The 288,358-nt window shown below is 43.7% G+C and overlaps 4 protein-coding genes and 2 long non-coding RNA genes across 22 annotated transcripts; 3 read left to right on the top strand and 3 right to left on the bottom strand.

Moving 5' to 3' along the window:
• Positions 1-10,050: 10,050 nt before the first annotated feature.
• Positions 10,051-13,191, bottom strand: POU3F4 (POU class 3 homeobox 4). Its single transcript, XM_054641473.2, has one exon. The coding sequence runs from the start codon at positions 13,118-13,120 to the stop codon at positions 12,002-12,004; it is 1,119 nt and encodes a 372-aa protein (XP_054497448.1). The 5' UTR covers positions 13,121-13,191; the 3' UTR covers positions 10,051-12,001.
• Positions 13,192-13,495: 304 nt separating this feature from the next.
• On the top strand, positions 13,496-99,646 carry LOC129125855 (uncharacterized). 16 transcript variants are annotated; one of them, XR_013184236.1, is made up of 12 exons: positions 13,501-14,118; positions 14,263-14,369; positions 19,475-19,607; positions 39,262-39,383; positions 63,364-63,467; positions 65,056-65,145; positions 80,868-81,006; positions 83,902-84,020; positions 84,138-84,291; positions 90,060-90,339; positions 92,047-92,357; positions 92,463-99,646. XR_013184236.1 is itself a non-coding variant. In XM_077185902.1 (10 exons), exons 2-6 carry the CDS (start codon positions 19,593-19,595, stop codon positions 83,986-83,988), a joined length of 453 nt encoding a protein of 150 aa, XP_077042017.1. In that variant the 5' UTR covers positions 13,496-14,369; positions 19,475-19,592; the 3' UTR covers positions 83,989-84,020; positions 84,138-84,291; positions 90,060-90,339; positions 92,047-92,357; positions 92,463-99,646. The 16 variants fall into 16 exon arrangements, 9 of the variants coding, with proteins under 9 accessions (XP_077042017.1, XP_077042016.1, XP_077042012.1 ...); XR_013184235.1 differs by having other exon boundaries at positions 14,260-14,369; XR_013184237.1 differs by lacking the exon at positions 19,475-19,607 and having other exon boundaries at positions 13,502-14,118.
• Positions 99,647-121,666: 22,020 nt separating this feature from the next.
• On the top strand, positions 121,667-171,758 carry LOC143695201 (uncharacterized). The gene is made up of 3 exons (XR_013184247.1): positions 121,667-121,799; positions 155,936-156,006; positions 171,699-171,758. It is a non-coding gene; the product is annotated as an uncharacterized LOC143695201 (long non-coding RNA).
• A 13,078-nt stretch (positions 171,759-184,836) lies between these two features.
• LOC143695217 (uncharacterized) lies at positions 184,837-251,441 on the top strand. Of its 2 annotated transcripts, XR_013184280.1 has the most exons (6): positions 184,837-184,987; positions 211,983-212,186; positions 240,253-240,530; positions 240,618-240,805; positions 243,447-243,581; positions 250,267-251,441. It is a non-coding gene; the product is annotated as an uncharacterized LOC143695217 (long non-coding RNA). The 2 variants fall into 2 exon arrangements; XR_013184279.1 differs by having other exon boundaries at positions 240,618-243,581.
• Positions 237,568-254,462, bottom strand: LOC129126015 (transmembrane protein 182-like). Its single transcript, XM_054641734.2, has 5 exons — positions 254,307-254,462; positions 252,135-252,252; positions 250,110-250,208; positions 247,242-247,379; positions 237,568-240,473 (listed from the first exon to the last, which is right to left on the bottom strand). Exons 1-5 carry the CDS (start codon positions 254,457-254,459, stop codon positions 240,244-240,246), a joined length of 738 nt encoding a protein of 245 aa, XP_054497709.2. The 5' UTR covers positions 254,460-254,462; the 3' UTR covers positions 237,568-240,243.
• A 5,210-nt stretch (positions 254,463-259,672) lies between these two features.
• LOC129125857 (sodium/hydrogen exchanger 2-like) lies at positions 259,673-286,822 on the bottom strand. The gene is made up of 12 exons (XM_054641522.2): positions 286,582-286,822; positions 284,716-285,179; positions 283,733-283,983; positions 280,360-280,577; positions 276,637-276,833; positions 273,368-273,457; positions 271,135-271,205; positions 269,927-270,091; positions 269,391-269,505; positions 268,088-268,201; positions 263,155-263,227; positions 259,673-262,257 (listed from the first exon to the last, which is right to left on the bottom strand). Exons 1-12 carry the CDS (start codon positions 286,820-286,822, stop codon positions 262,112-262,114), a joined length of 2,145 nt encoding a protein of 714 aa, XP_054497497.2. The 3' UTR covers positions 259,673-262,111.
• Positions 286,823-288,358: the final 1,536 nt, after the last annotated feature.

Raw genomic sequence — 288,358 nt, 5'->3', positions numbered from 1 at the left:
TTTTATTCAATTTCTGCCCTAAACCTTTAAGTTTTATTGCTGACTGCTTTTGTAATAACTGTATGCTGCACCTATAAATGCATTTCAGCAGCAGATTATTTTATGCAATAAAGGTGCAAAGGCCTTTGGGAAGAACCTATTGCCCATTTCAAGCAGAAACACTCCATGCAGGAGAGATTTCCCCACTTCATAAATAATTTGGGATCAAAGATCCTGGCACTGGGTTAGGCAAGGGTGAGCGTAAATCTGGCTTTAACTGAGATTCATGTTTCTATTAAAAAGTAATTGCAAGGAACAAATCCTGATTGTCTTAATAACTGATATTTATGTCCCTCAAGCAGCAGAATGGATCCATCATTTTATACACAGCTCTGAAAAAAGGATTAGCACTGCTTGTATCCCTTTTTCCATTGCTGCTCCTACCCCTGTGCCCCCTATTCCCTTGTCCTGGATCTCCTAGAGCCCATACAAGTTACCTAGAATTCCCTTTCCTAACCTAGAAACTGCTGCCACCTTCCAATTCAGGTAAGAAAGAGCTGGGAAATAATCCCAAGTAAGGAAAGTTTCATTTCTAGTCTTGGTGGCAAGTTTCAAATCCCCAGCACGAGTGGTGATGAACAATTCCCGTGCCTGTGGACCTGCCTGTGTTTGCACCATCTGCCAGTGGGAGTATTTGGAAAACTTTTGGGGGTGGAGGGAGGTTGTTCTGGAGGGAAATATTCCTCTGGGGATTAATTTTGTGCAAATCTTGCTGTCAAACACTCCAGAAGCTGATGCCTTTGTGAGTGGTGCTCTAACCAAGGTCTCTCCTGCTCTAATGGCAAAGGAGAAGGTTCCCCAACAGCTGCCAAGGGGGCACCTTGAAGGGGCAGAGCAAAGTGGCAGAGATTAATCAAAATTATTAGTGAAAACTAATTATAAATGATGTCTCAGGGATTCAGGTTTCTTGCTTATAGATTAGCTTTACAATTTCTTTCTGACTTCTTTTTTTTCCCTAATATGAAAAGAAAGTTATTGCAATCTGTTGATGGCATCAGCACAGAGTGGGAGGGATATTCCAAGGATTGCTTCTCCAGTTAAAATATTTCCAAGTGCTACTCTTCCCTCTTTTTGGGATGACTACTCTTGCTGAGCATCTCTGTGGGTTGTTTTCTGATTTACTTTTTTTTAAGTGAATGTAACTTCTTGGAGCACAGAGAATTTCAGTGTACACATTTGCTTTGTGGCACTTCCTAATCTGCCCAGGCTGATTTGCAACTCAAACAGTAAAAAAAAATTTATTTCTAAAAGTACTTTTTAATAGAACCAAAAGGGATTCCAGAGGAAATATTCAGAGACAGCCAACACTTCTGCATCATAAATGTGCTGTGTTTCTTCCTACTTCCCCCATTCACTATTACACTTGCAAACAATTCATCGTTGATAATTAATATTAATTCCATCTGCTTAATTGACAGAATTACCAGGGGGTGACGAGATCGGCTTCCCAGTATTAAATAATTTTTACCAATTTGTAGTGCTCAGCTTGCTGCTCTGCTGATTTCCCAGTTGCTCCATCTCCTGCATCTCCAGGCAGACACAGGGGGAATCACAGAGCTCTGGAATCCGGGCTGGCAGCCGGAGCCTTCTCTGGGAGAGCACCGAGCCCGTGCCTGATTACCCAGCCATGGGATGCTCCTGCTGCTGCTGGAGCACCAGAGACCTCCACAATATATTGCTTGGGTACATCCCACAGTGTTCAGTACTGTGAAAAAACCACAATTTTTGTCTAATCAGGAGCTTTTCTGCTCAGCTCAGCAGCACTGCTGTGCACCCTTCATCACCATCATCCACAGCGCTGTTTGCTGTGGGGACACATTGCATTAATATTTTCATGTTCAAACACAGCAAAAACTGCATGGGCAGCCTGAGTTTATCTATGCAAGAGCTCAGAGACCTCCCCCCCCAAAAAAAATTAATTTTTATTCTAGAACACAGACCAAATATTTAGCATGTGGAATGGAGTGAAAAAAATCCTGCTGGAGGAATTTAGTTTATTTTTTTCTTTTAATTGAATTTGTAAAGGCTCTTTTCTGTAGTACAAGAATAGTTACTCCTAAAAGGATCTTCAGTGATGATTTTACTGCACAGGTGGTTCTGGAGTGCAAAGGCTGTGTTAGCACCACAGATGTTCAGGAACTGCAGCACTCAGTAACAGCCCCAAAACTGCCCTTACACACCAAAGCACTCCCCATGCTTCAGCCCACCCCCTAATTAATGCTTTTTTTTCTCTTTTTTAGTGTTCTTTCTCATTTTTACCTCCTCTAGGTTGTGCTGTGCCAAAGCACACCCAGCTGGGCACAGGTGAGGCTGAACCCCCCCATCTCCTGCCTGACCCTTTTTGGCTCCCCTGTTCCCACCCCTCTCATTCCCTTCCCTCCTCCCTTGTTTTGCAGGACAGGAGGAACTTCCCTTGCCTAGGAGGACAATGGGAACCCATCACTGCAGGGCTGGGATGTCACCAAGGAGCTGCCCCAAGGACACCTGGCCCTATTTGGGAATTTCAGTTTATTTCAACACAGGAGGTAAATGATGGACAAAGCCCAAGAAACAGCATTGAATTCCTGGGGCCATGTTTAAAAGGCTGTGAAAACCGGTGGAACTTTCTATTTTAATTTTCTTTCCTTTTTTTCTTTAAGGTTTTGGTTTCCATAAAGCACTTGGGATGTAAGGTTTGGGATAACTGATTTAACCATGCACTTTTCTCACCTATCAGCCCAGTTCTTCCTGTCCTCTTCTCCTGTGTCCAAGTGTCTCAGTCCCTGCTGGGTACCACCTATTAGTTAACATTAAATCATGTATTTCTATTTATGTGATACTAATCCTGGCTTGGTGCCTACCCTACATTCTTAATTCTTACAACTGATAACATTTTATGTACACATATTTATTTTTTAATACTCTATTACAAAACAAATAAAAAAGGGTGCTAGTGATATAGCAGAAAATAAAATAAATATCAATGACATCATTATATTTAATGTTTTGGCTTTACTTTTCATACACTTGTAGTAACTGCCATTTTAATGACCTGTTATTTTCATTACCAACTATCAGATCAGATGTGATTTTGACAAAACAGTGTAATTTTCCAGAGTAATTTGTTTGGGGTAATAGTAGGAAATAATACACTTAATGATTTTGCATATTTTACTTTCACAGCTCTTCTTAAACAGGAGTTACCTGGAGCTTGAGGTAACTTTGAGCTTTGAGCAGCTCTCAGTAGCCCAGGGCTGCTGCTGGTTTGGGAGGTTTTGTCTCCAGACTGAATTTCTTCATCCTATAGAGCTGACAGAAAATTTCTTTTCCTGCCAGGAAAATTCAGAGTGAATCCAGTGATTTGTGGTGTTTGTTATGGGAACGAGGTATCATAATTTTAATTCCTGGTATGGCCTGTGAAAGACCATAAACATTTAATAGACCATAAACCCTGACTTTAACCCTTTTACTGTGCCATGGCTGGACTGGCCTCACTGCCTGGCATCCCCCAGGTCACCACTGTGGACATGAGGGATCAAACAGCACCAATCCCAACAAGGGCAGAGCAGCCTGGTTTGTTATCCTCTCCCTTGGAATATATGAGGTGTTACAATTCCCACAGAGTGTTTTCCTGGCTTAGGTTGGGGCAAGAGGAAGAAATGGCACAGAATAAATCCCTTGGGAAGAGAGTTTTGTGATGGAGATTGGATCAGGCACCACTGAACTCATCCCTTTCACCACTCCTGTGCCCACAAGAATTATCAATGACTCAGGATGAGAGGTGGAAGTGCTTTCTGCAGGAAATAAGGAAAAAACCCTCAAGTCTTTTCTGCTAAAAGAATTGTTTGGTGTTCTTTGTTTGATGTGCTTCATATTGGACAAACCAGCAAAAAAGTATTTTATAGTCAAGGATGAAGAATGTTACAGAGCAAGAAATATTCACAGTGAGTTTGACACTTGGAGTTCATCTAAACTGGTGAGCAGCACAGGAAATGGGCATAAAGCTGGGCAGAGTTCAGTTTCTAACCTGGATTTAGGATGGAGGTCCTGTAACAAGGCAGAGTTCAGTTTCTAGCCAGGATTTAGGATGGAGGTCCTGTAACAAGGCAGAGTTCAGTTTCTAACCTGGATTTAGGATGGAGGTCCTGTAACAAGGCAGAGTTCAGTTTCTAACCTGGATTTAGGATGGAGGTCCTGTAACAAGGCAGAGTTCAGTTTCTAACCTGGATTTAGGATGGAGGTCCTGTAACAAGGCAGAGTTCAGTTTCTAACCTGGATTTAGGATGGAGGCCTGTAAGGGGTGCTCTCTCTCACTGGGCTGGGCTGGAATTGCTCCAGCACTGTTTCTGTCCAAGGAGGGGCACCCAGAGAGATTCCATAGGGAAGGAAAATCCTGCACAGAGGGGTGAGAGCCAGCATGGGTGTGGGATGGGCAGGTTGCTGTGCCCTGAACATCCAGCCCCATGGAGTCAGGGAGGGGAGCCCAGGACCTTTCCCAGCATCTGTTGTGCTCATCTGCATCCCATCCTGGGATGGCTGGGAAGGGGCCACAATTTTCCCAGGTCCAGCTGAGACAGCTCCAAGTGATGCTTTACCACAAAGGTTCTCCACCACAGGGGACTGGGAACTCAGAAAATCTCAGAGTTTGTCATTTTCTCGTGCACCATCCTGAAAAATCTTTGAACTGGGCTTTGTACTTGAAATCTAATCCTGTTATAAATATCTTACTATGCAACTGCGTGTTTTTCTGAGCAAACCACTGCCAGCCACATCACCATGTATTCATTTCTGCAGAGATCTTGTTACAAAGGCAGATTTTCTGAGGCTCTACTACATCTTTACTACACTATGAAGAACATACGAGAGTAAACCCCACACCATTACATTTTCCATTAGGAACTCCTCGTGGCTGAATAACTGGGAGTGTGTTGCATCCTCTCCCTGCTGCAGCTGGGAGAAGTTTGGGCTGAGCAGGGCAGGATTTTGTGTTTATAAGGTGCTGTGCTGGGTTTGTGTAGCATCAGCTACAGATCTGCCCACTCTAGTGAAAAGCAGGATTGTACAGAAGGATTCAACCCTGGAAAAGCTTGACATGGACAGAATTCCCACTGCTGAACTGTTTCCTTTGTGAAGAATTTATATCAAAGATAATAAAGTTTTAAATCAATAGTCTGAACGTATGCAGAGCTATAATCTTTGTAGATTTGGTAATCCCCCGTGACATTTACAGGACAGTTTCTGCAAACTCAGAATTTCAGAGCTGAATTAGCATTTCTGAGGTGTAGGAGATCCCCTGTGTCCGTGTGATGTGTGTGGAGCAGCAAAGAATCATAAACTCATGTCTGACAGTGTTTGTATTTAAGCTTTAGCAACTCCATTTCAAGATTTAGAGTGGAAAAAAGGAGGCTGTGGCTGATTTTCCCTGTCTGGGAGAGTTTTCTGGCAGGATTTTGATTTTTTCCCTGTCTCCCTGAGCCGTGTGGAGCCTTGGGAAGCCCGGCACAAGGCCAGCCCTGCTTTGCCCCTGTAACTCACAGAATTTGTGCCACGGAGTCGGACCCCCAGCACCTGCTGGGCGCCTTTCAAGCTGCTTTAACTGGATCACAAGTTCCCAACTGTAGATAGATGTAACAGAGACTAATCCCATAATCTGGACAGAAGTACAAGCCCTGGATGGGGAGCAGCTCGTGTTACCTCCAGTTGTCCTTCAGTGATGGCAGGGGAGCTCAGACACTCTCATCTCCCCCAGCCACTTTTTGGTGAGTAAGATCTGTGGGCTGATTTGATTTGATTTATTTGATTTGATGTGATTTGATTTTTCCTTCCCAAAGTCTGAAGATGAATATGCAAAACAAAACTTCATGCTTTGGCCAAATAGGAAAACAACTTGGGTTCAGAAATGGCGTTTCTGTGCTGGGTAAATATTATTTGTACTTGAGGCGCAAAAGTCAAGGACCGGCATCATTTAAAAAAGATAAAAATAAAATCCAGTGATGGAATAATGGAGCAGCATTTTGGGTGTCTAAATAACACCAGGGGTGGGGAGAGCTGCTGCTCAGCTTTCCCCAGTCCCTGTTTGAAACATCCCCATTTCCAGAGGTCCTTCAGCAGCCCCAGCCCCTCGGCGTGGTGCTCTGTGCCAGCATCGATCAGGAGCCGCCGAGCCCGGAGCCGCCGGTCGATGGCTCTGCAAACCCAGAGCTCCCAGAAATGAGATTTACCACTGCCTTTTTAACTTCTTGTTGACAGGCTCTCGTCACTGACAGCTCTTCCTCGCTCTCCTCTTTCTCTCCCATTCCAAGATTTAATACTGTTTTACTGCTCTAATTAAGGACGTGATTCTACAAATATTTGCAAGCAGACGAGGCGCTCGCTGGGAATCGGGAGCCACGGATCCACCCGCAGATCCCATCTCAGGCATGTGCAAACCATCCCCACTCCCATCCCACCACCAAAATGGGAGTTTTAAATCCTTTTGCTTGTTCTGCTTTCCCAAGTCTTTCAAACTTAACCCAAAACCCACTTAGGGTGAGATTTTCCCTATACTGCTCTTCAGCATAGAAGTCTGGCTTTCTTTCCGTGACATAAAACCAAAAGTTCTTTACTTTGGTCCTTTCCATCTCTTACAGTGTTAACAAAAATAGATGCTTATTGCTTTAATAAAGGTTTTGATTTGGAAATTATTTACCATTTAGACTTCGTATGCTCTAATTGCTTTTGATTCTTTGGAATATCTCTAATGCAAAGCAGCTGAAAGACTGAGGTTTAAAAATGGGCTCTTGCACATTTGAAGTAAATTTTATCCTGCAATCAGTCATAAAGATCTTAACTGCAGCTATCACATATCCTAAATATGTAATTGCTGTGGAGCCTTTCCAGTCTATTGGTTACAGGATGCTGGAAAAAGGGGAAACTGAGTACAAATGTAGGCCCTGATGTCTGTGGGTATTTTGGGGGGGTATTGAGCAGATTGGTCACCTGCCTGAAATATTGTATACCTATTTTTTTCTAGGATGGAACCCTGGAATTCAATTGTGCAAAGATTAATAACTCCATTTGCATGGTGAGCTCACTGATTGCTCTGGTGAGTAAACAATTAATTTTGTCTGGGTTTTGGGATCAGGGCATCCACCCCCAACCCCACATGCTCCTGGGGGAAAGACTGAGGTTTTAAATGTGCCTCCATCCACATGTGGATCTGCCTTAAAATCAGTGGTGGTTTTGGTACATGGATGCAGCCAAAGAGGACCAGGCTGCTTTCATCTGCTCTGCCTGAACCTAGGGAATTAACACCTAAAAATACAGAAAAAAACCCTTGAAATATTTGATTTTGAGAGCTTTTAAAAACATCTTGGTCAAATGTTGCATAGGTATGGATTGACTGGTCCATATTTTGAATGATCTATAGTGACCAACCTAAAGTGAAATGACATCTCTGCTTACTTCTAGTAATCTTTTGCTTTCAAGAGAACCCTCTCCCATGTCCTGGCCATCTTTAAAGAGCACAGCTTACAATTATTGAAAACTTAACTCAAAGGAAGCCTCTGGTTGGTTTTTTTTTCAGTATAATACAGAAAGCATGGAAGATTCAGCCCCCAAAATTGCTAAAGACGTTTAACGCTCACCATTAAAATCACAAAAACGGTGCAATTTATTGTCATCAGAGAAACACTTGCTTTCAGCCCTTTCTTTAAAGGATTGTGTGAGATATTTACATACTAAATTAATGTGAATGGCTGCTAAGTACACACCAAAATTCTTCCAGCTGGGAGACACGGGTGTGCAAAGGCCAGGCCACTTGGGCTCTTGAGGAGAGCGGAGGGAGAAGCTCCCCCAAGCCCAGAGGCTGCTGAGATGGAGCTTGGGGGTGGGCAGCTTATATAAACCCTGGATGTGCTCGTTCTGCAGCTACTTTTTTATAACAAAGCCCAAATTTGGAGTCTCTCATTCTTATGATTCTACCCCGTGCTTCTCTCCACCCCCTCCTGAGTTCTTTTTTAAAAAAAAAAATCCCTAAATTCAGAAGGTAACTGTGAAGCTGAAGTTCCTTGCCCTTGGTTTGGTGGGACTTTGGGATGCTGAGCTCCACCCTGATGGGCTCAGCACCCCGAGGGCTCCCCACGCTCACCATGGATGATGGGCAGTGAAGAAGACAACAGTGATCTGTACTTAACATTAGGTGGCACAAAAGAGTTTCCTTTTGCTCACAGGAACACTGAAATCGATGGGCAATAACCAGCAGAGATTTTCCTTTCTTTAGACGATATTCTCCTATTTTCTCCAGCTTTCCAGCAGCCTTTGAAGTGCTTCTGTTTATAAACTTACTTGATTTCGTCTTTCATTGCATCCCTTTTGTCTCAACCTAATTTGTTTTAAAATAAGACATAACCCAGCCCTCGCTGTGGTTGTATTTACAGAGCAGCCAAAGGGCTCTAAAACGGGCTAATTTCAGTGAAACGCCTTCTGTCCCTCCTCCAAACCAAGGCTGCCTTGAGGAGCTTTGCCTCCCTGGGCCCAGAGGCACTGTGAGCTCGCAGGGCTGGCTTTAACCAGGGCTGGCTTTAACCAGGGCTGGCTTTAACCTGGACCTTCTCCATCAGCTGGGGCTGTTTACAAACCACGGCTCTTTACTCCTGCTTTGGTCCCCATGCCACATTCATCCTGTTCCTGGAGCTGACTGAAAAATCGGCCTTTTGGGGGTTATATTTCCTTCTGCTGCTGCTGTAATCCTTCTGGAGAGAGAGCTGGAGGTCGTGGTCCCTCAGCAGAGCCGCCCGGGCCCCGCTGCCCAGAGCAGGGGCGGCCGCAGGCCCGTTGCCCCCAAGGCTGCGGTGCTGCAGCTCACAGAGATTTAGCAATGAAATAAATCAGTTTTATGGTTCAGGAACAATGCATGGCCACTGTTCACATCCCAAATCCCTCTCGCTCCCAGGTGCAGGAGGGTTGGAGCGCTGGCAGTGCAGTGGGAAGGCGCCTGTCCACTCGCGTGCTGCTGCTTATTGAAGACCAGAGCTCGCTCTCTGCTCGGGCCGCTCCTCAGGATTCCTAAAGGTAATTTTTTTCCCCCCTACACTGCTGGCAGAAGGGTTGGGTATTGTTTTCTCCGAGGTTCGGCTTCAGAAAGGGGGAGAAGAAAAATAAATAAAATAAAAGCCCGTTTCGCTGGCGATCCCTTGAAGTTTTTGCCGCTTCCCTGCCTCCCCCTGCACCCCCGGCCGCCGGGGTTTCCCCGTTCCCCCGGTGGATGTGATTAAGTGTTATTGTTCCTCCGCTCGCTGCCCTCCCCGCCGGGGGAGCGGCCCGGGGCGGGGACGGGGCTCGGCGCCGCGGCCCCTCCGCTGCCGGCGGCCGCGGCCCGGGCACGGTGGGCGGGGGGACGGGCGGAACAAAAGAAGCTTGCCCGGTGCCCGCTGCCCCGCTCGCCGCCGCTGCCCGGGGCCGGGGGCAGCGCGGGGGCGGCGAGCGGGACGGCACCGATATCGATACACACGGAACGCAGCGGCTCCGCCGGTGGACACACGCTGCCCTGCCCCGCCAAAGCCGCACGGGTCCTTTTACCGCCCCAAAAACGCTTTTTTCCCACCCCAAAGCCGCGGCAGGTGCCAGCGGCACTGCCCGGATCGGCCCCTGGAGCCCCCCGGCCGTGCCCGGGGCTGAGGGGCCGGAGGAGCCCCCGCAGCCCGGCCCGGCCGGCGCACAAACCACGCACCCGCAGGTTTCCAGCTATTTTGTTTTTCTTTCGTAAAAATGTTTATTTAAACCTTTTGGTTTTTTTTTTAATTTTTTTTTTCCTTTTACAACAATAAAATATTGCGTCAATATAAACCCCTTGACTAAAACTGGTCGACAACCAAACGTTACAGCCACTCGTGTGTTTCGTTATTATTTTTATCCGACACCCATTTAGGCTTCTTTTTTTTTGTTGTTTCTTTCTGAAACGTTTTTTTTTTCTTTCTTTTTTTTTAAACATAATGCGGAATTTATTGAAAATAAATAATTGTTGGCAACTGCAATAGGCAATTTTGGATAAAATAGTTGAAAAAAGCAACCTTTAATGAAAATAGCGTTTATTATACATCAGTTACTAAATGAATAAACTAAATGATCTTTCTTTAAATTAATAACTTCCAAAAAACGTTTAATATACAAAACTGTACAGTTATAAAGTTGGCAGAAATAGGCAGGTCCTCAGTGTCGAGTTATTTTTTTTTCTTTTTCTCTTAATTTCTTTTTTTTTTTCCTATTTTCTTTTTTTTTTTTTTTTTTAGCGCTTACTGAAAAATACTTGAAAAATATAAATGTCGAAAGGAAAAAATCTGGAGGAGGGCAGAAAGGGTGAGGGGGGAGAGGCAAGGAGAGGAGGGGGACGCTGTGCGGGAGCTGCGGAGCGGGGACCGGCCCGGCCCTCGGGGGGCCGCGGGTGCAGCCCCGGGAGCGGGGGGGGGAGCCCGGCCCTGCCCGGCGGCCCCGGGGGTGCGGGGCTCGGGGCGGGGGGCGCACACACACACGGACAGACAGACAGACAGACACACACACGCTCACACGGACCCCTCGCGGATGGGTGCGTGGCCACCGCACCCCCCGCCCTTGGGGACAGCGCAGCCCCGGGCTGGGAGGGACAGGGGGAGAGGGGGCGGGTGCAGCTCAGCACTTCCCTGCGCCCGAAAAACGGCGTTTGCATTTTAGGGAATTTGTTTTGGTGGTTGAGGGTTTGTTTTTTTGTTGGGGTTTTTTTTTTTTCTCCCTGTTTTGTTTTGTCGGTGATTATTATGATTATTTTTTTTTCTTCCCCCTCCTCCCTGCCCTCCCCCCTAGAAAAGCTTTTCCACAAATCCAGCATCTCCCTGCGACGCGGAAAGAAGCTCAGCGTGAACCAAATGCGGGCGTTTTCTGTCCTCTTCCCTCCCTCCCTTCCTCCCTCCCCCCGACACCTCATTCCTCTTCACTATCGAAACAAAATACAGAGAAACCGATTTCCGAAGCGAAAGCGCAGAAGGATAAAGGTGTTTTACTACAGACCTCTCAGTCTGGCGCTGATTAAAAAGCCCAACTCATCTTCGGAAAGAAAAAAGACTGGCAAATGCCACGGGTTTGGTTGTGATGCTTAATTTCGGGTAAATCTCCTAGAAATAATTATTTTATATATTTATATATATTTTTTTTTTTTTCCTTGCGAGAAGAAGGGAGGGGGGAGGTCAGGCTTGTGACCCGACCGTTTTACGGTGTTGGGAAGTTCTTGAAAAGGAAGAAAAAAAGCTGCAACAAATAAGCCCGTTCTTCACATCGGTGCGGGGCTCCGCGGGGCTCCGCGGGCGCGGAGGGAGCCCCATCTCCTCGGGGGGGGTGAGGAAGGGCCGCGGCCGCCCTGCCCCGGCCCCGCTCGGTGACATTGCCGGTGCTTGGGGAAGGGAGGAACGTTTGGACTGCTCAATTCGATACAAATTAGGTCACAAATATTGTGTACAGTTTGTAGTAAAACACCTCAGACATTTAAAAACGCTATATAAGTCTTTAAAAATGCAAAACTAGTCTATTGTAAAACAGATTCACCTGAAATACAGCTGATATAACCAAGGCGCTGGAAGGTTATTCATAGGCACACATCTGTCTTTCCTTTTCTGTCGGGTTTTTCGTTCTCTTTTTTTTTTCATTTTCTATTTTTCCGTGGGTTTTCCCTTTTTTTTTTGTTTTTTTCTCGGTTTTTTTTTCCTTCCTTTTTGTTTGGGTTTTGTTTTGCGGTGGGGTTGGTGGGGGGGTTTTTTTGTGTCTTTTTTTTTTTTTCCTTCATCCTAGCGGAGACCGAAAACAAACCTTGTCTGCGAGTAAACACCGTGTGTGACCAGGTCGGAGAGAGGAAAAAAAAAATATTGCCGAGGCGGCGGCGGGCGGGGACCCCTCGCCGCGTCTCCCGAAACCATAAGTTAAAGCCCATAGTGCGGGCGGGCAGTGCCGCGGCCGGGCAGTCCCGGGGCCGAGCCCGCGGTCAGAGGTCGTGGCAGGCCGTGTCCGTTTTCACGCCGTGCGAGTACACGTCGTGCTGCGGCTGCTCGCCCGGAGGGGTCATGCGCTTCTCCTTCTGCCGCCGGTTGCAGAACCAGACCCGCACCACCTCCTTCTCCAGCTGCAGGCTGTCCGCCAGCGAGGAGATCTCCTGGGCGGCCGGCTTGGGGCACTTGAGGAAGTGCGTCTCCAGCACGCCCTTGACACTCACCTCGATGGAGGTCCGCTTCTTCCTCTTCCTCCCCTGCGCCGCGATCTTGTCGATGCTCGTGGGGCTGCCGGTGGAGGAGTCGGCCTCCTCCAGCCACTTGTTCAGCAGCGGCTTCAGCTTGCACATGTTCTTGAAGCTGAGCTGCAGGGCCTCGAAGCGGCAGATGGTGGTCTGCGAGAAGACGTTGCCGTACAGGGTGCCCAGCGCCAGCCCCACGTCGGCCTGGGTGAAGCCCAGCTTGATGCGGCGCTGCTTGAACTGCTTGGCGAACTGCTCCAGCTCGTCCGAGGTCGGCGTCTCCTCGTCCGAGTGGTCCTGGCAGTGGTGGCCGCCCAGCTCGCCGTGCTCGCCGCCGGCCTCGCCGCGCAGCCCCGGGTGCAAGCCCTGGCCGGCGGCGGCGGCGGGCGGCGGGGTGAGCCCGCCGTGCTCCAGCATGCCGCCCACCGCGAACCCGCCCTGCGAGTACACGCTCAGGGGCTGCCCGGCGGCGGCGGCGGCGGCGGCGGCGGGGGGGGCGGCCAGCGAGGCGCTGTGCGCCGGGCTGGCGCCCCAGGCGCTGGGGTGGTTGGCGTGGGGCGAGTGGTGGGAGACGTGGGGCGAGCGGTGGTGGATGATGGCGCCCAGCTGCAGGTCCTCGCGGCCCGGCTTCACGTCGGGCTGCTCCAGCGGGCCGCCCGCCAGCGCCGCGGGCCAGGGCGCGCCGTCGCTCAGGCTGGTCACCCAGTGATGCCCCAGCGGGTGCCCATTGCCGGGGACGCCCTGCAGGTACTCGCTCTGCAGCAGCTTCTGCGGGCTGCGGAACGGGCTGCCCTGCTGCATGCCCGCGCCCTCGGCGTGGGCGAGCGCGCCGGCGCCCAGCAGGCCGTAGGGGTTGGAGGCGGCTGTGGCCATGGCCGCGGCAGCCCCACGAGTTATACTGTGCCGCCGCCGCCGCGCCAGCCTTTGACATCCACCGGCACGGCGGCCCGGCGGCGGCCGCGCCGCGACTGGCATCCGCGCCGGCCAATGGGGGCGCGCCGCCGGCCGAGCCGACCAATGGGCGCGGCGCGGGGGCGGGGCGAGCCGCGGCGGGGCGGGGCCGCGGGGCCGCGCGGGCGCGAGGCAGGAAGTGAATCACTCCGCCGGCACCGGGGGCCGGGCGCGAGGCGGCCCCGCCGCTTAACTCCTTCCGCGCCGGGCGGGGAGCGGCGGGGCTGAGGGGGGGTTCGGCTTAAATGGGGAGCGCCTGGGAACGGGGGGGCGCGGGGGGCACGGCTTAAATGGGGAGCGATTAGCGGCGGGCAGAGGTTAAACGGCGGCGCCCCGGTGGCAGCCCCGCGGGACCACCCCGGCGCTGCCCCCGCCCGCCGGTCCGGGCGCGCTCCGGGTGCGCGGCGCCCGCTCCGCTCCGCTCCGCTCCTCCCCCGGTGCGGCTGCCCCGAGCCGCGCGTCCCCGCCTGCCCCGGGCCGTGCGGCACTGCCGCGCTCGGTCGGCAGGAAAAAAAAACGGAGAAAAGCCCCAAATAATAAAAAACAGCCCCCAAAAAAGGAGCTTCCCGGCCTCGCCGCCGGTAAATCCCGGTGGATGCTCCTCAAAGTTGGCAGCGCGGGCGCGGTGCGCCGCCGCTGCGCGCCTGGCGGGCGGGCTGCAGGGCAAAACGGGGGAAAAAGGAGAAAAAGGGGAGGAAAAAAAAGTGAGAAAAGGGAAAAGAATGGGGGGAAAAGCGCGTGCGGTCCCCGGGACCCCCCCGCGGGAGGAGCGGGGGGAGCGCGGAGCCCCCGGCCCGGCCGGGCCCGGCGGGCAGAGCTCCGCACCCGCGGAGCCCCGGCGGGGCGGGCGGAGGCGCAGCCCCGGGACCCCCGACCCGCCGGCGAGTTCCAAAATGACCTTTCCCTGCATCGTTTTGGAGGTAACCGAGCTGCGTAATTATATTTGCACTTCCAGAAGACTGCATCAGAGTCCCCTTATTGGTTTGAAATTCCATTAAATATATTGCAAGAGCTCCTAGGTTAAGCTTGATTTAAATTTGCATACATTTTCATATATTTAGCAGAAATAAAAGAAGGCTTGCAGCTACCAGAAAGTCATTAAGGCATTAGTTTCTCTGAGAAGACAGATCTGAAGAAAATTCAAGAAAATGAGAAAATAGATCTAAATAAGGTGAGCGCTCCTCTGGTTCCTTCCGAGCCGGGTCCCATCGCTTTCCTCATTATAATAATAATAATCACAATAATTTCTCGCCGGGGCAGCGTGTGAGAGGGGTAAAGGCAGGGCTGGGTGCTGAGGAGCGGAGCGGGCCGGGGCAAATCGCGATATATCGGCGACTCCGCGGGTCCCCGTCGGGCGAGCGCTGCGCTGCGCGCCCGCGGGGGTGCGGCCGGGGGGGGGTTGGGGGGGGCGGCTCGGAAAATTAAATCAGAAAAAAGGAAAAGTAAATAAAAGAGTGAAGTTTGCGGTAGAGGGGCGGCGGGGGGGTCAGCGGGAGGGCCGCGAGCTGGGGATGTCCCCGCTGGAGCCGCGGTGCCGGCGCGGGGCGGTGCGGGCGGTGCGGGGCGCGCAGCTCCGCGGCCGAGCCCGCCCGAGCGCGGGGAGGGAGGGCAGGGAAGGAGTTACAGCAGCAGCTTCTTCCTCGTTGGTTTTTTTAGCCTTTCCTTTTTATTTTTTCCCCTTTCCTTTTTTTTTTTTTTTGTTCCCCCCCTCTTCTTTCCTTTTTTTTTTTTTTTTCCCACTCTCCGCCTTCACAAGCTCCTCGAAATAAACATCACCGCAGCCCGCGGGGAAAAAAAAAAGAAAAAAAAAACACCAAACCCCCCCCCCCCACACACACACCAACAACATCAAATCCGCACTGTATAAAAACGTAACTAAATTATTTAAAATTAATTTGCACTTTAACTTCCGAAACAATTTTTCAAATCCCATTGCCCGTGAAAATAGATGTTCAGATCCGCCGTTTAATTAAGGCAGAGTCTCTGGCAGGGAAATAAAACCCCGAACGTCCCATTTTAATCTTTGCTGCAAATGTAGCTAAGGCAGAGCCCGGCTCTGCTCCTGCCGAGGCGGCTCTCACCTCGCCTATAGCAGAGTATGGTGGATTTTATAGTGTTTTTATCTGCATATAGTTAAATCTTCTTGCTGTTCTAACTAATCTGCTGGAGAGGGTTTCTTTAGCTCTTTCCTGTCAGTCTAACTTCCCAAGTGTAACAGATGCCGCTCTCAAGCGGTCCTTTCTGCTGCTTTTCTTTATTCAGCCTCGCATTTTTCTCCCCATGATCTGGGTTTCCATAGAGAGAGGAATAAAAGGGGGACCATGGCCACAAATCCCCTGCCCCATGCAGAATAAAAGAGCCTTATTCAATAGCCGACCCCGTCTGGACATGGGAGAAAAATAAGTACATGCAAAGCTACTGTTGCAAGAATTTGTAACTTATTTTTCATAGACCGAAACCCAATAAAGTTTTTTTTTATTATTAAAAAAAATGTAAAAAAAAAGTTTTTGGGTTCGGACTGCGCGCTGGAGCCCTTTGGCTCTGGGTGCCCCCGCCCCGGAGGGACCCGCGTTTCCTCAGCAAATAACTCGCTTTAATATCTATTTTTTCTGCTAAATCTTTGGCGTGAAAAAGCTCTCACAATAGCTGGAGGCAGCCACCGTCCTGGGGCAGCGAGAAGTCGCTATAGAGAACGCCCCGCTTTGAAGTGCGGGAGCTGCGATTGTGTCGAGTCCCCCTGGCACCGGCGGCACCGGGGCTCTCTGGGGTCACCGGCTGCGTGCCTCGGCCGTGGCCGTCCCTCGGTGGTGGCAGCGGTGTCCCCCCGCGTGGGGCAGGGCTGGCTGTCCCCGCTGTCCCCGCTCCGCTCCCTTTCCGCAGCTCCGCGGGGGCTGCGCTCCTTCGGGCTCTCCACGGGCTGGAGGTTGGGACCTGAACCCACCACCGCCGTTATTATCGTGACAGAGCTGATTTTATTATATTTAACAGATTTTTTTTTTTTTTTTAACCCACTACAACCACCACCACTCCTCTCATTGTTCATCCGCGGGAGGGGAAGGAGAGAGAGGGGAAAAAAAAAAAAAAAGGTCTAAAAGGGGTTCGTTTTGATTGTGTTTAATACAGCATGAAGCTCGGAGCGGTAAGCTGTGCCTCGGTGTCGTGACCTCTATATTGAAAACTTCACCTTCAACACAAGTTCACTTTAGAGACAGGACGAGTTAGATTGCGCTTGGTGGGAACAAGTGCAAATTTAAAAACAGAGTCAATCATAACGGGGGTGGGGGCTGGGAAAGGGCAATTTAACCGTTTCTGGAGCCAGGAGTTAAGGTTTGCATTGTGTACATCCAGGCGCTGGGGCTCCTGCTGAAGCCCAGCCGCCCATCAGTGCTGAGAAAGCGGCTCCTGGAGCTCCGGAGAGGCTTTGGGAACACCTAACCAGCGTGGGGGAAGCTTAGGAAGCAAAAAGGAATTTACAGAGTATTAGCAGAAATTAGCCAATACCGACACAAGCTCAATTAGTTCCTTTTTTTTTTTTTTTTTTTTTTTTTGGTCTCTGTTGGCTGCTCTTGAACGTGAGTAAATGCTGTGCAGGGAGAGAGGAGGGAGAGAGCCACACAGCCATCTCCGAGCCATAGCCAGGAGATGGACTGACAGATTGCAAATTAAACTAGTCCTAATGTACGAATGAATGCGGCCCCCCCCAAATCTCTCCCAGCACCAGCCCGGCAGCAGAGCCCGGCACGGAGGGAGCGTGGCTGCGGCTGGGCTGGTCCAGGGAGGGACAATAAAGCCAATCCCGGGCAGGAAAAATCACAAGGTAAATAGTATTTGTATTCTAACTGCTGCGATTTCCGAAACGGTTTGGGCGACTCCTTGCTCCTCTGCTCGAACCGCCTGTTATTGTTGTTATTATTATTATAATTATTATTATTATCATTAATATTTTTTCCACGTTGTTGATGTTTGAAAAATGTACTTGCTGCGGGAAAAAAAAAAAAAAAAAAAAAAAAAAGTCGTTCATTCGTGCACTGCCCCGTCATGTTCAGGTCACTGTTGGGTCGGGTTTAGGAGGTCTTATCTCGAACATTTGGTTGACGGAGCAAAAAACCCGTAAATATTCCGGGAAGTCTCCCCAGAGCGCCCATTTTTGCGGCGGGAGCGGTCTCACCGTCTGTGTGTGACATCCACGAGCTGGGGTTTGCTGTGTTTGGTGCAGAAGCGCGGATGGGGCAGGGCCCGCTGCGGCCCCGCTGCCGTCCCCGGCTCGGGCGGTGCGCGGCGGCTCCGGGGTCAGGGCAGGAGTTAACGGAGCCCCAACAATGCCGAGCCCTTCCCTTCTACGCAGGCACTTTGCTCACCGTGCCATTCCAGCCGGCGTGATGACAAGAACGCGCTGGTTTCATCCCGGACCGAAATCCCGTGGTTTTTTGGTCGTTGGTTGTGTTTTGTTGTTGTGGTTGTTTTTTTTTTATTTTCCGGTGAAGCTTCTCCCAGCGATCGGGGGGATGCGCTCAGGGATGGGCGCCCCCAGCTCCTGCCAGCGCAGAGGCCGTCCCGCCTGCGCTTTAGAAATAATCCAAATACAATTCCCGAACGGACAGAATTCTGCTCAGACATGTTTAAAGGAGAATGGGTTGGATTTGAGCACTGGCTAGTTAACCTCTGTTGACTAATGAGACATTGAAGACAAATCGCTCTGTTCCTTGGATGACAAATACCTGCGTTGCTGTTTGGTAGCTTACCGAGCCATTTCCATGTGGGGTTTGGGTTCATGTGTTGTGTTTTCCCTTTCATTTATTTATTTATTATTTATTTAACTATACGCTTTTCCAGCTGTAGCAGTCGGCGTGCAAAGCATCCAGCGATGCTCCTGATCTCGCAGAGGGATTGAAACGTCTCCTGCATTTTGAAGCGCCTCGTCATCCCTAGATTTACGTTTATAAATACGTAGATGCTGCTGCTAATTCTTGGTTTTCTCACAGACTTTCGTGTGTTTACGGCTCGGTGGAAAGTTTCCTCCCCGCTCCCTCCAGATCGCGCCAACCAAAGCTGTTATAAAAATGAACTTTCAGGCCAGGCTGCGTTGCTAAAAGATGTTTCCTTATTGAATCGAGCTTTGGCAGTGCAGGATGGTGATGGTGGGGCAGGCTGGGTGTCGTCCCCCCCAAAAAAAATCCCCAACAGCCCCTGCCATAGCTCCATGCTCCCCATCCCCAGCGTGTGCGGTTCCCTGGCACCTCCTGGCAGGGTTTTTCTCTCCCCTCCGCCCAGCAGAGCGCCGGTGCGAGGCTCTGGAGGCTGCAGCATCCCTTCCCCTCCGTGCCCTGCCCGTGCCGGGGGGTCGCGGGGGCTGCGGGCGATAAATCACCGCGGGCCCCGGAGCGCACACGGGAGAGTCGCCATCAAAGCGGGGGAGACAGCCCTCGGCTGCGGGAAATAAATGGGAATAAATCAAAGCGGGGGCTGCCCGGGCCAGGGGGTGCCCGGGGCCCGCCCTGCTCCGCCCGGGAGCGCCCGAGCGGAGACGGGCAAAGGCGCTCTGCAAACTTTTAATGAAATCACCGGCGGTATCGATTTCTGTGGGTTTTTTGTACCGCGCTTCAGACATTGGAAAGTGTCCCTCTGGGGATGGGGGAGGGGGCAGAAGGCAGCGGTGCAACGCGAGCTGTATTGGATATTGAGTTATTTCATATTTTAGAAAATCAACGGCGTCTCTGAGGGTCCTCCAGAGAGGAAAGGACTCCGGGAGGGGCTTGAGCCAACCCACAGAGCCGGGGTTTAGCCATGCAGGTATCAGTTTGCAGTCCCCTCGTGGAGCTCTAGGGGCCCGTGTTATCCCCGCGCTCCCGGATGGAGAGCCCCGGGAGAGCCGGCTCTCCCCCTCGGACAGCGCGTTCTTGGAGTGCCACATCCGAGTATTTCCTATCTGCCTCTTCTCCAAACTGTTTAGAAATTACTAGTAGCGGATAAGTAAATTGCAAGTAAACCTAGTGAATTAGGAAGATTCTCTATCAGTTTAATTTATGTTTTATAGTTAGTTTAGCCTTCTGATTTGATTGCCTTAGTAATGTGAATTGCCTACAGCTGCTGATGATACAGCTTTAATTCTGTTTTAAAGGTCATGTAAACATGTGCCTGTAGCATAAGGAATGCAAATTCAATTCCCTTTTAATGCTTCCTCACATTCACTTCACAGCCTTCACCTAGAAAATTAGCAGGATTTAATAGGGAGCCGTGTGGCTGTTGTGATTCCATTAAAAGCCCCTCTCCCCCCAGGCGTGGCTCTCCCGGCCCACCCCACGCCCGTGAGGCGGACACGGAGGCGCTTCCCACGCCCGTTTTGGCGGAAATCGAGGCATTTTCCACCTCGGGACGGACTCATCCCTTCACCTGGATGCTTTATCCGCAGGTAACTGTGCCAGGGCTGGAGAACCCGGCGGCACCGGGAATTCCCCCTCCAGGCAGCCAGGGCATCACCCAGGTGTACCCCTGTGCGTAAGGCTGTAGTACAGCCGCGTGTTCCTTACGTCACGGTGAAAGACGGTGCTGGGAAAGAGAAAAATGGATAAAAATTCTTGTTTTGGGCCGAGGTGGGCTCTCCACATCAGCAGGAGGAGAAGCTGCGCCGCGATGCCAAGGTGATAGGTGTAAATGCGAGGCGCCTGCGCCTTGCAGACGGGCATTTTCGAATTAATTTTTAAACACAGCCAGCTCTGAGTTCATCAGAGATTGCTTCACCCTACTGCAGGGATAAAGAAAAAAAAAAAAAGAAAGAAAAGGTAGAGCCAGGAAAAAAATTATTACACCACTGTCTTCCCCCTGGTTCAAAGGGTTTTAGTGAAGTTGCTGGGAAGTTTCGCCTTTGAACGGGCGGGCTCTAACGAGCGGGGAAGAGCGTCAAAAAAAGCCACTCTGGAGTCGCTTTGAAAAGGGAGCGATCTGTGCAAAGCGAACCAGGGTGAGAGGCGATCCCGGGCCCCTCCGGCCACAGGGACCCGGCAGCGCCCGGGGAGCCCGCACCAGGCACCGGGGAGCGGCGGGACCGGCCCCGGGTCCCGCGGGCTCCTCGCGGGGACAGCGCTGTCGCAGGAGGTACCCACAGCCCCTGTGGGTGTTTTCCTGCTCTCAGGGGCGTCCTCTGCGTTACCCCAAACACTTCCCGGCCGCCCGCGGGATGCGGCAGCATCCTCACCTCATCTTCATCGCCAGCACCCCTGCCTTGATCCCCATCGCCTGTGTGTCCCCCCCAGCTTCATCCCATCACCTGTGTGTCCCCCCCAGCTTCATCCCCATCGCCTGTGCCTCCCTCAGCTTCATCCCCATCGCCTGTGTGTCCCTCAGCTTCATCCCATCGCCTGTGTGTCCCCCCCAGCTTCACCCCCATCACCTGTGCCTCCCCCAGCTTCATCCCCATCACCTGTGCCTCCCCCAGCTTCATCCCCATCACCTGCGCCTCCCTCAGCTTCATCTCCATCCCCTGTGTGTCCCCCCCCACAGCTTCATCCCATCACCTGTGTGTCCCCTCCAGCTTCCTCCCCATCACCTGCACCTTCCCACCAGCATTCCCACCGCTGCCTTCATCCCCATCACCCCCGCGTGCCTCTGTCCTCATCCCCATCACCCCTGCCTCTCCAGCCTTCATCCCCACCCCTCTGCCTCCGACCCCTGCCTGTGCCAGGTCCTGCTGGGCCACCCCGTTCCCCACTCGCTGTGAAAATGGTTCGGGTGCCCTCAGGTGCCCCCCGGAGGCCCAAGGAGCTGCGGTGCTGAGGGCACCTGCCCCCTTCCCTGGCAGTGGCAGCAAGGAGCCCATCCTGTGCCCGTGTCTTCCTTGGCAAAAAATGAGCGTTTTTTAGCAAAATCTGAATACTTGTAATAACAGCTCATTGGTGATTCTGCTAATGTTGCACACCTCATTAAATAGCCCCAAACACAAGGAGGTTTAAATGACTTTATTGAATTAAAAATAGCATAGGAAATCACCTATGGTACTTTCATCAAATAATTACTGTAAACTCTATACATACAGAGAGAGATCCCTTTTAACAAATCCATTCCTAAAACACGGGGGGGTTCTGCTTAATGGCTGAAATAACTTAGAGCAGCACAACCCGCTTGAAACATTGAGCCACACTCGGGCACTTCCTAATATGTTCCTGTGTGTTTCCCTGAGTGTTTTTCTTCCTTATCTTTTTTATATCTGAAGTTCTATTCCCCTCCTCTACTCCATGTATTTGATCATTTTTTCAAGTCCCTTGGCTGAACCAATCTCTTTTCATGCAGAGGATAAAAAGAGAAAAACTTCAAAGTAGGTTCAGGTAATTAACAGCTGAGGGGAATATAATCTAAACCATAGGCCCTGCTTTGCACCCAGGTCTGCTTTCAGAGCCAGCCGGCAAGGGAGTGCCTATTCCCTATAGCATCCAAATCTGCTTCCTCTGAACAGCTTTGCCAGGCCTCCAGTTATCACATCTGCATTTCAAACACCATGTCTCTGGCATTAATTATTAATTAGCCTACAGTCACCCCAGAGGATTTAAGTTCCAGCCTGCACATACTTATTCATTGACCTCTATCTTAGTTTTTGTTGGAAAAAAACCCACTAGAATGCTTAATAATTTCCTTTCTCTCAGACCCTCTGTTCCAGTTTCGTGGCAGGGAAACAGTATATTTTGAGATGGAAAATCACGGGGTTGTCTAGAAATTTGTTTAGAGCAAAACGCTATGTCAAGAGTTTGAACAAACCATTTCAAAAGATTTAGAAGGAGTTTTGCTGGAGCATTTTTACCTTTGACAAATGAATTTATGGATTTCCCTGAACTGAGAGATGGTGGAGACAAATGCAAGGCAGTTTGGCTCAGCATGGAGCAGTTCTCCATGTGCACTTTAAAAATACAAACTGGATTTAATTACTGGGTAGCACATTTAGAGGATCAAACCAAGGCAAACGTTCATGTGACGGCTCTGGGGTTACCCTGCTATTGACACTGGTAAGAAGGAAAATAAAAATGCTGTTGCAAGGCACAGGAGTGCTTGGGCATTAAATCTGAGCTCTGTCCCCAGGAATATGGAGCTGAAGGAGCCTATTTTTGTATCAGTCCCAAGGTAGTTTGGAAGAGCTCCTCAGCCATTAGAATAAGTACATATCTCACTGCTGCTTTCTTTGCCATTTTGTGTCTTGAGATTAAGGTTCCAGAAGTAAAAATACCAGAGCAATCAGGTAGAAACTGAGTTATATGATTCTCTTTTTTTCTCAAAACTCCATGAAATTCAAAGTGCCTGGTTAGAGTTTGGATGAGCTGTTTATTGAACACTCCCTTTTGTTAATGGATTTTAATGCTACAATATCCCACCCCTCTTTTAATTCCTCATGCAATAATCCCGAGATAAACTTTTAAAAATGTCGCCGTGGTTTCTCATTTTTATTTGTGGTGCTGCTATCTGAAATAATCACTGAAACATGAAATATTTCTCCACTTTGCTTCCTAAGGAAGTGTTTAGTCTGTAATCACGAGGTCAGACTGGTTGACTTCTGTGCCAGCCTAGAATTGATTTTTGAAAGCATTTAATCTGCGCCTAAGACTCTTTGAATTCCTATTTAGTGGAGGATATGGAAAAGAGCTCTGAGACACCAACATTTGTGCTTAAACTGCCTCGGGAAACAAAAATGCCTTTTTCCAAAATTGCAGCTAAACCAACCCTTTCAGAAAATCATAAGCTTGTGCTGAAATGAACACCTGAAAATAGATGTAGGGGCCAAAACTGTTGACTTCCATAAGGGATCTCTCTCCTCAACCTCCCTGAGAGTTTTGAGGAGTTGGTTTGTTGCTGCTCTTTTATTATTTTCACATTTTATGAGTAGATCTGGGGAGCGTTCAGCATTCAGTAATAACTATTTTTTCCTCTGCTTCAAATATTTAGACTATTTCTTACATTCAATTTAAACAGCAAAAAGTGCCTGTATTTCACAAGGAAAAGAGGAACAGGCAATACTTCAAATTTAATTTCCAGGAAGATGGTTCCCATTTATAAAACAACAGATTGTATCTTGGTGCTGAAGAGGGAGGTAGATCCAGACTATTTTAATGAGACATCCAGGACCTTTTAATCACTTCTGCAGTGATACTAATACCAGTAATAACAGTGATAATGGAAAAAAAACCCTGGTGTGAAACCAGGGCTGGAATCTGTTCTCGGTAAATGTCAGAATGTTTCTGAAATTAAAACTTAGTGTTAATGTAGCTCTGTTCCATATGAATATTAAAGAGGAATAGGGACTGAATTTCTTCCACAGCAGCGAGATGTTGTTTTAGAAAACAGCCACATGGCAGCTCGATCTGCAGGGATGGGTCTGGGGTGATCTTTGGGGGTGGCTGAGGGTGAGGGCAGCTGGGCTGGGTTTGAGCCCTCTGCTGCTCTCTCCTCCTTCTGCCTTTTGTTTACATTTATTGCCATTTATTAACCAGGTCCTTGGGATAAAGGTTCCATGCCCCAAGATTGGAAAACTGTTCCCAGTGCTGTTAAATTACATTTCTGTGTGGTTATAGAGCCAGGAGTGAGGAAAGCATGAATGTACAGATACAGTGGGTTTGACATGTTGTGAAATATTTGTACTGTTCATGTTAGGAGAGATGAATTTCTATAAGAAGCCTATTTTATGCTTCATTTTATATATATTTGCATTTATAGCTTTCTGTTAAAGCTTAAATATTTTACTCTGTTGGTGAGATCTAACCCTTGGCAAGTCTGGAAATGCTTTGACCTCCATTCTTATTACACTCTTCACTTTTTTTTCATTTAAAATAACACCTGCAATAGTTTTCCAGCCGTGCCTGACATCCACCAAGGACTAAGCTGGAGCTGCATTTTGTATTTCGAATGTTTCACACGAACATGTTTGGAATTCAGATTTGGAGGGTTGCAGATCACTTTTTATGTAGAGAAGCCACATGGGTAATTCTGATTTTCAATTACTTGAAGAGTGATTATGGTAAAAGACTGTTGATTCCTTGTGTGCTCGGGGTCCATGGGCATCTCTTGATGAAGCCCTGGGTGCAGTTTGAGGGAGGTTTTGCCACCTGTGGAACAAAGCTCTGGTGGAAGGCCTGGGTGAGGTAGAGATCTGTGCAGATGTTGCTGTGTCAGCAGAAATGGGGTTGTATTAGATTAAATTAGATCAGAGGAAAATGTGGGGCTGGACCTTGAGCTGACATCGCTGCACAGGGTGGTGCTGAAATTTGGGGAGCAAGGCTGGGTTGCAGGAGCAGAGGATTTGTGCAGTGTCACCAAAGGCTGCATGAGTGACGTCAGAGTGATTTTGGGTAATGTTTGAGATAATCAAAGCCTCTGTGAGATCCTTGTTCTCCTCATTGGTTTTGCCTGGCAATGAACGTGCCCTGGATGTGCAGCATGTGCAGAATTGATGTGATGAGGGTGGGAGCAGGGAGGACCCATGAGGAGCCAGCAGATTCCTGTGCCCAGAGGTGCCACAGATCCTCAGCTGTGGGACAGCAGAGGGTGAGTGGGGGCTTTGGCATGGTGACCATCAGCCAGGTATTTCTGTACTCAGCCTGAGCCCATCCTGAACTTGCTGTTTCCCTGACTACAACCTGTCCTCCTAAACTTTCCTTTCAGCCACGTCAGCCTTAAAGCCCCAAAATGTGACATCCTCAGAGCCCTGGCTTGCCTTGCCTGGTGCCTCATCCTTTGCAGCAACCCCGGTGTGTTTTAGCTCTTCCAAGGCAGGAGAGGGCTCAGGGTGAGCCTGGCAGTGGCCACAGTCCCTGCTCCTGCCACAGCCCCAGCTCGTGGCCACCCGTGCAGGATTTGTGGGGTGGCTCCTGCCAGGCAGCCCCTGGCACAGCCGGGCACGTCCTGCACCTGGGCTGGGCACTGAGCTCCTTGCCAGTGCCCCTCTGCAAAGTTTTGAACACTTTTTAGAGTTCCCCATCCTCCCACTTATGTATTTTCCTTTCTTTTTTCTAATTTATTTTAGTTTCTCTTTCCCTCTCCGTGCAAAAATTGCCGGGGCTCCGTTTACTGCCCTTGCTGGGAGTTTGCAGTGGAATAAGGTAATGGGGCCAGGTTGAAGGTGAATTGTCACAGTTTGGGTGACTTCAGTCAGCTGTCAGTCCAGCCTATTTGGTTGCATATAATGTGCTTTCTAAAATAAAACCTTTCATCACAAAAATCATAGAATATTGGAATAGTTTGGGTTGGAAAAGACCTTAAAGATTGTCTCATTCCTACCCTGCTGCCATGAGCAGGGGAAAAAAAATACGAACAGCATTTAAAAAAACATTTATACTCACAATCTAAAGAATAAGGATGATATTGGGGAATTTTTGACTTTTATTATCATTGCTGTAAGGTTTGAAATCACAAATCTGAGTGTGTGTGCCATGTAACTGCTACCACCAAATCACATGTAACACTCCATGGTAATTGTGTTCATAATTATGGAGTTAATTGAATTTCTGCAATAGTTAAAAACGGGCACATAAAAGTCTCTCAAGATTAAATGTTTTAGTTAGGGAAGAACACACTCTTTTGGAATAGTGAATAAAACAAAAGCAGTTCTCATATGCAAGTGAGCTTAGGACTGATGAAATAACCTCCCAAAACGAACCTTGTTCATAAATGCTGCTCCAAACTGGGGTCACACAGGAGCCAGGGATTTTTGCAGTGCTCTAAGGAGGAAAAGCTGAGTGTGTGGAGGTGTTTGTGAGCTGGAGAGCCACTGTAGAGGAGCTGCAGCCTCTGCATCTGCCAGGCTTGGGAGGTATAGGAGTGCTCTAAAAATGCTTTGCTGCCAAATTAGCCCTGCTATTGACAGGGTAATATTGGAACAACGTGTTAGAAAGTCAGATTTTGCTTTAGCTCTTGGAAAGGAGAGGTAGCTCTTTTTTTAATTTTTATTTTTATTTTGTGATCTCATTGGTGTTTTTGTGCCATTTTGGGCTAACTTAACTCTCTGATTCCACAGAGGAGTCACGAGATGTAAAACCACAGAGAATGTGAACCTGTGGGTCTTCTGTCTTTGTCCTGTATGTTATCAACTGATTTATCTTTGGAGAGAAAATAATAAGGGCAAGAATTCCCAATGTGTTTGATATTAAACCTGGACATTTCACCATGGGCAGAGTCATCCTCCTGAAAATGAGAAAAGGTTGATAAAAACATATTGGAGTCTTCTCTCTTCTCTTCTCTTCTCTTCTCTTCTCTTCTCTTCTCTTCTCTTCTCTTCTCTTCTCTTCTCTTCTCTTCTCTTCTCTTCTCAACAGAACCACTCTTTTTTTCTCCCCCCAGAAAAATAATTTTATAAGTTTAATCATTGCAAGAACAGACAGACATTTTCAACAATGAAATAATACACATTTGTTAAAAACAGCCCCAAATGTCAGCTAGCACAGCAATGCCCCAGCCCTGTAGGAAATCCAGCTTTAATACCCCTTTTCCAAAGGATCATGTGTGGAGTTTCATTATTTTCCAGTAAGATTCACAGGAGACTGTTTCTTTTAATATCCTGTTTTTCCTACTGATGAGATTGGCTTGAGTGGGTAAAATAAAAAATATTGATAATTAGACCTCAGGTCCCTCCTCTTTGGCAGCTGAGAGTTTCCATTCACTGCTCTTTTTGTTAAAAGTTGCCCTGTTCCTTTCGACGAGCGGGCTTTAATTTTAAATATTACTGATGTGAGCTGATGGAGTAAAAAACAGACGAAGTCCCCTCAAAGTGCCCCGAAGTGCAGGGGCTTTATTTGTGAGGTTTGTGCCTCGGCAGCCCCGCTCCCCTCCCCCAGCAGCGCACTACAAAGCGTGTTGTACAGGGACTCCATTAATCCTACATTTCCTAGATGGTATCTGAGGCACAGTGGGTTTCCACAGAAATTAATTTGTCCTGACAACAGGCCTAAAGATTGGAGTCCAGGGATCACTTGGCAAATTCCCTTTAAACTGAGCACAATAATAAACAGAAAGCTGATAACGACAGTTCTGAAAGACCACACAGAGGCCGGAGCCCGAGCCGAGCGCTCGCCGCGGATCCGCGGATGCTGCCGATAACGGGGCTGGGAGCTCGAACGCCTGATAGGAAAATGAGCCCCTGATTTATGCACACTTTCATATCCCACCACTGGGCAGGGCTTGCTCCAGTTCCAAAGAGCATTTTTAACTCTTTTCTGGAATCAAAGGCAAAGTTTGAGGTTGATCCGGTTCTGCTCGTTCATATTTAATTTTCATTTTAGCAGCTCCGCGGTTGGTTTTTTTGTGTCTTATTTTAATACAGCCCCAATTTCCTCAGTGCATCTTCCACGTGTAAGCATTAGCAAAAGTTGGACAGTGGGTAAGATTAGGTTTCAAGGAATGGACCAAAAAAGTTCTCCATCTAAATCTATTTTCTTTCAGATAGCTTAGCGTTCAATCATCTCCTCTGTGGTAATTCCTTCTTAAATATAGTAAAAAGCATTTTAGACAGAGTTATTGCCTGTTTGCTTGGTTTTATTTATCTTTGCCATTGCTTATTTAAATGCTGTTGTTTTCCCAAAGTTAAGGTCTGGAAATATATACTGATATAGGAAGTGAATAAACAAACATTCAGTGGATATTTTAGAACTTGTCAAGATAAGAGCGTTTCAACCCCTGATATTCATTAACATAGAATTTAGAGTTTTGATGATAATTAGGATTTGTGGCATGTCAGGAAAGCTCTGCCAGTTGCATCTCTGAAAAAAGTAATCATAATATTAAGAGTTAGGACTGATAGGGTGATGTTGAGTAAGAGAGATGTTGTGTAACTTTTCACTGTTCAAGCACATGGTATATAACGATTTAAGCAATGAGTTTAAAAAAGGAGGACAATCTAAAAAGATGTGTGGAAAAATAGATTTTATTATTGAAAGGTATCTTGAAATTAAAGGCTAATTTTGTTCTCGATGTCCAAACTATGAAATAGCAGCCTATGAGGCAGAGGGGGCTGTGTAACTATAAAAGGATGATCCTAAAGGTCTTTCCCAGCCTCAGCCCCCTGTGATTCCCCAAGGCAGAGAGGTATGGCTGTGCACCTGAACAGCAGGAGTCCTGTTTGATCACTTTTAATGGGGCAGATGTTCCTCTGGAGATGAAAACCCAGCACTTGAGATATCCACACTCCGTGATCCTCAAACACCATCCCTCCTCCACAGGCTTTGCCACCTATGGAAGCACTGCTGGAGGTGAGCAGTGATGAGGTGCTGTGGTTGGGTCGTGCCCAGAGGGCAGGAGCAGGTGGGTGCTCCGTGCCCATCCCTCCACCCCAGCTCCAGAGGGGTGGCAGGGGATGGCATCTCCATCCCAGCTCCAGAGGGGTGGCAGGGGATGGCAGCTCCATCCCAGCTCCAGAGGGGTGGCAGGGGATGGCAGCTCCATCCCAGCTCCGGAGGGGTGGCAGGGGAAGGCATCTCCATCCCAGCTCCAGAGGGGTGGCAGGGGATGGCATCTCCATCCCAGCTCCAGAGGGGTGGCAGGGGATGGCATCTCCATCCCAGCTCCAGAGGGGTGGCAGGGGATGGCATCTCCATCCCAGCTCCAGAGGGGTGGCAGGGGATGGCAGCTCCATCCCAGCTCCAGAGGGGTGGCAGGGGATGGCAGCTCCATCCCAGCTCCAGAGGGGTGGCAGGGGATGGCAGCTCCATCCCAGCTCCCAGAGGGGTGGCAGGGTGCCAGTGGCTGCGTGGTTACGGGCTTGGAATGTCCCAGCCCTTGCCATTTGCCACGCAGAGGGTTTATAAATAAAAAAGTCCTGCCTCACGTGCTTTTCCAGCACAGCCAGTGCCCAAACTAGCCCTGACTTGGATAAAGGCAGCCCAGGATTCGTTAGGTAAGAGCTTAACGAGCTGAGGGGTGGGACTGCGTCATCCTGGCAGAGCGGGGTGTTTGCACCCCACCTCCCTGCTGAGAAACAAACCCTTTCACTTTCAGTATTGGCTGCAAATTAGTTTGTACACTACAAATTAATCAATTACTGCCACCGTGTTTTGGAGAAGAAATTCAGGCCGAGCAGGGCAATTTGTATTTGTCACACTTAAGGGACTCTATTGTACCCAAAGGCAGAGGATTTGAGAACAACTGGGTTTAAAGCTGTCGAGCTCCTCTTCCTAGAGCCTGCTGCAGCAGCAAATTGACTGGCTGTGCCTCTCAGTTCTGCAAAAGAACAAACCCAAAAACTCCCCTCCACTTTTTATATCAAAACCACTCTGTGCATTCCAGTGTACGAGCTATTAGTTTTTTTGAATTTGGATCAAATCAGGCATTTTTCCCCCAGCAAATAGTCCTCCAGTGTGCTTTATGCATTTGATTCAAAGGCCTGTGTATTATTTGATGTTCTTAGGAGATAAACAATAAACTTTTGAATATGTTTTTTCCATTTGAATACAAGCCTAGGGATGCTTCACCCTGCATCCTAAAGCCTGATTTCCCCTGGGACTCATTATCATGCAGCTCACATGTTCAGTCACCTACACTGTTGAACTTACTATCAAATAACCTTCGAAATGTTACTAGTTATTACGTGTCAGAGGGCAGATTTATGATAAACTAACTTTGAAACAAAATAATGAATTCTCAGCATTCTGTTTCCAGCAGCATTTCTGGTAATTTGGCCGGATTTAAATTTTAAAACAGTAAGTTGCCTTTTTCTCTTATTCTGTCATATAAAACAGCTCCCTCCCCTCATGAAATTTCTCCCTCCTTAAATATGGTTTATGAGGATTTGAGCAGTGCCTATAAAGAATGAAAATGAGAATATTTGTCTGGGAGCTACCAAACTGCCCACTGGAGTTCATTTGTGATTAAACTTTCAGAGCTTTCTAACTTGGTGAAAGTTAAATTAACTTAACCCTTAGCACAGTCCACCTGTGTCCAAAACACAGCTGGGCAGTAGATGTTTGCAGGCAGAAATATTTTCTCCTCGTGCCTTTTACTGCCAGTATTTTAAGGTTTTGAGTGGTGTTCTCGTATTAGGGTGACAAAAATCAATAGTGTTGTCTTCTCAGAGAGCTGGTTTATGGCAGACCAGAAAGGTTTTCCAGAAGGATATGCTGAATTTCAGCCCCCAAAGTCCATATTTAGGGAACTAAATAATTGGCCAATTTTCATGAAGGCTGAGCATGACTTCAGGGGATCTGTGGGCACTTGGCCTCTTTCAAATGGCAGCTGGAGCCACCGTGACTTTTAATGAGATTATATCAGAGGCAGGAAATGCAGGTAGATAAATGCCATGCACCCGTTTTGGAGGTGATTAGAGGAGCAAACATCTGCAGATGAAATTTAAAAGCACTCACTATGTCAAAAATAAAATCTGGCTAATTTGGGGGGAAATCGGCGCGGCTCTTCTTGGCACCGGCGGGGTTTTTGTGGTTGCATTTCAGACGAGCACGGGGCAGATCAATGGCTGCAAGATTTTCATCTCCTACCAGACAAAGTCGAGGCTTTGAGATGGTGCTGATCTGTGAGACTGCACAGAAAGTGCCTGACCCGGGGTGGCTCTGTGAAGCTGGGGATGGAGCCTCCATTGCCAGGGCTCCCTCTCATCTCCTCTGCTCCCCTCGCTGTGATTGTGGCTCTCCAAGGGCACCACGGGCAAAAGTTCCATAGCAGGCTGTCTATTAATATTTATGCAGCAATTCAGGAGGTAATGCATTGTTAAAATACAAGTTGGAAATGCACCAAATTTAATCACTTTTAGTACTAGAAATTATCTGTTTCTACGTCAGGTAGAAGGTGGGGGGGGTGGGGGCATCGTTATGATATTTTATTTTTTAACCAAGTTATTTGCCAGTTCTGACACAGCTTGAATTAAGGGGCAGAAAATGATCTCGTGCAGGTAAAGTTTTTCTAAGGAATGCAAGATATCTCTGTGAAATTTGATGTGAGGAGTTAAAAAATCTTTAAAGTGAGCACTCAGTGAGTCAGGAGGTGCAGGGATCAGCCGTGCCACGTCAGCCAGGCCCTGTCTTCATGTGCTGGATCTGGTGTGCACGGAGGCCACTGGGATTTGCCCTTTGCTTCCATGCAATTCCTCCTGCCTGCATGGAGAAAGAATATTTTTATCACTGATATCACTTCATTTTTGCAGCTGTCTGCTGGCATCAGGTTAGCAATATAAACTCTGTCAGAGAGCAATCTCTGCCTTCCGCAGGCTGCAAAATCCACAATTATTATTTAGAGTTAACCTCCTCAGAAAGTGGTCCTTGCTGAAACTGTTCAACCCCAAAAAGAATTGTTAGTTATTGTTATCTGAGGACCTCCTACAGTCTTCCTTTGGTCAAATAAAGCTTTTTTTGTTTTCAATAGGACTTTTTTCTGAGACCAAGCTCTGAGTTTGCATGCAAGTAAGATAAATCCAGTGAAAGTAAAACATTAATTAAAATGTATTAAAAAATAAAAAAAGAAAATGTTTGAGTAGAGCGTGGTGCTCAAATGGAGCACTTTTTTTTCAGGTCACTTGGCTTTCTGATGTCATTTCTGGCAGCTTCGTTAGCCTGGCTCCATCACGTTCTGCTCTGAACGATAACGTGATGGGAGATGATCAAAGTGAGAATGCAAAAGGCTCAGGACATTTAAAAAATGTTCTATTCTGGAAATTGTTCTAAAACTATAAACAGATTACATTAAAAATCTGTCTTACCCAACATGGTTGCTCATCATCCTTTTTTAGAAGGAGCTATTGAGAAGTTTGGGTAAACAGCCTTGAAGTCTTTATGATGGCAGGCTGGAAATTTCTCTGGAATTTTAGGCAACCTGAGCCTCTCTGAAATGGAATGCAACCCATTTCTGCTGCTAGGTGCCTTGTTTTAATCTTTACACTTAAAAGTGGCAAAGCATATGGGTCAGATCACCCATTCCTGCTAATGGACACAGTTCCCTTGGACTTGGGTGTCCAATTATGCCAGTTAAAGATCTGTCTGTTACTGGGCTTTATTTCCTTATTTTTCTTGTCTTCCTGATCTCTGACCCTTTATCAAAGGAATGTCGTCTATAATATGATAATAACATGAAATTCTGAGCTCTCTTTCTAAGAATATACCCCAAAGAATTGTCAGGATGCTCACCTTTATGGGAAGAGCAGCTGATGAGCAGTTTCAGCCTCACAATTGTCTTTTCCTGGCACAGGGAGAAAGTTTGGTACCTGTTCCTGGCCTTGTGGTGGGATTTTAACCATTTCTGCCTTTCCAATTGCTCTGTGGGCTGAGTGGGTAAATAAACTCATTGGCAAGTCAACAAAATGACAGGAGGCCATTTTCCCTCATTTTAGCTGCCTTGTAGTGCTTGGGAAAGTGAGAAATTTGTGGGGTTTTTTAAGGGCTCCATCCTGTGGTGCTCTCAATGAGTGTGAGGATGTGGCTGAAGCAGAAATCCACAGGCACTGTGACTCCCTGGGTATGGAACAGAGCCTCACGGGAGGATTTCGATCTCCAGGCAGGATTTGACTTTCTGTTTTGATTTATGGGCTGAATATAAATGTGTATTTCAAGGAGTCATTAGAGTTTGTGGTTTGAAATATACAGGTTTGTGTAGGAAAGGGTGCTCGGGCTCCTTGCACAGCCCCACTCACTTCTTTATAGGAGAAAAAATGGCAGAGCATTGTGTGAAGGAAGAAAACCCTCCACCTCAGGCTCTTTACACCAAATAAGTGATGGGATGGTCAGGAATGGCATGATCCATGAGAAAGCAGGGAAGGAAAATAGGGAATACCTGTGCTGTGCTTCATTGTGAAACCCCTATTCCAGGTGTATTTTTATCTAAATCAGTTTTGGTGGTGGTGATAGGGAAATGCTTGAGAAGTGTTGGGGCTTGTAGGTGCAAATAAAGAAAGGCACAGCAGGAACATCCTAAATGTTGGGAGAGACACATCAGGGCAATCCCTTGATACCCACAGAGAGAGGTTTTGGCACCTGCCAGGCTGCCCTGTCCCCATCCTGCTGCAGCTGGAGCTCCTCTCCTTGGGTGGCAGCAGCACTTGCAGCTGGTGACCCTCGTTTGGTGCCCTTTGGCTCCAGCTCTTATCATTTGGGTAAATGCTGCTCTTGTTTACAATAATGGGAATCTGGAGCAGCCCCTCTGCCATTTCTCCAGCACGAATGTTGCACTCGGGGTGATTCCCACTCCTGCTCTGTGCAGATGGAGCCTGGGGGGCAAGGGAGGCTCCTTCCCAACATCCCCACATCCTGCTCTGCCAGCCCCAGGTGACTGAGCCACACAATCCATCTGTGAGGATGGGGGAGCTGCCCTTGGTCCTTTGTGCCCCTCTCATCTGCAGCACTTCCCAGCTCCAAACCCAGCTGTGGCTGCAGCCCCCAGTTTCTTCCCACACCTTGTGGATTGAGCCTGGAGAAAATTCTGCCTGGCCATGACAAACTGAGCATTGGCTCTGTGATTTGTGTAAGCTCGAATTTTCCACTAATTCACTTATATATCCTGGATGGAAAACACAGCCCCAGGGCTGCTATAAACCATGCTGCTGGAGCCACAAAGGGCTGTCCTGCCAGCTGGGAGTCGCTGGAGCATGAGGAGCCGGGGCAGGACCCAAGCCCAGGGGATGCCCTTGTCAGAGGGGCCGTGGGGTGGGAGCAGCCCCAGCCCTTCCTGGGGTGGTTCCAGCCCTGGCTCAGCCCAGGCAGTGCAGGACAGGCAGGAGTGGAGCTGTGTCCTGGCCACCACGCTGGCTCTGCTCGGTGCCCGCTGCCTAAAGCCAGCCCCTGGTGTGGGCTGTTTGGTGGCAAACATCCTGGCTGGCTGTGCTCTGCTCTCCTGCAGCCTCCGTGCACCCCAGGGCTTTGTTTTGTGCCGTGGTGCAATTCCCCAGCATTAATTTTCTCTATAAGCCACCCATAGATAATTTGAGAGCGTTTTCTTTTGAGCACAGCAAGAGTGGCACATCGGCTGATTCCCCAAATGATTGCTTGTCTTGTGACAGAGAGCTGTTGACCTGCTCCTTTAATGTTACAAGTCTGCATCTAACTGCTCTCTTAATCCAACCTACTTCCTTCTTTTTAATGAAATTGTCCCTTTAGCCTTTTTCCTGGGCTGGCTTTTCAACACTAACATTAGAAACAGGCTGCTCAGTTCTTTCCTCTGCTAACATCTTGCCCAGAGCTAACTTGCAGCTTCACTCTGTCAGCTGTAAGATATAGATATACTGTTGTCTTAATTACTCATATTTCTCCTGCTGCTCATAATTCTGCTTGTTCCACCAAAGAGCTCTTCAGAGAGCTTTACCGCTTCCCTCTGCCTTTCTTTGGGGGTTTAAAGGTTGTCAGATATATAAACGATCCTTGTTGCAGAGCTTTGGTGGTGACAGTGTCCTTTGTGGAGAAGATTTAGGGGGATGGGAGGACTAAATACGATGGCTGCTTTTAGGCTCCATCTCTGAGGAAGGAGAGAACACACATCGTGCTACCTTGCATAACAGAGCACCAGGGAGGGTGTTTGGCAAATCCCTTCTCTAATGAACAGCCAGGCAGCTGTTTCTTCTGCAGCTTAAAGTGCAGATGCTGATTGTCAGGAGAAGGGTTTTCTTTATCCACCACTGATTATCTGTGGCTGTATCTGGCTGACTGCTATTCCTCTAAAAATGCTGTTGAAAAGGGACTGGACACTTAAAAAAAAAAATCACTGCTGTGCCATAGGGAAGCTGTAGTCCTTTGTGGTTTCTGCTCTCTCTTTTATGATTATATACTACTGTTTCTGTTATCTCTATTAATTAATCTGTCTGCCACAGCAAGTATTGCATGTTGAGTGATGTAGAGCAGACTGACAATGTGATGTCCACAGTTTTTTGGCACAGGTTGGAACAAGTTTTGTCACCTCTAGCAAGTTAAACCTTTGGCCAAAGTCCCTCTCTCGTGGCTACTTTGGGTCCACTCTCCATTTTAGCAGCCCTCAGCTCCAAGGTAGTTGAGTGGCAGAGCAGATTTTAGTATTCAGCTGGTTGTCTCAGTTCAGCTGGCTGACAGGTTCAGGACGCAGTACTGTGAGTTTATTGTTAATTGAATAAATTAGGAGCCTGTCAAACTGCTGTGGTTGAGCCTGTTTCCCTCATACAACTTGTGCTGGTGGAGTGCCTGGAGGTGGGACTGTGCTTTCCATGAGTGGGGCTTAATCCCCTTGCTCCAGGTTTTGTTGTGGTTCTTAAATATATTAATTTATATATTTATATTTTTTTTCCAAGTAATTATTGGTGAAAATGCTGCGCAAGAAATATTTGAACATCAGAGTGGTGAGAGGTGGTGACACCAAAGATAACACACAGGTTTCACCTGATCTAATAGCAGGAACAGGCAAATAAACACCAGGCTGCAGTAAGTCATGACCAAACTCTTGCAGTAGCACAGATGTGACTAAAGAATCTGTTAGAGGAAGCAAATGGAAACAGATGAGAGAAACTGCTGAGAGAAATTAGAAATAAAGAGTAATTGGGTTCTGTGTGGAGGAATAGCACGGGGAAAATAGATTTTCAAGTCAGTGCTCTGCTCTTGAAGAGCTGAAAGGGATCAGCGGAGCTGTCTGGGGAAAGTCAGGTTCCCAGCAAGGTCACAGCAGTGAGGGCTCCAGGGAAATCCTGGCAAGGTGTCTCAGTTCAGAGCATTGCCTGTAGGAAACTCAGAGTCAGGGAGCACCACGTGGATAACACAGAGTACAACCCCAGCCCCAGACAAGGGCACTGGTGAGGATGGCCCTGTCAAAAGCCCAGGTTCCCTCAGGTTTGCCACAGGAATGTGTTTGATGCAGAGCAAAGAGAGGCACAGGCTGGGGTGCTCAGGGTGGGAATCCCCTGTCCATGTGCAGGGTGGGCTCTGCTGGGGCCAGGCAGGGCACCAGGGGCACCAGGGCTCCTGCAGAAGGACTCTGGGGCCACCCCTGAGCCTGGCACGGCTCTGAGGGCTGCTGGAGGCCGCAGAGTGCACAAGGTGAGCTGGTGCTTGGCTCTATTTACTCAAGGTTTCCTCTTGGAATGCCAGAGCTGCCTCCTGGAGCGGCTCAGAGGGCACAGGGCCGGGTGGGTTGGTGGCCATGCAGCTGCTTTGGCTTCCTGGCCACTCTCTCCCCTGCAGAGTTGGGCAAAGGCTCTGACCTGGGGCCTCAGCTCTCCAAATATAGGGATGTTTCCCCATGAACTCCTCTCTGCAAAGCCAAGGGCTGTTAAAAGAAGAAGGTCTCGTGACTGTGTGGTACTTGGATGCCATGGCAATGTAATTAGCTGCAGAGCAATCTTACTAAAAATGTCCTTGGTGGAGGAGAGGACGGGGTGGGAGAGGATGGATGTTAAAGGGGAGGAAGTTTCCAGACCTGTGGCTTCACCACAGCTTGGCTGCTTCAGCCAAGTCCTTCAGCTCAAATGTGAATGCAGAGGTTCAGAGCACAGTGTTTACTACAGTGTCCACGTGGGAGAGAAAGCAGCACAAACTCTTGGAGGTGTTAAGGGATTATATAACAGCTTCCCACCCCCAAGCCTTTCCAAGCCTTTGGAAAATTTTATGAAGTATCTTAGGCTGAAAACCTTTTTGAGCTGCTGGATAACTTGAAGCAAACTTCAGAAAAGTATTCCCATTACTTTTCCCTTGTTCTCCTTTTTCTCTCGTCAATGTTATCTGTGGGCCCAGGAACTCCCAGGCTGCCTAATCCAGAGGAGGCAGGCACGGGGTTCTGCATGGAGCTCGGTGCAGCAAAGCTGGGCTGCTGATTCCTTTATCTCTGTTGCTCTGCCAAACCCTCAGAATTTGGCAACCTGGGTCTCTTTATATCCGTTAGGCCTTTTTTCCTCCCTCCCTCTCTCCCTCATGACCTCTGTGGCTGCATTTGCCAAAAGTTCCCTGTGTTAGATATGAGGCTGTGTATCAGCATCCACAGGGCAGATGCTCCCAAGCTGCTGAAGTATTAAAGAATTCCAGAAAAATGGAATTGTGTGAAGCATTTGGAGTTCAACTTGAGCTCTGGTGAGCTGGAAGTTACTGTAGAGAGTCATTTCACCAAGTTCTGTTCTCAGCTGTGTCCTCCAGAGAGGAAGAAATCACTTTCTATTGTTTATGATTAATCCTATTGCTCATTTATATAAGCAATTATAGATTTTATTTTTGGGTTAAATGAAGACTGACTGTAGTAATGAAAAGTAAGGTTTCACAGAGATATTTTTTAAAAATCAGGTGAGATAGTGCCGGGATGCAGTGGAGGGTGAGCTAGGATTTGGTGGCATTTTGGTGGATTTCTGTATTCAGACATTGTTCTCCTTTATTTGAATTTTCTTGTGTGTTAGGACAAGGCACAGGGAGCCGTGTTTTCCATTCTGATGAATGGAACAGAGCTCAAGGAGTTGAGCTGAGATTGGCTTCCCCTGCAAGAAAAATTTCTCCCTGTCACCCGAATTATAATTTTAAAGCATGAAAAACCTTAATCAGAACAGCAGCATTTTAACTCCTTACGTTTTACAACCTGATCTTTGCAGAGCTAAAAGAATCCCTGTTCCCTGAAGTTGTTCAGAGCTTGCTCTGGGTTGTAAAATTCTGTAAGGTCACCTGGATTGCTGCACATCAGTGAGGTCCCAACAGGGTGTTCTTGAGGAGACAACCAGTGCTGTGATTTAATCCAAATCTCTTTAATCACAAATAATCCACATAACTCAAATGTGCTCACCCAGGATCCAGTTTCAGAGCTGTGCTGAAGGGAGGAAAATCTTGTGTTGTCACAAGTCCTGCTGACATCAGTGGGGTTTCTCATTGATGCAGGACTTAGCGCTGGCACATGCAATTACAGCAAAATTTGGGGTTTAGCATATTTGCAATTTACTGTATTTTTAGGCAGCTCTTGTTTGGAGGTGAGTAAATGAACTCTGGGCCACATCCAGCAAAATCTCAGACTGAAGAGTTGTACCAAGTGCCAGGGAAAATCATACAATAATCTGAAATAATTTGTGGCATGATTAAAAAAAACTGTAAAGGTTTGGTTTGTATTTTTGTCTTAGAAATGTCACTTGCTACGAATGAGAAAAGATCCTGTGCTTCCCTCCAGGCATTCTGTGTTGGGTCAGAAATGTTTCAACAACAAAACCCATAGGATTTGTCAGCAGAAATAACACCCAGATGTTATTGCAGTGTTGCTGGTTATGATTTTCATCTCCAAGATCCCAAAATCCACTCAGCCCCTATTACTGGGATGTGCACACAGCTCTGGGGCCTTGGGGCCCTTCATCCCAAAACCTGCATCGCAAAATCTGCATCCCAAACCTTCATCCCAAACCCTGCATCCCAAACCCTGCATCCCAAACCTTCATCCCAAACCCTGCATTCCCAAACCTTCATCCCAAACAGTGCATCCCAAAATCTGCATCCCAAACCTTCATCCCAAACCCTGCATTCCCAAACCTGCATCTCAAAACCTTTTCAGAGCCAGGGGAGCTGTAAACAGCTGAGCAATCCCGGTGAACAGAGCCCACACAACTGTGCAAAGTAATCCCCAAAAAAATGATGGAAAGGGCAAAAAGAAAACACCAGAATTTCCAAACCACTGAGACCTCAGCCAGGCTTCAAGATAAATACTGAAATAAATAAATAGTGCATGATCTGGGAGGCTGAATCTGTACCCATGCCCACACTTTGTTGCTCATCCAGTGAAATAATAAATACAAGGTGAACTTTTTTCATCCTGCAAACTGTGTCACCTCTGGTGCATTTCTGATGTGACTATTTTTTTTTCTCTGTGGCCATTTTGCAATTTTCTCTGGGTTTGTTTTGATTGTAAATAGGCACACACATTAGCTAAAGCCAGATAATTTTCTCCTGGCCAGCTTTGCCAGTAAATCACTGAGCTATGTAATTGGGTTTGTATAAAATTATGCACTGCAAACTTGGGAATAAGTAAAATAGAAACAAAAAGTTGATTTTTGTAAATAGTACCATTTTTTTACATTCAAAACTTCTGTTTGACTCCATTTTTCTATTTCCTATCATGATAATTCTTTAAATCTTGAATGAGGATCCAGCTACAGGATAAATTCAAGCAGAACTGATAATAATTTCTGGTTTGGCTTGTAGGTGGAGTTGAATACAGTGGTTAACTACAAGCAATATGTTCTGAAGATGATGGTGTTCAGACAAATACCCAATTTGATTCTGATAAATTGGATGCAAGACTTTGACCAGCATGAGAAGAACAGGTGAGAACCCTTGAGACTGATGCAGAAATAATCACTATTTTGATGGTCAGGAAAAATATTGCTCCAGCAGCACAATAGATCTTCTATTAGAAACTCAAAATACTAATTACAATCTGCCTAAAGACTTATTATAAATGAAGTGGAGATGGAAACATGTTTATATTATGGGGAGGCTTATTTGCAGATAAGCAGGAAACCAGTCACACATCTTCACAAACATAATTTTAGCTGTTTTAATTAGCAGGTTTGCTTTGATTTAATTTAATTCAGCGATTCCTTCTATCTTTCCTGACACATGTGCAAATAAAATGGGCTGACCTGACTCCTGACAGGCCGTTTCCTTTTTCATTTCTGGATTTGTTGTTGTTGATTCCGGCGGTGTTTGCGGTGCGGTGATGGGGTCAGCCCTTCCTCCCAGCACGGCCGCAGATGGAGGGTGGGGATGACAACTCTGCCTCTGAGGGGGCTTTTCCCCCCCAGCACTGCTGATTCCCGAGCTGCTGGGTGTCAAAGGCCAGCAGGAGTCCCAATAACCTCCAGTTCCCAATTCTATTTAGGGTCGGAATGACAAAAAATAGAGTTTTCCTTGTGTAGCTGTGGTAAAAGTGGAGCGACCTTTTATTTGCTATAGAGCCAGAGCCTGGAAAGAAACCCCACGTGTGCATCAGCTTTGGGTGGAAAAACAAGCTTTAAAGCTGTCAGAATTCATAGATTTAATGTTTGGAGATTTGGTGGGTTTATTTAAAAGTGAAAGTTGTTATTGACAGAATAAGAACGCGTAGTCCAGGCTAAAATCACAACATTAATACACTGACAAAACCCCAATCTGTGTTGACTTTGTTGAGCTTTTTGTTGGTCTGAGGGCTTGGAAAGTATTTTTTCTTCTTTATGTCAGAAAAAACATTGTGAATACGCCAGGTGTTGTTCTCCCCTCCCTCTGCAGTCTCACAGCTCTATGATAGGTAATTAAAATAATCACTGAAATGTTTCAAAGCTACTGCAGCCTTTACTTGACTTTTAAAATTCCTATTTGAAGAAGAATGTTAAAATTAATTTGTATCTGGCTCAGCAAAGTGCTCTTTACTTCAGCAATGGACTTTACAACATTGCCAACAAAAAGAATGGAATTAATATTATATTTGCCTTTATCTAGGGTTATTCTGTTAACTGTTTTATACTGGAAATTAATTTCAATATCACACAGATGCCTACAAGTCTTGAATGCAGCAGTTTTAGCATGCAGCCACAGCTCTCCTAGTTCATAATCGTGGTAAAAATAAGAATTCAAAAGGAACAAAGTTGCCAGGACAATTAAATGATTCTACCCCCAGATAATGGAAGGACAAAGTTATATTCTTGGACTGTAAAATCTGTAAGAGGGAAAAGTGTTATTCAAGAAGTATTGTGTGGTTATTTTGAAAAGAATGGTAATTTTACAAGTTTGTCTTTCTGCTGAGGAAAAATACTTTGGAGACGTTGGGATAGGAGCATTTTTGGTATGGAAACATTCCTCCGTTTTTCTTCCCTTTCGCTATTTTTTGTATTTCAGTTCCCTGCTTCTGTAGGCCTTTGGAAGCCTTGTAATTCATCCTTTCTGGAATTCTTGGTCTATGGTACAGGATTTTATTATCAAAATGAGCTTTCTTGTAATGCATTCTTTTTGATCCTTAAAAAACCCCTAATCTTTACAAATGAGAGTTTTGTGTCCCTGTAAAGGGGATCCTTCTCCCTTCCTTCCCTGACTTGTCCCTCTTTGGGATTGGCGCTTCCCTGGCAGGGCAGGAGTGGTGGCAACCTCTGCAAGCAGCAAGGACAAATTGAGGAATTTTTGGGATAAATGGAATAGGTTCAGGCTTTGATTAAAAAATGGAAAAAGCCAGGTGGGAGGGAAGGTTTTGTGTCTCCCTCGTTGGTGTGTGGGGAATCCTTGCCTGGTGTGGAAGTCAATATGTGAATAAAGCAAATGTTTTTATGTGTTTACCTGTGGAAATATGAGAGATACCAGGGAACAGGGTGCAAACCAAAAATATCAATACTGGTAAATTCAAATAAGGACTTTTCACTATTAAATTTCAAATATACCACTATTTGTGCAAACATTTCCTATTTAGGAAAGAGAGCATAACCTGCGTTTTTGCTCCTTTGCAGACATTTTTAACTCCTTCATGAATATTTCTAAATCCTTTTCTTCTAGCCACACACAGGCATGGCAAACAAATTTACAAATGTGGATAAAAACACAACTTAAATTCTCATCTGCGTCCTTGTGTCAACACAACTCAATCTGACAGTGTGTTTTTGCCAGGTGGAACAAAGAGCAATAAATTAGTTCTGAACATTTATGATCTTGCATTATAAAGACTCCAACAGACTGTGTTCAAAATCAATTGTCAGAGTGATGGGGATTAATAACTCTGGTTCTGTAACCTTTTCCATATCTGCAGCCTGGCTAAGGGCACGTTTCAAGATCTGCTGCCATATTTCATTATTGCAACCTCCATTTGAAAGACCTTTTTGATGCTTAAAAAAAAGAAACAGATTACTTTTTAGTAGGGCTGGATGAATAACTCAGAATTAATAATTCACTCAGTGAATTTTGCCTCTTATTCTGTAGGAAGAATGAAGAAAAAATAGTTGTCAAAATTTTTCTAGTGACTCATTGGGTTTTTTTATTAATCAAAAGTAGAAATCAGAATTCAGGCTGTGTTATGTATTTGTGATTGATCAGTCAGGTGGTATTGGTTTAATTCTCCAATTAATTGAGGACAAATACTAGAATAAATTTCATGATTAAATATTTGAGGAGACAGTTTTTAAAAATCCTTTTCCACCTTCACACATGCTTAGAATCAGGTTTGGAAAGAACTCCTGAAAGTAAAAATCTGAGTACACAAAAATTGTTGGAAAGGAAACATAAATAAGGCAGGAATGTGACCAAGCCAAGTTTATTACGAGACACAAATAACTTTGAGACTTCCACAAAGTTTCCCTTCTTAGCTCCAGCACCTGTTTTGGGAGAAGAGCAATAAATATTGGGATAACTATGGGAGCAAGGTAAATGAGAGGTTTATTGAATTTCCCTGCCTCCCCGGCCCCTGTGCTGTGTTTTATGGCAGTGAAATGTTTGATGTGGGCGAAACCCCGTGAAGAATTGGCACCTTTGGGCTCTCTCTGCCTCCCAGCCGCAATCTTCGCATCCCACCCATGTCTTCTCCTGCATTTTCGTGCACTTCACTTTGCTCTCTTCCTAAATAGAGATAAAACAGTTAAATATTTCCCAGGCAAATGCCCACATGTGATCTCCAGGGCCGTGCATACCATCAAACTGTCATTTCCTTCGATTAACCTCCGCCTGACCTCCCTCCCCCGGGCGCTTTCCCAGCCCCTTCCTCCTCCACTGGAGCCCGGTGCTCTCTCAGGTGAGCGCCTCCGTCACTCGGGAGCTGGACACGCTCCTGCAGAGCCCAGGGAGATGTTGGCATGGAAAACTGGGCAGAATTTGCCCCAAGTTGCACAGCCCAGAGCTGGGTGTGTCCGGATGCGCAAAGGAAGCGCAGCTCGGAGAAGAGCAGGTGAAGAAACTTGAATTTTAAGAGTGTCTATAAAGCGTTTTATGAATTTTGTGAAATATTTAAGATCATAAAAGGCTCATGAGTGAGATCTACAAGACTTTTCTGTTGTAACTCCTTCATGCTCTCAGGAAGAGCCAGTTTGTGGCCAGTTTGCCAGTTTTTGAGAATAAAATCAGGACCAGGAGAGGATCAGAGCTAATGAGTCACCTCCCTACAACAACAGAGTTTGGAAATTGCCAGGATAATCTATTTCATCATTTTGATACCCAACAGGTCTGTGTTTCATCTCAATTTTTATCTACAGGTAGCAAGAAAATGAAAATTAGGGAGCCCAGAAGAAATTAAATATTTCAAAATTGTTCATCCCTACAAAAATTTCAGTTATTCCAAACTGAGCTATTTTACCTGGTGGTTTGCAAGAAATGCTGATGTTTGTGTCAGCTTGGGACAATTTTATTTTATTTTTTTTGTCCTGAAATTCCTCTAGAGAGAACTATATGGAACTGAGATAATATGAATCCAGTCAGATCATGCTTTGGGCTGACAGCAGAGAAAGCAAAGCCTACATTGAACCCATAAGTTCTGCTTATGGAATAAAATATATTTTGGGATGATAAAAAAGGCCATGTGTGGTGAAGAATCTCTTCATCCCAAGGTAAGCTGGTACAGTGGCACAAGCTGAAACTAAGCACTTTGGTTCTAGGCTTAATTTGACTGTTAAATCTCATATTTTTTGCTGAGAGATTAAAAATGTGCCATCAGAAGCCTCAGCATCACATCAGTTCCTATGGATGAGGATGGTTTATCCCTTAAATCAGTCTGTGATGTAGCAAATAGGTCAGAAAATTCCTCACCATTTCATAACCAGGCATAATTTACAGATTTTACAGGATTTTTGTAGACAGAGAACCCTGGAAATGTTTAGTTGGAAAAGACCTTTAGGACCATCAATACATCAGTGCTGAATACAACTTTGTCTTTTTTTATTATCCCATTAACACTAAAAGAACAGAGTCTAAGTATGCAGCATTCCATGATTTCTACTCCACCCCTGAGATCATGAAACCTGTTGGAAAACAGTTTTAAAGCAAGAAAAAATTGCAATGTAAGATTCCTGTGCAAACTCTGGATCCGTTCCTTCTGCCAAGAGTTTATAATCTATTTTTAAAGTATTTTTTTTCATGCTGTCCTTTGTTTTTCCCCCCATTCCAATGGGAATGTTACATTTATATGTTACATTCATAAACCAGGTGGAAGCAGATATTGCAGATGTACAGTGGGGATGTTGGTGAGAATTTCCAGCATGGCATGGTTGGTGGACCAGTAACACCAAGCTCCTGCACTGGTGGGAAACTGGTGTGACTGGTCCAACTCTGCTTTAATTAATACCTAAAAAGTAAATCATTCTGTAATTCTACAGGATTATTAAAAAAGTCACACTTTTGGAGTAAATGTTTCACGTTATTGTCCATGTTAAGGTTTTTCCCAATGATTCTCCAGAAAAAACCCCGATATTTTCTGTGCAGTCCTCCCCCAAACCAATCTGCAGTGACGGGGCTGTACTCACCTGCTGGAGTGGAGAATTTAAATGGAAGAACAAAAAGAAACTGAAATTGCCTTAGGGATTGAGGTCAGGTGAAGGTTAATCAAAGGAAATGACGGTAAAATGGCATTCGGGGCTCTTGGTACATTTTTAATCATTCCTCTCCCTGTCGCTCATAAAAGACACAAAAGATGTCCAACTTTTTGCCATTGTGTTTAGTTAAGGATGGCTTCTATTTTTGTCTCTTGATTGTTTTAAAATAGCCTTTCTTTTTGATTTCTCTCATAGATTTAGCTCCTGAGAACTTGCATTGCAGTGCCTTCAAGATGTGTGTGGGAAATTGGGAATGTGTGTGTGGGGGGAAGAAGAATGTTAAGAAAAGGGAGTAATTTTCCCCAGAATATCTCTCATTTTAACTTCTCTTTCTCAAGTGATAGATTTTGAAGGATTTCTAGAAGTCATGAGTTTAGGGAATAAATACTCAGGAACGCTAAATATTCACATTATTACACAAGTGTCAAGCTAAGTGAAGTTCATGATTGCAACTACTGGAAACAAGAATAGTTTCATACTCTGCTATCTACAAGCTATTTTTCTGGCTTTAAATCAAAGTATTTTTTGTATTTTTTGTAAAAAGTATGAGAATAATCTCCACCATTGCTATGAAATTGTGAAGTCCTGTCTGAATTTGCAGTATGTTGGTTTTATTCTGATTTTGTGTAAGTGAAAAGGCCCAGTTTGGGAACTTTTCTTTCCCAAGTTTGGAGCTGTCACTTTATGCCTGTCACCTCAGATAACTTTGGCATAACTACAACAGGAACAGGAGCAACTTTATGTAACTTATAACTGCCCAAGGCGACTTTTAAAAAATGTGAGCAATGCATTTTTTTTTTTCAACCCTGTTTGTATAGACTCCCTTCCCCCTGTAACACAAAGGGTCCTAAAAGGGATGGATTAAACCCAAACAGCTTTTAACTGAAGTAACTTGGTGTAGCAAATGTGTTCTCCCTGCTCTTTTCATCAGGGTTGTGCACTGAGCCCCTTGAATGATGCAGCTGGAACTGAGCTTAGGCAGGACCCTGAGCCAGGTTTAGGCAAGACCTTAAGCTTTTGGAGAGGTTTAAAACCATATCCCTGCAGCCCCGTGCAAAGAGTTGCAGGAAAATGAGATTTTATGCATGTGAGATGCTCCACACTTTGGGGGGAAAAAATGAAATAGTCTGGAAGTGATTTCCCTGTGTGTCCCTGTGCTGGTGTGGCCGGGATTGCCACTGGGAATGTGGCACTTTTCCTCCAGATCCCACTTAGCAGGGGCTGCCACATGGATGCCAGATGGGCCCTTTGCCAGGGAGGAGGAGGAGGAGGAGGAGGAGGGGGAGGGAAAGCCCTGCCCACACTGCAAACGCTGCTGAGGAAAAGCCTGTCAGGGAATTGGTGTAAAAATTGGGGGAAAATGGGAAATGTGTATCAGGAGTGGCTGAGCACAGGCTGGGTTCGCTCCCAGGGAAGGGGAGAGGAGCAAGGCCGGGCTCTGGTGCTGGGTGTGCAGAGCTCCCAGCAACAAGTGCTTGGTTTTGCAGGCACAGAGAGATGAGGAACCCGGGGATTTCTGTGCTCCCAGGGTCGGACTGGGGGCTTCTGCTGCTGTAACAACACCAGAGCCAGGTTTATGGAGGGCAGTTTAACACAGCCTCAGCCTGAGCAGCCGGTGCTGCCCCTGGAGCTCCCTGTCTGGCACAACCTCTGGCCCACTCACAGAAACCCAAATGGTTTTTGGTGTGTTTTTGGCAAAACAGGAATGTTGGTTTAGGAAAAAGAATAAAATATGAGAGAGAGCTTTTAAAATGAGAGCTGGGTACCTGAGTTGAAGGCAGCATTGACTGCTGACAGCTGGAACCGTTGTGGGCTGAGGAAATGTGATTTTTCCACCTGGTCTAGTGGAAGATGCCCCTGCCCATGGCAGGGGATTTGAAATTGGATGAGCTTGAATGTCCCTTCCAAACCAAACCATTCTATGATTTATTTTTTTAAACAAACAACATGACCTCAGAATTTTGCTGAAATCAATACTAAAGAATCATGGCCAGATCATAACTCTATTTTAAAAACATCCAATAAAAATATTCAGTGTATTACACCCCTGCATGCCCAGATTATTCAACTATGGCAAAGATCAAGTTGGTTTGAGCATTTTTTTGCAACTGCTGGGATCATCACTCCCTCTCCTGCCCATGGAGCCCATCCTGGATCAGGGCTGCTTGTGAGGACAAGAAGTTATGATCTGATTGTAGCTGCATTAATGGGTTTGGGTGTTTGCCATGTTGTGGGATAAAATAGGAGTATTTAGAGTTTCCCCATGGGTGGAAAGTGGGGTTTGTGGGCAGAAAGGAGGGTCTGGTGTTCAGTCTCTGCTGAAGCTGAGGTGAGGGCAGTGAAGCAGCTGAGGGGAAGCTCTGCCTGGTGTCTCAGTTTTTCAGGCTGATTTTTACATCTTGTACTGAATTACCAGCCTGAGAGGGGGGCTCAGGGTGAGGAACCTCACTGGAGCATCAAAGGAATATGATAAAATATGATGGAGGACAGCAACAACTGATGGCTTTGCATTTCCTTTCACTCCCTGTTTCTGGAGAGAAACCTTCCATGCGAGTATTCTCAGGTGATGCCTTGGTTTCTGTTGGAATAAATTGCTTGTCTCAGTTTGATCCCTGAGTCTTTTGATAAAAATAATGTGGTTTTGTGCCTTATTAGAAGCATGGTTGAGCCCAAACCCTGGCAGGGCTGTGCTGGGTGTGAGGGATCAGGGAAGGTCAAGGATGTGCTGAGTACAGAGGCTCTGGAGGCTGCTGGCAAGCAGAGGGTTTGCCTCTGCTGCTCTCAGCTTTCCACCTTCATTTTCCACCCTTCCACCATCAAGATGCAGGGATGTTCAGGAGAAAATTCACGCTGTCTAATTTTAGATGTCCAATTTAGGTTGCTCCTGGCTGTAACAAAGCACAAGCTCTGCTTGCTGCAAGTCCCTTCAGCTGCAGTCAGTTTTCCATTTGAGCAGAAAGCACGGTGGGAGCAGCTCCACATCCCAGACAGGGCTGTTCCTCTCCAGAGCTGTCACCAGGCCACTGGGCTCTCACTGAGCACCCAAATCAGATCCCCTGTGGGGGCAGGACCAGCCATTGCATGGCAATTTTGTTGTTGAGGCAGCTCATTTTATTGTGGAGGTTTCTGTGATAAATCCTCAGTGTAAGCAAGGCTTGAAAAAGAAAGGAGTCAAAGCACTTTTAAGTGGGAAAGATTCACAGTGAGCTTGGGGTAAAGCTCAGTTTTCACCAAATGCCCAGAAGGGTGGGAATGATCTCCATGATTGCCTGCAGGGTCCTCACTTCTCCTGCTGCTCTGTCCCACTGGCTCTTGCAGCTCTGCATCAGTGAGCAGCAGAAGGCAGCCAGCTCTGTGCTCAGATTAGGGGAGGTAAGAAATTTGCTGAAGTTATTTGTTGTATCATCTGAAGTTAATTTAATGCTTAAAATAGACAAGCCAGTTCTGAGGGATTTTACCCTGAAACTGCCCTGGGAGCAGCCACTCCCTGCACTCTGGATGGAATTCCAGGCCCACCTGGACCCACCCTGTGCCAGGTGCTCCAGGAGGACCTCCCTGAGCAGGGATTTGGCCCCAGTGGTGCTTCCAGCCTCACCCACTACTCTGGGATGGTCTGGAGGAGGGCATTAACAGCCAGGACATTTCTCTGTGGGTTGGCCTGGAAACAGGAGCTGCCTGGAAGGAGATCTTTGCAATCAGGGGGGTTCTCCCTTCTCATCATCAGAAATTTGGGAGGGTTGTGGCTGCCTGGGCACCCTGAGAGGCTCTGGACCGTTTGCTGAGGCCACCTGTGGTTGTGGCTTTAGAGGATGTGTCACTATTTCACTCTGGCATCTGTTCAAAGTCCTAATTCTGTGCATCAGTGTCTTTCAGATGAAGACAGTGAAATCCTTTCTTGCCCCTGGTGTCTGAGTAAATTGATATCAAATTCTCTAATGAAAAGACAACTGTTGTCAGCAGAGGCAAGCAACAAGAAAATCTGGGACAGGAGGTAACTTCATGATGGATTCTACATCCTCAGGGACTATCTAAGCTCTGAGGATTAATTTTCTATTATATCCACGTGTGGGGCTTCCCTTAAATACACTTCCACTAACAACTTAATACTTTTTTCAATTACAGTATCATAAAATGCTACAACTTTTTTTGACATTCTACCACTTGGAGGCCAAAGCTTTCACCACTGTGACTGTTGCTACCACCTTTTGCTTTTCTTAAATGAAGCATCTTTATGCTGCCCCACTGAAGCCATGGTTTTGTGGAGAAAAAAGAAAAAAAAACTGGGAAAAAACCCTTTGGGAACTGAACTTCTGCAGGGGTTTGCACTCCATGAGCTTGATCCACAAGTCCTGATGGACTTACAAATCCTTCCCACTGGCCTCTTCTCAATATTTTAGTTCAGTTGCCTCAGTTTACTTTATTATCTTTATTTTTTTATATTTCTTTATATATTCTTTATTTTACCATCTCTATTTCCTGTACAGTAACTCTAAGAGTGATTTCAGACAAAAAAGGGTATTTTTACTTGACCACATTGTTGACTGTGTGAGACAAAGCCAGAGCTTTGGAGATCCAGAATTTCCTGCAGTGCATCAGAATTTCATAGTGCATCTAAAAATGAATTGCTCAGGGTATGAGCCAATGGCCTATCAAGAAGAAGGATTTGGATAACTACAGGTTACAAACTATTTTAGGAGAGTGGTCAGTGGCTCATTTAGTTTGGAGCTCTCCGCCTGGAAGTGTAAGGAGTTGGAGAAGGAAAAATAGTGTGAGGTGTCTGAAAATGAGCTGAGTGCTAAGGGGAGGCTCCAGCGTTGGTGGGGCTGTGTTTCCCTTTGGAACACTGATGGATCCATGCTGTGGGGCTGCTTCTGGTAGAACAAGGCTTGAGAGGACTTCTTCACCTGGGAACTCACAGAACCCTTTTGATTTTGTTGGCAGTAAGGAGAAAGAATGCCCTGATTTCACAGGACAGCTCAGAACTCTGCAATTTTAGGAATACTACCCCAGTTGCCCCCAGGTAAATCAGTATTTTTTATGTTTTATGATTTTATAACCAAAGTTAGATATCCTTAATGTAGATACATGATTTTACAGCAAAATATTACTAAATCAGGACAGGATGAATTGAGAAGCTGGAGGTGATTGTAGAAGGAGCTTGGGCAGATATGGAGATTGCCATGGGAGAGCAGAAGGCTCCTTGTGCAGGCACAGGGCAGGCAGGGACCAGGAGCTCTGTGTGTCCCCAGCCAGGGTGGAATCATGGAATGGTTTGGGTTTGAAGGACCTTAAAATTCATCCAGTTCCATCCCTGCCATGGAGAGACACCTTCCACTGTCTCAGGTTGCTCCAAGCCCTGTCCAGCCTGGCCTTGGACACTGCCAGGGATGGGGAGCCCACAACCCAAGGACTGAGTCAATAGAAGTGTTGGGAAACAAGGCTGCCCAGCTGCTCTCCCACATTTTCTATCTCCCTCAGTGAGGGAAAGAGGGAAAAGCCTTCCTGACACAATGTTCACAGGGGACACGTCACCGAGTGTCAGCGCAGGGAACATGAACTGATCCCAGTTAATCTTCCCTGCTTCCTTCTGCACCTCCATTTTATAAACTGAAATTGGCAGGGAATTATGGCCACAAAACCTGATTTCTGCCTCAGTTCTGCTCCTCGGCACAGAACTACCTGACAATTAATATTTGTGTATACCTTTTGAAATCTGTGACCTTTGGGGAGTTGACAGAGCTATAATATTGGTCTTTGTGTGCTCGCCTGGCTTTTAAAGTCCCTGCCTGGTGGATGTAAGTTCAGTGGATACAGATCTGAAACTTGATTTCCTCAGTATAGCTGCATTAGCATTCAGCTGTGGGTATGTAAGATAATAGTATTAAAAGCAACCTTCCATCCTGTTGTCATGGATGCAGCACAGCCCAATCCTGGGAGCACTACACCACCAGTCTTTGTACAATCTCATTTTTATCTACAAATTTTGATTTAATTATACCAGAAATTCTGCAGCCTTCTATAATATATGATTTTATTTTCCATTTCAAGCATAAAAATGTAAGAATTGAGCAGCTCGAGCTCTTTGTCCAGCGCTCTTTTTTTTTTTTTTTTTTGCATTCCAAGTATCTGTCAGTATTAGTTATGAGACTGTGTGAAATAAGTAGCCATGAAAGATGCCTGCTTTTATGACAGAATGAGTGGTTTCATGAATTTTAAAGGAGCACATTTGTATTTTCTGTTCTTGAACTACATGGGCTACTCGCAAATATGACAGAAGATAATTGTTTGAGGAATTATGATGCCTTTCAAGATTTTGCGGGATATTACTATTTTCATAATCTTTCATTTATCAGCTTCTGCTCCTTGATTTATTTATGGGTGTAATTTGGAAATTAAAGTACTCCCACTCTGGCAGCAAAGGTACATGTTTGCCTGGCGTGGCTGGTGCTCCCTCCCCTTGGCAAAGATAATGAATGTGCTAATTTTTGTGTCAGACACCCGAGGAAGGTGTCAGGGCTGGGGGCAGCCAGGTGTGATCCCAACCCACGTGAGGCACGAGGGGAGAGCCTGGAGCCTTGGGATGAGCGGGGATTTCAATCTCCAGCAGCACCCATGGCACCAGGCAGAGCGTGTGCTCCGTTTGTCAGGGTTTAAATGAAGTTTATCAGGGTTTAAATGAAGGCATTGTTAGCAGGGATTTGGTGTGAGCGAGTAGAGGCTTCGAGCCTTTAATTGACTCGGGAAATCTTTTTAGTTGTGATTAGAGGGACAGATACTCAGCTGGTGAGGACTGATGGTGCTCCATTGAATCAATTTTCATACCCTGTCTGGAGTCAATGGAGCAGGGCTCATTTATAACCCTGTACCTGGCCTGTTATTATAAAAAAACATTCCAAGCCTGATATCTGAGTGGTACAGTAACCTTTTATCAGGGAGCTGCTTGGCTCAATTTAAAAAAATTCATCAAAATCAGGGGTAAAATCCTTGGGCTAATAAATTCAGTGGCGTGAGCTATTTCCATTTGGTTGGGAATTTAAGTGTGGAAACCTATGGCTGTGTCCTATTTGCTTGAAAGCTCAGTGATGGATCTGCCATACTTTCATATTTAGCATAAGGTTGTCTTCTTAAAGACTAAAATGAAGCATCTCTATATCTATATGAAGCATCTCTATATCTGTATGAAGCATCTCCATATGAAGCATCTTTTAAAGACTAAATGAAGCATCTCCATACTCTTTTCTGGTTTAGCCTTGAAGTATTTTTATTTTTTTCCCTTGGCAATATTATCTCACTTTCCATCCCTTGATAACTGCATAGAAGGATTTTATTTTATGGTTAAAAAAAAAAAATCATCTGGATATCTCTCTGTAATAAACTTGTCCCTAACATCTGAATATTATCACTGAAGATCCCCTCTCGAAATTCTGTGCATGCCTGTAATTAAACTGCTCTGAAAGGTGCAGTCAGGAGAACCAGGCACCAACATTATGGAGTGAAAATTAAAGAGGCAAAACATCAGAGTGTCTACTGTATGTGCCTGCTGTTAGACACTCAAGCATGGAGAACAGGATACACCTCTATGGATGGATGGCTTTCCTTATTAAAAAAACACAGTAGGACTCACAGTAGGGGAACACACTAAAACAAGGCTTTGTAGTAATTTCCTTGAAAGAAATTTCCCAAGATAGCAACTTAAAAAAGCTTTTAATCTCACGACTGGCTCTATAGTGAGTTTTACTGGAGCTGGGATAAAAAAGGCCGTTAGATTGCAGCTGATCTGGTAGAGTTGGTCTGAAGCCTCTTCCCTCCCAAGAAAAGGATTAGACTTCCCTTGCACCAGAACAAGGGTTGAATAGATTGATGTGATTCTGGCATATTTAAGAACCTTAAATACATATCTCTCAAGTCTGAAATGATGTGGGAAAACAGAAGTCCCCTTTCCCAGCTGGAATACTTGGCCAACCACGCTGCCGTGCGGCACCGAGCCGATGCGTTAGATCAAGGTTGCTTCTTCATGTCTAAATTTGAAACCACTGTCCCTCGTGATTTTGAGCTGATGTTTTATTTTGGGTCCCTGAGCAGTGTCCTTTCCCACTTGGGAGGAACATAAAGTGCTTCTCATGAATTCCTGAAGAAGAATCCAACAGGACCATGTCCTGCAGAATCTCGTTGTGCTGCATCTGGCCAGTAACTCCCTCACTGTGATTTCCCTGACCTGTTGTCTATTCTACATGACTACTAAACACCAAAGTAAAGGAAAAAAAACCCAAAATCTGGCTAAATCCCCATGCAAACCTACTGGAAGTCTGGCCTGTGTTTTAGTTACCTGATAACTCTGAAACTGCCGTAGCTGCAGCTTTGTGCTGCTCTTGGTGCCGGTGCACATGTCCAGGACTATTGTCTGAAGTCCTGTGGCTTCTCCTCAACCTTCTCCTTCCCTCCTTTGGTGCTGTGGCTGTGGGGAGGTGGTCCCAGGGGTCTGGTAGAAGGGGCTGGAGGCTGGAGGTGCAGCAGGAGCTGCCCACCCTCCCTCCAAGCAGCACCAGAGTGCCCAGCACCGTGTGTGAGCATCCGCGGAGGAGAGGGAACATCTTGTACCTATCTTGTGTCAGCAAGCTGAGAACAGGCAAGGAACATGTCTGATAATGTGTTTCACATTGAAATAATTAAAGAGAATTGTTGCTGGAGGGAAATGTGCCTTTAAAAATTAACCCTGACATCTCTCCGACAATTTGGCGTATTACAAGAGATCCTTTTTTCCCCCTCTCTTTTTTTTCCCTTCTTTAGTTTTACTAAACTTGATATGCATTTTTCAGCACTTTGGAAAATGCAGAGCCTTTGAAAACTTCCCTGTATGAATAGTCTATACTTACAAGAGCAGCCCATCTATTTTCCACTGAACTACTGGTAGGACTGATGTTTAAAGGAACGGGGCTGAAGTAAATGACACGTTCTGCAATGCCCTGGAGCCTCTGCTAGTTATTATTGTTTGAATCTCTGTCTTGATTGCATATATTGCAGTCTTCTATCACACAGGGAGCCAGTTTTGAAATCTGAATGTTGTTCCTCAAATAACCATCGAGCAGCTAGCTTTATTATTTCTTCTTACGCTGAAAAAATATCCTTGGAAATTGAAAGTAGTCATTTCCATAAAACACTCAAAGTCTAAAAATGTTCTTTTTGAAGGAGCTGGAGTATTTGAAAACAAATGTTAATGTCTATAAGCGCAATATTACTTATTTTTTTAAAATTCAAGCTGTGGCAACACCAATTACATTCACATTTTTGTCATCTGTAGGAAGTTAAATATACAAACAGGTATCAGCGACTGGGAAGTTTGGCTTCACTATATCACAGCTACAAAAGTTTATTTACTGTTTGAAGAATTGTGCAACTTTTTATTGAGGTGAATTTCTGCATTTTCTGTTCTCCATTCGATCATAATTTGTTAGTCCAGCAGTAGGAAATGTTGGGTTTCTCTCCCTTTGTTTATTTATTGGTTTGAAGCTGCATTTCCAGCCTGGAAAATGGCACAGAAGGTGGCAGGGCTGGTGAGGGTGATCAGGCTGCTTTTCCTCTCTGATGTGGCTGGGACCATGGGAGTTTTCCAGGCTCTTTCCCTGTGCTGGTCACCAGGAGGAACCTGAGGGTGTTATTGCAGACCTGGTGGCTGGAATTCTGCAATTCCTTGGTCTGAGGAATGGCTGAGGTGCTGCTGAGGCATCCCTGGCTTCCAATTCTGCAACTATCAAAACAGGCATGCAAATTGTCCTTCAGATGCGGCAAAGTCTTTTTGTTTTCAATTTTTGTTCCTTATTTAATTTTTTCTTCTTTTGAATAATGTGTGACCCGATGGGAGGCAAACAGAGTGCAATGTACAGGAGCAAGAACACACTTTTAATTTATGCCTGCAGTTCCCAGGTTGCAGGGCAGATTCCTGGGTGACACTCTCTGTCCTGGAGCACCTCAGTCTGGGGTTTACACTGACAGAATCACCTTGCAGCAGCCAAACCCTCCTGCTTTCCTTAGTCAAGGAGAAGAGATTCAGCCTCGTATTTTCTCTTCCCTTGAACTTTTGACAATTTGGTGATCTTGGGCACAATCCTCCAAGGTGCTGAGTACCCCCATGGGTGTTTAACCAGGACAGCTGATGGTTTGTGATGCTTCCTATGACTGGGTGCTTCCTTAGTTAAATTTAAAATACAAAATACTTTAGAAACACTCCTTAAAAACATTTTTCTTGGCTTGGGAAGGATTTTTGCCCTTTTTATAAAACCAGCAGCTGAAGAAGTATCTGTTAGCTGCTGGGATATGTGCTATAAACCTGGCTGTACACAATATTGCTGCGATGTACTTTTTGGCTATTAAAGGCTCATTAAAAAAATTAAAGTCCCCACAATTTACAATATTTTCCATTGAAATAGCATGTTAACACATTTCTTTAATCAGTGTGTAACTGTCAGGGGAAAGAACAATTCATCTAGTATATGCATACATTAGGAAAAAAAATTATCAGATTTAATTTTATTTGTTTTATATTCAGGGCTTTTTTGAAGGAATTCCTGCAGGGAAATGGTTAATCTATTTTTAACTAAAGCTTACTTTTGTAATCTATCCAGTGCTTAGAGTTCTGTCATTGATCTATGATTTATGTGATTTAAACCACCTCTTGGCTGTAACATTGGTTTCTATCCAAGATGCTGAGCTGAATACTAATTACGAGATCAAATTTATGCTGTTGGGCTAAGCAGCTGAAGGAGCTTTCCATGCAGGACTCCCTTAAACCACGCCACCATTCAGCATTAGTGGAATATTTGGTGAGGGGGATGGGGGAAAAAAAAGCTGGAAAAGGGGGAAAAAAAATACAGCAAGAAAGCTGAAGTGTCCTTTGAAAGCTTTATTTTTAGTTCTCTTGAATGAGTGCACAGTGCTGGATGCAGAAATTCAGCGTGTGAATATGCACATGGGGCTGTTTTTCCAGCAGAATCTCACTAATTCCCCCTAACGACTGGGAAACCCACTGAGAAAAGCCAAATGGCACCAGCGAGCAAACAAATAAATATGATTGAGGAGATTTTATTCCAAGATGTATTTTATGCCTTTATTTTGACAAGTATCACGTTGTCAGAATGATTTATGGTATTTCAGAGCATACCAGTAAATGCACTGTAGGATGGGTCCTTACAGGAAGAAAGTCTGGGTAACAATAGCTTTGCTTTGCCTCTCCTCAATGCATTTTTGCTGAGAAATCAGCCAAGAGCACCAATTTTATAGAAAACATAGGTTTCCTCCAGTAAGAATGAATACCAATTCTATTCTCCTGCATCACCTTTGCAGAGGAGGTTGGGATGGCAGCAATTTTCTTAGGGAGAAAAAAAGTCAAAGCCTGCTCCAAGAGCTCAGAATCCAAACCCCAGTCTGAATAAAAAAGAAAATTCCTATTGGAGTTTTATTGATTACAATGATTTTTGAGAGGAAACATGTTCCAATGCACCATTTGGCTATCATCTCTGTTGGTGTAATGTTGAGGTGCTTCGTTCTGATGATGCTGTAATATTTTAGCTTGTTCAGGCTTCTTGTATTTTTTTATTTGTTTGTTTGTTTGTTTACAGTGTCATTTTCCTGTTTCCCAATGCTTTGCCTTATATTTTGTTCCAATTGGGCAACTGGAACATTTTCAGCCTCCCACTGCACCTCGTTAAAATGGAACATTTCCATAAAACGCTTTCCCAAATTCAGCTTCGCTGGAATCATTTTAGGAACATTTTCAGAGATCTTTTAAGAAATACTGAGGAAAATACTGGGATTTCTCACAGAATTGCAGGTTGTGACCATTTCTCCTGCCTTTTTAGCTGGGGAGGGGCATGTTCTGGTTTGGGGAACGCAGCCTTGGCCAATGGATCAATGCATGGGGGGTGTCCCCAGGCACGGAGCAGGGGAAGGATTTGGATGCTCTGCTGTTCTCCCTGTGATATCTGTGCTGCCACTGGTGAGGATCATTGCCTGGAGCCCTCTGGGGGCTGTGTCCCCTCCCCTGGCAGAGGTTCCTGCAGCCAGCAGGTCTCCCCGCTCCGGCCGTAGGAGGCCCTTTGGTGGGGAATTAATTTCCTTTTATCCTTATTCTTGCTCGCTTTAAAAACAGAACCCAAAGCAAATAAAAAACCAGAAACTGAAATAAAGCAAACAGAAAATCCTGAAGAAGTTCCTTCCAAGGGTAATTTTAGACTAATGACCTCTGGTTGTGTATCTATTGCTCATGATCTTCCTCATTTATTATTTCTCCCATTTCTAATGTGAAGAAACTCATATTTCAGTTAGATCCTTTTTGCTTTTCAAAATTATATTATTTATAATCCACTTGATGTCATACTTGCTTTCAATGTGCATTGTTATAAGCAATTTGCAATGTGGAAATAACCCACATTGTGCACATTTGGGGAAAAGCTTTTGAATATCCATTTGCACACGTGATGCTCAAGTGGGATGTGCTTGGGGACATTTTTATTAAGAGGTGCCACAATTTATGATCCCATTTGTGTATTTTGTTGTCCTGTGATGCCATCCTTACCTGCCCTCTCTGTACCTACAGCAGATTCATCCCTAATCTTAACAGAATGAATTTCCTCACAGGCTTCAGTCTGCAGAAGGGACATTATTAAAAATCCTGGATGAGCCCAGGGACACTGGAGGACCCCCACGTTGTGGCTGTGATCGCAGTCAGGTCACTTTGGCAGCTGGATGTGAGACATTCCCTCACTGCTTCTGCAGGGAAATAATTTGCACCCTCGGTGATGTTGTTGATCTTGAATGATCTGAGGTAAAACAACAGAAATGAGGATGGGCCTGGAGTTAATTGCTGTCATGGTCTGAGGGACTTCAAAGGGATGATTTTACCAGAAGCCTCATTAAATGGGTTGGATATTCTGCTGTGCTGAACAGGTGGCTGGAGTGCTCCAAAGGGAAGTGTTTGAAGATGGGAAGCCCCTCTGGGATTCTCCATGCCCGCGGAGCTGCCAGGGCAGGGAGCAGCTCCAGCAGAGACTCCCAAGGTGGGCCAAGGGCTGGACTTGTGTCAGGGGAGGCTTGTGGGGGCCACATACCCAGGCCACCCCTGTGGGTCCTGAGCAGGAGATGTTTCTCTGGAGCCCTGGCTGGTGGGACTGATGCTGTGGAAGCCACACAGGACCGGTGTGGCCTTGGGGCAGTGGCTGTGCCATGGATGCCATGGGAGCCTTCCTTCCCTGCACCCTCACCTACACTGCCTCCTACACAGCTTTTACAGGGCAAAGCTCACTGAGGAGCAGAGAAATCCTCTATAAACCAGGATAAAGTAACATTCTAGATGAAAGATATACAATATTCTAAATATATACACATATACACATAGACACTAAATATTTGTTCTGTTTTCCTTTTCGTTCTCTGCAGCAGAACTGTTAAATTCACAATTATGGGTTTGGCAGTGAACTGAGGGGATTTCAATTGAAATTACAGAAACTAAAATTGCAGAGATGTAACACATCTCTGTGCTTACACCTGGGTAACTAAAATGGGATTTATGCCTGATAGATAAGCAGGTATTTTGTATATCTTCATATATAATGTCAATAGTACACAAGGGGATTTATTTTCTCAGTCACAGAACCACAATAGAGGGGTTTGGGTTGAAAGGGACCTCAAAGATCATCCATGGGCAGGGACACCTCTCACTACCCCAGGTTGCTCCAAGCCCTGTCCAGCCTGGCCTTGGGCTCTTCCAGGGGTCCATGGGCAGCCACAGCTGCTCTGTGCCAGGTGATCATGGCAGGGGAAATCCAGATTTTCTCTGCATCCATAGGATGCTCCCTAATCCCACAGATGCAAAATTGATGAGTAAAAGGAGTTGAGCTCTACTCAGGCTGCTGAACATTCAAGATGAATGTTCCCACCACACAAATCAGTTTTTTGCCCTTGGGAGTCCATTTTTCAGCAGCACCCAAAAACTGCTTTTCCTTAAGTTTAAATCCCAGCAAACAAAGAGCAGAGAAACCCAAACCACACCAGGCATTTGGGACGCCCTCCTTAAGGAAGTAGCAGCCCTGGAAGAGCTGAAGTGCCTTTAAAGCACTGCTGGGTTTTCATGGAAAATGATTACAAGTTCAGAGATAATTTATAAAAGAGCGTAGGAGCTCTGTAGTTTCTGCAAACCAGTGGAAATTAATAAAAAACCCAAGGCTGGCTATTAGATAAACCCAAGCAGACAAAGTGTGTGTAACTACCCGTAGAGGGGCTGACATGATGAATGATGATGGATCCAAAGCCATCTGAAGTTTTTTAGGAATAATAGCAGCATAAAGTCATTTCTATAGGGTACCTAAATGTGCCTGAAACAACAGTATATTCAAGGTTGCATATTATGCTAAGAATGACAAGTATTTATGATTGGAAGATGTCTGGGCTGGGAATATCAGTTTTTGTAAACCTTTTCTCACTTCTTTAATCTTCAATTTAAAGACCCATCCAGAGATTTAAAAAAAAAAAAGGGCTGATTCCTAGAATTGTCCTGCAGAAATAGTAAATACCCTCTCAGCTCAGTGCCTGGTACTACACAGGTGTTTTTCTTCTGGAGGAATGAATGTTTTCCTTGGGGAACAAGTGGGGAGAGGCACCCGAGTAGCAGGAAGGAGGGTGGGCAACAGCTCAGCTCATTTAAATCCAGCTCTGCTCAACTGAACTCCTCTCTAGGACTGGGAAAGAAAATCCCTCCAGTGTGGTGCCAGTTGTGTCGAGTGAATTTTATATTAATGCAATTGTAAGTGTTGTTGAGTTTGCTGTTTGGGGGGGTCTTTAAAGTGTTGGTTTTGGATTTTTTTTTTAATTTATGGTCACAGCACTTGTGGTTAAATGTGGCAGCTGAAGAAAAATAATGCAAAGTGTAGAGAATGGACAGAAATGTGTGTAAGCACCAGGGGCATGCAGTGGAGTTTTAGAAGAGCAAGAGCTTTTGATAACAGGTTATTCTGGGAGCACAACAAACACAACCTGTGTTTGTCTCAGGTTTAGAAAGAGAGAAACTTTTGTGCCAGGCACAGATTAATTTCCAAAACCTGGGGGTCTCCAGCTTTCCCCAGCCTTTGCTAGCACACTGCAGCAATGTGTTCTGTGAGCATGTTGAATTCTCTTGGGTCTGTAAGAGCCTTTGAGACAGAGCTAATTTTTACTGCGTTGACTGTGGAGATTTGTGATTTCAGATGTGAATGTCCCTTTCTCAACCCTGCTGCCAGTGACCCACTGCACTGCAAGTGTCTCACATCATAAAGTGCTTATTCACAGAGGGCTCTGACCAAGGCTATCTGGAGGGTGGGAGATGCTTTCCTGGCAATGGGATGTGAACATCGTGGGGCAGATCTTCAGCTGGGAGAAAAATCCTGCTCGGTCTCTGTGGCTCAAAGGACGTCTGTTAATTCATGTGGAAAATTCGTCACCCCAGAGAGATCACAAAGTTCAGTGTCCTTGAGCAAGTGCCACACTTTGCAGTCAAGATCGAAATGTCTTTCTCACTCGAATTCCCTTGAATTTTAATTTTTCTAAAAGTCTTTTAAATTATTTTATACTGAAACCTACAGTATCATCCAAGATAACTTTGAGGAATGCTGTGTGTGTTCCCCCTTTCTCTTTCACTAAGTTATTGAATTTCCACACTGGTGGGAAGCCCTGAGAGCTCACCTGGCTCCTCTGCTCATGGGCTGTGCTCATCCTGTGCAGAGGCTGAGCTCTGTGTGGCCATTACCACCAAAACAGCCATCCAGGACTTTATCTGGTTATCCTTGAAAGAGCCTCAGTCTTTGATTTCCAATTTAGTTACATCAAATATTTGAGGAAAGTCTCCTAGCTGGAGGATTTTGGAGGGCAGATCTGGAGGATTTTGGGAGCTGGTTTGCCTGCCAGGGCTGTGCTCTGGGCACTTTTCTCATGTGTTTTGGTGGTGAATTGAGAGGTGGGATTGCCTTGTGCTGGAGCAAATCCCCCGAGCAGAGGATTTTCAGACTCCTTGGCATTGGTGCAGGGCAGCCAAGCAGCCTCCAGGCAGTGCAGCTTTCCTCCTCTCCTTTGGAGAGCAGCAAGGCACTTGGAAAAATGAATCATCTCCTGGCACAAAATCTTTCCTCCCTTGCTGCAGGAGTTTTTTGTCCTCTTGTTGGGGCATCTGGCTGCTGATGTTGTGGTTGTTTACCTCTCGAGGGACAGGTCATTTGGCTTGAATTCAAACCAATAAACCCACGAGGGTGAGGTGCTGTCGAGGGCAGCATTAACCTGGGGACAGGAGGAACCATCAGCATCACTTTTGCTATTGCCCCAAAATGCCTGTGTTCAACCAGGGAAGGAGACTTTTGTCCGTCATTCAGATGTGTCAGAGGATCTTTATCTTCCTTTTGAATCCCTGGTCTGTGCTGGAGCTGATGACAGGCGTGGAGTGCAGTCCCCTGAGGCTCCCCCCTCATTAACTCCTGGGTTTCTTCCCCCTCAATCCAGCCCCCAGGACAGAGTGCAGTGTTCACAGCCCTGCCTCGTCTGATGGAGTCTGTTACTTCTGTGGGAGTCTTCCTTCCTTTATTTTTTATTTTTAATGTGTTGCACAAGTGCACAAACATCTCAGAGGCCTCCCTCCCTCCCATCAGCTCCTCATTGTGGCTTCTACTGGAAGTCAGGCAAAGTCATCTTTACTACTGTGAGTTTTATCAACTTGAAATACAAACAATTATAAAGAAGTGGTTTCAGGCAGCAAGGTGGCCCTTGAGTGCCTCAGTCAAGTGTTGCATTTATGCACTGAACTTTTAATTATGTTTTTTACATTATTCTCTTGCACTTGTTGCTTTATGTGAGTCCATGGATCAGATGAAAGGAATAATATTGGGAGGAAATGGGCTGTTGGTGTCAAGTGGAGGGAGGTTTAATGTTTCTCTGCCCATCCCTTCCAATCTTTCTGGTTAATAATGACTTGCCTTATTACCTAAAGCAACTGCAGGAAAGCTTAAGTTTGAAAATCTGAGTACTCAGAGTAGAAGAAAACTGCTCTGGAGAGGGTCTGTCACCTTTCCTTTGACTTACAAAGTGTTTCTCTACAGAGGTCAGTGTTGGGAAGGTGCTGGGAGCATGGCTCTCTCCTGAGCAGCATAAATCCATAGAATATAACCCCTGTAGTTATTTGAGAGCCATTGTGTCATTAACAGATGGACTTGATGGTCTTGGGGGCCTTTTCCAACCTAACTGGACCTGTGATTAGCAGGACCCTTTGAGCCAACAGTGTCAGCTGTAGGAACATCAATGCCCTGTTCCCAGAGGTGACCCCAGAGCAGTAACCCCCATGGCAATGTTCTCCAGACCTTTCTCCTTTTCCCAGCAAGAAGCTTTTTCTCCAAGCTGATGCCAACCCTGCTGTGTCTGCTGCCTCACTTTGTGTGATGTGTCTCCTAATTTGTGCTATTTTGACCTTCTCCAGCAGAAGGTGTGGTAGTCCTTCAGTGCAGGGCTCTGGAAGTGCCCTCAGGTCCTCCTCCCTCAACCAGTGACTGCCCTGCATGAAATGCTTCCTTTCCTGTTGTCTAAAACCCAGGGTTGCTTTGCCCTGTGCTGCCACATCCCCTGGCCAGCCAGCAGGCTCTTCTGGAGGCTTCTTGGATTCCATTAACATTTTGTTAATGAAATAGTGCTTTGTCAAAGAGTCTTGAAAACTTAAAAGGGTATTTAAGCTTCTTCCGTGAGTCAATACCATGTAATGTCAACATTACCACGAAGGGATAATTCAGAGATGTCACACAAAGCTTGTGTTATGCCATTTGCAGTCTGGCAAAACAGCTCAGCATTTATGTTGTTTAATCCATCTTCAGAAATCTTTTGTTCTGAAAAAGTTGGAGATCAATCTTGTCAGTATTTAGTGACACAAAGCTGATGTAAGTCACTGTGCTCCTATTGACTCCATCTGAGTTGTAATGATTTACCCCAGGCTCAAATTAAGCCCAAATTAGGCACATGAAAAACCCAATACCAAACTTTTAAGGAAGATGGAGCTGAATGGCACAGATCTTGGAAATGGGAATGTGGATGGAAGTAGACTGGAGGAAACAGTTTGCAATGGCCTGGGACAGTCCAGACACCATTTGAAGAGATTTAAGGAAAAAAAACCTTTTCTAAGGCTTTGTATTGATGGAATAATGGACTTTCCTGGCTAGAAGGGAAGAGGAAATACAGAACTGGAGTTCAGATCTGAACACTGGCAGTGAGATTGGGGCCATAGGGACTGAATCCCACACTGCACGTGCTGCAGTGTCCTGGGCTTGTCACTGTCACAACCATTCTGGTCAAGGTACACAAAACCTTTTTTCCCTTTCTCCTCCCTTTCTTTTTTTAGCAATTTTCTAATCATACCCACCACAGAAGGAAGTTGTTTCATCCTCCTGGACACTGCAGTGATGCTGTTTGTTTTACCTTTGTACTTTTTAATCCTTTTCCATTAAAGCTCTCTGTAGTTGATGTATTTGAATGTAGTGAGCAGTGGCCTCAGCTTGCTTTGAAGAAAATAGACTGCCTTACTTCATCCTTGGCTGAATCCAAAATGCTTTCCTGTGATTATTTCTTGGCTGTGTTGAATCTATTTCCCTTTCAGACTCCGCAGATAGATGGGGTCAGCTCCACAATGTCTGGAGGGATGTGAAGTTCTTTAAATATTATTCACATATTTTGGTGGCAAAGGTTTAGTGCTTCATTCACATGCAGGATTTTTGTTTCCAACCAGGCATTGTGGAAGCAGGCAGCATCCCAGACCTGTGCAGGAGCTCAGCAGGGGGAGAGCAAGTGTGGAAAAATATTCCCAATGTTGTGTTGCTGCTGGTGGCTCAGGTATGCTGAGGTAATTTGCAGGTTCTTTGGGAGGAAGGGAGAGCTTCTGGCTCAATTGCACACAGCAGGAAGAAAAATAGTGTGAGGCTCTTCATTTTGTACTTTTTTTGCTGTTTTACAACCTGGGAAACATTCAGGGCATAAATCAATTGCTCTTTCAGCAGAGGGACACAGAGGTCCTGCAGCCTCCTTGCTCCAGGTGAGGTCAGTGCAAGAGCAGTGGGAGTGAGGATAAAACGTAGACAGAAGGGAACACGGTGCCAAAGCAGGGTAGGAGACCCTCAGAGAGCAGGCTCGAGCACACAGTGTGTTCCTTACAGTGTGAAAGGGCCTCAAAATGCTCAGCTCTTCTGGAGAGATGCCTTGTTCAAACTGGGCTGTACCTGGGTATGTGCAGCACAAGAATATTTTGGTAATTAAATTAAATTTTAGCCTTGTCTCACAGATCCCAGAATACTTGATCAGATGCTTTAAAGGAATAATGCCTTTGCTAAGTAGAAAAATGTGAAGAAACCCCACAAATGTTACGTGAGAAGCAGAATCAGACATAAAGTTTATGATCCATCTTGGCCTGCTGTTATAACCCAAACGTGGAGGGAGCACAGTGAACCTGAAACACCACAGTCAGCACTGCAGCAAAATCAAGCATGGCAATGGAGGGGATGTTTAAATTGAGGTTAAAAGAAAAAAAAGTCCCAGGGACTACTAATAAAAAAGAAAAACTTGATGTGGGGAGTAATACAAGTGTATCTGTGAAGTGCCATTCAGGCACAGGCTGTCCCAAAGGCTTTGCAGCTTTTAGTAAAAATACAGTGTGAATAAGAGGAAGCTGAGAGAGCAGTGCAGGATGATGTGCATTTCAATCCAGCATTTAAAAAAGGGAGAAAAAAGTCTTTGGAGACAATAAAAAGCTGAAGTGTTTCAGGTGGGAGAAACTGTGGAGAGGTGGGATTTGTGGCTGTGGTGTGGATGCTGGAAGAGAAGGGATGTGGCCACATCAGGTGTGTGATGGCAGTGGGAGCAGGGAGAGAGACCCTGCTAGCTCAGGACTGTGGTCATCAGTCCCAGAGATGGCACTGCCCTCTCCCAGTGGAAAATAGGAGATTCCCTTGCAGATGCAGAGCTGCTACATCTCATAAAATCAGGTGTTACAGTGATTTAATCAAAATTGTTCTTAAAAATACCAAGTGCCTGATAAAAAGATAATCCATGAAACCATTATGTTTCTCTTTCTCTTAATCCTTTTCTGATTTTTCTTACTCTCATCATTGATATTAAGCATCTCTCCCTGAATCCCTTGTCTCAGTTCTTCCTGTATAAATTTCAGACAAAAATATTTTCTTCTGTACTTTTCTGAAAATGATAATTTGTGGGGCAAGCGGCTCTGAATTATTCTGTGTTTAGACAGTGCCCATCCAAGCACAGCCCTTATGTTATCCAGGGACTTCCAGCTCTGATCATGGTCATTTCTGAACCAAGCAAAATATTCCCTCTCTATTGCATTAAATGGGGGTAATTGAAAGGAATCTGTGTTTTTGCTACTCCATACTGTCCTGCACAAGTGCTTATTGTATTTTCCTTGTTTCAGGCAGTTTGAACAGGGAGCTGTGCTGGTCCAGCTCATTGGAAACTTTTGTGCAGAAACCAGGAGGATGCTACAGCTGGAGCTAATCCCTGAGTAAGTTTTCTGGAGGCCATTATGTCTCCCAGAGTTTGGAGGTTTTCTCTAAAGGAGACATTGCTCTGTGTGTGAGGCAGAGAGAAAGAGCATCGCCTCGAGGCTTTCAGTTATCACACTGCCTAAATAGCCCTTATTTTTAGTCAGAGTCTTCTGAATATGAGATCCCACTACAGGTAGGTGAAGTGACCTCTTTGGGTTTGAATCTGCTCCTCTCTGGCGGATGCAAAGCTGCAGCTTTGAACGGGAGCCCCCTCCTGCTCTGTGCAAAGCTCTTTGAATTGCCCCCGATAGGTTCTGAGGCTCCCCGGGTGCGTGCCAGGCACTTTGAAGATGAATGCCCAGAACGAGGGAAACATGAAACAAAACTCAACTCCCTTATGTCAGAGTGAGCAGCAGATTCCTCAAAGACCTGCAGCACAATGGTGCTCTTTGCTGGGTGAGAGGAAATGGGCTGTGGTTCACCAGCTTGTCAGAGCAGAGCAGAATTGCAGAGCAGGGCCGTGCTTTGGGTGGTAGAGCAGCAAAAGGAAAGGTTTGGGAGGCTCCACAATATTCAGGTCTGGCAGAAGTTGTTTCAAGTTGGCTTTGTTGGGTCTCATTTGGTGGAGGGAAATTTATTCTTATTAATTTTGATTCCTCCAGAAGTTTGTTGTGCGTTCAAGGTGACAGATGTGGCAGGTCTTCTTGAGGGGGAATATTTTTCTTTGTCTCCATGAAAATCCTCACCCCTGCTCCTTAAACTCTCTGTAGCCACCATAATTTTTGGTACATTTTGGTGGTGACCACCCACAGTCTTGGGAGCTGAAGGGCCCTTGGGGGAGGGGCACAGCTGTAGAAAGATTTTTGTCATTTGTCTTATTCCAAATATTTCTCTGACAATTGACATGAAAATGTCCATTAGTGCTGTTTTTAAACCTGATGGATCAGTTCTTCTGGCTCTAGTGTGTGATCCAAAAATTTTCATTAGCTTCAGATGGATGAACCCATTTCTTTGAGGGGTTAATGGGTTTGTAATGCAAAAAAAAAATGAACTGATACCTCAGGAGAGACTGGGTGTGGGAACAGAAGGGAAGGGAACAGGAAAACAGATTAAAAAACACCAAGAGAGATTTGTTAATAGTGGTTGGAGATATTCTTCTCACCTGTCCTGGGTGACTGTTCAAATGCAGATGTGTGAACTCCTGTAAAGCAAATGAGGAAAAGCAGAACCCTTCGGGCCATAATTCTTTTCCATATGTGATAGATCCCTCTTCCTTCCAATCAATTAATTGCATCCTAAAAACATCTATTTCTCACCATTGACTTTAAAGGGATTTTAGATGAGTGGCTCAGATATAGCTGTCTACACAGTAAGTGATTAAAGTTGGGTTAGATGAGCTGGCAGACTACACGGGATTTTTTTCTTCCTTCATGCCAACCCTAAATCAAAAGGCATCTCATCAGAGTATTATAAAATACAACCTTCAGAGGGAGAGTCTTCTTCTTCCATATTCTGGCATCTGAAGGGAGGAGGGAGACTCCCATCAATTTAGAGAGAGGAAAAGATTTCATCTCCCTCTAGAAATCATGGCCATAATGGGAAATTCAGACATTTATGAGATTTGCTTAGCCAAGGCAGAGCTGAGCATGTGGATGCTTCTGTTTGTAGTGTTGCAGCAAAAGCAGAATAAGAGACTAATTTTAGGGGTTATTTTCATTCTTTTTTGCCCCTCTTTGATTAAGTTAACAGCCCAACTTGTACCTGGGGAGGGGCAGACACAGTCTGTGTCACCTCACAAAATAAAAGCATTTATGAGCCCTCTCCCCATGACTACAAAATGGGGGTAAACTGGGAAATAGGGCTGATTGCAGGTGTTTATTAATGGGGAAACTCCCAAAGAAGCATTTACCAATTCACTAGAGAGGAATTCTCACCAAAACCTCCTGCAAGTTGTGCCTGGTTTATGTTTCAATTTTAAAACCAGGTAAGGTTGTAAGAGAGATGAGCAAGTTACTGGCAATTGGTGAATATTTCCCTTGGATTTTAAAAGTTGGCAAACCTTGAATATTCTATAAATACTTTTACATACCATAAATATCCATATATTTTAAGGCAATGTGAATTCCAAGGACAAGAGAAAGCAGAGCAAGAGCTGACTTAGTTTTAAATCAGAAAGGGACATGCATTTGTTTCCTCTAAATGTTAATTCCTCAACATAATGGGTAAAGTATCAAATTATTATTTAAACCCACAAATAAAGTGCAGGCCCCTTTTCCCATCTCTAAGTAATGTTCTCCTGCCAAAGGATAGGCATGGCTGTATTTTTTCCTAATGGAATCTGCATAGCTTTGCCCTGATAGTCCACTGCTGAATATTGATGGTGCAATAATTGGCTCTTTATTGGTATATTGTGTTTTCCTGGAGATTTTTCGACTTCCTGCAGTAAATCCTTTTTGAATTTTGCTCTTTTTATGGTTTGGTGTTTACAAAAGTTGGTAATTCTGGTGGAACAGCAGGACTGTGAATAAGACTCAGGATTTTGATTTGTTGTATGTCATGAATTGGTAGCTGGTATCTCTCCTTTTATCTTTTTTAGTAGAAATATCTCAGTTGTTGCTGTCTATATTTAGCAGGAGAACTCAATCTCTCTCCTCTATCTGTTTTCTCCTATTTGTCCCTGGCTTGAAGGGTTGGTGGCACTCAGTGGTGGATAAATGCAAGGAAATCTAATAATGCCTTTCTAATATACCCATTTATCTGCTATCATATTTTATTTTAACTCTTCATGCAACTGTGCAATCATTGCTCCATTGCTATAATTGGATTTCAAAGTATATTTGTGCTATTTAATTACATCTATAGCTTCTCTATAAGTGCATTCAGAGTAATTAGTAATCTTCTACTTTTTAGTGGAATTATATTTTATATCAACTGTGCTCATTTTTCTCTTCAAATTCTTCAACACATTTGCACCAGTTTTGCTTTTTACACTGGAATTTCTGGCATAAATAATCATTAAGGGTTTTTTTTTTCCTCCCCACTGTGAATGTGAACAGAGTCTAATCCAGCTTTCACTGGAGTCAATGGTAATCTTTTCATTTCCTTCAGTGAAAACTGGATCAAGTTAATAGATTGCAAATTGCATTCAAGGCAAAGTCACATCTTATCATAGAAATAGTTGTGTAGCAACTCCTGGGGTATTGATGAAAGGTGCAAAATTGATTGTTTCCATTTTTTTCTTACGGGGTTTTTTATAGATTCTCTTATCCAACTTTATTAATTTTTTAGCCCATAAGTTACAGCATTGCAATAACATTTAAAAGATTCATTTTAACTTGCTTTTCATGACAAATTACAAACCTTTCCATTTGAAGGTTTTCGTGAGTGGCTCTAGAACTTTGCTTTCCATACCCCAAGTTTATCCATTCATCTCCATTAGGATGTTTGAGAAAGGGCATTTTTAGGTTTTAAAAATATTTTATCTTAATTTTCGATTGCAAACCAAATATTTGACACTTTTTTTTGCCATTTCTCTTGTGTCACTTCAGAGTTGTGTCAGTTCATGGACAGATTTAGTCCTCTTCCTGATGAATATGAAAACCTACAAGCACTTCCCTCTAAAACTGTAATTCCAGCAAATTATATTCCCAAGTAGGCAGAAATTTATGATGTTCACTTTTTCCAATGTGTCAATTTTGCCACTGTGGGATGGTAACTATATGTACCAAGTAAAATCTTTATTTAAAAAAAATAAATTATTGCAACTGGCTCGTTAAGGAGTTATTTTTCTCTTGTGCACTGCTCCCACTCTGTTGATTAGAGGTTTGTTGCTTTGGTAATGTGCTTCTCCTCCAGGCTGTTAATGATTACAGACACCTCTCTAACCTGTAATTTTGGGGGAAGGTTATTGACAAGGTGAGATGACAACAATTGTAATTGTTTCTATGGCTTAGAAATGTCCTTCATCTCTGCTGGCCACGTGTCAGGGCTCAGGATTTAGAGTGAAAGTGGAGCTGATGCCCAGGATTAGAGATTCTTTCTTGTGCTATTTATTCCCAAATCGTGCCAGTTCATGAGGTTAGAAAGAGCACTGTGAAAGATGAGAAATTGTTATTTAATTCCTAATGAAACATCAATGCAAATGGTGCCTATTCCACCCCCATCAGAAGGTGACTTTGGTGGGTTGAGGATGGAGCCCCTTGGTTATCCAAGGAAAGATGCTCATCCTGGTTTGATTTTAGAGCCTCAGGAACCTTTGTGAGCTGGAGCATCTTCAGCTTCAGAATACAGGATGAAAATGATCTGTTCACCCAGCCTTTTCATTGAAAAGAGAGACATTGAACCATTTGTATTGGAGATTTTGTTATGTTTCCAGCATAGAAAAATTGTTTATGAGCCTTAAATGGAAGAAAAGTCCTTAACTATGACAATAGTTATAACTATAATAGTTGTAACTACATAATAGTTATATAGTTACTGCATAAGAGAAATTAATAGCATTTAATTACTAATCATTTGAATGGAGCAGCATGAGCATCCACGCACCTGAAATTCAAACTTTGAATCCTGCAGGTGTTCACATGGTGAGAGGCGCCTCTCCACTGATGGGAGCCACATTCCCACATCACAGGACACTCCTCATCAGAGGCTGGATTTTTCCAGTGGATGCCTTTGAGCACTTTGCACTGAAATTTTGTCAAAGAATGACTGGTGTTTTGCCACTTTAAAACCATGGAAACATCACAATGTTCTTTTAGAAATGACTCCGGGAATTAATTGCAAATGACTTATTAATGAAACAAATATTCAGCTGTCACTGGAACCAAACTCCACGAGATGCTTAATGATTATTTTTTGAGAAAACACTTTTGTGTTTGTTTGATCTGCCTTGTGTTAACAGCAGTAGGAAAGGAGGGAAGCATTTGGTGTCGGAGTGGAAACTTGAAACTGGCAAAATGGAGAGGAAAAACATCAGCCAGTGACTGGGAAATAGGTGAGAAGCCCAAAGAAAGAGCAGATCCCTAACAATCATGTTGGAAAGCTGCTCCCCCAGGCAGCCTGGTTGGGTAATAAGGGTTAGATCTGGGGGCAAACTGGGGAATCTGGAAGGGAAGGGTTTCACAGTAACATTAATTTCATCACATTCCGTTCTGGAAAATGAGCACGAAAGGCTTTGCCTCGTATGGGGTGGGTAAATGTTTGCAAACTGCAGAGAGACTCTCAAATGAATGTGAAATATCAGCTGTAGCTCTGCAAATGACAATAGAAATAAATGTTGCTAATTAGGGCATGTGCACTGCTCTTGGCTGTGGCACGGGTCTGGGATGGGCCCCCAAACCTCCCTGCCCAGCGCTGTGTGCATGGACCTTCCCCAGTGCCCATGAGCCACCCAAGGGAGACTCTCCCACGGGCAGCTGGCTGAAGCCATGCATTTTTCCAGGAGTTCTCCTTTGCAAGGGCCAGCTATAAATAGGTAATCAAGCTTTTCCACGGCTGCTGTTTACAAGAGCAGGAACACAGGGCAGGACACGAGCGCGGCGGATCCGCCCGCCTCGGCAACACATCTCAGGTGTCCTTCTGCTGGTGCTGCTAAATTATTTACCACTCAGCAAGCCTGTGACTGCGTGAGATATTGAAAGGGGGGAATCTGAGGTGAAACCCCATCCGTTTACCCAGAGCTGACACTGGAATATTCATTATCACATTAAATCCAACCACAGTGAAAATGAAGGCTTCCGTTGATTATGTGCTTGCATAAAAGGCTTCTTTGGTGGCAGGCCCGTGTGCCAGGGATCTGAATATAAAATCAAGTAAGTGGAAACCATTTTTTTTTATGGTAAATTTGCCTTCTTGGAAGTTATGAGACTTGGCAGGTTTAAATTATGTTTTAAACCTGCGGTGGATTATGTGATTTTTCTAACTGGCCGCAAGCAATACGAGATGAGCACATGCCACCCCAATCCCAGCCACAGGCCTGAGCCAGGATTTCCAATGCAAATAAAAAAAGAAATGCAGGTTTTATATGCAAGGAATAGTGCATATTTATCTCAGTGCAGTGTTGGTTTGGCAGGGTTGGTGGGGAGGTCTCCTCTTCCCAAGTGCTGGGTCTGCACTCACCTGCCTTTCCCTGTCCCTCTTCATCCTGAGTTTGTGCTAGAGCACAGCTCAGAGAGGGGATTGAGAGAGCACATTGGATTTATGGATGTGGAAAAGTACAGGAAAATACGTAGATTGGCCAAAAAAAGGCATGGGGTTTTTATCCATCCCTCCATCCCTCCATCCATCCATCCAGTGCGTGCTCCTTCCCTGTCTTCCCCATCCACCAGGGATCCTATTGAATTAAAGGCTCAATTAAATCTTCTCTGGGAGGCAGAAGAAAACGTAGAGGTGCTGAGATGAAGCAGCACCACGTGGTGAAAGGCCACCTCTGGAGCAGGCTGTCCCACTGGAGGAGGAGGAGGGCTGGAGGCTCTGGGTCCCTTAGGGCTGTAAAAGAGCTCCCAGGAAAACTGGCACAGTGAGGGCTGGGTTTGGTGGTCGTGGGCATGTACAGGGATGTGAGAACAAAACCTATTTCTGTTGGTGCTGAGAACGAGGATTCGCCCACCATTAGTAATTTATTGAAAGGTGTGACTGATTGCATCAGCACAAATAATTTAAAAATAGATTAAAAAAAATAAATCCGTGTTCTCCATCCCATTATACTAACAAAAGACTTTCTAATTTGGCAAACAACAGGTAAGAAACAGGATGATCAGAAACCAGATTTGCCTGGTCAAAGATGGAGATGGATAAATCTTGATTTGGAGCATGATTGAAGTGAAGCCATCATCTTCCAAGAAATCATGGGGTTTTTTTTCTGGGAATGCCAGAGATACTTTGTGGCACATTCTTCCCTTTCTGCCTCCTGTTTTCATCTGTAATTGGAAATGTATTTTGTGAGAGAGAATAAAACAAACATCCAGTAGATACAAAAGCAGCAAGGACCTTCAGCTTTGGCTAATCCCTGTAGACAGCACAGAGAGAAACAAAATGTTCTGTAGCTATAACTGAGAGGCAAAAAAAAAAAAAAAAAAAAAGAAATCTATGTTTAATAAACATTTAAAGGAAGAATTACATGTGCCACAAATCCCCTTTTATATTGCACTTAAAATCTCCTTACCTGCCCTTTAGTTTTCATGGTTTTCCTTATCTTCAGTGTCACTTAATCATATTTCAACAGGATTTGCTTCCTCGCTGCCCATCTGCTCTTCCTTTCTAGTGCAGCATTAATGCCACAACACCATCCCAGTAGCTCCCTTCTATGCCACTTTGATGTCAGACACCCAGGGATTCAGGATTTTTTCATTCAGGTTCAGACAGAAAAGAAAAATACCTGGTTTGGAGGAGTGACAGATCCTGATTTCAAATGGAAATGTCCAGAGCAGGGCGGGGGATGAAGGGGCAGAGAACAAAACTTGGACTCCTGTGGATGGGGAATGTTGGGATCCCGTGGTGGTGCTGCTCCATGGGGAGCTTCTCCTGGCCCTGGGGAGATGCAGGCACTGCTCTGCTTCGAGTCTGGGCTAAAGAGGGGTCATCCTCTGAGGATATTCACAAAATTAATTATGAGTGCAGAGGGCAAGGCTGGCTTCACCCCTGGACACCCACCTGGCTGCACAGCTGGATCTGTGTTTGCTGAGTTAGGGGCATCATTTGGAGAGTCTTTATGTGCTTTATTAATCCTAAAAGCACTGAATTAATAATCTTTGTATTTATAACTTTCTTATTTTCAGAGTTAAGGAAGACTTTGTGTATTGTGTCTCACCAGTTTAGGAGCAGAATGGTGTGCAAGGGCTCCTGCAAAGGGGAGAATGTTCTTCTTTAGTGTTGTCAGGACCTCTCCCAAAAATGTCATGTGCTGCTTTTTGCACAAAAATTGTGAAAAAAAAAAATAGAAATCCATTCTAATTCCTCATGTATTTGTAAATTCATTCTTAGGTCACTGATGGGAACAGGTCTGTGGTACAGCTGGGGATATAATTCTCTCTCACACCACTACTTTAGCTGGACATTAAGCTCTTATGATAATTCATAAAAAAGCCTTTTTTAAAGCTATCTGATGCCTGCAGTGATCAATACTTGAACCTCTATTCTTGAAACATTTTTAAATTAAATATAAATTTGGGGGATTTTTCTTCTAAGAAAGTTAATCCAAAGTGCAGCTAATCCAAATTCTGAGGTGTTGGTGCCAGCAGAAGTCACTCTTGATATTTCCAATTAATATTTGCCTCAGCTCTCAGGAGGCAGAGCAGGGCTTGGTTGGCTGCAGGATTCCAGAAATTCCTGTCTCTGAGTGGGGATCAGGCACAAATGCTGCTCATTCATGCTCGGTGCAGTAAAGACAAAATACACCAGAAACTGGGTGTGCTAAAGCAGTGCCAGAGGCTCTGCCCTTGCCCTGCTGGAACACGACTCTGGACTGGCTCCGTGCTCACTCTGGGGTTGCCTGAGCTGGCTTTGGTGGCAACAAACCAAAATGAGGTGAGGTCACCCCAGTCCCACCAAGGAAAGGCGCCAGGAGGTGGCAGGGGACAGAGGGACACCTGGGACAGACCTTAAGGACAAGTTTAGCGAGAAATGGTGGCTTGAGGAAGATGAAAGTGCTTTAGTGAGAGGGTGTCAGTGAGAGGGAAGAAGGCAGAAGCAGGTGAGGAAGTTGAAGCAGAGGCTGAAACCCTGAACAGTGAGAGGAAGGGGATTGTTCCACTTTGGTTTGGTCAATGAATGTGGGGTGAAGACAAGCACAGGTTGATTGTCTGGGGGAAGAGGTTTGAGGGGGAAACATGGGGCAGATGTCTGAGGCAGAGGAGAAACCACCACAAGGCTGGTCATGGGGCTGGCACAAATGAAAGGGTTAGAAAAGGAGGGGTGGCTTTAGCAGTGGGAACAGGAATTGGCAAGAAAATGGAAAATGAAAACCACTCTGAGCTACATGGAAAGCATTGTTTATTGTTATTATTAATTATTGTTATTATCATCATTGCTATTATTGTATTAACTACAGACTGACTTGAATTTTACAAACAGCTTCTGTCAGAAAAGGAGAAAACAAGTTTTAAATGTTGACTTTTAATTCTACCCTGTTTATTAAGGACCATTAGTTCTGTTTTGCTAATATCTTGTAAGTAAACAGAGAGGGAAAATTCAGTGGGATAGAGATGATAAAGATGATGAACCACTGAAATTTGGTTCCACACTGGGAACATAAGGGAGAAAAGAATGCCAATTAATGCATTAATAAAAGAGAAACACCACTAGAAGTAATAATAATGGTTCTCTATTATTTATGGTGGATTTTAGAGGAGAGAGAGTTCATGTTTATCCCGGAGCAGTCGACACGAGCGCCGAAGGAAGAGAAAAACCCTTTAACCAAGCAGAAATTTCAGTTGTGAGCTGTTAAAGGAAGTCGAGCTGAATATTGAGGAAAATTCAAAAAGATAAAAATGACTCCAATTTGGTAGTTCTTCACTGGTTCTGCAGTTTGGCAGCTGTCAACATCTCAAAATATCATCTCACCCAAACTGTTGAAAGAAAGAAACCCTTTGATTTTTCCCTTGAGACTCCCAAGCTGAAAATGGACTCTTTGTAGTCTCAGCCTCATTTCAGACAGTTTTTTTTTTTAAAAACATTCTTGCTGGCAGAAACAACTAATTCATAAATAGACTCTCTGTTAATTAAATAAGTTTTATCATTTTAACTTGCCTTTTAAAATGAAAAAGAAAGTAAATCTCTAACATTTCTTGCTTTATTATGAATCTTAAGGGACTAAGCATCACATTTCTTGCATCATTAATAATGCAAATTAGTTTTTGTTTGCATCTCCTATAAGTTTATAGTTAGAAGTAAATATTTAATGCACAGATCTGGGAAATCAAATCATGGCTAGTGGAAATTTTCCCTTAGAGTTATTGAAAGGTAATGTAAGAAAGATGGGAGGCACTGTGGTTTCTGTTTATTTAACCTTTCTTGCTCTTGCTTTCCTTTCAGTAGAACTCTTTGTGACTTGTCATTAAACACTTCTCTATTCCTGCAGTATCTGTTTTTATTATCTTTACAGTAGCCACAGAATTCAGCTTTTAATACCATTTAAAGGAGAGGTGAGACACATCCGTAGCCTGCTTAGGGCTCTAAGGATTGTAGTTTTGGTCCTGATTACTGGCAAGAAAACCAGGTGATTATTTCTAATAATATCTAAAAACTTGTTGACTTTGTAGCAGTTTGTCTCTGTTTGCTTAATGAAGCAATGGCTAAATCAGATTAAACTTTGTCCAGGGCCTCTACATCATGCACAGAAATGCCTTGGGAGGGTAAAATACTCTGAGCTGTTTATTGGTTAGCACAGGGCAGACTTAATTTAGTAAATATACCCCATATTGGTCTTCTCCCCCTTTTTTTTACACAGTATTCTTGCAAATATTGCACCACCCTCCGTATGAAATGTCTGTAGGAATGAGATTATTGCAGACAAATTACAGCTGTTTCCCCACCACATCTGGGCTTTCTGCAGCGACTCTTCTCGTGTGTGTGGTGGATAACACAAATAATAAGTATCCTGTTATTTTGGGCGTGAAATCTGATAGTGAAAAACACACCAGGGAGAATTCTTTGGTGATAAAAATTTAAATAGACCCATTTATCAATATGACAGAGATTTGACCTGAAAGTTAAAGTGTTTGGAAGTTAAGTGGGGCTGTGTAAAGAAAGTTGAGGCTGCGCTACAGATAGACCGTGGGGTTTGTAAGTTATTAAATCAAAATAAAAGGTATTGACAAAACAATAAATTGCCTGGATCACCCCATCTAATGGGTTCTGGGAGCACTAAATACATTCTCCACACTAAAGATGTGTGAAGCTTTTTCCTTTCTCATACTTTTGTTCTTCTCCTTGAAAACATTTGCACCGTGGTTGATTTTATAACAGACTTGGCACCAAACTGGGCCTGGGGATGCTTTGCCAGGGAGCTGGCTCAGAGCAGGGGCATTGCTCTGCTACCAACAGGATTATTGGGCTTTGCAGGTGGGGTACAGATCACTCTCTGGGGGATCAGAATAATAATAACAAACCTAATATCTTAACTGGGAGAGGTGTTTTACTAATATCTTCTGGGCAGAGAGCACTGCAGTGCTCTTTGGTCTCCTCAGCTGCATTTCCATGCTGGAAATCCGTGGGATTGAGGGGGAGCAGCACCTGGCAGTCCCTTCCAGCAGGATGCTTTGGGAAGCAGGTAATGCCACCTCCTCATGTCACCCCCTAAACCTTTCAGGGTGACCAGCATCTTCCTGGGAGAGGGGCTGAGCTGGCTCATGGAGGAAAAGGAAAATACCTGTGGGACAAACCGGGATGGAAAGGTTGGGAGTGGGTGGTGGGGCAGCTCTCCACCCCCAGAGTCATCAGCTGGGCTCTGCTTTCCCCAACTCCACGGGGCTGGGGGTGAGCACCCCCTACCTCCAGCTTCCCTGCCGAGGAGGGAATGAGGCTGGCTCTGTTTGCCTTGAAAATGACACAGATTTGAGACTATTTCCCCTCCTGCAGATTTCTCTGTTGAGAGGAGCATGGAAGACATTACTATTTATAGTGCACAGTGCGTGTGCCCAGCGGGACGTCTCCGAGCAAACATCCTACCAGTTTGGAGGTGGGATGATTTCCAGCTCCCTGGCCCCCAGATGCCCTGGCCCCTCTCCCAGGGAGGTGGGAAATCACACAGGGGCACCTCCCATCTCCCCTCAGCTCTGCCTTTCTCTCCCTTCTGCTGAGATGAGATGCTCACCCCCTGCCACGGAGCTGAGCGTGAGGCTGGGAGGAAAAGCAAGTTTTCAGCAGAAATAATGCAAGTTTTAACAGAGGGAAAGGGGCCCAAAAAATGAAGGTATAAGGAGGCTTTAGAGGATCTGCAGAGCTGGTTTGGGGATGGGCAGCTTGTGTGTGTGCGGGAAATGAAGATGGAAACTTGGTTTAACTGAAAGGGTTTGGGAGTTTCAAGGGGACGAGGACCAGCAGTGGGACCTGGGTCTGTCACTGCCACTCCCTGCCTGACCACCTGGGTGTTCTTGTATGGGTTTGGGATATCAGAACCTCTTCATCTCAGCTTAATCTTGATATGGAAAAGATAGCTGACAATGGCAATAAAAATAACAGTAAGCAGTTGGAAAGGCCCAGCTCAAATCGTGCTCTGTCAACAGCTTTGCAATCTGTATAAATATGAGAGGAAAGACAAACAGCTGTGATTTCTCTTTAAGAATGTGAGTATCCATTGTCATAGATTTAAATTAGGATGTTTTACTTGTACTGTACGTAAATTCCTCCTTGGCAAATAACCCATGTCCACTAATGTATGTGTATTTTGGGTCTGTATAGTTTGGGTCTCTGTGAAATACAATGAAATTTGATAGCACACAGAAATACTTGCATGGAATGTAAAATTTTTTGTGTGTGCTTCTCACATATCCATAAATGAGTTTACACATTTCTAATTACTCATTCAAAAAGAGACTTTACAGCACTTTTAAAGGAGAGCCAATTTTTTCCCTACTGTGTTCTGTTTTTACAGCTTGTGGAAAGCTTATTTAACGAAAGTTTAAGTAATCAGCGAAAGTCATTTCTGAGCAAAGACTGACAGATATGAAGCCTCTTTTCACACTTCATAAGAGGTGGAGAGGGTAGCCATAAAATTTACAGCTGAATAGTACTCTGTTCAGCTTAAGTTATAGGATTATTAGTGTTCTAGGCATGTGAGAGGTTTTAGGGAGATGAAGTATTTAAAGGGATGCTCTATGTTTTGTGTAGCTGAGCTCTGAGTGCAATACTAATAACAACCCACCCTTCCAAAGGCAGCGACCTGCACGTCCCATGGGGCTGATGTTGTGCTAAAAATATGTGTTTGCAGCTAACTGAGCTTCATGATATATTAATAAAACCCCAGCAACGTGTTCCCTTTGCAGAGACTCACCTCTGGCTATGAAAGTATGAATTCCCAGGATATGGAAATGAGAGCACACAGTGTGTGGGTGAGGAAGGAGTGGGGAGGGAGGCGGCACTGTCAGCATCTCTGTCCCACCCCTGCAGCACAGGGACAAGGTTTTGCTGCAGGAGAGGCCTGGATAGAGAGAGGTGGGCAATCAGGGACTTCTGCAGGTCATGACCGCTTGTGTTTAAAAAGGTGGAATAAAAAAGGAAGAGCTGGGCTTGTGTTATGAGACTGAGAAATGGGAAATCTCCATCCCAGCTATAAAACTGAGCGTGGCTTTTAGAGGTATTTGTAGGCATTTGAGTGTGAATTGTTCTAAATACCATGAGGTGGCCACACGTTGTGTAATCATGGGTACTGCATACAAATATTTATCATTGAATCAGAGAATGGTTTGGGGTGGAAGGGACCCCTCAATGCCCTCCAGTCCAACCCCCCTGTCATGAGCAGGGACATTTTCAGCTAGACCAGGTTGCTTAGAGCCCTGTCCAAGACAACCTTGGATGTCTCCAGAGACAGGGCACTTTTCACCTCTCTGATTATCCCGTGCCAGTGTTCTGCCACCTTGGTAAGAAAATTCTTCCTTATGACAATGTTAAGCAAACAAAAGCAGTTGCTTAAAGAGCTTCAATGTTTTACTTGTTTTTCCATTCTTTCAACCTGCTGGGTTTTTGTTGGTTATTCTGTTATGCTTTAGCTGTACCTGCTTACCCAGGAACTCACAACAGAAAATCTTTCGTAATTCTTTAAAGCAAATAGTGTGAGATGGATCAAGTGTCACTGCAGCCACTCTGAGGTTGGCCAAGAACTGAATTGGGGAGGCATCTTCCATCCTCACTGCTCAGCCCTGGAGAACAGAGACACAAGGAGGTGACCCAGTGTACAGCTGCCACCAGTACATGGTTTAAACACACATAGTGCAAGGTTTATATTTTTTTAATTCGCTTTTATGTGAGCCAAATCCAAGCAGCCTCGTAAAGCTCACTCTTGCACCAGATTAAAGTAGTGCCTTGGTAGCATTTATTGGTGGTTCATAAATCATGGTGGCACTTTGTGACTGTCCACAAGCTGGTTTTGCAGTTAAAGGTTTCAGTCATGAAGATGTACAGTATTATTCCTGGCACAGTTGTAGTCCTACAGAAATTATGCTGAGGTGTTTTTGGAGGCCTGAAATTTGTGGAAAACCTGCGTGTGTGGAGAGATTTTGGAAAACTGAGTACTTTTACATGTACTGAGTACCTGTAAAGGTACATAGGGTGCCTTCAGTTGCTGTGTTAAAAGCACTTTAAATACATGAGATATTGTCCTGTGTCTTTATGCAATTCAGGAAAATCACTCATCATGCCGGTGTGCAAATTCCCAGGGTTTCCCTCCGATACCTACTTCAACCCCATTTAAGGTTTTCTGGCTGCTGATCACTTTGATTTCAGGTAAAAATCTCAGTTCCAGGGGCAGTGCCAGGATTTTGCCAGACCCTACAGGTTTCCAGCTCGGGTTGTTAATACCAACAATTGCCAACCCCATTCCCTTGACTCCAAACTGTATTCGGGAGGCGTTCGGTGCTCCTGCATTCAAACAGTTAATTTTCACTATGTTCTGTTAAAGAAAAGGAAAACTGTCACCCTGTCATTTTAGAGTCTGACACTAAGCTTGTCAAAAGAGACAGCTGTTAAACTGAATTACTGTTGACACGCAGAGAAACGGCCCTTGCCAGATGTAAAGGACATCTGCGGCAATGAAGTGGTACAGGGTGGCTTTTAAAATGTGGTCATACTGGTATTTGAATAGAGCTCTATGGCATTAAAACGTGGCCTTGACTCAGACAGTTTAAGGCAGCGAAGCAGAGCCAATGCCAGGCACAAAGAAGTGCTGATCTGTTGCTGTATCCATAACTTAGGCATGAATATGAAAACAGTGCAGTGTCAAAGCTATTAAGCTCTTATCGTGTATCCAGGAGGATGTGGGTTTAAAACACAGTGGGAAATATTTTGTATTTCTGGCTCCTTGGCTGTGCGGGTAGGTGAAGTGGAAATTCATAAGGTGGATTATGCGGGGAATGAATGGAAATAAGTCGTCTTGTCTTCAGCTAACAACTGCTCAGACAAGAATTGCAGAGGGCTTTAGGCTTAGGAAGGGAGGCTGGATGTGCCTTGCCAGCGTTCCTGATAACGCTCCCGGGATCTGGAGCCCGTGGTGGGTGCTGGGGAGGCTCCCCTCTGGAGAAGGGAGTGAATAAAAACAAAAAAATCACTGCACGGAGATACCTGTAAAATTCTGCTTGGGCATCTTAATGTGCTTTCCCTAAAAATAGAATCAGGATACCAAGTTAATGTTGTTAAAAAATATAGTTATTATGAATATTTTAGAATTTAGCAATTGAACCAACAGAAGGGAATTCTGCACATTATATAAGAGTGCAAGGCTTTGATTTGCATGTCTTTAGTGTAGGAATAAAGCTGTTTGGGGGAAAAAAAAAGTATCAGTTAAGCAATTTTGCTAAATGTATGAAAAATGAAATGTTATGAGATGAAGCATGTATTCATTATGAAATGAAATTGATGTTTGAAGCTAAAAAAAAATATTCAGGCCAAACATTATTTTGAATATGTTAACAGATCATATCTTGATTTAGTTGTGTGTTTAGTGAGAGCAGAAACCAAAGAGTTTCCATCTGGAGGGAAAAAGGCAAATGTTATTTCCAAATGACAGAGGTTAACTTGCTCCTTTCTGCAGGAAAACAGCACCACCAGCAACAACAGCTTCCTCTAGACAAGAAAAAGGTGGTAGAGGTAGGGCTGAGAGGGATTTTCTCCTTCAAAAGAAGAAATGTGGCTTTCCAGGCACCTGTGTGCTGAAATGGATTGAAATGGAGGTGAGGGGGAACTCATTCCTCTGCAGGGTGGGGGAAAGAACAGACTTGTTTAGGTCTTGGATGATTTGGGCTGGTGCCCTGCATTGCTCCAAGGGCATCCCTTTCCCAAGGAGAACATCCCATTCCTGTGGAGAACATCCCATTCCTGTAGGGAACATCCCATTTCTGTAGGGAACATCCCATTCCATGAAGAACATCCCATTCCCACAGAGAACATCCCATTCCTGTAGGAACATCCCATTTCTGTAGGGAACATCCCTTTCCCAAGGAGAACATCCCATTCCTGTGAAGAACATCCCATTCCTGTGGAGAACATCCCATTTCTGTAGGGAACATCCCTTTCCCAAGGAGAACATCCCATTCCCGTGGAGAACATCCCATTCCAACAGACAGATCCCATTCCCATGGAGAACATCCCATTCCTATAGGGAACATCCCATTCCCGTGGAGAACATCCCATTCCTGTAAGGAACATCCCATTCCCATGGAGAACATCCCTTTCCCATGGAGAACGTTCAGCATCCCGTGCTGCCCCTGCCCACCCCCACAGTGCCAAGAGCTGTAGGATCTGTGCTTGTGGTCCAGCTGGGAGCCTCCAGATGGCCAGAGACACGAGTTTAGTGTGTGATTTATGGAGGGGCTCTGGGCAGGGCTGCTGCCAAAGCTGACCTGAGGCCACCAGCAGGTGTGGCCAGCAGTGCTCCCACCACTCCATATGGCTGTGGTTGGTTGGGTCACGGCAGGAGAGGGTGTAACAGGTCCAAATATCCATGATTGAACATGAAATCCTGAAATCTCATTTATCAGCAGCTGGCAGAGCTCTGCCATGTTCTCAGGAGTGCCAGGGTTTAACCTCTGTGGCACAGGCAGCAGGCACAGAGTGTTTGAGCAGCCCCCAGGAGTCAGGGCATCCTGCTTTGTCCCTGCTGGGGGACACAGGAGAGGAGCAGCCAGGGTGAACGTGCTCCCCTGGGATCACAGAATGTGGGTGTATTTTGGGGTTCAGGATGCTGGGAGAGCTGGTTTCCCAATAATAACTTTGACGAATAAATTTTGAATTTGTTTTAGTCTGTGGAATGCCAGGGAGCAGGTGGCTGCCCAGCAGGACCATCTCTGGGAGCCACTGGAGCTTCCAGCCTGGCGGAGTAAGGACAAGACAGATTTAGGAGGAAATTCCTTTACAAAACACTGGCACAGGCTGCCAGGGGAGGTGGTGGATGCCCCATCCCTGGAAACATTCAAGGTCAGGTTGCACAGGGCTGTGCTAGGACAGGGATAATCCTTACCCTGCCTAACACAGGAGTTATTTGGGCAAAACCTCCTGTTCCTCTCCAGAAGGAGGTTTTATTCTGCAATAAAAGGGGCTGAACTCTCCAGCCCCCTTTTCAGTGCTGCAGGTTTTAGCCAAAGCAGGCTCACCTGTTTCTGCAGGTTGAACTTTGCTGTAATGATTAACTTGTTACAAACAAGCACAAAGTGGAACATTTAAATAAACAGGAACAAGCTTATTATTAGATGGCAGGTTTTTATTTGATAGCTCTTATAATGTCATCGTTAGTTTATTAAAGCTTACCATGAAAAATCTCTTTCTCCTAATCTAAGCTCTTTCATACAGCTTCCCACTTTGATTGGCACCAAAAGAAAATAACTAACCTATAAATTATAATGTACGGTTTAAATGATGGATAAATGCATTATTTGTAAAGTATTGCAAGGATCAACATATGCAATTTCTAGAAAATAAAAAATATTTTACAAAGATAATAATAGGGCAGAACTCAGCTCTTTTTGTGAACATTCTCACTGGTATTAGGTGATCTTTAAGGTGCCCTCCAACCCAAACTATTACATGATTCTATGCTATTTTTAGTAATCAAACAGATCTGGGAAAAAAAGCCTGATGTTATCAGCTATTTCAACATCAACATCATCTAAAAATCTAAGTCATAGAGTCACAAGAGGGTTTGGGTTAAAAGGGACCTCGAAGATCACCTCACTCCAACCCTCCTGCCATGGACAGGGACCTTCCACCAGATCAGGTTGTTCCAAACCCCAGCCAGATGGGTTTGAGCACTTCCAGGGATGGGGCAGCCACAATTTCTCTGTGCCAGGGCCTCCCCACCTCTGCATCCTTCCAGAGACACCCCCAACCTTGTGAGTTCCCAGTAAGTAAATTTCTGTCACCGAGGTCACCCCAAAATCCATGTCTGTAAATGCATTCCTACTCACCTGTCTGCTGATGCTGGAAAAGCACCTTTCTTTCCCCTCTTTTCCATGCCAAGGAATGAAAGTCCCTGAGCTCCTGTGTTCCCTGGGAGAGGCTCTGTGCCTGGACAGGGTTAGTCCAGCTGGAGATCTGTCCCCAGGCTGGAGTGTCCCCTGCAGTGCTGCAGACACGGGAGCGAAGTCATTTACCAGCAGAAAATAATGCACAATGGCTCCTTACAATCTGCCTGTTTGTTGGGAAAACAGGGATCTCCAGGGAGGGAAGGACTCCCTGCTACTTCTTACATACCCTATTTTAGGTTGAGGTTTTTAATTCAGCTTTTATGCGGCCTGATAACTGCTCCTCGCTGGAAGAAGAACCTTGGATAAATGGAATTTGCTCTGGCAGGGCTCTGCCTTGCTCAGTGAGGCCACCTCAGAGCGCTGGTGCTTGGTGAGTGCCACTAATGGGTTTAAATTTGACTCTGCAAGTCCCAACGTGGAAAATATGCCTCTCGTCCCCAGAGCTTTGCAGCTTAAAATGAGTTAATAGCACATCTCAGGCTAGATCTGAGTGCATATTATAAATGACTAATTTACTTCTCGAATTCTGCATTTCCCCTGCTTAGATTGTGATTTCTAGCAATAATTTCCTGTATAAAGGTATTTTTTTTCTCTCTTTCTTTGCAGTGTGAATTGAAGAAATATTTGGAAACTGAGGTGATTGTTACCTTTCTGTGCTTGGCTGTTCATGGAGTGTTTCTGGCCAACACCTAAAATTCAGTTTCCAAGGTGGGAGGCAGCAAAAGGCAAGTTTTGTAAAGACAAAATGAGACCAATGGAAAGAAATTTCCTCCCAGCAGATTGGGAGCCCTTCTCAACAATAAAACCCACCAAAGTAACCACGATGTTTGTGGATTTTGTAGCTCTGTGTTCAGTCCAAATACGAGGCAACATTTCTCCTGGATTTATGGAGTTTAATACTGCAGGGAGTTTGGGATCTTCACAAACTATAACCATATTTTACTGGTGCCAAACCGTTTGTGATCCAAGCTCATTTGTGATGGGAATGGGCTCAAGGTAAGGTCATGAGGAATTGTATTGTTTCTTTCTTTCCTCTCTGTGGAATTCTCAAAAGCCGGTTGCTGACTGGGTTGGTAAATCACATCCTGCATAGATATATTGATAAATACAAAAAATTACTCCTTTTGCATCTTTGTTTGCATTGAAGAGGTTTCTTGTTTCAGTGACTTTTCCCTTAGAATATATTTTTGCAAACCCTGTGAAAAGCCAGGTAATACATCCTCACATATCCTTAGTCCTGTCCCATGTCCCTCTCATGTTTTAAGATCAATGTCACAGGTACAATCAGTTCTTCAAACTTCACCTTTTTTCTCTTTTTGACCTTAAATGTTAATGTACTCTTTCTGCTTTATTTTCTTTTCAGAAATTCTGTTTATTATTTGAAATGAACATGCAGCAAATAGAAGTTTTCTCTAAATTAAATGGAAGCTCCTTTTTTTGCATATATTTTCTCATGTAATTAGCTATCAGGTTGGTAAAGGGAATCTGATTTTCAGCAGAGGAACAGAGTTTTCTTTATTTTTGCTTTATCTATAGGGATTTTCCATATTTTATAAAAGCTGTAGGTACAGGTAAAGATAAGGAAAGAGGAGGGCAGGTGTTGGTGTGCTCACTGAGTAGCTGATTTAGAGAAATGGGGGTCCCCTGGGCCTGACTTGCAACCAAATGACCAAAACACTTTGCCTTTTATTTATTTATCCAGCTACTTAACACTTCTTACTGTTTCTCTTAAATGAATTAATTTACCCTACAAAGCACTCCTTGCAATAATCAATGACTCATTACACTGAAAGCCCGCAGGAAATACTAATTAAATGAAAAATGTGCAAGAGGAATGTGCAACTTTTGTATTTCTAACGACCCAGATACTCAGGGCTTTCTTTTTTTTTTTTTCAAGTTCTCATAAGTTACAGGAGAGGTTTTTGCCTTCAGCCACAGGGAGCTGAGGTGGCTTGGAGGGTGGTGATATTTCCCAGCATACCAAATCCAGTTCATTTATCATCAATATCCACAGGAAATAATAATCTGTTTATACATCACATTTCTCTGAGCTCTGCGAGGTTCTAGTTATGAATTCCTTCCAGCTGCTTTTCTCATTCCCACAGCAGAATTGCCTGGTAAGGGTTATCCCTTATCCATCACTTACTCCAACAATTATTGACTGATAGCCACTGGTAATTCCAACTCTCTGACAATCTTTGATAAAGATTTTGTGTTGTTATTGTGCTCTAAAATGTCTCCTCACCCATAAAGGCCTTGAACTCCAGGTAGTTGTACTACTCTGGGTAGTTGGCACAGCCTCCTTGTTGGGATTTTTGAATGGGAAGAGCTTAATAATATGGAAAATGAAGGTTTTATAAGGATAGAAATGCCAAAAATGAGAGTGGGTTCAAACCTCCTGGGAGGAGCTGTGTCCTGCTCCCTTTGGTGAAGGGATGTCTGGAGCAATCAGTTTGATTTTGGAGAAAGCGCGCTAAGCCAAGCCATGAAATAAAGCAATCAGAACAAAGTAGAGAAAAATCCCCAAAACCACCACCAGCACCAAAAGAAAAACCCATTAAGGACAAAAAGAGCAAAACAAAAAAAGCAGCGGCCAAGCTCTTCTCCTTCAGATCCTTTGCACTGGCAGTTTTGTAGGATTCCAGCTTTCTGTCCTGGTCTGTTCCCCACCAAATCACCCCTCTGATTTGTTCCTCCCCCCAAGTTTGTTTACATTTTTTGCAGATTGATGTTTCCTTGACCATCAGTCCATACCTGCATTCAGGTACTGCTGCTGCTTCCATTTATTTTAACAGGTGACCCAATGCCAGTCTGGGGCACTTCCCATCCTGAAAAGGGTCAAGCCACAAACACCAGAAAAAATTATTTTGGTTTTTAAGTAACATGGGAAAAGAGGGGGAATAAGAGAGGAATTAATCCCCTACTCAGTTTTAAGGCAGCAAGAATTTAAGTCAATTTAGCTCCTTGTGCTAATTAATATTCCCAAAGAGCTGTAAAATGTAACAGAGAGGATGAATTATTTAAAGTGGAGGTGACCAAGAGATAATAATAATCTGGATAACATGATACTGGCTCTACTTTTGGTTTTCAGGCAATAAATTGCATTTAAAATGGTGGCAATGTATTGAAGATTTTGGTAAAACTTTGTTCTCAGCTGTAGGGAGTTCTGTTTCTGTAGAGATTTCCTGTGCTGCAGGACAGGGAAGGCAGGACAGGGAAGGCAGGACAGGAAGGGTAAATTAGGGAGAAAAGAAGATTTTAATCCCAAATGGATGAAACTTGAGATAGAAATGCCTGTTTAGCCCCTAACTCTGGATTTTTAGAGGGAAAACAAATGGTGGTAGTAGTAGTAGTAGTGCACTGAATTTCTTTATTCTGTAAATCAAGAGCTGGGTATTTTCCTTGTTCTTTTGTAGTTTTATTGAAGAAAAATTATAGAAATCTTTTCAGTGCTTCAGGGGATTGGTACAGGTTACATTCCTGGCTTTCAGTCTAGTTTCTCCCTCACCAGCCTTTGGAATTCAGTGGGACTGATGGATTACATCATTTCAGGAATTAGGCCCTAAATTCTGATGTCTACAAAACATAAAAGAGCTTGCTTGAATTGTATATATTTTCCCCTCAACCTGCAATATATTCCTTGAAGACAATAGAAAAAAAATTAATATAAAGTTGTCTCTTTATTTGGAGGTACTTTAATATCAGAGGAGATTTGCTTCCAGCTAAGAAAACATTTGTTACAGAACTAAAAATGTTTGATATGCTGCTGTATTAGATAAAGTTTGTTAGTTCACAGTGGCACAGTGCTGATAATTGAAGAACTCGCAGGATTTTCAGCAGTAAAAGATCCCCAGTGAGTGCTGAGCTCAGTGGGAAAATGTGATGTATAAATCTGCAGTGAGAGCAGAGGAACAGGAGGGGAGCAGCTCTGCACTCAACCCTAGGAGCCCCACACCACCACCAAAGGACGTTAAAGAGAAATAAAAGGGAAGAGATGATATCTTGGGGCATAAAAGCTGTTTCCAAAGAATTTTCTTGTTAAATATAATGTTGGACAAGAGCCCATGGAAATTCTCAACTCACTGGAGACTCCTGCTGTCGCTTGGCATGATCTGGTCTAGTGGAGGAATCAGCCTCTAGCCCTGTCCTGGAATATCTAATTCCATGAGGAGAGATGGTCACTGGAGATACTGAGAGAGATGGGAAAAGTCCAGGCAAGACAAACATGGCCAAAGTTGATGGATAAATTGGTTTTGTGTGATGGGATGAGAAACATCAGCTTGTGAAGAATTGATGGCTACGATGAAGGTTTGTTATATCCCAAGTTAGCCAAACCTGGATGATCTCAGAAGGGATGATGAAGGTTGGTTATATCCCAGGTTAGCCAACCCTGGATGATCTCAGAAGGAAAGATGAAGGTTGGTTATATCCCAGGTTAGCCAAACCTGGATATCTCAGAAGGGATGATGAAGGTTGGTTATATCCTGAGTTGGCCAACCTGGATGACCTCAGAAGGGATGATGAAGGTTGGTTATATCTCAAGTTAGCCAAACCTGGATGATCTCAGAAGGAATGAAGGTTGGTTATATCCCAGGTTAGCCAAACCTGAGTGATTTCAGAAGAATTGATGAAGGTGAGCCTGGAAAGAGCCAGAGAGGGAACAGCAAAGCCACCAGAGGAATGTGACAACAAACTCCAGAGAGCAAAGGCAGTGCCATGGAGGGGGAGGCTCGGGCACCTGTTGTGACAGCTGTGACTAAGCATACAATGACCAGATCAGGGTGAATAATGAGACAATCTGCTCATTTAAGAGTGGATATACAAACCCAGCAGGGACATGAAACTGTTTTGCTTTGTTTTACTGATAATGTGTTATTGGAGTCATGTCTCTGGCTGTGTCCTAGAGTGGGTTCAAAACAATTACTTACATAACACAGGATATATTTAAGTCAGGGAAAAGCAGGGAGGGAGAAATGTGTGTATCTCAATTTCTGGTTAAGAAGGAAAATGAAATTATGTTTTTCCCAATAGATTTATTGATTCCCCTTTTTCCAGCACGGGAATCTCCATCTCAAGGGCTGGATCCCCCTTGCAAAACTTGAACTGCAAAGTAATCAATGAACAAGACTAAGCCCTGTATCCCCCCCACTCCCCAGCTGCTGGTTCCTACCCTAACAACCAATAATTATTCTAATAGCAAACTCCTTAAAAATAACTCAATCAATGCATTCTCCAGAAGCTGGAGCCCATCTCTGGATGCCTCCAGCCTTGTCCATGGTGGCCAGGCAATATTTGATGCAAGCGCTGAAGTGCTTTTCTCTTGTATTGCTCTGCTTTAGGAGTGGTCAAGTATCTTCTGGATCAACTTTGGGATTGATTTTGAGGTGGCAAATGTGCTGCTTTCACAAAATTTCTTCCATGAGTGAAAGAAAATTGCGTTTGCTGCTCACAGAACAGAATAACGAGAAGGACAAAAACAGGGAAAACAAAAGGAAAAATTAAGCTCCCAAAGCCAAGAAACAGCAGAGTCCAGGGCAGCTGCCCATGCTGCAAACCTGATTCACAAGTGATGGCATTCCATGAAATAGTGACCACCCCTGCTTTAATTTCAAATTAAAACCATATTGAGAAACTTGGAATACAAAGACACGATCTGTGGGATGTAAATACCTGGTGGGTGCGGCCAACCAGTGTAAAATATCTTTGGAAGGAGCTCAGTCCCTGCTGGAGTTCCCTATGCCTACAGATCATCATGTACAGGGAGTAATTATAGCAGGTTTTGTCAACTAATTTGGTGGAGGGATGAATTCTTTATCTATTAATCAATGTAGGGAAGCATGAAGCACCTATAAACCATTCATCTCACTTTAGCTTCCTGTGTACCTTTAGAGCTGCTCTGATTTGATTGGGGAAAATGGAGGTACCTTGGAATAGAGAGGTGTCAGCTGGGGCAGCTTGGACAGCACTTCCTGCTGTGGGATCCTCAGGGAAATGGATTGGCTAGTTTGGATTTTTGTTTCCAAAATGTGCACCAATAAATTGCTCACAGGGTAGGACCCCTAAATCAGAGGCAAATAAAAGGATGGCTACAGTGCCAGCACCTCACCAATGAGAAGGAAGTTTGCAGCAGTGTGAATTAATTAATTTTTCATTTACACCTGCTGTGGGTCACCCCTCTTTTCTCACTTTTCCCATTCCTTTATTGTTATATTTATGCACAAAGAGGTTATTTATTAGGAAAATTTCATTTCTTCACCTATTTCTTTATCTACAGTTGAAACAGAGTAAAACTAATGGTTTTTTTTATTATTATTATTATTTTATCTTAATTTTTTCCCTTTTAAAATCGTTTACCTTCTTCCCAGAATTTCCAGGAGGATTATAGGTAAGGCTGTGACACCTATACAGAGTTATGGGATGTTTTATAACTGATGTGTTGTGTGTGATGCAGATAAATGCAACTGCAAGCATAGGAAGTCCCAGTGGGTCACTCGCATTTCATTTCATTTACCTTGACTTTAAATCAGTGATATTTAATTTTTTTTTATAAGAGAACTCTTAAAAATGCTTTTATAAAATGAAAAGTCCTGGTTAAGCCTTGGAGTCCTACGCGGCAGTGTGGAAAACTGCAGCTTCACTAAAAACCGTGCAGTAAATGTGCCATTCCTTGGTGCATGCTTATTATGGGTAAATATTGTTCTCTGGGTAGTGCCTAGAAATTGTAATTAATTTCAAATACTCCCTCTTTTTGTCCACGTATGCAGATTTCAAATCTGTGCCTGTGCCGGTTTTGACACCGTGCAATGAAGCATCCGAGCTCTCAGATGTCTGGCTCTTCCGAGTTGTGAAATGAGAAAACAAACAAATCCAACCATTCCAGCCCTGTCAATCTCCTTCTCAGTGGACAGATGCCCTGGTGCCAGAAAAGCTTCATCCCATGATCCCACACCTCTTGGCAGTGCCAAAAAAACCCCAGAGATCTACTGGACGTGAAAAGCATGACGGCTCCAAAAATGGGATTTATGGCCACACTGGAGCTCCTGGGTGAGGCTGTGTGGGGAAACGTGTGCAGCCTCTTGTTCTGGCATTCCTGGTCTCCCAGAGCATCCATCTGATCTGCTCCTGGAGCAAGGTGCCTCTGGACAGAGATGGATTAACTGGAGAGGGTCCAGGTTTCTGGAATGGGCCGGGTACACCGGCCCATAGAGTTTGCGGATTGGTTGTTAATTAATTAAATTGTATCATTAATTATGGTTTTAAATATTTTATTGGGTGCTAATCTGGTGGGAATCAGCTAAACTTCCTGAGGAAAATGGAGAGTTTGGGTGTTAACACAGACAGCTCTCTGAGCTGCCTATGGCCATGTCCCTTGAAGGCCACCACTGGGGCTCCCAGGTCAGGTGTCCTGTTGGGCACAGGATTTTTTGGAAGGGGATGAGGCTTCAGTCTGGTCTGTCCAAGCAGTCCAGGGGACATCTTGGTGGGCACAGTTCCAACAAAGCCCAGCCTGGTGCTGCCAAGCCCCCCAAGAGGCATAAAACCACCCTGGAGATCTCACAAGGTGGGTTTGGAACCCTGCAGATCCCACAGAATTTATTGATCTAATTTCAGTGAAAAAAGACCCTGCAGATCCCACTGTATTTATTGTAGAGCAAAGTGGCACTGCCTGAGCCAATGGCCTGCTTTGGTACAGACGAGGTTTTCCTTTTGGCTAACGATTTGTTTTCAGTTTCAGTCACATGTGGCATCCCAAGAAGCTGCAGCATTTCAGGCCTTTTTAATGAATTCCTATCCTTGCATATTAGTGGGAATATTTCCACTGCAGCAAACACCATAAACAGTTTCCACACTGGGGTGTGTTATACTGCCACCAGAATTGGTTCTTCTGATGGTTCATTTCTTTTATGCTGAGAATTCAGGACCAATTCAGCTCAGTTTTATGCATCATTAGAGATTTACAATTACTTTGCTATAGTTTCTTTCTGGAAGCCTATCTCTCATGGTTAATGCTATGGGAGTCCTGTTGTGTGGAGGCTGCTATGAGCCACCTTATAGCAATAAAGCATTTGAGAAGGATTTGGAATTATGAGTGGCTAAATTCTCCATGCAGCGCCTGTAATGCTGTTATCCCTTGCTGAGCTTGGGTTGAAACCCTTTTTTTTCTTCTCCCCAAATTAGAAAAAAAAAAGTGCTATTTCTTTGAGAGGTTTTGAATCATTTACTACTTTTTTTTTTTTTTTGTTGAACTGCTTCAGTCAGAAATGAGGAATTGTGCAAATTTCCATTTGGATTTCATGATCCTTAAAATACATTTAGGTTGTATTAGTATATAATGAAATAAGGCCTCATCATTGTTTTTTTAATCTCACTTTTAAAAACACTATTCATTATTTGGGACTTTATTTTGGTTTTGTTGGATTTTATGTGTGTTGTTAAAGCCTGTAAATTTCACAAGCTTTGTCCTTGCACAATAAGCAGGGGATCTGCATGTGTTATAATCCACATAACTCACATTGTACATAAATACACTATTGCACTGAAACAAACATGATATGCAGTGCCTAATATGGGCCTGATCTAAAGGCCATTAAAATCAATGAAAAGATTTCAAATTAACTTTTATAGCCTTTAGATCAGGCTCTAAATGGGCAAATTACAGTTATGGAGTTTCCCATTTACATACCTGTGTGCTGCATTTAATGTATTTTATGGAATTGAAATTACTTGGTCCTCTTTTTCATGCTTTTTTAGGCTAAGAATTTGCCAAGGGCATCAACAGCAGTTTTCCCAGGCTCCAGCACAAGGATTATGTAGTCAATCCACAAATGACTCAAATCTTTGAAGAAAAGGACATGGTTATCAGAGAGGCTTTGACGACAGCAAGGACGGGAGTGCTATCTGCCTTTTTCCATCAGAGATCCCCATTCCCTCTCATTAACATACCCAGGACATCAGCACAGCCATCAGCCCGAGGGAATCACTTCCAACTTTTAAGGGAATATTCACAAGACCTCGCCCCTGCGCTGTTTCAGACAGATCAAACCAGATTTGCCTCGTGTAAGGTGAGAAGAAAGGCTGGGGCACAGCAGCATTAGGGGAGGGATTCAAAGGTTGCAGGGAATTTTCAAATCCATTGTTACATCTTGGAAATCTTTCTTCCTTTACAGGGTTCTTCAATCCCGCTGAAGATGTGATGTGAAAGCTGCTGCTGCTCTAAGTGGGGAGAGGAGATGCCTCTACCTGCTCTCTCCCAGTGCCCTGCAATGAAAAATGCTTTTGGAGCAACACTGGAAATAAGCCATCAAAATATCTGATTAAACCTCTTAGGAAACTCTCACTAATCACCTCCTCTGCTCTTGATGGAATGTATTTATGCATTATAAATATACTTACTATGTGTGTGTGCTCCATAAATCACACCCAGCACTTGTATATGATGTATAAGCACATTCTATAGAACACACACAAATACAGATGCCAAGCTCCCACAGAGTTCATCACTGGAAAGTGTTTGAAGGATCTGATCCTTAATATTTAATGAGCAAGATGCTATTTCCTTCCTCAGCTTTTATCTCTGGTTTGGCATAGTCATTAAATTTGTTGTTTCCTTGCAGGATTATATAATTTATGACCTAATTTTAGACTTTTGTGTAACCGCGTTGAAACACTCGTGGCGTATCCCGGTTTCCCCACACGGAGTGTTCCAGCATCAGCCACCAGCTCCAGCACGGCTTCTGTGAGCTGCCTGTCAGCAAGGAGCCACAGGCATGAAAGGAAAACAGCCCAACAATAGTCAGGCAGCATTACAAGATTAGTTTGTGGCAGGTTTTGCCCTGCAAAAAATATGATTTAGCAGCATTTCCAAAGCAATCTGCGGTGCTGGCAGGAATCCCCAGGTAAGACAGGCAGCACCCAGCAACTCTTATTGCTGAAAATATTTAATTCTTCTGACTTTCAGACTGCTCTGGGACAGCAGTGCTGTCTGGAGGTGGGGAAGGATGGCACTCAGTGCTTTAGAGCCACTGCCAGCCCCTCACCCTCTGGAATTTCCTCCCAGCACCAGCCTGGCTGCTGGGCTGATTTTTTACTGTACAAGGTGCTGCTGGATAACTCCAAAATGAATTCTTCTAAAGCTACAGCCACATTTTTTTGGTGCTTTCTGTGTGTCCAGAGTAATTCAGAGATGCTGTAAATAGTGCCATGAGCTTCAGTTATTCTGTCAATTTAACTATATTGTTGGGACCAGTCTTTCATCAAATTTAATATATTGGCTGTTGCATTAATGCACTTTGAGGGCATTTTATCCTGGTGTTCCATTGGGAAGGGGCTTGTGGCTGAGGAAGGGTTTGATGCTTCCTTTGTGTGCAGTGCAGTTTGGAGGTTTTCCTCTTTTTCTACCTTATCCTGAATATCCAGCAGGGATGGCAGAGCTGGGGTGCTCAGACCAGCAGCAGAAGCACAAGGGACACCCCTCTGACACAACTTCGTGTACAGGGTGAGGAAGGAAAAAGAATCCTCGTGAAAAGGGGACATTAATTCTTGGATTAAACAAAATTGGAGAGTTTGTCTCCTTGGCTTTAATGGAGCAGTTCCAGGAAAGCAGCAGAGAACAAAGTGTTTTCAGTATCACATAATTCAAGAGGAAAATCATAATTCCAATTACCATTGCAGGCACTTCTGGCCTTGGGAAACCTATGCTAATATTTATTATTATATGATTGACCTCTGATTTCTTCATCATTTACTTTAGCAACCCTGATATTCTTAGTAACATCCATTAAATCATAGAAGCAGGTGTCAACAGTGCAAAATGAAGTCACATCCAGCAGATTTTTTATTTACTTAGTCTGTTTTTTCCTGGTTAAATAACATTGTGAGATGCAGAATCTCACCTCCACGGGGCCTCTAGGGGTGTATATAATCATGGAATGCATTTTCTATAATCTGACAAAATGAGTCAATCCTATCAGAGGTCCAAACAGTTTTACAAAGTCAGTATTTCACTCCCATCACTGCCTGACATCATCTTCCATGCAGCACAAGAAAATATTTACTTGGCTCTTTGACAGGAATTGCCACAAAGCCTTTGAAACAGAAACTAAAAAAGTGAGAATTAAAATGGAATAACTTGACTTAATGAATTTAGCCTATTTTGTGTGTGCTGGATTTAGATGTCAGATGATTTCTTATAATGTTTGGGATGGACATGGACACCTCCAGTCCCTGTTCTTCACTGAGGTGCCTACACACGGATCACAGAGCTGCCCAGAATACACAAAGCTGGAAGCTGATCCTCTTCTCCATCATCTAAATATTTTCTTTGCATAAGTGAGCATTTCTCTGGATGAATTAAAACACTGCATTAATTTTCCAGGTGCAGGTGAGGTGCCAAGGGCTGCCTGGGGCTCCTCACTGCCTTCAGCAGAGTTGATAAAATTGTATTTATCCACAAAGAGACTGAAACTTTTTTCAGATTGTTCTGGGGATGAGTCAAAAAGTTTAAATTCTCTGTCTCCCATATCCACTGCTCATCCTCCTGCCTTGGTGCAGCTCCTGCTGCTGTTCACTTCCAGAGAGCACAGCCAGGGGCTTTTCAGCATCTCCTCAGGAAATGTTCCCCATCTGTGGAGCTGGGGAAAGAGGCACCCACCCGGAGAGGGCTGTCCTTGATCATCCTTGTCCCTCATCCATCATTTTTTCTACTGAAATTAGGTTCCTCTGAACTTACATTGCCTTAAAGGGTTTACCTAACTCAGCAGGTGACAGGATTTGGGATGTTCCAGATAGATTTTGCATCATTTGGGACAAATTTCTAAGGTTTGTCAGCTTTATCCAGTTGTCAGGCAGGTGAGTCCTCTTCCCCTCTCTGGACACGCAGCCCTGAAAACGCCCTTTGATTTCTGGATGCCAGTGAGGGAGCAGGGTCAGAGCGGCCCCAGATCCTGTTCCTGGGAGCTGTCAGTGCTGTAATAACCACCAGCAGCCCCTGCAATGACACAGCCAGGCACCAAACACCTGCAGGGAAGCTCCTCGGGCGAAATTCCCCCCGGCTCCAATCAGGATTTTTCCGGAGCAGGGACCGCTGGCTGCGCTCAGGGCGATCCTGCTCCTGCCTGAAGAGGCACTTCTAATCGACTGCTAAGAGACTTATTAGCAATGTAAAAAGGAATCGCGAGCAAGGAAAGTATTCTTCCTGGCTGAAATGCGCTTTGTGAAATTAGTTTTGCTGACAGGAGTAATTGGGTTAAACTCCTCGTGTCTGTGGGTGCTATTTGTTGCCCCTTATCTTACCCAGGCAAAGGGTACCAAACTCTTTGAACTTTGTAAATAATTGTTTCCGAAGTGCGGGATTTTTTTTTCTCGCTATAAATTCTGTAGAGAAAAGCTGGTTTCTAATCCTTTCTCTGCCAATGCTTTTACAGCCTTTTCCCACTCTTGATTTCTTTCCCCTCTTTAGATTTGAATATTTCTTAGATATTATAAAAATCTCTTTTAAGGGGGAGTGCAGAGCTTTTGCTCAGATTGGGAAAATCATTTCTAGAGCTTTAAGAAACTGGAGAGAGAAAAAATATCAAATAGAAGAAGTTTATTGTGCACTGTGCAGATGTTGGGCTGTGGTGTGATGTGTGTCCAGTGCAGGCTCCTGGGCTTCAGTCTGGATTTTTCTCACTCCAGATTCCTGAAGAATAAAGAGGTTGGACCTTTCATTCCTCCTGAGCTGAACCAGACCCCGGATTTGCTCCTCCCTCCCCACCTTGACATTGCTGTCTCCCCTCTGTGCTGAGGAGAGGGGCATCTTTTTCTTACAAACACAATTTTTTCTCAGTTTTATTTCACTTTTGCATCTGCAGTAACAAATACTAATGCAGAAACAGGACAGAAACTGTCTCAGAGTGTGCACAGAATGTGCAGTGCCAGAGCCTGCAGGAAACCCATTAACCTGCAAAAACCCTGGCCAACCCAGGGAGGTGGGAAAACTGAAATGCTGGAAAAGCAAGGAATTATTCTCTCCATCATTCTGGAAAGTTGGATGTGAATTTTTTAGTTATCTGCTATTTATTTCTTTACTTATTTTGACAAAAGACCCAAATAATGAGAAATACCAATGACAGATTCAGAAGTCAAATGTTTCATCCAGGCTCCCTCCACAGATCAATCTTTCTGCTCATCTAAAGCATCATCTATTAGTGGCTTTATGCTCTCCTTGGCTTCTCCAGCATGGGGGAAGTAATCCCTGAGAAGCCCAGATGGGATATTTCTTTCTTGTCTTCAAGCAGTGACTCAGCCCTTCCTCGATGTCAGGGGGCTCCCACAAAGGCTGATCTTCCCTCTTCCCCCTTCAGAGCCAGGGGTTTCAGGTCTTGGATGCCACCAGCAGATCTCCAGGTGCTTGGTGATGGTCTGTTCCCTGCTCCAGCTGAGGTTGGAAGGAATTTAAAATTTAGAATCATGGAATCATTAAGGTTGGGGAAAAAACTTTAAGGTCGTCAAGTCCAGTTGTCAACCCAGCTGCACCCCCATGTTCACCACTACACCAAGTCCCCAAGTGCCACATCCTGAGGTTTTCTGAGCACTTGCAGGACTGGTGAATCCATCACTGCCTTGGACAGCCCATACCAATGCTTTACACCCTTTCCATGAAGAAAGATTCTCTAAAATCCCAGCTGAGCCTCCCCTGGCCCAGCCTGAGGCCGTTCTCCTGTTCCCTGGGAGCAGAGTCTGACCCACCCTGGCTGTCCCCTCCTGTCAGGAGCTGTGCAGAGCCACAAGGTCCCCCCTGAGCCTCCTTTTTTCCAGGCTCAGCCCCTTCTCAGCTCCCTTGGCCTCTCCTGGAGCTCCAGCCCCTTCCCATCTCCATTCCCATCCTTGGACTCGCTCCAGCCCCTCGAGTTCTCTCCCACAGCGAGCAGCCCAACACCTACCACAGCATCCGAGGAGAGGCTGGAATCTTTTCCCCTGAAAAAAAACCAAAAAAACCAAAAAACCAAGTAAATAAATCTCTGGTTTTTGCAGAGGCACCTTCCAGCAGAGCCCAGGTGGGAATGCTGGCATTCAGTGCCATCCTTCCCACGGGAGCGCTCCGGCTCTCCCTGCATCACTTTGGTTTGTGCTGCTCTGAAATTGTTTTCCTTGTTCCTGCAGCTCCTGTAAAGCCAGAAGAGCTCTCTCTGTATTTGTTTCCAGGATGCCTTTTTCTCCTCTGCTTACAACTATAAAAGCAGCTTTTTTTCGTGCTCCAAATCAGAGATAAATGGAAAATACTGCTGAAGAAATAAAACACAAGGCTAATCAAACTGTGGCATGGGAAGCAGCCTTCAGCCAGTGCACTTTTGAGAGTTATTTTTAGACTACATTTTTATTTTGTCACTCCATATGGGAAGCCAAACCCATATGGTTTGGGAGAATGGAAGGTTGTGCTTTTATAGTGATCTCACAAACTATCCCAGCTCAGCTTTGTCCTTAAACTCGTGCTTAAATCCAATTGTCTGAGGTGGGACTGGAGGTTGTACCAGCACAATTCCCTCCTGAAGTGTAAAACTATTTTACATCTGTTAAACCAGTCTCCAGTTAACTCAGCTCTTCTTAGTTACAACTTTTCTCATTCTTACACCTTTCTTTTTTCCTTTATAATTTCTTCTTCTCTGCTCCAATGTTCTGATGCCCTGCTGGATGAGTTTGGTCCAGTACCAGCCAGGATGCAAAGCTGAGCATCCACAGCCATCACTCTCCTGCTATTCACAGTGGATGCTGCTGTCTTCCAAATATCCAGATTTTTTAATAATGAAAATTTTGAGGAATAGGACTTTATTCTGCCCACAACGCTTTGTAAATTCTGAGCATGCTGATTTGAGCAATAACTGGCTAGAAAAGGTATTTTCCTTCTGTCACCCTAAATGTATAACATTGGAAATGTATCCTCAGTGTTCATCCATCAGAATATCCACTTGATTAAGTGTTAAAAGTTTTTCATGATACTGAACCAAAACTTATGTGTCTTTTAAGAATTTTTGTGGCATGGTTAAAAACATTGACAGGAAGTTTCTAACGTGGTAAATTTCAGAGGATCATTTTATGAGTTTTTCAATTGTAATCCTGGAGTTTCTTCCCTTTGCAGTTTTTCAAAAGGTGGAATTAAACAAACCCAAATGACAGGAAAATGCAGCTGGATGCTTTTGTAGGTAAAATAGTGAAAAGAGGCTCAGAAATGTGAGTGATTTGGTTTAGTGGATATGGTGGAATTGGGTCAAAGTCTGGAATGGACAATCTTGGAGGTCTTTTCCAAACTTAGTGATTTTGTGATTCTGTTTTGTGAATTTCAGAGGCTCAGGGTAGCAAACACCACACGGAGCTGCTCTGACTTAGGGAAAAGTCCTTTTCTGTGTTAGTTTTGATTCCAGAGTTGTATTTAACCTCAGTGTACAAGCAGAGCTAAGGAAGAGCAGGATATTGGCACTTAATGTTTGATGCCTTTTTTTTTTCCTTAGGAAACAATTCTCCCCTCTTTGAGGGGATAAAGTGCAATGGGAATAGAACTGCTCAGTGAAGAATTCCTTGTGGCAGAAGGATGGGCAGCATGGAGATTTCTGAGATGGTTTGGATGTCACTTCCATCAAGTAGAAGGAATGTTATGAACTGTTCATCAAAACTGAGAACTCATGGATTATTTTGTTGGAAAGTCAAGAAAACAACCACTGATTTTTTTCCGCAGGGCAGAGATTTTGTGTTAGAAGAGAAAATGAGAAAACAACCTGACCCCAAAAGAGGGAAAAAGGGAAAACCTGAGATTAGAGCAGAGAAAAGGTATCAAAAGAAATTTGATGAAGACCTAATTGTATCCAAATCCATGACTGTTTTGAAATCCAAGGAACTTCTATCATATTATCTGTTCAGAGGGGCTCTGAACAGATAATCCTCATCTCTTGCATCCCACTTTCAAAAGTTCAGTCTATTCCATTCTGAAAGACAGGGAAAACGCCTGGATTTATGGTGCTTGGGAGTATTGGAATTAGATGTAAGCAGCTGGGTTTTCCCAGGAATGTTATTCTGGAATAATATTTGAGTAACACAAGTTCTGGCACAGTGCTGGGGGTGGTGTGGGTACAGGAGCACTGTCAGGTGGACTTGAAACTGGAAAGATTCCTTGTCACATAACTGATCCCAAATTTCACTTGGGATTTTTTACCAAGTTTCCATTCCCATTGCAAATATATGGATAACAAGTTTAGGCATTTTCCTTAAAAAAGTAAAGAAATTATTTCTTTAAGAGATGGGTGATCTGTAGAAGACATTTGTGTAATTTTGCATTCTAAATGTGATTTATATTTATAAATAAATTTGCATAAAATCTCCAGCTCTCGATGTCATAGTTCTAGTCTATCTTTAATTCAGATGCTCAAAAAATGTAAATTGTTTTTACAGCTAAATAAAAGCCATACAAAGCTTCCAGGAGAGAATAATGAGATACACGTTGTGCCATGAAGCCATGATAAATCAAGCAGCTCCATGGTTACAGCCAAAGTGGGAAACCATCAGAAACCAAGGAATATCAGCACATAGAGATTCCTTTGGTTTTGCAGAGTAATCTGAACTGGGACAAACTTATGACATGGGTTGGTAAGGGAAAATATTTACCTGCAAGTCAAACAGACCCCGATAATGAGGAGGAATACTTGGTTTAGATGGCAGGGGTTTATTATATTTATTATATTATTTATATAATATATTTATCAGCCATATTTGGACCAGGCTCTGCACACATGCAAAATAAAGATACCAAAATTCCTGCAACACAGGGGGGTTTGCAAGTGATTGGGGGGTTTGCCAGTGAAGTACAGGCTTATAAAATATGGTTTGGCCATGAGGATGCCCCAGGGAGGGGGGTATTGGGATCCTTAGTCAGTAAAAGTCTCCAAATGCCGCAGATCTGGATTAACCAACAGAATAAAAACTGGGTCCCCCTCATCAGCAATTAACGCAAACATGAGGAGATAATTATCCCGAATGAGTGTGTGAAAAACCTATGGGATGGGAGGCATGGAAGGGTAAATAAAAGGTCAGAGAAGGCCCAGCCTCCTTTCCTGATGAAGAGGCTCAAGGAAAACGTTACCTGGATTTTCAAGAGGACAAACCTTGCATTCTGTGACTTGCTGTGGCTGATACAGGTAGATCTCATCATTCTCTGGTTTTATCTCATCTCTGGCTATCTCCCCCAGTAAAACTGGCATTTTTTGCTGTTTGTTTGCTGCTGGAAATGTCTAAATCCTCCCTGCTCTTCAAAGCTTGTGTGAAATGCACTAAAGGTGATTTTCACAGCCCTGCTGACTTGTTTGCTGAGTTATGCTGGTCTTGCTTTAATTAAGCTCAATATTAAGGTCAAGCAGGGTCAGTATTAAGGTCAAACACTCCAAGAGTCACTTGATGATTTTGCAGGTCTTTTCCAATCCTACTGATTCCAGATTTCTAAGAGTGGCTCTCCAGGAGCTGGGTGGCTGCTCCAAGGCCTTTGCAGGAGGAAAGGTGCAGAAGAGCAGGAGTGATGAAGAAATGTGTCCAGTGTTTCTGGATGAGTGACCACAGGGAATTCTTGGAAGAAGCAGCTGTGACAGGCTCTCCTGTAGAGCCTAAATTTTGCAGAATGTTTATTCTAGAGCCGCCACTTTCCAATTTCATTTTGTGTACAGCAAACCTGGGTGTGCTGGCATCTGCTGCTTTTCCCTTGGGGTTTCCTCTTCCACACAAAAGAAGGAGCACTGGTTTTGTGCTAAATTGTAAACTGGCACCAGCCAGGCCCCTGTGGGATTCTGAGCCCCTCGTTGAGGAGGTGCTGAGCTGTTTGAGCCCCCTGAGCCCTCAGCATCCTAGGAGAGATCCCTGTGGATCCCCTCCAGGCACGTGGACAGCGGTGGCAGTGAATGGGGACAGCCCCAAACCCCCTCGAAAGCAGAGCTTTGTTCTGCTGAATTGGGCAGTGAGTGCTTTGGGCATCCCAGAGAGCCTGGCCAGCCCTGTTGACTCCTAAGGACCACTCGTGTGCCTTAATTGAGGCAGTGCCTGAATGCATTAACTGGGTGGGATCAGCACAAACATCCCTCAATGTCAAGCTCTCCTCTGTGTTCTCTCTTCTGTGTCTGTTTTCTAAAGCTAATGACCACCAGGCATTAAAAACCCAGTTCTGGGCTTTGGAGATGCTGAGGCAACTTGTTTCCTATTTGTGAAAGTGAATGCCTTCACCTTAAAATAAAATGTCTTTACTTCCAAGATGTTGGAGCATAGGAAAGCAGAGTGCTGTACACTTAATGCCCTCAGAAGTTTTCAGCTATATTAAAATGTCCATAACTTTAAGAAAAAAAGACCTAAATAATGCTGCTTAGAAATATTTAAAACCCAAAAAAACACGCTCAGCAGACAGCTCTTATGACAAGGCTCTGCCCAGAGTGAATTTTTATGCTTGAGTTATAAACCCTTGAAAAATGGGGATCCTAATACAAAAGCTGACACAGCTTTAACTAAAGCAGCTCTAGTAAGTGCTGCTATAATTATTTGCTCATTAATTACAAATTTTGCAAGACATGAGAGTAACACAAATTGGAAAATAGGAATAATTATCAGTAATAACGCCACAGAAGCTGGACACATTGAAAGTATCTTCCTCTTTAAATTTAATAATAGCAAGACAGCTAGAAAACTAATAAGAAATACATAATTGAAAATTAACCTTGCAAATCTGCTGTTAATAAACCATGGTACTCTTGCACTACAATAATTTTACACAGCCCTTAATTTGCATTTGAAGTGTTATTCCAGGTAATACTTTGTGCCTTCACAACAATTAATGTGTCTTTGAATAAAAACAAAAACGCCAAGGTTGGGTTTGGGATAGCTGGGGAGGAGGGAATGGTTTGTCCTGTAGTTTTTAGCAACTCAGAGATGGGATGGCTGGAAATCAAATGTACAATGGGGATTTTTGTGCTGGGATGCCTCAATGCTGTTTTGTTGTTGTTGAATCTGGGCATTGTGGTGTTCTGTGCTTTCATCCCCCCCTTGTGTAATCCACCAGTTGGGATCACTTGCACTTTCTCATCCTCTGAGGTGTGAGGCTTGATTGCTCGGGGATGATTTAAACATCCAGGGCAGGGGAAGGGGGAGTGTGTGGTCCCTGAGCTCCCCTGCTGCAGCACAGGCTCTCCAGTGGTTTTCATGGATCTGGTGGGGCAGTGCTGGAGGCTCTGGGATTTGCTGGGCAGGCAAAGCCAGTGCAGCCCCTGGTGTAATGAAAGGAGCTGCTGGCACCTCGTGCCTGAGGTTTTTTTCCCCACTCAAAGGGAAGTGGCACTTCCTTCTGAATGTTTTATATCTGTTAGCAATTGACAAAAGCCTCCAAAAAATCTTAAATCAATCAATTTGCATGTAAAGATGGAGAGAATTGTTTACTCAAAACGCAGACTGAGTCAACTGCTCTTGCTAAGTATCTCCCACTCACAAAATAAACCTGATATATATCTCTGCCTGCACAGAAAACTCCGAGCCAAGAAGTGTTTAATAATTTTGGAACTCATCTCTAGTGAGCTCTGAGTGCTCAGTTGAAAGAAAGGACAGATTCTAGGAAAAAAATCATTCCTGACAGCAGGCTTGTATTATATTGCAATACTAATGGTAGTGGAAGTATATCCAGGCACTCAAAGTTGTGTATGACCAAGCAGCTTTAAAAAAAATAAAATAAAAATAGAAAAAATAACCCAGAGACCTCCAGTGTTTGGCATCAGAGTGGAGGAACATTGTACACAAACAATTGGGTTAAGAGTGTGCACTCCAAACAGGGTTTCTGCACAATTCCAAACTCCATCAAGGGCTGCATGTAAAATGTTGGCTTCTTTGTGCAAACCCACAAATCCTGGGGAAAAGGCCACGTGGGGTCAGCAATTCAGCTGTTTGCCTGCTCACTTTATGTAAGAGGTTAGCAGCAGTGTGCTTTTTGTCCCAAGCCAGCAATAGCAGGAACAGCTTGGTTCTGAGAGGGCTGGGGCTCCCCTCGTAGTGCTGGAGAAGGGGTCCTGAAATAAACCTTGGATGGGGATAGCCTTGGATTTGACCTCTTCTCCATTTATCTGGCTGTGTGTGTTCGACTGCCCTCGCTCCCCTCAGCCTGTAAAGCTCAGACACCACCAGCACAGGTACTTTGCCTTTGTTTCAATGTGTTTCAGGGATTTTCAAAAACACGACAATGTGGGAAAATAAGGAATTTTGGGTGCCCGAGCTCTTGGGTGCCCCAGAAGAGTTGGAGGTGTTGGATGGAAAGCAAATCTTCTATCTGCTCACAGCCTTTGGGTGAAATCCCAGCAGCATCCCAGGTCTCTGTGGCTTCAGCCCAAAGAGGGAGAGGGTTTCTCCTTCCAAATACCTTTGGAATCAGGTACACAGTAAAAAAATAGAAAAATGAAAAATTTCTTTACAATCCTTCTGCTCTGGGACAAAGCTCTTTGATATTTTAGGGGTGTGAAGCCTGGCACAGGGTGTGCAGAGCAATTGTGCCTGCCCCTGGATCCCTGGAGGTGTCCAAGGCCAGGTTGGACAGGGCTTGGAGCACCCTGGGATAGTGGCAGGTGTCCCTGCCCATGGCAGGGGTGGATTAGCTGGTATTTAAGATTCCTTCCAACCCAAACCATTCTCTGATTCCATAATTTGTGTGAGCTCAATGTGACCAAGCTGGAACTTGCTGATGTGAAGGAGGTTTCAGTTGATCCATCAGGATTTGGGAATGGAAGAGAACAAGGATGGGAGTCCTCAGCTTAACCCTGGTCAGGGTTTGACCCCTACATTTGTGAATGTAAGAATTGATGGTAAGAGCTGACCAGGGAAGGCTGTGGAAGGCTGGGTGGGTAAACCTGCACTTTCACATGTGTCTGTAGGTCCTCCTGAGAGCTCCATGCAAGCCCAGAGGGAGTTTTGGGGCTGTGCTGGATTTGGTTTGGGATTTCAGAATCTCAGCCACCCCATGGCACCTCTTGGGCAGAGACAGCCTTGAGATGAAGGGGAGCAGGGAATGGGCAGCCACAGAGCCAACCTTGGGAAAAGGGAGATGGAAAAGACCCTCTCCTTCTGAAAACCAGCAGGCTGGGGGAGAAATGTGCCTCTAATGCAGCTCCTGAGGCTGCCTGTGCCAGTGGATCCCAATCAGTATTCTGTTCATCCCTGCTTTCTCAAGGAAAGACATAAAGGAACAGCATAGCCAAAAGGAAGCTATTTTTAGAAGACGGAGAGATGATATTTTCCCCCCCAAACCATTCTGCTGTTATTTATGTTGCGTGGTTCTTGAGTTATTTATTTCAGTGGGAGTTGATGCAAAGTGGGATGGGGTTTAATGTGTGGAGGGATGGTGAAATCCATCCTACAGCTGTCCTTGCTATTTCAGGGCTGGCTTCAAAAGTCTTCCCAACCTGCACATTGGAAGGTGGCTTTTTGGATGTTATCAAGGTGTTGCTGATGGCCAGGGGTGTTTGCTGTCCCCAGTCCCTCCAGCTTCCAGTGCACTGACCCTTCTCCAGTGGCTGGCACTGCAATATATTCTAACCTGGCACTTAAGCCACCCATATGCATTTTTAAAACACTAAAAAGGATCATTCCAAGTGTGCTCCAAGGTAAAAATAAAAGATGTTAACACTTTTCATCGATCAAAGCTAATTTATGCAAACTGGGCTCTGCTGGCAACTGCAGCAAGGTATAAATGGTGACATCATGGAGCGTGAGCTCTGCCAACCTGGGTTAGTGCTGGGTGACAATGGAGTGATTTAGCTATTATGAGCTCACTTAATATTTCATACTTAAAGTGGAGCCCAACCTGCAGCTCAGGGTTATGTGAAGTGCACGTTGTGGAGTTGTTTCAGAACAGATTTTGACACAAACTTTGCAGTTAAGGGAAATGTTGAGTGACACACATATTGCATATGCTGTTACTCTGCAAGGCTGGTGAAAATCCTTTCAGAAAGGAAAACTTACTGGGGAATGTTTTCTATTTTCTGTATATGTGTGCATGTACATAGACACATGCACACCAAAGGGTGGAAAATCTGTAATGTTGTCTTAAGCTTTCTGCTATGAAATCATCACAGGAGAAGAAAATCACTTGGATCATACAAATATAACAGCAGTTTTTAAATCCCAAGCCCTGTCACTCTCGCAACAATGACAACAAAATACTGTAGATGTGATGGGTCATGAGTTTGAACTTTTAACACCAGTTTGAGATTCCAGCCTCTTTTACAGAAACAGTGCTGAAGTGACCTCCCATTCAGCGAGGAAAGCACTGCAGCTGGTCTGAAAAAAACATCAAGTAAAGCACCAGGAAAAGAAAAGCTTGTTGTAGTTGATGCTTTGGCTCCCCAGGTTTTCAGCTGATGAGAGAGGATGTGCTTCTCTCCAAGCCTTGGGGGCAGCCCCTGCACTGAGCCTGGGAGCCTTCTGCTGCATTGCTCATCTTGCTTTTAAAACATTTTATTATTAATTGTCAGAGAATTGGAATTATATTTGGAATAACTTGTTTTCCTGCTTAGTGCATGATGAGAAGAGGCAGAATTTAGGCTGAGTGTGTTGGTGAAGAACAATATCCAAGATATTTGTGTCCAGGCTGTAGGGGAGTGACAAAAGAGCAGGTGGGGACTGGTATTCTTCCTGTTAAAACCATGGCAGGATGGTTTTATACATTTGGGATAAAACACAGGGGTTGTAGCAGGGATAACTTGCCAGCCTTGGCCACTGCAGCAGGAGGCTGGGACAGCTGAGCCATGGGAGGTTTTCATGTTTAGGTGGGTTCAGCCACTTTTCAGACCCTTTGAAGGACAGGAAGGAATCCTTTGGGATTATCCTAGGAATATGGCGATGTTTGCACCTGCAGTTTAAGTCTAAGATTGGCAAAGTTTCATCCTTGATGACCTTAAGGACCAGTGTTGCTGCTCTTTTTTGGCAAGAACAAGGACAATGAGTGTCCCAGAAGAGATGTGGCCCAGCCCTGAGCCTGCAAAGTGCCTCATTGTCTGGAAAAATGACTTTTTTACCCTCTAAGTCTGTAATGCTCATCAGTGTCACAAAGCCAGGTCTGGCTGCACATTGTTGGCCACCAGCAGCCTGTGTTTGAAAGCACATTTTGGGGGTTACTCTGCATGTCTGAGATATTTCATATTTAGGGAAGGTGCTAATGTTTTCTGCACCCACATTTGAGGCTGTTTTGCAACACTTCCATAGCAGTGAAATGACTGTGCAACTTCTATAATCACTTATCCAAAGCAATCATTATTAGTTCAAATATTTAAACTGTAGTGACACAAGAAATATTTATCAGTACAATTCCTTAAGTTGAATTAGAACAAGACAAAGTGCAAATCCAGAATTGTATGATTTTAGTTATTTAAATGCTGCTTTAGGATCTTTTCCTGCCCACAGCGAATTTCCACTGTTCCTTACAGCTGATTGAAAATTTTATGGTTTTTCCATCAGAATTAGTTCAGGCCGCTAGAAAACATCCTTTGTTCCTATATTGATAGGAATGCAGTATTCTCCTTTCTTCCTGTTTGGCCTCCTCTGCCCTGGATGCAACGGGAATAAACACAGTGCAAGGATTTGTGTTCCAACAAAGAAGAACAATTGCAGCAGTGTTTAAATTCACAAGGTTGGAGGATTGTAACTGGAGTTTATTTGAGCGTGGGGGGAGGAAATGTTTATCCCACTTCATTTTAGAGGCTCTCCCTTTGCCATATCCCTGCTTATCACAGAGGGACAAACGTCCTTCCCTGTAACGGAAATAATTCCCATTCTATTCCAAAAAAACAGCCTCGGAGCCACGGGATCCCAGGAATAGGCTTCTCCCTCTAGTGGCAGCAGAAAGGGAGATGCAGAACTCTCGGACCAGGTAGTTTTCTTTTTCTTTTTTCCCCTTTGGGAAATCATATGACGTAAAAGAGCTGCTGTTTATTTACAGCTTCAAAGAAATATTAATATGGTACAAAGTATCTGCAGCTGCCTCCTGATTCTCTTTAATCACTGAAATACCTTAAAACCAATACACTGAATGGTGTTTCTCTAATTTTTAAGACCTCAAAGTACAACAGAGACAACTTGAGAAACACAAATTCTGGTCAGTTTGGTGTCCTGCTAATTCCTGGTGGCAGAATAATGGAGCAGACACTGTACTTGGGAATAAGTGTTGGAATTATTTCAGCATCCCTCCCTGAAATGCCTGGCACTGGACAGCCTGCAGAGAGGGAGGGATGGGAATATTCAGAAAACTGCACTGGGGAGTGTTTGAATCATATCTGGGGCTACTGTGTTTATTTGACACATAAAATGCAAACCCAGCTGCTCTCAAGGACCAAACTGCCCTTGTGCACCTGTAAGAAAAAAAAAAGCATCTACAAGCCGAAGAGGCTGAGCACCACCTAAAAGTCAAATAATAAGCACAGTGAACACAGAGAAGCTGTGGCTGCCCCTGGATCCCTGGGAGTGTCCAAGGTCAGGTTGGATGGAGCTTGGAGCAACCTGGGACAGTGGAAGGTGTCCCTGCCCATGGCAGGGGTGGCACTGGATGGGCTTTAAGGTCCCTTCCCACCCAAACCATCCTGGGATTCTATAAAACCTGTATCTTCTGTCCTGTTTCTGCTTTTCATCTCCTGATGGTGCTTTAGCTACCCAAGAAGAGCATAAAGCCACTAATATTTGTTTTAGATGAGCAGAAAGGTTGATCTGTGGAGGGAGCCTGGGTGAAACATTTGTCCCTGGTTGGTTTCTGAATCTGTCACTGATGTTTTAGTCCCCATGACTCAGTCCCTGCTTCTGGTAAAGACTTCAGTGTACACTCTCACTTTAATAGATTACATGAAGGAAAGGTGGAAACAGCATCTTAAATCCAGGGAGAATGTGTCCTTCAGGCTCTGGTGCTGAAAATAGTGTTGAGCCAAAGGATGTTGTGTTATCAACAGAAAACACAAGGCACCCTCATCCCCCCTGTGACTGGGGTGCAGCTCAGGCCCCCTTTGATGTGGGACTGCAGAAGAAACGTCCCTGGCTGCTTTGGGGGTGGGACTTGTGTAAACTCCCCCATGTCCTTGGGAAGCTCCACCTGGCTCTGGGGATGGGGACCTCTGCCTTGGGAAGGCCTGGGGAGGAAAATGTGGCCAGAATCTGCAGTGACATTATTGCATCCTTGGGACACAGGAAAGGTCTCCTGCAGGAGTTAGTCCAGGAACTGGGAAGTCTTCCATGATGGAGGAACTTGGTGACTTCAGAGTGAAGTGCAAACTCTGCTCCTTCCAGCTGGGGCAGCCAAAGGCACCCAAATTCCAGCTCCTTTCTTCCACAGTTAGTGATTCTTGTGTCCTTTCTGAGGGCTGTTTCTCTGGGGCCTGTTCCATGTTGGGACTCTCTGGGGAGAGGATGAGGCACAGGAATTCTGGCAGGGCTCTGAGGGATGGTGGTGGCCGCCTGGGCTCACCCAGGCTGGGAGCCCTTGTCCAAGGGTTGTGTTTTCCTGTCCCCCAATGCTCAGGACCAGCTCAGCTTGTTCTGCTGTTTGCCCAAGAGCTGCCTGGGGGGTTCCTAAGCACAGAAAATCTCTCTGGGATTTATTTCTTCCATGCTGCCTTCTGTGAGATTGTCTAAATTTTAGTTTCTTTCCAAATCACTGAGCAATGCTTTTGGTTTTTAGCACTGTCACTTCTTTGGGTAACACCTTGTCCTGACTCTGGCAGACACCTGAGCTGCTTTTCCAGCCTCTTGTTTCCTCCCTGGACCTGAAAACTGTTCTAATTTTATTTTACCTCCCTGGAAAGTTTCTTTTCATTCGCTGCCTTTGCTTTTCTTATCGCTTTTTATGCTCTCAACTTCATTATGCAATTGTTCCAACCCTGCTCTGTATTTGATGTTTTATAACTCGTGTCTGCCTTTTCTTCCACTGTTGATTACTTTTACATTTTGATGTTCCTTCACAGTGGCTTTACAGGAAAAAAAAATAGAAAAAACAACTTGAACATTCCCTGTGCAATTACTGGGAGGTGGCACACACAACCCCCGGGCATACATTAATTTATCTTTGAACACTTTCTATTTCCTCTGTGTCCTTTCTCTCCCCAGCTTTATCATGTTGAATTTCACCCTGCACTTACTCTCCCAACTTTGCTCTGCTAAAATCTAATCTACTTGTTTTCTAACTTCTGGTTGAACATTAATCCTGGTGAAATCCTTAAGGGCTGAGCCCAGAGTCTCCCCCACATTCGCATCCACTCAGAACTGCTGGTGCAGGAGCCTTGCTCAGGAATTATTCCTTACAAAAAGCCACCTTCTTCCCAGACATACTCCAGATGAGGGGAAAAATATGTGGTGGGACCCCCTGCACTGTAAAGAAATTATTTTTCCCCAGATCCCCAGGTGTTGTTCACATCCTCTCCCCCTCTTCAGATTTGTGTTTCCCCTTGACATGGTCCCAGCTGAAGATTTCAGCCTCTGCCTGATTTTGAGCAACTGGGACGTGAGTCTCAAGTGCTGCAGTTCTGGTACTGCCATAAATTTCCTTAAAAAACAACCAACTTGGATTGCTCAGCAAAAAGCCTTCATGTTAATCAACAAAAGTCTTGTGACACTCTGGATGAGCCCTGGACTTTTCTAGAGCTGTAAATCTATTTTCAGGAAACCCTGAAGGTTATTCCCATTGAAAACACTTCTTTATACCCACATAAATTCCCAATGCATAAAAAATTCTATCAGGGTGGAAACTTTGAGTGTGTTTGTCTTGTTCTTCCATATCTTTATCTAGTTCTTATATTATATGTAATTAACACATTTAATACTGACTTTAATTGACCTCATCAATGTCATGGCTTATTAAGCTTTTTATCGTGTAATGTTCTTTTTTTTTCCATCTCTATAATGATCACATACATTTGTTTATCATAAATTGAATGCATGTATTTTAGAAAATAAAATTGAAATGCCAAGTGCTTTTCAGAAATTCTTTCAAGCACAGTAAGAGCGATACCTGGGTGTAGTTAAATTTTTATAAAGTGCAACATGAAAACATGTCTTTACCTTCATTGCTTTTTCTGTCTTCCACCTACTGCCTTTTTTTCCCCAGAAAGGCAGCTGACAAAAATAAGAAGGAATATTTCTTGTGCTAAATGAAAACAACTTAAATCTCTTTTTATTTATTTGGTATTTCATCTCAATTGCAAACTTGCAATCAGAACCTGTGCTTTCCGTTCAAACTGGAAAAGTATTCTTCACAAATAAGTGTTTGTTTGGAGGGGGAGAAAGTTCTAATTGTAACTGTTGGGTCTCACAATAAATATTTCTGTAGTGAATTTGAATTGATTAATCTGTCACTTTTTCAGTAAAGTGCAAAATCAGATCAGCTCCCATCTTGCTTATTTACACGGTCAGCTTTAATTTGTCATTAGTTCTATTGAGTAGCAAAGCTTTTAGTGCAGAAGATACCTCTTCCAGTTAATGGATAATCATTTAGTGGAATATAATTTAAAAGGATTTATCTGGTCTCTCTGCCATGGCTGTAACCTAACCCCAGCATGATAAACTTTCTCCAGGAGAAGGATTAGCACTTTCTGGTGGCTTTTGCTTGGGAATTTGTTCAGTCATTAGTTCAACACCCAGCTTGGCCAAAGTGCCCTGAGAGCTGCACTTGGGGCCTTGACACAGTAAAAGTGTTTCTGGGTTTGGCTGCACTTTGCATTAGACCATTTGTGTCGGGTGATTCAAGAGGTTTTCAATCCAGATCCCTGCCTTGCGTTATTTGGAAGATAAGAGCAAGAAATTCAAGGCAGAGGCCGAGAGAGTTGGAAAGGTTTCATGTGAGATAAGGGGGCAGGAGCTCTACCTGGAAAAAACAGGGAACAGTAAAAGAAAACAAGTTCTTGAGCAAGTTATGGGAGGAGACTGGACAGATCATGATAAGAATTTTGACTTGTAGTGAAGGGCCATGAGGGGAAGAGCTGGTTTTTCTCAGGAGCTGCTTTTCTGGGCACCAGAGATGTATCCCCCCATCCAGAGGGATGGGAATGTCAGCCCTCCCAGAGAATCACCCTTAATTAGGGATGCAAGTTGCTGTAACCTTTTGAACTCCTAGAATCTGAAATGATGAAGAATCCTGACTTCAATCCATTTTCTTTCTTCCCCATTGCTGAGCCCAGGCACTCCTGGAAGGTGACAATGGTGGCACTGCAATGTTACGAGCTCCAAAACCAGGGCAATTCATCTTGGTGCCTCTCCAGCATAGGGCAGGTGGATTTTGCATTAAGGAGTGAAGGATTTTCCCAGGAAAACCTGCAGCAGGAACAGAGGAGCACTGTATAGGTCCAAGTATGACCTTTTTTTTCAGAGAGCATGTGAGGATATTTTCAATGATGTTTGGATTGATGTGCTGAGACAGTGACAGCTGAAAGCTGGACCTGGAGTCACCAAACTAAAGCTTTTGGGCAAAAACTTTGAATTAATACGTCATTAATAACTGAACAAGTGCAGCACTCCTCATCAGCATGGATTGACCTTGCTTTTAGTGCTAAATGTGAAAAAAACAGGCTTCCCAGGGCTTTAATTTGGTTTTGCTTCTTTTATCCTGGTCTGCCTGGGCTCCAGAGCTGTCACCACTGTGGAATAGGATCATTCCAGCTCCTGCTGAAGCTCTGTCAGTAGGGCATGGCCAGGCTTGATGACAGATATGACAAGAGGGTTTTGGTTGGGTTTTTTTGAACCTGCTGCTTTCCTCTAACTCTTCTATTCCTTTAATTTCTAAAAGAGAAGTTTTAAACTCCCAAATAGCAAAAACCAAACACCCAAACAGCCTCTTCAAAACTCCATGTTGCATTTTTAATGATCTTTTATGTTTGTGTAATAATCCAAGGCAACATTTTGAAGCTTCATTTTTGGAAGGGATTAACAGGGACTGTTTTAATCTTTCCTGTAGTGTATAAACTGCTGGAAAGCAATCCAGCAATCCAGAGGCAGTTATGTTTTCACTGATGCCTGGAATTGAAATACTCGTTGATTTTTACTTTCTTTTTTTTTTGGCAACATTTCTACTTGAGGAAAGAACTTGAGTGCAATCAATTAAAGAAAGGATCTGATTTGCTTTGTAATTGTTTTTCTGTCTCTATGAATGATGTAAGGGCATTTTGGAAGAATTTACTTCACTACTCTGTCTTTTCTAAAATAACAGGTTTACTGGTTGATTTATGGGTTGTTTGTTTTGTTTTTGTTGTTCTGTCTGTAGGTGAGAAAAAGGTTAATTTGCTTGAGAAATCATGTCTATGCCAGAGAAGGTCAACTTGTTCCATCATCGTGTTCTGCCATTGGAGCTGACCTCAACCTAAACACGGCACTTTAAGGCAGGAATTAGACATCCTGTTTTTCTCCATGCTTTTCCCAGCATTTGTTTTCTCCTGTTGTCGTAGTTTCTCAGAAAAGGCGGGAGGGTGTGACTCCCAGGAGTGAATTCTGTTCCCTCTGAAGTTGTGTTTTTGACATTGCGCTTCACAAACTTCGATTTTTGCTGTGGCTGTGCCAAGCTGTGTCAGGTGCGACTGCCCACGAGCCAAAACACCAAATCTATTTGGGAATTGTGTCAAAGGCAGGAAAAAACTGCGGAAGCATGAAAATTGGGAAAGACTGGGAATATTAACTTTGTCAAAGTGGATGTCAATGAATATCAAAGTGTAGTGAGTCCTGGGGATGTCCCAGCTCCTCCTCCTGTGCTATTTCTATGATTTGTAGGATGTTGACCACAAATGATGGACCAAGGCATCCAAATCCTTGGATCCAATCCAAATCCAGTAGCTCCTGCTTCTTGAAGCTTGGATTCAACTCTTGTCAAGGGGAAATGTTCTAGGAAGTGATTAAGAAAGATGAAGCAAACTCCCAATAATGTTTAGCTGGAGAGGTGGTGGAGGAAATGTTCAATCAAAACGTTTGATCAGTCTGTAGGATTCACTCTGGATGTGTCAGAATTCATGTTGGCATCTCCCTATTTCCATTTCTTGTTCCAAAGTCACCAGAAGTTTGGAAATTGGCTTGGAGGTTGCATCTCTCATGCTAAATCTGGCTGGGGGAGGTTGTGCAGCTGGAGACTCATCTCCACCCAGACCAACTTCCACAGTAGTTATGGGAAATTAATGGGAATGCATTTTGTGACAACTTAGTGATAAATTGATGGTTAAGAGGGCATTGTCAAATTTGAGATGCAAGTCAGCAAGAGTCTCTGTATGTGTGCAGTTTTGGTGTGTTCTATGTTGTTTCCTGGAAGATCCACATGGAAGAAGAAGCAATTCAATAAATTAAGGGGTTTTTTCCTAGTTAGTCTCATACATGGAGTGATACTTTGCTTTTGTGGATATGCAATCGCTGTTAAGTTACCAGGGATGCTGCAGGGGGGACTGGAAAGAAAATAAGCTTTTTTCCCCTTTCTTTAACTGGATAAGAGTGAAAAATGTGATTGGAGTTTGTCAGCATGGAAACAAATGTCTGAATTTACTTGCAAGACCTAGATATCTTCAACCTTTCCAGGTATAAAACCCCCTGCAGTAAAAGGCACGTGCACAGGATTTTACATAATTTACTGGTTTTGATGAAAAATCACACCAAAGTGACACCTGAGGCACCACATCCATTGCCCTTTGATAAGAGATGGAAGTTGGTCAGTTTTGCTCTTGACATTTATTAGTGCTGACTCCCAGGGCCAAGGAATGGCAGGAGTTGGTTATACAGCAGCTTCTGGACTGGAGTGGCAGAGCTGGCATTAAAGATCTTGGGTTTGCTTTAGGCTTCCTGTACTTCAGTGTAAAGCTGTGGTGGGCTCTTCATGCACTTGCAAGTCAAAACAGTTGGTATTTCTTTTATTTTTTTGGTAGTTTCTTGGCTTTTAATTTTTTTTTTTGCACTAGTTGTTAAAATGTTTGCAGAAAAAGTGCTGAATTAAAAAAATTGTCCATCAATTTTAAATTTCAGCAATGTACAATAGTTCTTATTGTAGGTTTTACCAGCCTGCAGAATTGCTCTTGGCTTTCCCCTCCTCAGGGCAGATTATGTATCACACCCTGTTTAACTCCTTCAACAGACACACGAAGAAATTTCACTTCTACAGAGCAACCAGACCTCCCCCTGCCCTTGAGCCTTCACGGGGAGGATGTATGAGTTGGGATTTTCAAGTACATATTAAGAAGTTTATTGCCAGTGGAGTATGCATAGATCAATATTCAATATAGCTGTAAACACACGTCCTTCACACGGATGCTGGATGCCCTTCCTTGGGCCTGCAGCTCCCTGGAACACCTCTTACAGCAGGCCACAAGCAATAAAACATCATCTCTCTGCCTGCCTGGCCCACGGCTTGCTCAAGCAGATGCTCAGAGGGGAGATTTTTACACTTTTGACCCATTGGTTCCAACTCCCATTTGATTTTTTAACATGAAATATTCAGGTGAGGAGAGGTCTTTCCCCAGTATTTTGCTGCATTTTTCAGTTTTGGCATTTATTAGCAGTTGGTGTTTCCTGTTTGTTGGGGCAAAAAACCAGATGAAGTGACACATGCAGATCTTTGTGCTTTGCTGATGGAGAGAACCCTTGGAAAACTCATCTGAAAATCTGTTAATTAGCATCTTCCAAGAAAATCATCAGAAGTTGGTCCAGTCCCATCCAATAAACCACAATAACTGCAAATCTTTGGGAAAAAGGCTCTCCCAACCCAAAAAAGGCTCTTTATCTTGTCCCTAAAGTGAGGGTTACAAATCCTTCTCTGTTAAACTGAGGGGGGAAAACTGTGGTTGGTTATAAAAGTTAAACTGCTGTGCAAGGAATTTCTGCTTGTTTTGCTGTATCTTGTTCAGCTTGAGATTGTTTTGAACTGGACAGGGAGTTTGTAGGGATCTGAGGGCTGTCATGGCTGAGAATTGGGCTTTTTATAATGCAGAAGAGTCTTTATTCAATTGTTTACCCTGTGTCAGAAGGGCTGTGCAGGAGAAGCAATTGCCAGGGTTTAAACTCCTGGCAGTTCCCACTGAACCCATGGCACATGCTTGAAGTGCCATCCAAGCCTGAACATCACTCAAAATAAAACAGGGATTTGTTCCCCTCTGTGTGGATTTCCTGGTCTGAGATATCTTGTCAGGCTGGCAGAAATAATTATTACTGGGAGAAGGTGGGAATTCTTCCCTCCAAGATTCCTCATTCATCCATTCGCCGGGAGAACAATTAATGACAACTCACTAATGGCTGCAGCACTTTATTTTCTCTTTGCAGTGGCACGTGCAGTCCCAGGTTCCTGAGTGCTGGGTACTCCCTGCCTGGCCCCAATTACTTTGGCAGGGAGGATGGGATGCTGCAGAGCTTCCCCTGGCAAGGCAATTCCCAGCCAAGAATGGGCTGGAGCTGCTGGCACTGAAGTGGTGTCTGGGAGCAGCTCTGGGTAGTGGGAATCACTGCCTGGCTCCAGCAAAGGAAGAGCAGTTGAGGTTTTAACTGTGTAATTAATTATCACAGATTTGGATGGGGAGAGGGGAGAGAATTTGGGCTTCAGGGCTGAGTGAAAATGTCAGAGACTTCCCAATTGACCAAATATTCCTGTAAGATGAAACCAACGAGACCAAGAGACAGAAAGATGTTAAAAGTAAATATGGTCTAAAATTAAAATAAACCCAAATTTGCTCCATCCAGTTTCCTTGCAAGGCTTGCAGGTAGAGCATGGGCTGGTATCAGTCTGTGGCTTAAGGCTGGGAGTCACCAACATTCCTTGGTCTGTTTTACTGCCCTGGTGGCCCAGAAGCTGCAGAGCTGAGCTGGAAAAGGCCTCTTTGGTCAGCCTGGAGCCTTTTGTCCTGGGGCATCTACCAAGCCCAGCACCAGGGCAGGGGGCATTGAGCAACACAACCCCAAACCCCCTCCTGTGCCTCTGACACGCTGCAGAGATGAGAAACCAACTGCCTTGGCTGGGACAGCACTAAATGTTTCCAAAATCCTGGTGGATAAATTCAGTATCTTCATATCAGAGGCGTTGGTGGAGGCCAGGAGCTTGTCTTTCACGTCCACTGAAAATGTTATTTTTAGTGCATTACATCTTCAGACTTGAAAGGAGAAAAGCCCAACACTAGCTAATAATTAAGTGATTAACTGTAATAATATGCTGCACATTTTGAAGTGAGCAGTATAGGTTCAGATGAATCAGGAGTGAATTTATACATTAATACTTATTCAAAAGTGTGTTTTATGATTTAATTACAGTTCTAAAGGAACCAACCCAGAGAAGGAACATAATGCCCTGATGTTTGCATTATTCTTACACAAGAAAACATCCAAAGTTTGCCTGTTAATTAATGGATTCTGTGTAATTTATTTGTATCTGCACTGCCTTTCCCATTATGCTGCTATGGCTGATCTTGGGAAGCAGAGAGGGGAGACTTGAGTTCAGGAAGGGATCACTCCTCATCCCAAAAGTGCTGCTGTAGCAGAAACAGCCTTTGATCCCAGAGAGATGGTGGTGAGATTTAGGACTTGCAGCGTTCCCATTGCTGAATATGTAATTTAGGTCACTGAACTATGTTTTGGTGGAAGATACTTATCTATTCCACTTCTTGCTGATGTCATGTGCTGGGAAATCAGATGTTAAAGTGCAAAAATACATGAGAGGCCAGGCTTAAAATGGCATAAAATATAAATGTCTCTGTGACTGGCTGCAGTTCCTGGTGGTGGTTGTTGGGGATGAGGGTCACATCCTTTCTTTTCTGTTTCATTGTCCTGCTCCATCCAAACTCTGATGAAAATTAAAAAATGTGGTTTATCTCTCCTTTGATTCTTAGTGCAGAAGGGGAGCAGAGAAGTCCCAACCCACTGTCTCCTACTTTCTCTGCTCTAACTCCTCTGCTCAATTTGGAAAAGCTGAGGGTGTTAAATTCAGGTGTTTTCCCTGCATCTGCAACAGAGATATTCACTACCCACGAGAAAAGTTAATTCAACCCTTCAAAACATCCCTCCAAAAGAGAATGAGGGATTTAAAAGGTGTGTGGATACCTTATTTTGAGAAGAATTAGTTCAATCCTGTCCTGGTTTAATGCAGGCAGTGATGGTCTATAGGTAAATTCTCCTCCCAAGGTTTGCTGTGTGCACTGTCAGCTACTTCTGTAGTTTTCCAAACTATATTTTCCCTTCTCCCCCCTTCCCCTTTGAAATCCCCCATATTTTTACTTTAGGGAAATTGTTAACAGAGAGCAAACTCGGGGGAAGACATGGAGGGGCTTATCTTAGTTGTAAAAGTACTCAGAAGTTCAACTGATAAGAGCAATGCAAATTTAAATAAGTAATAAAAACCCTCCAAACCTCACCCTTGGGTAACAAAAAGAAAATATGGCTCTGAGATAATTCATCAGGCAGTGCTCAGCAAAAACAAAGAGGAAAACACTTTTTTCCCCCCTAATTCTTTCAGGGTAGAAGAAAAAAAAAACCAGGAAGTTTTTCTCTTCCATCTATGAACTTTTAGCAAACAGTGATCAGTAAAGCAGTTGTGAGAAATATCAGCTACTCTTGCTAGCTAGTGTTTGAAAATCTCTAATTTATTGCAGCAGCTGATACCAAGATAGCAGCCTGGATTGTGCAGATCAATCTCCTGTAGCTGCTGAGATCTGAAGTATCAGAACTACCAAGTTCACATTTTCTGTATTTTTCTTTATCAGATTCCAACCCATCTGTAAATGTCCCCAGCTTTCTGACACTGTTCCTATCAAACAACATAATCCAGGGTGCCTACAAATCATTAATGGTTCACCTTTGCAGTGAAACCTGAAGATTTTGGAGCAAGATTTTCCTTACTTATGATCTTCCCCCTGTTCCTTAAAGATGAACTATACTATAAGAATTTTTATATAAATAATGTCTATATAAGCATTATAATATAAGCATTATATACAAATGTACATACTTATGTTTATTATTAGTTGGCTGTACTTATTTGTTCTCACTAATGGCTAATTAATTTGGGAGAAACTTACAAAGGTAATGATGTAGATAGTGCTAAATTCCATGCTAAATCAAAGATATCAACCTAGAATTTACTGTGAGACGGTAATTGCTGAGGTTATCAAGTAGAAGGTATCTGCAGTTTGGCATAATTTGTCATTTATAACAACCCTTACTAAAAGTTCCAGGATTTACAGATGAGTTGATCCAGATCACCTTTGTGCAGCAGTTAATTATTAGCTCCTGCACTACCAGCTTTCACTTCTAAATTACCTCCTCACTCCTTCAGTCTTCCTTTTAAAAACAGTTTAAGATTATATTTGCCACGAGGCTGCTGAATTTATCTTGGGCACTGGTGACTCAAACTCCACGCTGAACTCTCTCAACACTCCTCGGAGTGAAGCTGCTGCTCGGAATTTGTCTCCAGAATTATTAAAGGGAGTTAAATTAATTTTTGGGATTTTGTGGCATAAATACGGATGATCTCCCTGACAGACAAAAGGCACAAATAACCGCTGATCTCAGATAAATTCCTGGAGTTTCCCCTTTCTTCAGTAGCTTGCTGTTGTGAAATTAAAAAAAAATAATGTCCAAAATAATTAGGAAGTGTCAGGGAGATTTCCCACACCAGCAGGGACGCTGCGAAATTCAAACTGCAATTCCAAATGTTTCTGAGCCTCTTCAAACCCTCCCTGATTGCTACAGTGGGGTGGAAAATAAACACAGGGATTATTCACCAAATAGAAATTTAAACTCATAGTTCATGAGATGAGGGTGACATTTTGCTGCTGGGGTGGGAAAAGGGAACAGGCACATCCAGGGATTTTCTCTTTAGCACTGCAACTCTATTTCTAAGTTGAGTATCTGTTTATTATGGTGCAAAACAAAAGTCTTTTGGAATTACTTATCCCAATATTTTTTGTTGTTTTTCCTGGATTACAGTAACTTTTTGTTTGCTGGTAGTTGGTTTTTTGAACAAGTGAGATATATTGAGACATAATTCAATTTGACAGGACAGGAGTAACCAATACACGGTGCACAAATGACTCCCTGTTAACATGTCACGTATTACATCCTTTATTAAAACCAGCCCCTGCTCCATGTTGGCAAACAGCATTTCCAGCCATCCCCCAGCACAGCTTTATGATGGATTGTCCTGGAGCTCGGTTGTATGTGGAGTAAAATATCAGCATCCATATAAACACACAATGTTCTCATAATGGAGGGTTTTTTCCTTTGTATTGTCTTTATAGGGATTTCCATTCAAACAATCTTTTTAATCACAGCTCGTAGTTTTAAATAGGCTTCCCAGGGCAGCCTGGATTGCAAAGCTTGGAGGTATTTCAACGTCCCTCTTCTGCACAATCAATTAATCTGAGAGTTAAGGCATACCTGACCAGCTGTCTGCCTCAGGTCTGCAGCTTCCTTGAATTTTTCCCATTATCCTAAGTTTTTGTGCAGCTTCCCTTGTACCTGGCGCAGTGACTTTTCAAATAATATTTTTCCTTTCATCGTCTTTGTTTCTTTTATATAATTTATCACTTGAATGCCATTTAAAAAACAAATAGAGCTGTGCATGGATCCCAAATTGCTCTATAAAGGATTCAGAATTCCCACACGCTCTGCTCAGCTTTACCCTCTGTGCCCAGCTCTGTTTCCTTTTGTGCTGAAGCTGGAAAATCCTGACTCTTTATTCCGGTGTCAGTGCAACAGATGTCTGAGTCCCATCCTCAGCTGGCATATCTGGTGCAGCCAGTGAGAAGGGATGTTGTTACTGCAGGATAAGGGAGGATTAAGAAATGACAGGGGTTTTCAAACCCTGTGTATTTGTTCACAAGGTGCCAAGCATTGTTTTAAAGCCGAGCCTATTAACAAGAATGTGTTATTATTTATTATTTATTAATAATGTCCCTCATGTAACGTGAAAGCTTTTATCAGAAAAAAATTGTAGGGCATTATCTTTACAAATAGCAAAAAAAAAAACAAACCCTAAACCCTGAGGGGAGTGTGAGTGTGGGGAAGAGGATGGAGGGGGAGCAGAGGCAGCGGGTCCGGCTGCCGCGGGAATCCCACCTCGGGTCCATCCCTGGCAGCTCTCCATCCCACAGCAAGCCCAGCACTGGAAAAATGCCCCATTCCCGTGGTGAGAAAGGTGATGGTATGTTTATCACACAGCCAAGAAATAAATGGGAGCCATTACAAAGGTGTATAATTCAGCAATTACAGTTATTTGTTTTTTCTGACACCCCCTGCAAACAGTTATCGCTTCAGTCAAACATAATCAAATTATCTTTTTTTTTTCCTTTTTCCTGGTACTGTACATTAACAGGGCAAATAAAAGGGAAAATAGTGCAGTCCCTTGTAATAAAGAAAACAGCAGCAAACTATTAATGCTCTTTGAAAAGAGTAGTTTTAACAAAGTAAGCAAGAATCATTTTCTTTGGTTGAGTGTTGATTCCCCAGTGTGCTCTCAGTAAGTAATTAGAATGGCCCAGTGAATGTCAGCATCAGCTTGTTTATTCTCATTATTTTATCATTTTAAAAACCCTCTAGGTGATGAGACATGCAGTATAGAACATAATTACCATTATTAGCATACTAATTGGACACAAAAATAGGCCAACTACAAGGTAGCCAACTGAATAATTTCACATTAATCAAACACCATAGTGAATAAGCCTATTGTTAAATTGACAGCTACAATAATTGGCAATATTTCGCTGCGCAATATAAGAAATTCCTTGTAATATCTCTGCCACATTATATAATTTAGTAATTTCCCACATTTCCAGCCTTAACTTTGTACACCTAGTTCAAGTTCAAGAAAACATCATGATAAGATTATTAGTCTATTATCAAGTGGACAAAGTATATAAAGACCTGCTTGTTAGCATTCAGGAATAGATTTGCTCGATAAGGAAACAAAAAGGCTCCCAATTTAGTTACTTGTTGCTTCAGCATTGAAAATGTATGAGGGTTCTTGATAAGAATTTTTTAACTGTATATTAAAGTCCAGCTTGCCTGTTTAAGAAACAGAGAAAATGGTAAAGAAATTTTAAAAAGTAAGTGGTACAATAAAATAAAATAAAATAAAATAAAACCCAAGTGGGAGCTGTGACTTTCAGCCTCCAGGATAATTTTCTGGTTGGGATTTGTCTGGTGCCGTCCCCATCTCGTCCAACGGCGAACTGGAAAGTTGCAAAGCCACCACCAGAAGTGGGAATTCATGAACTGCTCAATTAGCAGCAGGCAGGAAGGGAGAGCTGGCCCTGGCTGGGCTTCCCTTTGAAAACCTTGGGGGAAATAAGACAGGAAAGGAGTGAGTGGAAAGGAGAGGAGAAACAAGGGTGGGGAAGGTGGGAGAGGGGGAAAGCGCGGTTGTGGCAGAGGGAAGGAGAGCGATAAGGAGAGCAGAACCAGATGGTGAAACCAGAGCAGCAGAGGCAGGAGAGGACGAGAGGAAAGAAAAACAGTGAGGAAGAAAGAAAATAGTCATCAAGAAGAGGGAGGAAGAGAAGGTAAGGTGAGAGTCGGGGAAGGCAGAGCAGATTTGGAAGAGTATGAAACAATATTCTTCTTTTAAGAATTCAAAGGCGAGGGGAAACAAGCATCTTGCTGAAAGAAACGTTTCCTTCCCACTCCCTGGGCTTTGGGAGCTGTGGAGGCTGGGAAGAAAGGCAGAAAGGAGTCACTGAAGTCTCTGTTTATTTCAATAAGGAAAATACTTTTGGAAAATTGTTATAAAAACGGGGTTTCAAGCAGTGGCTCACGAGTATTGGGTGCCTGTTAAAGGTGGAGCACATGGAATAGGACAGGTTTGGAACCCCCCAAATATTTCTGTGTGACTTCTTGGTTAGAAATGGCTTGATGAAATTCTGAAATGTGTGGCTATACTTAATGGTGTGTGATTTTAAAGAAATTAAAAGGAGGGTCAGAATAAGAAATAAGAATGCCATAGCCTGTGCCAAGTGCCAGTTTTCACAGAACCAGATGTGGCCTCTCTGGCAGCACGTGGAAAAGGGAGACTGCATTGAGCATGGGCCAGCAGCTGCCTGAAATACCCTTCTTTCAGTTAAATAATGGAATTATTTCAATTTCAGTCACCAAAGGGGCAATTTTTGCCAAGGATTGGTTCTGGTAGGGGTGGCTCTTGAGGATCCACTGATGTAATTAAAGGCAGAAGTTTCCTGGAAGAAGGGACCTCTAAGTTTGTTGAAATTTGGCTGCTTATTTTGAATTAAGCTGTAGGGGGGAAAAAACCCACTGCCTCACCAGCAATAACAACATATTTTTTCCAGCTGTTCTTTGATTATTAATCTGTTAATGGGTAATTCTCTGCTAATGGTTGGGGATGCCTGTTAATATATCACAATCCCAGAGTATTGATTAGCTCCTTTATTTCCCTTTGTATGGCCAGGCTCTTCAGTAGCAAAGTCACAGGAAGAAAACAAGTGAGCCTGTACTTCAAAATATCTCTGGGTACAGAGAGGAGCCACCATGGGACATATCAGAGGGTACTAAAATCAGCTGAAGTATGCAGGATGTGCTCAGACTTTTCTTAAGCAGGAATGTACAAGCTCCAGCTTTGATTTACTCACTGTACTCGGGAAATACATTTCTGGGCACTCATTGCTGGGAAGTGTCTCCTTGAGCTCTGTACCTATAAATGACTGTAATACCTGGTCAGGGGGTCTTGGAAGAGCTCTCAAAAAGTGATAGAATCCACCTTTTATGGAGCAAAACTTAGAGTGGGAAAAGGGAAGAGTCCTGTGCCAGGTTTACAGCAGAGTTAAGGATAACAGCCAAGGCCATACTTTTGCTAATACATTAGGATGGCTCCAAAATGTGCCAACTCCAGAGCTTGGGATAAAGCAAACGACAAAACTGAAAATATCCTTGACAAGATGTCTCTCTTAACACATTAAGAGGCTGTCCAAACTGAGAAAAAAATCCTCAGCAGTTCCTCTCCTTCTGTCACAGAGTCTGTGCTCGGGTTGTTGGCGTTGCAGGGCTCTGCCGCACGTCAGGTGCCGGGAGAGGAGCAGCTCCTGGGCCGCGCGTTGGACACGCGTCGTGTCTCACCTGCTCCTTCAGGTGCCAGACACACAGGGCACTGCAAATTCCCCCCAAAAACCTGGTGAATTCTCCAGGGAGGTCTGGGCAGGGGGTTTGGACAGGCACGCACAGCTATCATGTGTTGTTATTATATCAGGATGTTGCAAATCAGATGTTTTCGCATCCCTGAAATACACCTGGGTGATCAATGGAAGCAATCCCCCCACACTCTGCTCCCCAGAAACCCCAGAAAAACCCCAGAGCTGAAAGCAGAAGGAAAGAAGGATATTAAGCACATTCAGGCACGATAAACACAGAAGAAAAACACTGCAAAGGATAGTTGTGGAATACATTTGAATAACAAATACATTTGAGGAAATCCCAGTCTGCTTGGGGACAGAGAAAAGGAAAATAAATTCATCACATTATTCATTGGAAATTATTTGTTCAGCTCTGCTCCTTAATGTGTCAGCTAAAGATGATTTTCAAGAGTGAAGATTTTCCTTTCTTGCTTGAAATGACTCAAAAAGAAATGAATATTCCAGCCACCAAGTGAGGTTAATATATGAGTTTCATAGGCATTTACTCACCACTGCTGTTCCCTGCAGAGTAATGGCAGTGGAGGTGCATTCTGGGAGTGCCAGGGGTGAAACCAAAGTAGATGTTCCTGAATAATTTAGTGGTGTATGAAAGCTTATTTCATCATCATCAACACAGTAATACCTTGCACCAATGGAGTGCTTTACATCTCTGGGCTCCAAAGCTGTGCAAGTATCAGCATTTCCATTTTTCAGTTGGGGAAACTTGAGATTAGAGGGAAAAAAAAGACATTTTCCAAAGGGAGTGAAGGCTGTGGCAGAACTGGGATAGCAATTCAGGTTCCTAGGATGAGTCACCTGTAATGTCTGAGTTGAGTGTTGGTGAAGAGGCTGCAGTTTAGACCTGTTTATGGTTCATGAAAGATGAGAAATATCTAAAGAAATATTTTTTTCTCTTTCCCTTTTACAGTAAAAAAAAAAAAATTATATGAAATGATAAATTTCCAGGATAAACGAAATTTCAATATATCACTTTTTTGTTTCTGTGCACTGGTTATTCCAAAGTGTCAGAACAGGTTCCCATCCAATTCTTGGAATGGCAGGAGGCTCCACTTCCATTACCCAGTGATTATTGCCATGAGGCTGAAGGAGCAAAGAGCCCCTCGTGCCTCTCTTTGGGCTGTTTACACATGCATGTAGCTGGAAACTTTTTTTTTTTTTGTGTTTAAAGAGTCTAACAGCTCATCAATCTTATTCTTCCCTGAATGTAGATTGGTCTTTAATGAGATCAATGAATAGTGCTGGTACTTGGCTGGCCAAAATTGTAAATGTGCTGTTCCATTTCCTATTTACCCTGTAGCACAGGGATTTCGGCGTTACTGCTAATGTGTTTTGCATTCTATTGCTCTCCTACAAAATTTATGGCCAGAGAGAGACTGCAAGAAACAGTATGGGCAGGGAGAGCTGGATTCTAATCTTTCTGCTGCATTCTGGTTTTTAAAAAATACAGGGGTTTGGAATAGTTGAAGAAAAGGGAAAGAAGGAACTGGGAAAGGATGTCAGATTAGTTTAATTAAAACAAAACTTTGGGGATTGAGATATGTCAGAGACAGAAAAAAGTATGGCTGAAGACAGCTTTAATAAAGGTGGGATGTAATGGAAGTGCCTTTAGTCAACCTGGCCAAAATCAGAAGGAGAGAGGGGCTGTTGGGCAGGGAAATGAGTTTTGGAAAAGCATCTGGTGTTAATTAGAGCTCTGGAGTGGCCTGAGATGACAAGAGCTCTTCCAGCCCTGTCCCTTCTCCTCACAGCCTGTGTTAGCACTGTTTGGTCCTGCTCCAGCTGTGCATTAACCTCTGGAACCACCACCCCAAATCCCAGAGGATTTGTTGGTCCTGCAGCAGGAGCCACACAGACACCCCAAGGTCTGACTTGGGGGTTCCCCTTGGTGTGTGGGTGTGAAGGTCAATGTTGATGAACCATGTCTGGTTCTGTGACCATAAAGTGATATTTTCTGTCTTTCTTTTTTTCTTTTGGAGCTTTTCCCTATGACCTTTCCTCCTGAGGCAGCTCCCAAGGAAGTTGTGTCCCACAGGGATACACTTAAAAAATCTCACTGTGCCAGGGAAGGTCATTTGGCATCCTTTACACATTAATCTTTTTTTACAGTGCACAATGGTCCAAAAGCAGATAAAAGCTGTAGTCTGAACCTCTGGCATGGCTCTGTATTATATGGAAAATCAGTGCAGAGGGTTGACAGCCTTGATAGGCTTCTCTTGGTCCATTTGGGGAGGGTGTGTGCTGAAGGAAATTTCCCACTGACCATCAGCTTCACCTGACAGGCTGGATGGGCTGGTTGATTAACTCAGTGAAATTATTCCTGGGATTCCTGCATCCAAGAGGAAATGCAGCCTGGCCACTCAGGGACCCTGCAAATATCCAGGTGACAAATGTGGTATTGTTGTCCCACATCATGTTGTGCCTATTAAATCTGAAATATGGGGAGGACCCCTTCTTTGGAAGGCAGGCAAATGCTCAACCACATAGAAATGGACTTGGGAAATTTGAGAGAATATTATTGTACATTCATTGTACACATCGTACATTATTGTACAATGTGTACAATGCATATTGTACACATTGTAATGTGTTATCTGTCAGGAAAAGTGAAATCCTTCTGAAAAGGGTGAAACTGCAGAGGAAAAGTGACTCTGCCCACCCCAAAACCTGGGCTGATTGCAGAGAAATGCAGCCACAAATTCTGAGAGCTCACTAAGATCCTCCCACTGGGTTTGATGGTGCCAAGCCTCAATAAAGCCAGTAGAGATTATTTTATCCCTTAGTAAGGGGAAATCCCCCAGCAGCAAAGAGCAGAGTGGCATCTGCTCATCTTTTGGCTTTGGCAAAAGGGGATGCCTTGGACATAAAGTACAGAGCTGGGGCAGAAAAACAGATTCTGCATCCCCTGCTCACCAGGAGGGATCCACTGGCAAGTGGAGGAGATGTGTGAGAAGACCCAATTCACAGGAACTTCAACATCTTCCCTTGCAAAGACACCAAACCGAGGCCTGAGCTCAGCATTCCCTTTGCCAGGTCAGCAAATTGGGCTCCAGACCATGTAATTTCAGGAGCTGAGTGGAATAATGTAGATGGTGACAGCAGAGAGAAGAAAATATGAATGGCTTTTTGGGGAGGTGGCCCAAATTCTGTTCTTTTTTACTGTGATTTAATAACAACTGCATTTGGATCAAAGCTTTCTCAAGAGTTCATGTTAATCTTTACTGATTCTTATATTTAACCTCCATGCTCTGGAAAATACAGTTTTCCATGCACTTCTTCCATGTGAGATGCCTGTTATAGCTTATGTTCTTACCCCAATTTCCTCTGCAAAGAGCAATTATCTCTCTGCTGCTTTATCCAGGATTTAAGTGCATGCTCTCCCTTTAATTCTGCACACTTCTTTTTTCACCTTCTGTCTTTCCATCCTTAAGTATCACTGACTTGCAAGATAACACAGTTATTGTTCATATTACCAGAAGATTTTAATGGATTTATATAAAACTCAGACAGTGCCATTGTTCTTGAAGTCCATTTTATTGTAATGAAGTTCCACTCTTAATATTCCATGATCTTCAATGTCCTTTACAAGTAACTTTTTATAAATTAATCTATAATAATCTAATTCAAGTCAGTTAAAGTGGATAACTATACTCCAATTATGATATCAGGAAGAGTTTTTACATAATGAGGGCTTTTATATAGATGGTTAACGCTAATACTGTAGTTTACAACATACTGTATGAATCACTAATTAAATGCCTAAGTAGCAATAATGGAAGTGGAACTATCAATACAGAGACGATATCAGTGATGTAAGGCATTAATAAAACTTTATGGTCCCATTTAATCTTTTTTTATAGGTACTCCATTATGTCAGTTAAAAGAAAAGGCAGAAAAACAAGAAAGTGAGAGAGTGGAACTTAAAGGGACCAGGACACAGAAACTAAAATGGGCTTTCCCTTGTGCCATGCCCCCAGAATGGGCCAGATGGAAAAGTGATGAGAAAACTGCCCAGTAGAAATAAGTTTATCACATTTCTGAAAATATGGCTGTTCACTGCAGCTGGATGGTTTAAATGCTCCTTAAATAACCCATATTCTATGATTTTAATGAAGGGCAGTTTAAAGAGTATCTTCAAAGAGGAATCTGACTTTAGCACCACTCTGGCCCAAAAGGAACAGCTCAACTCTTGTGCTCCTGCCATTGGCCAGCAGAGATGACTTGAAGGGTAAATACACAAACATTTATATTGGAAGGAGAAACCATTAACAAAGGTATTTTATTTTGAAGCCAAAGCCCAGGCTTGGCTCCGGCGCTGCCCAAGGAGCGTTCGGGGCTGCTCTCCTGACAGGACATCTCCTCTGTGTGCCTTGGCCCCCAGCCAGTGTCCCCTGCAGGAAAGCAAGCTGCCCATTTGCATATCAAAGCAGAGGAATAAGCCAAGCCCAGCAGACCTCTAAAGGGAAGTGAGAGTATATGGGAATTTTTAGTTTTAACTCTCAATTAAAGGAAAAAAAAAAAAAAGGACCACCTCCATTCCTTTCACGAAACAGACTTTTCAAATGTCTTTTGCAACACATTTGAGCAGAAATAACAATTTAACCCCTCAAATCTGCTCACAGGGTGTTTCAGTGCTGGCTGTTTTAACAAATAAAGGGAAGAGATGGTTTTTTTTCCTGATGCTTGATATCAGCTCTTAGAAAATCATTGCACTGAGCCCTTTAACACACCTTGACACGTATTAGGAGTGTGCAGTGCCAGGCTCGTGTTTCATGCTTGCTGCTGTTGAAGTGACATGTTTATTTAGCACAAGATTTCCAGCCTGGTGCCTTTTTGTGCCTCATAGGAGGAATTTGACATCACCTGCATTGGATATCAGTGCTGACGTTTGGCTCTGAACTCCACCTTTTCTGGATGCCCATTGCTGGGCAAACTGGAGCTGACAACCGGGCTCTCACAGCCTCTAATAAAAATAAATCTTTCTGTATTATTTTAAAACTATGACTTCAATATGGGTAGATGAAGAGGCTGTGAAAATTCTGTGCCAATATCAGTGAAGATTAGATCTGAGAACTCACATCTCTGTGATAAGGAATTCATTACTCCCCTTGCCCATCAAAGGCAGCTGTTGGCAATGCTCTGCCTCGAGCACACGGAGTGGGGACATCAATAATCCTGAAAATTTGCAACTGAAACCAAACCTTTGTGCAGCCCTCTTCCCTCCCATGTATTCCTCCATTTCACAGCCACCCCTTCTACTCTCTTCAAGCACCTTTGGAGAACTGAAGTTTAACTTGTGACTTTCTGGCTTTTTAGGTAGCTCTCTTTCCACTGAGTGGGGTCTGATGGGTTTTATGGACTGGCAAATGCAGCTGAAATTCAGGAGCAGGAACAGCTCTGCCTCTTTGTACCACCTGACAAACCCTAGACTTGCCATGAGTAATGTGATCAAACCTAAATAATGTTTAAAAGGCACCTAAAAATGATGTGGGCTTTCCTGTGAGTCCAACCTCATCATGTGAGCAGAGCTCATCCCTGGTCACTGGCTTTTCTTCACAGAGTGGTTTGGGCTGGATGGGACCTTAAAAAGCATCTAGCTCAGATTTATCAGCAGTTTCTCTAAAGCAGCCATTACCTTCTGGCTGCCAGGAGCAATCAGCCATGGAATAAACTCCTTATTAGAGAAAAAGGCACCATTCAAATGATTTGTCATGACCAAAGTTTTTCTGGAATTACACAGGAGGCTCTGATTGTCCTTCCTGTTCTGCAGTTCACTGAAAGAGATTCTGCTACAAAGCTTCAAGTCCTTCAATATTTTTTAGACTTTCAATAGCTCGTCATTTTTTCACAGGTCTCTAGGTAGATCATAACAAAAATAAGATTAAAAGATCAATGAAGGTTTGCTCTGGTTTAATGGTTTTAGGCACAGTTCCCTCCCTTTCAGTGTTCTTGTCCCCCGTGGCAGCTGAGCACTGTAAGATGCCATAAACCTGAGACCTAGTGGTAGTTTGTGTCAGAAATCCAGAAATGGCACTAATGGACAATAAAAAATAATCAATGAGAGGAATGGAGGCTCAGCTGTGTCAGCAGGAATGGCTGGAGAGCCTGAGCTGAGCAGGGGGACCACGGCAGGACCCAACCCCATGTTCCTCTGCCCCAGTTTGTGTAAATAAACTCCTGGTGTGAAGCCCCACTGAAGACACAAGTTTCTACCTAAGGAAACTGAGGCTGTGATCTCACTTTTATCTGCACTTTTCAGAATAATTTGATTTTTTGGTGTTTTGTGAGGAGTCTAATTCTTCTTTCTGCACAGGAAGCTCTGTATGCTCTACACAGGGGGAAAAGTTACTGTAGGAACTGTCTCAAGCTGGGGCAGAAATTTTTGCTTATTTTAAAGGAGTGTTTAGGAGAATATTGAGATTTTGAATGCAGCTTGTTCTGCTGTATCTCTGTTCCCATTGAACACACCTACACATTCAGTGTCACCTCCATTTGGTTTATCGTGCAATAAGATGTCAAGTTTAATTTTATTTATGGGCTTAATATTCAAGTTTTTCACAAGTTATTTTCCCCATATGGGCCTTTAGAAATATGTTAGAAAAATCATCATGTACTGCTGTTAGGAGCAATGCATTAATAAGTAGATGAGCCTCCTGCTGATGGGCAAAAATCTGGTTTTAGCACCATGTGAAGGCACTTAGTCCAAAATGAGCCATGAACCAAAGAGTTTACAGGTTATGGATGACTGGAGCATTGTAATAGTTTGTGTATCAGGAAGTGTATGCTCACTCCTGCTTTAAAATTAAAATATCCTCTTAAATGTGCATTGTTGAGTCACCCTGACTCTGTTAATGGGAGTTTCAGTCTGATTTCTGTCTCCAGAGTGCTCCTGTGCTCTTTGGGAGCTTGGCCAGAGCCAGGAAGGTTCCTCTGTTGTTGACGGGCTCCATTTCATCCTCTGGGTTGGAGCAGGAACCTTCTGGGCTGTGAGCATTTGTACAACTATGAATGAATGAAGTCTGCCTGATACTCTAGTTTTTATTTTTTTTCATAATTCATCAAGAAGCAAATCTGGCACAAGCACCTAAAGTGATGACAAAGATCAGTTTTCTGTTCTGGTCCCTTCCTGGCAGCCTGTGATATCTCTGCTGGCTGGGAGAGTTGGTTCTGTCCTCGAAGGGTGGCTCTTCAACTTCTCACGTTTCCCGCACGCGGCCGCGCGCGCGGAAAGCGCCGCTTTGGGAGCACTTTTGGCCCTTCCTAAATGAAACCTGTTGCGGGTTTGAGCCTGGGATTGACAGGGGAAGGGGAACAGCTGTGATGTTCCTCTAAAGCTAAATGTTGCCGCTTTTGCATAATCTGCAAAAATATGTTGTCAGGATGAGCGCTCCAGCTGGCTCGCTGCCACCTTCCCCTCCGCAGCGTGCTGCGGGAGCGGGCGGAGCATCTGGAGAGCGGAGGGTTCGCTCTGACACCGATGTGTCAACCTAATATAGCAAAAAAAAAAAAAAAAAAAAGAAAGAATTACAGAGAGAGAGGGGGATATTTTAGTAACTCGAGTTTTTTCTTGCAAGAGACGGAAACAAAGGGAGCTGCAGCTCCGAGTCCTGTGGTGCTGGAGGGTGGTGGGAGCGTGGTGGGAGCAGCGGGATGGCAGCAGGCCGTGGTGTTGGCATATGCACACCACAATCTCCTTAATACCCATGGTAAATCCTGCTGGCTGCTACAAGCTCTGTGGTGAATGTTAGGCTTGTTTGCCTTCTGGTTTTTAAGCTCCTAAACAGTTTGGGGCTGAAATTCCCACAGAAGGTAACAAGAGCTTTGTTAACCCTCCGCCATGGTCTATTGAAAGGAGATTATCGTGGGCAAGTGGGGCAAAAGGATGGGGTGAGCTGGGGAGTGGTCAAGTTTGGGTGGTGGCTACTCCAGGTTTGTGTTTCCAACAGCACAACTCCATTGCATTCAGCAGGGATTTATGGAAAGTGTATGAGTAGAGGATGACAACAATTCTGAGTGGCTGAGGGATGGATGTTGCTCATCTGCTCAGACCCAAGAGTCAAGAACTGTTGTTTAACCCTGAGTTTTTATTTTAGGCATGTTGCTGCTGTTATTTCAGGCTGACACAGAGGGTTTCATGTGAGGTTTCTGGGATTATGTTCATTAGGGTCCATGCATAATGTTTTGTGATGTTATAAAGTGTTCCTGTGCTCTGAGGAAATAAAATTCTGCAGGAGATTGCAACCAAGCAGATGATTTGGTGTTCTTTGATCCTGGTTCTTTGCACCAGAAATCTTCTGATTGAATGAGTTCAATGGTTCTGATGGAATGAATAAGAAATCAAAAAAACCCACTTTGAACCCCTGCTACAGATTTTCAGCAGTAAGGGTGAAGGTAGCATTTGGTTATTGTTCTTAAGTAACATAAAGGGAAAGATGATGCCAATATCTGTGTCTAATTTACATCCTTGGACTAAAATGCTGTTTGCTTAAAAAAAAAAAAAAAGTTAGTGTTGGATAAAAGCTGAGAAGAGGATGAGAGACCAGGAGTGCTGCTCTAGCCAGAGTGTGAAGGAGGCAGGCTTGGCTTTTGTGGGGAGTATCATGGAGAATAATGAGCATAAATCCTGTAGGGAGCATTCAGAAGGGGTTAGAATCATTGAAAGATTGGTTAGAATTTGTTTTACTGCTGCTAATCTCTATTATGAAGCAAAGGCTCTGAAATGGGATGAATTTGGGTGGTGGGCAGAAGCTGTGAGTTTGTTCTCCATGTGTGTGTGTGTGTGAAAATGCTGGCTTGAAAAAGAGGATGAGGGCAGGTGCAAAAGGCTGGTTTTGAATATTTGGTCAGAAAATGCCTTGTCCTGGTCCATGGGCCCCTCAGTGAGGTGCTCCCAGCTCTATCTTCCCAATCCACACCCTGCAGACAGGGCAGGGCTTCGCTTCCCTGCACACACGTCTGCAAGAGAGAAAGTTGTTAAGTGCTAAAAGACTGAGATTATACAAACACCAAAGGTGGGCTCAGCGTTATCTCATCTAAAATAGCAGCAAACCCCTTTTTTCTTTTATTTATAACCCTTTATGTACAGAATGTTCACATATATATCCCGTGGTTCAGTGAGGAGGCTGCTTGTCCTGTGCTCTGAGCAGACTAATAGACAAATTTCCCCCAAATCTGTGCATTTGTCTTTTGGCAATTCTTGCAATCTGTTTTATTTGTTGCCAAAATATACACTTAGACTGATGGAAACCTGCATGGCCTTTTTTTTTTTCATCTGACTGATTTCCCTCCTTTGGGTTGTTTATCCTTCAAATGTGTGTTAAAGGGATGAGGAAAATATTTACTGAGCTCTTAAAGAATGGGCCATAATCAGGAAGAGGTAAATTCCCCATCCTCCCTTGGCAAGTGCATTCCAGTAGATCTCCTAATAAATCACTTCTGTGAATTGGAGGTGTGAATAACACCTGGGTCTGTACTACAGGAGGATAAGAAAGTAATAGTGCCAGAAATGGGAATTTGGGAAGAACTGGGCTTTTAGTTGTGCAGGGAGGGTTTACAAGGTGTTGCTTCAATGAGGTTTTCTCCCTGCAGACATTTAATCTTGTAATTATTTTATTATTACTAAAGTGTGTAATCTTAAAATATATTTTTATTATTGTATGGTACGATGTTATTATAGCATTGCTATATTGCTGTTACAATAATATAAAATTATGCCAGTATAATTATCTTGTAATGATTCTATTATTACACCCAGTGTAATAATGCACCAATGCTGATTTAAAGACTCTCTTTAAATTCAGGATCAAGCAATTCTCCCCCAAGTTTGAGAGGGAAGCAGTGACAGAGTTCTGCTGAGGGCACATTAGGGAACAGAAAGAAATAAGTAAAGGAAATTAAGCATAGCCTTCAGGTTGGTCATCAGGAGAATTTTTTCATGGGAAAGGTTGTTAAACACTGGAACTGCCCAGGGAAGTTTGGAGCCTCCATCCCTGGAGGCGGCACTCAGGGCTGGTGACAGGGTGGGCTCAGGCACAGGTTGGACTTTTCCAGTCTCAGGAATTCTGAGATTCAGAACCCCTGCAGCTCAACCCATGCCAATCCCATACAGAAAATAATGCAGAGGCCTGGCTTTATGTAGCTTTTGGACAAAGTTTTAAGGTCAGGTCTCTCCTGCTTCAAATGGTGTTGTGGGGTTTCTTTTTGTTTCAGTGAGAAATTTAATTACATGCCTACACTGAGCAATTTCTGTTGGAATTGGCAATTTCTACTCTGCCTGTTCTGCAGTCTCTGGATGTGAAGATGATTCTCATTTGCAAATAATTTCAGCATTCCTTCCTCTCTGCAAGGCTGCAAAGGGTGGGTGAAAGCAAAATGTGTTTTCAAAGAGGCACATGTGAAACAATTGGCTAGTAAATAAAATTACTTAGAAAAAAGTGCTTGAGAAAACTCTTGTTATCTGTATTCCTTGCTAAACAATTATTAGAACCTGATAATGCAGCATTTTAAATGTGAAATCCAACAGCATCTCAGAAGACTTGTGGGATACCCCCAAAGCTTCAACATAATCTGAAACAAAAGATTTTGAAATTATCCTGTGCCATCTCTGAGTAAATTTTTATTTTTTTAATTTTTTATTGGTTTGGGTTTTTTGGCCTAAGGACTATATTTCCCACCAAGCTTCTCTTAAATTAAATAATGAAAGACTGAAATGTTACAGGAAGAAAAGGCTGTAACTACTGTTGTTCCTTGCAGTGCTCTGGGCTTGGTTAAGAAACTTCAGGTCTTTCATTTACATATATATATATATATAAAATTTTAATTGATTATTACATATTATAGAGATTATTATATAATATAGATATCATTATATATATTTATTTATTTATTTATTTATATTTACGAGTATTCAATATATTTATTTATTTTTATTTATTATTATATCTCAGATGGGTACCTGCTTAAGTCATAACAGCTTCTGCCTGCCACCAGGAAAACATGGACAGGCCTCATGTAGCCTTAATTTGTCTTGAGATCCCCTCTTTTATCTGTGGGAACCTGCTCCCTCAGCAGGATGAAGTTTCTGTGGGAAAGTGAGTTGATTGTATGGACGTGCTCAGAACTGTTCTCCCTGTGATGGCCCCCAGAAGTGGGGGAAGAAAGGGTTAAGTCAGCCTTTAGCATCCCACATAATTATTCCTGCCCGGTTGTCTCCAACTGGAAACTCACAATTTGTTACCACTTAGTTGGTTTTGGTGAATGAAGAGGATTCATTGCTTTTTGCAGGCGTTCAGACCTTTTGTTCACAGTTTGGAGAAAATTGCAATCTTTTCTTGCTACTGTTCCAGCTTTAGCCATGCTTGGTTAAGCCAATGCTCAGATTTCTCTGGATTCATTCACATCCACTAATCGGGGAGCGAGCAGGGCTGGATTTTCTTTTTTTTTTACTGCTTTTCCTGGAGTATTTTGTTTTCAAACCGACACCAGCAGAACATTTATTTTTACAATCTTAATATTTTTGCAGGGACTCCACTTTCTGAAATTTCCCTGTCGTTATGGGGTGGACATTTATCTGAATCATGTTAATATTTCCTGAGCTTCACAAGACACTAAAGAAATAAAAAAAAGAAGCCACTGTTATAGGCACAGGCAATAAAAATGATGTGGTGACATTACATAAACCAGCATCCACTGCCTGTGCATGGGTTGGTTAACTTCTGTGAGTGGTGTCAGTGGCTCCTGTGGGATAAGCATGGCTTACATCTTCATGGAAGAGATCTCAGAAAGTTTAGTAGCTGAAGGGTTATTTTTTAATAAAAAGTGAGTGAGACGGAGCGCGCTGATTCTGATTAACCAACTGTGACAGATGGTAATTCTTCCCTTTAAACGTGGCTTAGAGAAATTAAATTCAAGGTGATTTAAGAACTCTTTAAGAGCTGCTGAACCCAACTTAAAGGAGAAACAAAAAGCAGAACAGAACACCTTGAAGTTGGCTTTGTTTGCTCTTGCCCAGGCATCTCCAACGTTGGGGAGCCAGCAGCGTTCCCAGGGATCCACGGGGACCTTTCCACCCAAATCCAGTGTCCAGGGGGCCATGGGACTGCCCCAGGAAATGTGTCTGCTTGTGCCAACCTCCTTCAATCCACATAATGGCCATTCATTATTATCTCTGGAAATCATGCTACTCAAACATTTTGGGGTCAGAGGAGGGAATTGTTATACATTTCATAGGAGATTTGGTCCCCAGTTTGTGCTGTGTGTTTTTGAAGGGTGTTTGTGGGGTTTGGGTGGATGAGGGACAGCTGAGACCTTCCCATTGCGATTCCCAAAGCATTGATTGGTGTTGAGGTTTAAAGAGATCTCAGTTTGCCAGGGCCAAACCAGCTCTGTTCACCTGGTTTCACACTTACAGTCTATGAACAGCAACAGCCTACCCTTCATCGAATTGCATCATCATAAAGTAAATCTAGGATCTCAAAACTGGACTCAGTTTCACTCTAAAGAGGTTGGAATCTGATTGTACACCCTGATTAGATGGTTTAAAGCACTATGTGAAACCCCAGACTGAGCAAAGTTTGCAGTTCTTTTCATGATGGGCATATGCCTGCCTGATTTACACAGGAAATCAAACCCTAAACCTTCAGGGCATTTCTGCTAATCACATTTCTAGAAACAGCACACAAAGACAAATAACAGGCTTCATTATCCTGATTTGTAAAATCATGAGTAAACAACTTGTGAGAGGGGTGGGAGTTGTCTGGGTGAGGTTTGAGAGCACAGCATTCCCCTGCTTGTCCCTACTGGATCAAATACAAAATTGTACCTGAGCAGGGAAAGACTGAGTTGTGATGCCAAGGCTTGTACAAGGGGATGCATCCTGCTGGGAGCAAAGCACCACATCCCTGGATCCCTGAGGTGCTCCTGTCCCAGCCCTTTGGTTGATATCCATGGGAAGAAGAAAGTGAGCCAGCTGCAACAGTGATGTTCAAATCCTTAAAGGCCTCCCAGCTTCCCAGCATGGCTCCTGTAGCTATTACTCTTTATGTAGCTGAGGTATTGTAGCACAAACATAAATCTCTTTATTTATAAAACACAGTGTTTCAGCTATTTTGTGTTATCTTGGTGTCAGTGGTCTCAATATGATTTCTTGAAATTGCTTCTGTCAGCTGTGGGGTAACTGGGAGTTGGAAATATATTTATGTGTGCACCTTTTTATTTCACTCTCTACATGTGTACATGCACATCTCTATTTACATCAGATACTGCTCTCAATTAAGTTTTAATCCAGTTCTTCCACTGATGTTATTAATTAATAGGAAATTGTGAAAACCATTCACAGCACAGTTTTTAAGGATAATTTCTGCTCTCTGCTAGCTGTGGAGTTTGAAACGGACACAAGTGATTATGTTCATTTTTCCTTTTCTGGTTGGACGAGTTCTTTCCTCTGGAGAAATTTCTCTGGTGCATGTTCACATGTATTAGTCAAAAATTATAATTTTCTGTGGGTGTTCTCTAACATGGACACACACTGCTGGGTGTCCATCCCATCCCAGGGAGTGTCCCAGGCCAGGTTGGACAGGGCTTGGAGCACCCTGGGACAGTGGAAGGTGTCCCTGCCCATGGCAGGGGGTGGGACTGGATGAGCTTTAAGGTCCTTTCCAGCATAAACCATACCTGGATTTTATGATTGTTTAAACAATCCTGTTGTTAAGGCAGGACCTTATGGGAAGGGAAGGAATTATCTTTGTTTTTTCCCCTGTGAGTCTTGTGCCTGTGCAGTCTTTCAGACTCATCCCAAATTGTGTTTTTTGGACATACTTGTCTATGATGCCCATCCTGTCCAACTTCTGCCTTCTTCCATAACCTATCCCTCAGCAAGGAACGTGGTCCTGGAGTGGGAAACCCTCTCTTTGTTCAGCCACAGGCAACCACTAAGCTCAGGAGAAACAGGCTCTGACCTCCTGCATGGCTCAGGGTGGACCCTGTAACCTCAGAGCAGCAAAGTGGGCGCTTTCCATTGTTTTTAATGCTGGTGGAATGATTTATTAATGTGTATTTTTATATATCCAAACATCTCGTGCATCACAGTGTCACAACTGTTACCAAGCCACCAGTGCTGAGCACTTTCAAGTGCTCAAAGTGGTGAGATTTGAATATATGGTGATTCCCATGGAATCATCGTGTTCTGCATCTTGAGGTTTTTAGGAAGAAATGACAGACTTGAATTAATGCTTGGTCATTATTGTTCCATCATGTGCTCTCATTGCTTCATGAGGATTAGGGAGCTGGTGATCATACATCTGTATTTGTGTGCCAAGGCATCATCATTGGTATTTACTGTGATTACCCTGGTGGAGAAAATACTTTACATTATCACAAAACGGTCTGAAGTGGGAAGATTGTGCAACCAAGCCCAGTCGTGCCAGTCTGATGAGATGTTGACAAGTGTTAATATGTTCAATAATCAATATTTAATAAGAATTATGGAAATAGCTCCTCTTTGTGAAGGGTATTTAGTGATTGTATTTGGTTTTGATAATTGTTTGTGAAGCGTGTTGGGTTATTTGTTTTGTCTTCTGTGCTGGGTTCAGTTTCCAGGGGAAAAACCTCAAATCTTGATGAGTAATTCTTCAAATTAAAATTAAGAGCAGTCTTTCTGCATGACAACAGCTCTGGTAGATTAATGCACTCCTTCGAAAACCTTTTTTTAAATTTTTTGTCACTTTTTCTATTTTCTGTGGAGGAAAGCTGGTTGAAGTTGTATCTCCCAGCTCAGGAGTGGTGCTCATTGGGGGTGTACAGCAAAGTTCAGCTTTATTTATCTGCTACCTGCAAAGCGAGGGATAAGTGCTGCTGAGAGATGGAAAAGTTCATTCTCTCCAGCAAGGTTACTCTTCTTGATGAGCATTAAAAGATAGCTTTGAGCCATTCACAATTATGACCTTGACTAGGAAAATATAAGTTAATAAGGCTTCAACAAATTATGGTCTTTTTGGTCGATTTGCCTAGTGAACTGTTAATTGTAAAACTGAAAGACATTATGTTCAGCTTTCTCTAGCACATCTTTTGTGTTTTAACAGTGACACTTCATTGAGTGCAATTAACAAAGCCTAGGAGATTTATTAACACACTTCTTCATGGCCAATGATCCATTCCACTTAAGACATAACACTGTAAAATGCACATTATCTCCTTTTGGCACTTACAATAATGCTTCATGAACTAGGAAGGCATATGTTAAAGCAGATAAAATAGCATTATTAGCTGACAAATCTTACAATTTATTAGACAGTTAATTTATCAGCTTAAAAGACACTTAAAACAGCTGTGCATTTAATGTCTTTTTAATGTATCCAGTAAAACTTGCATAATTGCCTGTAGTGCAATTTATTTTTAGCTATGTTGCAAAATGTCTGCATTTACTGTTTACATCTTCTTTAATTTTTCCTGCAAGGCTCATCACATCGAGGCAGGGCTCTAACAATGAGGGCAGATAATCAGATAAAGAGGCTGCTTGTCCAAATGGCCGCCCATGAATGAACTATTCACAAGTCCGTGCTGAGCCGGACCCAACAGTTCCTGCGTTTTTATCTCCACCCCAAGGGCAAGAGGGAGGGGGAAAAAAATCCAGGGAGCCCCGCAGGCAGCGCGGTCATGGAACGCCGGGCACCGCGGAGCATCCCTGGAATTAGCATTTGGAGCCCATTCGGAGCCACATGTCTGGGGTGTAAACTAACAAGGCTCCAAGACTGCATTAGCAGAGGTGTTTCATTTTATAATTAAGGTAACTGCTCCCTGCAGATCCATTGCAGCAGCCCTAAGTAGTGTCTGTGAAGGGAGTGGTGGAGAGGATACACGTTTAATGACTCCGATGCATAAATTGGCTGTGTTTGTTTATTGCTCTCTAATTTAATGGAACCTTTTGTTAAATCTTTCTGCCTTTTCTTCTCTTTTTTTTTTTTTTTGAGCGTACTGCTAGTAATGATTTCTGTGGGAACAAAGGGTGTTGCTTATTAAAATAAAAAGTCAAACATTGCCGTTTCCATTAATTAAATGTCAGATTAGCTTAATCTTTTTATAAATATTGGATATAATCTATTTACAGAGGGAAATCAGATCTGCAGATGCTGGGGAAGGAGTGTGGAGGTGTAATTCTCAGCACTTTGCAGAAATCTGTGGGGTGGGGGAGCTGGGGTGGGTCAGACCTGCAGCTGGGATCCCAAAACAAAGCAGATTTTACTGAATACAAGGAGCACAGGGACATAGGTACCTCTTCTGAAGAAATGGGTGAGCCTTGAGAAAGGGAAAAAGCTCTTCTGGAGAGTTTCCAAATCGAGGAGTCTGAGAGGAGCCAGGTTTCCAAATGCCCAGAGACTGAAAAGGAGCGGAATCCACCAACGTGGGCTATGCACCAAAAATACGCGAATAAAAGGAGCAAAGGAATGTTCTACAAAAACATAGAATTGTTTAGGAAAACCCTCAAACGTAATGGAGTTCAACCACTCCCCCAGCACTGCCAAGGCCCCGCTGCCCCAGGTCCCCAGGTGTCCCCTCTGCTTTTAAACCCTTCCAGGGCTGTTGGCTTCAGCACTCTTCGACTTCACCCAATGCAAATCCCAACTTTCAGTCCAGGTGTGAGTTATTCTTTTTCCCAAGCCTGGTAAAGTTCTTTACCCCTTTTCTCCCTGTGTTTTGGAAGGGGGCGATAGAAAAGAATTGGGATTTTCAATAGGCACATCAATCTCTACACAAGAATTTAATAATCCAAGGCTAAATCCTCCTAAAACCCTTTCATTGTGTCAGGATGCTTTTTGATTTTCCCTCTAAATGTAGTTATCCACTCAGAATTATTGTGTTCAGTGCAGGTTTGCAGAAATACTGAAGGTCTGCAGTGACTGTGTTAATCCCAGTCAGCCTGGAAAACACTATAAAAACTTTTCTCATAAATTACTAACATTAGGAGTCTGGCAAAATGATAAATCGTCCAAATGAGGGGGTGAGAGGAAAATTAATGAATTATTGAAGTCAGGTATAATAGAGGCATATGGATACCTATAGTCATTACAAGAAAATGTTATGTATTACATTTAATTAAACCCAAACAGGTAATAGTGCATTATTCATGCAGAGATAGCCATCTAATGAGAGCTGCTTCTCCCTTGCATTAGTGCAGCATTGTGGACTGATGTTTCATTGCTGTACACTGAATTCTTGGAGAGGTGTCTTTGTCCCAGTTACAGCTGAATTCTGAGGATGTCAGGTTTCTGGTGAGGAGTAACATGGTAATCTGTAATTCCAAAATTACAGCTCTTTTTATGAGAGATTTTAAAGGCTACCACTGCAGAAGAAGGTGCTCTTTAAGTTCTCCCTCTGCTTTTAGCAGGACATCATCATCTGTTTCATGTTCTCCTAATTTGTCATCATGAATTTAATTTCCAATAATTTAAAGGTAAAACATTTTGGGCAGGAAATTCCTAGAATCATCTGTTCAGGCCAGCACCAATGCTGGGGTGATGCTGTAGCTGAAGAGCAGCTTCAGATTTAAAGCAGTATTTTCTTAGAGTAAAATCGAACCTTTGAAATCTTTCTTATGCATAATCCACCTTGTTGCAGGAATAATTATTTTACAGGCTAGTGGAGTTCTCTCATTTTGTGAGCAGATTAAAAATAAGCTCATCTGTAACCACAAACACTTGAGAAACTTTTCATGTTCCTTGTTTGGAAGCTTTCAGGCACGGAAAGAGGACAACTCATTTCAAAATGATAGGTTGGAAATACAGTTTGGCTTATCTGGATTTTTTTCCTGCTGTTTAATGAGCAGGTATTTTCTAACAAGATAAAAAAGTTGCAAAACCAGGAATATAAAGCAGTGATTCTTTTTTTTTTTTTTTGTTAAACTTTAGAAGCCCTTCTCTCCAAACCTGGTGGGTGAAGGTGGTTTATAAATAAGGCTCTCAGCACAGAGCATGTGGCTGGAGATGTCACCTCTCTTCAAAGGCTTCTTTCTACCTCTTGAAAGATGAATTTGTGTGAAAAGCACATGTTGGCTCTGAAATTCTGATTTGTCTACAGACCTGTGCAACTCCTGTCATTTGAGAGGTAAAAAGTCAAAAAAGTAATTTTTAGAAAGCTCATCCTGACATGAGAAGACAAAAACTCTTGGCATGTTTCTGACCATGTTAGGTGAGTGAAGGAGATGAGGAGCTGGAGGAAACAGGCCTGGTCCCTGTTCTTTAATCCCACCAAGTTATCCTTTCCTGTCTTTCCTACTTGAGACCATAAAATTTGGAGAGATTAAGAAATCATAATATTCTGGAAACAGGTTAATAATTTCTCCAATCACAGGATTGTTAGTTTATTAAACAACTAAACCTTAGTTCCTCTTAGCATGGGACCCTGCCATAAGGTAATTAATTACTGTGTCAGAGCCTGAAAATAGTTGGCTTCACTGTGTTTTAAAAACATTTCATTTGAGATTATTTGTAGAAAGATATTGTTTCATTTCCAAGCTATTGTGCCACACCTTTCTGTTTCACTATGTGGGATTTGCCTTCCCTGATGTGTGAAATCCCTCCCCAGTTTCTCAGCAATCTCCACACAAGTCTCTTTTTAAAAACCCACATTTGAGCAGACACTGCTGGTTTTGGTATAAACACATTTGGCGTCGTGGGGAAGGGTCCAAGGGAAGCAGGAATGTGTGGGAATCCCTTTTGGGGCTGGAATCTTTGGGGGAGAGGGGTTTTTGGGGACAGGGGATGCTCTGAGCCCCTGTGTGGGATTCTCCACAGCTTTAGTTACAGGCACAGCTCTGCTTGTGAGAAACACCCGAGGAAAAAGGAAAAGCAGCAGCTCTTCCCAGGGGTGCTCCAGGCAGCAATTAGAAACCTGTATCCAGTGAGCTCTCCTGACAAAAATCACTTCAAGAGTGTTATACAGAAAAGATTTTTACCTCCATCCATCCATCCTCTCCAATAGTGAAAAATCTGTCTTTTTTTTCTACTAGGTTGTGATTTAACCTGCCCTCCTAGAAGATGAACCTGTAGTTTAAACTAGTTTTGGGCCATGTTGTTTTTCCCCCTGAGCATCAGAAGCCAGATGTTTTCAGTGCAAAGGAAATTAATGGCCTAAATAATGAATATATTGAAGCACTGCAGCCACAGTCCATCTGCTGCTTTAGGCACTGCTTTTGGGGAAGCAGGATCAGACCCTTTTTAATTTTTGGAGTATATTTGTTATAGATCTTGTAAATGTGAATGAAAGAAACATTGGCCTGGTCTGTGAGGAGTAAGGAATGATGTAGAGGGGATTGTGGCAGCTTGGAATAGCTGGAGAAATCACATGGATCCCAGTCTTTTATGGCAGCTCCTTGGTGTCCTGACCCATCCCTACAGCTGAGGGAGGACCTTTGGTCCCCACCAGACCCAGTCTTGCAGCTCCTGTTCCAGCACTGCCCACCTGGGAATGCTGTGAGCCCTTTATTCTAAAAATGTTTTTGCTGTGACCCCACAGGAAGCTGTCATGACCATTCCAGAGCATCCTGACAAGAATATTTTATATAAAAAGCTGTGTGGGCAGAGCCCTGGGGAGGGAGAGGCACTAGAATAGAAAACAGCCACAACGTTTTAATTTGTTTTCCTGGAAGCTCTCTTTAAAGCTGTTTTTTTTTCCTTCATTATCATACATGGCAATTCCCACAGAAAGGCAGGACATTTCCAAAGTCCAAAGATGGTGATGCCTTGACAAATAATGGCCTTCCAGCTGATTTTGTATTCCCTTTGTGTTCCAGCTTGGCTGGAGTCTGGTTCTTTTGGACTTGCAGCGTCCACGACTTGATTCCATCACTTTGATTTCAAGTCCAGTGAAAATTTGCTCTTTAAATCTTGGAATTCACTTTTTTACAGTTCTTCTGCTGTCCTTGATTTTACAGAATGTCCAAATGCCTGCCACCAAAACAGCCTAGCAAAGTTCCAGCTCTCCACCAGCCTTTTGTCATGACCAGACTGACCCGGCCCACCCAGCTCTGTGTAACTACAACCCCAAATATCTGTGTGATGAAATCAAAACCATTCCTGGGTCCAGGTCAGAGCAGTTGGAAGGTCAGCTTCCTGCTATTCTGTGATAAATCTAGGAATAAGCCTTTATTTGCTGAAAGTGTGTGAGACCTTCACACAGATCCAGTATGAAAGAACAGCAGAATCAAGGATAAAAATCACTTTTTGTTCATTTGAATCCTGAGACTTAAAAATCACTGCTTACAGAGGTTGGCAAAAATATACTTTTAGTGGGCTGTGAGGGAAATCTGTAGAACAGATACAGGTATAAATGGAAATTGAGAGTTTGAATGTATACAGTGTTTATTGATGTTTTGAAAACATCAGGGGGTCTGCCTGGGTAAGGAACTGGGTGCTCGAGAGAGTGGGAAAAGATGCACAGTAACTCTTCAAAGTTCTGGTGGTTTGAAAGTCACAGGAAGGGAAGAGGTCTGCCTCCTATGGAGAGAAAATATTTTCTTGCACCAGGTCAGTGATCTTCAAATGAAGGAAAAAAAAATCTGTAAGTAGGTTTAGAGATATTAGAGAGCAACATCTCCTAAGAAATCCTTTCAGGGAATTGGCCCAGTGGTCTGAGTCAACAATGGGATTTTATAGCACTGCCCATGTGGGGATGATGCTGGAGGAGCCTTTGTGGGCTCCTGCATAATCCTGAAATGGTGGAAATATTCATCTGCACCCTCATAACTGGGAATTTTTTGCCCACTCTGCAGAATAGAGACGTGAAACCAAGGTGATACAATGCCAGGAGCTGGGGGTGCACTGTGAGAAGCAGGAATTTAGGCTGGATAATTTAAGCTCTGGTTCGTGCTCTTGTACCTCTCCCCCGACCCCAGTTTTGTTCAATTGGTACCAACGTGTCAGGCTGGATTTTCAGCCCATTTAATCATCTGCCTCTACCTTTGCCTGTGTTTGTTTCCATCACCAGGCTAAAAAGCCTGCTCTGAACGGGTTATTGGATGAGGCAGTGCTCTGTGAGCTGCAGAGCACTTTCCCTTAGTGGTGATAAAATGGTGATAAAAACCAAAAGTGACACTTCAAACGCGCGCCTGCTTTTGAGCTTCAGTGCATATTGCTTTTTCTCCCCCAAACACAACTCTTTATTTTTTCCCTTCGACAACTGATGGCTTTGAAAGAGAAGAAGGATGCACATATGGCACAGCAAGTCTTCCCAATATCTACTGGTATGATCTGCAGAAATGATGTGAGCCATCAACATATTTGAGCCTACAGAAGCTCCTAATATTTAGAGAGAGTATTTTCTCTGCTAGAAAGGTTTCCAGCTCAGCTGTTTCTGTGGCTTGGACTCACCAGTATCCTGCAGCTGCCTTGGGGGGATGCAGAACTATATTAAAATTATTTGCAGTTATCTCTCTATTGGGTTTGCAGCAGCTTTGCATCACCCAAGAGCTCAATTTCAGGTGCATTTGCCCCCTGCCTCCCTTCCCACCCTCTCTCTGACGGCCTAAACCAGAATAAGAGTTGCTGCATTAATTATTCTGTCCTTTTAATTAATTAAAGAGGCTCAGAACGTGGATGTGTTGAAGTATGGCTGCAGGGACGATTGGCAGGGATGAAATAGAGGCTGAGAGAGGTTCCCTTGAGAGGCTCCACAGAGCTGCCCTGCCATGACCCCACTGCTGGTACCCCAGTCCTCACACAGACTCGGCTCCATTTTCTTCCCCAAACCCTAATTTTTACCTCACTCATATTTTCTTCTGTTTTCTCTTCATATGAAGCTTTCTGATAGTCTAAAAGCTTGTGCTTGGAAGAGGAAAACCCTTTTTGCTGCCCATTCTCTGCCCTCAGCTTCTAAATCTGGGCACCTTCACAAAGGAGCATGGTGGGGTGGGGGGTACCCTGTAATTTGTCTCGAAGCCTCTCCTCATGTTCATTTTTGTTTGTGCTTAAAGCATTTTTTTGTGCTGCCTCTGCTGTTTTTCTGAAGCCTGGGGGCAGGAGGAGCTCTGGGTGCTGCAGGGTCCCATTTAAAACACAGCTCTTTAAGGATGCTGAGCAGGAGTCAGAGCTCTGAGAAGGACCAAAACTGATGAAAGATTCAAAAAAGTGGGTTGGAGACGGGGCTGAAGGAGCTGGGTTTGCTGGCAGAAAAGTCAATATCTCTTTCTCTCTGTTGAGCTTAGGAAAAGAAGGAATTAGCTTCCTCTGCAGCAAAGATTTTGGATAAAAAGGGTTGTTAAACATTAAGACAAGTCTCAGAAAGTGAGGGCTTCTCTTCTCTTAGTTTTTGAGAACAGATTTGTCAAATTCCTGCTGGTTAAAATGTAGGTGAAGCTCTTTCTCCTTGCTTGGCAGGGAAGTGAACTCAAACTTCCTACCACCTTTCTCTTCTAATGTCTTTGTAAACATGGGAGCATAAAAATCTTTATTTTCTCCACACAGGGCTGTTGAAAAATCAAGTCTGATATGGTTAATATTTTATAACTGCTCTGAGCTATAAAAAAATTGGCACTGCTTCCAAAGTTGCTGCAGAAAGGATGGATAATTTATAAGAAAAATGTGGGGACTGTCCCATCTTCTGTTTTCAAAACCTGCCAGGTTGGAATTATGATCCCTAAAGTGCCTATTTTGATTTGGGGGGGTGAAGTTGATAAGGACGTGCGCAATTGTCACAATAATCTTGCAGAAAACTTCATTAATGTGCAATTCCCAGGAAAATGGCTAAATATTTCCTGCACAGGTATTGGGCACTTAATGCAACATCAGCCCATGGCAGGCAGAACCCCAAATAATTCTTTTGAGCGCTGAAAGAGGGGGTTTAGCTTTGGTGGCTGATACCTGATGATGTGCAGGTGTTATAATCAATGCACAAATGCTCTTTTTAAACAGAACATTGGGAGAGCTGTGTTTGCCATGGCTCCTTGCGCTTGGCCAGGGCTTGGAGCAAGCTGGGCTGGTGAAAGGTGTCCCTGCCCGTGGCAGGGGTGGCCCTGGATGGGATTTAAGGTCCCTCCCAACCCATCCCATGGTCCTGTGACTCTGCTCCCTGCCCACATCCCGTCCTCAGCCCTTTGAATGCCCACAGCTCACCCCACTGCACCTCCCTGAGTATCCCCCAGTGAGGAAAGGAAGAGAAATTAATTAATTTTTTTTTTTCCTTCGTTTGGTTCTGTCATAACCTTAGCGCAGCTTTAAAACTGAATTTTGCATTTCATGATTTGTTCTTCCCACACACACGCACATATTCCCACTCCCCCTCAATGAGGTAATTGCATGACAACTAGATTAATATCTTTTACATACTTATTAAACTCAATAAGTGGTCCTGCGCAAACAATTGATATTTAATTACCATATTATCATCCTACTAAATTTTAATTACTATTCATTTAAAATACCTCATATGTTATCATTCATGGTAATGCGGATTTGTTTCTCTGTAAATGTTTCTCTGTAAATCCCAAATTCAGGTTGAAGTAACCTGCAAAGTGATTTGGGTTTCTCAGGGTAATGGGATGTTTAATGCAGGTCCAAGGTATTATAGATATAGAAAGGGAAAATTGAACCATCAGTTGGTGCTGGTCCAATTAAAAAATGTGGTTTTGAACTCAAAATTCAGAAAAGGTTGAGTGACTTTACCTTTCAAACTGCTTTTCAATGTCATTTCAGCTAAAAAGATCTTAAACCAAGAGAAATTAATAATTAGCAGCTGACAATAGCTGATTGTTATGAACCAGAACAATTCCAAACTAGGCAAGGAATGTGAAAAAAGCCTAAAATCACAATTCTATGATAAACTTACCCCTTCCACTGATCATTGTTTTTACCTCTGACAAGTATCAATTTTCTAGATCTCATCCATGAGTCACTTAATTACTCCTCAGAGAAAGGAAAATATGTGGTAATTTTTGTAGTGAAAAAACAACCCCCTTTGAGGTAAAATCATCACACCTGCAGCAGGAGGCAGAGATTGGGGTCTCGTGATCGGATTTGCCAAAATCTCTTTGGTTTTGTAATTTATTGACCAAGGTTTTAAAATAACGGGTTTATTTTCTGTATTTGTGAGTACAAGAAGTGGAGCAGTTGTGGATGACTCTGCTGAGAAAGGTCACAGGCTCTGAATCAGAGCACTTTGCTCAGCTCCTTCTTGCTCTTGCATTCATTGAAATTAAATCTCTTCAGAGAGCTCTTCAAACCCATTGTGCTTTTCACAACCAGGCACGTGAAACTATTAATATCTGTACTCTGACAGCAAGATTTCCCAAATTTCTGCAGAATCTCTCTTTTTTCTCTTCAGTTTTGCAATTTCTATAGGTGGTCCTTGATCCCATCTATTTCTTTTCCTTGTGAAAAAGAGCTTCAGCCTTTTCCTTATAAAATCTATAGGGTTTCTTTTTTCACCTAAAACATATTTTGTAAGAAGGAAGTTTAGTAACAGCTTGGAAAAAGCTTCTTCCACATGGTTTGGTAATTTGAGGGGATTCAGTTTTGTGGGGTTATTTTTGTTGTTGCTTAGTTATCTTCCAGAAAAGTCCATGGAAAGGATCAGCTTCCTTGTATCAATTTGCTAAAAATACACTTTTTTACTGCAACCACGAGATTTTTCTTTGGCAATTAATTGTGTGACTCAGTCCCATAAGCTCCTGTAATGACTTTATGGGCTGCCAGTGATATATAACCTATTGACTTTCCTTTGGTTATGGGACTATTACTTTCCTGATTGATTTAATCATTCCATGCTACCTTTATCTGTCTCCTTGCTCTTATGAAACACGATTGACTCCCTGATCTTTAAAGGGCTGATCCAAGGGCAGGGGAAATCAAGGGGAGGACGTGGCAGCCCTCAGATGTCCCTTGGTTTTATTCCTGCCTGAGGTGGACTTTACTCACGGATAAATTCCAGAACAGACCTCTGAGTATGATAAAATAATAATTATGTGGGTTTCTATTGGTGTATTTATCATAATGGAGAACAGGCAATTTTCCCCTCTTCACAAAGCACCAGGATTGAGTTCCTGGGGGAATTATTGCTTTACTAATTACACCAGGTTTTATTCATTTTTGCTGGGACAAACAATCCCATTCCCTTCAGGTGAGTTTATTTGCATGAATTGTGAAGTCTCAGGATTGGCATTTCTATAAATCAGGGGGAAACCAGAGTTGCTGGTAGCCTGTGTATCATGGGCATAATAGAGCCTTAATTTCCTTAGGAACATTTAATATGCAAACACTTCCCTGGGACCAATTTACTGATTGGGATGAAATTTATGCAATATATTTGTGGTAGGAACCCTTGAACTTTAAACATTTAAACCAATGCTGGACTTTTGAGGGAATGAACCCCATGGCAATGAAGTTATTGCAAGGGCAGGGGGGGGCACAGGGAAACCCAAAATGTGTCCCTATTGTGCTTAAATAACCAATAAAAAATATAATAAATAAATAAATAATGGGATGAATGGCAGAAAAGACAAATTTACTGACCTGGGCTTTGGTGTGCTTAGACCCTGTATATTGTAATTTTTATAACACACATTCACTGTAACACTTTAACTGAGAGAGTTTGTGTATTAAATGATGTTAGATTAGGATATTTAATGGCTTATAGGATCTAGGGAGGACCCAGGAGGCTAATTTGTTTGCATTAGTTGGACGGGTCAACTGCTTCAAACATGCAGATTATAGAACTACTGGTAGATTGCATTACACAATTTAAATAAATAGTAGCAATTTGTCAATGTCATCTTAGCTTCAACATTTTCCTTTTAAACCCCGGGAAATAGTAGCTCCAATTAAATTGACCTTTTCTTTTCTGCATCTTCATGTTATTAGTAGATAATGCTTAGTCTTTTAGCAAGTAAAAAAAAAGAAAATTAAAAAAAAAAAAGCAAGGAATAAAAATTATTCCTAAGCGACAAGGCACTTGTAGGAAACTTTCAAGGGAAAATTACATTCTTTATAAACAACTGAATCCTGTTTCTCACCCAGTAAATTTTAAAAGTCAGATATACATATATATGTCAGAAATAAATGAAGACACATGAATTGCTGGATCTCAGTGATTAAACCTCTGGTTTCAAGAGACAATTGCAGGTTCTTGGCATGGCAAAGCTTTGGGTTGGATTATTCATTTTGGAGTAAAATGGTTAAATCATCCAGATGTGAACCACCCTCAGCCACATCTGGAATGTGGGGAGTTGAGGGTAAGGATCCACTTACTCGGTCTTGGAGCACAAAAGGAGCTGGACTGGAAAACCTGGATGTCTTGTAGTCAAATGAAGTGGTGAAATACTTAAATTGTCAGGAGACATGGAAGAATTTGGCTTAAGAAGTTTCCCTATGTCTGTGTGCATAAAAATTGGTTTAATCCTTTGTCCTTCTGAAAAACATTAGCAGTAAAATCAAAATTTATTCCAATTTTGATAATAGAGGGTGTTTTGGATCCATGGCAGCTCGATGATTTTGGGAAAAATTTGGCCAGAGAAAGATCCCTAAAAATTCCTCAGTGTTCCAGGCAGAATTGTGGGACAGGAGCTCTCCTGTTGCTGTGTCCTGGTGGAGTTTACCTGGGAAAGGGAACAGTTCTCTAAATTAGAGCATCTCAAAACTTCAGATCTTGCTAAATAGAGAAGGATTATTTTTTGTTGTTCAGGCTGAAAGGGGTTTTGGAGCTACTTTTTCTTGCCTGAGCAGTTTGTGACTAAAGCAAGAAAAACTGAAACATGAAATCATGAAAAAAATACTATTTTTTTTAAGGAAGATGCCAATCATCCCAGCTGGAATCCAAGGAGGAAAAAACCCAACCCAACCAACCAAGAAACAAACAAACCCCCCCAAAAGAACCCAAACAAAACCCAACCAGCCAAAAAAATTCTTGTTCACCCATCTTCAGTGCTGTGGATAGAACAGCAATTCTCACGAGAAAATCCATTCTCAAATTGCCTTCAATTATCCATTTTTTTATTTATCTTTTTTTTTAATCAGCAAATCTGCTTTCCAGTCCTTTCCTTTTGGGTGTTGTATGAGGCATCTCTCACTTTGCTGCTTTGTTTCCAGGGGGATCAGGGAGATTTGGATAATCTCAGGTTTGGGTTGAGACGTTTCCATCCATTTCTTGTGCCATGTAGCAATAGATCCCAGAAACAAAAACAGAGCCAATTTCTTGTGCTCCCCTTCATCACACCTGGTGTTTGTGATGCTCTCAGAGAGTTTGGAGCACCCAGCAAAGCTCCCTCTTACACAGAATGTTACAACAGCATTGACTTTATAGATTCACCTGCTATTTAAAAGGACGTTTTTTTTTTTTTTCCTGAGCACAAGGAATTGGCACATTCCAAAGCTGAATGCTCCAAACACAGAGCATGGGATATTTAAAGTTTCACTTTATTTAGAATTCAGAGCAGATCCTTCAGCAGCCACCATTTGAAAAGAGGCCAGAAAGCAATTTTAACAACATTACACGTGAGAAGATGATTCAAAGTTTGGGAGAGGGATAATCCTCTAATCTCTGTGATCTAAAACCGACCAGAGGACGTGGCATAATACATTAAATACAAAAAACCAGATTCCTGCTACTTTCAGTTCTGACTGCTTAAAAACATGGTAGACATGGATCTCTCTCATCATGTGTTTAACATCATTAAACTGAGTAGCTGATCCTCAGAAATTCAAAATAGCCCAGTGAGACTTGCAAGGGACAGGGATTGACCTCTCCCTTCCCATTTTTGGCTTCAGGGATGCCCCATATGTCCCCAGGCACAAGGGAGAAGAGCAAGGGCTGTTCAGGCTTCTAAGATGTTCCTGTGGCTCCAAGATGTCCAAAGTGCATTCTTTGGTTTCTGCTAAGAATAAAAATAAATGGAGAGGTGAAGGACCATCACTTCTGGATTATTGTTTCCCCATTAAGGCAACTAAAGCCAATTAGAAAAACACAAATTTTCAGTTTGAGAGGATAACTGCTAAGGAGTATTTTAGGGTTATTTGGAATATTTTGCCTGCATTTATTTAATGTGCTATTTAATGTTCAAGATGCCACTGCACCTTCTCTCAGCATCTTTACAAATGCCATGTATCAAGTGCACTCTATTTGGATCCAGATACTAAAACACAGTAGTAAATTTTATGGGCTTGTTTGCTTTTGCACTTTTTGTGGATTTCACAGATTTCTGCTTTGTGATCAATCAATGCCTTTTTTAAAAATTCCTTTCAGAGCAGTAGCCACTAAGTCCTTTCCAAAGGACAAAAAGAGGACAACAATTTCTAGGAGCCCAATCTTGACTGTTTCAGAGTATTGTCAGTCCTTGGCTGGCAAGTGTTTTGTAGGAAGATTCAAGGATTCCACTAACACAAAGTGGCAAGAATGTGACTCATTGAAGGATTATTATCCTTTTTCTTTTCTTTATATATATATATATATAAATATATATTTATTTTTTTTTAGTTGGCATTTCTGCTGTTACCTCACAGATCGGAGTGGAGAGCTCGAGGTGCACCCAAGGGATCAATGGTGCATCCCTTTAAGTGTCTGCTCTGGCTGGGGGGTATCAATTGAAGACTTTTAGGGCTTTTTTTTCCTTTCCATGGATCTCATCTCTCCCTGGGTAGCTGGCAGTGCAAACTCTGTTGGGAGGGATCTGATCTGAGTGGGATTAGCAGAGAGCCAGGTCCCGTGTGCGGCGCTGCTCTTTGCCAAAGAGCTCCCTCCTTGATTAGCAGCTGGCAGCAAAGCAAGAGAGGTGCACACTGTGGAGCAAAATAAGTCAGAACCAATTAATATTGGTGCCTTTTGCTGTTCTCTAAGAACGGTTTAAGGATAATTCTGGAAATTCCATGATTGTCTGTGGTGTTTTCTCCCTTGTCAGCAGCTCAGACCGGAGCAGAGATGTAACCAAAGTGAAACAGTGTATATGCAGTGATTACTCAGCAAATTAAATAAATATGCAATAATTGCTCATTTTCCTTAAGGGACTCCATACAGTAACAACACTTGGATAAAGAAATTCTCTGCTTTCCCCCATTTCTGTATTTTCTGCATGTCCAGATAAAAATAACACGGCATCCTGTTAGTTGGTTACAGAGACTGAATCCACATAAACCAGAGGTTTTGATCTCCCTAAATCTGTTTGAAAAGGAATTATTTTGGTGCCTTTCTGGGTTTGCATGAATGTAACTATTATAATTTCCTTTTAAAGTTCAGTCCCACTGCCAAAGGGAAAATTTCTCAGCATAGAAAATGCGTAAGCAGTAGCTTTTGGTTGCTACATCATTCCATACAAATGAACTGCTTTAATTGATTCAAAATGCAATTAAATAAAATTATCTATAAATTGGTAAATATATCCATGGCTGCAAATAAAAACTCAGCCTGCTTGAACAAGCTTTCTTCTTTCTGATAAACATCACAATGTCACAGCCTTTGATTTTGGGACTAATGTATGGAGCAGTTTCTTCCAGATCAAGACAAATCTTCACTCTGGCACTCCAGAGCTTTCCCACCCTCTGTTTCAGTGAGCAATAATCATGCTGGAATATGTGCAAGGATCTTTATGGAAACATTCCTTAAATGCTATTGAGAAGGTCTAAGTGTCCACTGTAGATCTGTAAATAAAATGTGATATAATGACACCAAATGTGTCAGAAATGTACAGAAATGTAGAACATCTTGGATGTGTTTGGACCAAGGGTGGATCAGACCTTGAAGGGAGCTATTGGGGGAAAAAAGCAGATTTTGATACTGTTTTTAATCAGCAAAATCAAGCTAAAGATGTCAGCACTCTGTGCCTGCTGGGGTGAGCTCTCCATCCCAACAGCCCCCGCACTCCCAGGAAAGTGGGATGGAGAAGGCGTGTTGGAAAACTTGGAATTTGGGGAAGAGGCTCCTCTTAATAAGATGGGAGACTGCAGACATTTTTTATACAGAGAGCAAGAGTCCTCTGTCAAGTTCTGCTGTGCAGAACTTTCAAATGATGCACGAGTGATTCCTGGGGGTGCATTTGTCTGTGTCCTGTGACGTGGGGATGTTCTTTGGGTGAGAAGGACCTGGAGGAGGAAAGCACAGAGGAGGGAAGAGCTGAGCTCAGGGAGGTTGATGCTGACGTGGGTTTAGGCATGAACTTGGGACAAGAATATAAATTTGTTCTGTTCATATTTCTCACTGGTACAGGGCACTGCAGTCATGCAACTCACCCTTTTTCTCAGGAGGGGAGTCATTGCCAAGGCTTGATTTTAGATCTCCTGGTTATGTAGGGGTTTGTTACTGTCCTTCCTTTGGATTAAGATGCACTGTAGGGCGTTTTTATTATTATTATTTGAAGTTTATATTGATTTTTTTTGAAGAGTGTCTTTAAAAGAATTGCTCTTCATCAGCCATGTTGATATAAAAGCACATTGCTACAATAATGGCCTTTGAATACTGTCCATTAAACTTTGACATTTAAAGTGTTTACTGTGAATACATATTAAGTTTCTCATTAAAGACAAGGTCTGGTTTTCTTGATGTGACTCTTAGATTAAATCAGTCTAATCCAAAATAAATACAAAGATGGAGAATTCATAACAAGCCGCCTTGTAGATTCTCTGTGTGTAAAACAGCAACTGCTTTTGTGGCAGGGAGATTTCATTTTAGTGTCTCCTCCTTGGCTCTCAAGAAAAAAAAATCTGTTCATTGTGTACAAAACCTTTTGCACTTAGACATAAGTCCTTCCAGCAGAATCCCTTTTTTTTTTATTGAAACAAACTTAAACCATATTCCATTTCACAAAAGTGAAATGTGCTGAACATGTGCTTTTTAAAATAGAAGCATGTGCATCAACTCTTCTACTGAAGACACTTTCTGAGAGCAGTCTCCTGGGAAGGTCCATTACCCAAAATCCAGCGAGCACAGGAAAAGGGTGAAACAGTATTAGATCAAGCTTTACTAGGCTGGATGGCCCAGGCTGTGGAATAAGTGATATTTAATACATGCACTTGGAGGCTCCTGTTGAGTGCCCTGTTTGGTAACCCGGATCAGGATGCTTGTTTAGTGGATAAAAGTGTAACTTTAGAAATTGGCAGGAACTTTCTGTGCTTGGCCACCTGTACTCTCAGCCAGATATGGTGCAAGGAGCCTCAGACAAGCACACTTTTCAAAGTTTGTTCTGTTTCACTTCCTTACAACCACCAGGTTCAAAGAACCATTTATTTAAAAAAAAAAAAGTCTCTCTCAGTTCAAAGATGCATTTATAAAGCTCACTGGTCTTTATGATCAAGCTCATACTTTGTCTTCCCGTTACTAAAATAATACTTTTATCCTGCCCTCTTTTTCCCCCTCTCATCTGTTTTGTTATGAAAACATAACCATAATGAAGGTCTCAGGCATTGTATATTCCAGGCAATGTGATACCATAAGTAATAAAAATGGGATTTTTCTCTTGTTGGTGGAGTTTTTGCTGTCAATAATAATTGTATCAAAAATAATGTGAACTCCCACCAACGCCTGCACAGTCAATCAGCATAAAGTATTAGCACTTCAGGGACACAAAGGCTCTGAGCCTGATAAAAGAGATTGGACTGAGAATTTTGACCTAAGAATATAATAATGTCTTCCAAGATCTCATTATGCCCGTGCCCATTTGAAACCATCTGGGGCCTGGAATAATAAAAGGAGTGGTGTGAATTTATGAACCCATAGATCCAGCCATGCCCCCTTGGATATTGTGTTGGATTAGTAGATTTACTGCTAATCCAAACACTGTGGGCAAAATTATGTCTTTACATCTGCACTGCGGCTCCGGCGGAGCTGCAGTAACTTAAACGCTTGAAGGGTTGACAGCAGCTCCCCTGCTTCAGGCACAATCTTCTGGCACCCTGCCACCTTCCCAAAAGTGCAGCTCCTCGGATGCACGTCCTCCACGTCTCGCCGTGGCACCTCTCCAAAGGGAGATGCTGCTGCCTCCTGGATGAGAGGGGCTGGAGCACAAAGCCACCGCTGCCACCTCTGCCGCGCAAGGCAGGCGCGGCTGGCGCAGGGAGAGGCTGATGCATCTTCCCCCACTTGCCTCAGGTGCAGAGCCCAAAGAGAAGAGCCTACATTTAATTGGGGGTGTCTTCAGCTAAATAAAATAGTTGTATGCAAATCCTTTTCCTAAGGGGCAGCCGTGTGGACTCGTGACCTTTCTTTGAATGGTTTGGAGCCCAGAAATCAATGATTACACTAAATCCATAATTATATTCTTTTCATCTGTGGCAGGATACTGATAGCATGACAGATGTGAGACCTTGAAAGCATGGGAGCTTCAAAGACTATTGAGATGTGTTACACACCATGGACATGTGGAGCAGGAAAAAATAAAATTAAAAATAGCAAGAGGCTGCTCTACCAATGCTTTGGGCGATCCCTCTCCTGCACATGTGTGTGCACGCATGTACACATTAACACACATGACTCTGGTCCCCAAGGAAGAGGAAAACCTCAAAGAATTTACTATTTTCATTGTTGCTTCATTTTATCTCCAGAGGCTTCCCAAAGAAAGAAGGGGATGGGCTGGAGGAGCCGTGGCTGGAGACACTGCCTGGAACCAGGAGATGTGAGTGTGTGCTGCTGCTGGGGGATGTGGCCAAGAGGGTTTGTTCTTCCAGGAGATGTTGCACAACAATGGTTTTTTGCCTTTAAAGGGCAGAATTGTACAGGATGGTTGCTTTTGTGCCTTGTAATAATTTTTTCAGAAAGAAAGACTGGGTCAGCATGGGGAGGGTTTGCAGTGGGGTGTGAGGGAAGCTCAGCCTTCCCACCCCAGACCCCAGAGAGGACAACACAGGTCCCACCTGGGACAGGTGATGTCTGGGGAGCCCTGAGCCCAGAGATGCTCTCTGGAGGAGGCTGATGTGAAAGGTGTGGGAAATTCAGAATTACTGGATAAGTCACACATTCCCTGTGTGCCAGTGGAATCCTGGTGCTCCACAACTGCAAGGAGATAAAAGTCTGCATAGGCAGAAATTTCTAAAAAAATAGTGTTTCCCATTTATCCCAGATTTAAAGTTTTAATTTTTTTTTCTTATTCAGTCAGTGCCTCACAGTCTTGGCAAGTAGAGAACAAATGTGTTAACATGGAATGAGAAATTACATTCCCAACAATTCCTTGGTATTTGAAGCTGGGAATGTAAATCTTACTGCTCATCGTACTCAAAGAGTTGAAGGGCACAATGTGGATATATTTTATTTATAGCGACTTCAATAAATAGCAAAACTATTCAGTATTTATCCATATTATTTATTAGCAGTGTTTACTCTTTAAAAATTCTGTGTGAATTAAAAATTTTGAGTGTAATATCAGAAATTAATTTGTGTGAACTCTGCATGCTACTGTGTCAAAATCAGAGAGTAAAAGCAATTATTTATATGTTCCTGGCACAACATATCACATGGGTACTCATGACCCCAAACAGATCAGGAAATGTTGTTATGAAGGACACAGATAAGATAAACTGAATATTTTTGGTGGCTGACATCAATACAAGAAAGTTTATAGCCATATAATTCAATCTTAGATGAAACTTCATAACATTAATAATGTGGAAATGTAAGGTGAAAATTATCAGGGGGTTGGGTTTTCCATAAAATTCAAAACTTTGATGTTGTTACTTTTTGAGGTTCAGTGCAGACCTCCCAGAAATAAAAAAGCACATAGGAATGCAAAATCTTCCCAGTATTACAAGAATTATTTCATTTTTGGGGTCAGATCAGAGGATTTATTGCTTTAGCCTGATCCTGAGGTCCCAAAATACCATTCTGTCTCTGATCTCAGAGGCTGAAATGCCTGAATGATACTTGAGCTAGTACTGTCTTGGATAAAAAGTCCAGATTTTGAGGGAACATCCCTTAAAAAGATGATTTTTTAAATAAGTATTTGTTGTTTGAAGATGGTGGGGCATCTCTCAGGCTGGAAGTGTCTCCTCAGGGCTGGCTGCATCAAGTGGCAGAGAGCAGCATAAGTAGCCATGTGCACATGGAATTTCTCTCCTTCCTGCACAATTTATGGATAACTGGAGCTTTTGGAAGCAGCTGAATTTCAAAACAATTCCCAATTGCAATTCTCTGTTCAATTCCCAATCTGAGCAAAGCCCTTCTCACCACCTTTCTCCTTTACTGTTTCTAATTTCTACTTACAATTCATTTTCCAACTGATCCCTCCTTCATTTCTCCCCTCGTTTCTTCCCTTCGGTTCTTTCTTCCTCGTGCAATTCCATTGGCATTGCTTGGCAGGCACCTCAGTGTTCCTTTCCTGGCCACCAAAGGAACATCTTCTGGAAGGCCACTCACCTAAATTCAGCCAAATACCTGTGGAGAATTCAAAGATACCTGGGCAGAGCCAGTTCCTTCTGTCACTGAGGTCTGCTCTTCAAGGCAGATTAATTGTTGAAGCGATGCAGTAGTTGCATGGGTTTTGTAAAGTCATTTTATCACTCCTGTGAAAGAAGTACCAACCCCATTCCTCCAAATATTCAAACCTTACCTTTTCTGCCTAACGCAGGGGGCACCAAGATGAACAAACTAGTTATACATGCATGGAAAGTAGCAAGCTGAAAGTAATTGTGTATTCAGTTTTAATGGAGCTGAATCTCCTGCTGAGATTTCAATATCTGACAGCATTGCTTTCATTGCCCCAAATGCCCAACCTTTCTCTAATGTTTGACCTTGGGTATGATTATATTTCTGTATGTATCTCAAATGATGCAAAATCATTTGCCTATATCAGTCATCTCTCGCTGACAGTCTTGCTCCAGCTCGTGGCAGAAGAGAACAAGTCTGATGGCGCTAACAATAGCTAAAATGAGCTTTGATAGATGTTCCCAGCCCTTCAATAAATACATAAAGCATCTCTATAATGTCATTTTGTTAACTGATAAACAACAAAAGGATGAAGGCATTCACTTTTAACTATATTGCATGTCATTATTTTCTCATTGCCTTGCGTAGGGTAGTGAAGTAGCGTGACCTGCACAATAGAGGACAGGACTGTTGCTTTCAGTGCTGGTTATTTATATTCTTTGCTATTCCACCTGCTAAATGAGAGCTGTACAAGTGTGTGACAGGCTCTACCACAGCAGTTTTGTGTCAAGATGTTGACCCACAAATCTTGGTCTGCTCCTGGTGGTGGCACATCACCCACAGCACTGGCCTTACATTGCTCCATGCCTGAGGTCGGTGTGCAGCTCCTCACAGAAATGCAATTCTTGGGTCCACCTCTTGATTTTTTCTCTATCTGGTCCAGAGGAGGTTTAGGTTGGACAATAGGAAGAAATTCTTCACAGAAGGGGTGATTTGGCATTGAAAGGGGGTGGTGGAGTCCCCATCCCTGGAGGTGTTTAAGTACAGGCTGGATATGGCACTCAGTGCCGTGGTCTGGGTGACAAGGTGGTGTCAGGTCACAGGTTGGACTCAAAGATCACAAAGGTCTTTTCCAACTTCAAGAATTCCAAGATTCTGTGATTGTTGGCCTTGTAGTCCTTGCTCTAGAGAAGTTCCTGCACTGTGCTGGGCTGGCAGAGGTGGGTCCAGGAGCAGCATTTTCATGGTTTGCAGATGTGTGCGGAGGTTTGGAGATGATGTAAGAGTAAATTACTGCAGCTCAGGAGAGAAGGAAGAGTTGCCTCCCATTCCTTGCATCCCCACCATGAAGTGGCCATCGGGGAGGAGCTGGGAGGTGGCAGAGAGGGAAGTTGTGGATGTGAGGAAAAGGGACTTTAGCTAGATGGGGACAAAGGGACATTTTTTCCAGTGTGGCTCCACCAGGCAGCCTCAGCGTGATTAATGTTCCTGTGAGGGTAACAAGAGCGTATCCCTGAAGAGGAAAAACTTGATAGGAGCCTCTTTTTTCAGGTCTGTGTAAACTGGGCACATTATTTTAATAGTACACCATTAAGGTATTTATCTTAATTTAAAAAAATAATATTTCCCTTGTTGTTTGCAATTGCCCCACTAGAAACAAAATCCCTTTCCTGACCGAGGATCCTTTGCAGTCCTGAGCTGGCTGTTATTGCAGGTTGCCTCGGGAATACTGAGTTACTGAGTTTCAGACTTTCCTCAGAAATACTGAGGGGAATTTAACAGCATCTGAAAATACAGATAAAGAAATACATGGACCATGCAAACAAAAGTAAGTGGGATAAAAAGGGATGTGTTTACCAGATGGTGCATGTTAAAAAAAGGTCCACAAAGAAGCCCCTTGGTCTGACTGCAAGGCTTGTTAGGGATGCAGAGCACTGACCAAGCTCACTGGAGTTTGAAATCCCAAGGGCAGTTTTGGGTTTCTTGCTGTGCACTGCAGAAGGTGATTTAATAATTCATCTGAAACTGTGCAAAACTTTCTGTTGACTTAATTTACTCCCTCTTCAAGCAGATTTTTAGTTTTTCTGGGAGATTTTAACCCAGTATTGAGGAACTATAAATAGATGGAGGCCTAAACCCTGGGTCTAAAGAGTTTCACTCACGTCTAGTTAAACCTGGACAACCTGACCAGGGTTTGTCTGAATTTACAAAGAAAAATGGGCACAGGGAGGCTTAAAGGAGTTAAATTTGCTGTTTCTGTACACTGGTCTGCCTTAGTACAGCCTCTCTACTTCCCAAGAAACAAAGTAAAGAGAAATTAAGGCAAATCCAGGCCCTGGTGTGTAGAAGGGGTGAGAGATTTACTGCTGGGAGCTACTGTCAAGTGTTTTTTACACAAATGCAAGATTTCAACACCTTTCTGCTTCTACTGCTAATAAATGTCCCTGGTAAATTTACATTTCCTTCTCACTCACAAACATTCAAATGCTTCATTAGTGATTGTTGCTTTGTCTTTTAATATTAACTATCTCACTTCCAGCGCCTTTTATTTTGGCACACATTCTTAATAATTTGTGGAAAACATGGCAAGAGGTCAAAATGTTTATTGGTCACTTACTCCATTCTGGTGCCTGCTGCCATGGGGGCACCTTGGTTCTTCAAATAACCCATTAAAACCATCAAGCTACCAATCATTAAGGAATCACAAACATCCATATTCTGTTTTAAACACCTTTTAGGAAATTTTTCTGAATTTTCTTCTTTCCAGGATGTGAATTTGGCTTCCAGTAGGCCATCAAGTTACTCAGAGTTCTGCAAAATATATCAAGGACTGAATCCACTCACAAACACATCTTGGAAATAGCTTTTAAAATAGAAAGAAGTCTTTCCCAAATATAAAGGGCTTTTGTTTGAGGGAAGAAAAATCTGTCTAGAGGTGATATCTCAGATAAAAACATTTTCATAGTCTAAGTAGCTGTCCAAAAATGGAGCACAAACTCCAGTTCATTTTTTCATTGCAGGCATGTTCGTTTCTGGTAAAAAATGGATGTTCCAACTCAGGAAGTCAGAACAACATGTACAAGTGGCCCAAATTGGTTTTGATTAACAAGGTTTTCTGCCTGGAAGTCACTTTATCTTCATCCCATTAGCTCTACAACAAAATAAATGAATCTAATGCATTAGGCTGAGCCATGCTCTTGCAGGGTGAATGCAAAGAAAAATCCTCACTCAAGAGCCGTGCAAATATTTTATATAAAATGTTGTTTTTCAACTTAATATTCCCCTTGGAGTTTATGTGGTAAGAATGCAAAGTTTTCTGCCTCCTTTCATTGTCTCCTCTTGTTCTGCTGATGTCTGATATTCCAGACGTGGATCACGCCACGTTAGAATGGTGTGGTGTAACTTTGGGCTGTTGAGATGTTCATTCCACACAGTTATTGCAGCTCTTATCCTTTTACAAATGCATTTCCTGGAGTCTGGGTTTTGGTACAGATCCCTGGAAAAGGAGTGTTTTTTTCAATGGGACAAGTAGGAAACTTTGCTGTGTACAAAACCCCTTCGTGCCTTGAGGATCACCTTCCACCTCATGTGCCAATCAAAGCAAAGAATCCCCTTCCACATCTAAGTCTGGTTTTCCCTTTCTCATTTCTCTGTAAGGAAGTTGATTTTTCCTCAATTATTTCAACTTGCATAGCTTAAAAAGTCAGATTTAAAGTAGATTTTCTTGTCTATGCAAAAGCATGATTTTCAGTGCTTGTTCCTGCTCAGAGGTTATTTCAAATATTCAATTTCCAGATTGATCAAAGGTTTTGTTTTCACAACTTTTCCAAAAAATCTCTGTTCTAGGCTATTGATAGGTGGCTGAAATGTGTTTTTGTCAGGAGGAGAGAGGAGTCATGAGTTTGGCTCCAAGGAATCTTGTCCTCTAATTCCACTCTACCCCCAATATCTCCACCACAGAAAATGTATTTATTTCCAAAGTTATCTTGGGAGCTATGAGTAAGTGCAGTTGAATTACTTTGATGTTCTGCGTAAGGAAATATGAATATCCAGAAAGAGACCTTAAGCAAGATCTATTCTTGATTATATAAAACCTGAATGTGACTGAACTTTCATATTTTATTTTTAATTTCTCTAAGCAATGTAATACATAATTTTAATTTTAGGAAGAGTTATCATTAAAAAATAGCAGTTATAGAGGAGTCTTCCAAATTCTTCTGGGCAAGAGGGTGTTATTCTTACCACCTACAGAAAAATTGGGAGTTTAACCAAAGTTCAGTCTTAACTAAAACCCCAGTGGCAGTGCTGGTGCTTCTTCTTGCTACACCTCACTATAATCTATTCAAGAGAATAAATTCCCACATAATCTGTGTTTTCTTAGGGTTCTTTATCTTCTTACTTAAAAATTGTCCATGAAAAAAATGAACACGTTCATAGGAACATGACTAAAATATTTGCAATGGAAAATATGTGAGAACAAAACGTTATTCAAATTATTCAAATTTCAAAAATATACAATTGCAACCAGGGCTGTCGTGTTCAGCTCCAGTAGACACACTGGATTGTCTTTTTTTTTTTCAAGTGGATAATTTATGTAATTAACCACGATGCAATGAATTTTAAATTGTATATTAAAATGGCAAAATTAGGTAGTTAGGAAAAAAATATGATGTGGTTTACATTCTTACTTACTGTTAGGATTTTTTTATTGCAGGACTTAAAATTGCAGCTGGCAGCTTTTTAATATGAGTCTTGTCCACAGAAAGTGTTTTTCCTGACCATCTTGACCTGACGTGTTGGGATAATTTTTTAAAAATCAAATTATTACATCTGTAAAATATTGTTCTTGCTCATGTGCACACTGGTGATTTTTTTTTGGTTATTGTTTGTCATCTAAGAATGCACTTTAGGCTTAACACCAAGAAATCTAAATGTGCTTTTTTTATATTCAGTCTTTTACATTTTAAGCAGACCCAGCATGTACAAAGTCCCTTTTTTTTCTCAGAAAATTTCATATAAACTTAATTCTGCAGCTCCTATCAAGAATTGTTCTTTGCTGCATTACACCTCTTGATCCCGTTTATCTGCATAATTCAAATGCAACCCTGAAAGATATAAACATAGTGACAGTTTTAAACATATTTTCTGATAATCAGCACAAACTATTACTTGAACCTATTCAATAACATCACCCTGACAGACGGAATTCAATGACCCTCAATAACAACAGATACAATCTCATTGTATAAAATTATATTATGACATGATTGTGTTGAGTTATGACTGAGGTTGACTTGCAATATGGCACGTGTTTTCTTTAGGAGAAGATGATACTTATTGACATTGAGATAATGCAGGATCTAAATTGTGCAGCCCTAGCTTCTGTCATGAAAAAAAAATCCCCCAAGAGTAAAGAGATGTGTGAGTACAACCAGCAGACAAATAAATAGCCAAATACTGGTGTGTTTAGCAAGAACTGTTATTTAACAGAAATTTCTTTGCTCGGGCAGGTTCTTTGGTAGCTGATGGAGATGTTGGGTGGCTCAGTTCAGGTTCCAGAACTGGGAGAAAAAGGGAGAAAAAGGAGATTGGAATTGGAAATCTCTGGCTGTGGCTGTCGGTGAGAGGTCTTCTCTCCTGGGATCTGGCAAGCCAAGCTCACTCCTAGGCTAGGACAGCTGTCCAGATGGGTGTTTAGTGGTTGAAAAAGCCAAAGTGACTCCAGCACATCAGGTTCCCCAAGGTGTTGGGGGAGCCCGTGTTGTTGACAAGATGAGCACAGCTCCTGGCCAGGAAGGCCAACGTTTCCACCTTCTGTCCTTCCTTGGTCTGAGCTCCTCATTCCAGGGAATGTGGGACAGTGGGAAGCTGCCGGACTATGGGGTGTGTGGTGGGGCAAAAGTGCTGAAAGGGAGAACAGCACAGATGGTTTCAAACATTCCTGGTAAGACTCCAGGTAATGGGCAAATGGACAGGGCAAGGTCCAGGTGGGATCACTGCTGGAGCTGCTGGAAGTTGTTGGCCAGACTTGGCCAAGACTTTGCACTTGGTGTCTTGGAGATTTGTGGGTAGATGTATAATTCCTGTGTGAGTGCTTCTCCTCCAAAGAAAAACACCCCAAACCCACAAAAACAGAATGAAATATCATTATAATTCCTGTCTTCAGGAAAGCTATTTTGCTAAATAATGAGAAAACCCCAAAGTCTTCAATCCAATTGAATGAGGAAAAACAACCATTCAAAAGTGTCCAGAAGGACAATGGCCTTTTACTTTTCATGTGAGACCAAAAAATATTTTTGTCCAAAAGCCAAAGCTTCTGAACATTGGGAGTCCAGGCACGTGCAGATGTTGAGGGGTTTGGGTTTGTTTGCCTGAATCATCGGTAGAGCTGATGATTGTATAAAACTTCATTATTACAAGCAGGTTAGAAACACGGAGCTTGTTTATGAATAAATAATTCTGTGTCTATTCTGCAAGGTAGGAAGGACACTTAGGACGTTCAACCTCTCCAAGGATGCTGTGAGCAGGAAGTATATGTGGCAGGAAAGCAGATTTATGGTCAGGTAAATATAGGAAGGAAATGACACTCACAATAAATGGCATTACTGGGGTTTACATACAAAGACAGAAGTCAAAGACATTGAGGGCATTCACAGGTTAAAATTTAGTACAGAGAGAAAAGTGGAGGATTTTAAGTCATTTCCATTACTAATGAGATAAAAATCAATGTCCAAATACTTCCTTACTGGCAAAAAGCCACTGAAAATAACAATCTGCTGTATAATATCAAAATCCAGTGTCACTAATTTGAGACATGATACAAACTCCATGCTGCCTTCAAAAAACTGCTTTTGTGGTTCCCTGAAACGTGGTTTCCACAAAAATATTTCATGGAGAAAAGAATCCATTGGCTGTTGCCTCTGCTGGCCTGGAAGGGGCCAACCTGTGCCTGGTGGTGTTTCCACCATGGATCCAGGCATCCCAGAGGGACGCTTGGCTCTCATTATCAGAGCAGGACTGCTGGTGAGAGGCATGAGGGGGTTGCATCCATAAGTGCCGTGGTCTAGAACCCCCTGCCCAGGCTGATGAGTGACCAACCCCGTTAACCACAAGTTCTCCGCAGTGCTCGCCCCCATTGGGTTCATCCTGGGTGCAGACACGCATTCCTCACGTGCTGGCAGAGCCCTGCCCACCCTGCAGGGCTGGGGGCTGCTCTGCTCTGCCCTCCCAGAAATTGTCTCCCTTCCCTCTGAAGTTTTCCCCCTCTCCTGCAGCAGTGCGAGGTCAGGCACACAAAGGTGCTGTCCCCTGATTGCAGCAAACACCGCCATGTGTTGTATGTTTGATGAATTAAAAGGATGCTGCCAACTTAATTACACTGTAACCCTTCAATAAAGGAAGGGCAGAGCTGATTAACTAGTGAATAATTGGGGGCTGATTGATGGCTTTCTCCCTCACTGCTAAAGGCTGTATATATAATTATTTTGCCTGTGGGCCTAATTTTGCCACTGTTAGCTTCCACTTTTGTCATCAGCTGTAATTTATGGATGGGGCCTGAAGCCTTAAAAAAGGCTGGAAAATGAAATAGCCCCAAATCCCCAGATATGTCACCTGGAAATGGCCAGCAGGCAGCCTTTAACATCAACATTTGCAGCCATTTAGCAGCATTAACACCTCATGCTTAGCCGGAAAATAATATTATCATTTGTCAACAACTATCATAATATAGATTTTTTTCCTGACATGTAATAATGTTGCATCACTCACACCAATGATTTAATATATGTTTTAAATGCAAGATCAATTTATTGCAACTGAATAGCAAATTCTTCTAGTAATGCACCAAAAGAAAATAAGAGAGCCAGAGGAGGAAGACCCACATCCCTCATTGCAGGTTGGCTCCAGAATTAGCATCTAAGTCTCTAGTGAACCCCCCAAATCACAGCAAACTAAGATGATTTTTGAAACTTGGTTTACACAATATATAAAAATAGTTTTTCTTTGAACTTTGAAAGATGCAGCAGCAGCTTCAAAGAAAATATAGTTAATGAACCACTGAGCTTAAAAAACATTGGGGGACAATTTTCCACTGACTGTCAATCAGCAGAGCTGCACAAGAGCCCGTGTAGCTCCACTGGTTTGCACAGGATGTAGATCTGGCTCTTTGTATTTTAAATTGAAATAAGATTTCTTTCATTTTTTTCTTTTTTTTTATAGAGAAACAAAACCTAATCATTAATGCTGCAAAGTAACAGCAAAAGACACTTTGTTTTGAAGGATTGAATTGCTTCAGTGGCAAAGAGATGCCCCCCCAAAAGTCAGCCTGTTTGGGGAAAACACCACATGCTGATTAGAGCTGCTCCAGTGACTGCCTGCTTTATATTCCACAAAGATTTTTTCAATAAAGTAATAACGACTTAGATTCACTTTTTTTTTTTCCTTTTTCTTTCTTTTTTTTTTATTCCTTTTTTTTTTGGGAACCCATATTTAAACACCATGGAGAGGAGCCTTCTAATTTATAAGCCAAGATATACAAATCCTCTCTCTCAAATTTCCTTTGTTGTTTTGTCCTCGCCGAGCACTCCCTTGCCTATGAATCACAGAAAGATTTGAAGAACCTTCCAGTCAAAGCTCAGTTTTGTGCCAGTGGGCACTGGCCAGGAAAAAAAAAAAAAAAAGATTGATATTTGCCCTCTCTTCTTATCTGCACTTGATTTATAAGTCAGTGCGAGTATGCAAGAGAAATAAAGGCAAAGACCTTGATGCCTCCCTGTGGAGAATATGCACCATTTGGATTGAAGGCATGAAAGAGGAGAAATTAATGGTAAGCTGTTCATCTGTCACTACTGCCAGCCTGATGGTTTTGCAGGGAAGGAGAGGACTGGCTGACATGCCCTCCAGTCAAGGGCATGACTGCCCGCTGTTCTCATATTATAAACACAGTGCTTTGGGTTTCTGAGGGATTTAAATTTAAATTATACTGTACTTTGGATAGGCAAATCTTTACACAAGTTTATTTTCTTGAAGTATTAACATGCAGGATTTCGCTGGCTTTATGTGGAAGAAAAATAAAAATTAAGTCCCTCTGTTTGATAAAAATGTGTAGCAGACTCTTAAAATGTATCCCTATTTCTAAAGCAGTGTGTTATAGTGTAATGAGATTTAAATTTATATATGCATTGAAGATTTAGGCACAGGCATAAATAGATAAGCTTTAGTTATTCTACTTTCTGGCACATGGGGAAAGATTAAAAAGTTCAAAATAGGAGTTGAATATTTTTTCTATTAAAATGGTATAATACTAAGTGCTGCTATCGATGACAACATTAGGAACACATCTGGAGGATAAAAACTGACACAAAACTTTCATGTTGTTCTCAACGACAAGAAAAATGTACTTACTGCTAAATTACTTATTTTCAGGGCTGAGCATTTGTGTCATCTCGTGCTGCTTTTGAAATGTTTTGGTCTGTCAGGAGCCCTGTCGATGCTCCTGTGGCACAGATGAACCCCTCTGTGTGTTACCAAAGGTATTGGGGATAATTGGAGAGGTTTTGGGTGCCTGGTTTGGTTTGGATAAGTGCACAAGGACATGAACTTGGTGCTAAATTTTGCGCCAATTTCAGGGTTCAAATCTGGGGACATTACAACCACCCAGACTCCCTGGCTGTTTGAAACTCTCTTTGCTGAGCAACAGTGGGCTGGGAATTCCTGGTTTCCATGAAAAAAGGGGAAAATGAGTTGCTAGTCCACTGCTTTCAAATTACCTTGTGTTTTATAAAGAGTCAAAAAAAAAAAAAAAACAAAGAAGACTTCATGACTTATTTTTGTTAAAGTCTTCTGAGTTTGGAGCTAATTTCATTATTTCCTGAAGCTTGAGTGATGATTTCTGAAATACTGATTTAGGAAACAGATTTCAATGATAACTGTGCACAATTAAAGTGATGTTTGTTCTTACTCCAGCAAAATTATTGGCTGGCTGAAAGAACAGGGAATCTTCCACAAACCTGACAAAGATAAACCAGTCAGAGAAGAGGAGATGGGGGTTGCTCAGGTCTGAGATGATCCTCTAGGATGCTCAGGAGGGAAGGATATCCTTCCCCCTGCCATCACTGGCATCTCCATGCAAACCTCATGGAGCTCAGCCAGTGCAAGGTGCTGCCCTGGGTCAGGGCAATCCCAAGCACAAATCCAGGCTGGATGGGGAATGGATGGAGAGCAACCCCGAGGAGAAGGGCTTGGGAGTGGTGGTGGGTGTGAAGCTCTGCAAATCCCAGCCATGGGTATCGGATCCCAGAACCACCCCCATGTCCTGGGTTCCTCCTCAGCATGGGCAGCAGGAAGGGGGGATTCTGCCCCTCTGCCTCGCTCAGGTGAGACCCCACCTGCAGAGCTGCCCCAGCCCTGAGTCCAACAGCAGGAGGATGTGGAGGAGGCCACAGAGATGCTCCAAGGGCTGGAACCCCTCTGGAGCCAGGCTGGGAGAGCTGGGGGTGCTCACCTGGAGAGGAGAAGACTCCAGGGAGACTTGGAGCCTCTTCCTTGTCCTTTGAGCTGATTCCACCCTGCCTGGTGGCTCTGCTTCCATGGGCACCGCAATCACCCATCTCCATCACCTCCAGGATAACCCTCAGCAGGGAGATTTTCCTCCTGAGGGATGAGAATCAAGGTGTTCACAGGCCTAATCAAAATTAGCTGGCCAGAGACATCACACCAGGGCTGGGAACAATTCACCTTCATAAATTCCCAGTGCCTCTTATCTCCCTGCTCCTGAAGCATCTCCTCTGCAGCAGTGACAGGCTCTGTGCTGGGTTAGCTGCCCAGCGCTTCATGTTTAACTCCCCGCTGGAATCCGCCTGGAGTTTTGGCAGATTTCAAATGCTGGAGGTGATATTTTCTGTGCCAGCTGTGAGTCGAACAGTTTTTTAGAATCTTTTTGCTAAAATGAGTAAGATTTTTCCTCCTTTTTTTTTTTTTTTTTTAAGAGATTGTGGGAATGCGTGTTCTTTCACAGTCTTCAAAATTATAATAATTTTCCCGAGCAGCTCCAATTCCTTCAGGCTTGGAGCAGGTACTTCATTACTTGACGCTTTTTCCTCTTTTTTTTTTTCGTTCTTGTCAAAAAACCCTCCTGTGCCCCACTTTATAGGCATGTTAAAAATCTGTTTGCACTTGCTGAGTCCATCTGCACCGAGGCTGATCCGTCTCCTCGCAGTTCCGAGCGCGGATGCGACGCCCATACGGAGCACCCGTGGTGCGGCCACACCGGAGGAGCCGGGCAGAGAACGCTTCTCCCTCTGCTCTGGGGTCACCTCCTGCTGATCCAGGGACAGCACAAACCCCGCACCACTGAGCATTATTTTCTCGGTGCTGAATGTTTGTGCAAACGCCGGCAAATTGTGTGTTTTCCATGTCTGGAGCGGCGGGGCACGGACAAAAAGCTGCTTGCTGTCACAGGGTGCGTGGGGAGCTCGGGCACAGGAGGTGGCAGAACAAGTCTAGAGGTCCCAGTTTTGCTGATGAAGCGAAGGAAGGTCGTCTGGTCCTGCAGGCTGAACACTTTTCAGGCTTGGCTTGTTTGTTGTTCAGGGAATTGCATTTGAAAGAGAGCAATGGAATGCAAAGGTTGGGAAGTTAAGGACTGAAAAGTCAGAAAATGCTGTTACAGATGCATTTTTTATATTTTTGTATATTTATATGACTTCTGTTCTGCGCTGTGCGCTAAAATATGTTGTGGGGTTGCTCAGCTTGGAGAAAAGGAGGTTCCAGGGAGACCTTATTGATCTGTACCTCCCTGACAGGAGGGAGGAACCAGCGTGGGGTCGGGCTCTGCTCCCAGGTGATAATTGACAGGATGAGAGCAAACAGCCTCAAATGTCATAAGGACAAGTTTAGACTGGATATTAGGAAGAATTTCTTTGTTGTAAAGCATTAGAACAGGGAACCAGGGAAGAGGTGGGGTTATCATTCCATGGGAATTGTCCAAAAACTGTGGGTGTGGCCCTTGAGGGCATGGGGGGTTGGTGGTGACCATGGTGGGGTTGCTGAGTTGATGGTTGGACTTGATGATCTCAAAGGTCTTTTCTGACCTTATTGATTCCAGGATCCTACAGAATGGTCTCTCCTCCTCTTCCAGCAAGTGTGGTTTTCTCATGCTCATCACCTGTAATTTCCCAAACACTGTCCAAATTTTGGATTTTTCCTCATGGATCTTCCCCTGACCCTCTCCACAGGGCTCTTTACAAAGAACAGATCTTTGCTAATTGTTCGTGTAGGACTAGAGAGGAATCTCCTCCTTCCAGAGAGGGTTGGCTCCATTCACACATTCGTAATCAGGCGCTGAGATAAAAGATATTTCCAAAGCACCAAGAAATTGGTTTTTATCTTTTCTGGCTTCAGCCACCTTCATTCATTCGTAGAAAGGAAATGTTGACTGTGAGGTCACTGGTCCCTGGAAGTGTCCAAGGCTGGACAGGGAGCAACCTGGGACAGTGGAAGGTGTCCCTGCCCATGACAGGGGGTGGTTCTGGATGGGCTTTAAGGTCTCTTCCAACACAACCCATTTTACAATTCCACGATTTACGCTGTATCCACCAACTACAGACAGCAGCAAAATAAAAATCCTGATTTATTTCCATGCACAGTCATCCCTGGGCACTTATGAGCCTGGGTTTCTCTGGCAAAAAAAAAATTTCAAAGCTGTGTGTGAGCAAGTAATTAACAACCACATCATGGTGAAGACAGGCAAGGGCCAAATTAGAGTTGCAGAGGGACCTTTAGTTCCAGCATTTCTCAGCTATTGAGCATTTCAGTATGTGGAATTAGCAATTTTTAGCCCAGTTTTTAAGCTAAGGATGTATCCACATGAACTGTAAAACTGCCTTTTAACACACTTTTAAATTTCTTATTTTTAGTTCTCCTTTTACAACCAAATTCTTGATGTTGTCTCTGAAAGAAAACCCCAACCCCATCAATATAAATTAAATATCCATACAAAGAAAAACAAAAACTAAATTTATTTCATGTTCAACTTCAGAGTGAAATTCTTAAATTTCTGTTCTTAGGGTGGCCTAATTAGGAAAATATTTTGGAATTTTTGGGCAACTGGTTTTATTCCTCTGTAATGAAAAATGTGTTGGAAATCCATGTTTTGTCTATGAGGAAGGAACAAGATTAGTAAGAAAACTTTAAAGCAAGTTGAATACTTTGTTGAAGATTTTCAGAAAATTCTTCAAAGAAATCACTGAAGTACTCCCTCAGCTTCCTAAATGTGGGGATATTCTCATCTATAAAAACTGGTCCTTGGAAGAGACCCTCTGGCACAATCTTTGCCTCATGGGATCTCAGAACTCAGAGATTTGCTGTTGTTTTGTGTGGCCTCGAAACCACCCAAAATTCATCCTCAGATTTAATCTAAGTCTAAACGACAGCAAAATTATACCCAGAAGTTCTAGATTTGAAACATAAGGGGCCACTAATATTTTCTGTAAATATTTTAGTGTGTCTGGACTACAGTTCTCAGAGTTCAGCTGCTTATTTTTGTTGGGCTTTGTTGCCTTTTTTTTTTTTTTTTTTATTTCCTGGGCACTTGATTAAAACTTTGGAAATAAACGCAATTTTATTTTTATTTTATCTCTGAAATATGATTATAAATGACCTTTGATAAAAAGTTAACAGAGAATATGTCAGGAAGCAGCTCAGAAGGAAAAGATTAAAAGCAGGCAGTCTAGAGAGGTGTTTAATTTCAATTTTCTTTGTGGTATAAGAAATCTGTAGATTTTAAAGCCATCGTGCCATAGTTACTTTTATCAGCCAGGCTCTTTTGTTTTGTTCTGCCACCTAATTCTTTTGATGACAATGAGTCCACAGTTTTCCAATGACTGATTTCGATTTGCATGTTATTGTCAGCCTTTTATATTTTATCATATCTCCACTTTGGTTTTTATGCAGATCCTCACATCAGAAGGCAAGGGCAGGCCGAGCTAAACAGCTGGCTGGATTTGCATGAAAATGGACTGCCCTTTTTCATTTGTTTGTTCTTGGGAAATTACAGTAGGTGAGTATCTGACTCAAATTTCCCAAACAAATAAAGATAAAACTTCACAGATATTAAACTGTGGAGCATTAAACTGTATCATTTTACATATAAAAAGAAAAGGATTAAATAGAATTAGTCTGTTGAGCTGACTGAGGAGAAACAATGTGAGTGACGGGCTGAAAACTAAAGATACAAAAGAACTGTGGTGTCTTCAAGAGATTTTTCTCTCCAAATATTTTCCTTGGCCATGTTTAAAGGATAAACACTAATAGAAATATTTCCCCTATGAATTGAAGATATTTTTGCTAAGGAAAAGAAAACCATAATCTGTTATAAGCCATTATATATTTCATAACGTTCCTGTATTTATGCATTTATTTTCTGCACGGAGCAGTAGCAGCAGCCCCTTAGCAGTGGAAATTCCTTACAGCTCGGGCTGGCCTTGTAAAGCAGCCAAGGTCTGAATGTGACCAGGGGCAGGTGACATTTAGAAGCCCACATTGTTCACAAGAGGCCAAATCTGCAGGGCAAGGGACGAGCTTTCCTTAGACTGGCTTCTAGGGCTGGAGAAAATGAACAAGCTTTGGGGCACAGGAGAGCCTGAGAGTTGACAGAGAGGGGCATTATACATTTGAAGAGTAAGGTATCAAAATAACACATGGCACAACTTGGAGTTGTCAACAGACTTATAAATTATTTAGAGCGTGTGTGTCCTTGTGTGCCTGGGAGCTTGTTCCTCTCCTTCCAGCCAGGCTGCTTGAGCTTAGAAAAGTCATGACACTCCCTCCAAACCTCACCTCTCTGCCCTTAGACAGTCACAGAAAGGAGAGAAAGACTATAACTTGCATTAAATAAAGTTTTGGAAAGAGACAGTTTAATTATTTTATGCCTAGACTTTCAGCTTAGGTAGGAGCTTGGATTACCAATGTTGTTTTACACTTCCTAGAGTTAAACATCTTGAGCAAAGAGCTGTCAGCTCAGAATTTCACCAAAAAGTGGTAACTGCTAGTGCTGCATGACGTATTAAAAGTGTCCCCTTTCCTCTGGAGTGGTTGGAATTGGGCAGGTGGAGTTACAGCCATGCAGTGCTGGGACAGAAGCAGTGGCCCCAGGGAGCAGCAGAGAGCCAGGTGCCATCCAAGGCAAAATTTCCAGGGTGAAATACATTCTCATGTCTATCTAATTAATTAATTAATTGTTCAGATTTCTTTCCTGCAAGAAAAGGAAATCTGCAGAAGAGTTTAAATCCTTTTTCTTCTAAATGCAGCAAAATCATGTTGAACTTTCATTATACATTAAAACCTTTCAGAAAAAAGGATCTTAAACAATTCCTAAGCCTGGTGACATCCCTGGGCTTTGCTTTGTGATGGTGCTGTGGAACCTCAGCATCAAGAGCAGAAGACAACCAGTCCAGGTGAGGGCAGAAGGTCCTAATCCACCCCCTGGGAAGCTGAAATGGTTGTTTATAACAACCATAATATTATATTATACAATATAATTGTGAATGGTTAAAAGGAGACCCAGACCTGCCAGGTGGGGGTTCCTTCAGATGGGCAGGAGCTCTCCTGCTGCTGGGAACTCAGAATTTCTGAGGGATACTTTCAGTGTGATGGACATTGTGCCCGGGGGACTGACCTTGCCTCGCCTACTGTTGCTTTCAGCTATTAAAAAAACTTAATGAATATTGGTTTGTTTTAGGAAATTCACATAGGGAATTGCTCCCGCTTTGCTCACCTTCCAGCAGAGATACAAGGTTGGATTTTCCCTGGGCTCACTGGACATATCTCTGATCTACAATTTGAGTCTCTAAAGGTGAGAAGTTTCTGTGGTTTTGCTTTGAAAGCAGCAGTGGCTCAGGGTCTGGCACAGGAGAAAGGAACTTCCTGGGTAAAATGGGCAATTTTGGTGCAGTGTGTCCAGAGAAAGGCAACATGGCTGGGGCAGGGTCTGGAGCACCAGGAGGGGCTGGGGGAGCTGGGCAGGGGCTCAGCCTGGAGCAAAGGAGGCTCAGGGGGGCCCTTGTGGCTCTGCACAGCTCCTGACAGGAGGGGACAGCCCCAGGTCAGGCTCTGCTCCAGGGAACAGGGACAGGAGGAGAGGAAACGGCCTCAGGCTGGGCCAGGGAGAACCAGGTTGGAAATGAGGGAAAACTTCTCCACAAGAAGGGTTGTCAAACCCTGGCACAGCTGCCCAGGGCAGTGGTGGAGTCCCCATCCCTGGAACTGTTCCAGACCCACGTGGATGAGGTGTTTGGGGACAGGGTCAGTGGTGGATCTGGCAGTGCTGGTCACCGGCTGCTCTCCACGACCCTAAAGGGGTTTCCAACCTTGGTGATCCTGTGGATTAACACTGGACTTGGTTTTTGGGCAAAGAATGCCTGGGGTGAGGGTTTGCTGTCACTGCTCTTCCCAGGAGCAGGAAGGGGTGTCCTACAGCACCTTCAGATCTGTGTGTGGAACTCCCCCCAAAGCCTGCTAAACTCCTTCCCAAAGTCCCATTACAAATTCCTGCCTGTGAAAGTCACTGAACCTCCAGAAATGTTATGTTCAAAACCCAGAGACTCCGTGGAAACTTGTTACAACTCAGTATTTACAGAGTTGTCCTGGCAATACATTGATTTCATTTTGTTGTGTTGCATTTCTGGACTTCTTCCTACAAATCTTGTGTTTCCAAATATCACAAACAGATATCAAAAGTTGCAAAGACACTTTTGAGACCTTTCCAAGGGTTTGCTGTTGTTCCAGTTGCAGCAACCACAGCCCTGGCATAGCTGTGAGTGCCTGGAATCACCAGCACCCAGCCTGACAACTGCTCAAATTGCTCTGATGTTACAATACAATGTAGAAATAATGCAGGGAACAAGACATTTTGGCTTTGGAAGCTGACCTGGAAATGGATTTCTGCAGGAAGTTGAGTATTTGACTTGCTTTTCATTTTAATGAAAAGGAACAAACAGTCTCAGATTTGGCAAAGTTGAACACTTTGAGGGTTTTTTTTCTGTTGTTTGGTTTGTTGTTGGTTTTTTGTTTGTTTTTTTTTTTGGTTGGGTTTTAATCTGGGCTCACATGAGGTTTTCTTCAGTGCTTGGATGTGTTTGAATGAATTCTTCCTGCTTCTGCTGTATTAATCAAACTGGGCTGGCATGGCAAAAATCAGTGGCAGTGGGAGAAGGAGCCAGTGCATCAGGGGCCAGCTCTTGTTATCAAGTTGTGATTTTTCTTTGGACCTCTTCAGTTTTGCAAACTGTTGGCGGATTCTGTTATGGCTCCAGTGTGATAAAGATAATTAATTTGTGTTTTAAGGGTTACATCTTCATCTGATATCCAACTGCTGCTGGAACTATGTGAATTTACCCTTGGGGAGGGTCAAGTGCAGTATGTGGGTCTGCATTTTGCAGAAAACATTATTCAGATTCTATTTGAAAAACCTATTTTTACATTGAATTTGTAATGTAGCTTCTTGCATAAATCCCTGGCTATAATTAGCAGTGTAGTACCACTGCCATACTTAGGAAATCTGGTGTAATTTGGGAAATCAGCTCTTTTTTTCAGTATGAAACAAGCTAAAACTCTTTGTCCTGCCACCAGGACACCTGTGGCAAAGCCTGTGCATCCACAGCAGAGCCTGCTTTTGCTACAGGAGGCTGATGGAACTTGGCTCAAGTCCCCATTCCTGTAGGACTACCCAAATTCAAGGATTTTGCCCTTTTTCTGGTGCTTTCTTGGTGTGATCAATGGTGTCCTGTGGCTCTGTTGACCTCAGGGGTAGTGCCAGGACTCCTCTGAGCCTGACACCTTCAGATTGTCCATCTTTTCATCCATCTTTTCCTCAGCCAGAATCCAGTTGTTGGTTGGGTTTATGATGACTTCAGCATCACCCACCCTGCAGGTGAGAATGGGAATATCTGAGGTGTAGATTAATTCGCATTATTCTTGAATAAAAGGGCCCACCATTAAAATTGGTTATGGCACGGTCACTTCCAGTTTCCACCTGAATTATGGGTGCACAAATGTGCATTTTCCCCCAGATAATGGGAAAACCAGGATCTCCATAACCCTGGGCCTCTCAGCAGTTTAATTAATTTGGTTGTGAGACAACGTTTTGTTTTTGAAGCCTTTCACAATGCTGAAAGGACACTGAGAAAGTCTTCATGTGATTCTTAAATTTCAATTGAGAAAAAACAAATGTGGCTCTTTTCTGTCAATATTTTCTGTCTCCGTGGTTTTTGTGTTAAACTCCTGTACACAGGGACTGTGTGTTATTGATAACGTGGGACTGGACTTGGTGGATTTTAATGTCTTTTTTCATGTTTATATGGAACATTTTTGAAGCAGCAATTAAAATAATTAAGGAGGGTGAAGAAATCTTTAGCATGCAACAAAGATTTCTGCAAAATGTTAATTTCTGTCAAATAAGTGAATATATGCACAGATGCCTCCTGACAGAGGCTGTGATTTCTGAGTGCTTTGCATGCCAAATAACTTGTTTACCCCCTCAATGTTTGCCAAGTTTACTGTCAATTTACAAATAATTTCCATTTTGCTGTTTATTCTGCTGCCTTTTGATGGATATGTCTTCCAGACTTTTATCTTGCATGTAGACAAACTAATTAATATTTTCCCTTCAGGCAAATATTTTTTTCTTAGATCTAAATGTGGGTTAGATTCTTCTTCGTTTCCATATGCTTTGTTCTGTCAATCACTTCTCTTCTATGTTACTAAAAATGTACCTTTGTGGATGTCATTTCTCATGTTTTACAGATTTATTTCACCTCCATCTATATGGGAATGTGTGTATGGAGAGAGACATATTTGTTATATATGTGTTCATGTATGTTTAAAAGAAAGAGTGAAAATACTCGCTCTGTGTTAAGATTTGGTTCCTGAGACTGAATGAAAATGCATTTTTGTCTCGCCTGTTGCTGCCATTTCCCAGGCTTGACCTCACAGTTTGTGGTTCCTGCTGCCCATATGGCACAGGCAACACTGAGCACTTCTCTTCTGCAGGGTCAGCCCTGGTTCCTGCACAACTTTCTGACCTGGCCCAGCCTTTCCAGCCATAACTAAAATATTTGGGATATCCCATTTCCACCCTCCTACAGCACAGACCACAGTGAGATGAGCAGGATGATGCAGGAGTGGTTCTTGGGCCACTGGGATCCTGCAGGAGAGATTCTGGGATCAGTCACGGAATAGTTAGATTTGGTGGGAACCTTGAAAGGGACCTTTAAAGGTCACCTGGTCCAATCCCCTGCCATGAGCAGGGACATCTCCAACCAGGTCAAGTTGCTCTGAGCTGCATCAAACCTGACCTTGGATGTTCTCAGGGATGGAGCATCCATCACCTCCCCAGACAATCTGTGCCAGGGTTTTACCACCCTTATTGTAAAAACTTCTTCCTCAGGCTGCCCTGGTCAAGCTCTGCCACCCTTAGTGCCCAAAATTCTTCCTGAAACCCCAGCCCCAGAGATCCCCCTCCCACAACACCCTTCATGAACATTTAGCTACATTTAAAGATCTCCAAGAGCTAAATATTGTCATATCCAAAAAACAAGATTTCCACGTACTCCCTGAAGGTTCCACAAAGCTTTGAGGCTTTATTGGAAGACACAGTGCTGGATTAAAAAAAAAAAAAATTGTTATCATAAAGCCTGCATGTTACCCACGTTCTGCTGAGAAAAACACAGGTGGTAACCGAGAGCGCAGATATTGTGAACAGATTCTTGCAACTTACCAGTCGTAAAAATATCCCTGCAAAAAAACTACTCCCAACGACTCTGTTTACAGAATGCTTGGTATTTCCTATATCTGGAAATACTCTCATTGGAGCTCCATATGTCGCAGCCAGTCTGACAAGCTTGCTTTTGAACTGTTTGCAGGTTGCAGTCTGTCTGGAGGGCTGGGTGCTGATGCCTTCAGGTTTTTAGGCCCCGCATTATGGGCATGATTATCTTGTTCACTTTGCAGGCATGGAGAAACGGAGCTGGGATTTAGCAGGATTTGAAGAAACTTCCTAATTATGCCAAGTAGAGAAGTGCCTGAGTGAAATCTCTGCCAGAACCCCAGGTTTTTTATTACTGGTTCTGTTTTAAGTGTATCTCTATAATTTTCTGTGTTTCTGCTTTTGTTTATATCATCGTAGTCAGCAGGACTGCGAGATTAAAAACTGAAATATATTATCTTCGCACATCCTCCAAACCTGTCGAGAAAGGAGGAGAAATTAAACAAGGACAAAAACTCGCAGTGAAGTGAAGCTGTTTCCTTTGAGCTGCCTTATTAACCAGTCAAGTACTTGACTGCCACTGTCAGCGAGATTTCTTTAGAGAAAGAGTGGCATTTTGAAAAATACAAATTCACCGCCTGCACAAGTTAATGAGGCCCTTCAGCAATGTTCATTGATAGTGTAAATTCATCATAATACAGTGCTACAAACCATAAATGGGATCTGCATACAGGAAATCAGCCACTATTAGAAATTTGCCAGACATGGAAAGAAAAAGAAGCCATTGATAAGCAGAAAACTCATCTGAGCCACTCAGTGCTGATGGTGTGCAGCACATCAGCAGTGCCAGAGAGTGCCACGACGAGAACTTATTAAGGTGATTTGAGGTGGCTCATCAAGTAGATTTTCCTCCCCTTTGTTCATGTTTTATGGGCTCTCAGCTGCCTCCCTTCCACTCTCCAGTGCTGGGTGAGATAAAGTTTGCTGTGTAAGGACTATCCCTGACATAAAGGGACAAATGTCTCCAAACATGGCCCTTTTCTGTATATGCACAGATGTGCTCCTGCTTTTAATTGATTTTCACTTGCATTTGCAAATGAGAGTTTTGCAGACACCAAGTTATCTTCAGGGCTGTACAGGACACCAGAAGTGGACAGTTAACAAAAATTGGCAACAACCCAGGAATAATACAGCAAGGTGACTTCCTGATCTTTGAAATAATTATTGAGCAGTGCTGTTTTGCTGCCCATATCAATCAATAAATCTCTCTACATGCAATACATTCATTATTCCTACCCTCGGTGAATAGTGTCAGTTTAAAAATCTCGGGGACCATTAGGTCAATATTTTAGTGGGATTTGTCTGTTGGCTACTTTCCATCATCCTGCTCAGGAAGTGAATAGAAAATGAATACCTTGCATCATGATCATAAAACAGGCGGCTTCTTGAAGAGAAGAGGTGACCAAACTTCTTAATATTTTGAAGACCATCACCGCAGGCAGGCAGGAGGCTGCAAAATTAAATGAATGAACTTGAAGAAATAAAGCAGACTGGTATGGAAAGGCTTTGAAATATCTGTATCCATCTCCTGTGGTCTTGATTCCAAACATAGGGAGATCTGAGGAAAGATTCCATCAGGTTAGATATTGAGAAGTGGGAAAAGAGAATTGCTCCCCTGGGTCCTGACTTGCCAATTTTGGTGGATCTGAACATTGCAGAACCACAGAACTCTGGGGACTAACAGAGGACCATCAGCAGAGGAACCCGAGGAGATGCAAATTCTGCTTTTCCTCTTCCCACAGTGTCTTCGGTTTCCCATGTGAAGACCAGGCCAAGGCCATGATCTCTGATCTTTTCCAGGGGATCTGCTCTCAGGTGTCACCTGTGGCTTTCCCCAGGGGATAGTTCGGAACTCATTCCCGTCCATGGAAACCATGGGGCACAAGTACCCTTCTCCCAAAGTAACCAGTTTGGCTGGGCTGGCGTGTTTGTGTCACCAGCTGCACGAGCCATTGGGCAGAGCAGCAGAAGCCTAAGCAAACATGTCATTCTTTTGTAAACAGGAATAATTATGTTGACTGGAAGGTAAGCAGGAATACCTGAGCAGAAACTGCAGATGTTGATGCTTTCTCTTCCCTCTGTCTTTCAAGCCCCTTTGGTAGCTCCTCCGCAGTGCTCCTGTGCCCTTTCCTGGCGGCAAATTCCTGTGTGAACTTTTTCTGTGCCTCTTCTATCCTTCCCCATGCTGCAAACTATTCAAAGCTGACAGGCTGAGAGATGCTTCTTGGTCCTCTCCAGCCTCCTCCTCCTCCTCTTGTGTTCCTCCTCCCCTCTTCCCTATTCCAGCCACTCCTCTTTCCTTTCCCCACCAGACTTTCCCCCAGCCTTGGTAGCCCCACTCTTCTGAACCACATTTCTTCTCAACTCCTGCCAAAGTCCATGGGATGATCTCCAAAGGGGCCTTGGTGTCTGAAAGGGTGGGTTTCAAATAAATCTGGAGTGGAGGTTGTTCAGGGCTCTGTGGGAGATGAAATGGAGCGAGGTGTGCTCCTTCCCTTTGCTGGCTGCTCCAATCCCCACTGATAATTACCAACAATGGATGAAAATGTGCTTGGGATATATCATAGGAAGAAATCATATGGAAATATTAGGCAGCCTATTATTGTAAGGCTCTTGTAAATACTGTTTCATAAGAAGAACCTATCTAAGATGATGTAAAACTTAATATTCCTATTAACAAGACGTACTGTACTATTTCCAATTCATATCAGTGAAAATGCATTTTAAATTACAAAGTACTCGTATTTTATCTGAGCCAATGTTCTGATTCATATGTCTCCTCTTTAATCCTATTTTCATTCAAAGTTTCACAATTCACATCTTTTTCCCATTTTCTGTAATACTTTCTGTGTTTTCAAAATGTAATCAAAGCTTGTTAGCTTCTACCCAACCATGTTTGGCTGAATGGGAATATTAATAATACCAGCTATTGATGTCTTTATGTTAAAATTTGATTTATTGAGCAAGTGGCACATAATCTGTGGGGAAAATACCTAGAGATAACACCTTGAGATGATTAATTGTGTTTACAGTGCATTTCTGTAATAATTGTTTACAAGGAAATTTATGCATGAGTTGCTGCCCCAGTTCAAAAGAATAACTCATCAGATTGTCAAGCTCTCTGCTCTTGAGTATTCCAGCTAATTGCTATCTTTGCTAGTTGAGCATCATAAATCCTTCTTCCACAGAGCTGAGAGCAGGATTTTTTGGATCCTGCTTTTGCATGCAACCTTTTCATCCCTGGGAACATCAGTTTCCTCCTGCAGGAAAAGAAAAAAATCTGTAAGGGGGTGATATTGACAGAAGATTGTGACAAGCTACCCGGTGGCATCGGGTCTAACTTCTGAGAGGAGCTTAGGCAATCATGTCTTGAAATCTGTGTTGGGTGAATTTGCCAGGAATGTTACTGATAAAGAATAACACACGACGATGTAGACTCAGTCTTTAAAAACACTAAATTCCCAGTTCTGCTGCTCCCTACTCTTGTATTTCCTTCTCCTCCACAAGTGCTGCAGGGTAGAGATGGCAGGATGGGTTGGGGAATGGTTCCTTTGCAGCCATCTGTGCTTATTACTGATCTAATAACAACTGCACAATTCTCCCTTTTGGAATTAAATCCATCTTTATAAATTCACAGACATAAAAATACTTTTCTTCTGCACAGCTTCATGCATTTTGAGTTTGCTTTTTTTTTGTTCTATTTCCAATTTTGCAGTTTAATTATTTCATAACTAACTCTCCTGTAGTTGCAGGAGTGTTATCCAAGCAATGTGTTGCCAGGAAGTAGTTGATAATGTTTAATAATTCCTGATTACATTCCCGTTCCAGTCCATGATCATGATTATACAAATGTTTCTGGTGCTGTTTTTCAGTACAAATCCTCCTTTTCAGTTTCTTTCCCCTCCTTGTTGACAGTGTGTTGGTCAGAATACAAGAGAAACCGACCTATTTGCTGGTTTAATTAAAGATGTCAGTGAAATCCTTAAGGTTTGCCTGGGAAGGAGCAGATTTACTTGCTGCTTTTATGCACACTGTGGGATTTAAACATTTTGAGAATTGCTTTGGTGATTTTTCCCAGGAGATAAAGGAATGGATTAAGTGAAGTAGTTTCTGACTATAATTGGTCTGGTTTAAACACTTAAAAATAACTTTAAGAAATAAGAAAACACAAAACAGGTTTTCAAGTAGGGATTTAACTTTTTCTTTCCCCCTTCCTCCCCCCCCCAGCTATGTGTTTATTCCAGCTTTGGTGTCTCATTGTGAACTATCAAAGTGGGCTGGACCTGAGGTGGGATATCTGTTCTTGGAACAGCAGAGGACAGATGTCTGGAGGAGAAGAAACAAAAGGCCTAAATCTGAAGGAACAGCAGGAGGAGAGAAAAAGGAGATGAGAGGGAGGGAAGAAGAAAAAAAAAAACAACCCAGAGGCTTTCAGCCTTTGGATCAGTTATTTGCTCTTTGCAAACAAAGTGGGCTGGGAGCGCTTTAAACTTGCCGAGGGTTTGCCGGCAGAGCAGCCCCATCAAAGGCTCCACCTGTTGCTCAGGTGTTCCTGGCACTGCTGCTGCTCCTCTGGATCAGCCAGGGATACACCTGGGGCACCATGGAAAAGCTGTTCTGTCTCCTTTTCCAGTCAAACACCTGGGCTCTCCTCTCTGCCTCGCTTTGTGTCAGGCAGGTGAGCGGCCAACAGCGAGGAATTGCTGCCAAATTGTTCCTGTCATGGTTTCCTGGAGAGGCAGAGGTGGAGTTGGTGTAAATCAAAATATTCACATGGCTAAACCAAGCTTAACTCTGTCCCCCCTAATGCCATCAGCTCCTACAGTACCAGCTGCACCGAGTGAAGGCAATAAAACGCCCTGCTGAGCAATCAGAAAATATCAATTTAACACCTAAACTTATGCTTGTGGTCCAGAGAAATGAGGATCACTGCTATGCCTGTAGTAAAATTGTTCCTATCAAAACTTGGTGATATGGAAATTCTTGAGAGGAGAGTAAAAAAAGCCACCCAAGGTTTTACAAGCAGGTTTTGATCCAAAGTAGACGCAATAACACAACACATGAAGCAGATTCTGTAGGAAATATTAGACTAATCTTACAAAATATTCCAACCATGCCTATCAAGGAACATTAATAACAGTGTTATTGACAGAGTATTCATTTGAAGTCATTCTGTTGGATACAATTAACATTTAGATGAGAGACAGTTATAGGTACTCAGATGATATATATGAAAGAAACAATGACTCATCCCTCCAGCAGCATCGGTACCAAACCTCACAGCAGGGAAACCGCATTTCTGCCAGCTTTGAAAAGCTTCTGTGGACCTTCCTGAAGAAATCAGCTTGTTCCTCTCAGAGGGATTGCTCTGTTCTGTTTCCTTATTGAAAGAGGAAATTTCTGTGCAGTTTGCCAAGGGCGGGATGAATGCACACAGGGCCAGAGGAGGCAGGGCAGGGGAAAGGGCTGGGATGGACAGCTCGGGTCTGGATGATTCTGCTGTGCTCTTCTGCCAGGCTCTTCTTCTCAAAGCTCTTCATGTAATTAGCTGAATTGTTGCATCACCCACAGGAACACCAGCAATTGATGAACCTCTGTGCAGCCAGGGTGAGGGCAGTGATGTAAAAATCAAGGGCACACCATAAATCCTCTTTTGCCAGCACTCCCCCGTATCAAACCAGACTGTCAAGACCTGGGTGGAATATGAGCAGGATGATGGAGTGACACATTCCAGCAAGGGTGTCCTGAGATTCACAATGTTTCCAATCCAATAATGGGGCTTGGATTGGTCTCACTTGTTTTTTATTCTCTCTAATTCAGTCTAGGCCTGCTCTTGTCTGAGAGAAGCTTGGCCTGGGAGCCCTTCACCCTGGACAGCTCAGGTCCCTTATTTTTGGAAGGATGAAATCTTATCTGAACATAAAAGCATCAGTGGCAGCCACCAGCCTTTGTACTAATGAGATGCCACTTTTTTCTCCACATCTGTGCCTGCCTGGAGTTCTCTCCACCCAACTGGATTATGTGCAGGTTTAGAAGATGCTTGGTCAGCCAGAAATATGAGCACAATCAACCATAGTTCAAAAAATCCGGAATTGTGACAGAAATTTCCACCATAAACCCTCTCTGCACCAGCAGTCACTGTGTTGGTAAGTAAGAATACCATAATTTGGTTTAGAGAAAATGGTACTGTAATAATTAATTGGAAATATTTTTTATATCTTGAACAAAAAATGATGATGATATGTTGTTCATCATCTATGTTTTAGATTATATGTTGCCACAGTAAGTAGACTTGCACATCTGGAAATGGAGTTATCTCCAACCCTGCTGCCTTAAATCTGCTCCATAATAGCCTGGTAGTAGTTTATTTCTATTAATTCCGTACTGTATATTTTGCATTTTTGTGGAAATGCCTAGAGCATGCATATTAAGCAGTTAAGAAAATTGATCTGCTTGAGCAGTGATAACATTTGCAGAATGAAATCCTCACAATTAGAGAGACGTTTGAAGAAACCATGTTAAAAGGTGCTGAAATGTTCTTGAAGAAATGCCACATGTTGCTGCGGGCAGTAATGAAACATTTCCATATAAAGTACTACATAAACACATAGAAAATGTAGACATATGTTAGCAGATTATGGGGTGTGAGAGTGATAGAGTAGTGATGATTATTTGCAAGTGTTAATGTTACCAAAGCTGAAGGTTATCTCCTGGTCCTGGACCCTATATGTAAATAATTATAGCTGGAAATATGCATCTTCAAAGCCATCAAACAAAATATACATCCAGCACTCCTGAAATACTGTAGGGTTTATCGATCTGCAGTGTAGGACAGTAAATTTTAGTAGATTTATGCTCAGATTTTGGTGAACATATGGCTTAAGACATGCAAGTTTGAAATAAAGTTATTCATATTACGCACACTTGCACATGGTTCAGGATTTGCAAGTCAGGGAGTGATCAATATGCAAAAGGTGAAGTCAAATACACATTACCCACACAGAGGGAATTTTCTATGCATAGCACAGAGCTCTTCTATCAGCAAACCAGAGAATTTGGATCTCTGCATCCATCTATCAAATGTTTCCTGTGAAAATGTCCATCTATTATGTAAATAGTCCTGTTCTAAATATCTATTTGTGTGAGGTAACCTATATATTTCCCCAGCATGCTGCACCCAAAATAGCACCTCAAAAAAGAAAAAAAAAAAAAAAGAACTTATAACAATTTAAGATCCAGCAGTAACTGCAGCTTGGGGATATGATCTTAGTGGACCTTAGGTTGGGATTTTCTTCCAAGCCCGTCTCAAACCCTTGAAAACCTCATTTTTTTTTCATTGGTGACTTTTGCATTTTTCCTTATATAAAAAACCTGTGCATTGCTCTTGCTCCAGGACTTAAAAGCAGAACTGTGAAATCAGGTAAGTTGGTTAAATATTTCTGCTGAGATTCTCGCTGTTGTTTTCCTAATGAGCATTTTCTCACATCCTTTTCTGTTTTGTTTTTTTTTTTTTTCAAAATGTTTGCTTGAATTAGAAAACAATCTCTGTACTCCATAGTGGCAAATCACTTGAGACTAGTTTCTGAATAGTGCTGAGAAATCCCTCTTTGCATATCTTTAAAGATATTGCTCCAAGAAAAACAGGAATTTGTAACTCTAAAGCCTTCATCAGCCTTGTAACTTTGAGATAAATAGTTCTTGAAAGAATTCAGTACTTGCCAGGCCTTCAGTTCTGTGCACTGAAGCTGTGGAAATTTAAGCATAATAGACTTTATGATCTTTGTCTATTTAATAGAGGTGGTTTTTTCTTCATCACACAATTACGTCACCATTTTCCACTGCAGAAAGACCAGAAAGAGAAAAATCAGGTCAATTAATAAAAACCATTTTATTATAAAAATTCTTGTATCATTTCTGGGTCCTTTTATCCATAGAAATATATTTATTTATTTATTTATTTATTTATTTATTTATTTTTCTTTTACTAAATCGTAAATACTATGATTGGAGTTAAATATTGGTCAAAACCAGCCCTCAGTCATTTCCTTTGGTTCTGGGTCAGGCCTGTTCTTGCACAAACAGAAAAAATATTTAGGTTGATGCAGGATAGATTAATTATAAATTATAAAAGGCATTATAGTAATAATTTGCATTTCATACCTTGGTGCATTTCAGTCCAAGGAGTCCCTGCGATTTTTTACCACTAATATACTGTATTTATACTGAATTTACAGTATGTTGTGTTGAAAGCACAGGTGCAGAGCCCAATCTTTGTCCATGGCTTGGAAGGATGGATCCAATGTTGGCAACATTGATGGAAATTCCAAAGGGAGAGCTGAAGGGATACTTGGGGTGCAAAGAGGGTCTGCAAACAGAATTATCCAGCCCATCTCATTCTTCTCCAGACCCACTTCCCATGAGGGATGGGGAGGAAGATCTGGCATGGGCTCCTGCAGAACCCCAGTGCCCTTTTCCCCACAGCAGAGAGGGCAATGCCAGGTCCCCAGTGAGATAAAGGGGAAAAGGTATTTTTTCTATTTCATACATGGTTTGCTGATTAATGATGATGGCACATCAACAGTTTGGTTAATTTGTTAAAATTTAAATAAATTAAATTAAAGATTTACTAAATTTCATGAGTAGAAGCCCTTTTAAAAGGGGATGCATTAAAATTTGGAAACAAAAGATCATACAAATGTATTTTCCAACTACCCCACTTTTCAGAAACCCATCCATCTCCTTTCCAGAAAGGAGTTAACTTTCAGGATAAGTCTTTTTTTCTTCATTAGCTCTTTATTAGCATTGGGCTAATCAGGTCAGGCAGAATAAAAACTCATCACAACCATCAGCTAAAGATCAGAGGAAGCCATTTTTCCTTTTAAAAGTTACATTTCCTATCTTTTCTGTCTTTTTTTCTTAATAATTTCTGTTCCTCCTGTTGTCGTACAGGAACAGATGTGAATGAATTCCCCAAAGAAAATTTGCTCTTACAGCATTCTGGTTCAATTTCTTTGTCCATGCTGATCCCCAAAGATAGTAAACAGATAATATTTATAGGGAGATTTTATGACCTGTTTACTTCAGATCCTTTTTTGTATTTATAAAAAATGCAGAGAAACCAAACTAAGTGATAAAGCAGCAGCTAGAGATGCCTTTTTCAGTCTAGACATTTAGTAAATATTGCTCTGCTAGAATGAAAAAAAGTCAAATTGAAAAATATTTTTAAAAATCATTAAAATATTAAAAAATCATTCTGGTAACAGTCTAGTAGAGTAGATAATACTGGTAGTTATTGTAAAAGCTGTTTTAATTAATGTTTCTAATAACATATATAAACCCTGTAATATCAGCATGACTTTTCCATATTCCCATAGCGATCCAGGCTCTGCAGTAAATTAAAATGATGATTTGGAGCTCATGGATTTGGATTTTTGTGGGTGAAAGGATCCTTTGCTGGATCCCTGAGGGTTGCAGCTCTAGAAACCACTTTGGGGCTGCTTTATGAATACCCTGAGGCTTAAAAATCCATTATATTTATTTTTTGTAAGGTACATGAGTACTTAAAGGATTTGCTCCATTTTTGGTAGAAAATGAGCAACCAGTAAATTGAAGAAGTTTAGGTGCAGCTAGGCCTAACCTTAGTCTCAGACTTGGACAATGGTTTATGTCTAATGGATGCATCTATACAAATTAATAAATTAATATTGAGCTGTAATTAAGGAGAACTCCAATTGGACTTATCCAAAGTTAGTTAAAGGTTTCTCTACTTTGAGGAGCAACCTTGAGTCCCAGCTCCAGGGCTCACCCAGGCTGGAATATCTATGGAATGAAGTGGTTGTGTCTCCAATTGCATATGATGGGAAAGGAATGAGCCTCCTTGTAGCCACAGCTTTGTTCCTTGAGGAAAGAGCTGGAAAAGCCACCCCTCATTAATGGCTGGTGTTCCATGCTTACGTGTTCTGATGTTCCTGGGGTCACTGCTCCTCTGGGGATTTTCTTGAAGAGTTCTTCAAGCTTTTCTCCTTTGGAAAAGACCCTTGGGTCTTGTTCTCCTTTGGAGGCGGTGCCAAAATCCTACTGCTTTTGTTGAGGGGTCAAATGTGACCCACCCCAACAGCCAGAACATGGTGCTGGGAGCGTTCTAAGAGCACTTTGGGGGGAAAAAAAATCACCTGTGCTTTTTCACCCTCTAGAAAGTCCAGTTTGGTCCTTTCCAATGTTCTTTGATGTGCAGGAATCCCTTTGCTGTTTGACCAGCTCGTGGAAGAGTTTCCATGCTCAGCCCTCGGTGGAGCAGGAGACCTGATCATCCAGCACATCCCTTTAAACCAAGCCTCTGCCATCTGTTTCAACCTCTAATTACAAATGCAAAATAACACAATTCACAATTGCATCATAAAAAAGTAAAATATAAGTGATTTAAATGCATGTGTGTGTTCCTTATGCAAGGCAACATTCATCTGTTATGTTTTACTGTCTTTTAGAAACAACTCCAGGGTGAAATCCCTCTTTGTGGAGGGAAGAAGAATTATTTCATTGTAAGACAGTTTTTGAAAGGTGTTTTTCCAGGTTATATTGCAGTTTATATATTTGTCTCTTTTAAAATTCTCTTTCTTCTGCTGAAATAGCAGAATTGATGGGATGGGTGGTTTGTCCAGATAAGTCAGTTTTCTTCCAACACACAGCTTGGGGAATCCTTTGGCTGACCAGGCTCTCTCCAGGATTCCCAAATCATCAGCCATGTGCTCCTCTTTTATAAATCTGTATTTATTTATGTCATTGTGTTTACAGGGAATTTTTTTAACTTGTAGTTGGACAATTTATATGGTTCATCTCCTTCTTGAAGCAAAGGTTTGTTTTAAAAGCAACCTTTAATTATCCCATCATCAAGCTCTTCTAGTTTTCCTGTGCTGGGAGAGGACATCACCTATGTAACCAGTTAAACTCAGCTTTCTAAATAATTACATTAATTCTGGTTTGCTGATTTGTGTTTAAGGTGTTTGTAAAATTCCACTATCACTAACATGTGTGTGCTTAACTTTTGATTTCCCTCAGAATTTTCATTTCCGTTCACCGGCCGCATTTCTCGGTCTGGAATAGACATCTTTGATTTCTCAATATCATTTTGGCACTGAGATGGCCCAAACCAAATGTCCCATGCCCTGTAGACCCCCCACTTTTGTCCATCCACACCTTTACCAGAAACTAAAACTTTCTTCCTGAAGAGAAATTATTCCCAGTGAGCAGCACCTGGGGAGCATCAGAGTGGCTTTCTGATCTCAAGTTTGCTGGTGAGCAATGAGTACTTTAAATGCAGCATCTTATGAACTTGTGAGCTCTAAAAGATTTGGAGCCTTTCTGGGAAGCAGAATCCAAGGCCTGTGATGTGTCAGAGCGTGGGCTGTGCAAGGCATGTACTTGGAGCCTACACCCAGCCCTCAGCCCTGGGCTTTGTCCTCCCTTCCCCTCCTCTCCTCTCCTCTCCAGCCTCCTTAAAATAAGGGTCCAATATATCAAGGGATTGAACTTCATGGGTTTCAAATGGAAGCTGAAGAATTTGTTTTCACTGTGATGTGAAAGGAACAATTAGCAAGGGCTCACCCACTTCTCATCAATGGGAGACTTTTCAATTTCCTTGAAAGGCTTTGGACCAGGATCTAAAAGAGCAAAGACTTACTCCTAACAAAGATGCCTGAATAGGGATGGAAAACTGTTAATCAGACACTCCTGGCATGCTGGATGGCAAAACAAAACCATCAGCACACTTCCCTCCAACCTTGCCAAGGGCAAAGGGGTGATTTTCGCACTCAGGAATCCTGGAGGGTAACTGGTGGGTAACTGCTCACTTCTAGTGCCTGTTAGAGGGTAACAAATTCAACCTGATTATTCAATCTCATGGCAAACACCTGGGAGAGCCCTTGTTTGGTCAGCTGTGGGAAGGGGGTGAGGGAAGCACCAGTGGATGGGAGCAGGAGGAGAGGGATGAGAGGAGCTCTGCTGGGCACAGCCAGGTGAGTGGGGGGTCACTGGGCTGTTCTGGGGTTTGGGAGGACAGCAAAGCTGAGCTAAGGATGCTCCCATCATCCCTGTCCATCACCTTGGTATCTTGCTTGGTAGGCATGGAGCTGAAAATGCTTCTGGAAGAACTGTAGCTGTGATTTGAATTCTGATGAAGCAAGGAGGTAGTGAGAGGGGCATCAGGAGCTGGTTTTTTTGGAAATATTTTACTTTATTGTTGCCATCTCTGCCAGTTTCCTGTGTTAGGCAACCTGGTTGTTCAGAAGCACTTTGGAGTTGTCTCTTTCTCTTTTTTTTTTCCTTCCAGTCAGCTGCACTTTGATTTTCCTACCAAGTCATTTGGTTGTTATGGCTCCATGGATTTTTTACCAACCTTTGTAACTGAACATTGGGGGTTTTTTGTTTTGTGGTTTTTTTATACGTAATTTGCTTTTGAAGTTGCCAGGGAACAACTTTGTTCAGAAAAACAACAAATCCACCCATATTATGAACTAGTTTTCTTTGGAGAAAATAGAGTTACAGATGTACCAAGATGAAGTTATTTGGCAACAAGAGATTTTGGGTCTATTCCCTTTGGACTGACATAATCTTGATAGAACAATTGCTAAAAGGAATTTATTTTATAATAATGTGACCTGTGCTTAAAAGAAATTGGCCTCAGATAGCCCAGTAAGTTGCTTTTTCCCAGGCTTGCTTATTGTTTTATTTAAAAGCTTGTTCAGAACAGACCCATTAACTGGTCATAGTCACTAATTGTGAGCTTGTCTTTTCTTTGGCTTAGAAAGGCTTTGGATTGAGGTCAAAAAGAAAAGGAATGGAATAGGCAATTTTAAATTGCCAATTTTTCTCATTTTAATATCAGATTTGTTTGGCTTATTCACATTATGCAGATGGAGCTGTGCTACCAGAGCCCAAAACCCTCTGAGTGTCCAAAATCCCAGGATCCAGCCCAGGGCTTTCTCTAATAGGATGAGGGAAAGATATTTCATAATTTCATTCCTTTTCTGTTTCTCTGGTTTGCCTGAGTGTGATGTGCTGGTGATGCTGCTTTATTAAGTGCCATAGAAAATGTCACCATTTTCTGAAACATCATCAGTGTTTTCTTAGTTTCCATGCCACATTAATACAAATACTGAGCAATAGTTGGTTTTTAGCAAGTCTCCTTCCAGTTGGGTATTTTTTGGTTTGCTTTTTTTTTCCTCTTGAACCTAAGTAGAACTCAAAAAATAGGTATTTTTTATCGGTCTGGAACCTGTGAGGAGCTTTATTGCCATTGCTCTTTCAGGGCTATAGATGTTCTTGGGAGAAAATGCAACAAAATATTTGTCAGCATCTTTCCATTGCAACCATCAGTCCTAATTCTCCAAAGTGTTGTGTATCATAAATTAGGCTATAATTTGGTTGTGTTTATCTGATTGTATTTATAGGAACATGGTTGGGTGTCACAAGTGTCATTTTAATACACAATGAAGGTTAAAGTGTGGTACTTTACCAGGCAGGTCTCCATCCAAATTTGCTGCACAAACCTGGCTTAGGTAAATTCCATTATTTTTATTTTTGACAAATATATAGCAAATAATTTTATTTTTCAGAAATCCATATAGCTTTCAACCAGCCAGTAAGTGAAATATTTTCTAGCATTACATTTTATTTTTTTTTCCCTAAAAGTACTATTTCTGTTAGTTGGAGAATCCTGCTGCCTACCAGAATGTAAAAATAGGTTTCATTCAATTAATGAACTGGAAACAGGAAGACATTACATAGTAAATGAGGTTTACATATGATAATGTTGGATTTGTCATGTAAACGATTGCTTCCTTTCAGCTCCCTGAAAGGACTAAATTTTGCTTTTGTACAGATTGTACAATGCTAATAAAAAGAGAAGGCTCTATGGAAAGTATAACAATAAACTATATCTATAATTCTAATGTGCAGGAGAAAAAAAGGACGATGATATTTTAATACACAAGTAGAGCAGAGGTGGGAAGTGGTGTCAAAAACTAAAGGCTCAATCTCAGCTTTGCAACAGACTCCACAGGCAGGGCAGTGTAAAGGAGGAAAAGGCTTTAAGCTGAAGGAAGGGTGGTTTAGGTGGAATATTGGCAAGGAATTCTGCCCTGTGAGGGTGCTCAGGCCCTGGCACAGGTGCCCAGAGAAGCTGTGGCTGCCCCTGGATCTCTGGAAGTGCCCAGGGCCAGCTTGGATGGGGCTTGGAGCAACCTGGGATAGTGGAAGGTGTCCCTGCCCATGGCAGGGGTGGGATGGGATGGGCTTTATCACCCCTTCCATCACAAACCATTCCATGATTCTGTATTTCCATGAGTCTTACTTCATCCCTCACCATCTTTGCTGCTCCCAGCTGGACTTTGTTAAATTCTCTCTGGTTTCTTTGCACCTTTTGTGAACCATGAGGTCGGGACAGGGCACAACATCCCAGCTCAACAATGGTGGGAGAATTACCACAGTGCTCTCGTGTAGGATGCCCCTGTTAACAAATCCCTGAAATTACCTTTTCTGGAGTAGTTTTACTCCTTTGTTTAATATGGAGCTCGTAGGCCACTATAAATTTGAATGTGTAATGGAGTTCCCTCACTGGCAATTTCCCATTTGCATCTGATTTCTCCTCTCTAAGTGTAACATTTTACACTTGCCTTTATTGAATTTCATCTTAATTTCAGGCCATCACTCCAAACTGTTAATATCTTTTCAGATTTTGATCCAGACCTCCCAAGGGTTCCCACCATCCCAGCTCCTCAACATTGCAAATTTTATAAATGCAATCTCTTTTCCCTTTAACTGAGTCATTATGAAAATATTGAACAGAGCTGGAGCAAGGACAGATCCCTGAGGAATCTCACCTGAAACTTCTTCCTGCTTTGACAGTGAACCATTGATAGCTACTCCTTGAAAGCAGTTTTTCAGCCAATTGTTCCCTCCACCTCATGGTAATTTTATCTAGTTCTAGACCATATTTTCTTAGTTTTATTATAAGAATGTCATGTGGAACAGTATCAGAAAGCTTACTAACAAGAAGATGTATCACATCAACTCTGTCTCCCTTATCCACAAGGCCAGTTATCCTGTCAAAATTAAATTGGAGAGCTCTGTGCCGGCAACTTCGTTTTAATCAAGCCATTTGAGTTATGACCCCTGCAATATTAGATAAATTTTTCAGGAATAACAAACATGCTAGGTTTTTTTTTTCCTAGGCTACCACTGTAAAGCAGTTTGCTTGTTTGTTGTTTTTTTAAAATAATCTGATGATGTGAGATTAACAATAATGGCCTGGAAGCCAAAAGCCATTATCTGACTGTTACCAAAGACAAAAATTAGGGTGGGAGCAACAAGGCTTCCTCCATAATAGTGTTTTCTTCATTTCAAGCTGATCAGTAGGAAGTGGATTTAGAAGTGCTTTAAATCATTTCACATCATTTACTGGTAATCTAACCAGCATGAACTGCATGTACCCTAAGTGCTGATTTTTTAAAAAGCATAAGAGGAAGAGCAAAAGAACTTTTTATTCTAAGTCATTCTGTAATTTACACATTTTTGTATCAGCCCACTTACTAGTGCCATACATAAGTGTTTCCTCTGAACAGATTTAATTTTTAATTTTCCTGAATCAGTGTTAACCAGGAAAAAGGTAATTGTTGTCAAGAGTATTCAAACTGTCAGAATATCATTCAATCTAAAAGCTGTTAGAATCTGTGCAAAAGTAATTACTGAAACTCTATTCAACTGTAATAATAACCTGCCACTGATGACAGCAATTACTGGGGAAAGTGTAATAGAAATCAAAGGCGCATTTTTCTCTGACAAGTACATTTCTAACTAAGGTTTACATTGGTTGAATAGTGTTGACAATGATGATGTGCTGTATCACTCTTAATCACGGCTGGCATGATGTTACAGTTTGAGCTGCTCGTGCTAAAGGGGCACTAATTGCCTGTTTCAGCTGACACTGGCCGTGCTCCCTGTGCTGGGAAGGGAGCTGAGGGATGAGCAGGGTTTAGCTCTGGTGCCTCACTGCCTGACTTGCACCCTTCCCGAGTGCAGGGTGTGAACACTGCTGAGTTTAACAGAAAGGCTTCAGTTAGGATGGGGGTGAACCAGTTCAGGTCAAGTTTGGGTATGAACAAAACACAGAGGGATGAGAAGGAGTGGGTGAGTCAGCCCCCTTCTGCCTCCTGGCTGGCAGAGGTCATGTAGAGCCTTTAGGAAGACCTTCCCCATAGACTGACCTCTTTAGGAAGTCCAGGAGAAGGTCGTTCCTCAGTGTTCAAGTTCCTAAGAAGTCACTGAAGCAAGGAGTGGCTGTTACTGTCAGGTCTCAGCGCTGCCCTTCACCCACACAAAACCCACAACACACGGTGCCAGCAGGGTAATTGCCCTGGCTCTGGGGGAATTGTATTATATAATAGTATCTGGTCTGGCTTCATACATTTTTTGGAGAGGGAGGAAGAAAGGACATCCTTCTTGACAGCTTTTATTCCTCTGTTGATTGGTTTTGCCCACTTTTTTTTTTTTTGCCCACTTTTTCAGCAATAGCTGAGAAGTTTCCTCCAGAACATTTTCCCATTGTGAGAACTCTTCAGGAACAGCTGTTTCAGAATTATCCACCCAGAAATCTGCTTCAGCTCCCCCTGTTCAGTATCCCTACAACAATTCCTGTGCCTAAGAAAGGGCTCAGGAAAAGCATCCCTTGGAAGCAATCTTGGGAAAGGCATCCAGAGTGCCACACGTGTTGTTACTGCCCAGTCATCCCCAAGATTATTTCAAAAACATGTTAAAGCACCACAGCAGTTCATTTTAGCAGTTTTTTGCTTCCTTTGGATCCATCAGAATAACTTTGAGGATGGAACCCATGCAGGAGACGATGTGCAGATCTGGGGCAAAGCTACTGAGAGCAGTTTCAGGCACACCAATGGTCAGGTTTTCATGGAGGAAATTGGGTTCAATGGATTTTTATAGAGTGGAAGAAACAAGGATAATGGAGTGATGTTGTGCACTTAATCACATTTCTCTTGTTAGGGCTGTTCTGTTCTTCACAAAATTCCACAGTCCATGAGCTCATAGTCACTATAAAGGCCAAAAGTCGTTATTATTCCATGGCAGATCCAGCTATTTCCACCACTGAAACTCAGCAGGAAAACACAGTGTAAAATCTGGGTGTGGAATAGAGAGACAGAGAATTAAACAGTCCTTCCATGGTCACCAGACAGGTGATATCCATTAAAGGTAATTCAAACTGTGTGCAGAATGTTTCACACTTCCAGGAGACTTTTTGAAATGAGTCCTAGGTAGTGCCACATCCCAGCAGAATCACTGACTGTCCCTGCAGTCCCCAAGGTATCTCTGAGCCTTTTACAAGCCCCTCACACACACTTTAATGTGTGAGTAGTCCCCATAGGCTCCTTGGATGATCTTGTGGACTTAAACACATGCCTGATTTTTTGTGGAACTGGGGCCTTGCTTGGCTCCAAATAAGAGGCTGCCAGAGGAGTTCATTCCATCATTCTTCTTATTGCTCTAATTGCCTGTTTATGTTTTCTGACAGCCAACACTACCCAATAATTTTTATAAACAGAAGCTCTTTCACAAAATCTACTAAATAAAAGTCACAGCTCTTGAAAACCAAACTGATTTTAAAGGAAAACTTGATGTTTCCCCTCTGATTTTCCTATTGATGCTTAACGGTTGCATCAGGCTGGGTCCCTGGTGCTCTGTTACCATGTGGCTCTCTTTTATTATAACAACAATAATGTAATTCAGCTGCAAACGTGTGGTAAAACACTCCTGGATTTTGTGCACACCTTATTAATTATCCTAACTGCAAAATGATGGGGTCTTTGACAATCATTTCTGTAAACTCTTTGGGTTTCTCACGTGATGGACTACCTGACTGGAGGTGGTGCTTGCCTGGCTGAGTGAGCGGCTGCAGGCGGCGTTTGGGGAGCCAGGGCTGCCTGTGAACCTTGTGCTGCTGAGCCCTTGCATCTCTAAACCAGCACTTCATCCTTTTGCTGAAATAAAACAGGAGAAGAAAACCAAAATCACACCAGGTTCTGCTCCCTGCTCAGGGTTTCCTATCCAAGGGCAGAACAAACTGAGCTACCGGGGAAGAGCCTGCGCGCGGTCTGCGCTCAGCCTTGCTCTCTGCAGGTCCTGCTTCTTCTCTTGGAAGGTGCAACCTCAGCAAGGTGTCCCAGGCACTGTGCCATGCTCAGGGCTTCCACAGGGCTTTCTGCATAGCATGAAAGCACCCAGGCAAAGCAGTGCACCTACAATTGTCACTCCGGGGGTGACACTGACGCTGTGGCCAAAAGTCACCTCTTTATGGGGTGACAGGAGAGCAGAGGGAGTTGAAAGTCTGATTCCTTACAGAGTTTGTGTGCTTGTGCCATGTCCAGGGGGTGAGGTCAGGCAGGGGTTTGTGTGGCTTGCAGGTGCAAATATGTGAACTAAATATAAACTGAATTATGACAGAGCTGTGACTTCTCCAACAACACCCATGTAAATTTGTTTGGGAATTTAGGGTCATTATTACTGATGGATTTCTCTTTGCCCATTGGCCTTCCCAAAACTACACTTTTAACAATTCCCCATCACCAAGAGCTTGGAAATGATCAGTCAGGTATCCCCTGATAAAAACAAAAACCAATTACTTGTCTTTTATAGCACATCCTCAAAGGTCCTTATTTTAAACCTTTTCCCTGAAAAATCAACAGCCACATAGTATTTTTTAAAAGAGAGCTGAGATCAATGGAGATCATATAGATACCATAAAGGAACTTCAGTACCTGGCTTAGAGATGCACCATTGCCATCCTCTCCTGGTGTGGCCACCTCAAAGGGACAATTGTAGGGACAGTGGTGTCCAGGGCAGGGATGAGACTCCAGGAGTGGCAGTAAGGACAACACCTGCCTGGAATATTTCTGCCTGCCTGCATCATCATGCACAGCTTTCTATTGTTCCAGGAGTTACTCAAGCATATAATAGAGTTTCAAGGAGTTCAAACCTCCTGTTTTAGATGGTGTTTTAGTGAGTTGTTTTTCTGCCTCAGCATGGATTAGAATTTTTTTCCCCTCCCAGTGCATGGAGAGAGTATGAAGAAAATCCTGGATTTTAAATGCTGACTACACAGCTGTATTGTGAATTTTAAACTGTAGGAAACAAAAATATTACCTACAATGCACCTTTGGTGTTATTATTATTGATGTATTGCCTACAATGCACCTTAGTGCCCTGTGTCTGTGGTCAGAAATAACCTTGGGCCTCAAACACCTCTTGCCATGCCCAGGTCCTGCACCCACAGGTGGAATTCCAACCTGGTGCAAAGGAAGTTGTGAGCAGAGCCAGGGGCTTACTCAGGGAATGGCAATGCCAGACAGGTTTTGTACCCGGCAGTGCTACCTGGGAATTTGACTGCAGATCCATAATGATGCTTCAAGGAATCTGTTCAGTTCTGCTGGGATCACATAAATAGTCATGGGCAGAGATGCTGCATCTAAAGGACTCTGTCTCCTGAGCCCTGTGCTGTGTCCTCTGAGTCAGGTGCAATGCAGAAATTGCAGAAATCCATTATTCAGGAAAAAAAAGGCTCAGAAAAAGTGATTTAGAAATCCATATTAACGAGGAGAAGATATTTACAATAATGCAATGACTCTTTTTGGACCTTTTTTGCAGCAAGTATTTTTATTTTAGTACACAAACAATTGATTCACATGGGGCAGGAATGGGAACACGGTTTGTGAGGGGAAATCCAGTGGGATGAGCTGATGGCATCCCCCCTCTGCCAGCCTGCTGGTCCAGGGCTGTGTGCTCAGGCTCCTAATTCCTCTCAGCCAGGTTGGTTTAAACTGTTTGTATTACTGGTCCCAGCTACCCCAGCTGATTTTTTTTTTATTATTTTTTTTTCCTGCCTGGAGAGAATTAAAGTGCTCATTTGAACTGCTTTGCCAACAGATCTGTTCAAAACCTGCAGCAAGCAGCTTTTAATGAGCAGCTGGGGGAGCGACTTCTTCCTGGCACAGGCTGCTCCTAAAGAACCTATCCATGCATATCCTTAAGACATTTGAAAAGACTGCGCATTTTCCTATCCTTAAATCACAGGAAAAGTGACTTCAGGTGTTGCAGTGCTTGAATTCGCTCGGTTCCTGCAGCCTGGTGGTGCCCACGCCCGTCATTAGCACATCCTTTTATCATCAAGGCTGGACCGTTCAAACGAGGGAGGGTTTGGATCCCTTTGGGAAGCCAGCAGGACAGAGCTGAACACATCAGTCCTGCTGCTTAATTAGATCCCAAAATCTCCAAGTAAAAATCAAGTGATGCTTTAACCAATTCTTGTATAATTGCTGTCTTGATTAATTTATTTTTTTTTCTGGAGGATTTTCAACCTGGATTTAGGAGATTAAACCAGTTGTGCACTTAATATAAATGTGTAAATAACTTTATCTCTGCACAGCAATAATTTAGGCAGCTGTTAAATCATAGGAACACCTTAGGAAATGAGGTGTTTAAAGGTTTGCTCAACAGAGATCTAACTTTAAACAGGTATCATAAGACTTAAAATGTAATTTAAGTAGATGGGTGTTCCCCCTAATGACCGTGATAAGATCAGTGAGGGGAAAGCAGTGGCAAAGTGTGTCAGATGCAGTGGTGGCTCTGGAGAGTGCAGGGATGGATTAGAAATTTCCCATCTCTCTTATTTTCCTTTTTCATGCACATAAAAAGGGAATCTCATCCTTTTCCTCAGGTGAGTAAATGAAAGGAGCTCTCGAAGCAGCTGCACACAAATGTTCAGCTTCTTTCTGGGCATTTGGTCACTAGAAGAAACAACTTATCTGGTGGGCAGATGTTTGAGAGACTTTTCTAAGCTTTCTCAGAGGGGAAAAAGTTTAAAAATAAGAATAAGCTTGCTAAGGGCTATATGATGCGTGGTGGTTTATTAGCCATTGTTCTGGTGGATGAGCCAACACTCTGCCTTAATCAATGCAGAGCAGCAAGTTCCTGTGGCTGAGGAATCACAGACCTGGACTGTTTGTCCTGTTCTCTCTCCCATTATTGTCACACTCCTGGTTATGTTTAACGTGAGGAGGATGCAAGCGCTTTAAAAAAAAAAAAAATCACTTCAGTGGTGCTCTCTGCATTTTTATTCCTGAATATTAAGTCCCAATTTTTATAGCCTTAGCTCGATCTGGGGCTTCATAAAACACCATAAATTGGAGCTTAGCTTTACAGGCAAGCAAGATGATTTGATAAGCATGGGATTGCCCCTACTACATCAAATCATGTTTCCTCTCTGAGCATCCCAAAGCCCTCAGTTATGGCTCTGGCTCAGTAGCCAGCCAGGAGACAGAAGAAGCCCTCTGCAATTAACTCTTTGGGTTTTTGGTTTTGTTTTTTTTTTTTTTTTTATTTTCTGCAAGGGGAAAGAATGAGAAAAGTTCTTTAACCAGGTATTTTCTTCCAATTTTACCTCCCAGCAGAGTCAGCTAAGTGCAGCCCCTTGTCAGCAGAACCATTATCTATAATTTGCATGCAGGAAGCAACGGAGTTTTAGGGTGAAATGGCTCCAAACCCAGGAACCTCTGCCCATTCCATCATCCAGCCCTGCAAGCACAGGAGCTGTGTCAGTGACAGTATTAAGGGCTATTAAACTGGCTTTGATGTATTGCTGGGGTTTTGGATGATTTTCTAGTTTTTATTATTCCTCTGACTATCATTTGCTATTTTTAAACGGAATCTGCTATTATGGGATACAAGGAGCCTGTCCTTCAGAGGAGACTCTGCTCCAACAGCCCTTGTGCTCATTGCTGGTGGGGCTTAGAGGGGACACTGGTGATTCTGTGGAATTTGGGGGTCACAACCACCTTTTGTACAATTTATCACCCACGAAGGTCCCCTGAGGGCTGGGAGCAGGCACAGGAGCTGCAGGGGTTGGGCTTGGGCAGGTCCCCACCAGTGCCACCAAACTGGCTCAGCCCCAGCTGGCAACTGCTGCTGCTCTCCCCACATTCTCCTCCTTGGTTCAATATTATTGTTTTTAAAAATCCCACCTTTCACCATCTGTGGTCAGGCAGCACTCGCTCAGCCACAGGTCTCTCATGGCTCTGAGGTTCCCATGGAATTACAGAATCACAGGCTGGTTTGGGTTGGAAGGCACCTTAAAGACCAGCTGGGTTTTTTGTGATGTTTTTCTACAAAGCCTTGCAGAGTTTTAGAATCACAGAATCAGAGAATATCCTGACCTGAGACCCTCAGGGACCAAGGAGTCCAACACCTGGCTGATTTTAAGGCTAATTCAATACCTGGGTGACAGGTAGTGGTGAGAAAAACAATGAGATTGTTGAGAAAAGAATTGCATTTAATGAGCACTGAAATGTATTATTCCCTTTTTAACAGAGCTGCCTAAAAACTATTGATTTTGCTGCCCACAGATTTCTAATAATAAAAAATTTAAAGCCTTGCTATCATTCCCCCAAATCAGGTTTATTTCCAGCATGAGTGAACTCAGAAATTCTCCACTTAGAACTATGGGAATTGGATCCTCCAAATTAACAAATTCCTCTTCCAATCTAACAAATTGTTGTGTTCATCTGCATCCTTATCCTGGGAGCTGGCACTGTTTGGTGAGAAAACCCAAAACTGGTTTTTCTTGGTGTTCAGCTGCTTTTCCCTTTCCCTCTGGCTCAGGCACCTCAATGAACCCCTCCCTATGCATACTTATTTTTTATAATTTAATTTATTTTTTTTTACCAAAACTAGCAGTAATAATTTGCTTTATCCTTGCCTGTCACTCCAGTTAACCCCAGGTTAAACTTTTTAGGTCAAATCTGGGCTGCCAAGTCTTTAGAAACAACATCAAGGCTCCTCACCTGGCCCTTGAGCTCTGCTGTTGCAGCTACATCTGTGTTCATTTTTACTGATAATTTGGCTTTTTTTTGGTCTTCATTTCACCACTGATAAGATGCCCACAAAGACTTTTTGGCCAAGCTGCTGGTTTTCCTTGCAGCAGGGTTATCCAGTGTATTGCTGGCAGTGCCTTTAGGGGGAAATATATAAGTTTGAAATCAAGCTTCCAAAAAAACAAACAGCACTTCTGATTAGGATCTCATATTGTTATCCTTCCTGCTTCATTTGTTTTCCAGATGGGCGAAATAAAGGTCAACAACCCTAGGGCAATGAGCTGATTTGAAAGAAATGTGATTTCTAAAAGGGAAATTTGCAAAAAATAGCCATAACCAAGAAATGAGAAACATTTTAAGAAATTGGCAGTTCAGACTAATCTTCCACGTAGTTTTTCTTGGCGAATTGGTGATATTTCATTGTCCGTGCAAATGTGCTGATAATCTAGTCCTGCTCTTCTTGTGGCGTTTGGAAAAGCCATTTTTCTTTATTGGAGTTGGGGTGCGACAGTGGCCATGAACAAGGAGATAAAGAGACCCATCGTGGTCTGAGCTGACAAAGAGGCACAGGGAGGGCTGCCACAGCCACGCTTTCCCAGAGAGAGAAGCTGGAGCTGCCACGTCCCCAGCTCGGCTGGAAGCTGCTCTTGGCAGCCTCCATCCCCTCCAGCATCCCAGGGGTTGTTCCTGCATCCCAGGGGTTGTTCCTGCATCCCGGGGGCTGCTCCAGCATCCCTGGGTTAGGCAGCGCTTCCCTGGGTGGTTTCTCTCTCCCAGCATCCCGCATCCCCCGCGGGGCAAGGAGCTGGAGCTGAGACCCGGAGCATCCCCTTTGCATCCCTTCCCCGTCCCTTTTTCCCTCATCCCTTTTTTCCGCATCCCCTTTTTCCCCCCATCCATCCCCTTTTCCCCCCATCCATCCCCTTTTTCCCCCCATCCATCCCCTTTTTCCCCCCATCCATCCCCTTTTTCCCCCCATCCATCCCCTTTTTCCCCATCCATCCCTTTTTCCCCATCCCATGGTTCTCCCGACCGGTCTCTCCTGGATGCCGGCAGAGCCTCCTCCCAAAATCGGGGTCATGTCTCCCTCTAGGGGCTCTCGAGGAGGATGAGTCCCCCCTTCCCTTGCCACAGGAGGCTTCCCGTGTGCTGAGTAAAGGTGTTCCAGCTCCTAGGGGCTGGGACGTGACACAAACCCCGTGTGCCCGTGGAAAATGAGGCTTAAAAGTTATATTTTAATAACATTTTCTGGAAGAAATTTACTTCCTGCCTCTCCTCTGGGAGAGGAGGAGGCTGAGCTCTAAGCCTGTGTGGTTTTGCTGTGTGGATGAAGGATGAAAGTGGTTTTGTCTTTGTCCCCAGCCTGGCAGGGTGACACTGCTCCCTCCCTGGGTATCTGTCCCCCTCCTCTGCAGCATCCTCAGGCATTTTGGAGGTGGCTGCTGCTACCAGCTGGGCAGAGATGCTCTTCCAGAGGTGCTGCTGGGTCTCTGATGCAGCTGCAGAGCAAGGGCAGGGATAGGGACACAGCCATGGTCCCCAGAGCTGACAGCAAAGAAGAAACCCAGGTGGAACATCAGGCTTTTATCTCAATGGTTGCTGAAATGGGAAACCAGAAGTGTTTGATGGCCATAATGCAGCATTTAAACATAACTCATGGAGATGAATTTTGAGTTCTCAGTTTAATTTGATGCCTTTGTGGACTTTCAGGGTAGTTTGTGTTTTCTGTTTTTCCAGTAACAAGAGCAGTGGGAATTTGCCCCTGTTTAGTGGCCAGGCAGCCATGATAATCATTCTGTGCCCCTGTTGACCTGATATTGATCTAAGAGTCTGGGAAGAAAAGAAGTCTAATAAATAAATATAAATCAATAAATTCAATCAAAATATAAAGGACAGTCTTCCAAGAGGCACGAGTGGGAATTGCAGGAATTGAAAGGCAGCCCATGTAATTTGAATGACTTGGCTGGCTCTGTGCGAGGACTCAGGTACAGCTCTCAAAGATCTCGTTTTACTTCGGGGACACAGAGATTCATTTCACCAATTTCAACAATCCAAGATTTAGGCTGAGGCTTCCTCACAGTCAGCTGAGAGCTGGGATGAGTCATGTTCTGGGGGAGGGTGTTCATTAGAGGCACCACATCATCGCATGGGACGTCAGTGCCCAATTTTTAGCTGGCCCAAGTTAGGTGCAGTTCATCTCATCCCTCTCAGCAGCTCCTTCGTGGGCTGCTGCAGCCTCCCCCCGAGGGGTAACAAAGAATCATCTTTACCCCAGCAATTATTTACATTGTGATGATTTCCCATTGCCCAAAACTAGCTCATCTCTTTGAAATGATGGCTCTTCACTCAGCAAATCCGAGGATCTCTATAAAGATTTCATGGCAGTGTTGCTGAGAAAAATCTAAAAAACTTCTCAAAGAGCCCAGACCAAATTGAATACAATTCTTCTTTGCAGCACTGCGGTGTAAATCAGGAATAGCTCCTGAACCCCCAGCTCAGGTACCAAAGGCTTGGCTGCAGTTTGTGTAACACTGATGAGCCTTTGCCTCTTGCAGGATGAAATCACTGATGAAACCAGGATAAGTCAGATACACGTATATAATTAGTAGTTGGTTGCTTAATTAACCCTAATTAGGGGTGGGAGCTAGATGATCTTTAAGGTCTCTTCCTACTCAAACCTGAAATGAAACTGAAGGATTTGGGCGATTTGGGGCTTGAGGATATTCATGTGGTCAGACATGGGGATGTGCAAAAGGATAATAAATATAAGCCAGAGAGAAGGATGCTAATATTGCTTTAGGGATGCAGAGTGATTTTAAATGGTTTTAAATTCTTATGTTTAGTTACAGAAATTCAGTCTCAGATCTAATGAAAGGTTTGGTATCTAAGCTGGGCTGTCCCATCTGATGGTGACATTTGCATTGAGGCCAAACAAGGACAGTGCTGGGTGCCAGCATGGCAAGGGGACCCTTGTGGTCCCTTAGACCCATCAGGGACAAAAATCAACCTCTGATTTCAATGGGAACAGAGTCCCTGGGACCTGAGGAAAGTGGCCCGAGTTCAGCTGTCTCTGGCGGTGTTTTGTGGCTGCTGTGGGTGCTGGCTCAGATTTTCTGCTGATTATGCTGGAGCAATATTGCAAGGAATTTATGCATAATGGACATAAATCTCGCTCTACGAGCCACCTGAGGGGCAAGAAAAATGGTCTCTGTCAAGGATCTACACACAGAAATACATTAACCAGGAGCTCTCTGCAGAGCAGGAGCTCCAGCTCCGAATGTAGGTTTGGGGGAATAATGAAGAATAAAATTAGTGCTTTGGTAATGCATTAAGCCTTTTGGGGGGGTTTCACTGGCAGCTTTTTACAGCCTGAAAGGATAAATGGTGCTGATAATAAATTTTGCTAACTTTTAAAGCCATCTTCCAGTGGAAGATGCAGAAAGCTTTTCCTGCATGGTTGTGGAGCGGGAAGAGCTGGGACTGCAGACCCCTGTTGGAACTTCCAGTTAGCAAAACATACTGGGAAAGAGCTGCCTGCCAGGATGGGAGGTTTCTGCTGGGTGGGACAGAGGGTTGGGCACACCACAGTCACAATCCTGCCCAGGGAATGAGCGGGGCTGGTTGTGAGATGTCCACACGAGCTTGGCCCAGCCGCGGTTCCCATTGGATTCTGTGGCTGCTCATCCTCCCTTCAGCCAGGATGGTCTGTGAGGTTGAGAGCTGCCCATTGGTGTTGAAAAAATGAACTCAGAACCAACCCCACAAACCAACCGGGTGCTCATTTCTTTCCGTGTGTTGTAGGGCCAAGGGGAGCAGGATGTGATTAAAGCCTCTTCCCTCCCATCTCTGGGGCTCTGGCTTTGTTATCCATATTCCCATGAATTATTTTGTTGCTATAGCAATACTTTTCCATGGGCCTAATCCTTTCTCATTTACAGGGAAGCCCTTTACTTTGCTCTCTCAGTGCAGTGGGGCCTTCACTTTGGCAAATTACCTCTCAAATTACAGCTCGGGGTTACTTTTGCTTTTCAGCACTAATCTGGATTGGGGAATTCTTAATTTGGGTTAAAGTGGATTTGGAAATTCTTAGTAAAATAAGTGCCAAAGAATCACATCTGTGAAACTATAATATATATTGTGTATGTCTGCATCTTTGCAATCATGAATCTTCTCACCCAATTAAATTTCCTGTATGGAGAGAAAAGTGGTGGGGGAAATAGAAATAAGTAAAAAACTCTGCATGCTCCACACTTGCAGATTTCTGAATTCCATTTTCATCATGACTCTTCTCAGCACTTGAAAAGTATCTCTCAGTCAAAATTTTTATTCCCAACTGTGTGGCAGGAGGAGAGCAGGGACATGGAGGTGTGGAACAAGGCAGAGGCAGTGAATTCAAATGGGTCCCAGCAGTGGTGGCTTTGCTCCAATCCATAATTTTTCTTCTTTCCTCTTTTATTCCTTCAATTTTCATATTTTTGTGTGTGCATATCTATGTATATGTGCGTATGATTTTGAGGTGTTCTTGGATCAAGGATCTGCTGTCCCTCATGCTGGGTCATTGCAACTCTCAACAATGCTTTGCTGTGTGGCTTGTGGATCAGCAAGAGGGTTAAAAGGTTTAAATTACAAGATTGAAATGAAAAAATAGTTATTTTGGAATGTATATGTGGATGGAAGTCAGGTTCAAGGTGGAAGGATTAACTTGTTTGCTTTGTATTAGTAATACATATTAATTCATGATCTGTTATATTAATTTTTAATAGATATATTTAAGAAGGAGACCAAATTTTGGATAATCTTCCCTTAATACCCTATGAGAGTAATTAAACCTCAACTACATTGTCACAAGCTTGCAAAATCAGTAATTGGAGAAGGTTAATAAATATAACTGGGGTTGCTGAGCTGCTGTTGGAGGGCAACAATGCCAGCTTTAGATACTGTTACTTCAAATTTCTAAAGTCCATTTAAAGTCCAGCGCTGAATTCATTGCAAAGACTGAAATTCAGCCTGAGGGCCCTGGGCTGGTGGTGACTATTGGCCACAGTGACCTTGTCAGGCTCACAGACACTGGCACACCTCTGAACTCACCCCAGTTTATTCATGGCTTCTCCTACATCTATTCAGATGCATCAGCTCTTTCAACTGTTCCCATCTGGGAGCAGCTTCCAGCTCCTCCAGCCTTCCCAGCTGGCACAGGCAGCTCTCCACTGCTTCCCATGGCTTTAACACCTTTCTGTGCTTCTTTCCTTGTGGATAAGATCCTTCCTCCCCTGAAGTGAAGCCCAGGTGTCTCCCTGTGGGGATGCTCCTGGTGGTGGGGTGGATGAGGTGGGTGCAGTGTGGACGAGTGAGCCACAGGCAGAAGGAAGAATAATCAATTTATCAGATTTTTTAAGAGAGAGAAAGCTACAGAGGAGTGGGGGGTTCTTGATTTATTGGGGATTTTCCCCTGAAATCTGTTGTTTTGGGCTTCCTCTGATTTTTACAATAAAACCCCACAACATCTGTGGATAGGGAAATAATTTCCTTGGTGGCTGCTGAGTCTACACCAGTCTGTCTCACTGGAGCTGGGTCTCAGAGATTCAATGTGATTGATGCCTTTTCTGGCTTGAATTGCAATTATTCGTGTGCCTGAACATTTTCACAGAATTTATTTTTTTTTTCCCCAGGATCCAGCATTTCTTTTTCTTGCCCTTTCAAGAGACTCAGCTGGGATTATCCTGTCCTTATTTTCTGTGCCTTTGTTTTTGTTCACATTCCATAACAAGTGATGCTGGATTACAAAACCTACTTCAGGCCAATACACAATTGTCCATCGTTTTCCACTGAGATGGTTTTCAGTCAGTCCCTTCCCTCTTCCAAAACTGAGCTATTCTTGTGGTAGTCCCACGTGGAATGTCCCCGAGTCCTTCTGCAAAGCATGAACTCCTCTGGAGCCACCACAGCTTCCTCTGGAGATCTCAAATTTTCTTGACTTCAAAAGTCTATTTGTTATTTAAGGACAGAGGATGTTCTCTGCATGTTTACAGAACACATTGTAACACACTTTAAGTGTAATTGGACGGAAAGATCTTTGATGTCTATTGTAATAATTTCCCTCAAGGGCTGCAGGATTGGTCAAAGTCTACACCAGTCTCTGGATATTTCCCTTTTTTTTTTTACCCCTCAAATAATGTCTGTTTTTTTAGTTCATAAAATCCAAAACTGTGGATGTTTTATATAAGATTTAAATATTGGTTTAGTTTTGGGAAAAAATGCCTACATGAGTCTAAAAATATTCTGTATTAATATTTCAGAGGAATTATTTCATTTGCCTTCATTTCCCTCATTTTATCATGATGGTTTTTCTGACTTTTTCTTCTGGATATTTCATAAATATATTTATTTATTTAAATATATACAGTGAGCAGGGGAGCTGCAGGGACCAAATTCCTTCTGAGGGTTGGGAACAGAAGGGAACTGAGTCTGTGCCTTGTTCTGAAATATCCTAATGACCCAAAGCCCTTTCTGACACAAGAAATAAAACAGGTTAAGCAAAAATCCACCATGTTCTGCTCATACCTGAAGTCCTTTTGCTAAATCCCTGCCCAATGTTTGTGATTCCTGAGCTCCCATCCATCTCCATCACCTCACTGATAGCTTGGAGAACCTGAATTGCATTTCTAGAACAACATTTCCAAATCTACATTTTTGGTGGCTGTTTTAGCAGTCTTCTCTTTTTCATACTGAGTGTTCCTTGCTTTGAATACTAATTTTTGGTGACCAATTAATTTTTGTCATGGCCATATCACTGAGCTAAGATAAACATCTTTTTTTGTTGTTTATTTCCCAATGCAACAAATCAATTTTACATTTTGAGTAGGAGGAGAACTAACTGAAGCTGGGAGAAATATAGATAACTGTGTGTCTTTGTTATGCCCCAAAAATAAAAGAGATCTCACAGCTTTTTAATCATGGATTCTCGAGGTCTATGTTTAATATCCGGAATTCAGCATCATTAATTTCATAACAAAGTTTATCATCAAATTCATTAATTTTCATCAGAATGCAAGTGATAAATTGTTCTGGATAAATAATCATCCATCTATGCCATTATTGAGAGAACAGTCCTAAGCTGGGCTTTGAGGAATTGGGAATCTTGTGTCCAGAGAAGGGAATGGAGCTGGCAAAGGGTCTGGAACATCAGGAGCAGCTGAGGGAGCTGAGAGTGTTTGCTGTGGAGGAAAGGAGGCTCAGGGGGAACTTTCTCACTCTTCACAAACCCTGGCAGGAGGGTGCATCAGGCTCTGCTTCCAGTGGACAAGGGACAGCAAAGGACAAGGAAAAATGGCCAGGGGAGGTTCAGGCTGGACATTAGGAAAAGCTTCTTCACTGAAAGAATGGTCAGGCATTGGAAGGAGCTATCCAGGGCAGAAGTGGAGTCCCCATCCCTGGGGGTACTCAAAAATGAGTGGACACTTCATGTGGCACAACTTCCTGGTGAGGTTTGGCGGCCATGGTGGGATTCATTGGAGGCTGGATTTGATGACTTTGGTCTTTCCAACCTTGATACTTCGAGGTTCTTCCTGCATGCAGATGTTGGTGCCCAGCAGCCATCCCTGCTGCTGCCTGACACATCTGGCTGCTCCAGGCAGGTGCTCTCACACCTGGCTGGACACTGGGATGTCTCCCAACAAACCAGGGGAAAACCACCCGGGGCAGTTGAAGCCATCACAGCAAAGCTCCCTGGCTGTGATGTGCTGTTACCTCGGAGCAGGGAATACATATTTATGGAGCATTATTTACTCTCAATCAGCAGAATGTAGGCCAGCTTTGAAATGCAAATGAGCTGCTTCATCTCCAGCCCAAGCCTGCAAAGGCTGAACCCACCCAAATGCACCATTTCTGTCGTTCCAAAGGCCAAGCTCACCCAGCTTCAGCACTTTCCCTCAGGAAGTTTTGCAGGGGAAAACAATCTCTGCTTTTCATTTGCTCTCCTGATTTTGAGGTTTCCTCCAGGTAGCCTTTGGTGCTCTCTGTTTATCAGGAAAGTGATCCAGGTTCTGTGGGCAATCCCGGCCATGCCACAGCTGCTCCCTGGAGTCTCCATCCTCGCCGTGCTCCTGAGCACTAACAGCTTCCAGGTGCTGGGACAATGTGTGCTGCACATGGCCCAAATTGGGGCTTTTCATGCAGCCATCACATTTGCTTAGGAAGAAAGTTCCTTTCCTCCCCAGCAGAAACGCCCCAGCATCCCTCCCAGTGCCATCTGGGAAGAATAACTGGCGCAGCAGAGTAATTCTGTTGTCTCTATGCATCCAGGCAGAATTCCCAAGTTATTCCACCTGAAAACGTGTCTCCTGCAATGGCCATCAAATGGATTTCCAACACGTGCAGAGGAGCTGTAAGTGCTGTTTTGATTCCAGGCTAACTTGAGCAAAGAGTGAGGGAATCCGACAGAGAGGGAAGGTTGTCTTGCTAACAGGAGTACTAGAAAAGTGGGAAAATATATCCAGGAGAGCAGATGAAGATGGATTATGAAAATACAAGACTTGGATCTCCTTCTGGCTCAGTGGTATAAGAAAAGAATTGGCTCCTCCCACAAATATTTTTACTCCCTAAATAAAATTATTATCTGTATTATCACATCAAAAATAGTAGTGTCACAAACGCATCCTCAAACGCTTAATATTCCAGTCCAAATTTTTCTGCTTTTAATGCTACTCAAAGAAAAAAAAATTAAATATTTTATATATATTTATATACATAGATAGTACATAAAAACTACTTTCTAAAATAAATTAGAGGCCGTTTTCTCAACAAAACCAGTTTTTATAGTGCTTTTTCCTTACCATCCTTTATCCTGGGTGATATTCTTGGCTGAAATTCCCAAAGAATGTCACAATTTAGTTGTATTTACCTTTGTCATTCCCAAACTTCCCTCTCTAAGAGTCCAGCTGTGATGCCAGATTCTCTGCAGGTTTGTCCTGCTGGGTCTGCCCAACACCTGTGCAACTCCAACAGGAAACACATCCTTTCCTCACAGGTGGCATCCCAAAAATGGGATGAGGAGAAACAAACTGGGTAATGTTGCACCACAGCACTTCCCTGCTAGAAATGAAATTTCTTGGCTGTTAGAGCTAGAGAAGGAATTAAAGAATGCAGATTTATTAATCCCAGTTGTTCAAATTCCAGCTCACATAACAGCTCTTTTCCCATGAGCAAAGTTTTTATGCTAAAATTCCTCTTTTGGAAGTGTCTGGAATATTTTGCTATTACTTAGTTGCTCATGCTGAGCAATTGATTTTTTTTTCTTGGCTCTAATCAGATGTTATTGCTTTCTCTTAATTTACTTTTATAGCTGTTTAATGAAGGCTGCTCCTAAATGGTAGAAAAGAATCCAGAGGATTTAGCGAGCTAGAAAAGCTCTTGGAATGTGATTTGTGGTGCATTTCAGGTAGGAGGGAGCAACTCTTGCTCTCCATCCTCCACCAGCCTGCCCAGCTCTGCAGATGAGATCATTTAGTCTGGTAAAAGTTGTCCCAAAGCAAAAACAACTTCCAGATGTTTCTCTAATTTTGCAGGACACTGAACTGTGAACAGTCGTTAAACTTTATCCCTTTTGCTTCCTGAGTTCTCCGAGACAGAAACAGATAAAAGAATGGGGAAAAAAAACCCCAAACCACTGCCAAGGGATAATTGTGCAAAGGAAAACTCTGGAGTAAATGTGTTTATTGTGGGTATGGAAAAGAGAAAAGGAGCAAAGTGCAAGGGCAAGGCTTGGAAGCTCAATCACTGTTCTGGAGAATGGGATCAATCCCACGTCCTGGCAGTGTTGGGAAAGTCAAGTGTTGGAAACCTCCCTGCAGAGAGGGATTTGTTTGACAGTTATCACCTCCCTAAAACTGGCTCTGATGGAGACTGAGAGCTTGAGATCTGTCAGGAAAAAGGGGTTTGCTGTTAAAATTAATCTTTACTTGCTGAAGATGAGATCCTGACTCGTCATCCTCCCTAACCCTGCATAGCTACAGTGAGAATCAAGGATATTTTCTCCTAAAATCCAGGACTGTGAATTAAATCCTCCATAAAATTTTGATAAAGATCTTGCAGCTTCAACTTTAGGGAGCATGTACTTATTAAAACTCCTCCAACTGGATGTTTAGTACAATATTGACACCCAGTAATTAGTTCATCCATGATATCCTTCAGTTCTTTTCTGCCAATTAGTGCTGCAGTTTTCACTTTTGCCTGGCATAGAAATAAACAGAGAAGGTACCATTAGATTTTATTCTATTACCTTTTTTTTTTTTTCTTTTTATGGTGGTTTTCCCATTTCTTTTTCATCCATTTAATGCTGGAAGATGTGGAAATTTGCCAATTGCCCCAACATCTACCTTGCAACACCTTTTTTCTGGGGAGGAACAATTCAGCTCTGATCTCCCCAGACGATGCTGTCCATAAATTAATGCAGGCTCAGTTTGAGGGACTTGATCTTGCTGCTTTCATTTCTCACGTGACACTTGAACAGAAAACCAAGTGGATTTTAAACAGCTCTAATTTGTATTTCCCAGTTAAGAACCAGTAAGATCAGTTGATGTGGTTGCAGCATTATTTGGAAAAGACCCAATACAGCCTTTTCCTATATTTTCCCTGTAAATGGTGTCATTTTACATTAATATCATCTCTGGTTTTGTGGAAGCAGCTCCTGTGGTTTTTTGTTGGTTCTCTGGATTAGACTGGCTGTTATGAATTTGACAACAGTTATCAAATCTCCCCTGCAGCAGATTGACTGTCAAGGATATGATGGTCAAATGTTTCACATATTGCAATCAAACCATTTGTGTTTGGTTTGAAGAATTCCAAAAGAAAGCTGTCAGCTAAGAAATGAAGTTGAAGTAGCCTGAAGCTTTTGGAGCATGTTGATCCAATTATGATGATCCACTCATATCCTTCAGCTTTTTTTTTTCAAAATCAATTTTCATTTTAGCTCAGGGGACGGGTTTTTTTTGGTAATGCAGAGAAACATCTGTAAGGGTATTTCAGATGTGTTGTTTCAGGAAATTTCTTTTTTTGTGTGCAAGAGACCATTGAACTCCACGCTGATTTTGCAAGTGGCTTTTGTCTCCAGTGCACTCACATTTGTCTTATATATTGTACATACATGTATACAATGCAATATGTACTAACCTGAATGGGAATTTTAAATGAGTTTACATGTGTTTAATCTGGTTGCTTGCACCTGAGGAGAAAAAACTACAGCAAAACCCTGAGGGCTTAAACTGCCAGCACATAAGGATGGATGTAAAGAAACCTAAACCGTGAGCATTGTGGAAGAGATTCCCAGCTGGTGTTTACCAGGAAAGCTGTTTGTCACCTGCAGGGCTCTCTCCTGGACAGGCACTGCTGCCATCACATGTTGACACAACAACTCAGTGGTCAGCTCTCTCCTTTCACTCCTTCAGCTGAAAAATACCAGCTGAAACCACTTAATATTTGTTATTCTGCTGCCAGGTGTTGTTGCTGGTGAGTTGATCCCTGTCCCTTGTGCAGCCCGTGGGTGACACCAAGCTGTGACAAGTGTGAGTGAGGGTGAGGACAAAGGCATGCCCACCCACACTGTCCCCTGCCACAAGGGGAACATCAGAGCTGATCCAAGACTGCTGTGCTCTCCTCATCCCAGATCAAGTGTTGACAGCGTTCTTTTCACATTCCACGGTGAGTATTTAACAAATGCCATTAAATAAGGAGATATTCCATGGTAATAAGAACTAATCTGGGTGGTATCACCAGGATGATGGACACTGTGTTTGGGGTGATGGTCTCCAGTGTCCAACAGAGAGGCACAAATTCCCTGATGTTGGGAGAGGAGAGAGGCCCAAACCAGGACCTCATCCCTTTGGTCAGCATTCCTGGTAGATCCAGTCCTGCTGGAGATCCCTGCAGCCATAAATACCCAGCATTCCCACATCCTGGTTCTCTTCTTGGGCAGGAGCTCTACAAATTCCTCAAACTGGCAATTAATTCACAATCCATGCACTCACCAAGCTGTGAGTGATGACCTTTCAGAGATCCATAAATGCTGTTCAGGAACCTCCTCCATAAAATCTCCATGACTTAACCCAACAGTAAGAAATGGGTAAGTCCTGCAAATCTCCAGGAACCGAAATTTTAACTTTCTCTCGTGGTTTATTTAATGATGATTCTGCTAGGAGAACACACTACCCTGAGATAAGGAGGGGCAGCCTGGCTATTACAGCAAGAAATATTTCCAATTTAACCAATTATGCTCTGAGAGAGAAAGACTGTCCTAATTGCAATCAAGACCTGGTAGAACCAAAGGTTTTTTGATGGGAGCAGGTGCCCAACCACCACAAACATGCTGTGGAGGCAAGATCCATAAAAATATAGCCCTGATACAGGTGATTTGGGAGCAAATAGTAGATATGGCAGTTCTTGGGGCACCTGATTCTTTGAGTCGTCTGACTGTGGTGGCAGAAAGTTTACACTGTTTGTCACCAAAGCCAAGGGACATCCTGCTCATTCACTCAGCACAGTGAGCTTGGGACATGTTGTATTGGCTCTTTTGTCTCGTGAGCTACTGAAAGACACCAAAAACTCTTCATTGTTGTCAGGTTTATTGAGGGGTTTAAGATCTTAAATGAAATGTTTATAGAGAAATTAATTTTCTTCATTTTTGTGCCATGATACCTAGAGCTGAAGGGCAAATTTAACCACACTTTCAACAGTGTATTTTGTTAGATTGAGATATTAATATCAATTAGATGGCTGATTCTTTCCATGGTATAAAATAAGTCAAGGCATAATTGATGGTACTTAAATATCTTTGCACCTTGCAATACTGGATTTGAGAAATTATTTTGGCAAATGTTGGTTTTCAGCAGAAATCAGGTTTATTTTCTTTTAGTTCTGAAACCCTGGAATTTCTCAAGGAAATGAAGAGTTTATTTGATATATCCCAAATATCCATGAACAGACTCTAAATGCTGACTTTACCAGAACAGAGCTGATTTGCAGCAGTTGAAACTTTCAGCCCTTTCTCTCTCAAAATTTGCAGTAAAGGCAGTGCCCAATTCCCTGATGATTTTACAGGGAACTGGATCAGCTCCATAAAGTTACCTGGAAAGGAACAGACCCACAGATACTGAACACCTTGCCAAGCATTTTTATGAACTGATGATGGAGAACCACACCAAGATCAGAGATCACTTTTCAAACCTTTTGGCCTAAATGTACTTTATCTTGGATTTAGAGTGTATCCATCAAACTTTGAAGTTAAAAAATGAACCAACTGGGGTTTTTTGAGTCCTTTCACACTGTACAGTAGCACTGCTGTTTGACAGAATTATTCCAAAATCATTCAAGGTTTTATTTAACTGTAAATATTTATTTTCCATCAAAGGAAGGGATTCCCAGAGGTGGCCAAGGCATCCAGCTGGCTGCTTTTCAACAATATATTAATTTTTTGTACACCCTTTTCCAAGCTGTGCAGTCAGCAGGAGTCAGGAGCTGTTGAAGACAAGGTCTCCTGCAAAGGGCACATTTTTCATGGATAAACACGATGGGGCATATTCTGCTCTAGAAAAGATTCACCCTGATTTTCTTCTCCCCCAGACCAAAGGTTTGATTTCAGTATAAGGCAAAGCAAAACATTTGATTCCAGTAAAAGCAAAGCATTTTGTAGGCTCCTGAATATTTCATTGGAGAATCTTTACCTAATTAAGGTAAGTTTTCCAAATAGTTTATTTTTACAGTAGGACAGGAATGGGAGCTGGAGTTTGGGGCTCCTCCAGGAGAAACTAAACCTCTGTGCTGGCAAACATGAGAACAGCACTGCACAGATGTTCCAGACAAGGGTGGACCTGCATAAACACAGGAAAAAGCCCTGCACAATCTCTCTAGATATTGAATTGTACAAGGAGCAAAGCACACAAAATTAATACAGCTCATGATACTGAAATAAGGAAAATGCCAGTCAAAGTCTCCAGCTGCTGATATGGAGTGTCCCAGAATCCCAGGGTTTGGACAAAAACCTGTGTCAGCAGTTAATGACTCACTTGCAGAATGGGGTGATTAATTATTTTTCTGTATGACCACCCGTGGATGCTTTAGCTGTGGCCTGGGATGGATCTGTGTTCGTGCTTCATGGCAGCAAACTCCAATCCAGGATGAAAGACTGGGCTGTAATTAGCATTGTACGAGAAAATACCAAGCGAAATATTAATTGCCTACACATCATAAATTTGACCCACATCAAATCATTCTATGGCCGTGCCAAGGAAGGAAAATTTCACAGCTGGATTTAAAGGAGAATCCAGTCACTCTTCCTACTTGTGTAGGGTTATTTGGATAAATGGAGAAAATAGGTTTCTTGAAACTATTGGCATCCCCAACACTGAACTGGGTGAGGTAAAAAAGTTCAGAGCTTGACTGGACTGGATCCTGAGGAACCTGCTTGGCTGTGAGCAGCAGCTGGGCCTGGGTGGCACCCAGGGGTCCAGAGGGGTCCTGTGGAGACACAAAATGCTGATGGTTTGCTGATGGATGAACAGAGAAGGGCATGTTTTAGTTGTATCACAGAGGGAAAAAAAAATCTGGTACTTCAGCATAGCCTGGAGGCGTAAACACAGGGAGATTTGCAAGTGGGTGTAAAGTGAGTATTGCTTAAAAACAGGCTGAAGAATGAAAAGGCAAATAGTGTGGTGGTATTTTCCACAATGTTTAGGTACTCATAAGTCCAATCAGCCTGGGGAAGGGAGATGGATAGTTCCCTTTAAATCACATTGAATACCAGAATAGGTGGCTATGCAGGACTAGACAGACCAGGAGAGAAGCAAGATGAGCAGAAGGACCATGTGAGGTTCAGGCAAACCCACCTGTCCCCCACTGGCTGAAGCTCAGCCCCAGGATGTGCTTTTGCACCATGGCTCTGAGGATCCAAGCAAATGTTTTGGGGCTGTTCATTGGTGCTATCTCCTTAAAGGGAGGAGGGAGGTCCTTGACCCTTCATGTTTTCTGCTTTAAGCATAAACCCCTTATCAAATCCACTCAGAAACACTGTGCAACTTTCAGAGTTGTGTTTAGCTGCTTAAATTTCCAACCTGAGCAAAAGGAATAATGTTATTTATTTATTTATGTATTTATGTATTTACATATGTATTTATACAATTATTTATTTATTTATTTTTCCCTGCACTGCTGCTCGGGGGCAAATAAAAAAAGATGGAGCATTTCCCACTGGAAGCTTTTGACTCCAAGTTTAGAGGAGTCATTAGTCAGGTCACACATGCCAAGTCTGGTGGAATTTGGCAGAGCTGTTTAAAGTTTAAGGAGGGTAAAGGGGTGAACCTTTACCTCAGCTGTGCCGATGGCTACAATACAATGATAATTCATCAGGAGTTTAGTGCTCAGCTTCCTATTAAAACACCCCAGTCAGCCAGGATCAATCCCTACAAATCTGCCAAGAAAGATACAACTTGGATCAAACAATAACGTTTTTTACTCAGGCTGCACAGACACAGTTTGGCTCTGATGTGTTTTCCCGGGTGAATTACAAAAGCAGGATTTGGAGATTCTTCCGTCTTGGGAATTAAATGCTCAGAACTATTGGCTGTCAACTTGAAGAATGTTAGATCTGCATCTCTCCACAATTGTCTTAAGTTTCTTGGAATGGAGCCCAGCTATTAGCAGGGGGTAAATAAGACAAAAATTGACAACAATGTGCATTATAGGGTGAAGCGTGGAAGCTGAGGTTTAGATGTGAATGGTTAATGGATTTCTTAGAACTGTGGTATTTGATCTGAAGCTTACCATGTTTTTCAAGCAGATTCACCTCAGCTGATCTTTGGAAACTTAAAAAAAAAAGAGAAGTATATTTTATTCCATTTGAAACATCGCAAAAATGCAGGGTAGTGTTTATTAACATGGTGTGATTTTGGGGCTTGTGCAGAACTATTCTATGATGGTTAAAAATATGTTTTAAATGTGCATTGTTATAAGTTCATGTTGGTCAGATTCAGTTTGGCTGTTGGTGCAGGCCACTACAGTAAAATGAATTCTGCTTGCTGAATTAGGGGTTAAATATCGGTTATTTCCAAGTGTGTTTGTGTTATTTCCAAACTCCTCCTTTTGTTTTTACAACATACAGTGGGTGTGTTGTTGTGAGGTCAGACTGGGGGTGATTCTGCATCTTCAGAGAAGTGGTTTTTGCTTTATTTTTTCCGCTGCCTTACATGTTTGGACCGTAAGAATGTTTTTTCTCTTCTGTGGCATGAGCTGTGGTTTTTTATCCTACAGCACCTTTACTAGGGATGAAAAGGCCCAAGAAAAAGTGATAATTTTACCACAGATCTGGTGAATGAACAGCAGAGCTAAAATAGGGCAAACTTGTAGAAAACCCCATTTCAACGAGTTTTGAAGGAGCACAAATACAAATACCTTGACCCCAAATACCCCAAGCAACATAAACAAACCAAAATACACATTAAAGCCCAGTTCAGCCAGGCACCTCAGCCTGAGGTTATTGAGACGTGCTGTAGCCCTCCTGAATCCACAGGTTTATCCACATCCATGCACATTTATGGGTGTAAAAACTCTTTGTCCTGGCGAGCAAAGCCAAGCCTTTATTTCATTCTCTTTATTTCCCTGCTGAAGCAAATTTTTCTGCCTCTCCCTGGACTTCCTTCCTTGGGAAAATACACTCAGTGGTGTTTTTCTGTAGGTTCTGGATGTGTTTGTGGAGTTTCAGTGAGTTCCCCCACCCTTCCCTGTGGTGGTGCTGCCTGAGCCTTTCTCCAAGCAGCTGACGAGGCTTTGGGAAGAGCTCAGCTGCCTTTGCACCAGCCTGGATTCCTTCCCACTAACAACACCAAGTTTCTTGGAGCCTGAGGTAGGTTTCTGCTCAGATAAATCTGCAGACAGCAGTGATAAATTTGGGTGCACAGATTCTAAAAAAGCGTGCACATAATGACTTCAAAAATTGACTTTACTCAGTTGGGAAATATCAGTCCCCAGCCCTGTCCTGTTTTCAGGGACTGTCGTTATGTCCCAGTAATCCCATTTTTTATCTTGAAACCTCTGTGGTTTTATTTATACAAACAATTCTTGATTTTCTATTTTCTCTGGAAGGAATGGAGAAATTTTTAAACTTTGTGTTCCCACGATTGCAGGTGTGTATTATGGCAGTGGAAAGGAAATTACTGCCATGTATATATGGCTGATGGAGACCCTTCAGGGCTCATGATGTGGAATGAGAAACTCCCAAAAACTTTGTCAAGGCATGACTTTAGTAACAAACATAAACCTGGGCTTGGAAATGAGCAGCTGGGTTGTTCCCTTTGGTGAGATCACACAGTCAGCAGGAGTTGGGCTGACTTGGAGTGACTTTGGGTCTTGTTTTTAGCAAAATATCACCCACTTGGGCCTAAGACCCTGTACCAATATAAGCTAATAGCTTAGAGTCAGTGGTTTCACTATTATTAGGTCACTGAGTAGAGGAAAATGCTAAGTGGAAATAATTTGGAATTTACCAGCAAGTCCCAGGAAAGTGGGAGAGCAGAAAGGTCCAGTGCAGCTTCCCCAGGATTCCTGTAAATGAGGAGTTTCCAGCTCCCATTGATCATTCCTCTTTGCACCATGTGTATAAAATAGCAATTTGAGGTTTTAGGAGTGTCATGTCTGCATGATGAGTCCATCAATTTTCTTTGGCTGCAGGTTTCCCCTTCAGTGGCTGGGAAGTAAATTATGAGAAGCTGAAGGAGAAAGCCGTAAATTATTGGGCTCTGCCAACTTCAATATCCACAGCCTGACGGAGCCTTGATTTGACAACAATCTGCTTGTCAGTCTCTCTTGCAAAATATTAACACACTCAATTATCAAATGTGTTATCCAACTGTTAAATCTCACGGATAGAGCAGTCCAAAGTCCAGGGTCAGGCTCCGTTTCTCCTCCTGCAGCAAAGCATCTGCTCAGGCTTGGGAGCTGCTCCTTCTTGGCCCCTGACAGCAGCGTTTCTTTAGGGTTAGTTGTGCTTTGTTAGGGAATTCAGGCTCTTTCTGTGAGAAAAATGGAAAGAAAGGCACAAGTGTTGTTGCTTGGCTGTCCCGGGCGCAGTTGGAGTTTCTGGGAACAGGGAGTGGGAACGGTGCTCCCCAAGTCAGCCTCTTTGGAGAGGCAGCAAACAAATTATGTGCTTTTAAAAAGCCCCAAGTTTTTGAGGAAGCACCAGGTTTCCTTCATTTAAGAGCATTTTACTAAATCAAGTGTATTCTAATCACCAGCAAAAAAATCTCTTCTTTCTCTGAAAGACCCTTTGGGAAAACCCTCCCACTTCAGTAGGATTTTATCCATCCTCCTGTACTTTTCCCAGGCAATGGTGATGAACATTAGTCTGTCTCCTCATGCTGCAAATTATGATGGGCCACTGTAGATAAGGGGGTTGTGCTAAACATTAAAAACAGTCACCTGGAAACAAATGAAAGCATGAGTAATAACCACATGCAAATTTCTCCTCCATTTATAACTTGCTAGTAAATGCTGACATTTGGAGAGAGGGAATGTGGTACAGGAGGAGGATGTTGGGTTTTGCAATTACAGTCCCAATCCATTCTCAAAAGATTAAAGTTTTACACAGTGGTTGTTCTCGGGAAATTTGCTGAATCCTAATATTTAAGATGAAAGCATAATGAAGGATGATTTTTTTTTTTAAATTGTCTGATAGGCTTGATTTGCCAGTTCCCACTGAAGCAAAACTTTCCTCTGACTTCAATTATCAGTAAATTGTGTTGACCTCAATAAGGGTTTTTGCAGAACTGGACCCGTAGCATGAATAGGCTGTTCTGTGCAGAAAAGTGACTGCATGAAAATGGCATCTTCTTACTCATCAGTTCTGCCTCCCGAGGGCACATGAGCTGCTGTGTCTGGCTTTAATGACAGAAATGAGGTTTTGCTGCTCCTTCCTCCTGTGAGACCTCCAGAGCTGGTGGAACCAGGCTGGGAGTTGGTGCAAGAGTGGCAGAATTTGGGTGGGAGCAGCTGTGTCCCCTTGGTCCTCCACATGCAGAGGGCTCTGAGCCCCCAGGCTGCACCCCAAAAAGGTGTGAGCCCCAAAAGGATGTGACAAAGCCCAAATCCCTGTCTGCACACAACAATGAATCAACCATCATTTTCCCACTGGGCTACTCCAGACCGGGAGCTTTAAACACTCTCTGTTTGACATCCTCCTGATTTATTGCATTTGTAAAGGTGACCTTAAATATTTTAATGGTAATAATTCTTTCAAGGGTTTAAATCAGTAAATGTGCTGTGTTCATATTTTGGCATTATATACTGTAGGCAATTTAATCCTTATAAGCAGTTTCAGTGATATTAACACTGTAGGCAAACTGATACTAAAGTTTAAATGTCAGAGAGAGTTTCCATATTACATCTAGTGCAAACAAAGCATTTTTTCTCCAAGTACTGAGGCATAAAATACCAGGAGATAGTAAAGACAGAGAGTGCCAATGAGTCTGAAATAAATAGGAGGTGAAATTTATAGTATTTTCAAATATGTGCCCTATCCAAGGACTGCTGCAGCTGCACAGATCTATAAAATTAGAGATAAGAGAAAAACCTTGTAGCACTTCACAATAAATGCACCTCCACCAGGATATCTATCTGGATTTCTGTAACTCCTTGGAGATTTACTGTTTCACCTTGGATTTATTTCCCACTGTGCATAGCATGGATGGTCTTTCATATTTCCTCCATTGCCCCACTCGTTATGCAGTGGCAGGTCCCAGCTGTAATCACTGGGCAGGGATGGGGCACCATGAGCCCACCCCTTGCAGGAGGGTGCAAACAGATATGGGCTGGGATGACCCCACCAATATTTACCTACAGGAGCTTGGGATCAGGCAGATTTCCATCCCATGGCCCCCAAGCTCTGGGTTTCTTCTCACACTCAATGGGCAGCCAAGACTTTAATTTATTGGGGGAAAAAAGCAAGGATTGGGTACAAAGAGGTGCCTTGCATGGTTTCCAGCTTGTGGTGAGGTGCTGGGTGCTGCCCATGTTGGGATAAATGATGCCTGTGGCTCTCCAGGCCCTGGGAAGGTGCATCTGAGCCAGCCAAGCATGGCTCATAAAACCTGTGACAAATGGTCAAAAGGTTTATTGGCCATGTACTGCTGTGCATGACCCCATAAACCAGCAAGGATGTGTGGAAACACGGGCTGTTTGTTAGGGTGTTTGCTTGTTAAATAACCTGACCTGCTCTGAAATCTCCTCTGGCATCACTGGGCTGAAAAAGGGGGGCAACTCAGTAAAAATAAGTAAAGCATCCCATGAATGATGTGTAGGAAGTCACAGGAGGAGGAAGCACAAGTGCTGTCATGGAGGATGAGAGTGGAAGGGAATAACCACTAAGAAATAATGTTTATGAGCTAATTATGCTCCTTTTTCCTAAGGATTCTTATCCTTGATTTAATCCCTCTGAAGGTCTGGCACAGCTCTGGTGACCATGACTCCTGGGAATGTTCATCACTATCACTTAGGGGGCAGGACTGTGGTACCAGGCTTGGCAGTGCCTCTTTATCTCAAGGAATTTTGAAGGTGCTTCTGGCAACTTTAGGAAATTGGATATAAGGGAGAAAATCCTGCTCCTGTTGGGATGGTGAAAAAGATCCTCAGCCTCCATCCTTCCTTTTCAAGCTAAGCCCTGCCAGACCTTGATGAGATGTCCCAGACCACAAACAAAAAGAGCTCCAGACCCCATGGGAGGAAGGGACAGCCTCTGCCATGAGGAGTTTCTTCCACTATTCAGAAAATTCAAACACAAATAACACCTTTCCAGCTGCGTCATTGCAGCAAGGTGAACTTCTAGTGCTCCAGGCTGAAGGATTCCTCTGGAACAGCACTTCTTCCATCAGGAGCCCCTGGCAACATGGTGTGACCATCACCTTTCCTGGCCACAGCTCCTGGGTGAACAAGTGACCCAATGCACGATTTGCAAACTCCAGAACCTGTCAAAGTGAGGAAAAAATGAATGCGCTCAAGATCTCATTGCAAATTTCAGTCTTCTGCTGAAACAGAGCCAAGATCTTTAATTCATATTCACATCCCTAATCAATATTTCAAGAAAATCAAAGTGTAAAGCTCAACCTGTATAATTGTGGTTCTGCCTTCATCCTGATTGCACTTAATTTCATCAGGGTCACACTGAAGAGCTCAGGCTTGTTTAATTCCAAACTCCAATGACAGTCAGAGGAACCCAATTTTAGTTGTGGCTCTGTAAGATTTTTTTTATTCAAAAGCAATTAAATTGCTTTCTTTGGCCTCCTTAAATTGACAAACTGTAAATAAGGGTTGTTTGTCCATAGGAAATGATACCACCACATTTAAAATATATATAGAATGACTTGTAATAACTGCTACTACCTCAATAGATGATAAGCCAATAAATTAAAGTAACAGCACATAAAATGATGAATTCTGGTAGACTTAAGGTGATATAAAATAATTGGAGACTTCACTGCTATTTCCATTTTTAATGGGGTTCTGTGGCAGTACGTTCTGGCAGCAGGGCTGGAAAGGTAAATTAATCTTTATGCATCATCATCAAGCAGTGTAAACACGGCCAAACTTAATTAGGACATAATAGATTGTTAAGTGTCTGCCCCTCGGAGGTGAGATTGCTCTGGCAAGTGATTACAGACTCTCAGGCAAGGTCTTCTTTAAAAGACTGGTAGCAGCTCTTCCATGCCTCTGACAACAAACCCCATGGAAAAGCCCTGCCAGAGAGGCAGCTTTCCACAGTCCCAGGGCCAAGCACAAATCTGCAGTGAAACATCAATGCAATGTGCCCTGAGGTTGTCCTGCTTTGGCAGGGAAAACTGTTGGTTTACTGCAAAAATACCAACAGGAGTCATTGAAATCTCCACCAGGATGGAAGGGCTGGGCATTCCCAGCTCTTCTTCCCACAGCCATGGGCATCCCATCCTGCTGGGCTGGCCAAGCATGGAGAGGGGAACTGGGCTGAAGTGGGTGTATAAAAATAGCAAAAACCTTACTTGGCATACTGGCTTTTAGACATTATTGCACACTGAGAAATGCAATACAGCCTATTTTTCATGTCTATTTCTGATATTGGCTTTTGTCATTAATCCATTCCTGTGTGATTTTCTGAGCCTGTTGTACTGTGACCTCTCTTTCCATGGCAGCAGTTGAACTTACACTTTTATATATCAGTATTTATTTATACTTTACTACACATGCTCTTGCTTCTTAAATGGACTGAGTTCACTAATTGAACACAGGGTGATAATTTCTGGTTTAAAAGTAGCTGTAAAATGTAGTTGAGAAATCTCAAAGCTTTCTGTGAGAAATACTGGCAAACAAAATCTGAAAAGAAAGTACATTTTATTGAACAGTTTCAGTCAGGATTCAATGTCTGTACAGTGTGGACAGCAGAAAATTCAGGCAAGAAAACATATTGTAGTCTCAGAGGAATTTTAGTTGTGTCTGCTTTAAAACTCATTTTGTAGGATGGGTTTGGTGTGTCAAGGTCACACTGCACAGTGGCATGAACTGGACAGATGTGGAGATCTTTTTCACACTTTCAAACACCAAAAGGTGTCTTAATAGCTGGGAATCAAACTGCAGCATCATCTTGAATGCCTTGATTACTCCAAGGCTCCTTTTGGAGTTCAGCATTCTTGATTTTATTTCCTGATAATTGTGTTAAGAGTTTTTCTGCTGTTCAATTGCCTCAGGAATTAGGAGATGGTTTTGAGAGCAGGGGAAGGACTCCCCTGCTATCACAACTCTCCAGGGCAGAAAACATTTCTCATTATGGAAATTATCATAGATATTGTATAAAAAGGGGGAAAAACAATTTCAGAGCTGTAGGAAAGGTCTACTGCAGACCACCACACTGGACTCATCTTGTTAATCAGGTTAAAACAGCAGAGAAGACAAAAATTTTGATTTCCCAGCTTTATTTGATCACTACCATCCTTGCAGAGGGGTTTTATGTAGTTTAATTTCTATTTTAAGTCTTTAATTCACTTTTTAATTCCCTCTTTGCTAATTTAATATGTTTTGCTCTTTGTTTGCACCACCTAAAACTAAACCAGCTTAATCCATGTATATCTCAGAGTCAGACTCCACCCCTGCATTTGCTTTTGCATTTCCACTCTTTGGTAATAGCTTTTACAAGCAGACCAGTTTAAATTCTTAATTTTGTCTAATTCCTCTAAATGCACAATGATTCTTCAACTGGAAAGGAAAGAGAGCAGCTCAGAATGATCCATATGTTGAAGTACTGTATTTTCATCATTTAAATGATAAACTTCCCATCAAATATCCACAAATGTACATTCATGACTCCCATCCAATGATCCATTGGCCAGAGGCACATACATTGTTTTAATTTATTTTGGAGTAAAGGTGCTTTCCTGCCGAGTTCGGATAAGCTTGCTATGCACCAAACAGATGTTCAATAAAAGAGACTTTACTGAATATGACAGAGAAACTCAGGGAAAGAGGATGAAGGAAGGAAAATTACAGGATGTATGGATTCCTGGTTCATCAAACAAGAGGCCACGCTTCTAATCAGGGCCCTTTTATGGATGGAGCAGAAATGGAACAGAAGGACCAGGGATGTCTTGGAAGAAGGGGACACCAATGTGTTGCTCGTGTGGAATTAAATTTGGCAAACCCACTGCAAGAGCACACCAAGTGTCCCCATCCTCTGATGGGTCCAGTTCCTCCCATCATGGCAAAAAAACACCTGCAAAAATTCAATTGCAGGATCTGGGTGAATTACAAGGTCTGGAGGTGGGCATGTGAGGGTTCCTTCCCACATGCCCACCTCCACATTGGGTGTGGAACACCCAATTTTGCTCTCGGAAGGGAAAAGCGATTCTTAAACCACGCAAGCCTTACATCTATTCAGGCTTTTCCTATCTGGAGAAAGGTGCTATTTGAGGAGGAGCTGAGGAGCACAAAGCCAGCCTGATTCATCTTGAGATCAAAGAGGGAATGCTGCCTTTGAGATAAAGATGGCTCTGCTTTGAAAGGTTTCTTCTTTGTTCGGGGATGTCCACCCACCTCTGGGACAACTCCTCCTGAGAGACACCCACCAGGAGAAAAGCACCTCCCCTGCCTGCTCCCAGCCAGCTTCACCTCCAATTTTTGGATGCCTCCATCAAAGAAAAAGTTCATGCCTGACCTTCTCCCTGCCTTGGAGCCCAGCAGGGATGGGTCTCCATCTTGGGATGGAGAATTGACTCTACTGTGCAATTTTTAAACCTGGAAAATTTTAACACCACACTGGAAACTTTCTTATTTGTAAGATGTGAATCCCAATCTTGATTGAGAAATTAGGTGTGGGACTGTGATGGGCTTTTCCAAAATACACATTGAGATTTGTGAATTTGCAACAGGGAAGCAACACTGTCCCTTTAATAATAAATTGTTTTATAATTTATTATTAAAACCACCAGCCATTGACCCCACCACCAAGGGTCAATACACAGGAGTTTGCAACATGAAGTAGGATCCTGTGTAGACTTTCTGAGCCATTACTACGTGTGAGTACCCACAACCAGGAGCACCAAGTCTCCACTGCTGCTGATGAATTCACACATGATGCTGAAGTTTCAAAACACTGAAGCCTGGGCAATATTTTTCAAAAGATGGATTGGCATTTTTAATAATTCCCAGATCCCAAACACATATGAAATGAGCCCTTGATGAGAAAGGTCTGATTACAAATAACCTGCAGAGAGATGAAAGTTTGTTTTTAATATCTGCCTTTGACTTTCAAGAGGCTTCAAAAGAAGGCAAAGACTAGAAAACAGTTTGATTTAATACTGTTAGATGTGTGAAATAAAATGCTGGACAATAAGAGATGTAAAACAAGCAACAAGTGCAAATGACTTAAATCAAATTAAAGAGCTAATTGAAAATAATGGAATTAAACCCTTTTTTGGTTGTTTTTATTCATCTGGTTTTCAGCACTGTTTGCAACAGCATTTTTTTTTTATCTTCTTTACTTTGAAGAACAAACTTTCTCTGCCATGAAAGACAATGATTTTAATCAGGCTCTGAAATGTCATTCTCTGGGGATGTGGCTGTTAAATGCCAGCGAGGAAGAGAAGCTCCATCAACACAAACCAGCAGGGCAGCCACAGAGTGAAGCAGCCTCAGTGTATGGAGCTCTGATGCAACATCCTGATACTGAGATCCTTCAGCTCCCATCTCAGTGATCCTCACCAACACGACCTTGCTTTCATTCTCTCTATATCCAAAGGAATTATTTTTTTGTAATATAGGCACTCACAGCTTCAATTGAGCAGATCTTTGGCTCCACAAGGGACCACGAGGTATCTGCTGGTAAATCTCTGTTTTCAGAACAGATTACCCAATGTGGAGTGAGCTTTTTTGGCTTTGTTTAAGCAACTGAAGGGAAATGGGGGTTGTATGAGGGTATTTGGGTGGTTTTGTACTCATTAAAGCAGAGGAGTGACCCCTCTGCAGTGGGGTTGGTGCAAACCTGCCTGTGCTGCTCACAGCTGCTCACAGCTGCTCCTGGCTCTCCTGGGAGAGGAGGAGTCCCAGCAGGAACACGACTGTCCTTGGGGCTCCTCACTGTCCTTGGGGCTCCTCACTGTCCTTGGGGCTCCTCACTGTCCTTGGGGCTCCTGTCTGTCCTTGGGTCTCCTCACTGTCCTTGTGGCTCCTGTTTGTCCTTGGGTCTCCTGTCTGTCCTTGGGGCTCCTCACTGTCCTTGGGTTCTCCTCACTGTCCTTGTGGCTCCTGTTTGTCCTTGGGTCTCCTGTCTGTCCTTGGGGCTCCTCACTGTCCTTGGGGCTCCTCACTGTCCTTGGGGCTCCTGTTTGTCCTTGGGGCTCCTCACTGTCCTTGGGGCTCCTCACTGTCCTTGGGGCTCCTCACTGTCCTTGGGGCTCCTGTTTGTCCTTGGGGCTCCTCACTGTCCTCAGGGCTCCTCACTGTCCCCCTTCTCTCACCCTGCCTTGCAGTGCCAGCTTGACTTCTCCTTCCTCTCCTCTGCCCTCTCCCAAGCCTCCTCCTCATCCTCCAGCTGGGTTTGAGCTCCAGGGCAGGGATGGCTCAGGTGCATTTGCCCAAAGGACCTGAAGCTTTCAGTGCTTAGAAAAATCCTGCTGAGCAGAATTGAGGATTTTAAGGGTTTTATCGAACTTAAATGATGATTCTGTGATTGCAGAGCACATCTGCAGGGGGATGTTACCCACAGACCTCGAATGAGGTTTGGCTTTGCCGAGCAAAATTAAACCTGTTATAAGCATTTTGTACAGAAAATTCCCCCCATAAAACCCTGTCATCAGTGTTCAGAAAGCTTCTCTCTTTTTCTCACTGCAGGCTCACAGAAATGACTTCCCTGTGGAGTTCAGAGCTGGGCAGCACAGCAGGCTCAGCTGCTCCTTGGCTTTAGAAGTTATTTTTGCTTTACCCCATCCTGCACAGAAGCAAACCACACCTGGAGCAACCTGGTGTTGTGGAAGGTGTCCCTGCCCATGGCAGGGAATGAGATGATATTTTAATTCCTTCCAACCCACCCCACTCTAAGATTCTGTGATTAACTTTTCTGCCTTTCTCATGGGCAGCTTAATTTTAAGTCTTGCAGAAGAACAAGGGGAAAACCAACTGAGACAACATGAGGACAATTCCCCTGCATGTGGAAATGTGGATTTTTTTAAATGAAATTATTTCCCCTGTGTACTGCTACACTGCCTCTTCATTAGAGGGACAGGAGAAGTGTGTGCTTATTCAGTCCTGAGCTCTCATGGTGAGCAGGAATTGCACAGAAAAAATCATCCCTGGTGCTAAAAACCAACCTGACACTGCTCCTTAAGTTTGCTGAAATATCCAATCAGTCTCAGTGGGTTTTTCAGGAAAAGGAATAAATAAAATAACGGGAAGAAAAAAAAGAAAAAAAAAAAAGGGGGGAATAAAGAAGAGAGAAAACCCATCAACCCTGGTGTGTTCCCATAATAAAGGGTCTAAAAATGCCCCACTCATTGATGCAAAATTACACTTATTGTTTATCCTCCTTCTACTTCACACAGCTTTATACAATACACACCACGAAAAACACAAGCAAACAACCGACACATTAGTTAAGAGACCTTCCATTTTACTTTGGCAGTTCACGATAATGGAATTTAATTGTGGAAAAAGCTGAATAATTTTAGCTGAATGTCATTTGGTTCATTCAAACTGGGAATCAGGGACATTTTTAACAAAGGTTTTCAAACTTCTTTTGAAATCAGGAAGCTGCTGTGCACAGATAAGGGGAGAGGTTTGAGGATTCTCTATCAGAAATTTCAAGGTTTTTTCCATCTGCTTTTTCACATTAACTGGTAATTATCCAGAAAGGCACATAATAGTGCAGAAATGACAGAAGCTGACAAAGGTTTTCCTAAGATATGTAAATTGTCAGTGATAGGCAAGGTGCAACAGAAAGGCTTTCTACAGCACAATTATTTATGCCAGTTTCATTTGCTTTTAGGTAGCACTGATGGTTCTACCCCACTGCTGCCTTTATCACAGGCACTGCACATTCCCTCACCACCAGCACACAGGGAAGGTGGCAAAAACTGAGCTTGGAGCTTGGTGGTCTCCTCCAATGCCTCTATTTTCTATTAAATATGTGCACAAGGGGCTGTGTGTGGAGATATTTCTGAGGTGGTTATAGCCTTCCCCTTCGTTCCTCATGCCGCAGAAATAAATTAGGAATGTGATCCTTCCCAGTGAAGCAGCTCCCACATGGTGGTGGTCTCAGAGCCCACCTTCCTCACAGCAGCTGTTTGAGGGATGAGGTGTTAGAAGGGACACTCAGCTGCTTGTCTCTGAGGTTCATTAGCCCTCTCTGCTAATTGCCTAATTGCAGCAGACAGATGAACCCCTTAGAGCTGCTCAGACAAAGCCCCTTCCTCCAGCTCTCTCTGTGCAGGGATTCTCTTGATGGGGTTGGAAAGGTGGGTGGTGGGACCATCACTCCATTTGCCTTTGGAAGTTCATTCTGGGAATGTAGAACTGTGGAATAGTTTGAGATGGAGGGGACCTTTTGAAGGTCATCCAGTCCAACCCCCTCAAAGAGCAGGGAGGGTTGATCTGGGTACCTTAGGTTATACTCCTCAGGGGAGGAAAGATCCTCTCCCTAAATTGTCCACTCAGCCTCAGGAATTATCACCCATGGCATTACAAACATGCCGTGCCCTTGCCCTGTCCCAGCAGGTCACCAGGCTGGGCTCCAGCTCTTGAACAGGGCTTTACAAGGGTATTTTAAATCTCTGTTGTACAGGCAGAGGGTTTTGATAGACACCCCTTTGCCAAATGAGAAGTTGGGCTGGACTTCTGAGCCCTTTTTGGGAACTTAATTCCAATTTAAGTAGAGAGTAAGGGGCTGTGCTGGGAGAAATTCCTGCCTGACCTCCCCCTCATCCAGCTCATACCAGAATTACAGGTTTTAATTAACCTTTCCTGGGAATAGGACTTCCAGTGTAACTTCACATGTACCAAGAGGTGATAGGATCTTTAATGGATGGAAGGACTTCACCTGCTGTAGTGGCACCAGAGGTGTTATGGTGGGATAATCACCTCCCATCAGCACCTAAGGGATGCTAAAGTACCCTCATGGGAGGAATTTCCATGTGCTGGTGGGGGTGGAATTAATTTCCTTTATGGTAATAGTCCCTGAAGTTAATGGGTGCTGAGAGAAAGGAAACAAGATGCAACACAACAAATTTGTATTTAAAAAATACCCAACAAGATTGCATTTGAAAGTCAATGGGCTTTGTTATTAACTCTAAGGACCTTTTCTCCTATCTGGTGCTTTGTTTTCCCAAATCAGGGAGGTCAAACTCGAGTGAAAGGCTTTGGGAGGTTTGGAGAGGAAGGATTTCACCCACCAGAGCCTTTGGGCTGCAGCTGGTGCCCAAGGTCTGTCCCTGCAGGAACCAGCCTGGGGTTGCTTGTTTTCCTTATTTTATTTGATTTTTTTCATGACAGATTTTCTTCCAGGGGCTTTTATGCCATAAAGATTCAACAAAAACTTCCAAGAGTTTCTTGGTCAGTGCTGAACCCCACCAGGCTGTGCCAGTCTCTGGGGGTTTGGATGAAACATCCCAGCAGCCAATTATTGGGGCTGCAGCCCCAGAATAGCTCATGTGCTCATGTCCCCTTTTGTCCCCATTCCTGTTAATTCCCAGGACTCCTTCCTTTCCCTGTGCAGCCCCTGGTAGTGCTCCAGCTGCTGACACTGGGCTGTAGCTCCTCTGAATGCTGTGAAAGCAAAAAAAAAAAAGGCATCACACCATGTGCCTGTGTTTAAGCAGAAGTCGATAAATTATTAATTGCAAAGGAAACCCCAGCTCATGCTCAGGGGAGACCCCAGGACAAGATGAGGTGGGGGGACCAGATCCCAAGCCCAGCTGGAAAAGGATTTTGGGAATATGTAGGTGAATTAAATGAGGCGTGTGGGCCAGCAGCATCCTGCTGATGTTCACACAGAGCATTTAGGATATTAAAAAAATTGCCTGAGTGGTAATTATGTCCTTAAACTTTCTGGATTTCCTTTGGTTTTACTTTTTTTAGGTTTCTTTTTTAAAATAAAGTTTAAATTAGATAAAAAACCACCAGGCCTGTGAAGATGGTCCCAGGTGGTTTGTGCGCAGCAGAGCTGAGGACTTTGGAGTTGTCATGCACAGACATCAGGTGAGAGCTGGCAAAAGCACTTTGGAAAGGCACAAAGGCACTTAAGGACAGAAACCCTGAGGATGCTCAATAAACAATCATAGGAACGGTGCCTGTGCCATGAATGTGACTTTACCATTATTGCACATTTCTGGTCCTGTTTGTAATGACATTTTGGCCACTGTCTAAATACACAGAAATGGCCTGAATGCATCATCTGGATTATCTGATGTTAGTTTGAGGTTTTGGAGTGTTTTTCTACAGCCTATTGGTAGACTTTTAAAGAAGAAAAGGGGAAAAAATTAAACATATTTCAGAGTAATTGAACTGTGTTCACATTAACTTACACTAAAATTATTTTTAATTAAATGAACTTCCCCTGTTTGTAGCTGGAAGGTACTTGTGTGAGATAAAAACTCCATTCTAATAACGCTGAGACTCACCAGCACTTAATTAGCATCACAACTCAAGGCAGAGGGAGCAGGGAGGTGGGTCTGTGCTGCTGGGTGGGATTTTGGGAAGGGATGCTCAGCCCCCATCCCAGAGCCCACCCAGCGCCTCGAGGAGCACCGGGAGGGGAAATCACACCTAGGATTTGACACAGTTTGTGGCAAAAGCAATTATAATTAACATTATATTAAATATTAAGTCAAGATCATAAAATGTTGATTGGTACTGATTAGCTGCATAATCCATAATTAGAAATCACTGCACCCTTCAGCAGGTACTGTAGTGCCTTGCCTGTGATTTCACCGCTAAATTAGGCGAGAGTGATTCAGCTTTTGCCCTGAGTTTACTCCTGCATTTCATTTAGGGCAGAAGCACATCCAGGTAAAGAAAGGCACAGGATCTGTTTGCACTCAGTCTGCTCCCAAATCACCCATCCTAAGGGCAGCTCCCCACCCCTCCCATGCCCATGGAGAAGCAATGGCCAAATTGCGCTTGACCATTCTCAGCTCTGCTTTGGTTTTGTCCAAAAGATGTAGGGAGAAGCTTTGGAACTGCCTGGGGAAGTGCTGGAGTCCTCATCCCTGGAGGGGTTCAAAATCCATGTGGATGTGGCTTTTGGGGACATGGGGAAGTGGTGGCCTTGGCAGTGCTGGGGGATGGTTGGTCACCGTGATCTTAGAGGGTTTTCCCAACCTAAATGATTCCATGACTGGATGGAATTCTGTATTCTCTGAAAATTCCTTGGGTATTTCCTCACCCCAAAACAGGGACTGCAGAAGGTCGAGCTGAGGCCATGCCCTCCTTGCTCAAGTCAAAGTGAAGCAGCATTAGGCAGCTACAAGAAAATTATTTCTTTTTGGCCCAAACTCAAAATACACCTCAGGACACCTCAGCAAGGAGGGAGCAAAGAGAGATTCCTTATTCTGATTTGATTTTAGAGGACCAAACCCATCTGTGCCTGACTCTTTAATGGGGTGGAAGCAGGGACCCTGTGGGGAGGTTGGTGGCTCTGGGCTGAGGAGCTGCTGCAAGAGGGTGAATTATTTGGGGTGTTTTTAAGGCTTGCTGCAGCAGCCCTGCTTTCCCCTAATTTTATGGGTCCATTTATCCTGGATATCCATTTGCAATGGATAATGTCATCATCACACACTGGGAAACGCTAGAGTTGTGTTGAAGTAAAGAACAAAGTCCCCTAAACCATGAGGTTTTATGTCTTTCCTGCTAATTTCAGTCCCTGCCTTGGCTGGAGACCCAGCTGTGATTTTCCACAGTAGAGCTGGATAAAAATAATAAAATTTGGTGGGTAAAATCCCAAAACCATGGAGCTCCAGCAGCCTCCTTGCAGCCGTGCTGATCCAGAGGGACCCTCGGAGGCTGCGCTGGGCACCCGCTGGCAAACCCAGGGCAGCAGAGGGAAAACACATTGTGGTAATTTCCTCTTTTCCAAAGGCACTTTGGAGTCCTAGGGAAGAAATCTTTTCATTCCTTCTGCTGTTATCTTTAGCTCTGATTAGCAGTGCCTGGGAGTGGAGCTGAGGTTCTGGGCAGAGCCTCAATCAATTAAATCAATGCGGCCGTGACGCTCCAGTGATTCTCCCTAACCAAGGGCTGGGTCTAAAAGGAGGGCACAGGGAATCACAGGGAATGTGGTGCAGGAAAGCTGGGCTGAAATCCCTGTTTCCCTGGGCTGGATAGCATGGGATGCAGCCCTGGATTGGCTCAGGGAGGTACTTGCACTCACACAATCATTCCCACAACATTTTAATTATTCTCCTTATTGTATTAATGACCATATTTTTATTTAAATCAAAATTTTTTAAAATTTATATCTATATGTGCATTTATATATGTTATATTTTATATATATATTTATTTATTTATATATTTTATATATTTTTATATACATGTGTGTGTATATATATATATATATATATGCATTTTTATTTTAAATTAATGAGATGGCACAGACCATCTCCATTTTTAAGATCTACTTTTGGCTAGTCCAAGGAATCTTTGCCCAGCCTGAGCTGCTCGAGCAGCCATGTATCCTAGGAAGATCTTTGTCCCACTACAAAGCATCCAAACTGCACTGACATTCTTGCAACAACCTGGAAACACCAGTAGGCACCAGAAAATGCTCCCAAACCTGGTGTGTTCTTTGCTGAGGCAATCAGGGTGTAGGGGCAACCTCTGGGTGAGCAGCTAAATAAATAAGTTCAAAAATTTAAGAAGATTCCCATGCCATGACTATCAAAACCAAGGTATTTCCACTCTTTTGGCATTTTTATTTTAAAAAATAAAAATTGTAAAAAAAAATAAAAGCAGAATGTCCTCTCTCCGTCACCCTTCCTTCCCTGGGCAGGAGTGCAGGAGGTGCTGGGCACAGGGTGCTGCATTCCCAGTATAAAACTGGATTTGCATCTCCTGCCTGGGATGTACAGCAAATCCCCCCATCCAGCAGGCAGCATTTTGGCTTCTGAATACTGAAAATGTCTCTTTTTTTGCCTGCAGAACCAATGCATTAACTCTGAGAAGGGGCAGCAGAAGGAAAGCCTGGAGCTGGAACATCCTTTGAGCAACAGCAAAGCAGAGAAAGCAAAACCACCCCTCTAAATAGAAGGTCTCTGCAGTCCCTCCTTAAACACTGAAGATATTTTCATTTAAAATATCTACTTAAAGGCAGGTTTAATCTCAAAACGGCATTTTCCACTTAAAAAAAAAAAAATCACATGCACACAAAAAAACCTCCACCTTCAAAAATGTCTTCAGTTATTTCTCCTTCAATTTTTTTTTCCAATTAAATTAATTTAAACAGAGTGAAAAATGCTTTATGCCCTAAGAGGCTGAAACCTCTGGTGTCAGCTGAAACGGGCACTTGTGCTCTCAGCTTCAGCCCTCGCTGCAGGCACCTCTGCTTTGAAGCCTTTGAAGTGTTTGTGGCACAGGAAGAGGCTCTCCTCAGAGAACACCAGTTATTTTACAGATATTTAATGTGTGAAGTGTGTGTGCCTGTGTTTGGGTTCGGATAACGGGGGTTTCACAAGGCAGGTGGGAAAACAGGGACGGGATCTTGACTTGCAGAGCAAAACTGAAGGAAAAACCACCTTGGGAGCATCTCTTAAGCTGCTTCCAGCCTTCACCAGCACCATCCTGAAGATGCAGATGAATTATCTGACCTTCAGAGGGACCACAATATTTCTTTAGTGCCTTTAGAATTCATTCACTCTCCCAGCACCAGGATTTCCTTTAGAGGAAAAGATGCCACCAAAAAAGCCTGGGGGCACCAGGAGCAAGGGGCTGGGGGTGCCCATCCCCACAGGGCAGCTGGCACCACCCTGAGCTTATTTGGGGGGGATGATGCAAAAGCCTTGCAATAAATTTGGTTAATGGCTGGATTTTGGAGCTGATCATTTAACTCATGTAATGACCTTGCTTGTGATTTGAGAGGTAAAACCTCTGCCTGCATTTCAGGGGGGCTGATGCAAAATCTCCACCTCAAGACCCAGCAGGAACAATTTTGAGGCTGATTTGTTTAAATTGTTACATTTCCCTTCTTTTTTGGGGGGCAGGGATGCCCAAAGGTTGATGCCTCTGTTTCAGAACAAGTCACATTTATTCACTGTGCACTGCAATTATTCCAGCTTGCAACCAATGAGGTTTAATTAATATTAAAATGTTAAATCAGCCAGCTCAGCCAATGTTATTTGAGCATTGATGGTTTGTTGAATATCTTCTCTCATGGACTGGTATTTAAATAGAAGGAAATACAAAAAAAAAAATTCATATATCTAAAATGGAAAAACAATTATGTTCTGTGACTTTGCATAGTTATTTTTGAGGACATGTAATATATTTTTGCAGAGTCCGTGTTCTAGGAGAGGCTCTTTCTTCTTGGTGTTTGTTGCTTCTCTTAATTTAAACACAAGGAAATCTTGGGCAATGGATAGGGAGATAATAGATAAGGAATATAGAATAAACCCTCTTTTTCAAAACATTGCCCTTCATGCTACTTTATTTTTAATTTTTCCAGCTTTGCTGCAGCTGTCCTTGACTCACCAAGGCGAGACTTTTTCCTTCTTTGCAGATCCTGAAGTTTATAAAGCTTCAATCTACTTTTCCATAACCAAATGTTTAGTACCTACCTATTGTGTTCCTTTGGTATTTCTTTTTACCAGTAGTCCCACTCTTTAACCCACTGGTTCCTTTGGGTTAAAGCAAGGGTTCATCTGATCCATCTGGAAATATCAAGATCCAGAAGATCTTGTATCACCTGCCCTCCTGACAATTTTCAAACTAAATGCAGCACAGAAGCTTGGCTATATCTAGAAAATAGGTGATTTTTATTTTTTTTAATTTACAGAGGAGGAGAGAATACTTGTAGGAAAAAAAAAACCAAAACAACAAGATGAGAAGGAAGAGAGAAGATCAGTGAATGTCCAGCATTGATTTAGAAACAGGCTCTGCCAGGCAGGGGGAAAAGGAGCCTTTCCCAATCCATTCCATTTATGGTTATTAGTATTGATATTGTATTTCTCTTGGCTCCCAAAAGGAAAAGTGGGGAATGAATTAGGAAAAAAAAAGAAAAAAACCACTTTTCTGTAAATAATTTTTTTTCCCAATTCAGATGTTTTTTAGGAAACAAGGGGGGGGGAAAAAATCTGCTTCTCAAATGTCAAGGACTTGAAAGACTAAAAATACATCACCGGAATAAATAAATTAACCCAGAAGACAGGACTGATGCTCTGCAGGCATCAGGGATTAAATAAATTCACTAAATTCAAAGTGGTACTGCAGATAAGAGCTCTTTGTGCTGCAGCATGTACAGCTTATTGATTCTGGGATTGAGGTGCTGTGCTCTCTTGTAACGGGGGCTCTGCCTGATCTGGTGAATCCTGCCCCAGTGCAGAGCGTGGAGCCCAAACCCCTCTCCCCATTTGTTTTAATTTGGTCTCTGTCTTCATTTGCTGCTCCACATCTGTGCCTCTCCCCCAGCACTGCCTGAGGGACAAGGGGCACTTCAGGAGGTGCTGAGCCAGCAGGATGGGGCTGCTGCAGGAAAGGAGCCGTGGGCATCTTCCACAGGGATGGAATGGCCAGCGCTTCCCTTCTCCAGAGGGTTTGGGGGCATTGAGGGGACAAAGGGTCCTCAGGGGAGCAGTTGAAGTGGGGATCCAGGTTCTGCACACTCACATTTTGTTATGGGAGCCACCAAGGAATGTGCCTGACCAAGGTAAAAATACGACCTGCACAGATGAGTTTTTCTGGACAAAAAAAAGAAAAAGTGGGAAGGTTTGTAATAAATCCCAGAGAGGTTGTTGCACACCCAGGTGGAATGAAGCTGGGAAAGTTCCAATTTACCTGTTTTCCATGGCAGAGAGTGTTTTCACCTCCTTGGTCAGATGCTGAACTGTCACACTAACACAGAAGGACATTTTAATTCCTCCTTTGGAAGTTCTCCTGGTGCTCAGCTCAGGTCTCCTCCACAGGTTGCTCTGAAGGGCCAGCAGATCTCTCCAAACACAGAACTTCATGATCTCCCAAGGAACAGAAAGACCTCCAGGCCCCTGGAGGTGTGAGGAAGCAGCTGGGCAGGGCAGTGGTGCTCTTGGGGTGTGCTGGTGCCCTGTTCCATCTCTCCTTGGGTGAGGTGGAGCCAGCACCAGCACCTTCCCAGCCTCGGGGCATCCTTGGGTGCTGCCCTCCAGAGCCATGGCAAAACCAGCTGATCTGACCAAGGGGAAAGACCTTCCCAGCCTCAGGGCATCTCTGGGTGCTGGCTTTCAGAATCACTGCAAAAAGAGCTGATCTGACCAAGGGGAAAGGCTTTTATTATTAATTGTTGTCTCTTAGGTATGAGGGAAGAGCTCCATGGCATGAAAGTTGCTACAGGGACTTTTGGGTGACCTCCCCAAATCCCTGCATCTCCCTCAGGTTTGGCAAATCTCCCAATATCTTTCACCAAAATCAAGCTCTTAATCTCAAGACACCTCTCCTACGTCAGGCTGCCTCCTGAGCACGATCCACAGGGCCTGTGTTTCAACACCCGGGATTCATTAATATTTCCTGCAGAGTGCTCAGTAAGTAGCAAATAAAGCAGGAAGTGTCCCAGATGTTGGAAAGAAAAAATGGAATTATTCATTGCTTACTAACATCAAATGCTAATGTGAGAAAAGCATCCTTGAAGAAATCCTTGACTAAAATTCATCAGAGTGATGTGAAATCACTGTTTTAATTATGCATTTTGAATGTATTTATTAGTCCCGGTTCTGATCTGACTTACAGATGTTTAGCAGTGATAAGGGTCTGCTGCAGCCTTCGGAATTACTCATGATTTATAATGACAAAACTTGGATCAGAATTAGGTCCTTGTCACTACTCTATAATATCCTTTCATCAAACTTCACATTCAACAGATGAAAGCAAACGTGGTTTCTGCAATTTTCAACTCTACCACCGAGCCCATGAGTTCCTTTTTTTAAAATTTCTCCTACAGAAGTGATGACTCTCACAGCAAATTTTGTCTGCTTGAGTTATACTAGCCATGAGAAACTTGAGAGCAAAGGAATTGGAGTCTTTAATCCACCAAAATGATGTATTTGGCCTTGTGCTGGCAGTAAACATGGAATTTTAATGAAAGAGTTAATTGCTTTAATTATGCAACTCTACAATCTCATTCTTTCTTAGTGCTGTGACTATTAGATATATACCTAATATTGAGAGATTTTCCAAACCTGTGGGAAATCCAAGGATTTGATGAGGTTACCCAAAAGCTCAATACCAGACAACAATTGGGTGTGCTCGATACCAGATATTTAAAATAAAACACCCTCTGTTCAAGAATGATTCAAAGCCATGTGGTTTATTTCCAAAGAATGACGGAATTTTAAACTATTGCTTGTTCTAGAGCTGATCCAGAAAGAGCAGGTCTCCAGGGATGCTTTACTCCCTAAGGCATGAATGCATGATTAAGCTAAATGTATTCCATAAATGCCTTGATGACATTAAACTAAATTTTTTAAAGAACAGATGGAGAAAGTTAATAAATATTTCATTCTATAATATAAAACTCACTTCTATATTCACAACTTCAGGGATCCTCAGCTTCACAGATATCAATAAGTCTGATGGATTTCTTGCTGCATTCTCATTCTTCTGCCCTGGTGTCTCTTATGGGATCATCATTTCTGCATGCTTGGATTGTTTTATGGGATCAGTGAAAGGCAAGTGACTGTAAATCTTGACCTCTTCTGCTCCAGGATTGTATACTTTTATTCTTTGTGACCATAAGTGTTCATCTTCACATTGAATAGATAATTAAATGACAAAAATTATTCAAAGGGAATTTACAGGGAGAAATTATACCTTGAAGAACTGATGGGGAACAGGCATAACCCAAGGAGAATCAGGAAAAAAAAAAAGTTTAGAATGGCCAAATAAAACACTAAAATCTCTGTATATTTGGGAATGTCATGAAACATCCATTCACTGGGAAAAAACCCGTGATTTTTACCTGCACATCCCAATTCTATTCAAACAAAATTTCTATTAAGAGAAAACAGTGTGGATATTGCTAAAGAACTGTAACCCAAGCCTGTTATTCATATGAAAGAACTAATCTTTACATGGGGGAATTACAATTCCTCACTCTGTGTATGCCATGAATCTTGTAAAAGAATAATTAGAACTTGCTCCGAAAGGAAAGAAACGCCAGACTCGAATAATATTTTAGGAAGAGCATTAACAAACATTTTTACACTGCCAACAATCTTCAGCGCTTCCTAGCAGAGATTTACATTCCATTATTAATTAACTGCACTGAGTCAATAGTGTGACATAAAGCTCAGGAGATGTGAGTTGAGCACAAACTCTGACATCCACGAGAACGGCGCGGTTTGAGAAGTTTGATTTAAAATTTATGCAAATGAGCTCAGCAAACAAGGACCCAACAAACTACTTCAAAGCACCACACTCCAGCCCGAAAAAAACACGACAAGATCAAATCTTTGTCATTTCTCAAGTGTCTTTACAAACCTCTGCCTATTCAGGACAAACTATTTCACCCCCAGTACCTGGATAGTTTGGTGGAGAATTAGGAGGTGAATGCTCTTCACAGGGTCACTGCCACATCAGCCTGGATGACTGCAAGAATTTAAATGTATTTAAGTGTTATATCATTTGTCATTTTAGATCTGACTCTTGTGAGATGTCCATAGAATACAAAAAGGTCCCAGCTGAGCTGCCTGATAGGGCTGACGAAAACAAAGCCAAAAAAATAGCAGTACCATTGTCCCCACTCCTGTTCCTCCAGCTCCCACCATCATTCCATTTTTGGGTTGAGAAACTTCCCTAAGCTGTGTCCAGGGAAAATATTAAATTCAGAGTAATGACAAAAATTATTCAAAATAAATTTATAGTGAGAAATTGCCACGTGAAGGACTGATGTGGCACTGGCACAGACCAAGGTGATATCACATTATCATGCTATTGTCCCCCCTCCCTATCCTTCAATTGGGATCAACTTTCAGTTTTTGGGTTGGGAATCCCCACAAAACTGCATCCAGGGAAAATATTAAATGCAGATTAAAGCATTACTGTAAAGAAATACTAATTAATTCATGCTATGTTTCAAGCCACAAAAATTGGTTTATTCCCTTATTGAAAGTTAGGTTAGGTCCAGGTACATTTGTATCTTCAGAATCAGGGCTTTTAAGGAAGAAAAAAGTTTCTCATGTTTCCCGACATCCCATTAAAATGGTTGTCCTTTGACGTCAATTAAAGCTGGCCAAGGAAAAAAAATCATCCTTAATTGCTTTTTAGAAATAGACATTATTGCTTGCACCATCACAGCCAGATTCGATTTCCTTTTACAAGAAACCAGGATGCTGGGAATGCTGTAAAACTCCAGCTCTGCTGAATATGGATGTGGAGCTCTGCTGACAGAGAGCTGCTTTCCCTTGAGCTGTGGAAAAAACTGGTGCAAACCCCACCAACGTGCTGAAATATCTCCAAAGTGGAAAAAGGCTGGAGCTGGATGTTCAGCTGGGTTGGTTTGAGATGGGCAGTGGTCGGAGCCAGGCTGGGAGAGCTGGGGGTGTTCACCTGGAGAAGAGAAAGCTCCAGGGGAACTTTCCAGGGCCTAAAGGGGCTCCAGGAGAGCTGGAGAGGGACCTGGGACAAGGGATGAAGGGACAGGACTCAGGGAATGGCTTTCCACTGCCAGAGGGCAGGGATGGATGGGACTGTGGGAAGGAATTCCTGGCTGTGAGGGTACTGAGACCCCGGTAGAGACCCAGAGAAGCTGTGGCTACCCCAACCCTGGAAGTGTCCAAGGCCAGGCTGGTGGGGCTTGGGATAGAGGAAGGTCTCCCTGTCCATGGCAGGGGGTGGAACAGGATGGCTTTTAAGGTCCTTTCCAACCCAAACCTTCCTGGGATTCTCTGGATGCTCAGTTCTCCATCCCTGCCTCCCCATGAGAGTGAGTGTAACAATTAGAGCTACAAAAAACAATCAAGCCCTCAAAACTTGGGTGTGTTTCTTTACAAGGAGCATCACCAATTTTCTCAAAGCCGTTTCCACACTTGTCTTACTGCAGGGAATCCATAATGTCTCTGCCCACCAGGAAGAAGAGGAGTCCAGAGAGGAGCACCAGGGGCACCCCGGCAGCAGCGAACATGAAGGACCACCCGTAGTAGACGTGCACAGGGACATCATCCAGGCACCTCTCACTCCTCTCCAGGAGGATGTACCTCTGGAAGTCAGCTGCAAACTCCTTCCACATCACAAAGAGAAACACGAGCAGGAGAAACAAACCTCCTGGGAAGAGAGAAAAAAAACTGAGTTATCGTCTGTGCAGGGAATCCAGGAATAAAGGTGAGAAAAGATCGCTGCAGCTTCTCATCCGTGCTCGGCATCAAAGCTTTGTGTGGCAGAGTTGTTGCTCCTGACGTTGCTCTGCAGGTTCCTGTGGAAGCTGAGGCCACTGGCCATGGAGAGCCCCACACCACAGTGACTCGTTCCTGCCTCTGACACCTCCTGCTTTGACCACCAGCACTTCTGAAGGCTTTGCTTTGGCAGGATAAGGCCACGGAGAAACCACTGGAGCAGGGCTGATGTTCCCAGCAGGGAGCTGCCTTCCTCTCTCCAAGGTGGGATGTTTCACCGTTTTCACTTTTAATTTCTCAGAGATTAAGGAGGAGACACCAAAACTTACTTCTTCCTTTTTTTGTATCTACCTTTGCAAGCAGTGTCATAGACAATCCCCACCAGGAACACAAAGATGCCGTGATAAATCCTGGTGCTGGTGGAAAAATTCTGGCACTGACACCCCCAGAGCCAGCAGAGCCAGCACATTATGGGGTGGGAAAGGCACACAGCCATGAGATATTAATCTTAGGTGGGCTACTAAATACCAGAATAATAACGAGAATTATTACAGCAGCTTATGCCACGAAGCTGGAAGCAGATGACAAAAATTAGAGGGGCCCAAATCTCATTTACTGTGTATCTTTAAAAAATATATATTTCTGTGGTGCATTTTAAACTCAACATCTATTAAAGCTAAATAGTGATGGTGTGTTGACAGGTCTGAATGCAGTTCAGAAATATCTGATCTTGCTACTTCACAGGTAGAAGCTGCTATTTTTAAATGGTGCTGTATAACATATAGATATACACACACACATATGAAAGAAATACATCACAGCTTATATTATTTTTATGGTTGAAGTGAACTGCTCGAAATTAATTTAGTTGACAAGTTACCACACAGTTCTGTGGATGTGTTGTGGCTTCTGCAAGATTTAATTTCTCCCCTTGCCATTTTTAAATCAAAGGTAGTTGTGGTGTATTTAATTATTCCTCCTGGCAGCTTATGCACTCCAAAATCCAGCTCTTGTGCTAAGGAAAGGAAAGGGGTAAAGATTGATGTTGATTTATCTGCTTAGGGAGGTTACTGAATCTTCAGTCAGAGAAAACATGTCCGTGTTTTACTGTGATTCTGTTTATAATGGTTATGAAAACATCTCAGAGACAAAAATAAGACTCACATGAAGGTAAGAGGCTTCAAAGTCCTCACGAGGAGGGAGATAGAAGTTGTAGTTCCCCACTCTAAGCTGTCACATTTACTAAACTGCCTCCCAAGCCCTAAAAAGATGCAATCTTACCAATCAAAAATTGGTGCAGCCATACAAATATTCTTTACATCACCCCACACTGAAATTCCAGCCATTCTCCCTGATGTGGAAGAGTCCTTGTTTTTCCTGGAGAGGCAGGCAAGGAGTTAAACAGCAGCTGCTGGAACATTTGCATGTTCATTGAGGTTTTGATACCACTTGAAATTAAGTGCACAAATAAATATTTTACACTTACCATGATAGTTGTATGCTTAAAATACCAATTATTCTACTATAAGAAAGCGATGGTGTGTTCAAATAGTCGCATGTCCTTTACAAAATACAATGTATTGATAAGAAGGCAATTAAGTCTTTATTACTGATGTAATTTAAAATTAAATTAATTAGATAGCAACTGAACCTTGAAAAGTGCTCCTTTAAAGATCAATTTCTATTTCATTAACTTATAATACCTACCGTAAGAGACGCAAATGAAAGCGCAGCCCCGGTGGGACAGAGAACGTGGGTATGGAAATATACTTTGGAATTTTGCTTTAAATAACCAGGAATTCCGTGTTGATTTCTCCCAGGACAATTTATATGGCCTAAGTCTCGTTTTTTGAAGTAATCAGATCAAAACCTTCCAGTTCGTACTGAGGAGGGTGTGGGAAGTCCCATGTGTGGGTGGTGCCATCCCCAACCTCTTCAGGAGATAAGGAATGGGAATTGGTCCCTCCTCTGGCCTCAGGAGAAGCTCCAGGTCTTGGCATGGAAGGATTTATTATTAAACAGGTACTGGAGGTGATGGCATGGCCATGGCATCTAAATTAAGAATGTTTTCACACTCTGGGCAAATGACAAGAATATGTAAAGCAAGCAGCCTTCTTCCCTGGAATAATTACAGCTGAGTGATGAAGAATCCCTGGGATTTACACGATGTCCTCAGTGGGAAGAAAAAATCAGAAGGGCAGGTGCAGCCAAAGGATGTGGGAGCTCAGGAAGGACAGCTCACCAAAATCTGTTCAGCCAGAAATGCTTGTTTGGAGCAATCACAAGTGTACCTGAATCTGCCTAAAATTTGTCACACTTACATCGATCAGCAGTCTCTTCATCATGAGAAAATCAGAATGTTTCACTCTTATATTACCAAAGCGTTTGGCATTTTTGTTTTAAAATGCTGTTGTATTTAGGATTTTTCATCCGTTGAACGGGTTTCACTCTACTCCTTCCTTTCTGGGGCTTTTGTTGGACACAGCAGAAATTATCTTTGTTTCCAGACAGCTTTAGATGTAGAGACACAGATTCCTTCCTGCTTTGGGCAGCAAGATGCAAAACTGAAAAAATGTAATTTTCTCTCTGAAACATGGCACTGGCATTGGCACCCACACCCTAGACACAGGGTGTGTATTGGGTTTGGGCAAGTGAAGATCTCATCAAACCTCATCCCCATGCTCCTCTCAGCACCCCTGTGCTTTCTCCACCAGAAAATTACCCGAGTGATTCCTCTCCTTGCCTCCTTCTCCTTCTTTGCCTCTGTTCATTAGGATGGTACTGGGAAAAATTAACTGCGAAACTCCATCTCCAGACTGATGAGGTCAATGGCATCTTCTGGGGAGGGGCTAATTGCCAGAAAATTGCAGTGGGGCATTAAATCTGTCTCCTTTGTGCGCTGCAGATCTGGGAGCCTGGAGCTCCATCCCCCTCTCCCAATGGAGCTGCGTCTCCTGTGTGGGCAAATTGAAGTGGAGCTTTTCCTTTCTCTCACTTTATTTCCTTGTGACACCTTTATAGCTGCTAATTGTGGGGACAGGTGAGTGAACTCAATCTTTAACTCTTATTCTGGGGAAGCTACTGAATTTTTGTGTAATCTGCTAATTAGGAGAATAATGAACTTTGACTCATTCTCTCTCCCGCTCGTTGCCTCTTAAGGATGTTAATAACAGCGAAATGGAGGGGTGACCTTCAGCTGCCCTTCCATAACTGTCAGCCTTCCCTGCACGTGGGGAGCCTGAGACTGCCAGAGTGGAGCTGCTCCATTTGGGAAGCAGAATCTGAGCAAAAAAATCCAGCACTTTAACTCACAGGAGCGGGAAATCTGCCCCTTTTTCCATGCTGTTGGGTCATGATGAAGAACAGGTTGGCCCCACCACGGGCAGGGATGTGTCCCATCATCCCAGGTTGCTCCAAGCCCCATCCAACCTGGCCTGGAACATTTGCAGGGATGGGGCCTTCACAGCCTCTTTAGGCAACCTGTGCCAGTGCTGCACTTCAAGTTTGGTCTCTAAAATGCTCAAAGTAAATCGAGGAGCACAAGGTAGGAAAAAATGAAGGAAAGTTGTCTCAGCCACTCAAAGAGCTTCCAGAAGCTGCAGCACAGAGCTCACCCGGCCCTCTTGGTGACATTGTAGTGACAATTAACCAACCTTTGACTACTCAAACAAAGGGACAATCAGGCGCCAGGCAGGATCTGCCACCCCTTGGAAGCACTGAAGCTCATTCCAAGATAGCAAATGCTGGGAGGAAAGCAGCACACTGGCTCTTGCCTCATGTATTCCAGGTGCTTTTGGGAGAAGGCTGGCAGGGAAAACTGCTCAGGTGGGGCTGTGGACGTGCAAAGGTAGCACCAGCAAATGTCGGATCGGCTTTGGCTTTTTCCAGAGTCACCCAGTGGAGGAAATCCAGAGAAATGGCTCCACTGCTTTGGAAGGGCCCTCAGAAACACCTCCCAGAGCAGTCCATTGGTTGTTGGAGCTGGCACAGTCAGATTTGCCCTCTGGAATGTACAGTAAATAAAAGGCATCCCAGGGGGAAATCCAAAGGGATCCAGTTGAGCCATAACAATCCTCACCCTTTGGCGCTGGACTCCCCCAGCAACAGATGGACACACCACCCTCCTCAGGCTGGTCATCCATAAATCTCGGGGAATGCATCTGCACCAGTGGTGTCTTTAGAGCCTTTTGGTGAAAAAAGTGACATCATTTTGCAAGGAATAACCATGACTTCTCCCAAAAGCAGGGAGGTGGTGGGCAGAACAAAGCTGCTGGTGAAGGGTTCCCTGCGAGGCTGCCGGGACATCCCGCAGTCCTGGTGCTCCATCGCCCATTCCTGCTGCCAGACCACATTCCCACTCTGCAGATTGCCAGCTTTTTCACACTTCCTCAAGGAGAGATCCTTTCTGCAGGGGAGGTTAATTAACACTGACCCGCAGGCCATGATTAGAAGACAAGAGGAGCTTTCTCCTGCATCATCCCTGCACATCCCGCTTCCCAAAGGAAAGGGATGGCTGAGGACTCGAGCCTCTGTTAAATCCATTCTTCCTACTGCTTAGTGCAATTATGCTAAATATTTTTAGAAGGGATAACGAGAAAATAACCATGGAGGGATGCAACCCAAATCCATCCAGAAGCCAGGGCCAAGCAGGATCCAGAGGTCTGAGATCAGGATAAGCCCCCCAAATAAAAGGATCAGTTGAAACACTAAGGAAACTTTGCTGAAAAACACATTGAATCCTTCTGCTATCATTTGAGTGGAAAATATAGCAGGAAGTGTCTTCCAGCTGAACTTGTTCCCCCAAACGACTGTTAATAACAATGATTGCTGTTCAGATTGAAGCTGCATTAATACAAACTTCAATTTTAACAGCAGCATCTTTGTCTAATGCCAAGAGGTTTATGTGATGCATAATCAGCTCTTCCAAAAAGTGTCACATTCAAAGCCCCAGCCTTTTAATCAAGGAGTAGTCAAATAAAGTGGAAAAGCAAGGAAGAAAAGGGGAAAGAAAAAAAAAAAAGGAAGACAGTTGAGTATTACTCGGCATCCTTTTCTGTGATATGTCTGCCCAATGTGCAGGCTGGACACCCTCCTCAGGGACATCTGCTGCTCCTGGGAGCCTGGACTGCAGATGGGAAGGGAAAGCTTCCTGCCCTGGTACAGCCCTTGGATTACAATCCATTATGGGATCACAACAAACCCATGGAAAACTACAGGCTTGGGAATTTGTTTGTGGAAAAGGCCCTGGGGGTGCTGGTGACAGCAGCAGGACATGAGCCCAGGGTTCCCAGGTGAGCAGGAGGCCAATGGCACCTGGCTTGGGTCAGGAATGGTGTCCAGGGGATCAGGGCAGGGCTGTCCCCTGTGCTGGCACTGCTGGGGCACCTCCAGTGCTGGGGGCAGCTCGGGGACCCTCATGACCAGGGTGACACTGAGGGGCTGGAGTGAGTCCAGGGCAGGGAATGGAGCTGGGAAGGGAATGGAGCCCCAGGAGGGGCTGGGGGGGCTGGGCAGGGGCTGAGCCTGGAGCAAAGGAGGCTCAGGGGGGACCTTGGGCTCTGCACAGCTCCTGACAGGAGGGGACAGCCCCAGGTCAGGCTCTGCTCCCAGGGAACAGGAACAGGAAGAGAGGGAACAGCCATGAGCTGGACCAGGGGAGAATCAGGTTGGAGATAAGCAGGAATTTCTCTGTGGAAAGCATTGTCCACCTCTGTCACAGGTTGCCCAGGGTAGGGGTAGAATGACCATCTTTGGAGAAATTTAAAAGTTGTGTAGATGTGACAGCTGGGGGCATGGGTCAATGTGAGAACCTTTCTTGTTATATATTTTCACTAATGTTTATTATGGGGCAGCAGGAGCTGGTGAAGGATCTGCAATTAAGCAGTGGTTTTTCAGAGAAAGGCCTGATTTCATTACAAAGTTCTTCACTTGGCTCAGCTCAACTGAGCTCCAGCCTGTGGCTGCTTGAGTCATAAAAGAGCTTTTTTCTGAGTTTGAGTCACTGGTATAAATCAAGTATTTCTAATATTGAAGCCAGTTATAACTCTCAAATACAGAAAAGGAAAAAGCCCAAGTGATAATTCAGTAGAATCATTGGTAACAGCAGTGGGAAAAATGAATAAATGCCTATTTTTAATTCATTTTCCTGCAGTGCCATCGTTTCATCTTTTCAGGTCTCCTTAAGCCAGCCCTCCCATTTTGGATCATGGGGTTTGCCTTTCATCCCTCTGTGGGTTTCCAGCTCTATCAAAGCTAACAGCAGAGGAGCAGCCCAAAAGCAAAGCCTGACTTTGGGGAACTGAGCAGGGCTGATGCTGCCCAGAATTAACACACCTGCAGGCTTTACTGAAATAAAAGGGTTGCATACAGGAGTAGTAAAAACCAAGTGATTTTCAAAAACCTCAGCCCTGCTAGGACTAAGGCCTATCTTGCTAAAGCCTGGCTGAACACAGGATCATGAAATCACAGAATGGTTTGGGTTGGAAGGGGACCATAAAGGAGGCCATAATGGCCATAAAGGACACAGACAGGAACATCTCCCACTGGACCAGGTTGCTCAGAGCTCCCAGGGGTTTAATCCCAGCGGGGAAGAAGGAAATAATAATTTGCTGCTCCCATCAGAGCCCCCTCTCCCACGGCAGCACTCCATCCCCACCTGCCCCCATTCCAAAGCCACCCTGCCCCTGCCCTGTCCCCTCACCTGAGAGCAGCAGGAATCCTCCCCCAACTTTGTAGGAGTGGGGGCTGGAGAAGGGGACCCCACAGACCAGCAGGAGCCCCCCCACGAGCCCGGCAGCCACGGCCAGCAGGATGAACGCTGTCCAAAATCCTCTGTACACTGCAACGGGAGCAAAGTCGGTCAGAAAGGAGAGGGAAAGAGGGAAATTTCAACCTCAGAATGCTTTTTCTTAATGATGCCATGTTTAACTCCTGCTTTAGCAACAGTAAAAACAACAAGCTGCGACGCTGCTGTGTCAGGCCGAGCTGAGGCTCCAGCTTTGCCAGGGCACCTGGAACAGCCACGGGTTCAGGGGGAATGTCATGGCCCACAGAATGGGACTGGAAAGAGGCCAAAGGGTTGGGAAGGTTTGCCAGGGAAGCACACAAATAAAAAGGGTGGGAGGAAAGGACACCGCTCTTAGCTGTGCTGGGGAACGTTGGAAAAGCTTGGCAGGAAAGGAAAGAAAATAGCAAAATTTGGAGAGGTGGATTCAGACCACAGCTTTGTTCCACTTTAATTAACACTTCAGGAAGGTGCCAGGCTCCTGGTTTAAAATAAAAGCAGTGTTTGCTAGCAGGACTGCAGGGAAAACAGGAGCTCATGAGTTCCCCCATTAATGGCCTTGTTAGACTCTGGGAAAGAGAAGGGGCAGGAGAGCAGCTGCCTGTCCATCCCAGGAATTTGGGGGTTTGGCTATGACTTCATACAACACCCCAGGCAGAGCTGAGCAAGCTTCGTCCATCACATCCCACCAGATGGAACAGGATGGGATGTAGCTGTAGCCCACTCATCCAAGTCTCCCAGTAGCCAAGTGTCTTGCAGACACTGCCATAAACCTTATCCAAAGGGAGTGGTCCTCCAGCAGAGACCCCCTGATAGCCTGCTCCCCATCCCCTGATCTATCTGATGCCTTGGACCGCCCCATCTCGCCCTGCCAGTTGTTTTCCAGAAGCTCCAGCTCGATTTAAGCCGAGCACAGGCAAGTGGGTAGTGCTGAAACGATTCACACTTGAAAGAAAAATGATACAGAGAAGATGCGTTTTCCTCATTTGAAACCATTTTGTCAGGAGAGCCACTTAGGGAGAGATAAGTATCTTGAACTCTCCAAAACCACAGAATTCATTTTCATGTTTAACCTCCCGTCACCCGTTTCTCTCAGGGAGCCTAAGAGGATGCAGATAAGGCAGAATTATCTCTGGAGCAGGTAATAGCTGCAGGACCCCTCTCCTTGGGCAGCCTCCTGCTTTGTCAGCCTTGGCAAATGAGCTAGGGCTGGTTAGAAAGAAAAGGTGTCAGCGGCAAGGTGTTATCCCAGGGAATTGGAGAGGATCGGGGCAGGGAGGAGCCCGGTGCTACCCCTGCTTCCCTAGGGAATTGCAGAGGATCGGGGCAGGGAGGAGCCCGGTGCTATCCCTGCTCCCCCAGGGATCTGCAGAGGATCGGGGCAGGGAGGAGCCCGGTGCTATCCCTGTTCCCCCCAGGATCGGGGCAGGGAGGAGCCCGGTGCTCCATCCCCCTGCGCCACCCCCGAGGTGATGGGGACAGGCAGAGCCCGCAGTGCCCCGGGTGCAGCTCCCATCTCCAAGAACCGCTGGGGTGGGAAAAGAGCCCTGAGAATCCCGAGATGGTCCCGGGACTGTCCCAGGGGACACATCTGGGAGGGTTCCACGGCCGGGGCTGACAGGCAGGGACAGATGCCTCCAGCGCCCTTTATCAGGATGGAAAAAGCAGTTTGTGTGTGCGTGTGTGTGTCTCTGTGTGTGTGTGTGTGTGTGTGTGTTTATCAGCAGGATCATCAGAACCGGGACGCTGTGCCCGTCTCTCCCCAGCAGAAACAATCCCACTGCTCATCCCGCCCGTTTGCTGCACATCCTGCACCAGCTCCTCCTCCTCCTCCCTCCACAGCTCCTCGGATCCATTCCACACCACGGAGCATTCCCCGGGGCAGGAATTCTGCACAGCCAAAGAAATGAGCTGCCCTTCCTCACATGCTCCTACTGACAATATTTTTTTTTTAATTAATTTCTCATAGAGAAAAAAAAAAATAAAATAAAACTAAAAAAAGGTACTACTAAAGGCTAAGGAAAAGGTCAAGATGTTTGTTTGTGCAGAATGTCTGCCCTGCATCCCCGGAGGCAAGGCAGACTGATGCACACTATTTAAAGAAATCAATTCATTTCAAAAAAGATCATTGAATTAATTCTAACTGCTGCCACCAATTTAGTAAATTAAAATTCCTAACAGCAACTGATTCATTAAAGAACTTGGAAAATATAGAGAAACATAAATAAAAAGGGACCCGGTTGAAAGGAAGCTCTCCAACTGTGTAGTGTTCATTGCTTTAAAAATAAGCCAGTCAGTTACGTGGATTTTCTAACAATTTGGTCTTTAACCAATTTTCCAGTGCTTGTTTATTTTGTCTTGCAACAAATCAACACCTGAGTTATCCCAGAAAACCAGATTCTGGGATGGAGTCAGCACTCAGGCTGGGTTTGGGTGGTCTGGCTCCAGTTCTTCCCAATGAGAAAGGAGATGGGAGGGAATGGATTTATCCTCCTGCCCTGCTCACCTGGAGGAGCTGAGACCCCTGGGAGGGAGCTCAGCCCATCCCAGCACTCCAGGCTGGAGGAAAGAACGTGGGAGAACCTCTCAAGGTGGGCTTGGGCAGCCAAGCCAGCAGGACTGGTAGTGAAGGAGCTTTCCAGAGGTCTTGGCCGTGTGAATTTACAACAGGAAAACCACAGCACTGACACATATCCCAAATCTCTGCCTGATGCCTTGGAAAAGGAGATCAGGCAGAGATTTGGGATATTTGGGATATGCTGGGGGAGAAGGAAAGAAACTCACCTGCAGTTGTGTCATAGGAGGGATGGGGGAAAGGTCCCACAGCAATGGGCATGGGGAAGAGGTAGCCATGCATGCAGAACTTGGGGTGTGCTTGGCTGGCTGGAAAAGATAAAGAAAAAGAAGAATTAAATCCCAGTTTTGCTTTTATTTCCTGCAGGATCAGTTACAGTACTGAGATGGTGATGTGCTGTCGTGCAAAACCTGCAAAACCCTCAGTGAAATCAGAAGGCTGGGGAGGAAAAAAAAGATAATAAATCTTGGTTAGAGAGAAAAATAAAAATAGAAATAATAATTATGAAAGAGGGGAGGTATCAGAGGATCTGAGACTGCTTCTTGTACATCTTCTCATCTTCATAACCTGAGTCTGAGAGGAACAAAAATCATGAAAGATGGAACAACTGAAGTCAGTGTCAATATTCTTGTTGCTGTTTTCCTCCAGAGAATGTGCCTGACCACCTGGAAGGGTCAAAATGTTTGGGTGCCAGAACAAGGCACTTCCAAGACCTCCAGCTGGTGAGAAGGAAAAGCACAATTAGAATGGAAGTGCCCCATCAATATTAATACCACTGAGGCTTATCATGATTAACAGTAATAGAATGAATGTTAAATGAATTAATTAATGGTTGGCCACTTATTTAAATATGTTCCCCAGCTCAAAGGAGCACTTTATAATAGGTGGACATTAGTTCATGCTAAATTGACTATGGAATACCTATTGAATTAATTATTACATCCACAAGACCAGCAAATTAATTTGCCATGATCAATCCTATTATAATAAATACCTAAAGAAGTAGCAAAAAATTTGCCAGTTATCAGAGTGACTCATTTTACTTCAGGTAAAATTATATTATGTATTTCCATATAATGTAATTCAGTAGCAAACTCCCTGTCTCAAGCCTGTCCTTTTTTATCACAAATTTCCTGTGTGAAAAACCTCCCATTGTTGAGTGGTAGCGGGAAGTATTCCTGCAAGATTTTACAGGAAACAGGTCAGGGGCTGGGGGACAGCGAAGTCATTTGAAATGTTAATCACTGCAGAGTAAATTTAGTGTGGGAACCTGCACTATTTGCAGGGAAGTGCCCTCTGAGGTGATTGTGCTGCTCCACAACCTCAGGAGCATCTTCCATAGAGGCCTCGGTGGGCACAGGGCCAAGATTTTTGTGGTGTTTGAAGCCTTTGCAGAATTCATTTAAAATCTAGGGGGGTTTGTCACAAATCCTACTGTAGAGTTGTGGCTGCCCACAGGGCTGGTGCCAGGTGTGTCCTGGTGTGGTCTCACTCCTTTCCTGTTCCTGATGGGAGCACCTGGTTCACTGGGCCAACCCTTCACTGCACGAGGGCCACCAGGGTGGCACCAACCAGGGTCACAGAACTGGTTTTGTCCCTTCCTTCAATTTGTTTTTGAGGAGTTAATGTGTTTTCCAAAAAATAAAGGATTTTGCATCCCTCTCTGTTTATTCTCAAGTGTAATTTCAACATTCTTAAAAAGTAAAAAAGGTGAGAACTTAAAATAAAATGGCTTTCCACGGTGCACCACTGATCCTGGCACCCAGGGACACCATGAACGTGCAGTTCCAGCCTTCCCAGTGCTGAAACCAGTGGGAGCTGGGAATGTTGAGCACCTGGAAGGCAGAAAACAGGGACAGAAGAGCAATGCTGGGAAGGGCATCACATTTACAGAACTTTGCTGAGCACAAACATCAAGAGGTATTGGGAGGGAGGAGGAGGAAGGATCAGCATCTCCTTGCTGGTGGAAGCCACCACTTCACATAACCTTGGAGGTGATCAATTAAATGGCCTTGAGAGGCCTCAGTGAACAACCCTCTGAGGGCAAAATCCAAGTCAAAAAATGAGCATAGAAAGGGCACAAAAAGAGTGAGCCAGTTTTGCTTTTGACAGAAGATGAGAATGACAAAAATGAAATAAAACCTGTCTCCTCATCCCCGGGAGCACTTCCTGTGTTTGTTTCCCATTAAGCTGTGATGGAATGCTGTGGATAGGGAGCGTGGCATTGTACTCACTGTACCAGAAGGTCCAGATGCTCTCAGGGTGGCCCTCACCAAAGAACCAGCACCGCCAGAAGAAACCCTCGTGGTGGAAAGTGAGGATCTCATTCCCGACTTCTGTTGGAATTTCAGCCTGGGGAGGAATGAAAGTCCAGGCTGAAACAGGGAACGTCATGGTACAAAGAGTGGATGCTTTGCTTAGACAGACATTGATTTAATTTTTTGTGGGGTTTTCATTTGTTTTTTTGAGTCAGTTTACAACAAATTGTCCTGCAGACCTGCACAAACCATTTGCCTCCTTTCCTCCTGTTGTTAAACCCCTGCTGGCCAGAGCTGGATGGGAATTTAAGGGATCTGAGCCTTCTGGGTGTGTTCTACTCCTCAAACACCTTCCTCCAACCCCCAGACCAGACCTACGAGCACAAGATTTTGGTCTTTCTTGAAGGGACAATATTGCAAAGTCAGCCATGGAAGATTTACCAAAGAACTTATTAAAATTATCCCCAAAACCAGCTTTAGGCCCTGGAAGGGGCTCTGGGGTCTCCCCAGAGATCTTCTGCTTCCCTCTCCTAGATGTTTTATGTATCACTATAGCAGCTTCCAGAGCTCTGACCTGATTCTCCTTTTACTTTCAGGATAAAACCCTGACTATGACAAGGGGAACATTCAGCCCTGCAACCTCCTCAGCTGGTGGCTCTGACTTGGTGCATCCATATTTCACTGAGCTTGCCAGATACTCAGCCCATCCTTATCTGTAAGGGACAGGATTTGACAGTTTAAGAAAGGGCAGAGAAGGTAAAAACAGAGCCTGTTATCCACAACCAGTAACAGAAATAATAGAAACAGTGTCTGAAATAGAAATAAAATAGCTCAGAGGGAAGAGTAAGAGCAGTTCCTATTTGTGCCTGGTGCTTTTGAAGTCACTGCCTCAGCGTCAGGCTCCCCAGCACTTGGCCAAGAGCATCTCTGAAATGTTTGAGATGCTTATTTGTGTCGTGCAGTGCATCACCTCTGCTCTCTCCACTTTTAAAAACAACTAAAATGTGAAACAACTAACACTGTCACTTCCCAACTACACAAAATACAAGTAGCACTTCTCTGTCTCTGCCATCCCCAGGCTTTACTGAGCTGCTTGAAACTAAAGACTCTGTTTTCCGTTTCACTTCTCCAGGCATTTTTCCATCACAATTTTTTTTTTTTTTTTTTTTTTTTTTTTTTTTTTTTTTTTTTAGTTAGGAAAGTCATTTGGAACCATGACTCAAGCAAACAGTGCCCTACATTTGATTATGAGATACTGAAATGAAAGAAAAACTATTTCTTGCTGGCATCATGATGCCTACCCAGGGTGACTCACTGCACCAGGAAAAAAATCAAACCTAATTGGATTGAACTTTGAAGTAACAAAAAGTCTGCACACAACGAGGATCTTCCTGTCATTCTGTAATGGAAACCACACATTGATTGGCACAAAAACATTTCGGGGGAGTGGGTGGCTCGAGGAACTGATCTGGTTGTTATTTCATTGAAGAGTTAGACAACAGCAAGTGCAGCAAGAATCCAACTTGAGGGATCTATAAACGAGTGACACCAGCCCTTAGCACTAAAATATCAAGCTGTCCCTTGAAAATTACATTTCCTGCTAACTAAAATCCTATATAAACCTTACTCTGAGGATATCCAGGCCACTGGTCGGATGGGCAGGAACCCGTCTGCTCTGCTCTGTGTCTGATGTTCACTTTAGTTTGGTGTCTGTGCTGCAGCTGTACCACTTCAGATGGAAGTGACTGCCAAGGCCCACCCTTTTAAACATGAACTAGTTTTAAATGAAAAAACTACAGAGGGAGAAATCTTTTAATGGCAAATATCAGGAGATATCTTTTGTCTTTAGAGGGAAATGCTGTCAACAGCTAAAGCTCTTACATTTTTGCCTTTCATTCTCTAATGTTCATATCTGCCAGATTACAAAGATCTCTTAATGCTTCCTAGACACAATTTACTCCAGTCAAAACCTTCAATATTACGGAAAAGCCGTGTTGGATTTTAAAGAATTTAAAGTTTTACCTCAGGCTGACGTTTTACATTAACAGGTCACTTTCATCGAGCATAAACATTATCAGAGATTTCAAAATTTTAAGATCTGCAATGATTTAGGCAAGTTCTTTCAAAGCACAAGATTTCAGAGCTCACCCCCCCGGTGCTCAGAGTGCTGTTCCCATGCTCGAAGACCCCGCAGGTGTCGGTGGCCAGGAGCCAATAATCCGTGCCAAAGGCGATGAGGAAGAGCAGCACCCCGGTGCCCCCGAGGATCCCGGCTGCCAGGGCAGCTGCTCCAGCCTTCATGGGGCAGCAGGGGGGAAACCAGCCCAAGGGGAACTCTGGAAAGGAGGAAAAGCCCCGAGTTTCCCCGGTCTCTGGGAGAGCAGGGCCAGAGCAATGCTATTTTTGGGCGTGGGTAATGATCTCCTGGCTGGTGTGAGTTTCAGTGGGTGGTGGGGCAGGACTAATAAAAGCAGATGACCTGGTGTAAGCGAGCAGCTGTGGCATTAAGGATCATGACCAGCAGCTACAGAGCCATCCAAGGGGACACATGGCTGCTGCTGCTGCTGCTGGCAGAGGAGCAGAGCCAGGAGCCCTCAGGACACAGCTCTGGGTCACGAGTGCAGAATTCCTGGGACACCGGGGAGTTACTCCCACCCCTCCCTGCACACACGAGCAGAGGTGGACCCAAAGGTCTCCCCCACACCCTGGAGCCCATGGTGTCCTCAGCCACTGTGGTGACACCCCACAAATGGCACTTCTGGAATTTGCGTCTCCTCCTTCCTCTGAGCAAAACTCTGATGTGGTTTTTACAGAAAGCAACCCCAGGGATGCAAGAAAAACATTGAAAAACTGGGAGATCTGAACTATCCCAGTGCTCCTGGGAGGGGTGCAATCACCACCCTTGCACCAGGCAGGTCCACATGGAGCTGGACAAGGAGCATCCAGCCAGGTGCACACATGGACACACCAGGGATGTCCTGCAGCTCTCAATTATATTCTCCCTCCTGCCGTGGAAAAGTGAATTATGTGGGTCCATACCCCTCCCACCCACCCAGCCTGATGTGGGAGAAGTGTCTCCTGGGAGCAAGGACATTCCTGCATGGAATTTCACTTCCATTTGCTTCCTAATGTTTTTGGCTTCTGCTGGAGCATCTGCTGTAGATCACTGCCAAGAATGGGATGCCAGACTAGGAAAATTATAATTTCTGTAGGGCAATAACTATATTCCTGTGGCATGCCAGGAGGCTGGGAGAAGAAATTTAAATTACAGTCAAAAATCAAGTTCTGATTTTCTAACCTTAGCCATGACCTGCTCTAAACAGGGGGGGTGATGATGTTGACTTCCCTATCCTCTGGGAATTTGTGCTACCAAATTAATTTCCAAATCAATTTAATATTTAAAGTTACCTGTGAACATATGGGTATCTCAAAGCAACTGCACACTGTTTGGGGAACCTGGAGAGGGTTGGGAAAAATTTTGACCACACTTCTTATTGAGGCATACAGAGTGATGAATGTTCTCAATCTTCCGCTGTGCTTCTATAAGCAGAACAGAATTTAAATTATAATAATTTATTTTATCCTCTGCATTGTCTTTCTTAAATATTGCAGGGCTAGCTGTTAAATAACACATCAGACCTCTCTCCCTCACTGTGCCAGGGGCAGAGTTGCTCCTGGTTTAATCTGACCATGTGAGGAATTCAACAGGACCCAGGATCCAGAGCAATCCCTTCACTGACACAGGGAAAAGGAGAGCTGGGACAGGGTGCACAATTACCATCATGCAGGGTCAAAACTCAGCCACAGAGCTGGGATTCTGCAGGAATAAACACACCCTGTCCACCCCATTGCCCTGCCATGCCACTGGAAACACTCCCAGCTCTGCAAGGGATTTCCATGTAGGTTCTTGTGATCAACCCTCCCTAAACCTCCACTCACCCCATTCCTACACAAATTACCCTTTCCCACCTCATCCCAGCATATTCACTCTTTTCCCATAGTTTTGAACACCCATCTCCCAGTCACTGGTGCTTCACTGCTGCTCTTGGTAGTGAACATAAAATGGCTGATAAAAAACAAAATGCAACTTATCTATCACCTAAATAATCAATTAGTGCAATTCCAATCAGCCATTTAATCACCTGTCTGAAGTAACAATGACCATTGGTTGCCATCTCTTCTTGTGATCTCCTCCTCAAAGCTGGACACAACTGACAGGAGCTTTGGCAACACCCAGAGCTGGGTGAAAACAAGGATTTGCACACCAGGAGTGAGGATTTTTTTTGTAGCTCACACTGCAATTACACAAAATTAAAATGCAAAGTGGGCACTAGTGTATTTTTGGTTTAAAAAAGGGATTAATGCACACTTCCACATTTCTGGGTGTGTTTTGAGCCAGCCGTATTTGGCACAGCTGTTTTTGTGCTACTGCACATCCCAAGTTAGTGCTGTTTGCCATTTGGAAGTGTCCTCTGGAATTCTGGGTCCCACTGGCAGCCAAACTCTGCGTGGCTGAGGCAGAACATTGCTGGTGCCCAGCCTTGGCTCTCCACAGGATGCCTTGTGCCCAGTCAAACATCCTCCAGGTTCTGAGGCTGTGGATCAGGAATTGAGTTCCCAAGGTTGAAATGTCTCTCCATGCCCTGAAATCCCACTCCTGACAGGTGTTTCTTTTCAAAGACAGGTTGGACAGGGATTGCAGCAACCTGGTCCAGTGGAAGGTGTCCTTGCCCACAGCAGGATTTAGAACTGGATCATCTTTAAGGTCCCTTCCAACCCAAACCATCCAGTGACTCCAGGATGATTCTGTGACTCCTTGTCACAGCCCCAAGCACGTCCTCATCACCTTCAGGATCCAAAAAAATCCTGGGCAATGAGACCATGTGGTCTCTCCCACAGCCTGTAGAAAGTGGGAGTGATGATGTTTGTCCTTTGGAACCTGTGTTGGGATTTTGGGAATGCCACACCAAAGCCAGGGGGGTGAATCAACCACCCAGCACCTCATTCCATGCAAAGGCAGACACAAATACCATTTAACCCCCAAGGAAAACAGCCCTTCCTTTTTTCCCTTGCCTCTCCTGGTGTCTGCAGGGACCTGCCTTCAGCATCCTCTTCTCCACAGAAGTCAAACGACAGTGCCACCATGGGCAGCTCTGGGAATTCAGTGGTTGAAAAGGAAACTTATATCCTGAGCATTTATTAATTCCTAATTGACCCTGAGGATTTTTTTGTTGTTGTTTTCACTTAAGCTTTTAAACCAAAATTGTGACTCTCCAAAACATACATATTCTAGCAAGGAGCTGGGGCAAGTCAGCTCAGATTTTTCACAGAATTGGGTGTTTTACCTTTGAATTGATCAAAGACTCCATCAACACAGTCTGTGTTGTTATTTCCTGTAGTTTGATCCGAGCTCACAGAATAATTTACATTTTATGTAGATAGATCAACATATTTTCAGTCTCTCAAGCAGAAAGCAAAGGATTTCTTGGAATTTGATAAAGAGATGCGTTTCCAGGGCTGCCTTTGGAGATTTCACAGAGTCCCTTTGGAGATCTGCAGACCTTTCCTCACTGGAGCTTGGCCTGATGATCCTGGGTGGTGAAATCCTGGAATAGGCTGTTCAGGGCAGGGGGGAGTCCCCATTCCTGGGGGGATTTAGAAGCTCTGGGGGGGATTTAAAAGTGAATGTGGCACTTGGAAATGTGGCACACAGGTCAGCAGTGGGAGAATGGTCAGGCTCCATGGTTTTAAAGGGCTTTTGCAAACTAAATTATTCCATGATTCCATGATCTGCCCTGCTCTAAAAGGTGTCCCATGTGGTGTTTCCTTAGCTAGGTCAGTGAATCTCTCTCAAATCTCTTGTTTTACTCTTTTCTCCCCAAACCTCTGAACAAAAAGACACCAAGGACAGCAAAGCCAACCAGACCACAACAAGAGCACCCCAGCACTGCCAACTTTACCTTGGAAAAACCCAATGTCCCCAGTGGTTTCACAAAGAGCATTCCCCCAGGCTGAGCCGTGCTGGAAGGGAGAGCAATAGATACCCATGTTGACATTTGCCCCTTTAATTCTGCATTAAATTTATAATCTCCAGTTCATCTCCATCACATGCTCCTTTTTCATCTCTCCCGTCTCCACGTCTCTTGGAAGAAGCACATAAGCCTGGATGTTGAAAGATCCTTAATGGTGCTTCTGAGGCTGAATCCCCTCCAGGACTTGATGTCAGTAGAGAAAAAAGCTCAAATCTGCCTCACCTGCTTCTCAAGCACTGCCAGCCCTTTCCAGGATTAAGTCATTATAATCTCCTTAAGCAGTCATGAAATAAAATAAACACAAGTGTGGTTTTCTGCTCAAAATAAAAAATACTAAAGTTCACATGAGGAAATGCTTTTGGAGTTGTGAGTACAGGGAAGATTTTGCCTGATTTTCAAATGCAGCTGACTGATGTCTTTGCAAAGAGTTTTCTGATGTGGTTTTTGGGTTCTTGCTTTGCCATCAAGCTACTCCCTCATTAACAACTTTTGCTCATTTTAACCTGAACTTTCCACAGACTCCAGTAAACTTCCAGAGTAGGCACAGAGCAAAAACTCTCTGAACTCCTAAAGGATTCAAACTGATGCAATTTATTTCCACAGAACCATGCAATATTCAATGATACACTGAATCCGTGTTTTTAACACTTTTTAAAGGACTAAAACCCTGGAAAGAATTAATTAGGCATGCTCTGAAGCCTGAGCACTTAACAGTTTTCCACTCAGTTGTAGAATTTTAAGACCACCAACACTGGATACTGGCAAAGATTATCAAAGGTATTCTGGGCTGAAATACAAACTAGTCAGAGGGCTTGGCCACTGAGTGACTGGAAAATACTTCATGAAAGCTTTAGCCAGGCTATTATATTTTGTAAAGAAATTTTAAGAAAAAATCTGCAGTATCCAGAAGGTTAAATTTAGGGCAGAGTGACTCACTGGGAAAAAATGTCCTGCTGGGAATATTGTCTTCTCTGCAGATCAAGCAAATTGCTCATGCAGCAGAGAGGTATTGAAGGACCCAGCACTCCCAGTGGGGCTGGAAGGGAATGATGGGCTGGGATCCACGAAGGATCCCATGCCTGAGCATGGGAATGTGGGGCTGGAAGGGAATGATGGGCTGGGATCCACGAAGGATCCCATGCCTGAGCATGGGAATGTGGGGCTGGAAGGGAATGATGGGCTGGGATCCACAAAGGATCCCATGCCTGAGCATGGGAATGTGGGGCTGGGCTGGAGCAGCCTCTGCAGCCACTGCACACCCAGAGCCAGCAACCTCTGGAAGTGCCAGGAGCTGGGAGATGCTGGCATGGAAATGTCCCTCGTGCTGAATTGAGATGAAAATGTACCATTTAAAAAAAAAAATCCAAGTAATTTTTTTTTTACCTTCTTTTTCCACATCAGATAAAATTTCCATTCAATTTTCTGGCATTCTTCCAACCACTTCTGTTGCCTACAGCAGTATTGCAAAGAAATCTACCCCTGCCAAAAGAGCCACCATTAAGTAAGGCCCTTGATAACCCAAAATGGTATTGCAAAGAACTGATGGGAGTCTCAGCTGAAGAAAGTTCCTTATTTAAGTGCCTGATGCCCAGAAAAATGATGCATGCTGTGCAAAGATGACAAGGATGGATGCAAGACAAAGATGGTACAGACACGCAGGTATTTCAGGCAAAAATAACACTGGTCAGATGCAAAAGCATAAAACCAAAATAAAAGAGCCAAAAAAAACCCAAACAAAACCCAAGCAAGAATTAGTCAATCACAGTTTCTACCCTTGATTACAAACTCCTAGACAAGCAAATTGATTTAATTTCCTTTTTGCTCTCCCACTATAGAATAAAAATTACTCACCTTAGTAAATCCTCCTATGACTATTTACTGTGCAGAATTTAAGGAGAAATTTATAACACTGAGGACATAAAACTGCAGGTGAACAGGGACATTCCAACCCCAGAGAGCTGAGGACCTTCAGGTTCAGTATTTTTTTCTCTCTCCCTTATATGCAATGGCTTTCCCCAGTGAACAACAACACCAATTTTATTTCCTTGTTACAATTGCTTTCCTCACTCGTGATCTTGGGATCACTGGCCAAGGGTTGAAGGAGCTGCTGGTCCAGGAGGATCTCTTGGATCTTCCCTGATCCTAGAGGATCAGCCTGGAATGACACCCAGAGACGCCCCTGAGTGTCCCCAGCTCCTGATGATGTCACCAGCAGCACGTTGAAGATGCAAGGAGAGAATAACTCAGAGATGATCCCACAACACAGCGAGTTTAATTGGAATAGAAATGTAGAACACTGCAGCATATTCATAAATGTCTTAGATTGTATTATATATTACAACAAACTCAAAGATGGGCTGTTTTCTAAACCAAGTACAGCCAAACCCACATGGCTCCCATGCACATGGATTAAACTAGGAAAAAATCCAAAATTGTAATGAATGGAAGATGACAATGAGCCTATATTAAAATCCATGCATATGTACATATATGTATATACACCTGTAAAACACACATCTATTGGTAAAAGCTCAAATTTTCCTTTGCATTTCCAGTGATGGAGTGACCTTCAAGTCAACATGAACCACCTCAGCTTATGCCAGGACACCATCAAGGGGTATCTTCAGAAGAAAATGAGATCTTGGATCGTTGCAAAGCAAATTCACACAAATTTGGGCCTTTAATTTAAAAGGAAAGCCCCAATGTACCAGGGGTCTCCTAAGGGAGTATTTCTGCCCACAGGAGTTTGGTTCTGCGAGCCCAAAACTATCATGGGGGGGAGTCTGAATTCTTACAGTTTCTTTTAATGCTGTTTCAAAAAGAGCCACTCGTTCAGATTAAACACTCTTGGATGAGAGGAAGGAGAAGAGAGAGAAAAATGTCAACACGAAACTAAAACTTGCCCTGTCAGGTTCAGTAAGGACAAGGATTCAAAGGCTTGAACTTACCTGGAGTTTCAAAGAAAATTACCCAAAGCTGGGGCTACCTGTCTTCCTCAGGTCCTATTCCCAGAGTTTTCCTGCATCTGCTGTGCAAAGGGCTCACACATTTCCTGGGAAAAGCCACCTGGGGTTTGGGTCACCCTCCTGGCCCTTTCAAACCCCTCTAAACCCACAGCTCCCAGCTATGGCAGCACAGATCATCCCAAAATATCTGTGCAGGATTAATGCGACCAACCAACCACATCAGAAACCTTTCCTATTTATTTAAGGGCTGTCACCGTCATCTCCTGCTATCACCACTGGGTTTGGAGCCCCCTCATTTTAACTTTGAGGTGAATCATTCCTTACATAAATTTTCAAAAACTAGAAAGAATATATGTCTCCCTTTTAATTCAGCTGCAATAATTTTTCATTAGCAGAATTGTGGCTGGATGTGGGACAATCCCTCAGGTAAGACACAGCCCCTTACTGAACTATGTCATTTAACTTTGGGCTTCATGAGATTAATGTTTATACTCAAGACCCATCAATTCCTGAGGAGAAGAAGAAATCTGTTGCTGTTTCTGCTCTTTCCTCCATCCCCTAATAAAACCTCCTTTGAGATTATCAAGTTTTTCCCAACCTATAATCCAAATGCTCCCTGCTGTTTAGCCTACCCCTGAAAACTAATGAGAAGATCCCATATCTCACCTTATTAAAATATCCTTCCTTGCAGTTGTAGGCAGTTTCAGCAATTTTCCCAGACTGAACAGGCTAATTTTTCCTAGAAATTCCTTAAAAATGTCCCCTCAGCCATTTCCTGGCATTGCTGGACATCTTTTCCCTCAGTTCCCACAGAAAACCCAACACTGGGCAATAAGAATGACTTTCCATGCAAACCACTCTGGATACTCCACCCTGTCCACACTGTCCTTTCCAAAGTGCATCTTGTTTACATTATCTACACATCCAGCAGCCCTCCCTGAAGGAGTCAGAGCCCTCATGGGGAGCCAGAGCATCCCTTGTGTTTGTACATCTCCAGAGTCAGCTCCTTCAGCCCCGTGCCGCTGGGCTGGGGCGGTGGGATGGCGCACACGGACTTGGACCGGCTCTCCTTCACCTCCCGGACCTTCTCCGTATTCCCCACTGTGGGAAGAGAAACAGCACAAGAAACACCACGGGAAACATCACAAGAAACACCCCAAGAGACATCTTTCTTTGTGGTTCAGCAGGAACAAAGGAACACCAAGGTGGCCACGTGCTCTTTGGGGATGAGCTGTTCCATTCCACTTCCCATTTATAAAACAGGAGACAAAAATCAGTGTTTTCATGGAAGGAAAAGCCAAAAAAAGAGCTTTAAACCCAGGTTTACACTTCAAAATACATAAAGTATTTGGATCAGTATCATCATTCTTTTGTCAGTCCACATCTGCAGCTTTGCAGAGCAAAAATTCACATTGGTGACTTCCTAAACCTCTGGAAAACGCAGGTGTCCTGCTGGAGCACCTGGAATGTCCTGTTGTCATATTATGGGATTGTTTGACAGGAATGAACATGCAACCATGACAGAAGGGTTACTATCTCCTTCTGTTCTGACACCACTGTATGTCAGGGGCCATGGTGCTCATGTTTTCTTTGGGGTGGAAAAAAATTTTACCCAGAAATAATGGTTTTTATCACTTTTCTCTGCTTACAGTCACGGTTTTCTTCAGGAAGAACATTACTGAAGTACTCCTGGTAAACTGTGGATTAAAACAGCTACATCCCAAGTTGGATGAGGCAACCTGACATAGTTGGAGAGGTCCCTGTTTGTGGCAGAGGGGTTGGATTAGATGGTTTTGAAAGAGCCCAAACCATTCACTCCAACCTTTGGTTGGGCTGAGAGGTGACACCAGGGCTCTTTCAGCTCTTCTTGCTCCCCCATGAGGCTCATTTAAGGAGCCCCACTCTGTCCCACAACCCCTCTGTCACCTGCTGGGCCATTCCATGGGGATGAGGGAGGGCAGGGGAGGGCAGGGAATGACCCCCAGCTCCCCAACTTACCCGTGAGGGAGCGGCAGAGCTTGGGCTGCGGGCTGGGCTCGTCCTGCGCCGAGCACGAGTCCTCCTTCTGTGACTGAGGGAGAGAAGGGCTTCAGTGCCTGGTGAAACCTGCTCACAACATTCCTGCCTCATAAACCTGCAATCCCTAAGGATTCCACTCCCTTTCGGTTCGCTTTTGCCATGTAAAAATAAACAACAACAACAACAACAAAAAAAAAGGATTGCTAAAAATAGGCTGAAGAGATGGCAGGAAGTATTTGCAGATTGTGATTTGCTACAACATAGAATCATGGACTGGCCTGGACTGGAAGGGACCTTAAAGATCATCCCATTCCAATCCCTCTGCTGCGGGTGGGGACACCTCTCACTGGACCAAGTTGCTCCATCCAAACTGGCCTAAAACCCTTCCAGGGATGGGGCATTCACAGCTTCTCTGAACAACACTGCAAGCTCTTTATGGAATGTCAAGAATTTAGAAATAAAACTGAGCCAGTGTCAGAGGCTTAAACAATTAAAATGGCACAATACAGCAATTATCTTTTGAGTTCTGGAGGAGGTGTGAGCTCCCCAGGAATGGTTCAGCAGAGGATGGGAAGGAGCAGCCCTGGAGCTGTGAGAATGGGGCAGGGAGTGCAGAAGGCAAAGCTGTCCCCAGGATATGGATGTTTCTCACCTTGGCTGTTCCCCACGCTGGCTGCAGGCCAAGGAGGCAGGTAACGAGCTGGCACTAACGAGCTCCCTGTCCTTTCACTCCAGTGCTAATCTCCACCCTCCAGGACAAAAAAATCGGAATGAAAAAAAATAAAAATCAGGTAGCACAATGCCGCCTGGATTGTTCGGCGCCTCTGCAAACTGGGAATAAGTCTCTCACGCAGCTGTGATTTGGCACCTCGGTCCAGAAACCCAGACTGCCAAAATAACTCTGGACACCTCCCAGCCTGGTTTTCTGTTTTGTTTCGGTTCGTTCTCCTCCCTCCCCTAACGAGGACCGCTGCCCTCCATCCCTTGTTCTCCCTTTTATTGACCATTTTAATAACAATGCCTTCCCGGCTCCTGGAAAGCCATTCCCAGGGGCATTGAACGGTTCTCAGAGCATGCTCCATGAAAGGGCTCTGACATAATTACCAAAGGCACTCTGTCATTTACGCACATGGCTCACAGGCAGCTCCAAATAAGCTCCTTCTGGGGGAGTGCACTCCTGTTTTGGCAGGAGAAAAGAGGACCAAGTTGCCTGGCTACAGGTGCAAGGATTTTCTGGGTGCTCCGTGGTAAATAAAAGCTGTCCTGGGTCTCAGAACCTGCCCTGCCAGCTCAGGCTGGGCTGGATCTCTGCCTAAAATAAGGCCAGCTCCAAAAGCAGCCGGTGCTGGAAGCCAGCAATGATGCACGGCTCCAGGAAGCAGCAGCCTTCGGCAGGAATTTTGTCCTTAGGCAGAGGAAGGCGAACTCTCTGCTGGAAATAGATAGTCTTGGAGTTAATCCTCTGGGCTGTGGTTCAGAGCTGAAGTCACCTCGTTCTCCTGCCAAGGTCCTTCTGCCTGGTGTAAACCATTTAACCTGCTCTGGAGGAAGGAAGATTGTTCTTTTCTTGCTGCTTCTCCCTGTTTGCTCTCCAAACTCTCCTTGGAGGAGGCTCCAAGAGCCCCCTCTCCATGCTCCAAAAGCCCCTGAATTTCAGGAGACCCCTAAGGCACCTAAAGCCGCCCAGGAGAGGCGACCCAGAGCCACAGAACAGTCTGGGGTGGAAGGGACTTCAGAGATCGTCCCTGTCCATCCCAACCCCTCCTGGCTGGAGCCGGTGTTGGGCACAGAGCTGTGTCCATCCTGGACAGGAGGGCACCGCCTTCTCCTCTGGAAGGAGAGGGATTGCCCAGCAGCCAAGGTGAACTTGGCTCCTGCCCAGCCTGGAGAAGACACCAACCCGCACAAGGATGTTCCCCCACACATCCCTGATTTTGTTTGGGGGGGGAAAAACCAACCAGCCCCTAATAAAATATGATAAATAAAATATTTAACTGAGCTACAAGAGCTTCATATTTAACAGCAAAGCTCTCAGCAGCTTCACTAAAAAAGAAAAACAGACACTCACCAAACAGAAAAAACAGGGTTTCTACTGAAGCAAAGGGATTTTTAAATTATTCCCTCAGCTCCTAACGCTCAATGTATCACCAAAGCTTTTTTCCAGGACTGGCAGTGGAATTGCAGGAGTTTCACCAGCACCACAGGGGTTCCAGTGGCCCTTTGCTGGAAGTTTATTCCCCGTCCCTGGATTGCCAGCTGGGGTTGCAAACACAGTTGTAATGCTTCCATCTCGTGGTGAGATGTAGAATAGAAAAACCTGCGGAGCAGCAGCATCCAAGTTTTTCTTGCTGACTCAAAACCTGGAAGGCCAAACCCTTCCCTGTGGGACTACAAAAGATGGAATATCTGACAATCAGAAAAATCTCTAACACTATCGACATTTTACATTAATAGTTTTTTTAATCAGGAAAATACCATTTCCTTTTCAATTTGGCATAGAAGAAACATGAGTAGCTGCTTTTTTCCCAAAAACTGGTAAGTATTGAGCTGCTTATAATAGGCTAAAATCTACTTTTTAGCACAGTGTTCTTTCTTTCTACTGACAAATTCTGCAATCTGTCCTCCTACAGCACGAAGTAACAGCATTCACCCACCCTCCTTAATATTATATAATTTTATATATATAAAATTAATATGGTGGTAATATTTCAGGGCTCTATTAGAGCATTATCCCATCACTTTGGGGCATCATTTTATTTCATTTCACAGTAAATGAGGCACTTATTCTTAAAAATGAGCAGGAAAGCTGCTGGTGACACAAAACAGGCCTGGCTTGTCCTTTTGGGCACTGAGGGATGGTTCTTGGGTCAGAACCACCCTTACAGTCATTGGGATCAGCTCCCAGTATTTACTATCATCTCCCAGGTCGGACAGGACATCCTGATCTAGCAGAAGGTGTCTCTGCCCATGGCAGGGGGCTGGAACTGGATGATCTTTAAGGTTTCTCCCAACCCAAACTATTCTGGGATTTACATCTGCTTCTCTTGGCCTGGCACAAGCCAAGGTGGCTGCAGTGAAGGAGTGTGAGCAGCACCAAACAAGTGGCTCCCCAATGACACAACAGTCAATACTCAGCATCAAATTGGCATTTTCCATAATCCACATGGCATTTCCCACCCTCAGAGGGCATTTTCCATCATCCACCAGTCAGCACAGACACAGAGTGAATCCTACTGCTTTTGCAATTCCCCAAAAACTATTCTGTTCCCCCAAAGCCCAGCTGCAAGCACTCAAAGGAACAGGAGGAACAGCTTTCCCAAAGCTCCTGCATTTCCCACCAAATGCAGCAGAGAAGGGGAAAGCAGGAGCCCAAGGGTTAACAATCAAATATCCTTAAAGGAGGGAACGTTGTGCTCAAAATCAGCCGGAGTTTGATGTTGCTCTTTTGAAGTTTAATTATACCAAATGTTCTACAGGAACATGCCATGTTCTTGCCTATCTATTCTGAATTGTAAGTACCAATCAGCATGTAAATGATCAAATTAAATCTTTTAAGTTGTTTGCAAGAGCCAGAACACCTTTCTGGGGAGGAAGGGCTGAGCACCAGCAGCGTTTGGTGCGGTGCTGCCACTCTCGGTGGGCTCCTCCATGACTGGCACTTCCACAAGGAAACTGGAGTGGAAAAAAGTCCACAGCACTCCTGAGTTCTTGTGCTGTCATGGAAAATTACTGTCTAAATAGGGAAGTGTAATTTGCTTCTTTTTAAAAGGTCATTTTGTTCTCATCAGTGATGGAGCTTGGCTGCTCAGATTAGAGATCACGCTCACACTTGGACAGTGCTCCCGCTCAAGCCATCAAAACCTAAAATTCAGAGAAGTGCGTGAAATTTAGGGATGGCTCAGCAATTACTGCAAGCACCAACCCTGCCAGAGCTCAAAGAGTGTTTGGACAACACTTTCAGGCACAGGGTAGGATTTCTTGGGGCTGTCCTGTGCAGGGCCAGGAGCTGGCTCAGTGATTCTCATGGATCCCTTCCAATTCTGGATGTTCTGTGGTTCTGCACTGCTGCTGACCTGGGCATTTGTGAACAAAAGATGATAAGGGTTAAATGCTTTTCCTCTAAAGAGTTACAGAGGATGGGAGGAACTGAAAAAAACCAAGCCTACTCCTCATGCATCATTCCTGGAAACGTTTTTTTACCATAGCTAAATGTTGGCCCAGCTTCTCTCACCAGTCTCCAAAGAGCAAAAGTCTTCACCAGGCACAGACATTGTATTAACCCTGTTTCTCCTCTGATTCAGAACATAAACCAACACAGAGCTATGCAAGCAGTAAATTGGAAAAATTTTCGTTTCTCACAGGAATCTGGTAAGCAAAACTTTGTTCTATTTTACTTCTTTCAAGCCTGCCCAGATCTGTAGATGTGTTTAAAAACAAAGAACTCACCCCCAGAATGCATAAGACAGATCACAAAAATGCTTCTGTCCTTTCAAAAGAGTTGGGGGTGGTGGGGGGGGGAACATTGAGCAGTTTCAAATATTTACACTCTGGACCACTGACAATGGGGGAGACAAATTCCTGTCTTTGATGAAATCTCCCAGAAAAGAAAACATGGGAAAACCAGACTTCAGGATGTACAGAGTGAAGCCCAGTCAGTGACATTTGCTCAGTGAAGAACTTTCCCAGCACGGATGGAAGTCACAAAGCACTGAACAGGGCTGTGCTCAGGATGGCTCCTTGCTTTGCCAGGAGCTGGGCTGGGGAGTTTTTCCCTTGGTATTTTTCCTATTCACTGGAATGCGATTTGGGATTGAGAGCCTTTTTAAAGTTAAAATAACAAGATTTGTCCTTCGAGGGAAACAGCATCAGCACTGAGCAGGCTGCGGGGAAAGCAGCCTGGGCTCCCTCTCACCTCCTTCCTGGAGCTGCAGGTGTCGCTCCCGCCCAGCTCCAGCAGCAGGCTCTTGTGCCGCAGGATCAGGATCTCGCTGTCCCCGGGCAGGGTGTGCCTGTTGTACGCCGGGCCCTGCAGGGGACACAGGAGCTGCTGGACACGGGACATCGCTGCCCTCCTGCAAGAGCCTCCTGCCCCTGCAGCCAGCCCGCCCAGCCATACACACACTGGTTTGGGAGAGGTGGGGATGGAAAGAGCCACAAAGGGAGATGGGGCTCCAAACTCTGCTCTTTTTTATGTGAAATCACCCAAGAAATCCCTGAATGACAAGACTGAGTTACACCTGGTATCCGGGTATCCACAGTGACTCAGCCCGAGGTGCCTTCACAGTTTCAGCTCCCCATGTTTTGTATTAACTCCACTGTCCCATATAAATCATTGGGAATCATAAATCCTCCTTCAAAAGCCACCACCCAGCCAAGCTGAAATCTCCCACTACACCAGTGGGAGCTGGGATAATGCTGTCTCTACGAGGGGTTAGGCTGGATTAATGCAGGACTAAACTCAAACTGGAGCTGTGCCTTCATCTTCATCCCTCCACCATGTCCATAGGTTTCTTCCCAGCCTTATCCCACTGTTTCCCTCAGCTCAGCAAAGGGACAGGAGGGGGTTCAGGACAGGCTGATCCCTCTGTGCTGAGCTGCCCACACCAGCCCCACCCCTGAGGACTCTGTATTTTGTGTGTGATCCATAAAACAAAGGCTTAGGTGATTTTAAGGCTAAGTCTCCCTAGGAACAGCAATTCCAGGTGCTGTGTGAAACCCTAGACATGATCCATGACTCTGTAAACAGCAAGTGGGGTTTATGCCCTTTAACCACTGGCACCAGTTCAAGGGCAAAACTGCTGGGTGGATTTAAAAGCTCTGCAGATTAATTCCCACTCTTCCATGGGGAAAAATGTACCATGAGGATTACCCCATCCCTGCTCTGCCCTAGAGCTGCTGCTGGATGTGCTAACCCAGTGCCTGAAGTTCCACGTGCTCCTCCTTTCTCCTATCCCTGCCGGGTACCGATGCCGAAAATATTCCATGAAATTATAGGCTGACTGGGTGAACCTTTCAAAAGCTGTCAGGCAGCAAACAGAAATGTGCCACTGACTTGGAAACTGGATCTGGCTCCACACAGCCAACTATTCTCTCCTCACAAAGAGACATCCTGGGTAATTATGGAAATATTCATAACATCTGCTCAGGCTGTTCGGAAAACCGAGGAAATTTGTGTCATTGGACACTTAAAATATGGATGGAGGGAGAAGTTGTACCGTCCTCCTGATCCGGTACAGGTTCCTCGCCAATATTTCCTGCATGTTGTCCAGGACATCAGGATTTGGAGTGTCCTCCAGTTTTTGGTCTGTTATCACAGTCCTGTCACTGCTGCTGCAAAGGAAAGCAGAACACCTTATTTTGGAAGTGTATCCCCAAATCTCAGTGCCCCTTTGGGATCCCACCACAGCCAACGTGACCAACAGCTCATCTCTGCAGATGGAGCTCACGGCAAAGCAGGAATTTGGCACTTGCATCAGAGCTGGGCTGTCCATATGCTCCCTGGTGGATAAAAGAGCCACAGGGAGCTGTGGCAGAGCAGAACCATCTGTGAGGTCTGAAGAGGCCATTCAGAACATTTAACAGTGCAAACCCATCCAAAACTGGGCAGGAGCCTCTCCCTCAGAGCACCATTTCCCTGTAACTCGTGGGGATACAGGTGCCCCTCCATGTGCCACCACCAGTGCCGGGTGATGCTCACCCACCCCATCATTTTTAGCCCCCAGCTGCTGAGTTTGAGGCGGTGTTTGCTCACAGGAAGGAGGGGTGGGCCAGGCCGTGGCCCAGCTGCCCAGCCTGGGCCAGCTCCATGGCGTGTTTGCGCTCCAGCTTCTCGTAGAGCAGCACGATGCTGGACTTGGGCTGGTCGTACTCCCTGAGCAGGATCTTCTGCAGGTATTTGCTGTTGAAATATTCCAGCCTGTCGGAGAACAAAATGAGACGGGTTTAGCCTCTCCCCTGACTCCCCAGCACCAACAGACCTGAGCAAGGCAGCAGGGTCACAGCACATGAATGCCCCATGTTCCATTAAATTCCATTATATCCCATTAACTCCTCCTTCAGAAATCAATGGTCCAAGAGGTCAGTCCCTAATTATTTCTGCATTACAGTACATGAGTCAAAATATTAAAACTTCACTAATTACAATAAAAACTCTCCAAAAGTGACAGATATATGGTGAACTCTTCTAGAAGTGCTACATCTGCAGTAGTCACAGATGTCAATACTTCCAGATTCCCTCTAGAGCCATGTCCTCTTCTTTTCTGCTCAAACTGTTGAATAATTTAGGTTGGAAATGACCTCTGAGATCATCAATCTCTCTAAGATCTGCTCACAAGGAGCCAGGATGCTCCTCAGCAGCAGTGTCTCCCATACCCTCTAGTGGCACTTCCAAGCATGGGCATTCCTAAAAAATCTCTACCAGCTGCATCTGGTGCCTGGACCACCAAGGAATTAAACCTGGTAGATAGTCCTTTTAGTAAATTTTATGGAATTTGTATTTTTCTTTTTGTAAATTCTGATGCCTTTTTATTTAAATTTTAAAACGTACAAACTCCCAGAATTTAATGAAAATCAAACGCTTTGCTGCAGAAATCTGTAGAGATGCTCTGTAATTTCAGTCCACACCAAGCAGTGCTGCAAACTCAGCTCTTTCATGTTAACTGTGCACAGCCTGGCACAGTGGGCCATGGCGCTTCCAGCAGATTTCTTTGGGCAAGAAGGGACAAACACGACAGGAGAGGAGAAAGGATCTTTTCAGGGTGATGCAAAAGAGGTGTCTGCAAGCAGGGAAGTGCCCTGAAAACCTGGTGTCCCCTTGGACATGGAAAAGCTGCCCCTCTGTCCCCTCGTGCCACGAGGATGAGCAAGGCCCAGCTGCCCACAGCAGAAACTTTGGGAATAAAAACCGACCTCCTTTTTTTTCCTACACATGTACACAGTTGTATTTTGGCAAATCCTTACTTGTCTTTCCAGTAATACTGTCCCCAGTGTCCAGATATATCTTCAATGCCAGCCAGCAAATGATCCAGGAACTAAAGAGGAGAGAGGATTTCACTCTACGCCGGTTGCATACGCGATGAACGCGGGCAGCAAACAGCAAAAGCCACACACACAACAGGGGATGGGATGCTTCCAGCTGAGGATATGGAGCTGGGAAACAAGGAGAGAAGGCACTGGGACCATTCTCCATCCGCTCATCCACTGGTGCTGGAGTACAATGAGTGGTTTGCTTCCAGGTGTGGGCAAGCAGAGGATAAATGCTGAGGGCCATGAATCTGTTCTCTGTGATGGGTGCAGGAGGGCTGATGGCTCCCATGTCCTGCCCTCTGGGCCTTCACCAGCAGGAAGGCTCATTTTGGGGTTTTGAGGACAATTTGTCTCAGGGAATCGGTATCTTCAGGATATAAATGTAGGTAACACATAAATGTTAATCTCAAAAAATAAATACTGCCTTCCCCAGACACTTCCCACTAAATAAAATCATCACATCATACTTTATATGAATACATTGTTATTGTTTAAAATTATATAAAAAATCCCAGCCTGGTTGTGTTTTCCACCTCAAAGTTAAATGCCTGTAATTTCCCAAACTGCCTTCCCTCCTAATGGCATCTCTAAACTGGGAGAGGCTTCTGCTCTGCTGCCCTCCACACTCAGGTACCAATGACCCTGGAACTTTCTACAGCTCTAAATTTTTAAAAAAACTATCTTTTTGGGGGGTCAGAGACAGAAAAGTTTCAGAGCAGCTGGCTCAGCCCTGCAGCCTGGTGTGGGTTTAGTGCCCTCACATGGCTGTTGGCAGCTGTGAGCTCCACAAACACAACACTGGAGGGAAGAGTCCCATCCCTGGGAATGTCCCATCCCTGGGAATGTCCCAGCCCAGGTGGGACAGGGCTTGGAGCAACCTGGGATAAGGGAAGGTGTCCCTGCCCATGGCAAGGGGTGGAATGAGATGAGTTTTAAGGTCCAACCCAAACTATTCTGAGTCTTTGGAGTTACACTCAGACACTCTGATCATCACTCCTACAAGCAAGAATATCCCAACTATCCAGATGGCAAAATAAATTTGAGGAAGAAAGCTACTTCTGGCTTCTGCAACCCTGATTTCCAACGATGCATTTTTACCTTCTCAACTTAATTGGTGCATGACCATTTTCAGCTCACACCTCCTAATAAACACACTTCTGAGATGATTTACCATTCACACCCTAATAAAAGAACAAAGTCTTCTCTGTTCATGACTTGAAAAGTCTGTGTTAAACTCAGAGAAAGCCCAGCAGTCCAACCCCATTGTGAGGATGCCAAACAGGTTTTACAAATGTCCTCAGCCCCAATGGCTGTATTGCTAAAGAAACAATGACAATAATATTCCTGAAGGAGCCATACCCACAGAAACGTGGCTGGAATTGAGCAATTAGATTCAGAAATATATTAATTTTCCATTGGATGCAGATGCAAGTGTAAAGGCTCAGCTGAGTGGGAGAGCAGCTGAGCCTCTCCTTGAAGTCCTCTATGACTACAAATACCAACATTTGGGTGGTGAGAACAAGGGGAATGAAATCCCACCTTTGAGTTATGGATGTAGAATCACAGAATGGTCTGGGTTGGATGGGACCTTACATCTCATCTCATTCCAGCCCCTGCCATGGGCAGGAACACCTCCCACTATCCCAGATAGCTCCAATCCCCACCCAACCTGGCCTCAAATAATTCCCGGGATGGTGCACTTCAGAGGTTCCCTCCAAAACAGCACCAACCTTATCCTCCCTTTCCTCATTTTTTTGCAAAAATATCCAAACCAATGGTGGTGATGGGACTGGAAATTCCTAATCCTAAAAGCAACATGGAAATTCCTAATCCTAAAAGCAATCAAGCCTCATTTTCTTTTTCTTGTTCCAGAGACCAGAGAAATTTGAGTGAGGTCAGAACGTAAAGTTTTGGGCAAGAAATCATCTTTTTCTCTCATGTTTGTGCACTACATGATGTTACATCAATCAGCCTGATTGTTGGTTGCTCTTCCAATGCAAGAATAGGTTAGGAACCTGAACAGGACTTACAACAGGGAAAGGGGCTGGTATAACTGCAGATTTCACAAATTTGGGTAAAACTGCAGATCTGCAGGGTCCCTGGAGACACACACATTGCAGGAGATACCAGAAGGCTCTGGCCAGGTGTTTATGGATGCTCCACTTACCCTGATGTGGATCTGCTCTCCCACAGTGGGAGCACTCTCCCTTTTCCTCTTGACAGCCAACAGGTCAACGAGGGGGCGGATGGTCATTCCCTGCAGAGTGACCACAGACACAGAAATCAGCCTTTCCTCACACCCAATTTTCCTGCACTGGAACAGAAGCCAGCAGCGTGGGGCTGAACCACAGCAACCCCGTTCTGGTGTCTGAGCAGCCTCCCTCACCTGCCCTGCTTTCCTGGCAGGATAGAACCTGCCAAGCTTCAACAGGACTAGAAATTGTTCTCCCAGGTGTACCCCAAACACTTTGTTTGCTCCTGGTAGGAACCTGTCAGTGGAGAGGAACTCACAGAGAGGCTTCAGGATGGGGGGAAGAAACTTCCACTCTCCACCTCCGGCCTCTCTGAGACCACAAAACCCAGCCAATCATTCCAAGGTCAAGCCTGTGGTTTGCTGTTGCTCGTGGCCTCCCAGATGGAAAGGGGCTCGAAACAATCCAAGTTCAAATGCCTGAAATGGGGATAATCCCTGAGATTTCTCAGCACGGAGCCTCCACCAGCAATTGTCTGCTCACTCCTTAAGCACTGGATGTCACACACCATTACTCCAGCAACCTCTGATGGCCAGCCAGTGGCTGAGTTTCCTAATCAAAGCATCCACCTGGTGGGAAGGGTCAAGGAAAAGTTTTAATATCCTTTAAGCCTCGTGAGAGAACTAAAATGCTGCTGTGGTGTGTTTCTTAGTCCGGCTGCTGCATGAAATGACTTTTCTAGGACATGTTTACAGCAAAAATGATGGAGTAGTTGATGTTTATGACTTCTGAATGTCACAAATGCTGGCACGGAGAAGAGTTGAACACATTTTTAATTGCAGAAACAATTAATGTGTCATTTTAATAGCTAATAGCAATAAAAAATGTGTCGCTATTCAGTCAATAACACAGAACTCACAAATTCCAGAATAACAGATATTACAAAAATTAGGCAGAGACTGTGCAATTTGGCCTCTTGCCTTCCTGGATAATCAGCTGCAGTTGTTTCCATTTTAAAGCAGCATTTGGGACTGTTATGGGAATCCCATGTGTCATTATAGGCCACACATCATTTCCCAGCACACCTGCAGGTCCCCTGTGCTGCTCCTCCATCCACCAGGGATAACTCATCCCAGGGAGTGTCTGACAGCTCCATCACAGCTCACACAACGTCTTCCACCTCCAGAAATCCAGTGGGACAGTGCAGGCATCAAACAACCTCCCCCCTTCACAATTATTACATTTGCTCAGAATTTCATGGCAGAGGTCAGGGGCCAGTAAGTTGAGAGAGTGAACTTCCAGAAGTATTTGATTTTAAAAGCACACCAAGAGGCAGAACAATGAGGAGGGGGTTGTGACATTCCAGACAAGCCCAGAGAGCTCCCTGGAGAACTTCCTGGTCTACATTGGCACATAGCCAGCCTGCTTGGAAGCACTGAGGAACTGACAATGGCTCAGTCACCCTCCTCAAAATGATTAACCAGGCTTGTTGTGGGAAGAGCCTTATGCAACTGGGCTAGGAAGGCCGAAAGAGAGGAGTTTTCTGGCTCGTGGAATGCTCTGATAGAGCCACGGGTGGCCAAGCCCAGCTGTTCACAGGGTGGTCATTCCTCTGTGGCACAAGGGTTTCCAGCCAGCAGGGGCAGGATTTCCAAGGGAATCATTAATGTGGAGGGTTTGAGCTCTGACAAGATGGCCCAAACCTGCCTAGAAGGGCTCAAATCACCTCTGCCTTGGTTTCTGTCCTAACACAGACACTCCCCAACAAGTCTATATTAAGACTACTGTGAATATAGAGAAAACATTTTGCATTAAAAAAAAGAACAAAAAATGTCCACTATGCACTGAAGTTGTTTCACAGCCAATATTCTTCTTGCCCTTTCCGCACAGAGTGACCACAAAAAACACTGGCATGGTAAAAATATTTCCTCCCCAATAATGCATCCATCAACGTGTCTAGCAGCAGCACCACAAACTTGATTTGCAAACCCAGGTTTTTGAAGAGCCTGTTATATTTACCCACCTCTTCTTGTGCTGAGCTGCAGCAGTATCTTTCTGGTTTAAAGTAATTTTCCTGTTTTTCCCTGCCCCTGTTGTGGTGGTGGCCCTGGCAGTGCAGGGAGCCCAGCACTGCCCCTCTGCAGACACAGAGCCCCTGAAAGGCTGAGGGCCAGGGGGTCTCCCCAGTGACACAGGGACCCTGTTTAACTCTCACCCTTTTGCACGGGGATGACATCAGCAGCTGAGCTTTGAGGTTACACAAAAGCCCTTTTCCCAAAGCCTGGAGCTGCTGCCTTGGAACAACCTTTGTGTGAGGCCCGGGAGCGGCGCTGCGCGAGCGGACGTGCCTGGGGACCGGGGCTTTTCAATTTCTCACCCACATTTGCATCTTAAAACTTGTCAAGCTCCACCTTAGCACATCCCCCCCACGCCGGGCCTGGGCCCTGCTCTCTCCTTTCAGGCTGAGGCTGTTCCCAGTCCCACTGCCCTGCAGCTCCCAGCTCTGATCCATCCTCCAGCTCAGGATGAGGATTTGGGTGGATGTGGGGAAGCAAAATCAACCCCAACCCTCCACATTGTCCCAGTGCTCGACACCCACCTGAGGGGTTCAGTCAGGAGAAGCAGGAGGAGTTTGCTCTGAGGGTGATGCTCAGCCACGGGGCCACTCTGCAGCTGCCACCACAAGCCACCATTTCCCAAAGGCCCAGAAACTCCCCTGCTCCTGGGCAGCAGCTCCTCATGGACCTCATCTCCTTGACCAGGAGCTCGCAGGGAATTTTTCTACATGAGATCTTTCCCAAACATCCACATCCCGCCTACTTCAGTCCTGTGGAGACCCACTCTTAACTTTTTGGGACAAACAGCAGGTGGACATTGGCCTTGCTCACTCCAGCACCAGACAACACCAACTTTTCCACCACAGCCTCCTTCAAACGTGGCTGTGTTTGGCAGATGAACCAAGAGCTGTACTTTAGAGAAGCCCTTAGAGACTTGCTGCTGGTCAGAGAAGAGCAGGGACACATCCAAGACCCTGATCCCACAGAAAGCTGCAGGAATGGTTTTACCACTAGATGTCACAGCAATGCTGAGCGCTGCTGCTCCTCTGAGCCCTGGAGCGCCACAATTCCTTAAAACTCAGTGCTGGAGCACCAGAACTTACAGCCCCAGCGAGAGGGAGAGGAACCTTCTCCACCAGACCCTGGAGGGGGCCTAATCCCCAATCTGAGCCCAACACTGGTTTTACCTGCACGAACACGGTGAAGAGGATGACAACAGTTGTTGCTGCAATGAAGAGTTTTTTCCTGTGGAAGTCAGGCAGCAGGAAAACCAAAGAGAAGCAAATGGCCCCTCGGAGCCCCCCATAGGCAATGATGAACTGGTCCTTACTGGTGATGGTGTTCACGTGAAATCTGTTCACAAAGAAAGTCAGCACAAGAACCCCTGGAAAGCAGGAAGGTAGATTGAGGCACATCAGTTAAATAGAACAATTAGAAAAAACTCATGATCTCACATTTTCCAGTAAAACAACATGGAATTGGGGAACACCAACTGCAAGGAACAAGCCAGGGCACAAGGGAGTATATTCCCAATATGCCACTGGAGAACTTCTTCCAGTCTGATCCAACGGGTTGAAATTTGCTTTGTGCAGATAAAACTTAATCCCCAACATATTTCTAATTGGAGAGATTACAAATATTGACTGGCTACAGTCCTGAAATATTAATTGATTTATTCTAATTGGTGATAACAAATGACTGAATTGCTGAGGTTACAAATGCTTTTGAGGCAAATTAACAGCAACAACTTAACCACAAATTGCCCTCCTATTTGCCAAAGTTTCCGAGCAGTAGCTCGGATAAGTAGCTATAGTCCACCTGTGTTAATGTTATTTCTTTCCCTCAGGTTTATACTACACAAATTGAAGGCCAGGTGAGGTGACACAGCAATTGCTGTGATTTACAGCCATTTGCAAATGCACAAGCAGATGCAGAAAGGTACAAAAAGTCAGGCCTTAAATCAGTAGGCTGTGATTTTAATCCCAATGGATGTGATAAACATTCCATTTCCCAAAGATTAACAGCCATTTTGAGAACTGATGGCACCTCCTGTCACTGACTTTTGTTAGGAATTAGCTGGAGCCACAGCACTGTTGCTTTTCTAGAGGGTGTTTGTAAAAGAAATAAAAACAGTGCATTTATTATGTACATATCAAACATCTTCCCACACACCTCCAGCTAAAAATAGCTGAACTTTTACTGTACATTGGAGGAGTGTGAAGAAAACAAAAAGCTGGGGATGTTTGGGAATAGGGAACTCAGTAAACTGAACCCTGTGGCACCTTCCCCATCTCTGGAGCTCTGCAGAACTGGTGCCCAGACCAGCAGATAGGAAGCACTTGGGTGTCAAGGTTCTTTGCAACTTAAAAAATAAATAAAACAAAGCCTCCCTCAGATCCCATCCACCCCTACTCTACAGCTCAGGCAGCGCCGATGATTTAAAGGAACAAAATTTACTTGAGCTGATATCCTGGCCTTTGTCTTAATTTAATCCTTCCTCATAAATTATTATTAGCATTCCCTAAACTAATTCAAGGCCAGTTTGCTCCAAGAGATGACGTACAATTAATCATTCTGAGCAGAATGTATTTTCTCCTGCAGATACCTTGGGAAAGAGCAGGAGGAAATCTCCCCAGGGCTTCGGTATCAGCAGAGCCCCAGTGCTGCCATGCAAGGGCTCTACTTTCCTTTTTAGATGATCTTCCTCATACCAAAGGAATTCCCCAGGTTTCAGCAGAATCATTTCTCAAACATTTCAAGCACTGAGAGTGTTCTATGAAGGACTGGGGTACAGTTTGCACACCAATCCCAGCACCGCCCACCCAAAAAGCCCCAATTCCTGCAGGGAAATGTGGGGGCACCTCCCCTTTCTGGATCAGTGCCTCAAGCACCTCCAGAATCCTGGAATTAAGATTGGAAAAGTCCTGCAAGATCGTCAGGTCCAACCATTCCTCCAGCATTGCCAAGGCCACCACTAATCCATGCCCCCCAGTGCCACACCCACAGGTTTTTGGAACACTTCCAAGGTTGCTGTCTCCATCACCGCCTTGGGCAGCCCATTCCAATGTTTGGCAACCCTTTCCACGAAGAAATCCAATTATTAATTAATTATTAATGAATCCAGAGCTGCTGGATGGCTCAGAGCAGGCCAAGGTCTAATCTCAACCACCATCTCCAAGGCAGGAGTTTCCTTCCCAGTTCTCACCCTCCCAGCTCCCTGACACTTCCCAGGAAGGTGCTGCAGGATAGGGACACCCTGCTCAGGACCACCCAGACAATCTCCAGCCCTGGTTTGTGTGGTCTTATTTAATTCCAGGGAGATTTTGACTGGAAAAGGGTGGCTGCAGCCTGAGCCCTTCCCTAATAATGTGCTGCATAATTTAAGCTGCTCTCAGAAGGGCTGTGCTTAAGGGAGGATTTTTGGGGTACTTTTGTAGCATTGCTGCGTTCTTATATCTTGCAATGAAGAATTTTTGAACTAAAAATAAAAAATCAAATTCACTGAGAACTCCTTTCATCTGAGCAAATAATTTAAGAGAAATCACTTAATGGAAATAAAACACATGAATGTACAAAAAACTGACTAATGAGCACATTTCCAAGTATGGTGCACAGTTATTAAAACAAACTTTGGCATGTCCTAACAGCTAATAAACCCCATTCTGCTCTGCCATGCTAATCATGGCCTAACCTATTTAAACAATTTCTTGAAGTGTCTGTCAAATTCGAGTTCATTGCTTGACTTACTGGTTTGTAAACATAAATCCTGTCGAACATTTTTAAGCGCTTGAATTCTTTGCCAAAAATGTGTGCTGTTATTTTCACAAATATTGTTAAGATATAAAAATACCCATAACTGAGGCACTCATTAGGTGCCCAACACTGTAAGAGGAATGGAGGTCCAGCCTCTCCCAGCATGGAACCAGCACAAGATGCAACTGTGGAGAATGGAAACATCTATTTTTTCTGGTCATTTTCAATGCATGAAAATGGGATCCCAGGGAATCCTAGAACCAGGAGTTGGGTTTGCGTTGTAATTGTGGCTAAAGAAACTGCAGAGATGAGTTATCAGGAGAGTATTTTCCTGCCTTGCCCCTCGTTATCACCAAGCCCTGATCTCTTTATTGCTGTGAGGTTGGTCACACACCCTGATGGGTTTTCCAGGGATGCTGTAGACCCTCCATCCATGGAGATGACCAAAAGCCATCTGGAACATTCTTGCCTGACCCTGCCCGAGCAGGGGGTTGGAGCAGATGATCTCCACAGGCCCCTGCCAACCTCAGCAATTCCCCAATTCTGCCACTTTCAATCCCGACCTGAAATTCTTGAGTAGGAGCAGGAGCATCCTCACAGTTTAGGTCCCAAATCTCATCTGGAATGAGAGCTACTGGAATGTTCCTCCAGCTTCCCAGTGAAGGATGCTGCTGTACACCAGCTTGTTAGGAATTAAATCCCTTAAATTCAGAGGATTTTCATGGATCTCTCCCCCCAAGGTATGTACCTACAAATTCCCTCCTGCTGGAAGAATACCAAGGGACTAAAAAACACTGAAATGGAAGAGGAGATCGTGGCAATGAAGGAGGGTGAAGGAAGATCATGCAAAAAAGGGACATGGATAAAATAGATCTCATGAGAGCTTCTACCCAGTGAGCTTCTAGCACCAGTGAGTGCACAGAGCAGGGAACTGCAGCAAAATGCAAGATTTGAAATTGAGTGAGATGGAGGAGCAGGAAGCATTGGCTGGGATGTCCCAGTCCAGTCTGAGCATTCCCATCTGGAATAATCACACTGCAGAGTGAGCAGGAAAGGAGGACGGAGGGGCAGAGGACCCTCTCATCCAATGGAATCTCATTCCTCACTCCCATAAACAATAACACACATGAAAAACCAAGATCTACGACTTCCCCTACCGAGTGCCCTCCAAACAAGACAGAAAATGACCGTGAAGCAAATGTAGGGCCAGTTCCACTCGTGGTTTTCTCCAATGGTGGAAACTCCGAGGAAGATGAAGATGAGGGTGTCGCTCACACTGCTCCACATCTTCATGAAGTACTTGACTGTGGTGTGGGATTTGAGGGAGATGTTGGCCTCCACGTAACGCTTCATACCCATGGCACAGGAAATGATGCTGAGGAAGTAAAAAATAAACAAAAGAAAATAAATGTGTTTGAAATATGAAAAGAAAAATATGGTTTTCTACTTTAACACAGAAAATCAACACATTAGTTATGAAAAAAGGGAGTTTCATCAAGTCTTGGACATTTGCAGACATTTCACTGAGGGCTGATTCACTTCCTGCATCAGGCCAAGAATATCAGGACCACTAGGACAATAAAATACTTCATAGGTTGCCCAAACTGTCCAAATCTGGATTTTAACAGATGAACAATTCATCACCTGTTGCATTTTATCAGAGCACAAAGCAACACCTCCAACTAACACCCAACTCTTCCCATCCTCACACACCATTTCCAGTTCTTTAACTTTGGGAACTCTGACCTTGCAATTGCCTGGCAATTTTTCATGGATAATTGGTTCTTCAAGTTCCAGGGAACATGGCATTAGCCTAATTCATCAGCTTTTCAAATCAATGTATTTTCAGGCCAGCAATCCTAGGAGGTCAAAACAATTGAGCGCTCAAAGTGCTGAAGCTCCGTTTTTTATATTTTAATCTGGACCAAAACATTTTTGTTCTAAATATTGCAGCAGGAGTAGAAAAAGGGTTTTAATTTCCGAGATCTGACTTCCAGTGCTGCTTGGTAAGGCCATCTATATTTTTATTGCACTGAAAACCAACTCCACAGGGAACATCACAATGTTGGATCACAGAAAAGCCAACAGAGAAGCAGATCCTTGGCTTGTCCCTGGCTCTGGGTGTGGCCAGGACAGGTAAGTGACCCAAACAAAGGTGTTGAGAGAGGTGGTGGCTCACCCAGAACTATCAACTAAAAGATGCTCAGAGAACTGCCAGGCAATTACTGCTTTGCACTGAAAATACCCTGTTTAACCCCAGAATTCCACTAACATTTTGCATTATTTTGAAGACATAAACATCTGGGTCTGTTTGAATTTAAAACTGGGGTTTAGGGAGAGGATCTGTGGCAGAAGGAGAGAATAGGAAAGGTCAGAATTGGGAAAGTCACAATGCTTTTGCTGGGAATGGCATCCTCTGTTTTCCAGCAGCAGGAGACTAAGACTCAAGTCCCTTTTTCACCAAATGTTTGAGTTCACATCTTTCATCTCCTAAGAAAATGTACCAGTACATAAAAATATTCTAATACAGGTCTGGTTTGATTTATCCTTTTTAGGTCTGGTCTGCTTTGCCAGAAAGAGCAACAGGGACTCAACCACAGACTGGGAAAAAAAAAAAATTCTTCCATTTCTGTGTCTGCCTCAATAAAAAGTAGGGAATATAGTTCCAGTTAAAAACTAAGAAATCCAAGTACTTATGGGCAAGTGACTTCCAGAGCTGTGGTTTTGGGGAATGCTTATTGGAGAATGGACATGGGATCACAGCACAGTCACAGAAAAAGAAGAAATTTGTCTTGTCCTGGCTAAAGATGGACATTGCCACCAAGGCAAGGGGCAGGGGAAAAGAGAATAAGAAAGGAAAAAATCCAACTAAAACCCATTTGCAGAACAGTTTCACAGAGTGAGCTGTATTCAGATTTTTTTATATTTTTTGGAGTATGTAGAATTGATTTTTTTGGCAATCAAATTATTTTTCAAAGAAAAAAACTGCCAAAAGCCGCTTCTCATAATACAGTATTCCCTGGCCACAACAGAATTAATTGTTTGAACTCCAGATCTATAAGACAGGCATTTATAATTTGGCAATTAGAAGGGCACAGTGCAGGAATCAGCTGCCTTTGCCATTGTTTTGCTTTAGAAAAAAATGCATTATTCAAAAGAACAGCAAATGGGTTCCATAATGGGTACAGCAGATTGTGATTGATAGAAGGAGACACCATTAGGATTGAATGTTTTCTGCTCCATGATGATTATGCAGCATATTTATTTCACTGTTCTGTCTTGCACTCCTATAAATAGGCTTTTCCTACCTATTCCCAGAGCTGGAATTGTTTTCAGTAACACTCAAATATTGCTCCTATTAACCAGCCGAAGAAACAAAATCTGCAAGACACAGGAATGGTTTATATCCAAAGCAACATCATTAGTTTTAAAATAGATATCCCAGATACTTCTGTGCTGAGCTGGGAGCCCACTTCATTTTTTATTTTCTTTTTATCTTCTTTCTCGTCAGCTGCACAGTTGTTTACACTACAGCCACTGATGCAGGGTAGGTGCATTTTGGTGTCTTTGGGGGAATATTAAATGGTTGTGATCCTCAGCACCAGCTGACTCAGTTTGGGCAGGAGAACCACACTCAATAAAACACAGGGCTGGATCCCTCTATTTTTCCTCTCTCTCTGCTTTCCAAGGTGAGATTCTGGTGAACATCGGGGTCTTTGTGGCTATTTTTGTCTCAGCATCTGCTCTGACAGGGAGATGTCCAACAAGGTAAGCACAAAGCTTAATTAGTCCATTAAATCTGAATGATCTGGCCCAAAATTATTCATTTTATTAAAAGATCTACCCAGGTAAAAGAAAATTAAATGAACTGAATGATCTCTGACAGCTTTGACTGAAATTGGCCAACAGATTCCCAATGTTACTGCAGACAGAGGTGTTGGTTGACACCTGAGGCCAGACATGAGCTGTGTCTGAGCTTCTGGAGCCAACTCAGAATCTCCAAAGCAGAGGTTTCCATTAGAATCCTCTGCTCCCAAAAAAACAGGAATATTTCAGGCTTCAGTTCCTGTCCCATCACTCACTGCTGTCACACCAAGGGCTGCCAGGCAGGACATGCAGATGGGGAAGGGGATGTGAGAACAGAAGTGCTGCAGACCAAGATCAAACCTTTCCAAGGAGCTGACTAAATTCTCCTTGTAACTCTTCCCATGTTGGTTTTGACTGGGCCATGTGGAAAATAACAAAATAAGCTAAGAAACTACTTCTGGCTCTGCCAAACCTACCAGACCTCTCACTGTTGGAACATCCAGCCTTTCCAAACAAAAACCATGGAGCTCAAACATTCCTCAATAACCTACATAAATCTACCATCAGCCATCATTGTGCAATTTGGGAAACAGAGTGACGCTTGGAGAGGGCCCTGCTCTTCGTTATACACAGATTTCCAAATTTTAAAATGTTTTTGGGTATTTTTCAGTGAATATAGGCAGGAAGCTTTCCTGGAGAGAGGAGCTGCAGGGCCTCACTTACGCCACGATGCCGGAGAGGTGGAACATCTCTGCAGTGAGGTAGGACAGGTAGCTGTACAGGAACACAAAGAGGGGCTCGATGACACGGATGTCCTTGGTGAAACGTGTGGTGAAGGCAGCAGTGAACCCAAAACTCAGCCCCACTAAAACTCCTCCCAGCCCAACCACGAAGAATTTTCCTATTCCAGCAAAAACATCCATGCTTTTGATGGTTGGCATCTCACAGAAAGAGCGAAAGAGTTTGTAGAGCACCTTGTGGGGGAGAAAGGAAAGAGGGAAACAGCTGTTAATTGGATGTTCACCAGACACGGTCATGACACCAAATACAAATACTGGGATTTCTGCCAGTGCAGCGTCACCTCCTGCCCAGGAGCTCTGGCTCCCACCAGGGGACTGCTGTGGCCCTCACAGATATTTCTGTCCCCAGACATACAGTCAAAGAGAAACCTGAAAACTTCTAAATTCACCTGAATACTGCCAAGGACCTCAGTGCCAGAGAACTGGACCAGGATCCTCTGCTAGAAGGGGTTGTTGATGACTTTTCCCTCAACAAATCACAGAATCACTGAGGTTGAAAAAGCCCTCCCAAATCATCAAGTCCAACCAATAACCCAGCACTGCCATGTTCACCACTAAACCATGTCCCCAAGTGCCACATCCACATGGTTTTTAAACACTTGCAGGTGTTGTAACTCCACCATTTCCCTGAGCAGCCTCTGCCAATGCTTGACTGCCTTTTCCACAAAGAAATTTTCCCCGACAGCCAATCTAAGCCTCTCCTTGTGACACTTGAGACCATTTCCTCTCATCCTGCCACTTGTTCCCTGGGAGAAAAGATTAACCCCCACCTGGCTATGACCTCATCTCAAGGAGCTGTAGAGGGAAATAAAGTCCTCCCTGAGCCTCCTTTTCTGCAGCTCTTCCATCCCATCACTCAGCACCATGCTCTGCAGGTTAAACACCCCAGCTCAGGCTGGTCCTTACCACGGTCACGGCATCATTGAGGAGTGATTCCCCAAAAACCAGGATGTGCAGCTTCTCATTGACATGGATCTCCTCAAAGACAGCCAGCACAGCCACGGGGTCCACGGCGGCGATGAGGCTGCCGAAGAGGAGGTTGTGCAGCAGGGACACGTCCTGCAGCCGGAAGGATTTCACCTGGCAGATCCCATAGAGGGAAAAGCCGATCCCAAACACGTTCCAGATGGTCCCCACCACCGCGTAGAGCAGGATGGTGCCGATGTTCTCGAAAAAGGGGCGGCTGGGCATGAAGTAGCCGGCGTCCAGCACGATGGGGGGCAGGAGGTAGAGGAAAAAGATGTCGCTGTCCATCACTGGTGGTGATCTATCATTTAATCCATAGATGATTCCCCCCATGATGAGCCCCACAAAGATCAGCAAACAGCTCTCGGGAACGACGGAGGGCAGCTTGTTGTAGAGATGGAACCCTGCAGGGCAGGGAAGGATAAAACTGGTGATACCTCACCAAGGTCCCCACACTCCCACTGCCAGCAGGTTACACCTCAGAGTAGCAAAAAATAAATTCACACAGTGAGGGGGTAGTTGTTCAGAAATGGGTTAGAAAATCTAAAAGTTACTGAAAATACCAAACTTTTTCAAATTACTGCCTGTTCAGACCTCAGTTCATCATAGCATAAGGTTAGAGATATATATTGAGGTAATAAACAAAAAGTAATAATCTTCATAAGTAAAACAGTATTTGGAATTATTAATTATGTAATCTAGTCAGCAGCCCTTCTTTGGCACAAGCAGAAATAGCAATTTCTAATTTTAAACACAATACAGTTTCTATACATTAAAAAAAAAAAAATCACAAAAAGCCTTGCCACTAACTATGAACAGGTCCACTTTTAATAGTATATAACCATTAGCATTTAAAGCTAAAAAGCTAAAAAATGTCCAATCAAGCCTGTCTTGTGCAATGCCCAACATTAGAAAAACCACCACAAGTACAAGGTGAATTATTAAAAGAAAAAGTCATTGAAACAAATGTAATTAGAACAAGAATAACAATTTTTAAAAATCTCTGATCATTATGCCTTCATGCTTGTGACTAGAATTAGGGTCTCATTATGTAGCATGAAATTAGTCAGACAAAAAGACTCTTTCCATCTGAAAAATTCTAATCAGACCCGATCTTAGAAACTTCTCCATTCTGAGGAAAATAAATACAAGGAAAAAAATGCTGTAAGATAACTTTTCTAGCAGTAATTTAACAGAATTTACGACAATTCCTGGAGAAAAATATTTTTCTATAATTTTCACTTTCCCGTGCCTAGTTTTTCAGAGGAAAACATAAAAAGATCAGATACTTTGCATAACTTAAATCTTTCTTTGGTGACCTTGCACAGACAATCAATGCACAGAGATTTTATTTTAGGCTATGTAACAGCCTGGGCACGTATGGAATTATTCCTTGGCCAGACACAGGGCACTTTTAGAAGAATAAGGAATCTCCTCCGTTTTAAGATGAAGATGGACCACCTACACAGAGCATGGCTGGAAAGGAAATCAAGGTGAACACACACCTTGGTGTGTCCTGCAGTTAAATCAAATTCCTCCTACTGGAAACCCGGTATTTTTCCTCCTAACAGCAACAGCACTCCCAGGTGTGAATTTCTAGATGGAAAATCACCATCTCCAGATGGAAAACCACATTTCCCTAAAACGCAACTTGTTTTCCACCTGTGCAGTGTCTCTGGAGCACGGTGTGTGAATTCTGAGGGTTTGGGACGTTACCTCAGGCTCCAAACCAGAGCGAGACGGAGAAAGGCCACGCCACCTCCACAGAGATTCCCCATCCCTCCTCACCCTCTCAGGAGGCCTCACCTATTTTGGCCAAGGATGCCAGCATGATCCAGAGGGTGATTTCGAAGGGCACCTGGACGTGCTGATAATCCAGAGAGAAGAAGGCGTGCTCCGAGGAGTCGTTGCCCGGCGCCTCCTCCGCAGCCCAGCTGACGTTCTCCAGCCCCGCGTCCTCCAGGGCTCCCACCCGGGGGGCTCGGAGCGTGCAGGAGAGCCAGGAGCCAGCCAGGACAGCTGCAGCTCTGCATCCCCGGCTCTCCATGGCCCAGGAAGCCACAGCTGCTCCTGCTGTGGTGGGTGAGCGGTTGGAAGCGCTGCTGGAGGTGCCAGAGCTCATGTGGGAGGCTGCAAAGGGAGGAGCAAATGTTCCACCACAGGCTGGTTTCCCTCCCTGCTCCATCAGCTTCCAGCTGGGAGATCCCACTGTAGAGTGGCACTTTTTGGTGCCACGTGCCCAAATAGGGTCTCCTTCTGTGGATGCTTCATTGAGGAAATGCCTCGTGTGCCCTCAGACCAATGGCACAACTCACATTTTAGTCCCAGCTCTGGATGTGTTTTGGCTCCCAGTTCCTCATAAACCTCTCTTGAAAAAAAATAACCTTCACTGATGTTAGAATAGACCCACATCCCCTAAAAAACCCCATCTGAAAACAGATCCTACACACAGGGGGCTTCCCTGGATGTCTGCAGTGCCCACACAAACATTACTGGAATTCAGTTTTCATTTGTGAAACAAGCAAATCACTCAGTTTGTTGAGCTAAATACAGAGCTGTAGGAACAGAGGGCACCTGTGTGGGACAAATAAGGCTCTACAATTACTTAAAGCTTCCTATAAAAGAGATTAACAGGAAAAGTTATCTTCATCTCTCTTGAAAACAGCATCAAAAACCGAGTGGCTCAGAATCATTGGAAAAATAAAGGTAGTTGCAACATGTTTTGTTAAACAGCAGAGAAAAAATGTATTGGGTCACATTCCTCCATTGTGAAGCTTCATTTAAGCTGATGATGCTTCAAGAGGCACAAATTTAGCCCAGAGAACACTGGTAATTAAAATCCGGGGCTGTTGCCAGACGGATCGATGGCCTATTTGCTCCCTAAGTGACACCAAAAGGGATGCCAGTGACAGGCTGGTGACCCACTTCTGAGCTCTGGGGGCCCAGAACACAGACCCTGGCCCTCAGCACCACTCCCTGCTCCTCATCCCTTTGTGAAGCAAGAGGAGGATACATTCTGGAAGGCAGGAGGGATGCAGTGACACCCTCAAGGAGGGACTTTCTCCTGCTTTACCAGGGTTCACTTGGATTTTATAGAATCTGACAATGGTTTGGTTTGGAAGGGACCCCAAAGCTCATCTCATTCCAACCCCCCGTCCTTGGGACACCTCCCACTGTCCCAGGTTGCTCCAAGCTCCATCCCTTGGCACTTCCAGGGCAGCCACAGCTTCTCTGGAAAACCTGTGCCAGGGCCACACCACCCTCACAGGGAGGAATTTCTTCCCAATATCTAACAAGAAATCACTCATTACTCTGAAGAAGGGAGAACAGTGCTCTTGACAGCAATTAAGAAGTAATTAAGGAATTATTTAGCCAGAGGAAGAGCAATGGAAGCAGCTCTGAGCCTGGGCTCACGTCCCAAGCCATCATATTTTCCTCTTTCTGTTGAAATATTGGGTGTTAAAGTTAAGGGTTTGAGGACTTGTTCCATTTGGCAGCATGGGAAAGGAGTTCTGCCAAGCTCCCATTCCCCTCCATCCCCAAATGATCCATTTTTTCTTTTGCTATTCTTGCAAAAAAAGCA

The sequence above is a fragment of the Agelaius phoeniceus genome, chromosome 14 (genome assembly GCF_051311805.1).
Source record: "Agelaius phoeniceus isolate bAgePho1 chromosome 14, bAgePho1.hap1, whole genome shotgun sequence".
Taxonomy (NCBI): Eukaryota; Metazoa; Chordata; class Aves; order Passeriformes; family Icteridae; genus Agelaius; species Agelaius phoeniceus.
Note: the sequence above shows the minus strand (reverse complement) of the source record. Positions and strands in the feature narration are given on the sequence as shown.

Coding starts and splice junctions, on each gene's coding strand:
- LOC129125857 (XM_054641522.2), bottom strand. CDS start 286,822: ATGGAGAGCCGGGGATGCAGAGCTGCAGCTGTCCTGGCTGGCTCCTGG. Junction 283,984..284,715: donor TCAATGATGCCGTGACCGTG/GTAAGGACCAGC, acceptor CTCCCCCACAAG/GTGCTCTACAAACTCTTTCG. Junction 280,578..283,732: donor CACCTCTCCGGCATCGTGGC/GTAAGTGAGGCC, acceptor TTACTTCCTCAG/CATCATTTCCTGTGCCATGG.
- LOC129126015 (XM_054641734.2), bottom strand. CDS start 254,459: ATGAAGGCTGGAGCAGCTGCCCTGGCAGCCGGGATCCTCGGGGGCACC. Junction 252,253..254,306: donor GCACTCTGAGCACCGGGGGG/GTGAGCTCTGAA, acceptor ATTCCTCCCCAG/GCTGAAATTCCAACAGAAGT. Junction 240,474..247,241: donor AGGATTCCTGCTGCTCTCAG/GTGAGGGGACAG, acceptor CTCTCTTCCCAG/GAGGTTTGTTTCTCCTGCTC.
- LOC129125855 (XM_077185897.1), top strand. CDS start 16,887: ATGCGGCCCCCCCCAAATCTCTCCCAGCACCAGCCCGGCAGCAGAGCC. Junction 65,146..80,867: donor CAGCTGGAGCTAATCCCTGA/GTAAGTTTTCTG, acceptor TCCTTTCTGCAG/GAAAACAGCACCACCAGCAA. Junction 81,007..83,901: donor TGAAATGGATTGAAATGGAG/GTGAGGGGGAAC, acceptor CTTTCTTTGCAG/TGTGAATTGAAGAAATATTT.
- POU3F4 (XM_054641473.2), bottom strand. CDS start 13,120: ATGGCCACAGCCGCCTCCAACCCCTACGGCCTGCTGGGCGCCGGCGCG.